This window comes from Ammospiza caudacuta, chromosome 24, assembly GCF_027887145.1.
Source record: "Ammospiza caudacuta isolate bAmmCau1 chromosome 24, bAmmCau1.pri, whole genome shotgun sequence".
In the NCBI taxonomy this organism is placed as follows: Eukaryota; Metazoa; Chordata; class Aves; order Passeriformes; family Passerellidae; genus Ammospiza; species Ammospiza caudacuta.
The window spans coordinates 5,218,393-5,458,355 of record NC_080616.1 but is presented as its reverse complement, the minus strand read 5'-3'; the positions used below and the strand labels follow the sequence as shown (position 1 = coordinate 5,458,355).

The following is a 239,963-nucleotide window of genomic DNA, read 5'->3' as shown; positions in this document are numbered from 1 at the left end:
CCCCTCCGGCGGCTCCCTGGGGCCTCGGCGTCTCCTTTTCAATTTATTTTTATAAGGAAGCAGAAAAAGAGAGAGAGAGGGAGGGAGGGGGAGAGGGAGTCACATCCTAATCTGGCAAAATGTCAGGGAGTGATTCAGAGAAGAGGCAGCGGCAGAGAGAGGCAGCCCACACAGGAGACTTGGTTCTGATTTCCAAATGTCAGCATGTCCTTTAATTAAATGCTGATTAACAGGGGACGCGCTCCCCTGCGCCGGGGCTGCTGCTGCTGCTGCAAATCCCGGCTCTGGCACCCCTGGGATGGGCTCTGGGCACACCAGTGGTGCCTCAGGGTTTGGGTTTTCTGATTTTTCAGAATTTTAGTGTGTGGGTCTGGGTTTCGTATCAGGGGATGGTGAGCTCTGATCACAGAGACAAAACAATTCCTGCTCCAGCTGGGGACCAAGGAAAAATGATCCAAATCTCAGGCCCAGGAGCACAAACAGCGTGGGCTGGAGAGAGGAAAACAAAAAGGATGGGACTTGATAACCTAAAGCTGCAATTGCACAATTAACCCCAATGTGCAAACGGAGCGGGGCTGATAAAAGTGACAGACCCCGTGAGCAGTGGTGGTTGTGGCCCCATTTTGTGGTCACGCTTTCCCACGCGTCTCCTGCCATCTCCACACTCTGCCCGTGCCACACGTCCCTGCCAGTGCCACCAAAGCCTCTCTGTGTCACCTTTGGATGGGTGAGATGGGGTGACCAGGGGCTCTGGGTGTCCCCTGTCCCCATTCCCTGTGTCACAGGGGCTCTGGGTGTCTCTGTTCTCTGTGTCACAGGGGCTCTGGGTGCCACATCTCCCTGTGTGACAGGATGTCTGGGTGTCCCCTGTCCCCGTTCTCTGTGTCACAGGGGCTCTGTGCCTCCTCTGTCCCCATTCCCATAGGGGCTCTGGGTGCCACATCTCCCTGTGTCGCAGGATCTCTGAGTGTCCCCTGTCCCCATTCCCTGTGTCACAGGGGCTCTGGGTGTCCCGTCTCTCCATTCCCTGTGTCACAGGGTCGCTGGGTATCCCCTGTCCCTACTCTTTGTGTGACAGGACCTCTGGGTGTCCCATGTCCCCATTCCCTGTGTCACAGAAGCTGTGGATGCCACATCTCCCTGTGTCGCAGGATCTCTGAGTGTCCCCTGTCCCTGTTATCTGTGTCACAGGACCTCTGGGTGTCCCCATTCCCTGTGTCACAGGGATTCTGGGTGTCCCCTGTCCCTGTTCTCTGTGTGACAGGACCTCTGGGTGTCCCCATTCCCTGTGTCACAGGGGCTCTGGGTGTCCCCATTCCCTGTGTCACAGGGGCTCTGGGTGTCCCCATTCCCTGTCCCCTGTGTCACAGGGTCTCAGGGTGTCCCCTGCCCCCATCCCTTATGTCACAGGCGTTCTGGGTGTCCCCATTCCCTGTGTCACAGGGGCTCTGGGTGTTCCTGTCCCCATTCCCTGTGTCACAGGGATTCTGAGTATCGCCTGTCCCTGTTCTCTGTGTGACAGGACCTCTGGGTGTCCCCATTCTCTGTGTCACAGGGTCTCAGGGTGTCCCCTGCCCCCATCCCTTATGTCACAGGCATTCTGGGTGTCCCCATTCTCTGTGTCACAGGGGCTCTGAGTGTTCCCCTATCCTTGTCCCCTGTGTCACAGGGTCTCCAGGTGTCCCCTGTCCCCATTCTCTGCATCACAGGGACTCTGGATGCCACAGCTCCCTGTGCCACAGGGGCTCTGACTGTCTCCTATCCCTGTTATCTGTGTCACAGGGTCTCTGGGTGTCCCATCTCCATGTCCCCTGTGTCACAGGATGTCTGGGTGTCCCCATTCTCTGTGTCACAGGGTCTCTTGGTGTCCCCTGTCCCTGTGTCACCGGGTCTCAGGGTGCCACATCTCCCTGTGTCACAGGGGCTCTGAGTGTCCCCTGTCCCCATTCCCTTTGTAACAGGGTCTCAGGGTGTCCCTGTCCCTATTCCCTATGTCATAGGATCTCTGGGTGTCCCCTGTCCCTATTCTCTGTGTCACAGCATCTCTGGGTGTCCCATCTCTCCATTCCCTGTGCCACAGCATCTCTGGGTGTCCCCATTCCCTGTGTGACAGGAGCTCAGGGTGTCCCTGTCCCCGTCCCAGTGCCATGTGCTGCTCACACCAAGTTCTCCCTCTCCCAGCTCCCGCTGCCGGTTCCATCTCCAGGCGCCACCTGATGGCACCAGCTCCGGGGAGGGTTTGTTGGCCAACATTCCCCAGCCACAGGAATCAGCTCCGAGGCTGGAAATGGGAAATGGGGACACCGAGGGCAGCCCTGGCACAGCCCCTGCCCCGTGCCCACCCAGAGCAAACCCAAGCCTAAAGAAAGCACGGCCAGCTCCTCTCTTCTTCCCGGGACAACAAAAGTTCCAGGGCCAGACAGGGCAGAGGCTCCAGGCTGGGAGAGCCCCTGGATCCTCCTGTGAGCTCAGCAGGGATCCCAGGGATGGATTTACCCTGGAATGAGCCACCCTGATCCCCGGGGATGGATTTACCAGCCAGGATGGTAATGAGCCACCCTGGCCGTGCCTGGCTCCCCAGGGATGGATTTACCAGCCAGGATCCCTGGAATGGACCAACCAGGTCATGCTTGGCTCCCCAGGGATTGATTCACCAGATGAGATCCCTGGAATGAGCCTGATCCCCAGGGATTTACCAGCTGGGATCTCTGAATGAGCCACCCTGGCCGTGCCTGGCTCCCCAGGGATGGATTTACCGGCCAGGATCCCTGAATGAGCCACCCTGGCCGTGCCTGGCTCCCCAGGGATGGATTTACCAGCCAGGATCCCTGGAATGAGACACCCTGGACACACTTTCCTCCCCAAGGATGGATTTACCAGCCAGGATGGTAATGAGCCACCCTGGCCATGTCTAGATCCCCAATGGTGGATTTACTAGCCAGGATCCCTGGAATGAGCCACCCTGATCCCCAGGGATGGATTTACCAGCTGGGATCCCTGGAAGGAGCCACCCTGGTCATACTTTTCTCCCCCAAGGTGGATTTATCAGCTGGGATCCCTGGAATGAACCAAGCTGGCTGTGCCTGGCTCTCCAAGGATGGATTTACCAGCCAGGATCCCTGGAATGAGCCAACCTGGCCATACCTGGATCCCCAGGGATGGATTTACCCACCAAGATCCCTGGAATGGACCAACCAGGTCATGCTTGGCTCCCCAGGGATTGATTCACCGGATGAGATCCCTGGAATGAGCCTGATCCCCAGGGATTTACCAGCTGGGATCCCTGAATGAGCCACCCTGGCCGTGCCTGGCTCCCCAGGGATGGATTTGCCAACCAGGATCCCTGGAATGAGCCAACCTGGCCATACCTGGATCCCCAGGGATGGATTTACCAGCCAGGATCCCTGGAATGTGCCAACCTGGCTGTGCCTGGCTCTCAAGGGATGGATTTACCAGCCAGGATCCCTGGAATGTGCCAAGCTGGCCGTGCTTGTCCCCAGGGATGGGTTTACCAACCGGGATCCCTGGAGTGAGCACATCTGGCCATATCTGGCTCCCCAAGAGTGGATTTACCATTCCAGGATCCCCGGAATGAGCCACCCTGGCCGTGCCTGGCTCCAGAGCCCACCCAGCCCGCGGGGACCACCCTGTCCTGCTGCTCTCCTCTCTCCCGATTTTACCACTCTCAGGGAGCACCAAACCCCCCAAAATGAAGACATGGAGGGACTGCAGCCAAGTGTGGGTGCTGGGAGGGACCCAGAGGGGAGAGCACGCACAGGGGGAGGGGAGGTGGCGGCGCTGAGGAAGGAGGGGAGGGGAGGAATCATTCCGAGCTAGCCAGATTTCCACATTCCCCCTGCTGGAAAATTAAAGTTTGCATCCCGAATGCGATTGCTGTCGGCTCCCTGGCTCGGAAGGCACGTACCTGGTTGGCTCAGGGTCCATGCTGGCTACCTGTCAGCAGGCTGTGCCTTCTGTTCCCGCTGAGCAGCATCTCTGCTCGGCTCGGCTCGGCTCGGCTCGGCTCAGCGAGGGAGTTCAAAGCTGCAACTTGAGCACTCGAGGGTGTGCGGGGAGATGGACGCGCTCGCTGAGCATGAACAGCAGCCATTGGCTCTGCCTGGCCCGGCTGCTCTGCTCAGCTGGGCTGGGCTGGACGTGTGTCATCCTTCCCCTCGGCACGGCACGGCACGGCACGGCACGGGGATTCACCCGGGAGAAGGAGGAGTGGGGTTGAGGGGTTTACCCGGGAGAAGGAGGCGCAGAATTGAGAGGGTTAACGCGGCAGAAAGAGGGCAGGGTTGAGAGGGTTAACGCAGGAGAAGGAGGGCAGAGTTGAGGAGGTTAACCCGGGAGAAAGAGGCTCGGGATTGAGGGGCGTAAATCCTGGGAAAGAGGGGCATTATTGAGGGGAACAGCCCTGGGAAGGAGGGGCGTTATCCCGGGAGGATGAACCCCAGGGAAAAGAAGCCCGTTATCCCGAGGGGCTGAACTCTGGGGAAGGACTCCCTTTATCCTGCTGGGATAACTCCTGGGAAGCTCTCCCTTTCTCCCACTGGGATAACTCATGAAAAGTTCTCCCTTTATCCCGGGAGGATAACTGACAGGAATCTCTCCCTTTATCCCGGGAGGATAACTGACAGGAATTTCTCCCTTTATCCAACTGGGATAACTGACAGGAATCTCTCCCTTTATCCAACTGGGATAACTGACAGGAATCTCTCTTTATCCCGGGAGATAACTGACAGGAATCTCTCCCTTTATCCCGGGCGATAACTGACAGGAATCTCTCCCTTTATCCCGGGCGATAACTGACAGGAATCTCTCCCTTTATCCCGGGAGGATAACTGACAGGAATCTCTCCCTTTATCCCGGGAGATAACTGACAGGAATCTCTCCCTTTATCCCGGGCGATAACTGACAGGAATCTCTCCCTTTATCCCGGGCGATAACTGACAGGAATCTCTCCCTTTATCCAACTGGGATAACTGACAGGAATCTCTCCCTTTATCCCGGGAGGATAACTGACAGGAATCTCTCCCTTTATCCCGGGAGATAACTGACAGGAATCTCTCCCTTTATCCCGGGCGATAACTGACAGGAATCTCTCCCTTTATCCAACTGGGATAACTGACAGGAATCTCTCCCTTTATCCCGGGAGATAACTGACAGGAATCTCTCCCTTTATCCCGGGAGATAACTGACAGGAATCTCTCCCTTTATCCCGGGAGATAACTGACAGGAATCTCTCCCTTTATCCCGGGGGATAACTGACAGGAATCTCTCCCTTTATCCCGGGAGATAACTGACAGGAATCTCTCCCTTTATCCCGGGAGATAACTGACAGGAATCTCTCCCTTTATCCCGGGAGGATAACTGACAGGAATCTCTCTTTATCCCGGGAGGATAACTGACAGGAATCTCTCCCTTTATCCCGGGTCTGGCCCGCCCGCACCTCGCACCTGCCCGGGGCAGTTGCGGCCGCCGCTCCCGACGCTCCGCTCCCTCCCGGGGACGCACGGCATATGGTGCCTGAGTTTTAATTTCCTCGGCTCATGTGGAGGCTGGCAGGTTCCTCACAGGCCTCTGATTAACCCCGGGCGGGTCGTGCCGTGCCAAGTGTCCGTATGGGCTGGACAAGGCGCTTCCCATCCCTCCGCTCCCCATTTCCTGCTCATTAACGGGGAGCGCTCCGCCTGAGCCCCGGCCCGGGGAGAGGGAGCTGAGTCCTGGTTGTCTTTAAAGCCTCCTCTCCCCGCGTTGTGGCACGAAGAGGAGCCTGGCTGTGCCTCTTTTCAAGCCCTGTTACCTGTCAGGATTTGCCACGTGGAATGATTCAAGCAGCAGCCATGGCAGAATCCCGGTTTTCTCTCCCGGGCTCCCTGCAAACACGAGTGGAGTTTCACTGGGAAAGCTTCCACTGCAGCCAAACCCGCTTTTCCTGTGAAATTTGAGGCCCTTTATTCCATGGGAAATTACAGAATTCGCAGAATGACCAGGTTGGAAGAGACCTTCAAGATCATCGAATCCAACCCAGCCCTGACACCTCAACTCAACCCTGGCACCCAGTGCCACATCCAGTCTGTTTTAAACACATCCAAGCTCAAATAATGCTGGGTAGGGAACACAGAATTCACAGAATGACCAGGCTGGAAGAGACTTTAAAGATTATCGAATCCAACCCAGCCCCAACACCTCAGCTAAACCCTGGCACCCAGCGCCACATCCAGTACTTTAAAACAGTTTTTAAATTAGTGCATCCCTCTGACAGTTCCAAGGCACCGCCGTTCCCATCAACACAAACCGAGCTGCAGGGCTGCTCATCCTCCGGCGCTAATTCCCGATTCCTCTCGGGAATTCCCTTCACAGCAGCCTGGTGGCGTCCCCTGGCAGGATTCCGATGTCACCTCAGGGCGGGATCCTCATGGAGCACCCCTCGGGTGGGTTGTGGGGAGCAGCTGCTCCTCGGGGAGGATTTGGGGTGAGGCCAGCTCGGGTCCCCCACTGCAGCACCCTCAGGGCGCTCTGCTCCTCCCCCTGGCATCATCAGAAGGAAAATCCCGAGTTTCTGCAGAAAAAAGGAGCCTGGCAAATGAGTTTGCTGTCTACATGGGTTTTGGTTTCTAACAGTAGCAAAAACTGCTATAAATGCCATTGGTTTATGTGACAAAATAAAGCGGAGTCTTGCTCGTGCCCAGCCAAGCCCCTTCCTTGGGACAGAACTTTTCCCGGAGCCCCCGGGCTCTCCCAGACCGGCGTTTCTGCACGGGGCCGCGAGGTGGAAGCATTTTCCCAAAACTGCCGCCGTCTCCGCGGGGCTGGGGACAAGGCTGGGGACAGGGGTGGCCGTGGGTGGGGAGAGGAGCTGGGGAGGGATCAAAGAGGGACACGGGGGGAAAGCTCCTTCTCCAGCTGCAGCTCTCTGTGATGGGAACTGCCCGGCATCCAGGGAGACATGTCCTGTGTCCCTGTGTCTCGTGTCCTGTGTCCCTGTGTCCCTGTTGTCCCATGTCCTGTCTTTATGTCCCTGTGTCCCATTTCCTGTGTCCTTGTGTCTTTGTGTCCTGTGTCCCATGTCCATTGTCCCATGTCCCTGCGTCCCTGTGTCTCGTGTCCCTGTGTCCTCTGTCCCTGTGTCCCCATGTCCTCATGTCCATGTGTCTCTGTGTCCCTCTGTCCGATGTCCCTGTGTCTCATGTCCTATGCCCCATGTCCCATGTCCCTGTGTCTCCATGTCTCTATGTCCATGTGTCCCATGTCCCTATGCCCCCATGTCCCTGTGTCCCTGTCCCTGTGTCCCTGTGTCCCCTTGTCCCTGTGTCTCTGTGTCCTTCTGTCCCCATGTCCCCATGTCCTGTGTCTCATGTCCCTGTGTCCCTGTGTTCCATGTCCCATATCCCATGTCCTGTGTCCCACACTCCCGTGTCCCTGTGTCCTTGTATTCCTGTGTCCCTGCGTCCTTGTATTCCTGTGTCCCTGCGTCCTGTGTTCCTCTGTCCCATGCCCCTGTTTCCTTCTGTCCCTGTGTCCCCGTGTCCTCCTGCCTCCTAAAATCCTGAACATTGCAGACACCACAGCTGGGCTGGCACGGGAGTGAGGGTGGCACAGTGCCCACCCTGCTCCCACTCATCCCAGAGCCTTTCCCAAACTCATCCCTGCCATCCCTGCCCTCCAGGGATTTCTCCTCTCTGCTCCTCCATTCCCACATCCAGCCCTGCTGCTGCTCCTGCCCATCCTTGCTCTTTATTTTGGAAACATTCTCCCATCCATCATCCCTGTTGAAGTTTATGCCTGCACCAATGTTTTGGAAAGCCAGAGCTGGGCTGGATTCCTGGTTTGGGCTGAAAATAGCTGAGCAGGCTGTGAGTCAAACTGCAAATTCTGGCTGAGCATCCCGAGGCTGTGCCAGGGAGTCCCTTCCTGGTGCCACCCAAGCTGTTCCTGCTGTGCTGTGCCAGCCCCTGCCACAGCTCCTCCTGCTCCATCCACCTTTGGAGTGTTATTTCCTTTGAGAAGGGAAATTAAATCAAAAATTAAATTGATTTAATTTCAACCCCTGGCTGTTGCTGGGCCCAGTCCAAGCAGGGACTCCCAGTTTGTGGCAGCAGGAAAGCACCAGGCCCTTTGCTGCTGTGTCCTAGCAGGGAGAAAGATCTGCTGGGTTTGCTCAGACACATTTCCCTGCAGGACTTTGGCCTTGCTGCCTGTTTGGAGCAGCTCAGAGCCCTGGGTGTGCTCCCCCAGCCCTTCCCTGGAGCGTTCAGCTCCAGCTCACCCCGTGACCTGCCTGGGAAGGGGAAGTTTGGCAGTGATTCATGGAGAGATGGATGGCTCCCTGAAAAAAAAACAGCTTATCTCCTCCCCGGGCTTCAAGCAGGGTGATAGGGGACAAGGTTCACTCACAGGAGCAAACTGTGGCTCTTGTGAAACTGCTGGGGTGGTTTAACCCCTGGGAAACAGCTGCTGGAAACACCCAGGCACAGCAGCTCCTGCAGGTGTGTCTTGGTTTGAACAGACAGGTGGCTGCTAAGGAAGGCAGGAGCCTCCCCTAAATGGAGAACGTAAACCCTCCACACCCCTCTAACTTGCTATAAATTTTAAATTAAAGAGTTCTTAATTTAAGAACTTTGCCTTAAGAGTTTTGCCTTAAGTTCTAAGGCAAAAATATGGGAGCAGGAATAACAGTCCTTTAATGGGGAAGAAAATAAAAGGATAAAATAAACAATGTAGATGTCTTGGTTTGGAAAGCCAGGAGTCTGCTGAGGAAGGCAGGAGCCTCCCCTGAAATGGGAAATGTAAACCTCCTCCCTCTCAATTGCTGTACATTTGAAATTAAGGGGCTCTCAGGAAGAAATAGGGGAGCAGGAAATAACAGTTCTTTAATAGGGAAGAAAAAATAAAAGGATAAAATAAACAGTGCAGTTGTCTTGGTTTGGAAAGACAGGTGTCTGCTAAGGAAGGCAGAGGCTCCCATGAAATGGAGAATGTGAACCCTCCACATCCCTCCAAATTGCAATAAATTTTAAATTAAGGGGCTCTCATGCAAAAATATGGGAGCAGGAATAACAGTTCTTTAATAGGGAAGAAAAAATAAAAGGATAAAATAAACAGTGCCGTTGTCTTGGTTTGGAAAGACAGGTGGTTGCTAAGGAAGGCAGGAGTTTCCCCTGAAATGGAGAATGTGAACCCTCCCCACCCCTCTGAATTGCTGTAATTTTAAATTAAGGAGCTCTCCGGCAAAAATATGGGAGCAGGAAATAACAGTTCTTTAATAGGGAAGAAAATAAAAGGATAAAATAAACAATGCAGTAAACAACACTGGCAGAGTCACAACCCAATGTGACACCCTGTGGGTCAGGCTGTTGGCAGCAGTCCCATTGGAATTGTGGCTCAGCCCTCCTGCAGTGTCAGGGCTGGTTCTGCTGGAGCAGGGATCCTGGAGAAAGGTGCAGTCTCTGCCTCTGAAGATGCAGTGGAAGAAGAGGCAGCTGCTGTTCCTCTGGGCAATCCAGTGGAGAAGCTGTGCTGGTGTTCCAGAATCTCCAGATTATACCCAGGTAGGAATGTTTGAAATCTCCAGATTAGATCCGTGTAGGAATGTTTGAAATCTCCAGATTGTATCCAGGTAGGAATGTTTGAAATCTCAGATTATATCCGTGTAGGAATGTTTGAAATCTCAGATTATATCCGTGTAGGAATGTTTGAAATCCCCAGACTATATCTGGGTAGGAATGTGTGAAATCCCCAGATTGTATCCAGGTAGGAATGCTTGGCTCCTCCCTCTGGGCTCACATCTCCCAATGGGATGCTGTAGTTCTTATCAGCCATGCAGTGACATTCAATAGCTGTTATCAGCAGATGTCCCTTCCCAAGGGAGGAGTGATTGTGGTCACTCAGAGAGAGAGATAAGGCAAACTGCCCACCTGACAAAAGATAATCTGCCATACAGATGGTAACAGGATAGATCTTGCCCTGCAATCTGGAGCAAGGTGCCAGGGCTGGTGACAATCAGAGCCCTCAGGGGTGGCAGCTCAGGTTCTGTGTGCTGAGCTTTCCCTCTGTGGGAGGGGAAACACCAAAAACAGCAGCCAAACCCTCCAGTGGCACCACAAGAGAGGCTTTGGCACCTCTTGGGGCAGAATTTTGGGATCTGTGCATTTTCCTGGCTTCACCCAATGCAGCTCGGCACACCCACAGCAGGACCATGCAGGAAGGACAAAAATTCAGCTCAGGGTCTGAGCTTTCCCTCTGTGGGAGGGAAATCACGAGTAAAACACCAAAAACAGCAGCCAAACCCTCCAGTGGCACCACAAGGGAGGCTTTGGCACTTCTGGGGCAAAACTTTTGGGACCTGTGGTGCTCTGGGCATTTTACTGGCTTTGCCCACTGCCGCTCTGCTCACCCAGAGCAGGACCATGCAGGAAAGACTTGGTGCAGGTTTTTATTTTTATTTTTTTTTTTGTACTTTGTTTTGCGATTTGGCAGCTCCTGGTTGCTAAGGGCCTGGATCTGTGGTGTGGATTGGTGGAGCTGTTGTTATGGTGATGCTCCATGGGCAAAATTCAGAGGAGATGCTGCTGGATTCAGTGGTTTGCAGGCGGCCTCGTGGTTGCCATGGTCAGCAGTGGGACAGGATTTTGTGCCCCACAGCCCTGAGAATGTCAATTCAGTGATTTACAGTGGTTTCAGGGTGATTTGGGGCTCACAGAGAGCTCCAGGAGAGCTGGAGAGGGACTGGGGACAAGGGATGAAGGGACAGGACACAGGGAATGGTTTTAGGGTGGAAAAGGGAAGATTTCAGTTGGATAATGGGAAGGAATTCCTGGCTGGAATGACCAGGACACAGGGAATGGTTTTAAGCTGGAAGAGTGTAGATTTAGATGGGATGTCAGGAAGGAAATCCTGGCTGGGAGTGAATTCCCAGAGAAGCTGTGGGTTCCCTGTGCCTGTCCTAATTCCAGCATGTGACAGGAACAGCCTGCAGTGATCTGGGCTTGGAGATTTCAGGGAGAACCTGAGGAGCTCCCTCAGCTCTGGGACAGGCACAGGGATATCCAAACATCCCCATTTCTCCTGTTCCTCAATTAATCCACTTTTAAAACAGGAATGACAATATTCCTTCTGTCCTGCCCCTTCTGGGAGTGACAGCACAGGGGGGAATGGGTTCAGACTGAAAAAGGAGAAGTTTAGGTTGGATAAATGGGAAAAATCCTTCCCTGGGAGAGTAGGGAGGTCCTGGCAGTGTCCAAGGCCAGGCTGGGCAGGGCTTGGCACAGCCTGGGATAGTGAGAGGTGGAATTTTAGATGAGATGATCTTTAAGGTTCTTCCCAACCCAAACCATTTTATGATGGACATTTCCCAAGCCTGTGAACCCACCAGGGTAAAATAGTAACATTTAACAGCAGCAGCTAAAGGCAAGTCCTAGAACTCTAACATTCAATGTTTAACAACAGAGCAACACTTCAAATTAAGGCCTTATCAACTTCGTTAACATCAACTACCAATTACTGCTCTGAAAAAGAGCTCTCATCTCCAGGATTTCATTCCTCACAGCTGCCCCATCCCTGGCAGTGTCCAAGGCCAGGCTGGGCAGGGCTTGGCACGACCTGCGGTGGAATTTTAGATGAGATGATCTTTAAGGTTGTTCCCAACCCAAACCATTTTATGAAGGACATTTTCCTGAGTCTGTGAACCCACCAGAGGTGTTGTTGTTAAATCAGGGTGTGCTCAGGGACACCTGAGCCTGGGCTGGGCTGTGACCCTGGGCTCATTTTCCCTCTCCAGCGAGCAGCTCCTGCTGAGGCAGCCTGGGCACTGGAGCATGGCCCCATTTCCCAGCTCTCCTCGATTTAGCAGCCAGCTTTCACCCCAGCCCTGCTGAAACACAGCCCTGCTCTCCGGGCAATGATTTCCACATGCCTGCATGTGCCTGGGGGAGCAGCCAGGCCAGGGCAGCAGCAGCAGGAGGAGGAGGAGGAAGCACTGAACACATTTTTCTTTCCATGACTCGCTGCCCACGCTGCTGTGGAGTGGCAGGGCAGTGGGGAAGGGATGCAGTGACTGTGAAATGTTCCCTGCAGAGCCCTGGAGCTCTCCTCGGGAGCTGCACACATGCGAGGCCATGTGAGCCCAGCTCTGGGGGAAACGGAGCTGCTGAGGGCTCAGTGAGAGCCCTGCAGCACGAAAACAGGGGAATGTTGGTAAAAATAGCTTAGAAACTGCTGTAAAATAGTTAATAGATCGTTAAACGAGTGTTGTTACTTTGGTTATTATATTGTAAAAGGGGTTTAAAGGGTGGCTATAAGAAATTACACCTCAGCAAAGTGCAGCACCCCCACATCGAAAGGAGCCGGCCTGGACTGAGCTGTAAGGGCCAGTCAGGGCCTGAAACCTTCATGTAAATGAAAATGTCACTGTCACTGTCGTGGGATTGTTAAAAATAGGTTAGAAACTGTTGTAAAATAGTTGATAATTTTTATTGAGTTCTGTTAGCTCAGTTATTGTATTATAAAAGGGGTTATAAGCGTGGTTATAAGAAATTACACCCAAGCAAAGTGCAGCACCCCCTCAGTGAAAGGAGCCGGCCTGGACTGAGCTGTAATGGCCAATCAAGGCCTGAAACCTTTGTGCAAATGAAAAATCCCAACAGAAATCAATCCAGAGGGGCACAAACAGGATAAAAAAGGGACATCTGAGCCAGGGGAGATGTGCCCTTCTCTGGGACATCGGGGACATTGCTGCTGCAGCATCCTCGGCCGGGGCCCCCTCGCTTTGGGCCTTTCTTTTTATTGTAATAAATGCTGAAATCACTTTTAATAAATAAAATAAATAAATAAATGCTGAAATCCTTTAGTACCCCTTGCTTTAGGCCTTTCTCTTATTGTAATAAATGCTGAAATCACTTTTAGTACCCCTTGCTTTGGGCCTTTCTCTTTATCATAAATGCTGAAATCACCTTTTGTACCCCTTGCTTTGGGTCTTCCTTTTTATTGTAATAAATGCTGAAATCACTTTTAATAAATAAAATAAATAAATAAATGCTGAAATCACTTTTAGTACCCCTTGTTTTGGGCTTTCCTTTTTATTGTAGTAAATGCTGAAATACCAGGAGCTTGCTCCCATTTTTATCAAACATTTCCCCCCCCAGAGCTGCCCTGTGCTTCCTGCAGGAGCCAGGCCCATTCCTGCTGCTGTTTCTCCACGGCCTCAGCCTGAGCTGTCAACTTTAATCGACTTTCTGCATTTGCTGGCCACGGCCAGGGCTCTTCTGGGCTGCAGATCGAAGCTCTGGAGCTGTCCCCAGGGACACAGCGGTGCCTGCTGGGTACGGCTCGCTTTGGAGCTTGGATCTTTCTTGGCTGGTTCCTGAACTGGCTGTGCTTACACCAAAAATTCAGTGTTCTTACACCAAAGGATGCTTGGCATGACTGCCCCCTCTGTTGTGATACCCAGGGTGAGGAAACACAGCAGGAGTATCCCTAAAAAAATTCAATTTATATTAAAATTGAATTTTAATGTGGGCTGAGACCCAGTGGACAGACTGGGAGCTGTGACCATTCCTGGTGTGGAATACACTGGGAGGAGGAGGAGGAAGAGGGAGGAGGAGGAAGAGAAGGATTTGAAGTCTCCTCCAGCACAAGCTGAGGTGATCACAGCCATGACACAAAGGGTTGGAGTTTCTCAGCCAGACCCATTTTTTAGGAACACTCCTGACTACAACCAGCCCATCTTCACCCTTGATTTCCTTCATGTCTCACTGAGGATCTGGAATCACAAAAACCCCCAAAAAAAACCCAAAAAAACAAACAAAAAAAAAAACCCACAAAAAAAAAAAAAACCAACAAAAAACCCCACAAAAAAACAAACAAAAAAAAAAAACAAACAAAAAGCCAAAACAAAACAACAACAAAAACAAACAAACAAAAAAAACCAACCCAAAAAACAATGGCAGAAAGCAAAGTAATTCTAGAAAAAACTCCCAAAAACCCCCAGCAGTTTTGTCTGGGGGAGATCTCCCTGAGGGTCTGTGATCACAAAAAAAAAAGAGAAAAAAAAGAAAGCAAAGTAATTCTAGGAAAAAACTCCCAAAAAACCCCCCTCAGAGCACACAGAAGTGTAAAGGGACATTTTGCTTTGGGATCTTACTGGTGGAGTGGCCCCAGCCCCATTAGCAGTGAGAGGAACGGCAGATTTGTCTTCCCAAACAAGCTGGTAGATAAAACCAGCTCTGGGAGATAAAAGAAACAATGGGAAGGATTCCACTGGTTGATGAATGGGAAAAGAGATTTGATTTCACAAATAGATTTTTAAGTTTGCTGATAAACAGAAATTAGATATTGAGAGATGAAAGAAACAATGGGGAAGAAAAAACCCTAAATTCGGTAAGAATCAAAAATTAAAAGGGAGGGTTGTACATTAGAGGGGAATCTTTGGTATCAGGTGTTTTGGGAAGTCTGAACCTCTCAAGTACCTCAGAAATGGGGGAAAAACCCTAAATTCCAAAAAAAATTAAGAACTAAAAGGCAGGGTTATACATTTGAGGGAAATCTTTGGGATCAGGCATTTTGGGAAATCTGTACCTGTCAAGTACCTCAGAAATGGGGAAAGAGAGAAGGGAAATGTGGGATAAAAAGGAGGCTGCATCCTCCAAAAATGTGAGATCTCGGGGGGAATGCCCCATGGCCTCTCCCTTTATTGGAATAAAGCAAAAGGACTCCTCTGTCTCCTTTTTGGCCATAAACCTGTGGTGTTTGCGGATTAATTTTCCGACCAGCAGCCCCGTTATCCCCCACAGCCGTGCTGGGACCACCGCATCCATCCCAGCCCGATCCCTCCTCTCCTCCCCGCTGCAATCCCAGCTGGGCGCTCTCCCTCTGCTCATCCTCCTCTGGGGCTCTCCCAGCAATCCCCGGCATGCCCAGGGCTGGAATTTGTGTTTGTGAGGAATGTTCTGCACCAACGAGCAGCTGGTGTGGCACAAGCACCGAGCCCGTGGCTCTGTCCCCTGATTGTGTCACATTCCTGCCCTTTGCACGGGGCTTGCTCTGCACTTCCAGTCTGGGGCCTTCAGCTTCATTTGCTGGAGTTGTTTTCCCTGGGAATCTCTTTTCCTGACAATCTCTTTTCCCTGGGAATCTCTTTTCCTGGCAATCTCCTTTCCTGAGAATCTCTTTTCCTCTGAATCTCTTTCCCTGGGAATCTCTTTTCCTGGGAATCTCTTTTCCTGAGAATCTCTTTTCCTCTGAATCTCTTTTCCTGGGAATCTCTTTCCCTGTAAATCTCTTTTCCCTGGGAATATCTTTTCCTGAGAATCTCTTTTCCTGTGAATCTCTTTTCTCTGGGAATCTCTTTTCCCTGGGAATCTCTTTTCCTGTGAATCTCTTTTCCTGGCAATCTCTTTTCCTGAGAATCTCTTTTCCTGGCAATCTCTTTTCCCTGTGAATGTCTTTTCCTGGCAATCTCTTTTCCTGAGAATCTCTTTTCCTGGGACTCTCCTTTCCTGAGAATCTCTTTTCCTCTGAATCTCTTTTCCTGGCAATCTCTTTTCCTGGCAATCTCCTTTCCTGCAAATCTCTTTTCTCTGGGAATCTCTTTTCCCTGGGAATCTCTTTTCCTGTGAATCTCTTTCCCTGGGAATCTCTTTTTCTCTGAATCTCTTTTCCTGAGAATCTCTTTCCCTGGGAATCTCTTTTCCTGGCAATCTCCTTTCCTGCAAATCTCTTTTCCTGAGAATCTCTTTTCCTCTGAATCTCTTTCCCTGGGACTCTCTTTTCCTGGCAATCTCTTTTCCTGGCAATCTCCTTTCCTGGGACTCTCTTTCCCTGGGAATCTCTTTTCCTGGGACTCTCTTTCCCTGGGACTCTCTTTCCCTGGGACTCTCTTTTCCTGGCAATCTCCTTTCCTGGGAATCTCTTTTCCTTTCAGTTTCAAACTGGATTTAAGGCACCGGAATTGTGGCATGGGAGGGGTGGCAGCAGTGATTGGGAACGACCCACGGGTGCCTGAGACACCTCCCCCAGGGTGACATCTCCCCTCTAAATGGAGGAAAATGGTGAATGTGGAAGTCAGAGCCATGGCAGAGACTGGGATGTGGGAAAAACCTCCCCAAAGTGCATTTGTGCAGTAGGAAGGGAGCGGGGTGGGCACTCACAGGGCAATGAGTGAGCACACACGTGACCGGGTACTCATTGACCAGGGGTGACAGGAGGGCAGTGGCCACAGGAGCCAGTCTGGCTGTCACACAGAGCCCTGGGTGTCACACATAGCCCTGGCTGTCACACAGAGCCCTGGGTGTCACACAGAGCCCTGGGTGTCACACAGAGCCCTGGGTGTCACACATAACCCTGGGTGTCACACAGAGCCCTGGATGTCACACCATAACTGTGCATGTCACACACAGCCTGGGTGTCACACATAGCCCTGGTTGTCACACATAACCCTGGATGTCACACACAGCCCTGCATGTCACACATAACCCTGGCTGTCACACGTAGCCCTGCGTGTCACACACAGCTCTGCATGTCACACATAACCCTGGGTGTCACACACAGCCTGGATGTCACACCCTGCATCGCACCCCACACCCACATCCCCCCTGTCCCCACTTTGCTGCTCCTCCCCGAGCCCTGCAGAGCCCAGGATGCCAATCCCCATCAGACATGGGTGACAGACGAGCTGCTCACCCTGTGTCACCCAGGATGGCATCTCACCCCTGCTGCAAAGCCACCACGTCCCTGCTGGGTCACTGGGCCTCAGTTCTGAGCCCCCCACACGCTCCTAGAGGGGCTGGTTCAGCTCCTGCTCCCACTGAAGAGCTGCTGCTGAAGGCTTCACCCCTCAAGGGCCTCAGGGGTGCTGCCCTGGGACAGGCTGAGGTGACCAGAGGAGATGGATCCTTCTAGAACATCCCTTCCCTCCATGGGGGCTCGGATTTGATGCTCCTGCTGCGCCATCTGGGAAGCACTGTCCCACTCCCCGAGGTGTCTCCAGCCAGCCTGGTGCTTCTGAGATAAGAATTGAGAGTCAGCAAGTCCAGCGAGACTCCCACATTCGGAAAGAACACGGGGAAAAGAGTTCTGGCAGCAGCACAACTGAGGAAGCCCGAATTTGTGTCTCCTGGACCATTTTCTTTTTTCCTTTTTTTTTTTTTTTTTTTTTTTTTGTGGAATATCCACGTCTGGAAAGAAGACCCTAAATGTTGGATTTCCCCCCACAGAATTTGCATCCCCTTCCATCCTCCTCACCAGCCCTGCTGTGCCCTCTGCGTTCCCCCTCCCCACACCCTGTGGAGATGGATTTTGTGCTTCGCTGCCTCAGTTTCCCCCTGCCCTTCCCCACTCCTGCACATCCCCCAGATTTCGGCACTAATCACAACAACTCTGCTGACAGACAGGGCGGCGTGTGCAGGGAAGGCGAGGATTAATATAGCCGAGGATATAAGAAATTAATTACTCTCAGGCAGACAATGTTGGCACCTCCAGTCAGCCTGATTTATTTCCACGGCTGCTCTATTTTTGGCCAACCCAGAATGTTTGACTAAATATACGACAACAAGGAGCTGGAATGGGTGGGGGAGCCGCTGCTAAATCCACAACCCGGAGAGGCTGAAACCCGCACGGGGCCGGTGCCGGTGTCTCGGGAGGAGCCGCAGGAGGGAGCTGGACCGGAGAGCGAGGCGGGGATCGCTGTTTGTGTGTTTGTGTGTTTGTGCTCTCCGAGCGCGGCTCCTGCCCGGGCCGGCGGGGCCGAGCGGGCTCCTGCTCCCGGGGCTGCGGCGGGGAGGAGCCAGCGCCGCACGGAACCGAGCGCCGGCAGCGCTCCCGCACCGCGGCGGGTCCCGCACCGCGCCCCGACTGCCCGGGCTCCGCTACCGGCACCGGCACCGCTCCAATTCCCCGGTACCGGCACCTCTCCGACTGCCCGGGCTCCGCTACCGGCACCGGCACCGCTCCAATTCCCCGGTACCGGCACCTCTCCGACTGCCCGGGCTCCGCTACCGGCACCGGCACCGCTTTGATTCCCCTGGCACCGGCACCGGCACTGCTCCGACTACCCCGGTACCGGCACCGGCTGCGCTCCGACTGCCCGGGCCCCGCTACCGGCACCGCTCCCAATTCCCCCTCCACCGGCACCGGCACCCTCCAACCCTTTTCCTGCTCCGGCACCGGCACCGCTCCCACTCGCCCTGCTCGATACCGGCACCGGCACCGCTCCAATTCCCCCGGTACCAGCACCGGCACCGCTCCCGTTCCCCCGGCACCGCTCCGACTCCCCGGCACCGTTCCTATTCCATCGGCACCGGGACCGCTCCAACCCTTTTCCTGCTCCGGCACCGGCACCTCTCCAGCTCTCCCGGACCGCTCCAAGCCTCTCCTGCTCCGGTACCGCCTCCAGCATCCGCCCCGCTCCGGTGCCGGTGCCGCTCCAGCCGCTCTCCGCTGCCGGCCCCGCTCCTCTCGCAGCCCGGCCCCGTTCCCGGAGCGGCCCCGCGGCTCCCGCAGCACCGCCCCTGCTCTGCCCCGCAGGAAGGAGGAAGGGACACGGCAGGAGGGAAGGGAGAGCGACCGGCTCGGCGCCCGGTGAGTGCCGCGGTCACCCCGCCGCGGGCCGGGGACCCTGATCGCCCCCGAGCCCCTCCGAGAGCCCTGCTCGGCCCTCAGCCCCTCCGGGAGCCCTGCTCGCTTCTCCAGCCCCTCCAGGGACCCTGCTCGGCCCTCAGCCCCTCCGGGAGCCATGCCAGTCCCTCCAGACCCTCTGGGGGTCCTGTCCGCCCCCCCCAGCCCCTTCGGGGACCTTGCTCGCCCCTGTGGGGACCCTGCTCGCCCCTCAGCCCCTCCGGGGACCCTGCTCCTCCGGGGGCCACCGCTGCTGCCTGTGGGCCTGGGAGAGGAGTCCCAAGTCCCGAGGGGAGGGGAGAGCTGGAGTTGGAGGCACGGAGAGGGAGAGGGAGGGCTCAGCTCGGATTTGTACCCTGGTGCTCCCCAGTGAGGGAATTCCTGCGCGTGTTCGGTCCTAAATCTGTTCCAGGTTATGGATTGTGATGGGCATCCCTGGGTGGGCGCGCCGTGAGGGGTCTGGGGGGACCCTTTGAGTGTGGAAGTGACCCCCAGGGTCAGTCCGGGGGAAGGGAGCCCTGCCCCGGGCTGGCAGCTCGGCATTCCCCTGGCGCTGCAGTTTTGGGCGGCTGTCACCATCAGCTGCATCTCTCCTGTTGCTGTGACAGCTCCCGGGGCTGTGTCCCATAATGTGTCCCCCCTCTGTCGCCAGACAGCCCCTTGAGAGCTGCCCTCTGCGCCATGGCAGCATGAAAAGCTTTAACAGCCTCGTGTCTCGGTGAAAACAACCTGGGCTGAGCGTGTTGGCACAATGGTGGCATCAGCTCTGAAAGAATCAGGGTCAGGCCTGGGGCTGCTGGCGCTGGGTTTTGTGCTGTGCTTCAAGATGTGATGTGTGCTGGGCTCGGAGATGGTGCCTGAAGGGGGAAAAGCTTTGAACAAGCATCAGGCAGAAAGTTGGAGGTTTGTGAAAGGACAAGAGCCGTCAAACAGGGCCCTGCGAGGAGCTGGGATTAATTTTAATTCATTCCCTTCTCCTCGGTGGTGTGGGGCAGGTTTGGGGTGTGGATCTGGGATGTGCCAGCACGTGGGGCTGAGATGTGGTCAGTGCAAGCAGAGTCCTGCTCTCCAGCCTCACCAGGCTGTGACAGGGCAGGGGAGAGCTCGGGAAAAGCAGTTCCCATGGTCCTGAAGAGATTCCCTCCAGGAATCTGGCCCCCGGGTCATGGACACGGCGCCAGCGGGCACACACAGAGATCTCAGTGCATTTGTGATGTGGAGAATCCTCTCCTCCCTTGGAAAAGGTGGGAGGGGACGTCCAAGAGTCCCAGAAGGAAGAGGCAGGAACAGGAGAGCACCCAGCTCACCCCATCCATGGAATTTCCTCAGTGTGAGAGGCACCCAGCTCAGAGTGTGCTGATTTTCAGGCTTTCTCTGACACCAGAATATTTCCGAGCGAGTTTTGGTGTCTGTGCTCCAGGCAGGGCTCACAGATTTGTTCCCAGGTTCCCAGGCTTACTCACTCACGCTGGAAAATATCAGCACCACGTCCAAATGGGAGCAGCTCATAAATGAGTAGTGGAACAACCTCGCCAGAAATCCTGGGAGTTCCTCCTCTCTCATCCTGCTGGGATGGAGAGAAAGAGAGAAAAAATTACAGCTAATCAGGGCTCTGGAGATCTCCCTGTGTCCATGGCCTTGCCAGGGATTCTGCCTGGCCTTGGCCACGTCACCGCCGTGTCCCCACGTCCGAGTCCCCCCATCTGGCAGCTCCTGACCTTGCTTTGTTCCCAGGGCTTTGCTCCCCGAGCTCTGCAGAGCCCTGGGATGCTGGCAGGGATGGGAAGCACTGGATCCTCATCTCCATCTCCCTTTCACTGAGGCAGCTCTTTGTGGGGCCCTGAATGGGCCCTTCAGAGAGGCTGTGCTGGTGACAGGGTGACAGAGGGGAGGGATGGTGTCACACATTGCTGGCTACAGGTGGCTCAAGTGCAGCTGGCTGCTTTTTATTGCCTTCCAAACGAGCTGCTTTAAATCTTGAGCTGCTGCCTCTGGTGTGCATTCCTTGCCAGCGTCCCTTGTCCCCTGGGGACAGGCTGGGGTGCAGGGGGTGCTGCAGGGGACAGTTGTGACGCTGTTCACAGGGGTCTCAGGCTGAGGGAAGAGACGAGGATTTGACTCCGTGTTTCAGAAGGTTTGATTTATTATGTTATGATATATATATTTATGATCTATAAATATTTATATATTTATTATATATAAATATTTATAAATTTATTATATATATAATATTAAAACTATACTAAAAGAATAGAAGAAAGGATTCTCTCAGAAGGCTGGCTAAGAATAGAATAGCAAAGAATGATAACAAAGGTTTGTAGCTTGGACTCTGTCCGAGACAGCTGGGCTGTGATTGGCCATTAATAAGAAACAACCACATGAGACCAATCACAGATGCACCTGTTGCATCCCACAGCAGCAGATAACCATTGTTTGCATTTTGTTCCTGAGGCCTCTCAGCTTCTCAGGAGGAAAAATTTTAAAGAAAGGATTTTTCATAAAAGATGTCTGTGACAGTCAGAGCCACTTGTGCCCTGGGGACAGGATGGGGTGCAGAGGGTGCTGCAGGGGACAGTTTTTGCCTTCCCTTGCTGGCACTGCATTTTACAGAGGGTAAAACACAGAGGCAAAATGGCTCAGGGTGCTACAGGGAGCTCAGCTGAGTTTTGATATCCCAAATCCATGAGAATCCTTCAGTTCTCCCTGTCCCACCACCTGGTCAGGCAGAATCCTGGATGTCCGCTCACCATGTGAATTAAAATATCCATGTTGCAGTTTTCACTGAGACCATCATCCCCTTGGTCTGGCCTTTTGGGGAGAAATGAATGTTTGGTCAATGCCTGTAAACCCTGGGACATTCCTCTGGCTTCCACAGAGCTGAGGTTTGGGCCAGGAGGGCTGAGAATCTCCAGAAGGGCTGGGATCTGTTTGTTTGCAGTCATGTCCAAGAGGAGTAAGAGTTTCCAAAAGGGCTTAGGCTCAGGAGGAGCCTCCCAGATTCTCCTTGCATCCTCGGGGAAATGGAGGCAGCTCCTCCAGGCAGCAGGACAGGGGAGCTTGGCTCAGCTCAGAGGAGATGCCGAGGCTGGAGCGAGTTCTGCTGTGTGTAATTCATGTGCTGACACCCCAAAAGCTGAGCTCAGCCGGGCTGGGTTTGTGCAGGCAGGGGAGCGATGAGAGGGCTCTGGTGGGGTTCAGGAGTGAACCCTGTGCAGGCAGAGCTTTGCCCTGCTGCCTTTGCTCCCCTCTAAATCCACTGGCTCCTCTGTTTGTCCAGGAAAGCCGACGGCAGGAAGCAGCCTGTTGGTGGAGGTGGCCCAGATCCCAATCTGGTGAACAATTAACTCTGCAGAGTGCTCTGTAATCAGCCCCAGCATCTTTTGCCCTCTCCCAATCTCCCAGCCCGGCCTCCTTTCCAAGGCAGCAGCGTTCTGCCCGCAGCCAGTGCTGCTCATCTGCTGCTTGTTTGCTCAGTGCCTCCCAATCTCTGGCTCCCATCTCTTGTCTGGCTGGAAGGGAAACTGGAAACTGCTGGGGGATGGTTTTGGAGGCAGGCAGCAGCACGGGAAGCCCTGGCAGAGGGCTGGGGTTCATCTGTGCCGCTGCCACTGCTGCCACCTCTCATCTGTCTGCTCGTCCTTCACCTCCCTCCCTCCACACAGCTCCTTCCAGCCCCAGCCTCAGAGCTTTCCCTTTCCTCCTGCCTCTCCCTGCTCTTTTAGGGATGAGCTCTGAGCCACCGCAGGATTTTCCCAGCCTCATTCCCCACTGGGAATTGCCAACATCAATTCCTGATCCCTGCTGGGAATCTGGGCGTTCCTTCCCACACCTGAGCAGCAGCTCTGGGTGCAGATTGCAGCTCCAGGGGTGTGGGGATGCAGCTCAGGGAGCAGGAGGATGCTCCAGGTGGAGGCAGGACATGCAGGAATGCAGCTCAGGGAGCAGGAGGATGCTCCAGGTGGAGGCAGGACTGCAGGAATGCAGCTCAGGGAGCAGGAGGATGCTCCAGGTGGAGTTAGGACTGTGGGGATGCAGCTCAGGAAGCAGGAGGATGCTCCAGATGGAGGCAGGACATGCAGGAATGCAGCTCAGGGAGCAGGAGGATGCTCCAGGTGGAGGCAGGACATGCAGGAATGCAGCTCAGGGAGCAGGAGGATGCTCCAGGTGGAGGCAGGACTGCAGGAATGCAGCTCAGGAAGCAGGAGGATGCTCCAGGTGGAGGCAGGACATGCAGGGATGCAGCTCAGGAAGCAGGAGGATGCTCCAGGTGGAGTTAGGACTGTGGGGATGCAGCTCAGGAAGCAGGAGGATGCTCCAGGTGGAGGCAGGACTGCAGGAATGCAGCTCAGGAAGCAGGAGGATGCTCCAGGTGGAGGCAGGACATGCAGGGATGCAGCTCAGGGAGCAGGAGGATGCTCCAGGTGGAGGCAGGACATGCAGGGATGCAGCTCAGGGAGCAGGAGGATGCTCCAGGGCCAGGCAGGACTTTGGGGATGCAGCTCAGGGAGCAGGAGGATGCTCCAGGCACTCAATCCCACTGCCAGCACCAGAAATTCCACCTTTGGTTGTAGCTTTTGTTCCCATTTTCTGCCATTCCTGCCACCCCTGGGGTGCTGGGGGCAGAAATAACTTGGGAGGTGTTCAGACGGGGGTGTTTGAGCTGCTGTTTGCAGGGATTGCTGCTGTTTGGGGTCCAGGAGCAGCTCAGATGGGACATTTCAGGGATCTCAGCTGGGTTTGCTTCCCTTTCCCCTCCCTGTGTGGGTTCAAAGCAGGGGACAATTCCTTGTTTGTCACCGTGGGCCCCTCCATCCCTGGGGCCTGCAGGCACTGCCACAACAAAAATCATAAATTGAGGGGTGAATTCCCAATCCAGAGCTGTCAGAGCTCGGTCCCTGTCACCTCTGCTGGGACACCTGGGTCACCTGAGAGGGGGGAAAATGCAGAGAGTGGGGTTGGAATCACTGCCCCTTCCTGAGTGCCTGGGAAGGGAGAGCTCCTGTGGGCACCAGGAAGGATGCTGCTAACGAGGACAATCCAATTAATGGCATTTTCTGTTCGTTATTTTGTTAGTTTTTAAGTTTTTCCCTTATTTATTTTATTGGTGACACCCAAACCTTCCACCCTTGCACCGCCCTTGTCATCTTCATGTATCAGCTGGGAAACTGAGGCACAGATTTTATTCCTGGGGTTGGGAAAGTCCCATCACTGGCAGCTCTGGATCTCAAACCTGAGACCTAAAAATCTCTCCCGGATGTGTTGGTCTGAATCAAACAGCTCCTGGCTCGCTGTGCTCTGGGGTTTATCAATTTAATTCATCTTTTGGGCACCTTCTCAGTGTTTTTATTATTGAACCCTCTCCATGAACCCTCTCCCTCTCTTTTTTCCCCAATCCCTGAAATCCTCAGCCATTTCCTTTAAAACAACCCAAATTTTCCCAGCTGGAGTGGGGCTGGGCACTGGCTTTGAGCAGATTTTTTGTGCTGATTTTGCCTTGAATCGCTCCATTTAAAAGGAGAGGCTGCTGAAGCCGACCATAAACACCAAAACCCCCAAAGAAATCAAAATGTGCCTTTTTTTGGGAAGCGGGAAAACATTCCCAGCGTTCCTTTTATTTCTGCTCTTTCTCCATTTTGATTTTAATAGTTTATTTTCTATTTAGTTATTCAGGCAGCATTAATGTGCTGGTCACTCCGAGGTTGGGATTCCTGATCCTGGGGGGATTTATCCTCAAAACACCCCCCAGCTTTTCCCTCTCTCCTGTTGCTCCCAGCACTTCCCACTCTCAGAGCCTTGGCTTTTTTTAGTTGCTAAATCTGACAAGGTTTGTGAGCAGGAGCCTCGATTCTGCACTTGGGAACACGCACAGAAATATAAATTCAGCACTTTGGGGTTTTTTTTCCTGCATTCCAGCATGGAACATCACCTGGAGCTTGGATTAATGCCATCTATGACTGGAATTATTGGGTGGAAAACCTTTTAGGTTGGTGGTTTATGGCCAAGGCTGTGCTGGAGGAAATGTAGATGCAGAGGGATCTTCAGGAGATGTCAGGAACTGAGGATCCTGCCCTGATCCGGTAGATCCATAAACAACAGAACGAAGGAAATGATCTTGGTGTGCCTGGAGACTCTGAGGAGGAGGAGGCAGAACTGGAGGGTTTGGTTTGTGTCTGGTTTGTGTCTGATCCAAATTAAAATGCAAAGAGAGTCTCTGTGACAAACGGAATTGAACAAATCAGCCCAACACCAGCCCACACCCTGCCTGCCACATCCTCTGCTCAGCAGTGGCTCCCAGAGGCCCTGGGGACAGCAGGAGCAGCAGGAGCTGTCCCATCATAGTCCCATCATTGTCCCATCTCTGTCCCATTGCTGTCCCACCACTGTCCCATCATTCTCCCATTGCTGTCCCATCCTTATCCCATCTCTGTCCTATTATTATTCCATTGTTATCCCATCTCTGTCCCATCTTTGTCCCATTGCTGCTCCTTCACTGTCCCACTGCTGCCCCATCTCTGTCCCATAATTTCCCGCCTCTGTCCCATCATTGCCCCATTGCTGTCCCATCACTCTCCCATCATTATCCTGTTGTTATCCCATCATTGCCCCATCTCTATCCCATATTGTCCCATGGTGTCCCTCACTGTCCCCTCACTGTTCCATCACTTCCCCATCATTGTTATCCCATCTCTGTCCCATCACTGTCCCATTGTTATCCCATCACTGCTCCATCATTGTCCCATCACTGTCCCCTCGCTGTCCTGTCACTGTCCCCTGCTCTCCCATCTCTGTCCCATCACTGCTCCATCACTGTCCCATTGTTATCCCATCTCTGTCCTGTCACTGTCCCATGCTGTCCCCTCACTCCCGTGGGTGCCCTGTCCCTGCAGAGCCTGGCTGGGATCTTCTGGATCCCCCACACGGGGATGGGCAGAGCCATTTCCTCAGAAAAGTGCCCCGAAAAGGCTCAATTGGGGCATTTTAATTCCAGGCAAACACAGCAGAGCATCCGAGGGGGAAGGAGCATTTTTATAAATCACCATTAGCAGCACGTGTGCTGTTTAAGAACTTAATCCCTCCCAATCCCCCCTGATTAACGATTAATTGTGCCACTAATTGCGCTATCATAGCATGGCAGGCCCAGCCTGCAGCAGGCACAGGCAGCCACACCAGTGCTGAACCAAATCACAACTGGGAGCACTGGGAGGCCCTGCTGAGAGGGCCTGGGCCAAAATCCCTCCTCTATTGAAACCTCAGGGTTCTAATCCTGCCTTATCTCCAGCGTTTCCTTATCAGCTGGGAGGCAGGAGAGGAGGATTGGATGCACTTGGAACAGCCCTGCCCAGTGTCATCCCTTTTTTAGTGTGGATTTTCTTCCACTCCATCACTTCTATGTGATGAAAACCACATGGAAATTCCTCTGTTTTCATTGGGAGTGAGGGGGAAAGCACAATATTTGAATTTATTTTCATTATTTTCTGCTTCTGGTGGCTGCAGTTGCCAAGGCCTCTCTCCCTGACAGTGCCCAAGGCCCTGCTCAGTGTCATCCCTTTTTTAGTGTGGATTTTCCTCCACTCCTGTGAAAACAACACAGAAATTCCTCCATGTTTTCATTTGGAGGCAGAGGAAAAGCACAATATATGAATTTATTTTCATTATTTTTATGTTTCTGACGCCTGTTTTATGCACAGCAGGCTGTAATGTCCAAGGTCTCTCTCCCTGCTTGGTGTCATCCCATTTTAAGTGTGGATTTTCTTCCACTCCTGTGAAAACCACATGCAAATTCTTCTATGTTTTGATTTGGAGTGAGTAGAAAAGCACAATATTTGAATTTATTTTCTGCTTCTGGTGGCTGCAGTTGCCAAGGCCTCTCTCCCTGACAGTGCCCAAGGCCCTGCTCGTTGTCATCCCTTTTTTTAGCGTGGATTTTCCTCACTCCTGTGAAAAACACAAATAAATTCCTCCATGTTTTCATTTGGAGGCAGAGGAAAAGCACAATATATGAATTTATTTTCATTATTTTTACGTTTCTGATGCCTCTTTTATGCACAGCAGGCTGTAATGTCCAAGGTCTCTCTCCCTGCCCAGTGTCATCCCTTTTTTAACATGGATTTTCCTCCACTCCTGTGAAAACCACATGCAAACTCTTCTATGTTTTGATTTGGAGTGAGGAGAAAAGCACAATATTCGAATTTATTTTCATTATTTTCTGCTTCTGGTGGCTGCAGTTGCCAAAGCCTCTCTCCCTGACAGTGCCCAAGGCCCTGCTCAGTGTCATCCCTTTCTTAGTGTGGATTTTCCTCCACTCCTGTGAAAAACACAGAAATTCCTCCATGTTTTTATTTAGAGGCAGAGGAAAAGCACAATATATGAATTTATTTTCATTATTTTCTGCTTCTGATGCCTCTTTTATGCACAGCAGGCTGTAATGTCCAAGGTTTCTCTCCCTGCCCAGTGTCATCCCTTTTTTAGTATGGATTTTCTTCCACTCCTGTGAAAATCACATGCAAATTCTTCTATGTTTTGATTTGGAGTGAGTAGAAAAGCACAATATTTGAATTTATTTTCTGCTTCTGGTGGCTGCAGTTGCCAAGGCCTCTCTCCCTGACAGTGCCCAAGGCCCTGCTCGTTGTCATCCCTTTTTTTAGCGTGGATTTTCCTCACTCCTGTGAAAAACACAAATAAATTCCTCCATGTTTTCATTTGGAGGCAGAGGAAAAGCACAATATATTAATTTATTTTCATTATTTTTACGTTTCTGATGCCTGTTTTATGCACAGAAGGCTGCAGTGTTCAAGGCTTCTCCCTGACAGTGCCCAAGGCCCTGCTCGTTGTCATCCCTTTTTTAGTGTGGATTTTCCTCACTCCTGTGAAAAACACAAATAAATTCCTCCATGTTTTCATTTGGAGGCAGAGGAAAAGCACAATATATGAATTTATTTTCATTATTTTTACATTTCTGATGCCTGTTTTATGCACAGAAGGCTGCAGTGTTCAAGGCTTCTCCCTGACAGTGCCCAAGGCCCTGCTCAGTAGCATCCCTTTTTTTAGTGTGGATTTTCCTCACTCCTGTGAAAACCACACAGAAATTCCTCTATGTTTTCATTTGGAGTGAGGGGAAAAGCACAATATTTGAGTTTATTTTCATTATTTTCTGCTTCTGATGCCTCTTTAATACACAGAAGGCTGCAGTGTCCAAGGCCTCTCCCTGACAGTGCCCAAGGCCCTGCTCGGTGCCATCCTTTTTTAGTGTGGATTTTCCTCACTCCTGTGAAAAACACACAGAAATTGCTCCAAGTTTTCATTTGGAGGCAGAGGAAAAGCACAATATATTAATTTATTTTCATTATTTTTACGTTTCTGATGCCTCTTTTATGCACAGCAGGCTGTAATGTCCAAGGTGTCTCTCCCTGCTCAGTGCCATCCCTTTTTTAGTGTGGATTTTCCTCCACTCCTGTGAAAACCACATGGAAATTCCTCTATGTTTTGACTTGAAGTGGGGGAAAAAGCACCATATTTGATTTTATTTCTGTTATTTCCCTGTGAAAACCACATGGAAATTTCTCTATGTTTTGGTTTGGAGTAGGGAGGAAAGCACAATGTTTGAATTTATTTCCATTATTTTCCTCTTCTGATCCTCTTTTATGCAGCCAGGCTGCAGTGTCCAAGGCCTGGGGGCCCGGCCATGACTTTTCCTGGGGGAGATCCCTCTCTTTCCCTCTGTTATCTCGCTCTGGACTCTGTTATCTCTCCAAGGCTTGTGCAGGAACCAGCCTGGCTTGTCAAGGACACTGGGGCTCCCATCCCCAGCAAGGCTTTTATAGCAGAGAGAAACTGAGATTGAAGTGAAAAAAATCTTAAAAATAAACCATTAAATTATTATTAAATAAGTTATATTAAATATATTATTGAATAATATTAAAAATCATTTAATATTAAAATGTTTTTAATTTATTTTATTAAGATATATTAATATTAAAAGGAAAATTCATGCTTTTCAGCCCCACCAACGTATTTGTTTTGTCTACAAGTGACACCACAGCTTTGAGGACACAGGGCTGGCCTTGGCTGGGTGGCACAGATGGCATTTACAGTTTAACAAGGAGCAAGGTTTATCCAAACACTCCGTGCTCACCCGGGTTCCCAGACAGGCCTGAAATGTTTCCTCCCCAGGAAAGGGATCAGGGCTTGCACTGAGGCAGGAATAATCTGTTTATTGCACGTGGGATTTCTCTGTTCTGTTGCCTTTTTCTTAACTTGGAAGTGAAGTTGGAGATAATTTTAATAAGGAGCAAACATAAAACTGGATTTTATGTTAGCTCCTTATTAAAATTATCTAAATTATCCCCTAAAAATTTAATTTCCCATAAGTGCCCTGAAGGTTTTTCATGGAAAAGTTTAATTTTTTAGGGGAAAAGCAAGGACTGGGATGATCCCTTCCCTCAGCTGGGAAGCAGAGCCAGGCCAGGAGGATCTCACAGATCCCACAGACTCCACAGATCCCACAGACCCCACAGATCCCACATCTCACCCATCTGGGGCTCGGAGATCATCAGGAAGGGTCAGGATGAAAGGTTCTGCAGGATTTCCCTCTCTAGGAGAGAGGGATCAAAAAATAATCATATTTCTATATTTATTTAAATAAAAATAATACTGATCACAGCTCCTGCTGTGCTTGGAAACCCTCTGATCCCTCAAATGTTGGCTCCTCCTCACTCCCCTCCCTGCGGCTGCTTTTCCTCCCCATCCCATGGGGAAATATTGGCTATTCCCCCATACCCACCGGGCCCTCCAAGGATGGGTGCAGGGCTGGTTTAAGGTTTAATCCCAGCTTAGTGCAGTCAGGGTTTGCTCCCTCCCTCCCTCCCAGCCACGTGATCCTCACAGGGCTTTAAATAAATCAGATTTCCAACCCTCCAGCCCAGGGGTTTTTGTGCCTTTAATGCCAAACTGTGGCACTGCTGCTCCAGAGCTTTGTCCTGGGGGAAGCCCCGGCCGTGGCTGGGACTGGGAGTGACTGGAGCAGGGACAGGAGGGCAGGAGCAACTTCCCCTCTTATTCCATCCCTGCTCTGCAGGAAAATCTGTCCCAGGGTGGTTTTGGGATGGTTCAGGAGCTCCGAGGAGCTGGGATCCTTCAGGGAGAGGAGGGAGCTTCAATCCCACTGAAGGATCTCCAGGTCTTCCTTGGGTTGTGGAAATCCAGGTGTCTCCAGGCTGTGGAGCAAAGCAGGCAGAGATTTCAGGTTTTTTCAGCAGCACTTTCCCCTTTCATTCCATCCCATTCCATCAAATCTGTCCCAGGTTTGGGGCTGGTTCAGGAGCAGTGGCAGCTCTGAGGAGCTGGGATCTGCTGGGAGAGGATGGAACATTAATCCCACTGAAGGATCTCCAGCTCTTCCTTAGGATGTGGAAATCCAGGTGTCTCCAGGCTGTGGAAGAAAACAGGCAGAGATTTCAGTTTCTTTTCAGCAGCACCTTCTCCTCTCATTCCATTCTTGCTCTGCAGGAAGATCTGCCCCAGGTTTGGGGCTGGTTCATGAGCAGTGGGATCCTTCTGGGAGAGGATGGAACACTAATCCCACTGAAGGCTCTCCGTCTCTTCCTTAGGATGTGGAAATCCAGGTGTCTCCAGGCTGTGGAGCAAAACAGGCAGAGATTTCAGGTTTTTTTTCCAAGTCCTTTTGTCAAGACAAAACATTTCCAGTCTCCTCAAAAACCCATGGCAAAGAGCCGAGCTCTTCATTGCTCTGAGTGCTCTTGGTGCTGCTGCTCCTCCACAGAAACCTGGGGTTTGTTTAGATTCCAACTGTTTTGTGGTTTTTTGGGTTTTTTTGTTTTTTTCTGGGAAATTTTAATCCTGTCCAGAGCCTTTGAGGCCAGGATCCCTCTGGAAAGGTTTCTCCCAAGGATCCTGTTTCTGTGCTGCTCTTTGTGCCCCTCCTTTCCTGTGTGCCAGAGGTGGCTGCATTTCTCAAATTCCACGGGGCTATCGGGTGTCCAGGATGTCATTCCTGGTGCTTTAAATATCTTTTTGGAAAGGGGAGCCGGGCTGGGATTCCTGTGCTCAGCTGTCCCTGCCGAGCTGTGTCACCCCCCCGGGTCAAACCCACCCTGCAGCTCAAGGGATTCCTTTCCCAAATATCCTCGTTTTGCACCCAAACTTCGTTTCAGCCTCATTCTCCTGGACCAGGAAGAGGCCTTGGGGCATGGGAGGAAAATTCCTGTTCAATAGAGAGTGAAAAACCTTTCCTACTTCCAGCAGTGCAGGGCACCTGCTGATCCAGCAGCTGTGACTCCCTGAGTGCAGGAATCCTCAGAATCCTCAAAATTGTGTCCAAGGGAGAAATTCCTGCTCAGTTTTTCCTGACATTTCCCACTTCCAGCCTTTCCGAAGCAAACCAGCAGTGCAGAGATCCTCAGAATCCTCAGCATCCTCAGAATCCTCAGAATTGTGTAAAAGGGAGAAATTCCTGCTCAGTTTTTCCTGACATTTCCCACTTCCAGCCTTTCTGGAGCAAACCAGCAGTGCAGGGATCCTCAGAATCCTCAGCATCCTCAGAATCCTCAGAACTGTGTAAAAGGGAGAAATTCCTGCTCAGTTTTTCCTGACATTTCCCACTTCCAGCTTTTCTGGAGCAAACCAGCAGTGCAGGGATCCTCAGAATCCTCAGAATTGTTTAAAAGGGAGAAATTCCTGCTCAGTTTTGCTGACATTTCCTGCTTCCAGCCTTTCTGGAGCAAACCAGCAGTGCAGGGATCCTCAGAATCCTCAGCATCCTCAGAATCCTCAGAATTGTGTCCAAGGGAGAAATTCCTGCTCAGTTTTTCCTGACATTTCCCACTTCCAGCCTTTGTGGAGCAAACCAGCAGTGCAGGGATCCTCAGAATCCTCAGCATCCTCAGAATCCTCAGAATTGTGTCCAAGGGAGAAATTCCTGCTCAGTTTTTCCTGACATTTCCTACTTCCAGCCTTTCTGGAGCAAACCAGCAGTGCAGGGCACCTGCTGATCCAGGGGCTGTGACTCCCTCAGTGCAGGGATGCTCAGAATCCTCAGAACTGTGTAAAAGGGAGAAATTCCTGCTCAGTTTTTCCTGACATTTCCCACTTCCAGCCTTTCTGGAGCAAACCAGCAGTGCAGGGATCCTCAGAATCCTCAGAATTGTTTAAAAGGGAGAAATTCCTGCTCAGTTCTTCCTGACAGCTCCCACTTCCAGCCTTTCTGGAGTGAACGAGCAGTGCAGGGCACCTGCTGATCCTGAGTGCAGGGATGCTCAGGATCCTCAGAATCCTCAGAACCCTCGGAACCCTCAGAATCCTCAGAATGCTCAGAACCCTCAGAACCCTCAGAATGCTCAGAACCCTCAGAATCCAGGCTGCCCCCACCCTGGGGATGCTGCACGTACCAGGGAAGCGCTGACACGACCCCAGCAGGGTGGGGACAGTGCCAGCCCTGAGCTGCCCCAGCGCTGGGGTGGCCCAACTGGCCAGCAGTGGCCCCATTGTTGCTGCAGCTGAGCTCTGGCCACTTGTCCCAGGTTAGGGAATAAGTGCCCAGTGTTCTGAGCTGCTGGAATAATGCCTGGCACTGGGATGCCTCGCTCAGAGCTGCCCTGAGCTCACCAGGAGCCGAGGGAGAGCTGAGGGCACGGAGAAAGGCAAAATAGCCCAGAACAAAGGTCCTTTGTGTGCTCCTGTTACTGGGCTCGTTTTCAGCTCCAAACCCGGGTGGGAATGTGCATCCAGCCTTGGATGGGAGGCTGCCCTTGCCTCCCATCCCTGCAGCCAGCACAGGTTGGAATCCCAGCCCTGGGAGTGGCCAAGGGCATCTTGGAGCAACCTGGAGATGTCCCTGCTCATGGGAATGGGATGGGCTCCAAGATCCCTGTTTGTAGGAATGGGATGAGCTCTAAGGTCCCTGCTTGTGGAAATGGGATGAGTCTCAAGATCCCCGCTGATGGAATTGGGATGAACCTCAAGATCCCTGTTTATGGGAATGGGATGAGCTCCAAGATCCCTGTTTATGGGAATGGGATGAGCTCCAAGATCCCTGTTTATGGGAATGGGATGAGCTCCAAGATCCCTGTTTATGGGAATGGGATAGGCTCTAAGATTCCCTGCTGAGGGAATAGGATGATCTCTAAGGTCCCTGCTCATGGAGATGGGATGAGCTCCAAGACTCCTGCTGATAGAAGTGGGATGGGCTCTAAGATCCCTGCCTGTGGGAATGAGATGGGCTCTAAGATCCCTGTTCATGGGAATGGGATGAGCCTCAAGATCCCTGCTCTTGGAAATGAGATGGGCTCTAAGATCCCTGGTCATGGAGATGGGATGAGCCCTAAGATCCCTGTTTGTGAAAATGGGATGAGCTCTAAGATCCCTGTACATGGAAATGGGATGAACCCTAAGACCCCACCCCATGGGAATGGGATGAGCTGTGAGGTCCCTTCTCATGGAAATGGGATGAGCCTCAAGAACCCTGTGTATGGAAATGGGATGAGCCTCAAGAGCCCTGCCCATGGAAGATGGGATGAGCTCTAAGATCCCTGCTGATGGAATGGGATGAGCTCTAAGATCCCTTCTCATGTGAATAGGATCAGCTCTAAGATCCCTGCTGATGGGAATGGGATGAGTCTCAAGATCCCTGCTGATGCTCTGAGATCCCAGCTCATGGGAATGGCGTGAGCTCTAAGATCTCTCCCAACCCACTCCATTCTGTGCTTCCATGAGTCCATAATGACCTGGCAGGAAGTTTTCCATGGATCCACCTTTCCCAGGCTATCCCTGTGTTCTTCTGCCTCTCAGAACGTGGCTTTGTCTCTTAACAAGGAATTCCCGACTGGAATTTAACAATTCCCAACTGGAATTCAACAATTCCTGGCTGGAGTTCTGCAGGGTGGGGATAGGAACGCTGTGAGCCCAGGGTCTCACATTCCCCAGGGTCTCACCTCCCAAGGGAATTCAAACCAGCTGACAGGGAGGGAGGATGCCTTGCCATCATTCCTGATTTATCCCTGTGGCATTCCAAGGGAGCCCAAGCAAACCAGGTAAGAATTGTTTTCCTTTTTCCCCGAGGCTTCTCATCTTCCCAGGAGAAAAATCCCGGGGAAAGAGATTATTTCAAAGAATGTGAATGCTACAGGTTGGATAGCAGGAAAAAGCTTTTTACAGAAAGGGTGATAAATTCTGGAACGTTCTGCCTGGGGAGGCGGTGGAGTCGCCATCCCTAGGGGTGTTTAACAAAGCCTGGATGTGGCACTGGGTGCCAGGGCTGAGTTGAGGTCTTGGCACTGGGTTAGATTCGATCTTAAAGGTCTCTTCCAACCTGGTCATTCTGTGTTCCCCAGCCAGCATTATCTGAGCTTGGATGTGTTTAACAAAGCCTGGATGTGGCACTGGGTGCCAGGGGTGAGTTGAGGTCTTGGGACTGGGTTGTATTAAATCATCTTGAAGATCTCTCCCAACCCAGTGAGTCTGTGAATTCAGGGAATTCTGTGAATTTTGGGGATTCCCAGGGACTGGGGAGGTGGTGGAGTCCCCATCCCTGGGGGTGTTTAACAAAGCCTGGATGTGGTGCTGGGTGCCAGGGTTGAGGTGCTGGGGCTGGGTTGGACTCATTGATCTTGAAGGTCTCTTCCAACCCAGTGATTCTGTGAATTTGGGGAATTTTGGGAATTCCCAGTGACTGGGGAGGTGGTGGGGTCACCATCCCTGGGTGTGTTTAAAACAAGTCTGGATGTGGCACTGGGTGCCAGGGTTTAGTGAGGTGCTGGGGCTGGGTTACATTTGATGATCTTTGAGGTCTCCTCCACCCCGGTGATTCTGTGATTCTGTGAATTCTGGGAATTCCGTGAATTTTGGGGATTCCCAGGGACTGGGGAGGTGGTGGAGTCCCCATCCCTGGGGGTGTTTAACAAAGCCTGGATGTGGCACTGGGTGCCAGGGTTGAGGTGCTGGGGCTGGGTTGGACTCATTGATCTTTAAGGTCTCTTCCAACCCAGTGATTCTGTGAATACTGTGAATTCTGTGGATTCCAGCGGGGTCGGTTGGGCCCTGCAGCCACACACAGCGTTGCAGGATTGCCGTGTTTGCTGAGCAAATAAAAGCTCCACGAGGAGGAGCAGAATTCCCCATTTCTCTGAGCCTTGCAGGAGTGAATCGATGCCACCTCATAGCCAGGAGTGCTGAATAGGGCTTTTCAGTTTGCCTTGTAAACACCACTGGTAATCTCTCCGGGGATTAAAAAATAAATATATAAACAAAAAAAAAAAAAAAAAAAAACGGTTTAAAACAAGCAAACTTTTCCCTCCGAGCCTTCCTCTCTTTCAGCTGGGAAATGGGGGCAGAAATCTGGTAAAGTGGTAAGGGAAAATACAGAAAATTGATAATTTTTGAGAGGCAGTAATTAGTGCTGCAAAGCTTTGCTGGAGGAGGGAGGGGACAGCTCCATACCCTGGTGATGCCTAAAATACCTGGCTCAGGAATTCCAGAGCAGGGAATCTGTAAATTCAGGGAATTTGTAATTTCTCACTCAGGAGAAATCCATTCCCATGCAGAACAGCTCAAAGGTGATTTCCGAAGGCAGCCTTGAGGGCAGCTGCATTTAAAGGATCTTTAACTCCTTGTGAGGAGTTTTCCTGCTGGGATTCACCTCTGGGGCTCTTTGAAGTGTTCCAGCCGGGTATTTACCCTCCACCCCAGTTCCAGTAAACGCAGATCACTCGCCCTGCTGGCTTTAATCCTGGTTTTTGGTCGGCTTCCAAGCAGGGTGATTTCATTTTTTATGCCTAAATTCCTCATTGCTGTGTGAAGCTGCTCCTTCCCCTCGTGTTGCTGCCTGCTGTTAATTATCCGGCTCGCTCTGCATCCCCGGCAGCACCCAGGGATCCTGCCAGGCTGTAAAACCCAAAGTGATGTCATGGCTGTGCTGAACAAGTGTCACTTTCCCTCGGAAAGTCAATAAATGCTTCCTTTAGCACACTGAGGCGGGGGGGAACCCCAATAAAATTAAACAAAATTAAAACAAAATTAAACAAAACGAGAGGCGGTTGTTAGGGGTTCTTCCTTTGAAATCCATGCTGGGGAGAGCAGCTGTGAAAAGGGATTTTTTTTATCCCACAAGGAATGTGGCTGGAGGGTGGGTGAAGCTCCTGGAACCCCTCGGGGGGTTGTGGGGCACCCCACATTTCCTGGCTGGACCCTAAATTCCCCCTGGAACCCCCACATTTCCTGCCCCAGCCCAACCCTAAATTCCATCTGGAACCAAGGCTGTGGGTGCTTTCCTTGCAGCAAATCCCAGCTTTGGGATCCTGTATGGATCCCATATGGGACAGGGTAAATTCCTTTCAGGGAAGGAGCCGAGGGCTGAGGACAAGCACAGTCCCATAAATGCCAGCTCACAATCCCATAAATGCCAGCTCACAATCCCATAAATCCCAGCTCACAATCCCATAAATGCCAGCTCACAATCCCATAAATGCCAGCTCACAATCCCATAAATGCCAGCTTTGGGATCCTGTTTTCATATGGGACAGGGCGAATTCCTCTTGGGGAAGGAGCTGAGGGCTGAGGACAACCACAATCCCATAAATGCCAGCTTTGGGATCCTGTATCCATATGGGACACGGCAAATTCCTGTTGGTGAATGAGAATTCCTCTCAATGAGGAGCCGAGGGCTGAGGACAAGGACAATCCCATAAATCCCGGCTCACAATCCCATAAATCCCAGCTTTGGGATCCTGTATTCATATGGGACAGGGCGAATTCCTTTCAGGGAAGGAGCTGAGGGCTGAGGACAACCACAGTCCCATAAATCCCAGTTTTGGGATCCTGTATCCATATGAGACAGGACGAATTCCTGTTGGGGAAGGAGAATTCCTGTCAGGGAAGGAGCCAAGGGCTGAGGACAAGAACAATCCCATAAATCCCATAAATCCCATAAATCCCAGCTTTGGGATCCTGTATCCATATGAGACAGGACGAATTCCTGTTGGGGAAGGAGCTGAGGGCTGAGGACAAGGACAATCCCATAAATCCCAGCTTTTGGGTCCCATAAATCCCAACTTTGGGATCCTGTATCCATATGGGACAGGGTGAATTCCTGTCAGGAAAGGAGAATTCCTCTCGATGAGGAGCCAAGCGCTGAGGACAAGGACAATCCCATAAATCCCCAATTTGGGATCCTGTATCCATATGGGACAGGGCGAATTCCTGTCAGGGAAGGAGAATTCCTGTCAGGGAAGGAGAATTCCTGTCAGGGAAGGAGCTGAGGGCTGAGGACAAGCACAATCCCATAAATCCCAGCTTTGGGATCCCATAAATCCCAGCTTTGGGATCCCATAAATCCCATCTTTAACGTGAACTCCAAGCAGCTCCAGGTGTAGCTGGAAAAATGAACCCGAGGATTCGAGACCGGAGCAGGGAGAGGCTCGGGCGTGGCAGGAGAGGCTGCAGCCAGCCCGGGGCTATTTTTACCCCTCTCAGCTCCTCTCCTCTCCCAGGTTTATATTTAGAGCTGCTGGCATTCCTGCAGGAATTCGTGGTGCAGTTTTGTGGCAGGGAGGAGCTGATTCCCTGTAAACCATCCACAGCTTTTTGGGGAGGGGAAAGAAGATGAATACAGCACTTCTCCTCATCTTCATCATTCCCCCTAGTGTCTTTTCTGTTCCTTGCATCTTTCCTCACCCATATTTGGTCCTGACCAAAGGATCAAAGCAGATCCTCATTCACCTGAGTGTTTTTCCTGTTCCCTGCATCTTTCCTGGCCCAGGTTTGATCCTGACCAAAGATCAAAAGAGTTTATGGATGGAGACACCACTTCTCCTCATCTTCATCATTCACCCGAGTGTTTTTCCTGTTCCCTGCATCTTTCCTCACCCAGGTTTGATCGTGACCAAAGGATCAAAGGAGATCCTCATTCACCTGAGTGTTTTTCCTGTTTCTCCTGGCCCAGGTTTGATCCTGACCAAAGGATCGAAGGAGGTTATGGATGGAGACACCACTTCTCCTCATCTTCATCATTCACCCGAGTGTCTTTCCTGTTCCTTGCATCTTTCCTCACCCAGATTTGGTCCTGACCCAAGGATCAAAGGAGATCCTCATTCACCTGAGTGTTTTTCCTATTCCCTGCATCTTTCCTCGCCCAGGTTTGATCCTGACCAAAGATCAAATGAGGTTATGGATGGAGACACCACTTCTCCTCATCTTCATAATTTACCTGAGTGCCTTTCCTGTTCCCTGCATCTTTCTCAACCCAGATTTGGTCCTGACCAAAAGATCAAATGAGGTTATGGGTGGAGACACCACTTCTCCTCATTTTCCTCCTTTACCCGAACATTTTTCCTGTTCCCTGCATCTTTCCCAACCCAGATTCGATCCTGACCAAAGGATCAAAGGAGATCCTCTTTCACCTGAGTGTTTTTCCTGTTCCTGGCCCAGATTTGATCCTGACCAAAGCATCAAAGGAGGTTATGGATCTGCTTGGTGGGGAGTGATCAAAGCAGGAATTGCTTTGGCAAGCACCTTCCCAAGATCCCAAACTCCTGCTTGATGTCCCGATTATCCCATCCCAGCCCCTGCCAGGCTGGGATTTTGTCCCCAGTGCAGGACCAGGAGCTGGATTCGCTTCTGGATTTCCTGGATCTCCTTTGGAACCCAGAGCATCCTCGTTGTGTCCGAGCACGTTCCAGCAGCGCTGGGAAAACATTCCAATGGCTGAAACCCTGAAACTGGAATGGGGGTGTCTCCAACCCTCCCGCCTCCCTTCCCACCCCCGGCAAACCCCCCAAATCCAGGCACGGCCGGGCCTTCATGCTCAGCAAGGCGGGGGCTGAGCGGGGGCAGGGAATTCCCGGCATTTTCAGTGAATTCCCGGCATTTTCAGCGAATTCCCGGGATTTTCAGGGGATTCACCCGCTGCAGGGTGCCATGCCTCACCGCAGAGCCTGGCAGGCGCCCAGCCGAGTGTTTGCATTGCTGAGGGATCATCCTTTAAAGCTTTCGCATGCGGGCTGGGCGGTGCCGTTGTTGTCCTGGCGACGGGGATGCGGTGTGAGATGAGGCTGGAACGATGCGATCACTCTGGGGCCGTGCTGATAAGGCTGGGAGGGGGCTGGGGGGGTCTGGGGACAACCAGGGGAGAGCAGGACGGGGGACACCCAGGGGGAAGAGGAGACATCCAGGAGGAAGGGGCCAAGCTGCTCCAGACATGGGATGTGCAGGAAAGAGACGTTCCTTGTTGGGAAAATCATCCCTGAGAAGTTTTGGGGTCTGGTACCAAGGGGTGATTGTGCTCTTCAGATTGGGCTGGGGACTGAGAACAGCATTAAGAGCCCAGGGTGGTGCTGATAAACCTGGGAGGGCTCTGGGGACAACCAGGGAAGAGCTGGAGTGGGGACAGCCAGGGGAAAGGGGCTGAGCTGCTCCCTGTGGGGAGAAAACATCCCCGAGAAGTTTTGGGGTCTGTTTGGTACCAAGGGGTGATTGAGCTCTTCAGATTGGGCTGGGGACCGAGAGCAGCATTAAGAACCCAAGGTGGTGCTGATAAACCTGAGGAGGCTCTGGGGACAACCAGGGAAGAGCAGGAGTGGAGACATTCAGAAGGAAGGGGCTGAGCTGCTCCAGACATGGGATGTGCAAGAAAGTGAAGTTCCTTGGTGGGAAAATCATCTCTTAGAAGTTTTGGGGTCTGTTTCACCAAGGGGTGATTGAGCTCTTCAGATTGAGTTGGAGGCTGAAAGCAGTGTTAGAATCCAGGGCTGTTCATGGAAAATCCCCTGGTGGGGATGTCCAGAGGGAGAGGGATGCAGGAGGAGCATCCCCACACTGCTGGGGTTGGGAAGAGGAGAGGGACAGACCCAAACCTGCTCAGGCCTGAGGCTGGAACGGGCGTGGGACACTGATGTGCCATCCCTGGCAGTGTCCAAGGCCGGGCTGGACAAGGTCTGGAGCAACCTGGGACAGGGAATGGCATGAGATGATTCCCAAAGTCCCTCCAACCCAAACCAGTTTGGGATTCTGGGATTTCGTCTCTGTAAATCCAGGGAGTGCTGGATCCGTGCTGGGCAGGGGGAATTGCAGCGGGGCTGGAGCCCAAACCCCACACAGGCACGGGCAGCTCTTCCAGCGTGATCCTGGCAAGAGCCAAAGCGGGAAAGGCAAAGCCGCGCCCGGGCCGGCTCCGTGCCCCGAGGGTTTTCTTCCTTTAAGGGTTTTATTGCCTTAATCTCATCTGCGGTTAAGGCGATTCTGACGCCCAGTGGGAGGAGGCACCGGAGCTGGGATGGAGCTGGGATGGAGCTGGGATGGAACCAACCCCAAAAAGCAGGAGTTGTGGGGTAGAAATTCAGATCAGGATGCTGCCAACCCCAAAGAACAGCAACTATGGGGTGGGAATTGGGGTCAGGATTCTGCCAACCCCAAAAAGTAGCAGCTGTGGGGTAGAAATTGGGGTCAGGATTCTACCAACCCCAAAGAGCAGCAGTTGTGGGGTGAAAATTCAGGTCAGGATTCTGCCAGCCCCAAAAAGCAGCAGTTGTGGGGTGGAAATTCGGATCAGAATGCTGCGAACCCCAAAAAGGAGCAGCTGTGGGGTAGAAATTTGCATCAGGACATTGCCAACCCCAAAGAGCAGCAGCTGTGGGGTGGAAATTCAGGTCAGGATGCTGCCAACCCCAAAGAGCAGCAGCCTTGGGGCTGGGGGCCCATCCTGGTGCTGTCCATCCCCCTGAACCTGCTGTCCCCTTTCCCTGCAGGGCTCTGCCGTCCCTGGCAGCTCGAGGGAAGATGAACAAGATGAAAAACTTCAAGAGGAGATTTTCGCTGTCGGTGCCGCGCACGGAGACCATCGAGGAGTCCCTGACGGAGTTCACGGAGCAGTTCAACCAGCTCAACAACCAGAGGAACGAAGGTGAGGAGCCCTGGGCTGGGTGAGAGCCTCCCCAGGCACCCTCGGGGTTTGTGGAAGTGTCTGCCCCTCGTTCTGTGTGAGCAACACCTCGGCGTTAAAGCTGCACAGAGATTTGTCCTTCACCAGGAAAGGCGGATGGGAGGGACAGGAATTTGCACAAAATGGGGAGCTGTGGTTAAGGTGGAGGGTGGGAACGTGTGGGATCTCCCCAGAAGAGGGGGGTGACCCCTGTGGGGGATTCAGCTGATGTTCCCAAAGCCAAAGGGGCTGTTCTGTCCTGGGGGCTCGCTGGAGCAGCCTTTGCTACACCCTGTGCGTTGGTTTTGAGCATGCAGGGAGATGAGGGGTTAAATCCAAACCTGGGCACAGCCCCTGTGCCAACACAACCCCCAGAACGGGCTGGGGCACATCTCAGGGAGATGAGGGGTTAAATCCAAACCTGGGCACATCCCCTGAGCCAACACAGCCCCCAGAACGGGCTGGGGCACATCTCAGGGAGATGAGGGGTTAAATCCAAACCTGGGCACATCCCCTGAGCCAACACAACCCCCAGAACGGGCTGGGGCAGGGCCCAGGGAGATGAGGGGTTAAATCCAAACCTGGGCACAGCCCCTGTGCCAACACAGCCCCCAGGCAGGCTGGGGCACATCTCAGGGAGATGAGGGGTTAAATCGCAGCCTGGGCACAGGTGCAGGCTGGGGCAGGCTCAGGGCAGGCTGGGGATGCTGCAGGCGCTGGGAGCAGCCCAGCCTGGGCAGCCGTGCTTGGGCAGAGCTGGGCAGGGCTTGGGCAGAGCTGGGCAGAGCCAGGCAGAGCTGGGCTGGGCTTTGCCCTGTCCCATATGGATACAGGATCCCAAACTGGGGAATTTATAGGATTTATGGGATTGTGCTTGTCCTCAGCCCTCAGCTCCTTCCCTGACAGGAATTTCTCAGAGAGCTGGGGCAGAGCCTGAGGAACTGGGCAGAGCCTGGGGAGCCAGGCTGGTCCTGGGGAGCTGGGCAGAGCTGGGCTGGGCTCAGGGAGCTGGGCAAAGCCTGGCAGAGCTTGGGGAGCCAGGCTGAGCTTGGGGAGCTGGGCAGAGCCAGGCTGGGCTCAGAGAGCTGGGCAGAGCCTGGCTGGGCTCAGAGAGCTGGGCAGAGCCTGGCAGAGCTGGGCAGAGCTTGGGGAGCCAGGCTGGGCTCAGGGAGCTGGGCAGAGCCTGGCAGAGCTGGGCAGAGCTTGGGGAGCTGGACAGAGCCAGGCTGGGCTCAGAGAGCTGGGCAGAGCCTGGCAGAGCTGGGCAGAGCTTGGGGAGCTGGGCAGAGGCAGGCTGGGCTCAGGGAGCTGGGCAGAGCCTGGCAGAGCTGGGCAGAGCTTGGGGAGCTGGGCAGAGCCAGGCTGGGCTCAGGGAGCTGGGCAGAGCCAGGCTGGGCTTGCCCCAGGTAAATCCCAGCCACCCCACGCTGCCTCCTGCCAGCTGTGCCACAGCCCGGCCCTCCCCGTGCCCCCAGCTCCCTTTCAGGCTCTGTTTGCCCTCTCTGAAGGGGCTGAGCCCTGATGTCAGTGCCTGGCGCCAGCAGGGAGGGCCCGGCCGTGCCAGCCTGGCTGCCCAGGGTGCTGGAGCTCGCTCGGGGCTGCAGCTTTTCCCTTCCTGGCAGGGCCCCTGGGGCTGTCCCTGGGCTCTCTGTGTCCCCATGAGCCAGAGCCCACCCTGGTGACAGCCAGGGCCAGCTCAGGTGCTCCTGGCTCCGGGGACAGGGGCAGATCCCAGCAGGGACCAACACCTGGGCTCTCCTTTCCTCAGGGAATTGCCTGGAGTTTGGTTTGCCCTCTTTTCCCCTCCAGCCTCAGAAATCCCTGGCTGCAAATCCCAAACCCTGGTGGCTGTGAGTGCCAGAATCACAAAATCAGGGAAGATTTGGCTTGGAAGGGACCCCAAAACTTCTCCCGTTCCTCTCCCACCACCCCAGGCTGCTCTGGCTCCTGTGGGGGGACAGGCAGGGGACAAAGCCACCCCATCTGCTGAGAAGTCCCCAGCTCCCCATCCCCTCGTTCTCACCACCTCACCCTCACAGATGCTGATAAAAGGAGGAAAAACAGGTTTGGGTTTTGTTTTTCTTTTTCCAGGCTGGAAAATCAAACAGCTTTCCAGCCTGGACACATCCTGTCCCCAGCAATGTCACCTTGGTGCAACCTGAGTCAGGTTTTACAGAGGGATCAGGGCTGGGTGGGTTTGATAAGAGCTGGGGGCATCCAGCAGCACCCCCCAAACACCCCCAGCCTGCTCTGCCCTCCCAAAATTCAGTTTTTGGGCTGGAAAGGGACAAACCAGAGCCAGCTCTGACCTCGGGAGCACCAGGCCCTGAGGAAATGATGATGAGGGGGAGGAAGGAGGGTGAAGAAACCAAGCCTGGAGAGGAGGCAAAGAAATTCAAAGTTCAAATTCACACTCAGAAAAAAAATTCAAAGTTCTGATTCACACTCAGCAAAGGAATTCAAAGTTCAAATTCACACTCAGAAAAGGAATTCAGGGTTCCAAGGCAGGCAGGCAGAGGAGGGTCCTGGCCCCTTTCCTTGTGAGATCAAAGCTTGTTTGGGCAGAGGAGGAGTTGAAATGTATAAATGTATTTATAAAAAGGGCTGCCTGTGTCTGCTCCCCTTCCTTTGATACGGCAGCAGCCTCGTTCCTTCCCTGTCAGGGAATTCTGCTCGCCCACAGCTGCACCCTGCCAGGTCCTGCAGGGTCCTGCAAGCCCACAGCTTCACCCTGAGCTCCCTGCAGGGTCCTGCAAGCCCACAGCTTCACACCAAGGTCCTGCAAGCCCACAGCTTCACACCAAGGTCCTGCAAGCCCACAGTTTCACACTAAGGTCCTGCAAGGCCACAGCTTCACCCTGAGCTCCCTGCAGGGTCCTGCAAGCCCACAGCTTCACCCTGAGCTCCCTGCAAGGTCCTGCAAGCCCACAGCTTCACACCAAGGTCCTGCAAGCCCACAGCTTCACCCTGAGCTCCCTGCAGGGTCCTGCAAGCCCACAGCTTGTTTGGAAATACAAATCTGTCATTCCTCTCACACTGGACGTGTCCAGCTTGTGGATTCACCTCTGATTTTACATCAAATATGACAAAGAGTTTGACCCAGTGCTCTCAGAGCTGCTGGTTTGCAGGCTGCACCTTTTACCCAGCTTTGTTTTTGTTCCACCTGTGGCAACCAGCACAAATTCACCCAAAATGTCATTTCCAGCAGGTTCTCATCCTCCATTCAGCCAGACCTTAAATATCCTTTGCTTTCCTTGATTAAAATCTGCTTGGCAAACGAGGAAGTTCAGAAAGATTCGGTCCAGTTGAATGCATCCACATTATTCTCATACCTGTGGTTAACTCAGGGGACGTTTCCTGATTGTTGCTGTGAAAGCAGATGGAGGGAAATGGGCAGGGAGCAGAGGATGGGCAGGGTTTTACAAAGCCCTGGCACCGTTTCAGCCCCTCTGAAGCACCGGGGGAGGCGTGGGCTGGGCACCCAGCGCTGCCCTCCCTGTGCCCATGGCACAAACCCCCGGCCCTTGCCAGGTCACTGCCCTGCCAGCTCCGATCCGTCAGCCCAGCAAACCGCAGCCAGGGCCCAGCCCTGCCCAGCAGCCCTGAAAATCCAGCCCTGCCTCCCTCCCTGGGCAGCCATGAGATCATCCCCGCAGCAGGGATTGTCCCTGAGCCCGGGGACAGGGACAGGGCAGGGACAGGGCAGGGACAGGGACAGGGACAGGGAAGGGGCAGGGGCAGGGACAGGGACAGGGACAGGGCAGGGACAGGGACAGGGACAGGGGCAGGGAAGGGGCAGGGGCAGGGACAGGGACAGGGACAGGGCAGGGACAGGGGCAGGGAAGGGGCAGGGGCAGGGAAGGGGCAGGGGCAGGGACAGGGACAGGGCATGGACAGGGACAGGGACAGGGACAGGGACAGGGACAGGGCATGGACAGGGACAGGACAGGGACAGGGACAGGGACAGGGACAGGGACAGGGCAGGGACAGGGACAGGGACAGGGACAGGGCTCAGCCTGGGGCACCCCCAGGGAAATTTCACTGCTCTGGGGAAGAAAAACCCCTGTGGGGGTGTTCACAGGGATGCCAGGACAGGGAAGAGATGGGAATCTTGACTCCATGTTGAAGGCTGATATTATATTATATTATGTTATATTATGTTATATTATGTTATATTATGTTATATTATGTTATGTTATATTATATTATATTATATTATATTATATTATATTATATTATATTATATTATATTATATTATATTATATCATAATCATATCTATCATATCATATCATATCATTATTCTAAAAAACGAAAGGCCCAAATAAGGGGTACTAAAAGCGATTTCAGCATTTATTTATTTATTTAATTTATTTACAAAAAGTGATTTCAGCATTTATTTATTTATTTTATTTACTAAAAGTGATTTCAGCATTTATTCTAATAAAAAGGAAGGCCCAAAGCAAGGGGTGCTAAAAGGGGCAGAGCACTTCTTAGTGATTTACATTTGGGATTTTCTGTCACACCCCTGGTGGCAGGCAGGGTGTGCTCTGGCAATGCTGAGGGTGGCAGAGCACTGGGGTAGATTTGGAATTTCTGTCACACCCCTGTGGTGTGCTCTGGCAATGCTGAGGGTGGTGATGCCCCAGGAATCCGGAGCAAAACTCAGAATTCCCTCTGGCCACAGAGAGGGAAGAAGAGATTCCCCAGAGCATCCCTGTCCCGCCCTCGCTCCTTGGTGCTCCTGCCGCCCCTCCAGCAGCTCAGTCTTGTGAAACACGCCACTCACTTGTTTTTTCAAATTTTAAAAGTTTAATAGCAATGAAATGGTTATAAAAATAGTAATGCAATTAGAGTAATAACAATTTGGACAAATTGAATTAGGACAATACGAGACAATAAATACAAAGAGTTATGGATGCCTGGGTACCTTTTCTGGGCAGCACGAGCCCAAAAAAGGACCCACGTTAACAGAGGATTAACCCTTAACAGCAACAGCCTGTGGCATATTCATACACCTCACCCATGATGCACAAATTCCACTCAAACACAGGATTCTGTCTGGGCAGTGTCAGCTTCTTCCTCTGAATCCTGACAGCGCCTTTGAGGTGGGAAGAAGTTCATTTCTCCTGATAATGGAGCAATAAATTCTCTTTCTCTGAAAGATTCAGGTGTGCTGTGGCTGCTATCTCACTGCCAGTCCTTTCTTTTAAAAGTCTCCTACATAGCAAACTTTCTATTTTAACATTTTTATAACCTAAAACTATATTTAACACACTACTGAAGAGAATTGATACAGCATCACTTTCTAACACAACACATATAATACTCATTTGAATATTTGCAAAAAAAAATAGATGCGTTTTTCACACTCTGCTTTCCTCTCGTCCCCAGACCTGGCCCAGGGTCACCTGCAGCTGGCACAGCTGGGCAGGGAGGTGGCAGCTGATGGCAGCCCCGTGTCCCCAACCGAGGGACAGGGCCGGTCCCCGGTGGGCGCCGTGCGCTACCGCAACCACGGCCAGCGCCGCTGCTCCATGGAGGCAAGTGCTGGGGACAGGGGGACAGGGGACAGGGGGACAGGGGGACAGCTGGGTCAGTGCTGGGGACAGGGGGACAGGGGACAGGGGACAGGGGGACAGGGGGACATGGGGACAGCTGGGTCAGTGCTGGGGACAGGGGGACGGGACAGGGGGACAGGGGGACAGGGGGACAGCTGGGTCAGTGCTGGGGACAGGGGGACAGGGGGACAGCTGGGTGAGTGCTGGGGACAGGGGGACAGGGGGACATGGGGACAGCTGGGTCAGTGCTGCGGACAGGGGGACAGGGGGACAGCTGGGTCAGTGCTGGGGTCAGGGGGACAGGGGACAGCTGGGTCAGTGCTGGGGACAGGGGGACAGGGGGACAGCTGGGTCAGTGCTGGGGTCAGGGGGACAGGGGACAGCTGGGTCAGTGCTGGGGACAGGGGGACAGGGGACAGGGGGACAGCTGGGTCAGTGCTGGGGACAGGGGGACAGCTGGGTGAGTGTTGGGGACATGGGGACACAGGGACATGGGGACAGCTGGGTGAGTGCTGGGGACATGGGGACACAGGGACATGGGGACAGCTGGGTGTCACCTCCCTGTGGGCTGGGTGCCCTCTGGGATGTGGCAGTGTCACACACCAGCCCTGGCATCCTCTGCTGTGACTGCCACCGTGTGCCACCACCCCCTTCCCTTGAGTGGCGCTGCCATGTGGGATTTTTGGGGTTCCCCGTGGCAGGAAGGAATGATGAATGTGACTCCATGTTCTTAGAGGGCTAATTTATTATTTTATTATATTTATAATATATATTATTTATAACATTATGATATTTATAATATAGACATTATATATTATGTTATATTATGTTATATTATGTTATATTGTATTATGTTACCTTATATTATATTACATTACATTATATTACATTATATTATATTATATTATATTACATTACATTACATTATATTATATTATATTATATTATATTATATTATATTATATTATATTATATTATATTATATTATATTATATTATATTATATTATATTATATTATATTATATTATATTATATTATTGTACTCTACTATATTATACTATACTATATTATATTTACATCACATTATATTACATTAATTCTATTCTATTCTATTCTATGAAATTATAAGAAATTCTATGAAATTATAAGAAATTCTATACTAGACCTGTACTGAACTATAGACAAGTGATACTTCAGAAGTCCAGAAAAAAATGAATAATAAAAACCCATGACTGACCAGAGTCCAACACAGCTGGCTTTGATTGGTCGTTAATTAAAACCAATTCACATGAAACCAATCAAACAATCACCTGTGGGATAAACAATCTCCAACCACATTCCAAAGCAGCCAAACACAGCAGAAGCAAATCAGGTAATTATTATTTTCCTTTTCCTCTGAGCCTTCTCAGCTTCCCAGGAGAAGAATCCTGGGCTAAGAGGATTTTCCAGAAAATGTGACGGTGACGCTGCCACGTCAGTGGCAGAGCGCTTCCCCTTGGGATTCCTCGTGTCACCTCCCTGTCCCCTCCTGCAGGACGTCAGCCGGCGCCTCTCGCTGCCCATGGACATCCGGCTGCCGCCCGAGTTCCTGCAGAAGCTGCAGATGGAGAGCCTGGAGCTGCCCAAGCCCCTGAGCAGGATGTCCCGCCGCGCCTCCCTTGTGAGTGACCCCGAGCAGAGGTGTCCCCCTGTCCTGCCGTGCCAGCTCCCCCGGCTGTCACCGAGGTCCCCTCACATCCCTGCCCGCTCCCAGCCCTTCCTGCACAGCGCCGGCAGCACCAGGAGGAGCTGAGAGAGCTGGGAGAGGGTTTGGAGAAATCTGGGAAGGGTTTGGAGAGTCCTGAGAGAACCAGGGAAGGGTTTGGAGAGTCCTGAGGGAGTTGGGGAAGAGTCTGGAGAATCCTGGAAAGGGTTTGGAGAAATACTGAGGGAGCTGGGAAAGGGAATGGAGAGTCCTGAGGGAACCAGGGAAGGGTTTGGAGAGTCCTGAGAGAGGATTTGGAGGAGCTGGGAAGGGTTTGGAGGGTCCTGAGGGAGGATTTGGAGGAGTTGAGGGAGCTGGGGAAAGGTTTGGAGGAGCTGGGAAGGGTTTGGAGAAACCTGAGGGAGCTGGGAAGGGTTTGGAGAAATCTGGGAAGGGTTTGGAGAGTCCTGAGGGAGCTGGGAAGGATTTGGAGAGTCCTGAGGGAGCTGGGGAAGGGTTTGGAGAATCCTGAGGGAGCTGGGAAGGGTTTGGAGAGTCCTGAGGGAGCTGGGGAGGGTTTGGAGAGTCCTGAGGGAGCTGGGGAGGGTTTGGAGAATCCTGAGGGAGCTGGGAAGGGTTTGGAGAGCCCTGAGGGAGCTGGGCAGGGTTTGGAGAGTCCTGAGGGAGCTGGGCAGGGTTTGGAGAGTCCTGAGGGAGCTGGGCAGGGTTTGGAGAGTCCTGAGGGAGCTGGGAAGGGTTTGGAGAATCCTGAGGGAGCTGGGAAGGGTTTGGAGAGTCCTGAGGGAGCTGGGCAGGGGCTCAGCCTGGAGCAAAGGAGGCTCAGGGGGAATTCCTGGCTCTGCACAACTCCTGCCAGGAGGGCACAGCCGGGGGGGATTTGGGATCTTATCCCAGGGAACTGGGACAGGAGGAGAGGGAACGGCCTCAGGCTGGGCTGGGGAGGCTCAGGTTGGACATGAGCAGGAATTTCCTCATGGAAAGGGCTGGAAGGGGCTGCCCAGGGGGGTTTGGAGCGCCCATCCCTGGAGGTGGCACTGAGTGCTCAGGGTGGGGATCGGGCACAGCCTGGACTCGATGATCCCACAGGGATTTTCCAGCCTCACTAATTCCATGATTCCACGATTCTCCCTTCCCCACCTGCCCCTGCTGGGCCATTCCCCCCTCCCTTCCTCCCTCCCCTGTGCACACCTGGCTGCCCTCTCAGCCTGGCTCCCTCCCAAAGCAGGAGAGGGAAACCCTCCTGCAGCTCAGCCCAAATGCAAATGGGGATAAATAATGAATCAGCCTTGGCTCCAGTGCTGGCATTTCCCTTCCTTTGCTGCTGCAGCAGCAGAAATAGGAACAAAAACTCTGTGCACAACAAACCAGGAGCAAAAATCTCCCTGTGCAGACACCAGAGGTGCCCAGAGGTGCCCACGTACCACAGCCAGGCCTCAGGAGGCATTTTTGGGACACGGGGTGCCCCTTCAGGAGGAAGAGGAGGGACGGAGAGCTGGAATTCACCTGCCTGTGCTGTCTGAGCAATAAAACAAAGCCATGGCGATGTGTCATTAATATTCACGAGCCCCTCATGAATAAGGAATGTGGCTCTGGGGGTTGTTCCAGCACCTTCACTCCCCTGCTCAGGACAAGGCATTTCCCGGGATACACGGAGGGTTTGGGCAGCAGATGGAGTAAAAATCCCAATTTGTTTCTTTCGTCTTTCAATGTCTAATTTCATTTATCAGCAAACCTAAAGTTTATTTGTAAAATCAAATATCTTTTTCCATGCACCAATCAGTGGAATCCTTCCCATTTGGGCAGCAAATGGAGTAAAAATCCCAAAAATTGTCACTGCCCAGTGTCCCTGGAAACCCTTCTGGAGGTGAAGCCATCCCTGGATGAGGTTCCCTCCTCCCCAGTGATGTTTTCCTTTCTCTCTCACAGTCAGACATTGGCTTTGGGAAGCTGGAAACCTACGTTAAACTGGACAAACTGGGAGAGGTGAGTAATCTGTGACACCCCTGGAAGGAATTCAATGAAATTCAAAGGGCAAAAATCTTCAATATCCAGAAATTTCCAGAGCAAGTTTTTCTTGTGGAGCTCAGACCTGGTGCTGCCACCTCGAATGGTCCTTCCTCCAAATGTTTTGGGCACGCCAGTGCTGTGCCACGCTGGTGTTAGGAAAATTAATCCACAAACATCAGAGATTTATGGCCAAAAAGGAGACACAGAGGAGTCTTGACTTTATTTGAATAAAGGGAGAGGCCATGGGGCATTTCCCTGGGATCTCCCAAATTTTTGGAGGATGCAGCCTCCTTTTTATCCCAATTTCCAGCCACATTTCCCTTCTCTCTTTCCCCATTTCTGAGGTATTTGAGAGGTTCAGACTTCCCAAAACACCTGATACCAATGATTCCCCTCTAATCCTCTATATTCCCTATATTCCCTAACCCTCTAATTCCCCTATAACCCTCCCTTTTCATTTTTAATTCTTATGGAATTTAGGGGTTTTCCCCATTGTTTCTTTCACCTTTCAATATCCAATTTCATTTATCAGCAAAGCTAAACTTTATTTGTAAAATCAAATACCTTTTACCATTCATCAAGCAGTGGAATCCTTCCCATTGTTTATCTCTCAGTGCTGGTTTTATCTACCCACAGCTTGTTTGGAAATACAAATCTGTCATTCCTCTCACACTGGAAGTGTCCAGGTTGTGGATTCACCTCTGATTTTACATCAAATATGACAAAGAGTTTGACCCAGTGCTCTCAGAGCTGCTGGTTTGCAGGCTGCACCTTTTACCCAGCTTTGTTTTTGTTCCACCTGTGGCAACCAGCACAAATTCACCCAAAATGTCATTTCCAGCAGGTTCTCATCCTCCATTCAGCCAGACCTTAAATATCCTTTGCTTTCCTTGATTAAAATCTGCTTGGCAAACGAGGAAGTTCAAAAATATTTGGTCCAGTTGAATGAATACATGTTATTTTCATACAGGGGACGTTTCCTGATTGTTGCTGTGACAGCAGATGGAGGGGAATGGGCAGGGAGCAGAGGAGGGGTTTTGCAAAATTGAATTAATCCTTGTTTGTAAAGACAAACCCAGCATTCCTCGCACTGGGAAATGTCCCTGTGACGCTGTTCACAGGGGTCTCAGGATGAGGGAAGAGACGAGGATCTGGCTCCGTGTTTCAGAAGGCTGATTTATTATTTTATTATATATTACATTAAAACTGTACTAAAATAATAGAAGAAAAGGTTTCATCAGAAGGCTGGCTAAGAATGGAAAGGAATGATAACAAAGGTTTGTGTCTTGGACAGAGAGTCTGAGCTAGCAGGGCTGTGATTTGCCATTAATTAGAAACAATTTTATGAGACCAATCACAGATGCACCTGTTGCATTCCACAGCAGCGCGTAATTAATGTTTACACATTGTTCCTGAGGCCTCTCAGCTTCTCAGGAAGAGAAAAACCCTAAGGAAGGGATTTTTCATGACAAGCTGTCTGCGCCATGTCCCCAGGGCACCTACGCCACGGTGTTCAAGGGCCGCAGCAAGCTGACAGAGAACCTGGTGGCGCTGAAGGAAATCCGCCTGGAGCACGAGGAGGGCGCTCCCTGCACGGCCATCCGGGAAGGTGAGGCTGGGAAGGGCTTTCCTTGGGCTCCCAGAGGGATTTGGGGTGGCTGTGACCCCGCTCAGCCCCGCTGTCCCCGCAGTGTCGCTGCTCAAGAACCTCAAGCACGCCAACATCGTCACCCTGCACGACATCATCCACACCGAGCGCTGCCTCACGCTCGTCTTCGAGTACCTGGTGGGTCTGGGGGCTCCTCTGGGGGCTGGGCGGGCGAGGGAAGGACAGACTGACGCGTCCCTCCCCCCGCAGGACAACGACCTCAAGCAGTACCTGGAGAACTGCGGGAACCTGATGAGCGTGCACAACGTGAAGGTGAGGGGCGTGCGGGGCCCTCTTCCCTGCTCCTCGTCCTGGCCGGGGCGGTTTGGGGCTGGGAGAGGCTGGAGATCCCTTCACCCTTCATTTCCTGCTCCCTTTGCCCTTTCTGAGGCTGGAGATCCCTTCGGTTCCTGCTCCTTTTCCCCTTTCTGAGGCTGGAGATCCCTTCGGTTCCTGCTCCTTTTCCCCTTTCTGGGGCTGGAGATCCTCTTGCTCTCCAGTTTCTGCTCCCTTTGCCCTGAGGCTGGAGATCCCCTCACCCTCCAGTTCTTGCTCCATTTCCCCTTTCTGAGGCTGGATATCCCTTCAGTTCCCGCTCCCTTTGCCCATTTTGAGGCTGAAGATTCCTTCACCCTTCAGTCCTTGCTCCCTTTTCCCCTTTCTGAGGCTGAAGAACCCCTCACCCTTCAGTTCCCACTCCCTTTGTCCTTTCTGAGCCTGGAGATCACTCCACCCTCCAGTTCTTGCTCCTTTTGCCTTTTCTGAGTCTGAAGATCCCCTCACCCTTGAGTCTTTGCTCCTTTTCCCCTTTCTGAGGCTGGAGATCCCTCCAGTTCTTGCTCCTTTTGCCCTTTTTCTGAGGCTTCCCATTTCATTTCCTAAATGAAATCGCTGCACATTCACATTTCACTCGTCCCATCCCGTGACCCTTTCCCAGAACTCAGTTCCGAGGGGTCTTTCCTGCCCACAACATCCAAATTCCTCAAGGCAGGTTGAGTTTTAGTCCTAAATGCACCTTCCTCCTCCTCCTCCTCCTCCTCCTCCTCCTCTGTGGTGGTGCTTGTGGGTCCCCAGGACGAGGGAAGAGATGAGAATCTTGACTCCATGTTTCAGAAGGCTGATTTCTTATTTTATGATAGATATTATATTGCATTATATTATATTATATTACATTACATTACATTACATTACATTACATTACATTATATTATATTATATTGCATTATATTGCATTATATTATATTATATTATGAAAGTGACATATTAAAAATATACTAAAGAAAAGAGAAAGGAGACATCAGAAGGCTGGAAAAGGAAGGAACGACAGTAAAATCTTGTGACTCCTCAGAGTCCCAACACAGCTGACTATGATTGGCCATTAATTAAAAAATAATCACACGAGACCAATCACAGATGCACCTGTTGCATTCCACAGCAGCAGATAACCATTGTTCACATTTCATTTCTGAGGCCTCTCAGGAGAAGAATCCTAATGAAAGGATTTTTTTTGTAAAATATCTCTGTGACATTTCTCCTCCTCCCCGCAGATCTTCATGTTCCAGCTGCTCCGTGGCCTGGCTTATTGCCACGGCAGGAAAATCCTGCACCGAGACCTCAAACCCCAGAACCTGCTCATCAACGAGCGGGGGGAGCTCAAGCTGGCTGATTTTGGTAGGTGAAGCCCCCCAGGGACGGTGCAGGATTGGGATAAAAAGGGGGAGCAGCTCCTCGATGTGTGTCCCTGCCGCCCTCAGGGTTAGCCAGGGCCAAGTCTGTCCCCACCAAAACCTACTCCAACGAGGTGGTGACGCTGTGGTACCGGCCCCCCGATGTCCTGCTGGGCTCCACCGAGTACTCCACGCCCATCGACATGTGGTGAGCACCCACCGAGCTGCCCCGCGGCTCGCCAGGAGGGGTCCGGCCTTTCCATCCTCATCCTCACCGCGTTGGCTACAACAGGGGTGGGGGGGCTCTCCCGGGGATGTTTTCACTGTCCCCAGGGCTCTCCCAGAGCTGTTTTACCTGTCTCCTGAGGCTTTTTACACCAGAGGGTTTGGGGCTCTCCCCGAGCATATTTTCCCTGCCCCAAGGGCTCTCCCAGAACAGTTTCCCTGTCCCCAGGGTGTCCCATTGCAGATTTCCGTGTCCCATTGCAGATTTCCCTGTCCCCATGTCCCCAGGGCTCTCCCAGAACAGTTTCCCTGTCCCCAGGGCTCTCCCAGTGCAGATTTCCCTGTCCCCTGGTTCTGTTGACAGCAGAGCTTTGGGGGCTTTTCCAAATCTGTTTCCCCTGTCCCCTGAGGCTTTTTACACCAGAGGGTTTGGGGCTCTTCCAGAGCAATTTTCCCTGTCCCCGGAGCTCTCCCAGTGCAGATTTCCCTGTCCCCAGAGCAGTTTTTCCTGTCCCCATGTCCTCAGGCTCTCCCAGAGCAGTTTCCCCATCCCCAGGGCTCTCCCAGTGCAGATTTCCCTGTCCCCATGTCCTTGGGGCTCTCCCAGAACAGTTTCCCTGTCCCCATGTCCCCAGGGCTCTCCCAGTGCTCTTCTCCCTGTCCCCAAAGCTCTCCCAGTGCAGTTTTCCCTGTCCCCATGTCCCCATAACTCTCCCAGAACAGTTTCCCTGTCCTTGGGGCTCTCCCAGTGCAGACTTTCCTGTCCCCAGTGCAGATTTCGCTGTCCCCATGTCCCCAGGCTCTCCCAGTGCAGATTTCCCTGTCCCCACGTCACCATAACTCTCCCAGAAGTTTCCATGTCTTTGGGACTCTCCCAGTGCAGATTTCCCTGTCCTCATGTCCCCAGGTTCTCCCAGTGCAGTTTTCCCTGTCCTCATGTCCCCAGGCTCTCCCAGTGCAGATTTCGCTGTCCCCATGTCACCATAACTCTCCCAGAAGTTTCCATGTCTTTGGGACTCTCCCAGTGCAGATTTCCCTGTCCCCATCGCAGTTTCCCCGTCCCCTGGGACTCGGGGTCGCTCCGTGCCATCCCCACCCCGCTGGGAGCGGTTCCTCCTCCCGGAGCCGATCCCACTCCACCCGCGGGGTTTGTCCCCCGTGACCCCGGGGTTTGTCCCCCGTGACCCCGGCTGTCCCCTGCCCTGCAGGGGTGTCGGCTGCATCCACTACGAGATGGTGACGGGCCGGCCGATGTTCCCGGGCTCCACGGTGAAGGAGGAGCTGCACCTCATCTTCCGCCTGCTGGGTGAGCGCCGGGCCCGCTCCCCGCGCGGGGGCACTGCCGGCCCGGGAACGGGAACGGGAGCGGGAACCGCACCGGGAACGGGAACGGGAATGGGAATGGGAACGGGAGCAGGAACCGCACTGGGAACGGGAATGGGAACGGGAACGGGAGCGAGCGCCGAGCGGGGGCACTGCCGGCCCGGGAACGGGAACGGGAGCAGGAATGGGAACCGGAACGGGAACGGGAACCGCACCGGGAACGGGAACGGGAGCGCCGTGCGCTGAGCCCGCTCCCCGCGCGGGGGCACTGCCGGCCCGGGAACGGGAACGGGAACGGGAATGGGAACAGGAATGGGAACGGGAGCAGGAACCGCACTGGGAACGGGAATGGGAACGGGAACGGGAGCGAGCGCCGAGCCCGCTCTCCGCGCGGGGGCACTGCCGGCCCGGGAACGGGAACGGGAATGGGAACGGGAATGGGAGCGGGAACCGCACCGGGAGCGGGAGTGGGAATGGGAGCGGAACGGGAACAGGAATGGGGATGGGGATGGAGATGGGAACGGGAACAGGGATGGGAACGGGAACCGCACCGGGAGCGGGAGCAGAACGGGGTAGGGCGGGGTGGGATGATGGGATAATGGGATGGGATGGGATCCATGGGAAGGAGGGAACAGGGATGAGGTGGACAGGAATGAACTGGGATGGGATGGGATGGGATGGAATGGGATAATAGGATGGGATAATGGGATGGGATAGACAGGAATGAACAGGGATGGGGTGGGAAGAAGGGAACAGGGATAGGATGGGGTGCAGAGGAATGAGCAGGGATGAAGTGGGATGCGGTAGGAAGGAGGGAAAAGGGGTGGGGTGGAATGGGATCAACAGGGATAAGGTGGGATGCAACAGGAAGGAGGGAATAGGGGTGGGATGAGGTGGACAGGAACAAACAGGGATGGGAGGGGGTGGGATGGGAAGAAGAGAACAGGGATGGGGTGGGATGAGGTGGGACGGAGGGAAAAGGAATGGGGTGGAGTGGGATGAGATGGGCAGGAATGGAAAGGGGTGGGATGGGATGGGAAGGGGTGAGATGAAATAGGAATGGGCTGACATGGGCACACATGGCTGGGGTGGGCAGGGGTCAGCTGGCACGGACAGGGGTGGGCAGGGGTCAGCTGGCACGGACAGAAGCTGCCTGCAGCCCCTCCAGGTTGGCACAGGTGTAAGGATGAGCAGCTCCCTGCTGGCACTGCCACCCCCTGGGCACATCAGCGCCCTCTCCGGGGACAGCCCCACACTCCTGGATGTTCCATCCCACCCAGAGCCCATGGAGGTCCCCTGTCCCCCACAGGAACCCCCACAGAGGACACCTGGCCTGGGATAACGTCCAACGAGGAGTTCAAGGCTTACAACTTCAGCCAGTACCGAGCCCAGCCCCTGATCAATCACGCCCCAAGGTACCCCAGGGGCAGGACAGAGAAAACTGGGGGCGTTCGAGGGGTGGAAGGGGCAGCCCAGGCTCCTTTCGAGGCTGCAGTGCCACTCGTGCCTCCTCCCTGTGGTCGTTGCAGCCTCCTGGGTGCAGCCCTGGGGCAGTTTTGGTTTTGTTTCCCCTCTCTCCCAGGCTGGACTCGGAAGGCGTCGACCTGCTGACAAATCTGCTGCTGGTGGGTGCTGGGAAAGGGGAAAAAAGGGGAAAAAAGGGGAAAAAAGGGGAAAGGGGAAAAGGGAAGGGAAGGGGCACCTGGAGCAGGGCAGTGCCACGGGGCGGGCGGGTGGCACTGCTGGGATGGGCAGGGGGGCCCAGAAGTGTGACAGAAATGTGGAGAGGTGTATAAATGTAGGTGTATAAATGCAGAGAGGAAATGTGCGGTGGCAATGTGCAGGGGTGCCCAGATGTGTGAGGCGAATGTAAACAGGTGCCCAGATGTGTGATATAAATTTGCAGGGGTGCCCAGGTGTGTGAGGCGAATGTAAACAGGTGCCCAGATGTGCGATATAAATTTGCAGGGGTGCCCAGATGTGTGAGGTGAATGTACAGGGGTGCCCAGATGTGTGATATAAATTTGCAGGGGTGCCCGGATGTGTGAGGCGAATGTAAACAGGTGCCCAGATGTGTGATATAAATTTGCAGGGGTGCCCAGCTGTGTGAGGCGAATGTAAACAGGTGCCCAGATGTGTGATATAAATTTGCAGGGGTGCCCAGCTGTGTGAGGCGAATGTAAACAGGTGCCCAGATGTGTGATATAAATTTGCAGGGGTGCCCAGCTGTGTGAGGCGAATGTAAACAGGTGCCCAGATGTGCGATATAAATTTGCAGGGGTGCCCAGGTGTGTGAGGCGAATGTAAACAGGTGCCCAGATGTGTGATATAAATTTGCAGGGGTGCCCAGATGTGTGAGGTGAATGTACAGGGGTGCCCAGATCTATGGTGTACATGTACCAAGGTGCCCAGGTGTGTGGTGTAAATGTGCAGGGGTGCCCAGATGTGTGATAATAATGTTGAGAGGTGCCCAGATGTGTGAGTTGAACGTACAAGGGTGCCCAGATGTGTGGTGTGGATGTAGAGAGGTGCCCAGATCGATGGTGTAAAGGTACAGGGGTGCCCAGATGTGTGGTGTGGGTGTAGAGAGGTGCCCAGATGTGTGGTGTGGGTGTAGAGAGGTGCCCAGATGTGCGCCGTGACTGAGTGTTTCTGTTTTTCTCTGGGGCCTTGTGCAGTACAGGGCCAAGGGCCGGATCTCAGCCGAGGCCGCGCTGCAGCACCCCTACTTCAGGAGCCTGGGGGAGCGCGTGCACCTCCTGCCTGACAGTGAGTGCCCCAAAATGGGGAAAAATGGGGAAAAATGGGGAAAAAGGATAAAACAGGGGCTGCAGGCACCTCCTGCCTGACAGTGAGTGCCCCAAAAATGGTTAAAAATGGGTAAAAAGGGTAAAACAGGCGCTGCAGGCACCTCCTGCCTGACAGTGAGACACCCCAAAAATGGGGAAAAATGGGGAAAAATGGGGAAAAATGGGTAAAAAGGGTAAAACAGGGGCTGCAGGCACCTCCTGCCTGACAGTGAGTGCCCCAAAAATGGTTAAAAATGGGTAAAAAGGGTAAAACAGGCGCTGCAGGCACCTCCTGCCTGACAGTGAGACACCCCAAAAATGGGGAAAAATGGGGAAAAATGGGGAAAAATGGGTAAAAAGGGTAAAACAGGCGCTGCAGGCACCTCCTGCCTGACAGTGAGTCACCCCAAAAATGGTTAAAAATGGGTAAAAAGGGTAAAACAGGCGCTGCAGGCACATCCTGCCTGACAGTGAGTACCTCAAAATGGGGAAAAATGGGGAAAAATGGGGAAAAAGGGTAAAACAGGGGCTGCAGGCACCTCCTGCCTGACAGTGAGTGCCCCAAAAATGGGGAAAATGGGGAAAAATGGGGAAAACAGGCTGCAGGCACCTCCTGCCTGACAGTGAGTGCCCCAAAAATGGGGGAAAATGGGTAAAAATGGGGAAAAATGGGGAAAAAGGGTAAAACAGGGGCTGCAGGCACCTCCTGCCTGACAGTGAGTCACCCCAAAAATGGTTAAAAATGGGTAAAACGGGTAAAACAGGCGCTGCAGGCACCTCCTGCCTGACAGTGAGACACCCAAAAATGAGGAAAAATGGGGAAAAATGGGTAAAAAGAGTAAAACAGGGGCTGCAGGCACCTCCTGCCTGACAGTGAGTCACCCCAAAAATGGGGAAAAATGGGGAAAAATGGGGAAAAATGGGGAAAAATGGGTAAAACAGGCGCTGCAGGCACCTCCTGCCTGACAGTGAGTCACCCAAAAATGAGGAAAAATGGGGAAAAATGGGGAAAAATGGGGAAAAATGGGGAAAAAGGGTAAAACAGGGGCTGCAGGCACCTCCTGCCTGACAGTGAGTGCCCCAAAAATGGGGGAAAATGGGGAAAAATGGGGAAAAATGGGTAAAACAGGGGCTGCAGGCACCTCCCTGATCTTTCAGCGGTGCCTCTGCAGCGCAAATAATAATAATAGTAATAATAATAATAATAATAATAATAATAATAATAATAATTATTATTATTATTATTATTATTATTATTATTATTATTATTATTATTATTTTAGCAATTATAAGAACCATAAATACTAATAATGCTAATAATACTACTATTACTATGACTAATAATAATAAAAATAAACACTACTACTAATAGTATTATAATTGAAATAATAAGACCCATAAATACTACTATTAATAGTTAAAATTATTATAATAATAGTAATAATAATACTCATAAATGCTGCTGCTATTAATAATATTATAATAATAAGACCCATAAATAATAATAATGCTAATAATACTATATTATTGCTACTACCACTAATTTAAAAAATAATACACACTAATAATAATAATAATATTATAATTATAATAAGAACCATAAATAACACTACTACTAATAAAATAAAATAAATTTTATAATAATAATAAATACTAATAATAATAGCCACAAATGCTACTAATAATAATAATAATAAAATATAATAATAATAACAATGAATACTAAAAATGCTACTACTAATAATACTAATTAATAATAATAAACACTACTACTAATAACAATATTATAACAAAAATAACAAAAAATACTAATAATAATAATAAAAAATAAAATTAAATATAATTATTATGATGATAATAATAGTAATAATAATAATAGCTGCTACTACTACCAATAACAAATATTATGATAATAATAAGAACCTTAAATACTAATAATGCTAATAATACTTTATTATTACTACTACTAATAATAAGTAATAATAATAAACACTGCTACTAATAATAATATTATAATTATAATAAGAACCATAAATACTACTACTAATAAAAATTAAAATAATAATAGTAATAATAATAATACTCATAAATGCTACTACTATTAATAATATTATAATAAGAACCATAATTACGAATAATGCTAATAATATTAATATTACTACTAATAAATTAATAAAAATAATAAACACTAATATAATAATAATAGTAATAATAATAATAATAATAATAATAATAATAATAATAATAATATAATTAATAAATAATAATAAATAATAAAAACACTAATTCTGCTAATGGTACTACTAATAACAATATCCATGAATGCTGCTGCTGCTACTACTACTACTAATAATAATAATAATTACTAATAATGCTAGCAATAATAATAATAATGGACAGCACTACTACTAATATAAAAACAACAACCATAAATACTACTACTAATAATAATTAAAAATTAATGATAATAATAATAATATAGTAACCACAAATGCTACTTCTACTGCAACAATAAAAATAAAAATAAAAATAAAATAAAAATAAAATTTAAATTTAAAAAATTAAAAATAAAATTTAAAAAATTAAAATTAAAATAAATAAAATTAAAATTAAAATTAAAAATAAAATTTAAAATAAAATTAAAAATAAAAATAAAAATAAAAATAAAATTAAAAATAAAATAAAAAATAAAATAAAAATAAAAATAAAAGTAATTTGTGTGGGATGGGACGGGCTGGGCAGTGCCAGCAGCTGCCCGTGGCAGTGCCCGCTGTGCCAGCTCTGACCGTGTGTCTGTGCCCTCCCTGCCCAGCTGCCTCCATCTTCTCCCTGAAGGAGATCCAGCTGCAGAAGGACCCCGGGCACCGCGGCTCGGCCTTCCAGCACTCGGGTATGGCTGGGCATGGCATGGGCATGGCATGGGCAGGGCATGGGCAGGGCATGGGCAGGGCATGGGCAGAGCATGGGCAGGGCATGGGCATGGCATGGGCATGGGATGGGCAGGGCATGGGCATGGCATGGGCAGGGGATGGGCATGGCATGGGCAGGGCATGGGCAGGGCATGGGCAGGGGATGGGCAGGGGATGGGCAGGGCATGGGCATGGCATGGGCATGGGATGGGCAGGGCATGGGCATGGCATGGGCAGGGGATGGGCATGGCATGGGCAGGGCATGGGCAGGGCATGGGCAGGGCATGGGCATGGCATGGGCATGGGATGGGCAGGGCATGGGCAGGGCATGGGCAGGGGATGGGCAGGGGATGGGCATGGCATGGGCAGGGCATGGGCAGGGGATGGGCATGGCATGGGCAGGGCATGGGCAGGGGATGGGCAGGGCATGGGCAGGGCATGGGCAGGGCATGGGCAGGGGATGGGCAGGGCATGGGCAGGGCATGGGCAGGGGATGGGCAGGGCATGGGCAGGGCATGGGCAGGGCATGGGCAGGGGATGGGCAGGGGATGGGCAGGGCATGGGCAGGGGATGGGCATGGCATGGGCAGGGCATGGGCATGGCATGGGCAGGGCATGGGCATGGCATGGGCAGGGCATGGGCAGGGCATGGGCAGGGGATGGGCAGGGCATGGGCATGGGATGGGCAGGGCATGGGCAGGGGATGGGCAGGGCATGGGCAGGGGATGGGCATGGCATGGGCAGGGGATGGGCATGGGATGGGCATGGCATGGGCAGGGCATGGGCAGGGCATAGGCAGGGGATGGGCATGGCATGGGCAGGGCATGGGCAGGGGATGGGCAGGGCATGGGCAGGGCATGGGCAGGGCATGGGCATGGCATGGGCAGGGCATGGGCAGGGGATGGGCAGGGCATGGGCAGGGCATGGGCAGGGGATGGGCATGGCATGGGCAGGGCATGGGCAGGGGATGGGCAGGGCATGGGCAGGGCATGGGCAGGGCATGGGCAGGGGATGGGCAGGGGATGGGCATGGCATGGGCAGGGGATGGGCAGGGCATGGGCAGGGCATGGGCAGGGGATGGGCAGGGCATGGGCAGGGCATGGGCAGGGGATGGGCAGGGGATGGGCATGGCATGGGCAGGGGATGGGCATGGCATGGGCAGGGGATGGGCAGGGCATGGGCAGGGCATGGGCAGGGGATGGGCAGGGCATGGGCAGGGGATGGGCAGGGCATGGGCAGGGCATGGGCAGGGCATGGGCAGGGGATGGGCATGGGATGGGCAGGGCATGGGCAGGGCATGGGCAGGGCATGGGCATGGCATGGGCATGGGATGGGCAGGGCATGGGCATGGCATGGGCAGGGCATGGGCAGGGGATGGGCATGGCATGGGCAGGGCATGGGCAGGGGATGGGCAGGGCATGGGCAGGGCATGGGCAGGGCATGGGCAGGGGATGGGCAGGGGATGGGCAGGGCATGGGCAGGGGATGGGCAGGGGATGGGCATGGCATGGGCAGGGCATGGGCATGGCATGGGCAGGGCATGGGCATGGCATGGGCATGGGATGGGCAGGGCATGGGCAGGGGATGGGCATGGCATGGGCAGGGGATGGGCATGGCATGGGCAGGGGATGGGCATGGCATGGGCAGGGCATGGGCAGGGCATAGGCAGGGGATGGGCATGGCATGGGCAGGGCATGGGCAGGGGATGGGCATGGCATGGGCAGGGCATGGGCAGGGGATGGGCATGGCATGGGCAGGGCATGGGCAGGGGATGGGCAGGGCATGGGCAGGGCATGGGCAGGGGATGGGCAGGGGATGGGCATGGCATGGGCAGGGGATGGGCAGGGCATGGGCAGGGCATGGGCAGGGGATGGGCAGGGGATGGGCATGGCATGGGCAGGGGATGGGCAGGGGATGGGCAGGGCATGGGCAGGGCATGGGCAGGGCATGGGCAGGGGATGGGCAGGGCATGGGCAGGGCATGGGCAGGGCATGGGCAGGGGATGGGCATGGGATGGGCAGGGGATGGGCAGGGCATGGGCAGGGGATGGGCAGGGCATGGGCAGGGCATGGGCAGGGGATGGGCATGGCATGGGCAGGGCATGGGCAGGGGATGGGCATGGCATGGGCAGGGGATGGGCAGGGGATGGGCAGGGGATGGGCATGGCATGGGCAGGGGATGGGCATGGCATGGGCAGGGGATGGGCAGGGCATGGGCAGGGCATGGGCAGGGGATGGGCAGGGGATGGGCATGGCATGGGCAGGGGATGGGCAGGGGATGGGCAGGGCATGGGCAGGGCATGGGCAGGGGATGGGCAGGGGATGGGCAGGGCATGGGCAGGGCATGGGCAGGGGATGGGCATGGGATGGGCAGGGGATGGGCAGGGCATGGGCACGGCATGGGCAGGGGATGGGCAGGGCATGGGCAGGGCATGGGCAGGGGATGGGCAGGGGATGGGCAGGGGATGGGCATGGCATGGGCAGGGCATGGGCAGGGCATGGGCAGGGCATGGGCAGGGGATGGGCAGGGCATGGGCAGGGCATGGGCAGGGCATGGGCAGGGGATGGGCAGGGGATGGGCAGGGCATGGGCAGGGGATGGGCAGGGGATGGGCAGGGCATGGGCAGGGGATGGGCATGGCATGGGCAGGGGATGGGCAGGGGATGGGCATGGGATGGGCAGGGGATGGGCATGGCATGGGCAGGGGATGGGCAGGGGATGGGCAGGGGATGGGCAGGGCATGGGCAGGGCATGGGCAGGGGATGGGCATGGCATGGGCAGGGGATGGGCATGGGCAGGGCTGGCACCTCCGCCCGCTGCTGTCAGGCTGGGGCAGCAAATTCCCAACCCCGCTCCTTGTCACCTCACCCATCCACCAACCACCCCTGGTGGCACATCTGGGCATCCTGGGGCACGCACAGCTGGCAATGCCCACGCTCAGAATCCCCTCCCCAGCACCCCCTGATCCCCTCTCTGTGTCCCCCCTCTGTGTCCCTGCCCAAAAATCACCCCTGGGCATCTTTGCTGGCACATCTGGGCATCCTGGGGCACAGCTGGCAATGCCCGGGCTGGGAATGCCCTCCCCGGAGTGGGGATTTGTGGGGTTTTGTGGTTCAGGATGGGGATTGGGGGGTTTGGGGGGCTCAGGGTGGGAGTTTGGGGGCTCAGGGTGGGGATTTGTGGGGTTTGGGGGCTCAGGGTGGGAGTTTGGGGGTTTTGAGTGGGGATTTGTGGGGTTTGGGGGGCTCAGGGTGGGGTTTGGGGGGCTCAGGATGGGGATTTGTGGGGTTTGGGGGGCTCAGGGTGGGGATTTGTGGGGTTTGGAGGGCTCAGGATGGGGATTTGTGGGGTTTTGTGGTTCAGGATGGGGATTTGGGGGGTTTGGGGGGCTCAGGGTGAGGATTTGGGGGCTCAGGGTGGGGATTTGTGGGGTTTGGAGGCTCAGGGTGGGATTTTGAGGGTTTTGAGTGGGGATTTGTGGGGTTTGGGGGGCTCAGGGTGGGGATTTGTGGGATTTGGGGGCTCAGGGTGGGAGTTTGGGGGTTTTGAGTGGGGATTTGTGGGATTTGTGGGCCTCAGGGTGGGGTTTGGGGGGCTCAGGGTGGGGATTTGGGGGGTTTGGGAGCTCAGGGTGGGGATTTGTGGGATTTGTGGGCCTCAGGGTGGGGATTTGGGGGCTCAGGGTGGGGATTTGTGGGGTTTGTGGGGTTTGGGGGCTCAGAGTGGAGATTTGTGGGGTTTTGGGGGCTCAGGATGGGGATTTGTGGGGTTTGGGGGGCCCAGGGTGGGGATTTGTGGGGTTTGGGGGGCTCAGGATGGGGATTTGGGGGCTCAGGGTGGGGATTTGTGGGGTTTGCCTCAGGCAGAAGTTACTGGAAATGCACCTTAGCTCGGACAAGCTGCCCTGCACCCCCTGATTTTTCGGGGAGACCACATTAGGACTGCTGGGCACGGCCTGGCCTGGCACTGGGAGCACCTGGGGCACACCTGGGCACACCTGGGCACACCTGAGCCCCCCGTCCGTGTGCCCTCCCCAGCCCGCGGCAAGAACAGGAGGCAGAGCATCTTCTGAACTGGGATTTGGCGTCGCCCCGGCTGCCGTGGTGGAGACAGAAACGCTGGGAAAGGAGCGGCTCCAACCCTGCCCTGGGCACAATTCCCGGCTCCAGCAGGACCCCAAAACCCCCGGGAGCAGCTCCCAAACCCCCAAAACCCCAGGAGCAGCTCCCAAACCCCCAAAACCCGAGGGAGCAGCTTCCAAATCCTCGGGAGCAGCTCCCAAACCCCCAAAACCCCCGGGAGCAGCTCCCAAACCCCCAAAACCCCGGGAGCAGCTCCCAAACCCCCAAAACCCCCGGGAGCAGCTCCCAAACCCCCAAAACCCCCGGGAGCAGCTCCCAAACCCCCAAAACCCCCGGGAGCAGCTCCCAAACCCTCAGGAGCAGCTCCCAAACCCCCAAAACCCCCAGGAGCAGCTCCCAAACCCCCAAAACCCTCGGGAGCAGCTCCCAAACCCTCAGGAGCAGCTCCCAAACCCCCAAAACCCCGGGAGCAGCTCCCAAACCCCCCGGGAGCAGCTCCCAAACCCCCAAAACCCTCGGGAGCAGCTCCCAAACCCTCAGGAGCAGCTCCCAAACCCCCAAAACCCTCGGGAGCAGCTCCCAAACCCTCAGGAGCAGCTCCCAAACCCCCAAAACCCCCGGGAGCAGCTCCCAAATCCTCGGGAGCAGCTCCCAAACCCCCCTGCACGCACCTGGGGCATTGTCCCCCCCTTTGTTTGGGGGTGTCCCCACTGAGAGCAGCCCCAGGGAGGAGATGCCAACGCCTGCCATGACCTGGGAGGGGTTTGGGGTGGCGATTTGTGGGGTTTGGGGGGATCAGAGTGGGGATTTATGGGATTTGAGGGGCTCAAAGTGGGGATTTGGGGGCTCTGGGTAAGGATTTGGGAGCTCAGAGTGGGGATTTGTGGGGTTTGGGGACTCAGAATGAGGATTTGCGAGATTTGGAGGCTCAGGATGGGGATTTTTGGCGTTTGGGGGGCTCAGAGTGCGGATTTGTGAGGTTTGAGGGGTCAGAGTTGGGATTAGGAGGCTCAGAGTGGGGGTTTGAGGGGTTTGGGGGCTCAGGGTTGGGATTTGTGGGGTTTGGGTACTCAGGGTGAGGATTTGTGGGGTTTTCAGGCTCAAGATGGGGATTGGTGAGGTTTGGGGGGCTCAAAGTGGGGATTTATGGGGTTTGAGGGGCTCAGAGAGGGGATTTGTGGAATTTGTTCCTGCTCCCAGACTGGGATGTCCCTGCTCCCAAACTGGGATATCCTTGTTCCCAAACTGGGATATCCTTGTTCCCAAACTGGGATAACTCTGCTCTCAAACTGGGATATCCCTGCTCCCAAACTGGGATGTTCCTGCTCCCAAACTGGGACGTTCCTGTGCCCAAACTGGAATATCCTTGTTCCCAAACTGGGATAACTCTGCTCCCAAACTGGGATATCCTTGTTCCCAAACTGGGATATCCTTGTTCCCAAACTGGGATATCCTTGTGCCCAAACTGGGATGTTCCTGCTCCCAAATTGGGATGTTCCTGTGCCCAAACTGGGATGTTCCCGCTCCCAAATTGGGATAACTCTGCTCTCAAACTGGGATATCCTTGTTCCCAAACTGGGATGTTCCTGCTCCCAAACTGGGACCAGGACTGGCACCTGGGACTGGCACCCAGGGCTGGGACTGGCACCCGGGACTGGGACTGGCACTTTGCTCCAGCTCTCGGTGGGGCTGTTCCCTCCTGGAGCAGGGAGTGATTCCTGCAGCCATCCTTGGGAAAAGCTCCATGGGAAGGAAAATTATCCTGGAGCTTCCCCCGGGGCTGGCAGTGCCCGGAGCCCCCGGTGCCAGCCCAGCCCAGTCTGCAGCCTCCGCATTGTCTGAGCTTTGCCCAGCCCTGCTCTGTTCCCTTCCCGGGGTTTCCAGCCCCGATTGTTCCCTAATTGATTCCAGGGCACGGGGAAGAGCAGGAACAGCCCCAGACCCCAGTGACGCGTTTGGGGCCGCGGCTTCCTGGTGCCTCCTGGTGCCCTCTTTTCCTGATTCCTTCTTTTCCTGGTTCCCTCTTTTTCTGGGTTCTCCTGGTTCCCTTTTTTCCTGGTCCCTCCTGGTTTCTTTTTTTCCTGGTCCCTCCTGATTCCTTCTTTTCCTGGTTCCTTTTTTTTCCTGATCTCTCTTGCTTGAGTCCCTTTTTTCCTGGTCCTTCCTGATTCCCTCTTTTCCTGATCTCTCCTGATTCCTTCTTTTCCTGGTTCCCTCTTTTCATGGTTCCCTTTTTTCCTGATCTCTCTTGCTTGATTCCTTTTTTTTTCCTGGTCCTTCCTGATTCCTTCTTTTCCTGGTTCCCTCTTTTCCTGGTTCCTTTTTTTTCCTGATCTCTCTTGCTTGATTCCTTTTTTTCCTGGTCCCTCCTGGTTCCTTCTTTTCCTGGTTCCCTTTTTTCCTGATCTCTCTTGCTTGATTCCTTTTTTTCCTGGTCCTTCCTGATTCCCTCTTTTCCTGGTCTTTCCTGATTCCTTATTTTCCTGGCCTCTCTTGGTTCCCTGTTTTCCTGCTTCCCTCTTTTTCTCATTCCCTCTTTTCCTGGTTCCCTTTTTTCCTGGTCCCTTCTGGTTCTTTCTCTTCTTGGTCCCTCCTGATTCCATTTTCCTGGTCCCTCCCGATTCTCTCTTTTTCTGGTTCCCTCTTTTCCTGGTCACTTCTGGTTCCTTCTTTTCCTGGCTCCCTTTTTTCCTGATGTCTCCTGATTTCCTTTTTTCCTGGTCTCTCCTGGTTCTTCCTTTTCCTGGTTCCCTCTTTTCCTGGGTTCTCCTGGTTCCATTTTTTCCAGGTCTCTCTTGGTCTCCTCTTTTCCTGGTCCCTCCTGATTCCCTCTTTTCCTGGTCTTTCCTGATTCCCTGTTTTTCTTGTCCCTCCTAGTTCCCTTTTTTCCTGGTCCCTCCTGATTCCCCTTTTTCCTGACCTCTCTTGGTTTCCTCTTTTCCTGGTCCCTCCTGATTTCCTCTTTTTCTGGTTCCCTCTTTTCCTGATCTCTCCTGATTCCCTTTTTTTCCTGGTCTCTCTTGGTTCCTTCTTTTCCTGGTGCGTCCTGATTCCCTCTTTTCCTGGTTCCATTTTTTCCTAGTCCCTCCCGCTTCCTTCTTTTTCTGGCTCCCTCTTTTCCTGGTCCTTCCTAGATCCATTTTTTCCTGGTCTCTCTTGATTCCCTTTTTTCAAGGTCTCTCCTGGTTCTTTCTTTTCCTGGTCCCTCCTGGTTCCCTCTTTTCCTGGTCCCTCTTTTTCTGTGTTCTCCTGGTTCCATTTTTTCCCAGGTCTCTCCTGATTCCTTCTTTTCCTGGTCTCTCTTGGTTCCTTCTTTTCCTGGTCTTTGCTGATTCCCTCTTTTCCTGATCTCTCCTGACTCCTTCTTTTCCTGGTCCCTCCTGGTTCCCTTTTTCCCCAGTTCTCTCTTTTCCTGGTCCTTCCTGGTTCATTCTTTTCCTGATCTCTCTTGGTTCCCTCTTCTCCCGATTCCTTTTTTCCTGGTCCCTCCTGTTTTCCTTGTCCTTCCTGATTCCTTCTTTTCCTGATTTCCTATTTTCCTGGTCTCTCCTGGTTCCTTCTTTTTCCGGTTCCATTCTTTCCTGGTCCTTCCTGCTTCCCTCTTTTCCTGGTCTTTTCCTGGTTCCATTTTTCCCTGGTCCCTCTCGATTCCCTTTTTTTTCTCGTTCCCTTTTTCCTGGTCCCTCCTGACTCCTTCTTTTCCTGATCTCTCCTGGTTCCCTTCTTTCCTGATCCTTCTTGATTCCCTCTTTTCCCAATTCCTTTTTTCCCCCCTGGTGTCTCCTGGTTCCTTCTTTTTTCGGTTCCATTTTTTCCTGGTCCTTCCTGCTTCCCTCTTTTCCTGGTCTTTCCTGGATTCCATTTTTCCCTGGTCCCTCTCGATTCCCTTTTTTTTCCTGGTTCCCTTTTTCCTGACTCCTTCTTTTCCTGATCTCTCCTGGTTCCCTTCTTTCCTGATCCTTCTTGATTCCCTCTTTTCCCAATTCCTTTTTTCCCCCCTGGTCTCTCCTGGTTCCTTCTTTTTCCGGTTCCATTCTTTCCTGGTCCCTCCTGTTTTCCTTGTCCTTCCTGATTCCTTCTTTTCCTGATTTCCTATTTTCCTGGTCTCTCCTGGTTCCTTCTTTTTCCGGTTCCATTCTTTCCTGGTCCCTCCTGGTTTTCCTGCAGCTCTCCCAGTGCCACCTTCCCTCCCACAAAGGAATTTCCCTCCTTGGCACCAGAGCTGCCCTTCCCAGTGTTCCTGCCAGGACCTGGACAAGGACTCGGCTCCGTCAGTGCCTGGCTGAGGAATTCTGCTGTTCCCAGAGCCTGGAGCGGGGCAGGAACCCTCCCTGGGCCTCCCTGCCCTGTCTCTGCTCCGTTTTCCTGCTCACTTTTCCCATTCCCACCATCCAAACAGCGAAATTCCTTTGGGTTTTGGAGATTCAGGACAAAATAATGCAATTTTTTTTTGTTTTTTTTTTCTTCTTCCTTACACAAAAGATGGGGGGCGGGGGAAATGGAATTAAAGGGCATTTTCCTCAAGGTTTTCCAACCCTGGGATTGAGAATGAATTTCCAAGGGCACTGAGCCACCCCACACCCCCAGGGGGAGAAATTCACATCCAGATCCAAAAATTCCTGCTGAAGATCAAGGCAAACTGCCGGGAGAATCCCATGGAACCAGGACAGCATTCCCAGGATTGGGAAAACCCTGCTGGATCCTGTTTGTCCTTGCACAATCTTTCCCTTTTTCCCTTTAATTCCCTCAAATTTGGGTTTGGGTTAAGGTTTCCACCTTGTGAGAGAATTCCCAATATTTGGCAACTCCCAAAACCTGGGGAAAACGGGAATTTCTTCCCTCCTAAACTCTTTTTTCCTTTCTTTAGAATCCCAGCTTTTCCAAGGAATTTTTGTGAGATTTTTTTGGAGGATTTTTTGCCCTCTGGAATCAACGCCCAGAACCCCCCAAGTTTACAGAATTCCAGAGAATTCCAGAGGGTTCCAATCCCCCTTTTGCTGATCAGCTCCCAATTCCAGATAACCCCATTTATCCCATGGATATCTGATTCCCATTTGGAGTGTAAATATTTGGTGCCACTCTCTGATCTCCACAGCTGAAAAAAAAAAAAAAAAAAAACAAAACAGACCAGGGATTAAATCCTGGAATTAAATCCCTTTTTTCCAACCCTGGCATAAAATTCCAGCCCTTTTAGGCTGGGTTGAGGAGGAGATTAAATCCTGGAATTAAATCCCTTTTTTTCCAACCCTGGCATAAAATTCCAGCCCTTTTAGGCTGGGTTGAGGAGGAGATTTAATCCTGGAATTAAATCCCTTTTTTTCCAACCCTGGCATAAAATTCCAGCCCTTTTAGGCTGGGTTTAGGAGGAGATTTAATCCTGGAATTAAATCCCTTTTTTCCAACCCTGGCATAAAATTCCAGCCCTTTTAGGCTGGGTTGAGGAGGAGATTTAATCCTGGAATTAAATCCCTTTTTTTCCAACCCTGGCATAAAATTCCAGCCCTTTTAGGCTGGGTTTAGGAGGAGATTTAATCCTGGAATGAAATCCTGGAATTAAATCCCTCTTTACCACCTTTGGGATAAAATTCCAGCCCTTTTAGGCTGGGTTGAGGAGGAGATTTAATCCTGGAATTAAATCCCTTTTTTTCCAACCCTGGCATAAAATTCCAGCCCCATCCATTTAAAAAACCCCATCCCTGGGCAGGATTTCCCAGGTTTTTTGGAATTTTCATGAAAATGTTGGGAATTTCTGTGGTTTTCCAGCATTTTTTCCTCCCTCATTTCATGGATTCTGCCATCCACCACATCCAGGAGCAGGGGCAGGCAAAAGGAAATTGTTGCTTTGTCTCGCGCTGGGTTTTCTTGGAATTTTTTCCCTTTTTTTTATTACCAGGAAAAAAAAGATTTTTGGCTGTGCCCTCAGGAAATTTGGATTCCTGGTATTCTTTTGTCTGACCAGCTGGTGGAATGGGTGAAGGAATAGAATTAAATCAGGGTTTGGGACAAAAACAACAAAAAAACAGCTCTTGGAGGCAGAGCTGTGCATTCCCACACGGATCCTCCTTTCCTGGCCCAGCACTTCCACGTGGAAAATCCAAACAACAAAATTCCTTTGGGTTTGGGAGATTCAGGACAAAATAAATGCATTTTTTCCCTTTTTCTTCACACAAAAGATGAAAAAAAAAGCGGAATTAAGGAGCGTTTTCTCAAGGTTTTCCAATGGTTTTGTTTGGGTTTTTCTGCAGCTGTGCTGCACATCTGGGCACTCGGTGCAAAATTGGATTTGGGGTTTGGATGTCCCTCCAAAATCAGATTTTGGAGCCATGTCTGAGCATAAATAATAAAAATTCCACATTTCCTCATTGCCTTGCTCCATCCTCAGCTCATCCTCCAGCAGGAAAAATCGATGGAAGGGGCCGGGGTGGATCCCACGCTGTGAATTTCTCTGGGGTGATTTTTTGGCAGAAAACTGAGAATAAATGTATTTAACTAGTGCTGTACAAACAAAAGACTTGTTTTAAAATAAATGATTTTAAGGATTTATTCCGAAAGAAGTAATGATTTTATATATATATATAGAGAGAGAGAGAAAGTTTTTCTGGAATAAATGGAAAGGTACAAAAAAAATTAATAATAATAATATTAATAATAAAGGATTTTATCCATCTATCAGTGTCTGGACTATATTTTATAAGAATATTTCAAATTTTCTATTTCACAAAAATAGAATAGAAAAACATTTCTATTTTTAATTTTTCAGATGAAAAAGATTCTGATTTTCTTTTTTCTATTTATATATTATATATTATATATTATATATTATATATTATATATTATATATTATATATTATATATTATATATTATATATTATATATTATATATTATATATTATATATTATATACTATATATCATATATCATATTTTTATTTATATATATTTATATATTTCTCTTTTTTTAATTTATAAGGTTTCTATTTTTTTTTCCCCAGATTATTTTGTGCTTCTTTTTTTTCTCCTTACACAGAAAGAAAAAAAAAAAAGGAATTAAAGAGCATTTTCCCAAGTTTTTCCAATGTTTTATTTGGGTTTTCCCATCTGATCTGTTGGACTGTGAGTTCTCCAAAGTAAGATTTATGGAATATGGGATGGGTTTTTATGGGATATCTTTTGTATGGGATTTTTCCTCTTTTTTTAAAATTCTGATAGGAGAAGGATCTGGGGTTTTTTAGGGTTGAAGGAAGGTGGGAAGTGCCAGGGAAATCAGCTTTTCCTGCAGCTCCAGCCCCTTTTCCTGCTGGAATTTTGAGCAAAAAAATAAATTTTATTTACAGGGATCCTCATGGCAGGAATGATGGATCTGACTCCATGATCTCAGAAGGTTATATTATATTTTATTATATTATATAACATCATATTATATTACATTATATTATATTATATTATATTATATTATATTACATTACATTACATTACATTACATTACATTATATTATATTATATTATATTATATTATATTATATTATATTACATTATATTATATTACGTTATATTATATTATGTTATATTATATTATATTATATTATATTATATTATATTATATCATATCATATCATATCATATATCATATATCATATTATATTAATTGTAGTATATTTATTATATTTATTTTATTATATTTATTATATTACATTGCATTACGTTAGATTACATTACATTACATTATATGCTATACTAGAACTATACTAAAGAATACAGAAAAGATACTTACAGAAGGCTAAAACATAATAATGAAATAATGAAAAGATAATAATGCAAAAATGAAAACATAATAATGAAATAATGAAAATATAATAATGAAATAATGAAAAAATAATAATGAAATAATGAAAATATAATAATGTAAACTCATTACTCTTTCCAGAGTCTGACAGAGCTTGACACTGATTGGCCAAAGAGCCAAAATAATTAATATAAAACTAATTAAACAATCACCTGTGGGTAAACACATTCCAAAGCAGCAAAACACAGCGGAAGCAAATCAGGTAATTCTTGTTTTCATTTTCCCCCGAGGTTTCTCAGCTTCCCAGGAGACAGCTCCCGTGCAGAGGGATTTTTACAGAAATGCGAACGCCACACGAAGGGAGCTGGGCAGGGAAACGTCCCCGGTGTCCTTTGCCGGGATCCCGGAGCCCTGAATCAACATTGGCACAACCCCGTGGGCAAACACAGCCAAAGCTGCCAGGCCCTGCCCGGGCCTGAGGAAGGAACCAGGGACAAATTATTCAGGGAAAAAATTTTCCCTTTCCCCACAAATCCAGCTGCTGAAATCCCCCGGGATTTGGGGTACCCAGCCCTGGAATATCCTTTTGGGATGTTCCTGTTGAGGAGAGAGCCCTCAGCACTGCAGGGAGGTGGGGAGAGCCAGGCTGGGCTCTGGGGGTTCAGCTGAGGGGTCTTTGGGGGATTTGTGGGGTCTTTGAGGGCTCTGCAGGGTCTTTGGGGGATTTGTGGGGTCTTTTAGAGGATCTGGGGGGTCTTTGGGGGATTTGTGGGGTCTTTGAGGGCTCTGCGGGGTCTTTGTGGGATTATCTGTGGATCTTTGGGAGCTCTGTGGGGTCTTTTAGAGGATCTGTGGGGTCTTTAAGGGTTCTGTGGGGTCTTTCAGGCTTCTGTGGGGTCTTTGAGGGAGCTGTGGGGTCTTTGGGGGCATCATCTGTGGGATCTTTGAGGGCTCTGTGGAGTTTTTGGGGAATCATTTGTGGGGTTTTTGGGAGATCATCTGTGGGGTCTTTAAGGGTTCTGTGGGGTCTTTGAGGGCTCTGTGGGGTCTTTGAGGGACCTGTGGAGTCTTTGGGGGCATCATCTGTGGGATTTTTGGGGGCTCTGTGGAGTTTTTGGGGGATGGTTTGTGGGGTTTTTGGGAGATCATCTGTGGGGTCTTTGAGGGCTCTGTGGGGTCTTTATGGGATTATCCGTGGATCTTTGGGAGCTCTGTGGGGTCTTTTAGAGGATCTGTGGGGCCTTTGAGAGATTTGTGGAGTCTTTGGGGGCATCATCTGTGGGGTCTTTAAGGGTTCTGTGGGGTCTTTGAGGGACCTGTGGGGTCTTTGAGGGATTTGTGGGGTCTTTGGGGACATCATCTGTGGGGTCTTTGAGGGCTCTGCGGGGTCTTTGGGGGATTATCCGTGGATCTTTGGGAGTTCTGTGGGGTCTTTTAGAGGATCTGTGGGATCTTTGAGGGATCTGTGGGGTCTTTGGGGGATCATCTGTGGGGTCTTTAAGGGTTCTGTGGGGTCTTTGAGGGACCTGTGGGGTCTTTGGGGACATCATCTGTGGGGTCTTTGAGGGTCTGTGGGGTCTTTGTGGGATTATCCATGGATCTTTGGGAGCTCTGTGGGGTCTTTTAGAGGATCTGTGGGGTCTCTGGGGGATTTGTGGGATCTTTGAGGGATCTGTGGAGTCTTTGGGGGATCATCTGTGGGGTCTTTGGGGGCTCTGTTGGGTCTTTGTGAGATTATCTGTGAGGTCTTTGGGGGATCATCTTTGGGGTCTTTCAGGGACCTGTGGGGTCTTTGGGGGCTCTGTGGAGTTTTTGGGGGATCCGTTTGTGGGGTTTTTGGGAGATCATCTGTGGGGTCTTTGGGAGATCTTTTTAGGGGATCTGTGGGCTCTCGTTGCTTTAGGACATGAAATAAATCCACGTGGACACTGGAATCTCCAAGGTAAAAAAGAAAAAAGGTTTAATTTCTGACTCCAACATTTAGGATGGATTTACATCATTATTTTCAAGTAAAGTGATCCTGGATTGGGGGGTGGCAGTGCCACCTCTCCAATGGCACTGGACAAACCAACAGCCCATCAAATTTCTCCCCCTCCACAAAAGAATGCCAAGCAATCAGTTATTTACAGAAAGCGCATGAGAAAGCTCGTTACAGGAACGTAAACATCAGAAGGCTTAGAAAAACTTTAAAAATAATAAATAAAATAAATAAAAAATAAACGTGGCACGGATTTGGGGCAGGGGTGAGGAAGCGCCGGGGCGGCAGCTGCAGGGCAGAGGGTGTGGGAGCAATTCCAGCTGGATGGGAGGGCGGGGATGAGGAGGCAGCGCTTCCTCCTGCAGACGGGTGTGACGAGCTCTGCCACAGCTTTCAGGCTGGGCTTTGACCTAGAACGGGAGCTCCCCAAACCAGCCCGGCCGGGAGCTCTGACCCCGAAAAGCACGAGGTGAACAAACACTCCCTGCCCCGTGTCTGCTTTGCTGAGCATCCTTCCTGCAGCCAGCCCCTCACAGGTGCGGTTCTGTGCCCTCAGGAATTCCTCAAGCTGCTTCAGTGCTTCAGAGTTATTTTCTTATCAGCTCAGGTGGTGCTGGGCTGTGACCGTGCTCACAGGGGTCCAGGATGAGGGAAGAGACGAGGATCTGACTCCATGTTTCAGAAGGCTGATTTATTATTCTATGATATATATTGCATTAAAACTACACTAAAAGAATGGAAGAAAGGATCTCATCAGAAGGCTGGCTAAGAATAGAATAGAATGGAATGATAACAAAGGTTTGTGGCTCGGGCTCTGTGTCCAAGCCAGCTGACTGTGATTGGCCATTAATTAGAAACAACCAATCACAGATGCACCTGTTGCATCCCACAGCAGCAGATAATCAATGTTTACATTTTGTTCCTGAGGCCTCTCGGAAGAAAAAATCCTAAGGAAAGGATTTTTTAGAAAATATCATATATACAGTAGAGTATATAGTACAGGACATCCCTGGAGCCACTGCCACCACTGTCCCCTGTGACCGTGTTCACAGGGGTCCAGGATGAGGGAAGAGACGAGGATCTGACTCCATGTTTCAGAAGGCTGATTCATTATTTTATTATATATATTTTTATGATATATAAATATTTATATATTTATGATATATAGTATATTAAAACTATACTAAAAGAATAGAAGAAAGGATTTCATCAGAAGGCTGGCTAAGAATAGAAAAAGAAGGAATGATAACAAAAGCTTGTGGCTCGGACAGAGAGCCAGAGCCAGCTGACTGTGATTGGCCATTAATTAGAAACAACCACATGATCAAATCCCAGATGCACCTGTTGCATTCCACAGCAGCAGATAACCATTGTTTACATTTTGTTCCTGAGGCCTCGCAGCTTCTCAGGAGGAAAAATCCCAAGGGAAGGATTTTCCATAAAAGATGTCTGCGACACTGGGATTTTTGTTTGGTCCCATCTCCAAATGCACACGGAGCTCCTGGGCCCATCACACGTGGCCGCTGGGGTAACTCTGGGGGTTTCAGGGGTCTCTCAGCCCCACTTTGCCCTAAATGGGGACAGGGAGAACTCCCCCAACCTCTGACTCCAAGGCCTTGGCCAAGCTGCCAACCCAAACACTGGGGAAGGCCTTGGAGGAGCTCCAGGTCTCTGCTGTCCTGTGGGGCCTCAGGTGGTTCCACCCCAAGGAAACCCTTAGAAAATTTATTTTTAGGGCTGGATTTCCCCACTGTGCTGAGCCTGGGCTGAGAGAGGTGATCGCAACAGCACAACAAATCAGGGCCGGAGCTCTGCAGTCACTTCAAGCAGGACCCAGCACTGTAAAAAAATAGCTCCTCTGGTCGAAAAGAATAATTTATATGCCTAAAAAAATCCTTTCTGCGCCAGGAATGTGCGAAAGCAAAGGAAGGAGTTTCCCAAAGGCCACCGGGACCCTCTGGAGCACGGCGTGGCTGCAGCCCTGCCCTCCCTCCATTCACGGCTTCACCCTGCAGCAAGCGCAGAGCTGGGGGTGTTTCAATTCAGCGCAAGCCCAGCAGCGATTCCAGTTTGGAAAGCAGCCTGGAAGTGCCTCCTCGTGGAGCTAATTCGGGGCCCGCATCTCCTGTGGCTCGCATTTTGATGAGCTCCCTCCGGGGAGGGGAGCTGCATTTCTGTGGAGCCAGCAGGGATCTGGGAGTTCTTGTGCTGACTAAACCCACCCACGCCTCGGGGCTTATTTGCAAGCAGATCCTGCAGGGGTTGTGGCAGCCCTGGTGGAAGGGCCTGGCGTTCCTGGGAGATGGCACTGAGATGGCACTGTGATATTCCTGGGAGGTGGCACTGTGATATTCCAGGGAGATGGTATTGTGATATTCCTCGGACATGGCACTGTGATATTCCCGGGACATGGCACTGATATTCCAGGGAGATGGTATTGTGATATTCCTGGGAGGTGGCACTGTGATATTCCCAGGATTGGCAGTCTGGTATTCCAGGGAGATGGTATTGTGATATTCCTGGGAGATGGCACTGTGATATTCCCGGGACATGGCACTGTGATATTCCCGGGACATGGCACTGATATTCCTGGGAGATGGTATTGTGATATTCCAGGGAGATGGCGCTGATATTCCAGGGAGATGGTATTGTGATATTCCTGGGAGGTGGCACTGTGATATTCCCGGGACATGGCACTGATATTCCTGGGAGATGATATTGTGATATTCCAGGGAGATGGTATTGTGATATTCCCGGGACATGGCACTGATATTCCTGGGAGATGGTATTGTGATATTCCTCAGACATGGCACTCTGGTTTTCCCAGGAGCTGGCACTGATATTTCCAGGAGTGGCACTCTGGTATTCCTGGGAGGTGGCACTGTGATATTCCTGGGAGGTGGCACTGATATTCCAGGGAGATGGCACCGTGATATTCCTGGGAGCTGGCACTCTGATATTCCTGGGAGGTGGCACTGTGATATTCCCGGGAGCTGGCACTGATATTCCTGGGAAATTGCACCTTAATATTCCTGGGAGCTGGCACTCTGATATTCCTGAGACCTGGCACAGTGATATTCCTGGGAGCTGGCACTCTGGTATTCCCAGGAGCTGGCACTCTGATATTGCCAGGAGTGGCACTGTGATATTCCCAGGAGCTGGCACTGTGATATTCCTGGGAGATTGCACTGATATTCCCAGGATTGGCACTCTGGTATTCCTGGGAAATGGCACCTTAATATTCCTGGGAAATGACACTCTAATCACCCTAATATTCCCAGGAGCTGGCACTGATATTCCCAGGAGATGGCACTGATATTCCTGGGAAATTGCACCTTAATATTCCTGGGAGCTGGCACTGATATTCCTGGGAGATGGCACCGTGATATTCCTGGGAGATGGCACTCTGATATTCCCAGGATTGGCACTCTGATATTCCCAGGAGCTGGCACCTTAATATTCCTGGGATCTGGCACTCTGGTATTCTTGGGAGCTGCCACTCTGGTATTCCCATGAGCTGGCACTGTGGTACTCCCAGGAAAGGCACTCTGTAATTCCTGGGAGATGGCACTTGATATTGCCAGGAGTGGCACTCTGATATTGCCAGGAGTGGCACTGGGATATTCCCAGGAGCTGGCACTCTGATATTGCCAGGAGTGGCACTGTGATATTCCAGGGAGATGGCACTCTGATATTGCCAGGAGTGGCACTGGGATATTCCAGGGAGATGGCACTGTGATATTCCAGGGAGATGGCACTCTGATATTCCCAGGAGTGGCACTCTGATATTCCCAGGAGCTGGCACTGTGATATTTCTGGGAGATGGCACTGATATTCCCAGGAGCTGGCACTGTGATATTTCTGGGAGATGACACTGATATTCCCAGGAGTGGCGCTCTGACATTCCCAGGATCACCCAGGTCACTGGTGTGGCTCTGGGTAGGGGCTGGGTTGACATTTGTATTTGTCACCTCTGGATGCCACCTTTGTGTCTGGGGTGGCACAGAGAAGCTGCAGAGCTGGGGAGGGCACGGCTGGGCCATTCCAGGGTAGGAATTCAAGCCCTGGGGAGCTGATGCCGTGAGCAGCGAGCTCAGGTGTCCCTGGGTCGCCCTTATCTCCAGATAAAGATCAGGAATGTGGCCCAGGGGAAGCTTTGTCAGTCGCTCCTTTGGGGCAGAGCCCCTGGAGTGTGGGAGATGAGGATCAGCTCCTCCATCAGCGCAGGGAGGTGGATGGGGAAAGGGAGCTGGGCGATTGCAGAATCCTGGAATTGTTCAGGTTGGAAAAGGCCTCTGGAGGTCACCCAGCCAGGGTCACCTGGAGCAGGCGACACAGGAGCACACCCAGGTGGGTGCTCCGGTGCTCCTGGCTGCCTTCCCCAGCAGTTTTTGATGGAAAATTTTGTAATCCAAATCATTTTGGTGGCAAGGCTTCGTTATCCAAACCCTTTAGGTGGAAAGGCTTTGTTATCCCAATCCTTCTGGTGGAAAGGCTTTGTTATCCCAATCTTTTTGGTGGAAAGATTTGGTTACCCCCTTTTCCCTTTAGGTGGAAAGGCTTTGTTATCCCAATCCTTCTGGTGGAAATCTTTTGTTATCCCAATCTTTTTGGTGGAAAGATTTTGTTACCCCCTTTTTCCTTTTGGTGGAAAGGCTTTGTTATCCCAATACTTTGGGTGGGAAGGCTTTGTTATCCCAACCCTTTGGCTTTGTTATCCCAATACTTTTGGTGGAAAGGTTTTGTATCCCAATCCTTTGGGTGAAAAGGCTCTGTTACCCCAACCCTTTTGGTGGAAAGGCTTTTTTATCCCAATCCTTTTGTTATCTCAAACCCGTTTGGTGGAAAGCTTTTGTTACCCCAACCCTTTTGGTGCAAAGGCTTTTTTATCCCAACCTTTTGTTATCTCAAACCTTTGGCTTTGTTATCCCAATCTTTTTGGTAGAAAGGCTTTTTTATCCCAACTCTTTTTCCCTTCTGCCAGGGGAAGGGAAGCAGAGGCTGCTGCAGCAGCGCGGCCTCAAACCGAGTTTTTGCCCGGCAGGGAGAGCCCCAGGCTGCGGCTCAGCGTCCCCATCCGGGCTGGTTCGGGAGGTGTCGGATGCCCTAAGGATAAAACCCCATTTCCGCCGTGCCGCGTTGAGTCACGCCCTGTCCCTGAGCCTCATTCCTGCCTGGCCCTGGCTGTCCCCATCGGTCACGCAGCACAAGGACACCGCTGCCGGCCCTCGGGGCGCTCTTTGATTGTTTAATGGCCTCAGGTGCCCGGCAGCCGCAGGAACCTCGAGTTTGGGGCGTTTTGGGGGGTTTGGGGCGCGGTTATCGCCGTCCCTCGCTGCCGCGATGCCTTTGTGCCCTGGTGGTTGCGGCTCCCCGCGCTCTGTGGGCAGCTCGGCGCGGAAGAACAAGGGCTGGCATGAAATTTGGGGTTGGCTAAAGATTAAGCCGTGGCCAGGTGGGAATGAGCACCTGCGGCCCCGGAGCCGCATTCCAGAGGCGCGGGGTCACAGGATGGGCGAGTCCCCGAGCGTGCCCGGCCACCTGCAGCCAGCGCTCCGCCACGGCCCGGCTCCAGCGGCGCTGCTCTGCCTGGAAAGAGCGTTCTAAAAATTGCCAGCCTTCCCCAGCTAAAGTAGGTGAAATATTTATAAACCCATCCTCTAGAGAAGAACCTTTTGCGTAAGCATCCAACCGCTCCGGCTTCAAAACCCGCGCCCTCCCCCGGCCCCAAGGCGCCTTGTGCTGCTTTACCCAGCGACGGGGCAACTTTAATTGCGTTTGTCTGGCACCGTGGCACCTTGTCAGAAAAAATAAAAAAAAGGGGGGTTTCGGGATTTCTGGATTTCGGAATTTCCTGCTCCGTTGTGCTCTGTTCCAGCGGGAGTAGCCGGTGTGGCTGTGCTTTAACGCTGGGGTGGGGGCGAGCAGAGGGGTCGCCCCATTTTGGGAGGAGGAGGATGAGGATGGTGATTATGATGATGAGGAGGGGGAGGGAAGCAAAGCGCTGCTTCCAGCGCCCGAGGGATGCGCGGAGTCCGGCGGGGCGGCTCCGGGGGCGGCGGGGATGGGGATGAGGATGGGGAGGGAGGCCCCGCTCCGCCCGGCCCCGGAGGCGGAGCCAGCGCCCGGCGCGGCGGGATCGGGAGCAGCCACATCCCGCAAGGGAAGGAGGAGCGGGGAGCGGGGCGGCGGCAGCGGGGCCGGAGCCGGAGCCCGGAGCTCGGAGCTCCAGCAGCGGGGCCGCCCCGCGCCGCCGCCAGCGCCGCAGCGCAGGATGTGGTGGGACGAGCGGGTGTCGGCGCGGTTCCGGAGGAACCTGCAGCCCACCCTCACCTACTGGAGCGTCTTCTTCAGCTTCGGCCTCTGCATCGCCTTCCTGGGGCCCACGCTGCTGGACCTGCGCTGCCAGACCCAGAGCTCGCTCTCGCAGATCACCTGGGTGTTCTTCTCGCAGCAGTTCTGCCTCCTGCTCGGCAGCTGCCTCGGAGGGGTCTTCAAGAGGACGTAAGAGCCCGGAGAACTCAGCGCCGCTCGCTGGGGGGCTCCCCGCGGACCCCCCGCCCTTGGCCCGCAGCGCGGTGGGCAGCGCCGGCCGGGCTTGGGGGGATGAGCCGGGTTTGGGGGGGATTGAGCCGGGTTTGGGGGGGATTGAGCCGGGTTTGGGGGGTTGAGACGAGCTTGGGGGCTGAGCAGGGCTTGAAGGGCTGAGCCAGGTTTGGGGGCTGAGCCGGGCTTGGGGGATGAGCCGGATTTAGGGGATTGAGACGAGTTTGGGGGGCTGAGCCGGACTTGGGGGTTGAGCCGGGCTTGGAGGGATGAGACGAGCTTGGGGGCTGAGCCAGGCTTGAGGAGCTGATCCGGGTTTGGGGATTGAGCCGGGTTTGTGGGGATTGAGCCGGGTTTGTGGGGATTGAGCCGGGTTTGTGGGGATTGAGCCGGGTTTGTGGGGATTGAGCCGGGTTTGGGGATTGAGCCGGGCTTGGGGAGCTGATCCGGGTTTGGGGGATTGAGCCGGGCTTGGGGGAGTAAAGCGAGCTTGGGGAGCTGAACCGCGCTTGGAGGGCTGATCCAGGTTTGGGGGCTGAGCCAGGTTTGGAGGATTGAGCCGGGTTTGGGGGCTGATCCGGGTTTGGGGGCTGATCCGGGTTTGGAGGATTGAGCCGGGTCTGGGGGCTGAGCCGAGCCGTGGATGCTGCCTGGGTAAAATCCACTCCCGAGTGGAAGCGGGCACGGGGGGTGTCGCGGAGGGTCCGCAGCCCTCGGGGTCCCCTCGTTGAGGGATTCCCTCCCCCGGCAGCCCCGCTCGGCTCCCGGTGCGGTTCCATCCCCGGAGCAGCCCCAGCGTGGAGTTCCAGCCAGAACTTCCCGCCAGGAATTACTTCTTTTGTTGTTTTCTGGATTTATTTAATTTTTTTTCCCTCTCCTTAACCTTGGTTGTTTATCGCCCAACCAAGAATATTTTTGGCAAGCGTGCTTTAATAACCTCGGCGTCGGAAATGGAGGCAGCGCCGCGTTTGGCTGGAGTTTGGGAGAACACGTGGAGGGATGCGAGTGGTCCTCGTGGTGTCCTGATGGAGAGGGGGGGACACGGGGAAGGGGGGAGCCCCAAAAGGGACTCAGAGCCAGCCCCGTGCCCAGGATGTGTCGCAAATAAATCACCCGGGCTGTCTCAGGGCTGAGGATTGCCAGGGAGGCGTTTGATTCGGGGCTGGGTGACAGCTCGGGCATCAGCTGATTATTTACGTTGTCACCGATCCCGGGGCGGTGATGTAACCTCTGTGTGTGTGTGTGTGAGAGATCCACGCACCTCGACGGGGAGAATCCCCCAGGAATCCTCGGGAAAACCTCCTTAAAACCCGCTGGGTGTGGGATCTTTGTGGATTGAGGCGAGTCCTGGATGCTGGAGCAGCTGCGAGCGGAGCCGTCCTGGTGCCACCAGCGTGGAGGGGACAATTGGGGCACTGGGGACAGCACGTGGGGACTTTGCTGCGGCTCTGCCACAGCTCCGGCAGTGCTGGCTCAGCAGCGGAGCCTCTGCCAGCCCCCGGGGCTGCCTCGCATATGTTTGGAGGAAAATGCAGAATTCCCGCTGCCAGCTCCTTCCCAAAGCCCCACAGAACCCATCGGGGCTTTTGTGATTTGGGGATTCACGAAGTTTGAGCTGTGTTTTGGGGGGGGGGGGGGGGAAAAAGTGTGTTCGGTGCTGGTTGGGAAGCAGGATGTGTTTGGGATTTGTGGAGTCCCCACTGGGGAGTGACAGCGCGGCCAGGCAGGCAGGAGGGAATATTTGGGATATTTGGAGCTTGTGAGTGTTGTGGGGAGGTCACTCAGAGCCTCGCAGCCTCCAAATGTGTGGGAATAAAAATTGTTCAGGCTCCAGGAGCTCCGGTACAATCCCTTCTGCAGGGATGGATGGGCAGAGCCGGCCTGCCAGGGCTTTATAAATCAAATTATGGTGCCCTCAGGGCTGCCAGGGAGGAGCACTGGGCAGGTCATTTTTCCAGCTGGGAGATGGAAACCTGCTGTGGAGCATCCCTGGAGCCTGGCTGGGAGCTGAGGGTGGTTCCTGATGCAGAATTTGCTGTTTCCTGTGCTGGTGTTCACAGGGGTCCCAGGATGAGGGAAGAGACGAGGATCTGCCCCTGTGTTCCAGAAGGCCTGATTTATTATTTTATGATATATATTACATTAAAACTATACTCAAAGAATAGAAGAAAAGGTTTCATCAGAAGGCTGGCTAAGAATAGAATAGTAAAAAATGACAACAAAGGTTTGTGGCTTGGACAGAGAGTCTGAGCCAGCTGACTGTGATTGGCCATTAATTAGAAACAACCAACATGGGCTAATCAAAGCCCTGTATGTAAACATTAATCAATGCAAACCTGTTGCATCCCACAGCAGCAGATAACCATTGTTTGCATTTTGTTCCTGAGGCCTCGCAGCTTCTCAGGAGGAAAAGCCCTAAGGAAAGGATTTTTCATAAAAGATGTCTGTGACAGCTTCCTTTGGGTTAAATCGCTCTGGGTGACCCCTGGGGGACAGCGGTGCCAGCAATGGGTGGTGGCACCTGAACCCAGGCTCTCCTGTCCCCAGGGAAGCTGCTGGGAGCTGCTCCTGGAGCTCAGGGACAGGGATTTCTGTGCTGCTCTGTCCCTTCAGCACAACCCAGCTCCACAATTTCACGGAAATGCAAAGTTTGCACTGCCAGGGCATGGAGGAACGATGCTGCTGCTCTGTCCTGCAGTCCTGGGATGGCTGCTGGTCCCTTTTTGGGGGTGCAGAGGCAGCAGCCCCCCAGGAAATGGGGTTTGAGCTCCCTGGGGTTTGCTGGGAGGTGTGAGGAGCTCTGCCCCAGGAAATGCAGATTTTCCCAGGGTTTGCATCCCTGGGGATGGGGCCGGAGCCTCCTGCAGGAGCACAGAGAGCCCCAAAAGGAGCCCTGAACACCCCAGGGACTCTTCATGCCTGGAATCAGCTGGGAAAGATCCCAAGAGCCCCTGATGGGGAAGCAGGAACAGCTCCAGGGATGGAAATGGGATGGGAGAGCTGGGAGGAGCAGCCTGGCCTCAGACACACAGGGGGAGCTGAAATTTTGGGGAAGTTCCCACCCTGGCACTGCCAGCTCCAGAGGGGAGTTCTGTGCGTTTTCCTTCCCCATTTTGCTGCATTTCAGGTTTGAATTGTGAGGCTGAAGCCCTGCACACGCTGCTGACAGAAGCACCAGGGTGCCCCAGATTGGTGTTGGGATATTTTTTAAATTCAGAAATTCAGCATTTTTGTGTCCTGTTAAAAATTTGCTTCTTTTGGGGCAGCCCTGGATTGATCCCAGCACTGTGGGCACAGACCAGGAAGGCACTGGGCAACCTGGGGCTGTGCTGGAGCCCTGGGCAGGTTTGGGGAAATCCTCACTCCTGGCACTGCCAGCTCCCTTGGGGAGCTCAGTGCTCCTGCATTTCATTTTCCTTCCCCATTTTGTTGCATTTCAGGCTCGAATTGTGAGGTTTAACCCTGCACACGCTGCTGACGGAAGCACCAGAGTGCCCCAGATTGGTGCTGGGATTTTAATTTTTTTTTTTTTTTTTTTAAATTCAGAAACGGCATTTTTGTGTTCTGTTTTTTGTGTCCTGTTAAAAATTTGCTTTTTTTAGGGCAGCCCTGGGCTGATCCCAGTGCTGTGGGCAGCGACCAGGAGGGCACTGGGGCTGTGCTGGAGCCCTGGGCAGGCTCCTCTCAGCCTGACCCACCCCATTCCTGCAGGCCTGAGGGCATGGGACCCTTTTCTTGTCCTCTCACAGCCCCTGCTCTGTCAGATTCCCATCTCCCGGAGCTCTCAGGACCCTTCACTGTCACTGCCACCTTTTGTGGCTCGGAGAGCAGCACAGCATGAGCCCTTTGGGGACACAAACCCCCCGAGGGTGGCTCTGCTTGCTGCAGGAGCCAAGGGGAGCAGCAGTGAGATCATCCTCACCTCCTCCTCATCCTCACCTCCTCCTCCTCCTCATCCTCACCTCGTCCCCTCGGGCCTTTGGCTTTCTAATGATCGCTTTTGCAAGTCTGAGCTGGCCTGATTATCATTTTTGCTCTTGATCTCAGGGATTTGGAAAACGCTCCCTGAGGTGGGGGAAAAAATAGAACAGTGCTGGGAGCTGGAGGGATCCAATGGGAACACCGAGGTGGGGGCTCCTAAACCCCTGTGGGAGGGATTTGCTGGCCGGGGGTGCAGGATTGGCTCTGGGATTGCCCATCCTGATCCTGCAGGGATCGGTCCAAACCTCTCCGGGGTTTGGGATGGAGCCAGGGCGTGCTCTGGGTGCTCTGGGATGGAATTTGGGACACTGCAACCCTGCTGGAGGAGAATTTCCCATCCTGATCCCAGAGAGATCAGTTCAGGCCCCTCATGAGCAGCTGTGGGTTTGGGATGGAGGCAGGGTGTGCTCTGGGTGCTCTGAAATGAAGTTTGGGACATTGCAGGGCTCATTTTGCACCTCGTGGTAGAGAATTTCCCATCCTGATCCTACAGGGATCAGCCCAAAACCTCTCCTGGGCAGCTGTGGGTTTGGGATGGAGGCAAGAAATGCTCTGGGTGCTCTGAAATGAAATTTGGGACGTTGCAACCCTGCTGGAGGAGAATTTCCCATCCTGATCCTACAGAGATCAGCCCAAACCTCTCCTGTGGATTTGGGATGGAGGCAGGAGGTGCTCTGGGTGCTCTGAAATGAAGTTTGGGACATTTCAGACCCTTCTGGAGGGGAGCCTGCCCTGTGTTGGGGACACAGAGACCAGGCTGTGACACCAGGGCTGCTTTTTCAGCCCTTTGGAAAGGTTTGGCATCATCAGAACAGGCTGAGTTCACGGGGTGCCTCATTTTGGGTGCCCCCCAAGGGTTTTGTGTGTCAGGAAATCATCCCTGAGGGCTGAGCTGAGTCTCCCAACCCCACCTGGGGCCTGGCACTGGCAGCAGCAATCCCTTGGTCCCCCTCATGCCACCACCCTGGGCTGGTGGCATTTGCAGGGGCACCATTGTGTCATTAACCCATGGCTGGGGGCAGGAGTTTTGACCCACGGTGACATTTTAAATGCTCATTAAGGACATTAAACCCCCCCAATCAGTGTTTCACTGGTGATGAGGCTGCTCCCCAGCCAGGCAGGGGGGTCCTGCAGAGTTTTCTTTGTGCTTTTCAGGGAGTGTATGACTCTGCATCACACTCCCTCCCGTCAGACAGCCCATGAAATGTAGGACAGTCCAAATCTCCACAAAAAACCCCAAATATTTTGCAGTTTTGACGATTCTCTGGGAGGTTTTCCCATCGCTCCCAGGCTCGGGTTCCCCAGCTCTGGGGAGGGAGAGCCTCGGAGCTGCTCCTGTCTCATTTGCCAGGCGCTTTTCCTGCCGTGACTGTGCACATCTCCCAGCTCCCTCCCTCCCTCCCCCAGAAATCCCACGGCTCTGCTGTCAGAGGACCATCAGTAGTCACAGATTGGAAAACACTGGCTGCTCCTGCGCTGGGCTGGGTACAGGGAGGCTCTGGCACTGCCAGAGGGGCAGGAGGTGCCCTTGGCACCGGCAGGAGCAGCGAGCAGGACATGGAGGGCCCGGTCACTGTGGGGCTGCAGATGGAGGAGGGCTCTGACAGGGCCAGGGACAGTGACAAGGCCAGAGAGAAGTGACAAGGCCAGGGACAGTGATAGGGCCAGATCTGTGATACGGCCAGGAACAGTGACAGGGCCTGGGACAGTGACATGGCCAGGGACAGGCCCAGATCTGTGATATGGCCCAGGAACAGTGACAGGGCCTGGGACAGTGACATGGCCAGGGACAGGCCAAGATCTGTGATATGGCCCAGGGACAGTGGCAGAGCCAGGAACAGTGACAGGCCCAGATCTGTGACATGGCCCAGGGACAGTGGCAGAGCCAGGAACAGTGACAGGGCCAGGGCTGTGATATGGCCCAGGAACAGTGACATAGCCAGGGCTGTGATATGGCCTAGGACTGTGATATGGCTAGGGACAAGTGATATGGCCCAGGAACAGTGACAGGACCAGGGCAGTAACAGGCCCAGATCTGTGACATGGCCAGGGACAAGTGACATGGCCCAGGGACAGTGACAAGGCCAGGGACAGGCCCAGATCTGTGACATGGCCCAGGGACAGTGAACGGGCAGGGCAGTGACAGGCCCAGATCTGTGACATGGCCCAGGGGCAGTGACATGGCCATGGCCAGGCTGTCCTGGCAGGGCAGGAGGGTCTGGCTGGCAGCTGGGTCTCCCCCTCCTCCTCCTCCTCAGAGCCTTCTCCAGCCTGTTTGGGGGTTTCCTTGCTGGGCACTGCTCAGACCCACATCCCCCAGTTACTGATAATTACCAACTGCCACCACCCTGGCTGTGACAGGGACCTGCCAGTGCCACTCTGTCTGCTGTGCTGCTCCAGCCCCATCTCTGCTCATCCCAGTGCTTCACTCTGCTCCTGCTTCCCTCCTTCCTTCCCTCCTTTCCTTCCTTCCCTCCTTCCTTCCTGCCTTCCCTCTTGGCAGCCCTGGAGCCATGAGGTGCCAGCCTGGGCACTGCTCACTGCCAGAGCTGGGAGGGGACAGATCCCATCTCTGGGAAGGGACAGATCCCGGCTCTGGAAGAGGACAGATGCCATCCTTTGGAGGGGATAGATCCCATCCCTCTTGCACCTGGCTGGGTTTTTCTCTATAAAGAGTTTTGTTATTTTGCCTTTTATTAAAACGTTCTTGTTTCCAACGCTCCCACAGAAGCCATCCTGCTGATTTTATGCCTTCTGAGGTAGCTGAGCTATCTTGGGTGTGAAATAAATCTCCAAGAGCTTGAGAGGAGATCCATATTTCAATCCCCTGCAGGAGGAGGTGGCAGTGCCCAGGGGTGGGTGACACTGGGCTGTGGTGTGCAGCATCTCCCTCCTCTCACCAGGAAGTCTGGGGCTGCAGGAGCTGAGATCAATGAGATGAGGGCAGCATGGCTGTTGGATTATATCTTTTTCTTACCCAGAAATGGAGTTTTTGAGAGGTGTTTTATTTTTTTTATTCAATTTTTAGTCTCATGTGAAGGGTGAGGCAATACAGGTGTTACAATTCTCACCGTCACAATCAGAAGGTATCTCCTAATTACAAAGCACTTCATCAGCTTTAACCACACCATGCAATTTTCTATAAATCCATTTCCCACCTGTGACTGCTGCTCTGGTGGTGGCCCTGATTCTGTCCTGCCTCTCTCCCTTCCCCAGGCTGGCCCAGTCCCTGCTGGCCCTGTTTGCCTCGTCCCTGGCCATCTCTCTGGTGTTTGCCATCATCCCCCTGTGCCACAACGTGGTGGTGCTGGCCGTGGTCATGGCCGTGGCCGGGCTGGCCATGGGCTGCATCGACACCATCTCCAACATGCAGCTGGTCAAGATCTACCAGAAGGACTCTGCCATCTTCCTGCAGGTGAGAGCGGCGTCCCCAGCCCCCCTGCGCTGCTCTAGGATGGACTTTAGTTGGAAATTCTCCCCAGAAAGGGCCCTTGGGCATTGGGAGGGTGGAGGCACCATCCATGGAGGTGTCTGAGGAAAGCCTGACTGTGGCATTGTGGGGCCAGGATGGAGTTTAGGAGAAATTTCTCCCCAGAAAGGGTTCTTGGGCATTGGAACGATGGCATCACCATTCCCGCCTGTGGCACTGTGGTGCCCCCACCACCCTGGGCAGGTTTAGGATGGAGTTTAGGAGAAATTTCTCCCCAGAAATGGTCCTTGGGCATTGGGAGGGTGGCATCACCATTCCTGGAGGTGTTTGAGGAAAGCCTGGCTGTGGACTGGGGTGCCTCCACTACCCTAGGCAGGTTTAGAGTGCAGTTTAGGAGGAATTTCTTCCCAGAAAGGATCCTTGGGCATTGGGAGGTTGGCATCACCATTCCTGGAAAGCCTGGCTGTGGCACTGTGGGGTCCTCACTGCCCTGGGCAGGTTTTGGGATGGACTTGAGGAAGAACTTTTTCCCAGAAAGGATCCTTGGGCATTGGGAAGGTGGCATCACCATTTCTGGAAAGCCTGGCTGTGGCACTGGGGTGCCCCCACCACCCTGGGCAGGTTTAGGATGGAGTTTAGGAGAAAATTCTCCCCAGAAGGGGAGGTTGGCATCACCATCCCTGGAAAACCAGCCTGTGGCATTGTGGGCAGGTTGAGGATGGAGTTTAGGAGGAATTTCTTCCCAGAATGGGTGGTCGGGCATTGGGAGGGTGGCATCACCATCCCTGGAGGCATCTGTGGAAAGTGCCACTCAGGTCTGATGACACTGTGGTGTCAGCTCACAGTTTGGACTCGATCCCCCCAAAAGTCTTTCCCAACTGAATTTATTCTGTAATTCTGAGGAGGAGGAGGAGTTGGGGGCTCTGCCACCCTCCTGCTCCATCGTGTCACCCCTCCTGCAGGCCCTGCATTTCTTCGTGGGTTTCGGGGCCCTGCTGAGCCCCCTGATCGCCGACCCCTTTCTGTCGGACACCAACTGCATCCTGGCCAACGGCACGGCCAACGCCTCCAGCAACCTGCCGCACATCCGCAAGTCGCTGCTGCCGCACCACCCCGGCAACCTGTCCCACTACGCCCTGCCCATGAAGGGCATGGTGGTGACACGCGTGTCCTACGCCTTCTGGATCATGGCCCTCATCAACGTGAGTGCTGCGGCCGCGGGATCCAGCTGGGGTCGTCCTGGGAGTACCCAATGGGATTGTCCTGGGAATATTCAATGGGATCGTCCTGGGAGTATCCAATGGGATCATCCTGGGAATATCCAATGGGATCGTCCTGGGAATATCCAATGGGATCGTCCCTGGGGTACCCAATGGGATCATCCTGGGAGTACCCAATGGGATCGTCCTGGGAGTACCCAATGGGATCATCCTGGGAATATCCAATGGGATCGTCCTGGGAATATCCAATGGGATCGTCCTGGGAATATTCAATGGGATCGTCCTGGGAGTATCCAATGGGATCGTCCTGGGAGTACCCAATGGGATCATCCTGGGAATATCCAATGGGATCATCCTGGGAATATCCAATGGGATCGTCCTGGGAATATCCAATGGGATCGTCCCTGGGGTACCCAATGGGATCATCCTGGGAGTACCCAATGGGATCATCCTGGGAATATCCAATGGGATCATCCCTGGGGTACCCAATGGGATCATCCTGGGAGTATCCAATGGGATCATCCTGGGAATATCCAATGGGATTGTCCTGGGAATATCCAATGGGATCATCCTGGGAGTATCCAATAGGATCGTCCCTGGAGTATCCAATGGGATCATCCTGGGGTATCCAATGGGATCGTCCCTGGGGTACCCAATGGGATCATCCTGGGGTATCCAATGGGATCGTCCCTGGAGTATCCAATGGGATCATCCCTGGGGTATCCAGCTGGGATCGTCCTTGGAGTATCCCATGGGATCATCCCTGCTCCAGGGATTTGTGGGGTTTCTGGTGTTTGGGGGGATCCAGCTGGGATCATTCCAGAATATCCAGCTGGGATCATCCTGGGAGTATCCGCTGGGATCATCCTGGGAGTATCCAGTGGGATCATCCCAGAATATCCAGCTGGGATCCCCCCAGGAGTACCCTGTCACAGACATATTTTATGAAAAATCCTTTTGTTCGGATTTTTTCTCCAGAGAGTCTGAGACAGCCACACTTTGATTGGCCGTTAATTAAAAACAACCCCATGATGCACCTGTTGCATCCCACAGCAGCAGATAATCAATGTTTACATTTTGTTCCTGAGGCCTCTCAGCTTCTCAGGAGGAAAAATCCTAAGGGAAGGATTTTTCATAAAATACGTCTGTGACAGTTCCCGGCTGGGATCATCCCTGGAGTATCCAGCTGGGATTGTCCTTCTTCCAGGGATTTGTGGGGTTTGTGGTGTTTGAAGGGTCCTGGAATGGGGTCAGACACAGGAAAAGGATCATTTGTTGCCAAATTCTGTTTTTATCAGGGCTCTTCCCTGCTGGATGTGCTGGGATCAATTCTGGGGTTTGGGGGGGGTTCTGGAATGGGGTGAGATGCAGGGATAGGGTCATTTGTTACCAAATCCTTTTTCCATCAGGGCTCTTCCCTGCTGGGATCCATTCTGGGGTTTGAGGGGTCCTGGAATGGGGTGAGAAACAAGGAAAGGATCATCTGTTGCCAAATCCTGATTTTATCAGGGCTCTTCCCCTGCTGGGATCCATTCTGGGGTTTGTCCGGGCTCTCTGGGAGCAGTTGGTGCCTCCAGCACCTCCCAGGCAGGAGCTGGAGCAGCAAACTCTGCTCAGATCCAGAGTTTTTCCTTCCTGCTCAGCTGGGGCTGGCCTGGCAAGAGGAGATTTGGAGATATTCCCAGGAAAATGCCCTGGATGAAGGGACAGAAGTGATCAGGGCCTCTCTCTGGTTATCATTTTCCCTGGAGGTCTCAGCAGATGTGAAAATCCTTCCTCTGAGGGGGACAGGAGGGACCTGGTGTCCCTTTTGCCCATGCCAGGAGCAGTAAAATGGGTGATCCTGCCTGGCAGCTCCTTCCCTCTGCAATTCAGCTCTCAGAGCCCGAGGACGGGCACATTCCCCTCCTCCTGTCCCTGTTTGCCACCCCTCCTCCGGCACCAGGCAAGGGGAGCTGCACCTCCTTTCCTTGGGCTCTCTCCATTTATTAAATTATTAAAACATCCCAAATTGCCTCCAGTCAGGGGTTTTCCTCCTGTGGGAGGAGCTCGGGCAGGTGCTGGGCTGAGTTTCTGGGTAGAATCACCAAAAAAAGGCCCAGCCTGGGAGGAGGGGCAGCTTTAATCACCTGCAGCTCTGTCTGTGCCACGGGAAATGTGATTTTAATCACTCCGGAGCCAGCAGATCCCGTTGGGGATTTAGTTGGGAGGCAGAGTTTTACACCTGCTTTGAACCCCATGATGGGTCTGATTTGGGAATTTCCAGGGCCCTCTCTGTGTCCTGAGAGGATTTTTGGGGTGGGATGGCACCAGGAGCTGTGGGTTTGTGCATCGGGACACGCTGGAGTGCTGCATGCACCGGTGGGTGGGTGGAATACAGAACTGCCAGGATTCCCACAGGCTGTGCAGGAACACCAGAACGTGGAAAGGAGATTTTGGGATAAGGGTTAAATAACAAACACCCAGTGGGGACTTGGATGTGCTCAGCTCCTGAACCGAGCTGTGATTGCCTTCCCCAAATCCTCGTGGAGGGAATTTTATTTTATTTTATTTTATTTTATTTTATTTTATTTTATTTTATTTTATTTTATTTTATTTTATTTTATTTTATTTATTTTTTTTTATTTTATTTTATTTTATTTTATTTTATTTTATTTTATTTTATTTTATTTTATTTTATTTATTTTATTTTATTTTATTTATTTTTATTTTATTTTATTTTATTTATTTTTATTTTATTTTATTTATTTTTATTTTATTTAATTTTTATTTTTATTTTTATTTTTTATTTATTTATTATTAATTTTTATTTTTATTTATTTTTATTTATTTTATTTTATGTTATTTATTGTGTTTTATTTTATTTTATTTTAACCACCCCAACCTGCTGGAGATCCTGGGTTATTTTATATTTTATTTTATTTTATTTTAATTTCTTTTCATTTATTTTATTTTATTTATTGTATTGTGTTTTATTTTATTTTAACCACCCCAACCTGCTGGAGATGCTGGGTTATTTTATTCTATTCTAGTCTATGTTATTTATTTTATTTTATTTATTTTATTTTATATTTTTTTTATTTTAACCACCCCAACCTGCTGGAGATGCTGGGTTATATTTTATTATATTTTATATTTTATTTTTTAATTTTTATTTTTTATTATTCTATTCTATTCTATTCCATTCCATTCCATTCCATTCATGCCCCCCAACCTGCTGGACATGCTGGGAGCAGCTCAGCTCCAAAGTCCTGACCCTTTTCAAGGTGGAAACAGCAGAGGAAGATGATGGGAAGGGGTTTTTAAACCTGCACGGACGTGGGTGAAAAGAGTTAACAGCAGAAATGGAAACCAGGAGCAGCAGCTTGGTTATAAAATGGCCAAATCCCACATTTCCAGCCCGGTTTTTGTGTGGATTCTGACAAGGCACGAGCTGAAATGATTCATTTCGAGCTCTTGCTTTTGTTTAGAGTGGAAATGTCTCAATCTGACTCTGGCACGAGCGCTCAGTGCCGAGCTGACAGCGGAGCTGTGCCGATGTTTTTGAAGCAAAATGGGTTTGCTTTGGGAAAATGAAGCAGCTCAGCATAATCAAAACAAAGCGCTTGGAGCACTCCCAGCCAAAATCTTTCACTCAACGAGAAAAATTTTGTGCCTTTTCATCCAGATTTTGGAACAAAACCCCCCATATTTTAGAGTTCAGCTCTCCCACAGAACGGAAATTTCATCGCCCAGCGCGTTGGAAGAGGCTGGAAATCAGGGAAATGTCCGTGGAGAGGGAGGTGTTGGTCAGGAAGGTGCTGTCCCAGGGGAAGTGTGGGACTCTCCATTGTGCTCTGCAGGAGCCTGGGACACAATGGCAGGGAAGGATCCCGGATTCCTGGGGGAAACAGCCAGAAATAGCAGCAGGAGGGAGCTGGAACATCCCCACGCTGAGCTGGGGGATGCAGCAGCTTGTGGGGATTTGGGGGATGGATAAAAGCTGCCAGGTGAGGGAGGGAGCAGCTCTGGGAATTTGGGAGGTTTTGGGTGCTGGGAATTGGGAATTCTGCTTGGCCAGGTGAGGGAGGGAGCAGTTCTGGGAATTTGGAAGGAGGGAGCTGGAACATCTCCACGCTGAGCTGGGGGATGCAGCAGCTTGTGGGGATTTGGGGATGGATAAAAGCTGCCAGGTGAGGGAGGGAGCAGCTCTGGGAATTTGGGAAATGTTGGGAATTGGGGGTTCTGGTGAGGGAGAGAGCAGCTCAGGGAATTTGGGAGGTTTTGGGTGCTGGGAATTGGGAATTCTGCTTGGCCAGGTGAGGGAGGGAGCAGCTCTGGGAATTTGGGATGTGTTGGATGTTGGGAATATGGGAATTGGGGGCTCTGCTTGGCCAGGTGAGGAGGGAACAGCTCTGGGAATTTGGGGAGTGTTGGGTGCTGGGAATTGGGGGTTCTGGTGAGGGAGGGAGCAGCTCTGGGAATTTGGAAGGAGGGAGCTGGAACATCCCCACGCTGAGCTGGGGAATGCAGCAGCTTGTGGGGATTTTGGGGATGGATAAATCTGCCAGGTGAGGGAGGGAGCAGCTCTGGACATTTGGGAGGTTTTGGGTGCAGGGAATTCTGCTTGGCCCTTGGCTCCTGGTGGGGAATGCTCTGGTGTCCCTTTTTCCCTTGGGAAAAGAAAATATTTCTGCCAAAAAAACCCAAAAAAACAAAACAAAACAAAAAAAAAAAAAAACAAAAAAAAAAAAAAAAAAAAAAAAAAAAAAAAAAAAAAAAACACAAAAAGCAGCAAAAAATATCCTGGGAAGGAATTCTGGGAGAAAATGGCACCAAAATCTGGTTGTCCAGGAGAGCAGGGAAAACCCCACAGTGGGAGTGGGAAATGGGGAATCCCAAACTGGGGACTGGGATACACCCAGAGTGGGACTGGGAAATGGGAATCCCAAACTGGGGACTGGGATACACCCAGAATGGGACTGGGAAATCCCAAACTGGGGGCAATGGATACACCCAGAGTGGGACTGGGAGTTGGGGAATCCCAAACTGGGGCCCAGGGATATCAGGGGCACTGGGAACTGGGGAATACCAAACTGGGGGACAGGAATACAACCCCAGTGGGAATTGGGGAATCTCAAACTGGGGCACAGGGATGCACACAGAGTGGGACTGGGAACTGGGGAATCCCAAACTGGGGACTGGGATACACCCAGAGTGAGACTGGGAGTTGGGGAATCCCAAACTGGGGCCCAGGGATATCAGGGGCACTGGGAACTGGGGAATCCCAAACTGGGGGACAGGAATACAACCCCAGTGGGAATTGGGGAATCCCAAACTGGGGCCTTGTCCTGGAGGCTGGGAGTGCCCAGGGCCGTTATCTGCACAGCCAGGCCCTCTGAGGGGAGGGAATATTTTTGCTAAATCTGCAATTCAGAAGAATGAAATCTGGTGCTGACCTCCGGAAGGATCAGAACCATCAAGCAAATGCGTTTTTCTTCCATGGGACCGAACTCACTGTTCCTATTCCCATTGTTCCCAGAACAATGCAGGCCTCATAAATGAATTCAGGCTGGAGGGGCGGGGTGGGAGGCGGGGGGGGGGGGGAATTCTCCATACATTTAAATCATGCCACGAGCCAACAAAAGGCAGGAAATTTGGAGCTGGAGCTCACACTTGCTCCCAGACATGTAGAAAACAAGGGAATGAGCTGTCACTTAGGATTTCCTGGCTTTCTCCCCCGGTTGGTTGCAGTGTAAACAGCGCTGGGCTGTGCTGGGAGGAGACGGGAGAGCTTCGCTTGCTCCCCTCAAAAAAAAAAAAAAAATTAGAAAAGGGAAAAAAGAAAATGAAAAAAAGAGCCATTCCCTGTGGAATTGGAGGCACCAGGGAGTCCTGGGTGTGGGCTGGGATGGGCTCGTCCCTTGGGATCGCTGCCGCCCCGTGGGTGTGGGGTGGGACTGTGGGGATCGTGGTGGGACCATGGAGCGCTGGAGCATCCCTGGATGCACAGAGGACCCCAGAGCTGAGGCTGGACCCTCCCTGCGGTGCTCAGGCCGTGCCCTGCAGGGCCCTGGGCTGTCCCTGTTGGCCTGGGAACCGCGGGCTCCTCTCTCAGGAGGTGCTGAGCAACCCCTGCTAATGGCTGGGGATGGGGATGGGAGCAGCTCCCGCTTCCCTCGGGCAGAATTCCAACTGCTCTGCCCCCACAGCCTCCGGGCTTCCACTCTTGGGGCAGCAGCAGCACAGGGCTGGAGCCCAGAACGTTTGGGGTTTGGCACTTTGGGACCCCAGAACGTTTGGGGTTTGGCACTTTGGGACCCCAGAACGTTTGGGGTTTGGCACTTTGGGACCCCAGAACGTTTGGGGTTTGGCACTTTGGGACCCCAGAACGTTTGGGGTTTGGCACTTTGGGACCCCAGAACGTTTGGGGTTTGGCACTTTGGGACCCCAGAACGTTTGGGGTTTGGCACTTTGGGAGCCCAGAACATTTGGGGTTTGTAGGGCTTGAACTTTGGGACCCCAGAACATTTGGGGTTTGGCACTTTGGGAGCCCAGAACGTTTGGGGTTTGTAGGTCTGGCACTTTGGGAGCTTTGTCTGGGGTCCCTGTGCCCATTTCCAGGTGAATGCTGGAGCCTGGGGCTGCCTGGGGGTGCCCCAGTGGATCAGGAGATTTTTCTCCCAGTTTTCTCCCTCTTTTCCCCTCTCCAGCCTCAGCATCTCCCATCCCCACCTCTCCTTGCTCTGAAATTCCCTTCAGGCACCTCCCCTGCGGAATCTGAGCCCAGCACCTCAAACCTCTGCTGCTGGGGGAGCTGGGCTGTGGTTTTGGGGTGGTTTTGTGGGTGATTTTGTGATGATTTTGGGATGTTCAGGTGCTCACCCCTCCTCTATCCTCTCCCCAGCTGCCAGTGCCTATTGCTGCTGCTGGGGGAGCTGGGCTGCGGTTTTGGGGTGGTTTTGGGGTGATTTTGGGGTGTTCAGGTGCTCATTCCTCCTCTGTCCTCATCCCAGCTGCCAGTGCCCATCGCTGCTGCTGGGGGAGATGGGCTGGGATTTTGGAGGTGATTTTGGGGTGATTTTGGGGTGATTTTGGGGTGTTCAGGTGCTCACCCCTCCTCTATCCTCTCCCCAGCTGCCAGTGCCCATCGCTGCTGCTGGAGGAACTGTGCTGTGGTTTTGGGGTGGTTTGGGGTGGTTTTGGTGTAGTTTTTGGGGTGATTTTGGGTTGTTCAGGTGCTCACCCCCCCTCTATCCTCTCCCCAGCTGCCAGTGCCCATCGCTGCTGCTGGAGGAGCTGTGCTGTGGTTTTGGGGTGGTTTGGGGTGGGTTTGGGGTGATTTTGAGGATGTTTTTGGGGTGATTTTGGGGCGTTCAGGTGCTCAGCCCAGCTGCCAGTGCCCATCGCTGTTACTGGAGGAGCTGGGCTGTGGTTTTGGGGTGGTTTGGGGTGGTTTTGGGGATGTTTTTGGGGTGATTTTGGGGTGTTCAGGTGCTCAGCCCCCCTCTGTCCCCTGCCCAGCTGCCAGTGCCCATCGCTGTTACTGGAGGAGCTGGGCTGTGGTTTTGGGGTGATTTTGGGGTGATTTTGGGGGTGATTTTGGGGTGTTCAGGTGCTCAGCCCCCCTCTGTCCCCTGCCCAGCTGCCAGTGCCCATCGCTGTGTTCTTCCTGCTCTACAAGGAGCGCATGGTGCCCTGCTTCAACGGCAGCAGCCACCCGCTGCTGTCAGCTGATGAGCTGGCCCTGGAGACACGGCCTGGGGACAAGGACGAGCTCTCCACCGCTGCCCAGAGACCCCACACAGCTGCAGGTGAGCTCTCTCATGGATTTTGGGGAGAAAAAGCCAGATTTGAGTGGCTGGGTGTAATGGGAAACCCCAGCGCTGCTGTCTGTTGCAAAGTGTGCGCAGGGATCTCATCCAGGAATACCCAAACAAAACATTTGGTGCCCAAATTGCCCTCAAATCAGATGAAATCTTGAATTGAGGTTGGTGTCCCAATTCCAGTGAGGCCTCCAGGCTGTGTTTCTCCATTCCATGTTTCTCTGAGCCACCCTAAAGCCCCCCAACCCTTCAGGGACACGTGGCAGTTGTGCCCCTAAATTCCCTCCTGCTTTTGGGTCACATTTCTTCAGGTTATTCTCTTTAAAGGGTCACATTTCTTACTGATTATTCAGTTTAAAGAGTCACATTTCTCACTGATTATTTCAGTTCATTGTGCTGCAGACGCTGATTTTTATGGGAAAGGAATAAGAAACAACCAATTTCCCCTCCCTTGTTTGAGGGGAAAAGTGAAATCCAGCAATAGTTTGCTCTTGACCTCATGGCTGCACCCTGCCTTGGGGACAATGGGGACATTGTTCTTTCCTGGCCAGCAGGGACGTGTCACAGTCAATTCTTTGGGTAAACAGTGAATATCTCAGAAGTAAATACGGTTCAGGACTTTGGGAAGTGTTCCGTGTTGTTCCTGGAGAGATGGCTTTGGCCCCGGGCAATGAAAGGGGATTTCAGGGAATTCTTCAGGGTGAGGAGGTGTGGAATTTTGAGGTATGGAGAGTCCAGGATTTTGGTGTGTGGAGAGCTGGGATCCCAGGGTGAGAAGAGCCAGGATTTTGGGGTGAGAAGAGCCAAGATTTTGGGGTGAGAAGAGCCAAGATTTTGGGGTGAGAAGAGCCAGGATTTTGGGGTGAGAAGAGCCAGGATTTTGGGGTGAGAAGAGCCAGGATTTTGGGGTGAGAAGAGCCAGGATTCTGGGGTATGGAGAGCCAGGATTTTGGGGTGTGGAGAGCCCTGGATTTTGGGGTGAGAAGAGCCCAGGATTTTGGGCTGTGGAGAGCTGGGATCACAGGGTATGGAGAGCCAGGATTTTGGCATATGGAGGGCCAGGGTTTTGGTATATGGAGAGCCCAGGATTTTGGGGTGAGGAGACCCAGGGTTTTGGGGAATGGAGAGTCAGGATTTTGGGGTGTGGAGAGCCAAGGTTTTGGGGTGAGAAGAGCTCAGAATTTTGGGGTGTGGAGAGCCCAGGATTTTGGCATATGGAGAGCCAGGATTTTGGGGGGTGTGGAGAGCCAGGATTTTGGGATATGGAGAGCCCTGGATTTTGGGGTGAGAAGAGCCCAGGATTTTGGGGTGTGGAGAGCTGGGATCCCAGGGCATGGAGAACCCAGGATTCTGGGGGTATGGAGACCCAGGATTTTGGCATATGGAGAGCCCAGGATTTTGGGGTATGGAGAGCCCAGGATTTTGGTGTGTGGAGAGCCCAGGATTTTGGGGTGTGGAGAGCCAAGATTTTGGGGGATGGAGAGCTGGGATCCCAGGGTATGGAGAGCCAGGATTTTGCAGTGTAGAGAGCCAGGATCTTGGGGTGTGGGCAGCAGGTACCCCAAAGTACCAGGATCCCAGGCTGTGGGCAGACCCCAGACCCATTCCCATTTCCCTCTGGAAGCTCAGAGGAAGGTGAAGGTGAGCTGGAGTCCCCCGAGCTCAGCGGTGCCTGATGTTCAGGGTCCTGCTTGGCTCTGTCCTGCAGCTGTCCCACAGAGCAAACCCCTCTGAGGGCTGGCGGCCACCCAGCCCCGGGGGGATGTTCTGCTCAGGTTTGCTGTGCGTTGCTCTCCAGCAGGGCACGAGGATTTGTTCAGCTGCTGCCAGAGCAAGAACTTCCGAGGGGTTTCCTTCACCTATTTCGCCGTGCACATCACCGGCGCTCTGGTTCTCTTCATGACCGACGGGATCGTGGTGAGCGCAGTTGCCCAAATTTCTGGATTTTTTTTTCCTCCCAAAACCCTGTGAAACCCTCAGGGGTTCCTCAATGGTGAGAGGGGTTAGACAGGAATGGGAATTTCCAAGGATAAGCAACCCTGAGCTCTAAATGTGATGTGTGGAGCTCCAAGAGGGCAGGGCAGCCCCTTGGAGAGGGAGGATCTCTGGGTTTTCCTTGGAGCTTTGCCCTTTTGGGACGGACTAAACCCCACATCCTGCTGCTGGCGGATCTGCAAACCCTTCCACCATGCTCTGAGGGACAGAGGAGCCTGAAGTCCCCACGGGGATGTGACAGAGAGGATTTCCCTGCAGGGAGAGTACTCGGGATTCGTGTACAGCTACGCCGTGGAGGAGCCTCTGGCCGTGGTGCACAAGGTGGCCGGGTACCTGCCCAGCCTCTTCTGGGGCTTCATCACCCTGGGCAGGCTCATCTCCATCCCCGTGTCCTACAGGATGAAGCCAGCCACCATGGTCTTCATCAACGTGGTAAGGATGGGGTTAATTGGTTAATTCCTGCGATGGGTTTGGGGCTGCAGCTCCTCTCACACCTGGCGGGTTTGCACAGGTAGGGTGGGCGAGGTGCAGCCACAATTTCAAATTTCATTGCCCAACTTTGATTGCCCAGCTTTCCTGAGCCTGCTCCTCAGCTGGGAGAGCTGGCACTAAAAAATGTGCCCGTTTTATTGACTTTACACAGTGACTCCTTCGTGCACAGGGAAATGAATTCCTGGGGTGAATGAATTCCTGAATTCCCTGCCATGGCCAAGGGAAGGCAGCTCACGCTGTGAATTCTCTGCTGAGGCTGCAGCAGCTGGCAGAGCTTGATAAAATCAATAAAACACCTTGGGAAAGGGGCAGGAATCCCTGTGGGATGGGTGAGGAAGATCTGTGTGGGGAAATGGCAGAAAACAGAAAGGGGGTGATCCCAATCCCCTCACAGAGAGAAAAAGCATGAGCAGGCAGTAAATTCCAATTTATGTGAACCAGAAGTGCTTTTGGTGGCTGTATTTTGATAATAAAGCACATTACAGTGAGTTATAATACCCATTGCTGGAGTCAATAAAACACCTTGGGAAAGGGGCAGGAATCCCTGTGGGATGGGTGAGGAAGATCTGTGGGGGGAAATGGCAGAAAACAGGGAGGGGGTGATCCCAATCCCCTCACAGCCACAAAAAGCACGAGCAGGCAGTTAAATTCCAATTTATGTGACCCAGAAGTGATTTTGGTGGCTGTATTTCGATAATAAAGCACATTACAGTGAGTTATAACACCCATCTGACAGGGCGGGGAGAAGATTTTGGGATGTTCTGAGTGAGAATCCCCCTGGCTGCCCCTGACCCCTGTGCAGGGCTGGGAGCTGCTGGAGGATCCTGGAGCCATTGCAGCAGCATCAGAACAAATTCCAGCTCGAATTTGGCTTCTCCAGGGTCCAAATTTTGCTGAGCCGCAATATCAGAGCTCCCTCTGCTGACTCTGCCCTGGATCACTCAGGTTTCCCCCAGTTTTTGGTTATTTCCCCTACAAGCCAGAAGTGAGGGAAATTGAATTTAAATGCAGTTGGCTTTTTGGCTTTATTGCTGTGGCTGCTTGCTGAGCAGTTATTGAGAGTTAATTCTGTAATTACTGAGAGCGACTTCAGTCTTACTCAGCAGAAAAAAGAATTACTGGTGATTAAGACATGTAAATACTCTGGAAGGTATTATTGCATTTAAAAGTATATGTTTCAGATGAAGCCTTAAATTTCTATGTAATGAAATTAAGACTTAATTACCAAGTTATGTAATGAAAATTAGCAAATTCAAAGCCAGATGGATTTTCTTTGGCCATCCAGTTTCTCAAGCACTGATTTTTTTTTTTTTCTTTTTCCCAGCATATTTCCTCTTCCAGATTATTTCCCCTTAAAAACAAACATATTTCCTTTTCCAGACTATTTCCCCTTAAAAATAAACATATTTTCTCTGCCAGAATATTTCCCCTTAAGAATAAATATATTTTCTCTTCCAGACTATTTCCCCTTAAAAATAAACATATTTTCTCTTCCAGACTATTTCCCCTTAAAAAGAAACAAATTTTCTCTTCCAGAATATTCCCCCTTAAAAAGAAACATATTTTCTCCTCCAGAATATTCCCCCTTAAAAACAAACATATATTTTCTCTTCCAGACTATTTCCCCTTAAAAACAAACATATTTCCTCTTCCAGACTATTTTCCCTTAAGAATAAATATATTTTCTCTTCCAGACTATTTCCCCTTAAAAATAAACATATTTTCTCCTCCAGACTATTTCCCCTTAAGAAAAAATATATTTTCTCTTCCAGACTATTCCCTATTAAGCCCAAACCCTAGACCCTGTTGCACTCAGCGTTTTTCTGACTGATTTTTGTGGGTGCTGCCCCGCAGGTCGGGGTGCTCATCACCTTCCTGCTGCTCCTGCTCTTCTCCTCCAGCGTGGTTTTCCTGTTTGTGGGCACGGCCTCGCTGGGGCTGTTCCTCAGCAGCGCCTTCCCCAGCATGCTGGCCTACACCGAGGACATCCTGCAGTACCAAGGTCAGCTGCCATCTCACCTGGCGCATTTTTGCACCCCATCCCTGTGGGATCTCAGCGCCTCAGGATGGAGGTGCAGAGTGGCCGAGAACACCCTTGGGGGGCTCGGGAGTCCTGGAATGTTGCCAGAAGTGTCTGGTGGCAGGGCTTTGATCCTACACAGGAGACGACACCTGTGTGAGGATGGGAGGATTTCACTGGGTGAATGGTGAAGGGATAAGTTAATTAGAGTGTGAAACACAGGGTTTAGGATTTTGGTACAGGGGGGTCTAAAGAAGTAAGATGGAGGAATTGGGGCGTGTCCTGTTCTTCTTCTTCTTCTTCTTGGCCTCCATCTTCTGTGGTGATGGTGGCACTTTGGGATTGGTTATTACTAGAAGTGCACCGGTTAATAAGGGTAGAAGGTATTGGAGAAAAATGATAAATATTGTACACGTAACTTCGGGTATAAAGATAAGTGACCGCCCCGGGGGCTCGCAGTGTGCCCATGGCTGACTTGCTGTGCAGACCTCTGTCGGGCTGAAAGAAAATCTTTTAGATAAACAATTAATAAACACCAAGACCGAGACAAGATCAGAAGTCTCTCCTCGTCCTTTGAAGCGCCGGGCTCTTCAAGGCCATCCCTGGGCCTTTCCAGGCCACCTAAACAGCACAGAAAACCTTACAAGTGGCGTCCCTGGACCTAAACAGCCTAAAACAGCAGCAGAAAACTTAGAAGCCTAAACAGCCGAGAAACCGAGCAAGTGGCATTCCCTGAGCTATCACCAGGACATAAATCAGCCGAGCAAAGAGAAAAGAGAAACGCCGAAAATCTACAAGCGGCGTCCCTGAAATATCTCAGGACGTAAATCAGCAAAGAAAAACATGAAATCTACACATCCCCTTTCCTCAGCTCTTTCTCTCCTCCCTCAGCAGGCCTGGAAGTTCAGGTTTGCATTTGGAGGCAGCTTTGTTGAAGGGAAATGTCCGGTTCTCTGTTTTGCTGATGAATAACGACCCCAGGCAGGGATCCAGCTTCAATTCCTGGTTTGAGGAGCTCAGGGAGGGGCAGGAACGCTGCTGGGGAGGGAGATGGTTCTGGAAACATCACCAGATTACTGAGATGGTTCTGAAAACATCACCAGATTACCTGAGCTGGTTCTGAAAACATCACCAGATTACTGAGCTGGTTCTGGAAACATCACCAGATTACTGAGATGGTTCTGAAAACATCACCAGATTACTGAGATGGTTCTGAAAACATCACCAGATTACTGAGCTGGTTGTGAAAACATCACCAGATTACTGAGCTGGTTCTGGAAACATCACCAATTACCTGAGCTGGTTCTGAAAACATCACCAGATTACTGAGCTGGTTCTGGAAACATCACCAATTACCTGAGCTGGTTCTGGAAACATCACCAGATTACCCAAGATGGAAAGCCCAGAGCTGTGGTGGTGCTCAAAGGGGTCATAGGATGAGGGAAGGGATGAGAATCTTGACTCCATGTTTCAGAAGGCTGATTTATTATTTTATTGTATATATTATATTGAAAGAGAATGATGTATTAAAACTACACTAAAAGAATAGAAGAAAGGAGGGAAGGGAAGGGAAGGGAAGGGAAGGAAAGGAAAGGAAAGGAAAGGAAAGGAAAGGAAAGGAAAGGAAAGGAAAGGAAAGGAAAGGAAAGGAAAGGAAAGGAAAGGAAAGGAAAGGAAAGGAAAGGAAAGGAAAGGAAAGGAAAGGAAAGGAAAGGAAAGGAAAGGAAAGATAACAAAAGCTTGTGACTCTCAGAGAGTCCAACACAGCTGACTGTGATTGGCCATTAATTAAAAACAGCCCCATGAGACCAATCCCAGATGCACCTGTTGCATCCCACAGCAGCAGATAACCATTGTTTGCATTTTGTTCCTGAGGTCTCTCAGCTTCTCAGGAGATAAAACCCTGGCAAAAGGGATTTTTCAGAAAATTTCATGGCTACACAGAGCCTGGCCAGCTCCCCCAGGAGCTCCCTGGCAGCCTCTGTCTTGAGGGCAGTGAGACAGAAACACAAAAACCTTCCCACCACCAGCTCTGCCAGCACAGACAGGTGACAGGAGATTGAATTTTTTTTTTACTTCAACTTTCACCTTTCTGCACTGCTGCAGGTCTGCTGGGGAATTTTCAGCATTAAGTGGGAATGCACGTTGAGTATTTTGATTTTTGTGTGGTGAGATCCACGGGAAAGCTTTCAGGGAGCACAGGGTGGCCCTGCTGGCTGTGCCACTCTGCTGCCACCACCTCTGCTTCCTCACAGGTTGTGCCACCACCGTGCTGGTGACTGGAGCTGGCATTGGAGAGATGGTGCTGCAGCTGCTGGTGGGCTCGGTGAGTAGCCAGGAGCTGGCAAAACACAAAATCAATTTGGAATTTACGAGTCAAACCCTCAGTTCTGCTCCAACTGAGCAGTTATCAGCCAGCAAAGCCCTCCCTGATGATCCACGAGGGATCTGAGTGATGTCTGATCCCTTTTGTAATTTCCCATCCCACTGCAGATTATCCACGATCGGGGCAGCTACAGTTTCCTGGTCTGTGGGATGATCTTTGGATGCTTGGCCTTCACCTTCTACGCCCTGCTGGTGTTTTTCCACAGGATGTACCCCAAGCCCTGCCCAGGTAAGGGAACCCCAGCCCTGAGCCCAGCTTTGGGACGGGAGCAGGAGCAGCACGAGCCTCACTCCAGAGATTCCAGCAAAATGCAAGGAAATGTTTATTTTCCTGCTGCTTCCTCTCCACTTTTCCTGCTTTGTCTTGCCCACAAAGCCTTGGCAGGCACAGCTCAGGGTTTGCTTTCTTTTCTGCTGGAGAAGCAAGGGGAAAAAAGCAGGGATCGCAGACAGCACCAGCTTCCCTGGGCTGTTCCCTGGCTGGAATCCAGGGAATGAGCAGGGCTGCCATCCAAGGGCAGCTGTCAGGCTCTGGGAAAAGCCTCACAGATAAAGGATTTTTGGGTTATCACCTCGGTCTGGAGCTGCTGGTTGTTTTTATACGAAAGGAGCAGAGTGGGACTGGCAAAAAGCACGGCCAGGTGTGGCTTGGGCTGTGCTGGGCACTGCTGGGGTCACAGCTCGAGGGCTGGGAAAGGAACGGAGATGGGGATGGAGCTGGAGAATCCTGAGGGAGCTGGGAAAGGGAATGGAGAAATCGTGAGGGAGCTGGGAAAGGGTTTGGAGAATCCTGGAAAGGGTTTGGAGAATCCTGAGGGAGGATTTGGAGGAGCTGAGGGAGCTAGGAAAGGTTTGGAGAATCCTGAGGGAACCAGGGAAGGGTTTGGAGAGTCCTGAGGGAGCTGGTAAGGGTTTGGAGAAACCTGGAAGGGGTTTGGAGAATCCTGAAGGAGCTGGGAAGGGTTTGGAGGAGCTGAGGGGGCTGGGGAAGGGTTTGGAGAAATCTGGGCAGGGTTTGAAGAGTCCTGAGGGAGCTGGGGAGGGAATGGAGAGTCCTGAAGGGTTTGGAGAATCCTGAGGGAGCTGGGAAGGGAATGGAGGAGCTGAGGGAGCTGAGAAGGATTTGGAGAGTCCTGAGGGAGTGGGAAGGGTTTGGAGAGTCCTGAGGGAGCTGGGCAGGGTTTGGAGAGCCCTGAGGGAGCTGGGCAGGGTTTGGAGAGTCCTGAGGGAGCTGGGGAAGGGTTTGGAGAGTCCTGAGGGAGCTGGGAAGGGTTTGGAGAATCCTGAGGGAGCTGGGGAAGGGTTTGGGGAGTCCTGAGGGAGCTGGGCAGGGGCTCAGCCTGGAGCAAAGGAGGCTCAGGGGGAATTCCTGGCTCTGCACAACTCCTGCCAGGAGGGCACAGCCGGGGGGGATTTGGGATCTTATCCCAGGGAACTGGGACAGGAGGAGAGGGAACGGCCTCAGGCTGGGCTGGGGAGGCTCAGGTTGGACATGAGCAGGAATTTCCTCATGGAAAGGGCTGGAAGGGGCTGCCCAGGGGGGTTTGGAGCACCCATCCCTGGAGGTGCCCAGGGAAGGCCTGGACATGGTGGGGTGACAAAATAACAACATTCCTGAGGGGAAAAACCTCACACCCATCCCCTTTAATCCCAATCAAAGCATCCACTGAGGTGAAATACCGATTTAATCTTTGGCAGAGCTGGACGAGGCCTCCCCGGAGAAAGCAGCAGTGCCTGAGGACACGGGGCAGTACCAGCGCTGAGGGAGGGCCCGGCCCGGCACAAGCAATAAACCCAGCCCCAATTAAACATTAATCCCGAGGGTGATTTCACATTTAATGAACTGAATCATGCAAGTTCTCTGCAATCAAAAGCACAGTAGGTGGGGTGAGGCAGAACCGAAGAAATCAAGCCCAAAATGTCGAGCTGAGCACGGGGGTTGTGCCAAAAATCCTGCCAGCCTGATCCTGGGACTTAAAGCAGGGACATTTGCACAGCAGCTCCTCCTGCAAATGAAGTTTTTTGTTCTCCTGCAAACGAAGGTTTTTTCTCCTGCAAATGAAGTTTTTTCTCCTGTAAATCAACTTTTTTCTCCTGCAAATCAACTTTTTTTACCTGCTCAGAACACAGGGTGAAAAAGGAAAAGCTGCTCTCTGCTCCTCGTCCAAGACTGAATCTTGAAAAGATTTTATTTCTGGCCTGTGGTGCACAGGAACCCCCTCGAATTTGCAGCAAAACCCTGGGTTTTATTCATTTTTGTGATAAATTCTGTGTCACCTCCCTTGATCCTGGCAAAGGGGGGAAATCCCACAGTGGCAGAGCCCCCAGGTGCACATACAGGCAGCAGGGCCTGTCTCTATTTGCACTCTTAATTCCTGTATATTCCACACTCTAAACAGTGTCTTACTCAGCATGCTCAGGCCTCTTCAATGATTTTAAGTAATCATTTGCTTTTTTAATTTTTTTTTTGTTTGTTTTTTGGGAGGGGTTTCTTTGTTTTTTTTTAAGTCAACAATGAGCTGTGCTGGTTCCTTTTGCTTTAAGTCACTCCTCGAGCTGCTCCAGCTGCAGCGTCTTATTTTAATATTGGTTTTATTTCCAACTTCCAAGCCAAGCTCCACGAGAGAAGGGATTTATTTTGAATTTTTATTTTATTTTTTTCTTTTTTTATTTTATTTTTTTCTTTTTCTTTTGCTTTAAGTCACTCCTCGAGCTGCTCCAGCTGCAGCGTCTTATTTTAATATTGGTTTCATTTCCAACTTCCAAGCCAAGCTCCACGAGAGAAGGGATTTATTTTGAATTTTTATTTTATTTTTTTCTTTTTTTATTTTATTTTTTTCTTTTTCTTTTGCTTTAAGTCACTCCTCGAGCTGCTCCAGCTGCAGCGTCTTATTTTAATATTGGTTTCATTTCCAACTTCCAAGCCAAGCTCCACGAGAGAAGGGATTTATTTTGAATTTTTATTTTATTTTTTTCTTTTTTTTTTGGGGAGCTGGGCTCCAGCTGCTTCACCTGTGCAATCTCCTCCTCCTCCTCCTCCAGGTGCCTTGTGTAAGGTACTCCCACAGCCCCAGCATGGCCCGTCCCAGCCACCAGGAAAGGACTGGAATTTTTGGGAATGTTTGGAATTTTCCTGTGCCAGGAGTGGCTGTGGCTGCAACTCCTTGCTTGAACTGCTGTATGTGATGTACATATGTACGTGTGTATATAAAGCAGTGTTTAATTAAAGGAGATTGATTGATTGATTGCTAATTGCTCGCTGGCTGCACTCACTCCCAACACCTCCAGTTCTCAGGTTTTGAAGTCATACATTTAAAATTGAACAGGGTTAAAAAATAAAAAAAAATGAATTGGTTTTGGCATTTGAAAGAGCTGTGGGATGGTTTGGTTTGGGAGGGACATTAAATCCTGTAATTCCTTAAATCCCATAAAGCCTTAAATCCCATAGAGGCTGCATGGGATCTGATCGGGGGCTGGAACAGAATTGGAATTTCTGCTAGGGTTGGAATCAAATCCCAGAAGGGTTTGGGATCCTAAAAATCTTCTCATTCCATGGCCATGGACATCTCCACTGGCCTTGGACACCTCCAGGGTTGGGGCAGCCACAGATTGTCCAAAAATTCCCATTTTTCCCTTGGACACTTCCAGGGTTGGGGCAGCCACAGATTGTCCAAAATTCCCATTTTTCCCTTGGACACTTCCAGCGTTGGGGCAGCCACAGATTGTCCAAAAATTCCAATTTTAACCTTGGACACTTCCAGGGTTGGGGCAGCCACAGATTGTCCAAAAATTCCCATTTTTCCCTTGGACACTTCCAGGGTTGGGGCAGCCACAGATTGTCCAAAAATTCCAATTTTAACCTTGGACACTTCCAGCATTGGGGCAGCCACAGATTGTCCAAAAATTCCCATTTTTCCCTTGGACACTTCCAGCGTTGGGGCAGCCACAGATTGTCCAAAAATTCCCATTTTTCCCTTGGACACTTCCAGCGTTGGGGCAGCCACAGATTGTCCAAAAATTCCCATTTTTCCCTTGGACACTTCCAGGGTTGGGGCAGCCACAGATTGTCCAAAATTCCCATTTTTCCCTTGGACACTTCCAGCGTTGGGGCAGCCACAGATTGTCCAAAAATTCCAATTTTAACCTTGGACACTTCCAGCGTTGGGGCAGCCACAGATTGTCCAAAATTCCCATTTTAACCTTGGACACTTCCAGCGTTGGGGCAGCCACAGATTGTCCAAAATTCCCATTTTTCCCTTGGACACTTCCAGCGTTGGGGCAGCCACAGATTGTCCAAAAATTCCAATTTTAACCTTGGACACTTCCAGGGTTGGGGCAGCCACAGATTGTCCAAAAATTCCCATTTTTCCCTTGGACACTTCCAGGGTTGGGGCAGCCACAGATTGTCCAAAAATTCCAATTTTAACCTTGGACACTTCCAGCATTGGGGCAGCCACAGATTGTCCAAAAATTCCCATTTTTCCCTTGGACACTTCCAGCGTTGGGGCAGCCACAGATTGTCCAAAAATTCCCATTTTTCCCTTGGACACTTCCAGGGTTGGGGCAGCCACAGATTGTCCAAAAATTCCCATTTTAACCTTGGACACTTCCAGGGTTGGGGCAGCCACAGATTGTCCAAAAATTCCAATTTTAACCTTGGACACTTCCAGCGTTGGGGCAGCCACAGATTGTCCAAAAATTCCCATTTTAACCTTGGACACTTCCAGCGTTGGGGCAGCCACAGATTGTCCAAAAATTCCCATTTTAACCTTGGACACTTCCAGCGTTGGGGCAGCCACAGATTGTCCAAAAATTCCAATTTTAACCTTGGACACTTCCAGGGTTGGGGCAGCCACAGATTGTCCAAAAATTCCCATTTTAACCTTGGACACTTCCAGCGTTGGGGCAGCCACAGATTGTCCAAAAATTCCCATTTTTCCCTTGGACACTTCCAGGGTTGGGGCAGCCACAGATTGTCCAAAAATTCCAATTTTAACCTTGGACACTTCCAGCGTTGGGGCAGCCACAGATTGTCCAAAAATTCCCATTTTTCCCAGCAGCAGCTCTTGCTGCCGTTAAATATCTCCTCAAACTCCGCAGAGCAGAGCCCGGAGCTGCTGAATTTCCATTTTCCTCCCTCAAGGCGAGTTTGGAATTCTGGGTTTAGCTCATCCCTGCCCTTCAGGGACACCTCCTGCCCGAAATCCCATTTATTCTGTGATCCTGTCATGAAACCAAACCCAGCTCCAGGCCGGGCTGGGCACCCTGGGCTGGGATTTGGGGGTTTTTGAGACGCTGCCATCCCCAAACCCTGCTGGGATTTGATTCCAGGCTGCAATTCCTCTGCAGCTCCACACGATGCCACTGTCAGAATAAATCACCCGGAATGAAAAACAACCACAGAGCAAAAAACCACCACCAAAAAAACCAAAAAAAAAAAAAAAAAAAAAAACAAAAAAAAAACCATTTACAGCAAAATTGAGAGCATCTCTGGGCCCTGCTGGGAGGAAATGAGCACCAAAATTTGGGAAGAAATTCCTCAGTTTGTGGCACAGCAGGGCTGGCAGCTCTGAGATCATCTCCCATCCTGGCCTGGCAGGGTTGGGGAAACAGAATTCAATTTCTTCTTAATTTAAATCCACCATCACACTTCTTGGGCTTGATAATTCCAAGAATTAAAATTAAGTTCTGCTTGGTAAAATTAAAATGAGTTCTGTTTGGTAAAATTAAAATTAAGAGTTCTTTTTAGTTAAAGAGAGCTCAATTTCTTCTCAATTAAAATCCACCATCACACTTCTTGGCCTTGGTAATTCCAAGAATTAAAATTAAGTTCTGCTTGGTAAAATTAAAATTAAAATGAGTTCTGTTTGCTAAAACAGAATTCAATTTCTTTTCAATTAAAATCCACCATCACAGTTGTTGGGCTTGGTAATTCCAAGAATTAAAATTAAGTTCTATTTGGTAAAACTAAAATTCAAATTAGTTCTGATTGGTAAAACAGAGCTCAATTTATTCTTAATTAAAAATTCACCATCACAGTTCTTGGGTTTGGTAATTCCAAGAATTAAAATTAAGTTCTGTTTATTAAATTAAAATTAAAATGAGTTCTGTTTGCTAAAACAGAATTCAATTTCTTTTCAATTAAAATCCACCATCACAGTTCTTGGGTTTGGTAATTCCAAGAATGAAAATTATGTTCTGTTTCATAAAACTAAAATTAAAATTAGTTCTGATTGGTAAAACAGAGCTCAATTTCTTCTTAATTAAAAATTCACCATCACAATTCTTGGGCTTGGGAATTTGAATAATTAAAATTCTGTTTGGTAAAATTAAAATTGAGTTTTATTTGGTAAAACACAATTCAATTTCTTCTCAATTAAAAATTCAACACCACAGTTCTTTGGCTTGGTAATTCCAAGAATTAAAATTCTGTTTGGTAAAATTAAAATTAAAATGAGTTCTGAACAGAGCTCAATTTCTTCTCAATTAAAAATTCACCACCGCAGTTCTTGGGTTTGGTAATTAAAATTAAGTTCTGTTTGGTAAAATTAAAATTAAAATGAGTTCTGTTTGGTAGAACAGCTCAATTTCTTCTCAATTAAAATTCACCATCACAGTTCCTGAGTTTGATTAATTCCAAGAATTAAAATTAAATTCTGTTTGGTAAAATTAAAATGAGTTCTGTTTGCTAAAACAGAATTCAATTTCTTTTCAATTAAAATCCACCATCACAGTTGTTTGGCTTGGTAATTCCAAGAATTAAAATTCTGTTTGGTAAAATTAAAATTAAAATGAGTTCTGTTTGGTAAAACACAGCTCAATTTCTTCTCAATTAAAATTCACCATCACAGTTCCTGAGTTTGATAATTCCAAGAATTAAAATTAAGTTCTCTTTGGTAAAATTAAAATTAAAATCAGTTCTGTTTGGTAAAATTAAAATGAGTTCTGTTTGGTAAAACAGAATTCAATTTCTTCTCAATTAAAATTCACCATCACAGTTCTTTGGCTTGGTAATTCCAAACCCATCATCACAATTATTAGGCTTGGAAATTCAAAGAATTAAAATTATGTTCTGTTTGGTAAAACTAAAATTAAAATGAGTTCTGTTTGGTAAAATTAAAATGAGTTCTGTTTGGTAAAACAGAATTCAATTTCTTCTCAATTAAAAATTCACCACCACAGTTCTTGGGTTTGGTAATTCCAAGAATTAAGTTGTGTTTGGTAAAATTAAAATTAAAATTAAAATTAAAATTAAAATTAAAATTAAAATGAGTTCTGTTTGGTAAAACACAGTTCAATTTCTTCTCAATTAAAATCCACCACCACAGTTCCTGAGTTTGATAATTCCAAGAATTAAAATTCTGTTTGGTAAAATTAAAATTAAAATGAGTTCTGTTTAGTAGAACAGCTCAATTTCTTCTCAATTAAAATCCACCATCACAGTTGTTGGGCTTGGTAATTCCAAGAATTAAAATTAAGTTGTGTTTGGTAAAATTAAAATTAAAATTAAAATTAAAATTAAAATGAGTTCTGTTTGGTAGAACAGCTCAATTTCTTCTCAATTAAAATTCACCATCACATTTCTTGAGTTTGGTAATTTCAATCTCCATTTTGGCTACTTAGAGGAAAAAAAAAATCCTAATTTAAGGAAATTTTCACCAGAACAGCAGCTGATTTAGCAACACCAAAATCCAATTTACCTCAAGCTCTGACGAACTCCCTCCTTGGCACACGGTAATTTCTATTTTCTCTACCGAAAGTAGAGAAACAAACCAGCCAGACGAGCAGAAACTTTGTTAAAAATATTTATTTAAAAAAATACAATTGTTTTGCATGTCTGGTTGCACATAACTATTAACATATGATTGACTTGAATAATTTGCTACACTGCTTTTTTTCAAGCCAGCTCGCATTGTACAAAGCAAAATCCCTCTGTCAGTTCTTACATAAAATAGTTTTCTTTAACTATTCCCGCCCCATATTTTATTTTTTTTTTTTTAAAAAGATTGCAATACATTGATTTTTTTTTTAATTTTTTTTTTTTTTTGCACAAAAATCGAAGCAATAGAAAAAAGTCACCTGATTTCTCAGGAAAGACCTTCATGAATTTTGAACAACAATTCCCAAAGCAGCGTTTGTCACTCTGAAGTGTCCGGACAGTGCAAAGGAAATTTTAAATTTAAAAGCTTTAAATGTCAAGATTTAAAAAAGCTTTTCCTCCTGATTTGATTCAAACCTGACATGTGCTCCAACAACTCCATCCCTGCCCTAAATCCAGTTTGCTCACAATTTGAATTTGCAGGATGATTTTTTTTTCCACTCCGAAGGTCTTCCCAAATGTTACCTCAGAAGGTTAAATAAAAGCAAAATTTAATAACACTGAACAATTACTGAAAACTTTGGCTATTTATGTACTTGCATTACATACCAGCATTTATTTTTTATTTTTTTTTTATTTTTTATTTTTTAAACACAATGGCGTTAAGATACCCTAATAAAAATATTTAAAAATTAAAAAATAAAGAAAAGACTGAGAAGCAATTCTAGGGTCACCTGGCTGGAAAACAAGGGGTGACTTTTACAGTTGTCTCATCCAGAAAATTCTCCAGTGCAGGAAGTTTCAGCCACTCACTACAACAAAAACTTTGCCTCTTGAAATCCGTAATATATATATATATATATATTTATATTTATATATATTTATAGAGAGAAAAGACAAAAAAAAATGCAAAAATGCAAGTCTGTTCTGGAAAGAGCCACTGGAAATGTTCCCCCCCCCCTTTTTTAAATTTTTTTTTTCTGCTGAATTTTCCCCTTTGATTGTTCTGGAAATTCCAGCAGGGGGAAAATCAAAATGTTCCCCCCGGAGTTCCAGAGGGAGGGATCTGCTGCCCAACTCCTGCCAAGAACCCGAGAATTCACCCCGAAATCAGCACAGCTGGCCAGATGTGCACTGCAGGGATGGGCAGGACGGCGCACACAGCTGGATGGGGGCGCTGGAGTGCCTAAAAATTTGATTTAAATTTATTTAAATTGATTTAAATTGATTTAAATCCTTCCAAGACACAAAAAACAGGTTAGCACAATCCAGGGAAGCTGCAGCAGCTCCAAAACCACCTTCCCAATCCAGATGTGCTCTGCAGGGATGGGCAGGACAATGCACACAGCTGGATGGGGGCGCTGGAGTGCCTAAATTTTGATTTAAATGGATTTAAATGGATTTAAACTGATTTAAATTGATTTAAATGGATTTAAATCCTTCCAAGACACAAAACCTGCCCAGCCCAGGGAAGCTGCAGCAGCTCCAAAATCACCTTCCCAATCCAGATGTGCACTGCAGGGACGGGCAGGACAGCGCACACAGCTGGATGGGGGCGCTGGAGTGCCTAAAATTTTGATTTAAATGGATTTAAATGGATTTAAATGGATTGAAATTGATTTAAATCCCCCCAAAACACAAAATGCTGCCCGGCCCTGCTGCTGGACCTGCGCCGCTCCCCAGGATCTCGGCCTCCCACGATTGCTGCTGATCAATTCCAGCTGCCCTGGTCTCCTTCAAGGGCACATTTTCCCTGGAAATTTTATTTTATTTTTTTTTTTACCCTTTTTTTATTTTTATTTTTATTCCAAAAATCGACTTCTCAGCCCTGAAAGCAGAGGGGAAGAAGCAATAAATCAATGAATCAATAAATCATTGAATCAATGAATTAATGAATCAATGAATCAATGAATCAATAAATCAATGAATCATTGAATCAATCAATGAATCAATAAATCAATAAATCAATGAATCAATGAATCAATGAATCAATGAATCAATGAATCAATAATCAATGAATAATTGAATCAATGAATCAATGAATCAATAAATCAATGAATCAATAAATCAATGTATCATTGAATCAATGAATCAATAAATCAATGAATCAATGAATCAATCAATAAATCAATGAATCAATGAATCATTAAATCAATGAATCAATCAATGAATCAATGAATCAATGAATCATTAAATCAATGAATCAATGAATGAATCAATGAATCAATGAATCAACGAATCAACAAATCAATTAATCATTGAATCAATGAATGAATGAATCAATGAATCAAAGAATCAATGAAACAATGAATCAATAAATCAATGAATCAATGAATTAATAAATCAATGATTGAATCAATGAATCATTGAATCAATGAATCAATGAATGAATCAATGAATCAATGAATCAATTAATCATTGAATCAATGAATCAATAAATCAATGAATCAATGAAACAATGAATCAGTGAATGAATCAATGAATCAATGAATGAATCAATAAATGAATCAATGAATCAATAAATCAATAAATCATTGAATCAATGAATCAATAATCAATGAATCAATGAATGAATCAATAAATGAATCAATGAATCAATAAATGAATCAATGAATCATTGAATCAATGAATCAATAAATCAATGAATCACTGAATCAATGAATCAATAAATCAATGAATCAATGAATCAATGAATCAATGAATCAATAAATCAATGAATCAATGAATCAATAAATGAATCAATGAATGAATCAATGAGTCAATGAATCAATGAATCAATAAATGAATCAATGAATGAATCAATGAGTCAATCAATGAATCAATCAATGAATCAATGAATGAATGAATCAATGAATCAATCAATGAATCAATAAATGAATCAATGAGTCAATGAATCAATAAATGAATCAATGAATGAATCAATCAATCAATAATCAATCAATCAATCAATCACTGACTGTGCTACCGCAGCCATCACCGAGCGCTGTGACGGACCCAAGGCCACCGGGGAACCCTGAGACGCGACAGAAACCGGGAAAAGGGAATTTGGGGACATTTCTGGGAAAAGGGAATTTGGGGACATTTTTGGAACATTTTAGAGTCATTTTTGGAAAAAAGGGAATTTCAGGGTCATTTTGGGGAAAGGGAATTTTAGGACCGTTTTTGGAAGGGAATTTTAGGGTCATTTTTGGAAAATTTTGGGATCATTTTTGGAAAAAGGAATGTTGGGATCGTTTTTGGAAAACAGGGAATTTGGGGATTATTCTTGGAAAAAAAGGGAATTTTAGGGTCATTTTTGGAAAAGGGAATTTTGGGATCATTTTTGGAAAAATTTAGGATTTTTTTTGGAAAAGGGAATTTTAGGATCATTTTTTAGGATCATTTTTGGAAAAGGGAATTTTGGGATCATTTTTGGAAAAATTTAGGATTTTTTTTGGAACAGGGAATTTTAGGATCATTTCTGGAAAATTTTAGGGTCATTTGTGGAAAAAAGGGAATTTTGAGATCATTTTTGGGACAAAAGGGAATTTCAGGATCATTTTTGGAAAATTTTAGGACCATTTGTGGAAAAGGGAATTTTAGGATCATTTTTAGGATCGTTTTTGGAAAAGGGAATTCTGGGATTATTTTTGGAAAAAGGAATTTTAGGGTCATTTTTGGAAAAAAGGGAATTTTGGGATTATTTTTGGAAAAAAGGGAATTTTAGGATCATTTTAAGGATCACTTTTGGGGAAAAGGGAATTTTAGGGTCATTTTTGGAAAAAGGGGAATTTTGGGATCATTTTTGGAATAAAGGGAATTTTGGGATTATTTTTGGAAAAAAAGGGAATTTTAGGGTCATTTTTGGAATAAAGGGAATTTTAGGATCATTTTTAGGATCACTTTTGGGAAAAGGGAATTTTGGGATCATTTTTGGGATCATTTTTGGAATAAAGGGAATTTTGGGATCATTTTTTCAAAGCTACAAAGAAGAAATCTCAACCCTGTTCACAGAGAATGAAACCGAAAAGAATTCTGTGCAACTGAACAACAGCACAACAACAACAAATCAAAATAAAATAAAATAAAATAAAATAAAATAAAATAAAATAAAATAAATTCAACACAGTCCCAGGAAGCAGATTTAAAGCTTGGAGGGGTCAGGACGTGCGAGGGAAAAATAAAAATGAAAAATAAAAATAAAAATAAAAAATAAAAATAAAAAATAAAAATAAAGCCACAAAAGGAGCTGGGCTCGGACACAGCAACACCGCAGCCTCAGAGCCTTCCTAAAACACAGAAAAATCACCCAGAAAAGAATTAAAAAATCAAAATAAACAAAAATTATTCCAGTTATTGCTGCTGAAATGGGCTCTGGCTCCTCTCACATCCCTGAATTCCGAATTTTCCTGTTCCACCCTGGCTGAGATGAAAAATCTCCCGCCCAAACTTTTGTTCCATGCACACAAAATTACCCAAAAATTGAATTTTTTTGTATTTTTTTTGCAGGAAATGCGGCAACCAACGGCGTCAGAAAGAAACCTTTGGCAAATCACGAGTGCAGGAGGGATTTGAGGGCTAAAAGTGAAGAAAAAAACCCCAAAAAAATAAAAATTTGTGAAATATTTCACAAGTGGCCAATGCAGAGCGCAGAAGCTGCTCAGAGGGAGGGTGGGGGTGTTTGTGATATTTATATTTATATGGAATTTTGGGAAATTTGTATGGAAATTTGGGATATTTGTATGGAATTTTGGGATATTTATGTGGAATTTTGGGATATTTGTATAAAATTTGGGATATTTATATGGAAATTTGGGATATTTATATGGAATTTTGGGATATTTGTATAAAATTTGGGATATTTGTATGGATTTGGGGATATTTATATGGAATTTTGGGATATTTATATGGAATTTTGGGATATTTATGTGGAATTTTGGGATATTTGTATAAAATTTGGGATATTTGTATGGATTTGGGGATATTTGTATGGATTTTGGGATATTTATATGGAATTTTGGGATATTTGTAGGGAATTTTGGATATTTATATGGAATTTGGGATATTTATATGGAAATTTGGGATATTTGTATGGAATTTGGGATATTAATATGGAATTTTGGGATATTTGTATGGAATTTTGGATATTTGTATGGATTTTGGGATATTTGTATGGATTTTGGGATATTTGTATGGAATTTGGGATATTTATATGGAATTTTGGGATATTTGTATGGATTTTGGATATTTGTATGGAATTTTGGGATATTTGTATGGATTCTGGGATATTTGTATGGAAATTTGGGATATTTATATGGAATTTTGGGATATTTGGATGGATTTGGGGATATTTATATGGAATTTTGGGATATTTACATGGATTTTGGGATATATGTATGGATTTGGGGATATTTATATGGAATTTGGGATATTTATACGGAATTTTGGATATTTGTATGGAATTTTGGGATATTTATATGGAAATTTGCGATATTTGTATGGATTTGGGGATATTTATATGGAATTTGGGATATTTATATGGAATTTTGGGATATTTGTATGGATTTTGGGATATTTATATGGAATTTTGGGATATTTACATGGATTTTGGGATATATGTATGGATTTGGGGATATTTATATGGAATTTTGGGATATTTGTATGGAATTTGGGATATTTATATGGAATTTTGGGATATTTACATGGATTTTGGGATATTTGTATGGATTTTGGGATATATGTATGGATTTGGGGATATTTATATGGAATTTGGGATATTTATACGGAATTTTGGATATTTGTATGGAATTTTGGGATATTTATATGGAAATTTGGGATATTTGTATGGATTTGGGGATATTTATATGGAATTTTGGGATATTTACATGGATTTTGGGATATTTGTATGGATTTGGGGATATTTATATGGAATTTGGGATATTTATATGGAATTTTGGGATATTTGTATGGATTTTGGGATATATGTATGGATTTGGGGATATTTATATGGAATTTGGATATTTATATGGAATTTGGGATATTTATATGGATTTTGGGATATTTATATGGAATTTGGATATTTATATGGATTGAATGTGGCAAAATCTGACACATTTTATCCCAAAGATTCCATGGATTCTGAGGCCTTGGGATGTTATGAAAATAAAGGAATTTTCCAACCCCAGGGGTTTTATCCCTTCCTGACCTATTGCAAATCTGAGCTTGAACGTGCCAAAATCTGGAACTGAATGTGCCAAAATCTGGGACATTTTACCCCAAAGATTCCAAGGATTCTGAGGCCTTGGGATGCTCCAAGTGAAAAAAAAAGGAATTGTGGAAATAAAGGAATTTTCCAACCTTAAGGGTTTTATCCCTTCCTGACCTATTGCAAATCTGAGCTTGAATGTGCCAAAATCAGGAACTGAATCTGCCAAATGTGCCAAAATCTGGGACTAAATCTGCCAAAATCTGAGCTCGAATGTGCCAAAATCTGGAACTGAATCTGCCAAAATCTGGGACATTTTATCCCACAGATTCCATGGATAATGAAACCTTGGGATGTTATGAAAATAAAGGAATTTTCCAACCTTAAGGGTTTTATCCCTTCCTGACCTATTGCAAACCAGAGCATAAATGTGCCAAAATCTGGCACTGAATCTGCCAAAATCTGGGACATTTTATCCCAAAGATTCCATGGATTATGAAACCTGGGGATGTTATGAAAATAAAGGAATTTTCCAACCCCAAGGGTTTTATCCCGTCCTGACCTATTGCAAACCTGAGCTTGAACCTGCCAAAATCTGACACATTTTATCTCAAAGATTCCATGGATTCTGGAACCTTGGGATGCTCCAAGTGAAAAACAAAAGGAATTGTCCAATTCCAGGGAATTTATCCCAAAGATTCCTCAGATTCTGAAGCCCTGGGATGCTCCGAGTGGAAATAAGGAATTGTCCAAGCCCGGGGGTTTTATCCCTTCCTGACCTATTGCAAACCTGAGCTTGAACCTGCCAAAATCTGGGACTGAATGTGCCAAAATCTGGGACATTTTATTCCAAAGATTCCATGGATAATGAAACCTTGGGACGCTGTGAATGAAAAAAAAGGAATTGTCCAATTCCAGGGAATTTATCCCTTCCTGACCTATTGCAAACAAAGCTTGAATGTGCCAAAATCTGGAACTGAATGTGCCAAAATCTGGGACTAAATCTGCCAAAATCTGACAAATTTTACCCCAAAGATTCCATGGATGATGAAACCTGGGGATGTTGTGAAAATAAAGGAATTTTCCAACCCCAAGGGTTTATCCCTTCCTGACCTATTGCAAACAAAGCTTGAATGTGCCAAAATCTGGGACATTTTATCCCAAAGATTCCATGGATTCTGGAACCTTGGGATGCTATAAATGAAAAAAAAAAAGGAATTTTCCAACCTTTAGGGTTTTATCCCTTCCTGACCTATTGCAAACCTGAGCTTGAACGTGCCAAAATCTGGAAGTGAATGTGCCAAATGTGCCAAAATCTGGGACATTTTATCCCAAAGATTCCATGGATTCTGAGGCCTTGGGATGCTCCAAGTGAAAAACAAAGGAATTGTCCAATTCCAGGGATTTTATCCCTTCCTGACCTATTGCAAACCAGAGCAAAAAAAGGAATTTTCCAACCCCAGGGGTTTTATCCTTTCCTGACCTATTACAAACCTGACACTGAATGTGCCAAAATCTGGAACTGAATCTGCCAAATGTGCCAAAATCTTGAACTGAATGTGCCAAAATCTGGCAAATTTTATCCCAAAGATTCCATGGATGATGAAACCTGGGGATGTTGTGAAAATAAAGGAATTTTCCAACCCCAAGGGTTTTATCCCGTCCTGACCTATTGCAAACCTGAGCTTGAACCTGCCAAAATCTGACACATTTTATCTCAAAGATTCCATGGATTCTGGAACCTTGGGATGCTCCAAGTGAAAAAAAAGGAATTGTCCAATTCCAGGGAATTTATCCCAAAGATTCCTCAGATTCTGAAGCCCTGGGATGCTCCGAGTGGAAATAAGGAATTGTCCAAGCCCGGGGGTTTTATCCCTTCCTGACCTATTGCAAACCTGAGCTTGAACGTGCCAAAATCTGGGACTGAATGTGCCAAAATCTGGGACATTTTATTCCAAAGATTCCATGGATAATGAAACCTTGGGACGCTGTGAATGAAAAAAAAGGAATTGTCCAATTCCAGGGAATTTATCCCTTCCTGACCTATTGCAAACAAAGCTTGAATGTGCCAAAATCTGGAACTGAATGTGCCAAAATCTGGGACTAAATCTGCCAAAATCTGACAAATTTTACCCCAAAGATTCCATGGATAATGAAACCTGGGGATGTTGTGAAAATAAAGGAATTTTCCAACCCCAAGGGTTTATCCCTTCCTGACCTATTGCAAACAAAGCTTGAATGTGCCAAAATCTGGGACATTTTATCCCAAAGATTCCATGGATTCTGGAACCTTGGGATGCTATAAATGAAAAAAAAAAAGGAATTTTCCAACCTTTAGGGTTTTATCCCTTCCTGACCTATTGCAAACAAAGCTTGAATGTGCCAAAATCTGGGACTGAATGTGCCAAATGTGCCAAAATCTGGCAAATTTTATCCCAAAGATTCCATGGATTCTGAGGCCTTGGGATGCTGTAAGTGAAAAACAAAGGAATTGTCCAATTCCAGGGATTTTATCCCTTCCTGACCTATTGCAAACCAGAGCAAAAAAAGGAATTTTCCAACCCCAGGGGTTTTATCCTTTCCTGACCTATTACAAACCTGACACTGAATGTGCCAAAATCTGGAACTGAATCTGCCAAATGTGCCAAAATCTTGAACTGAATGTGCCAAAATCTGGCAAATTTTATCCCAAAGATTCCATGGATGATGAAACCTGGGGATGTTGTGAAAATAAAGGAATTTTCCAACCCCAAGGGTTTTATCCCGTCCTGACCTATTGCAAACCTGAGCTTGAACCTGCCAAAATCTGACACATTTTATCTCAAAGATTCCATGGATTCTGGAACCTTGGGATGCTCCAAGTGAAAAACAAAAGGAATTGTCCAATTCCAGGGAATTTATCCCAAAGATTCCTCAGATTCTGAAGCCCTGGGATGCTCCGAGTGGAAATAAGGAATTGTCCAAGAGGAAATAAGGAATTGTCCAAGAGGAAATAAGGAATTGTCCAAGTGGAAATAAGGAATTGTCCAAGTGGAAATAAGGAATTGTCCAAGTGGAAATAAGGAATTGTCCAAGTGGAAATAAGGAATTGTCCAAGTGGAAATAAGGAATTGTCCAACCCTGGGGATTTTCTGGTTCCTGAGCTATTGCAAACCAGGAATGTGGGAATTGCATCCCCTGCTGGGGACAGCTCTGGAACAAAGCTCTGACCCCAAAACTGCTGCTAAAAAACCCCAAAATTCCTCCCTCACCCCCTTTTTCACCAGGATCCCCCTCCCAGGAAAGGCAGAACCCAAAGGTTCCTCACCCACGGGACATTTCTGTGCTCCTGCCACAAATCCTGAAAATCCACCATCCAACCAGAGCCAGCAGCAGCTCCAAATGGGGGAAAAAAAAATAAAATAAAATAAACCAAAAAACCAAAATTTCCAGAAGGAAAACATGAGTTCAGCTTCCAGATTTCCCTAAATCCTATTATTATTATTTTTTAAATTTTTGTGTTCCATGCAAACGTGACCAACATCAGGGGTTTTTTCCCATCTCCAAAATTCTGGGTTCTCGTTTATCTCCAACCAAACTCTCCCAATTCCACCAAAATCCTTTGATTTTCCACACAACCCAAGCCAGGCAGGCAAAAAAAAAATGATGCAAAAATCACCAAAATCCCCCAAAACCAAAGTCACTCCAGCAACAGGAACCTAAAAGAATAAAAAGCTTCTGTAATGCTGCGTTTTTATAAATTTTTTTTTGGTTTTTTTGCTATTTTTTAAATCACCACGGCACAGAACTAAAGCAGAACCTACTCTACACCCCGAAAATGAAAAATAAAATGTGACCCAGGAAAAGCTGGCAAGGAAATATTTCCCTTCAGGGACCTGAAAATTGCAGCAAAAGCTGCTCCTCTCCCTTTGCCACCATCCTGTCCACATTCAGTTTTATTTTTCCTCCCTCATTTTTATTTTTTCCTCCCTCATTTTTATTTTTCCTGCCTCATTTTTATTTTTTCCTCCCTCATTTTTATTTTTCCTGCCTCATTTTTTTATTTTTCCTCCCTCACTTTATTTTTCCTCCCTCATTTTTATTTTTTCCTCCCTCATTTTTATTTTTCCTCCCTCATTTTTATTTTTCCTCCCTCATTTTTATTTTTCCTCCCTCACTTTATTTTTCCTCCCTCATTTTTATTTTTCCTCCCTCATTTTTATTTTTTCCTCCCTCATTTTTATTTTTCCTGCCTCATTTTTCTATTTTTCCTCCCTCACTTTATTTTTCCTCCCTCATCTTTATTTTTCCTCCCTCATTTTTATTTTTTCCTCCCTCATTTTTATTTTTCCTCCCTCATTTTTATTTTTCCTCCCTCATTTTTATTTTTCCTCCCTCACTTTATTTTTCCTCCCTCATTTTTATTTTTCCTCCCTCATTTTTATTTTTTCCTCCCTCATTTTTATTTTTCCTGCCTCATTTTTATTTTTTCCTCCCTCATTTTTATTTTTCCTGCCTCATTTTTTTATTTTTCCTCCCTCACTTTATTTTTCCTCCCTCATTTTTATTTTTTCCTCCCTCATTTTTATTTTTCCTCCCTCATTTTTATTTTTCCTCCCTCACTTTATTTTTCCTCCCTCATTTTTATTTTTCCTCCCTCATTTTTATTTTTTCTCCCTCATTTTTATTTTTTCCTCCCTCATTTTTATTTTTTCCTCCCTCATTTTTATTTTTCCTGCCTCATTTTTCTATTTTTCCTCCCTCACTTTATTTTTCCTCCCTCATTTTTATTTTTCCTCCCTCATTTTTATTTTTCCTCCCTCATTTTTATTTTTCCTCCCTCATTTTTATTTTTCCTCCCTCATTTTTATTTTCCCTCCCTCATTTTTTTTATTTTTTCTCCCTCATCTTTATTTTTCCTCCCTCATTTTCATTTTTCCTGCCTCATTTTTATTTTTCCTGCCTCATTTTGATTTTTCCTCCCTCATTTTCATTTTTCCTCCCTCATTTTTATTTTTCCTCCCTAATTTTTATTTTTCCTGCCTCACTTTTTTATTTTTTCTCCCTAATTTTTATTTTTCCTCCCTCATTTTTATTTTTCCTGCCTCACTTTCATTTTTCCTGCCTCACTTTTTTATTTTCCCTCCCTCATTTTTTTTATTTTTCCTGCCTCATTTTTTTTTTTATTTTTCCTGCTTTACCTGGTGGAAATTTTCCCATCCAAGCCTCATTTCCACAGGAAAATCTGGATTTCTGTGGAAGTTTCTTGGAGAGGAGCCCACAAATATTATTATTTTTTTGGGGGCTTAACCCTCTGTCCAAAGCTATAAAAAACAATTAAGTGCACAAATTTTACAACAGCTAAATTGGCTTTTCTCCACAAAGGGAATAAAGGGGGAAGGGAAGCAATTAAATTGCAAGTTTTTAGTGCTCACTGATGAATTTTCAATTCAAATCCCAGCCTGCAAAATGTCAAAAAATCCAAGTATTTTTTGGTAGGCATCAAATTGGCCAACCCGAAAAAGTGCTGCTCTTTATTTACAAACAGCTCCAGGAATTTCCCAGAGCAGGCTCCAAAAACACAAAGCAAAATAAAAATAAAATAAAAAAAAAAAATCATAATAATCCCAGATCTTCGTGATCAACCGCAGCTTCGCTCCTGCGTTCCCAAAAAAAATAAAAATAAAATGAAAATAAAAATAAAAAGGTTCAATATTGCACATTTTTAAGAGGTGCAGGAATTTCCTCCTGCAGCTGCTGATGTCTAAATGTGAAGCATTTAGGAGCCAACAGGAGCTTGAGCTCACTCCCTGCTTCTCCACCTGAAAATTGAATTTTTTATCAATTTTTTATCTTTTTTTTTTTTCCTCCCACTTTTCCCCCGGGCAGGTGAACAATGCCCCAAAAATAAAAATGTTCCGCCCACCTGTCACATCAGGAATACACAAAAGTGGATTTTGGTTTTTTTTTTTGTTGTTTTTCAGTGTCAGGATACAAAAAGGGAAAAATCAAAGAAAAATCCTGGGTGTTGTGGCTTTTAAAGGGAATTCCAAGCCTGGAGAAGTGGCAGAAAAAAGAAAATTCTGGGGAAATTCTGAGTTTTCCATGGAAAAGGTGCAGAATTTACAGCACAGGGAAAATCTCCCTCAGCTCTGAGGATGCTGAAGGAAGAGATGTTTCCATCTGTTTTCTGGGAATTTTTGTGAGGAAAATCAGGAAAATTTTCCAGAATTTTCTGGGAATTTTGGTGAGGAAAATCAGGGAAATTTTCCAGAATTTTCTGGGAATTTTGGTGAGGAAAATCAGGGAAATTTTCCAGAATTTTCTGGGAATTTTGGTGAGGAAAATCAGGGAAATTTTCCAGAATTTTCTGGGAATTTTTGTGAGGAAAATCAGGAAAATTTTCCAGAACTGTGGGGGAAGAAGAGCAGTTTTAAGGGAATTTTTGTGAGGAAAATCAGGGAAATTTTCCAGAATTTTCTGGGAATTTCTGTGATGAAAATCAGGGAAATTTTCCAGAACTGTGAGGGAAGAAAAGCAGTTTTCTGGGAATTTTTGTGAGGAAAATTTTCCAGAACTGTGGGGGAAGAAGAGCAGTTTTAGGGGAATTTTTGTGAGGGAAATTTTCCAGAACTGTGAGGGAAGAAGAGCAACACTAATGCTGGGCTCTGGAATTGCAGTCAGACAGCAACCTCCCCTAAAATCCAGGGAAAATTCCCCCAAACCAAGGGAAAATTCCCCAAAAACCAAGGAAAATTCCCCCAAAACCCAAGAGAAATCCCTCAAAACTGCAGGAAAACCCCCCAAATTTGCAAGAAAAACCTCCCAGAACTGCAGGAAAACCCCCCAAAATTGCAAGAAAAACCCCCCAAAACTGCTGGAAAAACCCCCAAAATTGCAAGAAAAACCTCCCAAAACTGCAGGAAAACCTCCCAAAACTGCAGAAAAACCCCCCAAAATTGCAAGAAAAACCCCCCAAAACTGCAGGAAAACCCCTCAAAATTGCAAGAAAAACCTCCCAGAACTGCAGAAAAACCCCCCAAAATTGCAAGAAAAACCCCCCAAAACTGCAGGAAAACCCCCCAAAATTGCAAGAAAAACCTCCTAAAACTGCAGGAAAACCTCCCAGAACTGCAGAAAAACCCCCCAAAATTGCAAGAAAAACCTCCTAAAACTGCAGGAAAACCCCCCAAAACTGCAGGAAAACCCCAAAACTGCAGGAAAACCCCTAAAACTCAGGAAAACCCTCCCAAAACTGCAAGAAAAACCTCCCAAAATTGCAAGAAAAACCTCCCAGAACTGCAGGAAAACCTCCCAAAACTGCAGGAAAACCCCTAAATCTCAGGAAAAACCTCCCAAAACTGCAGGAAAGCCCCCCAAAACTGCAGGAAAACCCCCCAAAACCGCAGGGAAAATCCTCCCATCCTGCTGATCCAGCACGGAGCTCCCAGGTGTGGCACAAGAAATGTTTGGACTCCAGCATTGAAAGTCTGTGAGAAGTGAAAGGAGCTCATCCCACCCCTCATGGGAAGGGAAATATCCAAAATCCAGCCCCAAATCTTCTCCCCAGAATTGTCCTGGATATAAATTTGGAATAAATCCTTGAAGAAGAAAAAAAAAAAAAAAAAAAAAAAATAAAAATAAAGACAAAGGCAGCAGAAAAGTTCTGGTGCTTTTGTTGCTGCACAAGTTGTGGCGCCCTCGGGGCAGAGCTGGCAGCACAAACTCCAATATTCCCAAACTTTTCCTGGAATTCCAGCTTCCATCAGGATTCAGGGTTCTCCTTGCTGAGCACAGGAAGCAGAAGAACAGAGGGTTTTGTTTGTTTTTTGTTTGGTTTTTTTTTTGTTTTTTAGGCTTTTTTCCAAAAGTTTTTTTCCAAAAGTTTTTTTCCAGAGACAAACCTCCTCCGGTGCTGTTTGTGCAGGGTCAGTTGCTGCAACACCACCCAAAATTCCTTTTGGATACAGGGAAAAAAATTTTCCAAAGTGAGGAGGAGAAAAAAATTGGAGCTGCAGCTCCCATTAAGGCGTTTGCATATACATTCCCAACCTGGGTTCTTCCAAAAAAACGGGGAATTTTTGCACAAAAAAGGTGCTTTTTTTGTCTTTTTTTTTTTTTTTGGATTCGGGAATGGCAACAACTCCAACTCCAAGTGTTGAGAATCTCAGTGGAATTACAAACTGCTTGTTTTTTTTTTTAAAAAAAAAGAAATGTCCCGTCCTTGCCTTGCTGTGTTGCAGGGATGAATTCCTTGTGCTATGTCTTCTGCAGGTCTGGGGAAAAGGGGCCAGGGGTGGAGGGTCCATCCAGTCCAGACAGGGTAAATGGGCCATGACTGTTCAGCACGGATGGAAACTGAAAAATAAAACAAGAATCATCAAAAAAAAAAAAAAAATTTTTTTTAATTCAATGTTTATTCCGTATCTGTGCACAAAAAAAAAATAGGGCAAAAAAACCACCCCAAATGTAACAACAAAACGAAGCAAACCATCCCAGATTCCAAGGATGCTCTTGTCACTTTTAATTTAATTTTAATGCCAAGCAGTGTCACAGCGACCCCACAGCCTCATTAAAATGGGATTTTAATCCAGGTTCTGAGGAAAACAAGGGTTTAAATCACCCCCCAGTTAATTATCAGCTGTTTCCAAGCTGAAATATCAATTGTCATTCCAGCCCTCCTTGTTTATTTTATATCCTCATGGTAGAGATGAGGAGCTTCCTTCATCTCCGAGGAGATGACAGATCCCAGCCCAGAAAATTCCATTAAATTCTTTCATTTCAGTGAAATTAAATAAAAATTTAATTAAATTAGTTAAATTCTACCTTTTACCACAGCAAATTCAGGCAGCAAATGTAACTCCAGTGCCAGAGTGGCAATTCCAGTGGCAGAGTGGAAGTGTGAGGGAAAAACATCAGAATTACAACTAAAGGAGGATTTTTTTTCTTAAATATAGAGGATTTTTTCCTATTTAATAAAAAATCTCCTGGTCTTGGACACTTCCAGGGATCCAGGAGCAGCCACGGCTTCCCTGGGCAATTTCCCCATCCTCACAGGGGTGAATTTTATTATTTCTTCCATAAAAATCATCAAAAACTGTGCCACACATCAGCACAGAGATCAAACACACACTTTTTCTCCTCATGGTTGTGAGATTAATTAATATTTTTAGTTGTGAGGTTAATATTTTTAGTTGTGAGATGAATTAATATTTTTAGTTGTGAGATGAATGTTTTTACTTGTGAGATTAATTCATGTTTTTAGTTGTGAGATGAATTAATGTTTTTAGTTGTGAGGTTAATATTTTTACTTGTGAGATGAATTCATATTTTTAGTTGTGAGATGAATGTTTTTACTTGTGAGATTAATTCATGTTTTTAGTTGTGAGATGAATTAATGTTTTTCAGCAGGAATGATTGGAGCAATCAATAGAGTGGAAAATTTCTGAAATTCATGAAAATCTCAAGCAAAAAAAAAGTTACAGGGGGGAAATTTTTATAGGAAGACCAGATCTAAAAAAGAGAAATAATCTTTCTCTAAATGGGACTCCCTGGGAATGGGAATCCCTGGAAAAAAGGGAATCCCTGGAAAAGGGGAATCCCTGGAGAATTTTCTAAAATTTCTAATCCCTGGATAATTTCGAAAATTCAAGAAAATCTCAACCAAAAAAAAAAAAGTTACAGGGAGGAAATTTTTTACAGGAAGAACAGACTTAAAAAAGGAAAATAATCTCTCTCTAAATGGGAATCCCTGGAAAAATGGGAATCCCTGGAAAATGGGAATCCCTGGAAAATGGGAATCCCTGGAAATAATGGGAATCCCTGGAAATAATGGGAATCCTTGGAAATAATGGGAATCCCTGGAAAATGGAAATCACTGGAAAAATGGGAGTCCCTGGAAAATGGGAACCCTTGGAAATAATGGGAATTCCTGGAAATAATGGGAATCCCTGGAAAAATGGGAATCCCTGGAAAATGGGAATCCTTGGAAAATGGGAATCCCTGGAAAATGGGAATCACTGGAAAATGGGAATCACTGGAAAAATGGGAGTCCCTGGAAAATGGGAATCCTTGGAAATAATGGGAATTCCTGGAAATAATGGGAATCCCTGGAAAAATGGGAATCCCTGGAAAATGGGAATCCTTGGAAAATGGGAATCCCTGGAAAATGGGAATCCCTGGAAAATGGGAATCCCTGGAAATAATGGGAATCCTTGGAAATAATGGGAATCCCTGGAAAATGGGAATCACTGGAAAAATGGGAGTCCCTGGAAAATGGGAATCCTTGGAAATAATGGGAATTCCTGGAAATAATGGGAATCCCTGGAAAAATGGGAATCCCTGGAAAATGGGAATCCTTGGAAAATGGGAATCCCTGGAAAATGGGAATCACTGGAAAATGGGAATCACTGGAAAAATGGGAGTCCCTGGAAAATGGGAATCCTTGGAAATAATGGGAATTCCTGGAAAAATGGGAATCACTGGAAAAATGGGAGTCCCTGGAAAATGGGAATCCCTGGAAATAATGGGAATCCTTGGAAAATGGGAATCCCTGGAAATAATGGGAATCCCTGGAAAATGGGAATCCCTGGAAATAATGGGAATCCCTGGAGAATGTGAAGGAATCCCTGGGAGAATGGGAACGCCTGGGAAATGGGAATCCCTGGGAAATGGGAATCCCTGGGAAAAATGGAATCCTTGGGAAAAATGGGACTACCTGGAAAAGGGGAATCCCTGGAGAAATGGGAATCCCTGCAGAAGGGAAACCCTGGACAATGGCATTCCCTGGGGAATGGGAATCCCTTGAAAAGGGGAGTCCCTGGAAAAGGGGAATCCCTGGGGAAAATGGAATTCCTGGGAAAAAATGGAATCCCTGGACAATGGGAACCTCTGGAAAAGGGAACCCCTGGGAAATGGGAATCTCTGAGAATCCCTGGGAAATGGGAATTCCTGGGAATGGGAATCCCGGGAAAATGGGAGTTCCCCAAAAAGGGGAACCCCTGGGAGAATGGGAATCCCTGGGAATAGGAACCCCTGGGAAAAGGGGAGCCCCTGGACAACGGCATTCCCTGGGGAATGGGAATCCCTGGGAATGCCTGGGAATGGGAATCCCTGGAAAAGGGGAGTCCCTGGGGAATGGGAATCCCTGGGAATGCCTGGGAATGGGAATCCCTGGAAAAGGGGAGTCCCTGGGAATGTGATTCCCTGGAAGAGGGGAGTCCTTGGGGACAGCTCACCTGGAAGAGGGGAGTCCCTGGGAACGGGAATGCCTGGGAATGCCTGGGAACGGGATTCCCTGGAAGAGGGGAGTCCCTGGGAATGGGAATCCCTGGGAAAAATGGAATTCCTGGGAAAAAATGGAATCACTGGACAATGGGAACCCCTGGGAAATGGGAACCCCTGGGAAATGGGAACCCCTGGGAAATGGGAATCTCTGAGAATCCCTGGGAAATGGGAATTCCTGGGAATGCCTGGGAATGTGATTCCCTGGAAGAGAGGAGTCCCTGGGAATGGGAATCCCTGGGAATGCCTGGGAATGGGAATCCCTGGAAGAGGGGAGTCCCTGGGGAGTCCCTGGGAATGCCTGGGAATGTGATTCCCTGGGAAGGGGAGTCCCCGGGACACTCACCTGGAAGAGGGGAGTCCCTGGGAATGTGATTCCCTGGAAGAGGGGAGTCCCTGGGAAGGGGAGTCCCTGGGACACTCACCTGGAAGAGGGGAGTCCCTGGGACACTCACCTGGAAGAGGGGAGTCCCTGGGAAATGGGAATCCCTGGAAGAGGGGAGTCCCTGGGACACTCACCTGGAAGAGGGTGTTGGCGCCCTGCAGGCGGGCGGGGCTCAGCGGCGCCACGGGGCTCAGGGTGCTCCAGAAGTGGATGCTGGAGAGCAGCGGGCTGGGGGTCAGCAGGATGGGGGTCTGCGAACGGAGGGGAGCGGCCGTCAGAGGCTTCCACAGGGAATTCCGGCCTTTCCACACGGAATTCCGGCCTTTCCACAGGGAATTCCGGCCTTTCTCCACAAAATTCCGGCCTTTCCACACGGAATTCCGGCCTTCCCACACGGAATTCTGGCCTTCCCACACGGAATTCCGGCCTTCTCACACAGAATTCCAGCCTTTCCCCACAGGGAATTCCGGCCTTTCCACATGGAATTCCGGCCTTTCCACAGGGAATTCCGGCCTTTCCCCATGGAATTCCAGCTTTTCCACAGGGAATTCTGGCCTTTCCACACAAAATTCCGGCCTTTCCACACAAAATTCTGGTCTTTCCACACAGAATTCCGGCCTTTCCACATGGAATTCTGGCCTTTCCACAGGGAATTCTGGCCTTTCCACAGGGAATTCCGGCCTTTCCCCACAGGGAATTCCGGCCTTTCCACACAGAATTCCGGCCTTTCCTCACGGAATTCCAGCCTTTCCACACGGAATTCCGGCCTTTCCACACGGAATTCCGGCCTTTCCCCACAGAATTCCGGCCTTTCCCCACGGAATTCCGGCCTTTCCACAAAGAATTCCGGCCTTTCCCCACAGAATTCCGGCCTTTCTACACGGAATTCCGGCCTTTCCACACGGAATTCTGGCCTTTCCCCACGGAATTCCGGCCTTTCCACAGTGATTCTGGCCTTTCCCCACGGAATTCCGGCCTTTCCACACGGAATTCCGGCCTTTCCCCACAGAATTCCGGCCTTTCCCCACGGAATTCCGGCCTTTCCCCACGGAATTCCGGCCTTTCCACAAAGAATTCCGGCCTTTCCCCACAGAATTCCGGCCTTTCCACACGGAATTCTGGCCTTTCCCCATGGAATTCCGGCCTTTCCACAGTGATTCTGGCCTTTCCCCACGGAATTCCGGCCTTTCCACATGGAATTCCGGCCTTTCCCCAGGGAATCCCGGCCTTTCCCCACGGAATTCCGGCCTTTCCCCACGGAATTCCGGCCTTTCCACATGGAATTCTGGCCTTTCCCATGGAATTCCTGCCTTTCCCACGGAATTACAGCATGGAAATTCCAGCCTTTCCCCACAGAATTCCAGCCCTTCCCATAGAATTCCAGCCTTTTCCCTGGAATTCCAGCAGGGGATATACATTTCCCACTCGCACTACTCATTTCCCACTCGCACTACTCATTCCTCACTTGCACTACTCATTTCCCACTCGCACTACTCATTTCTCACTTGCACTACTCATTTCTCACCTGCACTACTCATTTCTCACTCACACTACTCATTTCTCACTCACACTACTCATTTCTCACTCACACTACTCATTTCTCACTTGCACTACTCATTTCCCATTTGCACTACTCACTTCCCACTTGCACTACTCATTTCTCACTTGCACTACTCACTTCCCACTCGCACTATTGATTTCTCACTTGCACTACTCATTTCCCACTTGCACTACTCATTTCTCACTTGCACTACTCATTTCCCACTCACACTACTCATTTCCCACTCACACTACTCATTTCCCACCTGCACTACTCATTTCCCACTCACACTACTCATTTCCCACCTGCACTACTCATTTCCCACAACTTTTCATTTCCCACTCACACTACTCATTTCCCACTTGCACTATTCATTTCTCACTTGCACTACTCATTTCCCACTACTTTTCATTTCCCACTTGCACTACTCATTTCCCTCCTGCACTACTCATTTCCCACTCGCACTATTGATTTCCCACTCGCACTATTGATTTCCCACTCGCACTATTGATTTCCCACTTGCACTACTCATTTCTCTCTTGCACTACTCATTTCCCACTTGCACTACTCATTTCTCACTCGCACTACTCATTTCCCACTTGCTGTTTTCAAGCCCAACATCATCGCTATTGTTAGTTTAAACAAAAAAAAAAAAAGAAAAGGAAGAAACCAGGAAGGGAATTCAGGGAGATTTGATCACCTGAGAGAAAAGTGCCGGAGTCAGAGAAGCGGTTGGGAGGGAAGGGCTGAGGATGCCCAGCGGGCTGGGGTCGCTGCCGGTGATGACCAGAGTGGGGGCCAGCTCCAGCCCTTTGGGTTTTTTGGCTCTGGAGAGGTGATTGGCGAACTCCTTCTCCAGCCCAGCTGAATCCTGCTGCTCCTTGGGCTCTGGGGACGGCTGCTGCAGGCTCTGGGCCTGCTCCAGCTGCTGGGAGGCCACGGACTCGATGTCCGTGTCAATGTCCAGCTCGGGGTTGGAGCTCAGCGGCGGCGAGGGCGGCGTGGAGGGCGCCTGGAGCGCGGGGGAAACCGAGGCAACGGGGGGCGTGGGGGCGTAGCTGGCGCTCAGGTTTGGCAAAGGCGCCGGAGGGGCCTCGGGGACGCTCAGCTTGGGCAGCACCAGAGTCTCCAGCGTGTGCAGAGTCTCCTCAGAGCCCAGCGGCAGCGAGGAGGCCGCGCTGGGGGCGGCAGAGGCCGCGGAGGTGACGGCCGCGGCCGAGGCGCCGGGCACCAGCGGGGCTGAGGGCGGCTTTTTGGAGGGCACGGTGACAAACTTGATGACAGAAGGGGCGGCGTCCTGAGGTTTCTTCTCCGCCAGCTTCTCGGCCGGGTTCTCGATCTTGATGGACCTGAAGAGCTTCACGCCGGAGGAGTTGAGGGAGTTGAGGGTGAAGGAGGAGTACAGGCCCGAGTGGATGTAGTCGTTGCGGCTCGAGGACTTTGCGCACGGCTGCGATTTCTCCTTGCCGCAGCTCTCCGCCTCCTTGGGGGCGCTGGTGACCTCCCCAAAGCCGGGCACTTCGGGGTCCCCCTCCGCCCTGCCCACCGCAAGGGGGTCCATGTTGAGGATCTCGGGGTAGGACACAAATTTGTACACAAACTTCTTCCCGTTCACCTTCTTAATGATATTCTGGTGGAGAAGGAGACAAAAGTATATTTAGATCTTTCTCCAGATTAATTTTCTTCCTGCAAGCACTGCCTAAAATAGGCAGAGGAATTAAAGTCTGTAATCTTTCAGCCAAAAGAAAAAAAAAATAAAAAAAAAAAAGAATGTTTCTTCTTTTCCTGTTTTAAAAACACCCTGAGTGTTCCAGTTCTGTTCTCGGAGCTGGCAGACAAAACACTGCAACAGGTGAGCTTAACCTGACATTAAACATACTAAAAACAGCTTAAAAAATGCCAAGAAATTCTGATTAATATTAAAAAAATGCTCTTTACTCCCAGCAAGGATCACTTAGCTGGGTGCACTATGGGTAATTTAACAGAACTTGCTAAATGTTTTCTCCAGGACTGCAGAGCTGAGAGCTTGCACTTCAAACCAAACCACCTTTATTCTTAATAAGATGCTAATAAAGGAAAATAAGCAGCTGAACTCGTCAGCAGAACGCAGGCTAATCAGTTATTTCAATACCACAGAACAGCATCTGTCAAACTTGTTTTGCTCCTCAGCAAAATGCCACACACACTCTGCACTCGGAATTATCCTTATTTATCATTCCCTGATTGCTGCTGAGATCTCTCAGTGCCAAAAGCAGATTTGTGGCAGCCAGCGATGAGCACCAGCTCCCTCCTCCCGCCTGCTCCAGGCTCCTCAGAAACTGGGGGTTATTTTTATCTGCTCCACTCACACACGGGATAAAGGGAAACAGAGGTGAGAAACTCCAAGATGTTGGATAAACAAAAGCTTCTTACTCTGCTGGGCTGAAAACAGTGCGCAGAGCGAAGGTGAAATACACAGAGAAAATAAAAATATTTAGGGATGGAAAATGTTTATTTTGAAAGGAATAAATGCAAAGAGAAAGCTGCAAAAAGATCTGGAAGTGGTGCAATGTTCAGGCTCTCCATCATCATCGTCTCCCTATATAAACTCTATTATATAAACTATATTTTTCCCTATTTTTTTTACCATTTCTGACTACACCAAACAGAATTTCCACAAATATTTTCAAGCAGAACACTCATCATTCTGGGTAAGATACAGTGGGAATTAAACCAGGCAAAATATTAATTCAGTATCTCCAATAGATTCTCTGTTAAATTAATGCAGCTTAAACTTCTTCCTGTGAAATAAAAACTCTCCCTGGGCTTTACCTGGATTTTAACCCTTAAAACTCTCCCTGAGCTTTACCTGCATTTTAAAGCTTAAAACTCTCCCTGTGCTTTACCTGCATTTTAACCCTTAAACGTCTCCATTGTGCTTTACCTGCATTTTAACCCTTAAAAGTCTCCCTGTGCTTTACCTGCATTTTAACCCTTAAAACTCTCCCTGTGCTTTACCTGCATTTTAACCCTCAAAACTCTCCCTGTGCTTTACCTGCATTTTAACCCTTAAAACACTCCCTGTGCTTTACCTGCATTTTAACCCTTAAAACTCTCCCTGTGCTTTACCTGCATTTTAACCCTTAAAACACTCCCTGTGCTTTACCTGCATTTTAACCCTTAAAACACTTCCTGTGCTTTACTGGGATTTTAACCCTTGCTGGGTGTGTATTTTTAGAAGGGGGATGAGGATCCAAAGGCAAACTTGGATGAGCAAAGCCACCAGAACCTCCCAACACAAAGCAGCAAAACTCTCCCTGAGCTTTACCTCGATTTTAACCCTCAAAACTCTTCCTATGTTTTACCTGGATTTTAACCCTTAAAACTCTCCCTGTGCTTTACCTGGGTTTAACCCTTAAAACTCTCCCCATGCTTTACCTGCATTTTAACCCTTGCTGGGTGTGTGTAAATCTCCCTGTGCTTCACCTGGATTTTAACCCTCAAAACTCTCCCTGTGCTTTACCTGCATTTTAACCCTCAAAACTCTCCCTGTGCTTTACCTGCATTTTAACCCTTAAAACACTCCCTGTGCTTTACCTGCATTTTAACCCTTGCTGGGTGTGTATTTTTAGAAGAGGGATGAGGATCCAAAGGCAAACTTGGATGAGCAAAGCCACCAGAACCTCCCAACACAAAGCAGCAAAACTCTCCCTGAGCTTTACCTGGATTTTAACCCTCAAAACTCTTCCTATGTTTTACCTGGATTTTAACCCTTAAAACTCTCCCTGTGCTTCACCTGCATTTTAACCCTTAAAACTCTCCCCATGCTTTACCTGCATTTTAACCCTTAAAATTCTTCCTGTGCTTCACCTGGATTTTAACCCTCAAAACTCTTCCTATGTTTTACCTGGATTTTAACCCTCAAAACTCTCCCTGTGCTTTACCTGCATTTTAACCCTCAAAACTCTCCCCATGCTTTACCTGCATTTTAACCCTTAAAACTTCCTGTGCTTTACTGGGATTTTAACCCTTGCTGGGTGTGTATTTTTAGAAGGGGGATGAGGATCCAAAGGCAAACTTGGATGAGCAAAGCCACCAGAACCTCCCAACACAAAGCAGCGAGGAGGAAACAGCGCGGCGATAAACAAAATTAAAAACCAACCAAGCGCCTTTAAACAAAGCAGCTCAACTTCCTTCAAGCTGGCACAGCAAGGAGAGGAGGAGGAGGAGGAGGAGGAGGAGGAGGAGGGAACAAAGCTCCTTAGCTCAGAGGGATAAGGATTGGAGCAGGATTTCCAGCCTACCTTCACGTAGTAGTAGCGCAGCGCCCGGCTGAGTTTATCATAGTTCATGCTGGGCTTGTTCTTACGGATCCCCCAGAGCCTGGCCACCTCCTCTGCCTGCAGCAGCTTGAATTCCCCGTCGTTGGAGGTCCAGCAGATGATGTTCTTGTTCTGGGGCTCTTGCAGCAGCTGGAGGAGGAACTGCCACAGGGTGATGGCACTGTCCATAGCAGAGAGCTGCAATTCACAAAGCAAGGTTAAGCCCGCAGCATTTCCCTCATTTCTCTCCCTACAAGGGGGTGAAGGGAAAAAAAAAAAAAAAATAAAGGAGCAGGGATTGTTATTTCCAAAGGCGGCGAGAGTAAAAAATTATTAGTCACCAGTCGTGAAAGATGTTCCCTGCAGAAGTGAGGGGCTGAGTGCCAACTCTGGCGTCTCCTCCCACATGTCAGTACTGTTCACATGGGTTATATTTAGCCTCATTTAACTAAATCAGGTCACTTTGGGTAAGTTGCAGTGAGTCACTACCCCCCAAAAAAAAATAAAAAATGTTTCCAAGTTGTTCCATGTTCACCCACTCCGGCCTGTGGTGCTTGGTGAGAAAGAGCTCGGGTGCAGCCAGGTAGGGATCAAAGCACCCCCTCAGCTCCTCCTTCCCGGCTGCTCCCACCTCAGAGCCAGGAGCTGCACAGCTCCAGGAAGATGCCAGAGCCAAAACAACTCAGTTCCCCCTCAGTTTCCATTCCAGCCTCTCAATCACCCCAATCTCCCTTCAAATCCTTCTTTTCTAGGTATCAACCCTGGTTTTTTTAATGAGAGTAAACACAAAACTAAATTAAAATTATTCCAAACGCGGCCTTTGCTTGACTCTCCATCCCTGCCATGTCTTACCCAGTCAATGATTTAGGCTGGGATTTTCTAGGACTGAGATCAATGATTTGGGCTGGGATTTTCTAGGAATGAGATCAGTGATTTAGGCTGGGATTTTCTAGGACTGATACCAATGATTTAGGCTGGGATTTTCTAGGACTGATACCAATGATTTAGGCTGGGATTTTCTAGGATTGATATCAATGATTTAGGCTGGGATTTTCTAGGACTGATACCAATGATTTAGGCTGGGATTTTCTAGGACTGATACCAATGATTTAGGCTGGGATTTTCTAGGATTGATATCAATGATTTAGGCTGGGATTTTCCAGGACTGATATCAATGATTTAGGCTGGGACTTTGTTGGATACCAGTTCATTCCTGCTCTAAAGTTGTTGATCTTCCCTCCTGCTCCCACAGCACAAGCAGAAAACAGAGCCAAAACAACTCAATTCCCCTCAGTTTTCAGTCTCCCAATCTCCCTTCAAATCCTTCTTTTCTAGGTATCAACCCTGGTTTTTTTTTTAATGAGAGTAAACACAAAACTAAATTAAAATTATTCCAAACGCGGCCTTTGCTTGACTCTCCATCCCTGCCATGTCTTACCCAGTCAATGATTTAGGCTGGGATTTTCCAGGACTGAGATCAATGATTTAGGCTGGGATTTTCCAGGAGTGATATCAATGATTTAGGCTGGGATTTTCTAGGACTGATATCAATGATTTAGGCTGGGATTTTCCAGGACTGATATCAATGATTTAGGCTGGGATTTTCCAGGACTGATATCAATGATTTAGGCTGGGATTTTCCAGGACTGAGATCAATGATTTAGGCTGGGATTTTCCAGGACTGATATCAATGATTTAGGCTGGGATTTTCTAGGACTGAGATCAATGATTTAGGCTGGGATTTTCTAGGATACCAGTTCATTCCTGCTCTAAAGTTGTTGATTTTCCCTCCTGCTCCCACAGCACAAGCAGGAACCACACAGCTCCAGGAAGATGCCAGAGCCAAAACAACTCAATTTCCCCTCAGTTTCCATTCCAGCCTCCCAATCACCCCAATCTCCCTTCAAATCCTTCTTTTCCACATATCAACCCTGGTTTTTTTAATGAGAGTAAACACAAAACTAAATTAAAATTATTCCAAACAGGCCTTTGCTCCATCCCTGCCATGTCTTACCCAGTCAATGATTTAGGCTGGGGCTTTCTAGGACTGAGATCAATGATTTGGGCTGGGATTTTCTAGGAATGAGATCAGTGATTTAGGCTGGGATTTTCTAGGACTGATATCAATGATTTAGGCTGGGATTTTCTAGGATTGATATCAATGATTTAGGCTGGGACTTTGTTGGATACCAGTTCATTCCTGCTCTAAAGTTGTTGATCTTCCCTCCTGCTCCCACAGCACAAGCAGAAAACAGAGCCAAAACAACTCAATTCCCCTCAGTTTTCAGTCTCCCAATCTCCCTTCAAATCCTTCTTTTCTAGGTATCAACCCTGGTTTTTTTAATGAGAGTAAACACAAAACTAAATTATAATTATTCCAAACGCGGCCTTTGCTTGACTCTCCATCCCTGCCATGTCTTACCCAGTCAATGATTTAGGCTGGGATTTTCTAGGACTGAGATCAATGATTTGGGCTGTGATTTTCTAGGAATGAGATCAGTGATTTAGGCTGGGGCTTTCTAGGACTGATATCAATGATTTAGGCTGGGATTTTCTAGGACTGATACCAATGATTTAGGCTGGGATTTTCTAGGACTGATACCAATGATTTAGGCTGGGATTTTCTAGGATTGATATCAATGATTTAGGCTGGGATTTTCCAGGACTGATATCAATGATTTAGGCTGGGACTTTGTTGGATACCAGTTCATTCCTGCTCTAAAGTTGTTGATCTTCCCTCCTGCTCCCACAGCACAAGCAGAAAACAGAGCCAAAACAACTCAATTCCCCTCAGTTTTCAGTCTCCCAATCTCCCTTCAAATCCTTCTTTTCTAGGTATCAACCCTGGTTTTTTTTTTAATGAGAGTAAACACAAAACTAAATTAAAATTATTCCAAACGCGGCCTTTGCTTGACTCTCCATCCCTGCCATGTCTTACCCAGTCAATGATTTAGGCTGGGATTTTCCAGGACTGAGATCAATGATTTAGGCTGGGATTTTCTAGGACTGATATCAATGATTTAGGCTGGGATTTTCCAGGAGTGATATCAATGATTTAGGCTGGGATTTTCTAGGACTGATATCAATGATTTAGGCTGGGATTTTCCAGGACTGATATCAATGATTTAGGCTGGGATTTTCCAGGACTGATATCAATGATTTAGGCTGGGATTTTCCAGGACTGATATCAATGATTTAGGCTGGGACTTTGTTGGATACCAGTTCATTCCTGCTCTAAAGTTGTTGATCTTCCCTCCTGCTCCCACAGCACAAGCAGAAAACAGAGCCAAAACAACTCAATTCCCCTCAGTTTTCAGTCTCCCAATCTCCCTTCAAATCCTTCTTTTCTAGGTATCAACCCTGGTTTTTTTTTTAATGAGAGTAAACACAAAACTAAATTAAAATTATTCCAAACGCGGCCTTTGCTTGACTCTCCATCCCTGCCATGTCTTACCCAGTCAATGATTTAGGCTGGGATTTTCCAGGACTGATATCAATGATTTAGGCTGGGATTTTCTAGGACTGATATCAATGATTTAGGCTGGGATTTTCCAGGACTGATATCAATGATTTAGGCTGGGATTTTCTAGGACTGAGATCAATGATTTAGGCTGGGATTTTCCAGGACTGATATCAATGATTTAGGCTGGGATTTTCCAGGACTGATATCAATGATTTAGGCTGGGATTTTCCAGGACTGAGATCAATGATTTAGGCTGGGATTTTCCAGGACTGATATCAATGATTTAGGCTGGGATTTTCTAGGACTGAGATCAATGATTTAGGCTGGGATTTTCTAGGATACCAGTTCATTCCTGCTCTAAAGTTGTTGATTTTCCCTCCTGCTCCCACAGCACAAGCAGGAACCACACAGCTCCAGGAAGATGCCAGAGCCAAAACAACTCAATTTCCCCTCAGTTTCCATTCCAGCCTCCCAATCACCCCAATCTCCCTTCAAATCCTTCTTTTCCACATATCAACCCTGGTTTTTTTAATGAGAGTAAACACAAAACTAAATTAAAATTATTCCAAACAGGCCTTTGCTCCATCCCTGCCATGTCTTACCCAGTCAATGATTTAGGCTGGGGCTTTCTAGGACTGAGATCAATGATTTAGGCTGGGATTTTCTAGGACTGATACCAATGATTTAGGCTGGGATTTTCTAGGACTGATACCAATGATTTAGGCTGGGATTTTCTAGGACTGATATCAATGATTTAGGCTGGGATTTTCTAGGATTGATATCAATGATTTAGGCTGGGATTTTCCAGGACTGATATCAATGATTTAGGCTGGGACTTTGTTGGATACCAGTTCATTCCTGCTCTAAAGTTGTTGATCTTCCCTCCTGCTCCCACAGCACAAGCAGAAAACAGAGCCAAAACAACTCAATTCCCCTCAGTTTTCAGTCTCCCAATCTCCCTTCAAATCCTTCTTTTCTAGGTATCAACCCTGGTTTTTTTTTTAATGAGAGTAAACACAAAACTAAATTAAAATTATTCCAAACGCGGCCTTTGCTTGACTCTCCATCCCTGCCATGTCTTACCCAGTCAATGATTTAGGCTGGGATTTTCCAGGACTGATATCAATGATTTAGGCTGGGATTTTCTAGGACTGATATCAATGATTTAGGCTGGGGCTTTCTAGGACTGATATCAATGATTTAGGCTGGGATTTTCCAGGACTGAGATCAATGATTTAGGCTGGGATTTTCTAGGACTGATATCAATGATTTAGGCTGGGATTTTCCAGGACTGAGATCAACGATTTAGGCGGGGATTTTCTAGGACTGATATCAATGATTTAGGCTGGGATTTTCCAGGATTGAGATCAATGATTTAGGCTGGGATTTTCTAGGACTGATATCTGCCAGTTCATTCCTGCTCTACAGTTGTTGATGCATAAATTCAACAAGGACAGACCAGGCAGAAAATATTTTACCATTTCTGACTACACCAAAGAGTATTTCCACAAGTATTTGTCAGCAGAACACTCATCACTGTGGAAAAGATACAGTGGGATTTAAACCAGGCAAAATATTAATTCAGTATCTCCTATAGATTTTCTGTTTAATTAATGCAGCTTAAACTTCTTCCTGTGAAATAAAAACAGGAAAAAATGCTCTGGGATAGTGAATAACACTAGATATAAATAATATTGGATACACATAATATTTTTCCCTATTTTTTTACCATTTTTGACTACACCCATCATTCTGGATAAGATACAGTGCAAATTAAACCAGGTAAAATATTAATTCAGCATCTCCTATAGATTCTCTGTTTAATTAATGCAGCTTAAACTTCTTCCTGTGAAATTAAAACAGGAAAAAATGCTCTGGGATAGTGAATAAAACTGGATATACATAATATACATATATATATTGTATATATATATACACTGTATATATATATATACACACACACATGTATATACATATATATACACATGTATATACATATATATGTATGTATATATATACTGTATATATACTGTGTGTATATATATACACATATATATACATAATATACAGATAATATATTAGATATGCACTATATTTTTCCCTTTTTTTTTTACCATTTATGGCATAGTAACACTGGATATACATAATATACATATATCCTGTGTATATACATATATATATATATACATACACATAATATACATATAATATATTAGATATACACTATATTTTACCCTATTTTTTACCATTTCTGGCATAGTGAATAACACTGGATATACATAATATACACATATATATATTGTGTATATATATATATATATATATATACACAGTGTGTATATATATATACAGTGTATATATATATATACACATATATATATATACACATAATATACATATAATATATTAGATATACACTATATTTTTCCGTTTTTTTTTTTACCATTTCTGGGATAGTAACAATGGATATACATAATATATTGTGTATATATATACTGTATATACATGTATATACATATATATACTGTATATATACTGTATATATATATATACATATATATACATTATATACAGATAATATATTAGATATGCACTATATTTTTCCCTGGTTTTTTTTAACATTTCTGGCATAGTGAATAACACTGGATACACATAATATACATATATATATTGTATATATATACATAATATACATATAATATGTTAGATATATACTATCTTTTTCCCTATTTTTTTCCCATTTCTGGAACAGTAACACTGGATATACATAATATACATATATACATATACATATATATATATACTGTATATATACTGTGTGTGTATATATATATACATATATATACATAATATACAGATAATATATTAGATATACATTATATTTTTCCCTATTTTTTTACCATTTATGGCCTAGTGAATAACCCTGGATATACATAATATACATATATATATATTGTGTATATATATATACTGTGTATATATATATATATACACACACACATGTATATACATATATATATGCATGTATATATATACACTGTATATATACTGTGTGTATATATATACACACATATATATACATAATATACAGATAATATATTAGATATGCACTATATTTTTCCGTATTTTTTTACCATTTATGGCATAGTGAATAACCCTGGATATACATAATATACATATATATATTGTGTATATATATATACTGTATATCTATATATACACACACACATGTATATACATATATATGCATGTATATATAATATATACTGTATATACACTGTGTGTATATATACACACACACATATATACATAATATACAGATAATATATTAGATATGCACTATATTTTTCCGTATTTTTTTACCATTTATGGCCTAGTGAATAACCCTGGATATACATAATATACATATATATATTGTGCATATATATATACTGTATATATATATATATATACACACACATGTATATACACACATATATGCATATATATATATATATATACTGTATATATACTGTGTGTATATATATACACACACATATATATACATATTATACAGATAATATATTAGATATACACTATATTTTTCCCTATTTTTTTACCATTTATGGCATAGTGAATAACCCTGGATATACATAATATACATATATATATATATATATACACACACATGTATATACATATATATGCATGTATATATATACACTGTATATATACTGTGTGTATTATATATACATACATATATATACATAATATACGGATAATATATTAGATATACACTATCTTTTTCCCTATTTTTTACCATTTATGGCCTAGTGAATATCCCTGGATATACATAATATACATATATATATATACACACACATGTATATACATATATATATGCATGTATATATATATACTGTGTATATACTGTGTATATATATACACACACATATATATACATAACATACAGGTAATATATTAGATATACACTATATTTTCCCCTATTTTTTTACCATTTATGGCCTAGTGAATAACCCTGGATATACATAATATACATATATATATATTGTGTATATATATATACTGTGTATATATATATATACACACACACATGTATATACATATATATATGCATGTATATATATATACTGTATATATACTGTGTGTATATATATATATATACACACACATATTTATACATAATATACAGATAATATATTAGATATGCACTATATTTTTCCATATTTTTTTACCATTTATGGCCTAGTGAATAACCCTGGATATACATAATATACATATATATACTGTGTATATATCTATACTGTATATATATATACACACACATGTATATACATATATATATGCCTGTATATATATATACTGTATATATACTGTGTGTATATATATACACACACATATATATACGTAATATACAGATAATATATTAGATGTGCACTATATTTTTCCCTATTTTTTTACCATTTATGGCCTAGTGAATAACCCTGGATATACATAATATACATATATATATATATTGTGTATATATATATACTGTATATATATTTATATATATACACACATGTATATACATACATATATGCATGTGTATATATATACTGTATATATACTATGTCTGTATATATACACACACACATATATATACATAATATACAGATAATATATTAGATATACACTATATTTTTCCCTATTTTTTTACCATTTATGGCCTAGTGAATAACCCTGGATATACATAATATACATATATATATATTGTATGTGTATATATATATATATACTGTGTATATATATATACACACATGTATATACATATATATGCATGTATGTGTATATATATACTGTATATATACTGTGTGTATATATATATATACACACATACATATATACATAATATACAGATAATATATTAGATATACACTATCTTTTTCCCTATTTTTTTTACCATTTATGGCCTAGTGAATAACACTGGATATACATAATATTGGATATACATTATATTTTTTCCCCTAGGAAAGGGGGTCCAGGGGATCCATCTGGCTGAGTTTGATACTCAGACATTAATCCCAGGATACTCAGACCCTGACCCCAATCCCCAAAGCCAAGGCAGCAGAGCCGGGTGCTGCCCCTGGGAGCCTGCCTGCCCTGGCAGCTCATCCCAAATCCTTTTATTCCAATCCCATTAGCGCCCAGCACACTCAGCCAGCCCTAAATAAGGCAGGCAACGGTGTGCAGAGCAGGCTGCGCTGGGACAGGGTCACAGCTGACAGCTCACACCGAGCTCTGGGCAAAACGAGGTGCCCCACTGCATGGCACCTTTCTGGGCACCTTTCTGGGCACCTTTCTGGGGCACCTTTCTGGGCACCTTTCGGGCACTGCAGCCCTTGTGCAGAATCCCTGCCTCGTGGCACACGCTGGCGATGTGACATTGATGCTGCAATTACAAGCAACAATCTCCAAGGGAAGGCCACCCACAGCCGCGAGGTGCTTTCCCTGTTAATTACTGCACAACTCCCTGCTTGCCCTAATTAATTACGGAGCACTCGAAGAAACTGGAGGCTGCGCTTGAGACTCTTCCCACAGCTCTCTGTGCTGTGCCAGCTGATCCATACGGGATTTCGGGAGCAGGAAAACACCTTAAAAATCCATACAGGATTTAGGAAAGCACCTTAAAAATCCATACAGGATTTAGGGAGCAGGAAAACACCTTAAAAAATCCGAAAACACCCTAAAAAATCCATACAGGATTTAAGAAAACACCTTAAAAATCCATACAGGATTTAGGAAAACACCTTAAAAATCCATACAGGATTTATGGACCAGGAAAACACCTCAAAAAATCCATACAGGATTTAGGGAGCAGGAAAACACCCTAAAAAATCCATACAGGATTTAGGGAGCAGGAAAACACCCTAAAAATGCGAAAACACCCTAAAAAATCCATACAGGATTTAGGAAAGCACCTTAAAAATCCATACAGGATTTAGGAACCTGGAAAAGCCATACAGGATTTAGGGAGCAGGAAAACACCTTAAAAATCCATACAGGATTTAGGAAAACACCTTAAAAATCTATACAGGATTTATGGACCAGGAAAACACCTCAAAAAATCCATACAGGATTTAGGGAGCAGGAAAACACCCTAAAAAAATCCATACAGGATTTAGAAACCTGGAAAAGCCATACAGGATTTAGGGAGCAGGACAACATCTTAAAAAATCCATACAGGATTTAGGAACCAGGAAAACACCTTAAAAATCCATACAGGATTTAGGGAGCAGGAAAACATCTTAAAAAATCCATACAGAATTTAGGGAGCAGGAAAACACCTTAAAAAATCCATACAGGATTTAGGAAGACACCTTAAAAATCCATACACGATTTAGGGAGCGGGAAAACACCTTAAAAAATCCATTCGGGATTTAGGGAGCAGGAAAACACCTTAAAAAATCCATACAGGATTTAGGGACCAGGAAAACACCTTAAAAAATCCGAAAACACCCTAAAAAATCCATTCGGGATTTAGGGAGCAGGAAAACACCCTAAAAATCCATAGAGGATTTAGGGACCAGGAAAATCCATACAGGATTTAGGGACCAGGAAAATCCATACAGGATTTAGGGACCACGAAAACACCTCAAAACCCTTCCAGAACCGCTTGGTGCTGCCGTTTACCCCAATTTATCCCAAACTGGGAATGCCGGGGCTGCGTTATCCTGGGGATGATGCAGCCACACGTGAGAGGAGAGGAGAGCACGAGGGTTGGGCTCTGTCACCCAGCAGAGCTGTCACAGCACTGGGATGAGCTGGGCTGGGCTCTGTCACCCACCAGAGCTCTGGGATGAGCTGGGCTGGGCTCTGTCACCCAGGTCAGAACACTGGGATGAGCTGGGTTGGGCTCTGTCACCCAGCAGAGCTCTGGGATGAGCTGGGTTGGGCTCTGTCACCCAGCAGGGCTCTGGGATGAGCTGGGCTGGGCTCTGTCACCCACAAGAGCTCTGGGATGAGCTGGGTTGGGCTCTGTCACCCAGCAGAGCTGTCACAGCTCTGGGATGAGCTGACATGGAGCAGGCACACCGAGCTCAGTGATAATTCCCACGCTCAGTTCATCTCCAGCAGCACTGCAGCAAAAATTGATGCAACATGGAAATCACATTAGCAACAGGATTGCACAGTGGCAAAGGCTTGGTTTTTTTAATTTTTCCCCACCCATCTTGCTAAAAATCCACACAGTTTCATCCCAGAATTGAACTGGTGTTAGTTATTTCATGGGGCTGCTTCCCTTCCACCTTGCTGTTAATTCCAAGCTTACCCAAGGCTTTTTTAAAATCTTTTTTCCATCCCTCCTACTCAAACTCCACGCAGTTTCATCCCACAATTGAACTGCTGTTATTTCATGGAGCTGCTTCTCTTGAGGAAGTTCCACCTTGCCTTGCTGTTAATTCCAAGCTGACCCAAGCCTGTTTTTGAAAATTTTCCCCCCACTCCTCGTGCTAAAAGTCCACACAGCTTTCATCCCAGAATTGAAAGCTTTCATCACAACAATTGAACTGGATTTAGTTATTTCATGGGGCCGCTTCCCTTGAGGAAGTGCCACCTTGCCTTGCTGTTAATTCCAAGCTGACCCAAGGCTTTTTTTTTTTGCTTTTATCCACCTCTCCTGCTAAAAGTCCATGCAGTTTTCATCCCAGAATTGAACTGCTGTTCTGCTTTCCTTGAAGTTCCACCTTGCTGTTAATTCCAAGGTGACCCCCTGCCCCGCATGACTGAGGGTGAAATGTTCTCTCAGTTTACTTTGTAAACAACACTTCAACTTTTCTAATCCTCTCACAGCACAAAACCCCTCCCAAACCCAACTGCTTCTCCTCCAGGATGAGCACACCAATAATTACCAACACCCCACTCCAAACCATCCTTTTGTGAAGGCTTTTTCCCTCCTAAGAGCCCATGGAGAAAATTGATCACACAAAATGTAAAATTAAAAGCAGAACAGGTGAGTTGAGCGTTGCTAAACGTGAGGAAAAGGTTTTTCCTTCTCCAGCACCCAGGGATGAGAAATGGCTCAAGAACCCCCTGCCCCAGTTTGTAAACAACTTTTGTATTTCAACTTTTTAAATCTTTGTATTTTAAACTAAAATTGTATTTAAAATAAAAATTTTAAATACAACTTGTATTTCAACTTCTTAAATCCTCTCACAGCACAAAACCCCTCCCAAACCCAAATGCTTTTCCTCCAGGATGAGCACACCAATAATTACCAACACCCCACTCCAAACCATCCTTTTGTGAAGGCTTTTTCCCTCCTAAGAGCCCATGGAGAAAATTGATCACACAAAATGTAAAATTAAAAGCAGAACAGGTGAGTTGAGCGTTGCTAAACGTGAGGAAAAGGTTTTTCCTTCTCCAGCACCCAGGGATGGGAAATGGCTCAAGAACCCCCTGCCCCTCATGACTGAGGGTGAAATGTTCCGTTTCATTGTGCAAACAACACTTCAACTTTTCAAATCCTCTCACAGCACAAAACCCCTCCCAAACCCAACTCCTTTTCCTCCAGGATCAGCACACCAATAATTACCAACACCCCACTGCAAACCATCCTTTTTGTGAAGGTTTTTCCCCCTCCTGAAGGAGGTAAAATAAAGGGAAAGCGAGAAGGGAATGAAGCTGAGAGCCTTCCCCTTCCTGCACCATGTGAGCAGCAGGAAAAAATAATTGCTGGAGGCAGAGGGCAGCTGTGCTTTGTAACGAGGAGCTAAAACAGAGCTAAAACAGAGCTAAAACAGAGCTAAAAGAGCTCTGTTATTGTCCTGAGATCTTCTCCACGCCCACGGGTGACCCTGGAGCTGCCGGGCTTTGGCACAGAGCCCCCGAAAACGCCGAGCCGAGCTCCTCCCCTGCCGCCGCTCGGCTCTGCACGAGTTTACCCACAAAATCCAACATTTGGGATTTTTGTAATCCCCTCCGTGGGACTGGAGGGTTGGATTTGCCTGAAATGTGGCATAAAAAAAAAGAAAATCAAAATATTCCCTCCGTGCACCCTGATGAAGGAGGAAAGTCAGGATTAAGGTTTAGGCCTGGCCTAACCCTCCCTTCAAGGTTCTCTGGCAGATTTCCTGTGCTTTGACTCAACGCCAAATAATATCCAATAATCTTTATCATTTGGAGTAAAAGGGGGCCCTTTCCAATAATTTGAAATAAATCTCCAATAATCACTATAACTTGAAATAAAAGGGGGCCCTTTTGTCTCTGTGTGAGGATTAAAATACCCCCAGAAATCTGCTTGGGCTCATCTGCCACCCCAAGTCCCATGGAAATCCTGATGTCGTTGTTGTCCTTCTTGGTTTGTTCCTGATTTATTTATTTATATGATTTAAAATCCCCTTTTCCCCCTGTTTTCCATTCATTTATTATCAAATTATCATTATAATTTGAAATAATTTGAAATAAAAGGGGCCCTTTTTGTGTCAGGATTAAAATACCCCCAGAAATCTGCTGGGCATGGAAATCCTGATGTCGTTGTTGTCCTTCTTGGTTTGTTCCTGATTTATTTATTTATATGATTTAAAATCCCCTTTTCCCCCTGTTTTCCATTCATTTATTATCAAATTATCATTATAATTTGAAATAATTTTGAAATAAAAGGGAGCCCCAGAAATCTGCTTGGTTTATCTGCTGCCACCCTGAGCCCCATGGAAATCCTGAGGTCATTTTGTTCCTGATCTTGGCTAATTCACAAAGGCCAAAAAACACTAAGGAAAAACTAGAAAATACCAAAAAAATATAAATATTTCTTTCTCAGGACTTAAAAGCTGAAACAGTTGGTTCCTAACCCCTCAAATTTTTGCTAAAACACCTAAATTTTTGCTAAAATGCCTAAATCACCATTTGGTGCAGCTGAAGCATCTGCAGCCTGATGATTTCTGCAGATGGGCTGGATTAAAAAATAAAATAAACAAAATAAAATAAAATCTTTGTCAGGCCCCCAGACAGGAAGAAAAACTCAGAAAAAGGAAAGGATGTGGCAGGCACAGAGCAAAAGCATCCCCAGCTTTTGTCACCCCAAAAAGGGCCCTGGAGACACAGAAAGGACCCAAAATAAAAATTGGAATTAAGGCGGCAACAGGTTTGGGGAAGCTCGTGGTGCAGGTGAGAAAATTAAGGTTTTGATTCTAGGAAACTATAGGAAATTTCAGGAAAAATTATAGGAAATTTCAGGAAAAATTATAGGAAATTTCAGGAAAAATCCAGGAAAAATAGGCAGGAAAAAAAAAATCAGGAAAAAAATTATCCGGGAAGAAAATGTTCAGGGCAGAAATATTCAGGGAAAAAAATATCCAGGGGAAAAACATATATCTGGGGAAAAAATATATTCAGAAAAAAAATATATTCAGGAAAAAATATATCCAGGAAATTCCAGGGAAAATATCAGGAAGAAATCAGGAAGAAAACAGGGAAAAAAAAAATCAAGAAATTCCAGGAAAAAAACATCAGGAAATTCCAGGAAAAAATCGGGGAAAAAATCATGAAAAAAAAAAAAAAAAAACAGGAAAAAATTTCAGGAAAAAATTCAGGGAGAAAAAATCAGGGAAAAAAAAAAAAAAACAGGAAAAAAATTAAAAAAAAAATCAGAAAAAAAATCAGGAAAAAAAATCAGGAAAAAAAAATCAGGGAGAAAAAATCAGGGAGAAAAATCAGGGAAAAAAATCAGGAAATTCCAGGGGAAAAAAAATCAGGAAAAAAATCAGGAAAAAAATCACGAAAAATCAGAAAAAAAAACAGAAAAAAATCAGAAAAAAATCAGAAAAAATCAGAAAAAATTAAGAAAAAAAATCAGAAAAAATCAGAAAAAAATCAGAAAAAAATCAGAAAAAAATCAAGAAAAAAAATCAGAAAAAAATCAGGAAGTTGCAGGAGAGCAGATCTGGCAGTGATTGTCATTTCCCAGAGGCATTCCCAGGGATTTTTGGGCACTTTGGGGTGTGAGCAGCCGATAATTCCTGCTCTGTTGTGCAACATTTGCTGTGCACACAAGGCCTTGGTGCCTGCCCAGGAAAACAAACAGAGCTGGGCAAGGAGAAATTTGGAGGTCACAGACCCAAACCCACACTAAAAACCTCAAAACCTGAGCCGGATTTTCCCCTCCGTTTGTTAAATTAAATAAATGAATCGTTATTTGTTAAATAAATGAATTATTATTGATTAAATCGATGAATAAATAAATGGTTGTCACATCCCTGACATGGCTGAAGTGTCCAGTTAAAATGGGTATCAAATAAAACCAAGCAACAAATGTTTCATTCAATTCAAATATTCAAAAATTCAAATATTTTATCGATAATATTCCATTCCTAATAAGCTTTTCCTAAATGATTTCCAGCTCTTGGTACTGTCACTCACCTGAATTGGTATTTTAGGGTTTTATCAATTTTAATTCATTTTAGAAACAGCTTAATGTCAAAAAAAAAAAAAAAAAAAAAAAAATCCACAAATTTACTGTCTAAAACTCCATTCCCTCATGGAAAAAACCCAAAAATCCACAAATTTACTGTCCAAAACTCCATTCCCTCATGGAAAAAAAACAAAATTCACAAATTTACTGTCTAAAACTCCATTTCCTGATGAAAAATAACCCAAAAATCCACAAATTTACTGTTCAAAACTCCATTCCTTCATGGAAAAAAACCAAAATTCACAAATTTAGTGTCCAAAACTCTATTCCCTCATGGAAAAAATCCAAAATTCACAAATTTACTGTCCAAAACTCCATTCCCTCATGGAAAAAAACCCAAAAACCCACAAATTTACTGTCCAAAACTCCATTTCCTGAAGAAAAAAACCCAAAAATTCACAAATTTACTGTCCAAAACTCTATTCCCTCATGGAAAAAATCCAAAATTCACAAATTTACTGTTCAAAACTCCATTTTCTGAAGAAAAAAACCCCAAATTCACTGTCTAAAACTCCATTCCCTCATGAAAAAAACCAAAAATCCACAAATTTACTGCCCAAAACTCCATTTCCTGAAGAAAAAAACCCCAAATTCACAAATTTACTGCCTAAAACTCCATTCCCTCATGGAAAAAAAACAAAATTCACAAATTTACTGTCTAAAACTCCATTTCCTGAAGAAAAAAACCCCCAAATTCACAAATTTACTGTCCAAAACTCCATTCCCTCATGGAAAAAAAAAAAAAAAAAAAAAAAAATCCACAAATTTACTGTTCAAAACTCTATTCCCTGATGAAAAAAAAAAAAAACAAAATCCACAAATTTACTCCCTAAAACTCTATTCCCTCATGGAAAAAACCCAAAAATCCACAAATTTACTGTCCAAAACTCCATTCCCTCATGGGAAAAATCCAAAATTCACAAATTTACTGTTCAAAACTCCATTTCCTGAAGAAAAAAAACCAAAAATCCACAAATTTACTGTCTAAAACTCTATTCCCTCATGGAAAAAAACCAAAATTCACAAATTTAGTGTCCAAAACTCTATTCCCTCATGAAAAAAAAACCCAAAAACCCACAAATTTACTGCCCAAAACTCCATTTCCTGAAGAAAAAAAACCCCAAAATTCACAAATTTTCTGTCCAAAACTCCATTCCCTCATGGAAAAAACCCAAAAATCCACAAATTTACTGTCCAAAACTCCATTCCCTCATGAAAAAAAAAACAAAACTCCACAAATTTACTGTTCAAAACTCCATTTCCTGAAGAAAAAAAACCCCAAATTCACAAATTTACTGTCCAAAACTCCGTTTCCTGAAGAAAAAAACCCCAAATTCACTGTCTAAAACTCCATTCCCTCATGAAAAAAAAAAAAAAAAAAAAAACAAAAACCCACAAATTTACTGCCCAAAACTCCATTTCCTGAAGAAAAAAACCCCAAAATCCACAAATTTACTGTTCAAAACTCCATTTCCTGAAGAAAAAAACCCCAAAATTCACAAATTTTCTGTCCAAAACTCCATTTCCTGACATGGTGGGAAGCACAGGAAGAAATTAAATCCTTTTCCAGAACACACACCGGTGAAATGCCAGGTAAAAGCCACTTCAATGTGTAAAATAAAATAATTAAAACAACGAATTCAAATTCAAAACGCGGAATTCTGAACACTCTTAAAAAATCCCAACTCCTGGCAGTTTTCCATGTGGTAAACCAACCAAATAACGTCAAATAAACGACAAAAAAATCAATGAAAAATACAGAAAAAACACCTCAAAGTTTAATAAATTCTTGTTTTCTCTTTGTTGTTGTTCTCAATCCAGGCAGGAAAATCAGATTTTTGTGAGGGAGCAGCCAAGGCAGGAAGGAAATGCTGAAGGATGTCCTCATGATAAGAGTTTTTATTGCTTAATCCCACTCCAAACCTCTCTTTTTTTTTTTTTGTTCTTTAAACTCAAAACAAATGTTGCAATAAATTTTGGCTCCCTGGCCGAAAATTTGAGCTGTTTGAGACGAAATTTAGGTGTTTTAGCAAAAATTTGAGGGGTAGGAACCAACTGTTTCAGCTTTTAAATCCTGAGGAATCAATATTTTTTTTTTTTTTTTTTTTTTTGTATTTTTCTAGTTTTTCCTCGGTGATTTTTGGCTTTTTTGGATTAACCAAGATCAGGAACAAAATTAAATCAGGATTTCCACGGACTCAGGGTGGCAACAGATAAACCAAGCAGATTTCTGGGGGTATTTTAATCCTGACACAAAAGGGCCCCTTTTATTTCAATTTATTTCAAATTATAATGATAATTTGATAATCAATTAATGGAAAACAGGGGGAAAAAGGAGATTTTAAATCATATAAATAAATAAATCAGGAACAAACCATGAAGGGCAACACTGACATCAGGATGTCCACGCCCAGAAGATTTCTGGGGGTATTTTAATTCTGACACAAAAGGGCTCCCTATTATTTCAATTTATTTCAAATTATTTCAAATTATAATAATAATTTGATAATAAATTAATGGAAAACAGGGGGAAAAGGAGATTTTAAAATAATATAAATAAATAAATCAGGAACAAACCATGAAGGGCAACATTGACATCAGGATTTCCATGGGACTCAAGGTGGCAGCAGATAAACCAAGCAGATTTCTTGGGGTATTTTAATCCTGGCCCCCTTTTATTTCAAATTATAATGATAATTTGATAATAAATTAATGGAAAACAATGGGAAAATGAGATTTTAAATAATATAAATAAATAAATCAGAACAAACCATGAAGGACAACAACGACATCAGGATTTCCATGCCCAGCAGATTTCTAGGGGTATTTTAAACCTGACACAAAAGGGCCCCTTTTATTTCAAATTATTTCAAATTATAATGATAATTTGATAATAAATTAATGGGTAACAGAGGGAAAAGGGGATTTTAAATCATATAAATAAATAAATCAGAACAAACCATGAAGGACAACAATGACAACAATCAGGATTTCCATGCCCAGCAGATTTCTGGTGGTATTTTACTCCTGACACAAAAGGGCTCCCTTTTATTTCAATTTATTTCAAATTATTTCAAATTATAATGATAATTTGATAATAAATTAATGGAAAACAGGAGGAAAATGGGATTTTAAAGCCATTTTTGTGTCATTCCTGCAGCTGCCACAACCCCTCTGCTCCTCCATCCCTGACAATGGAATTATTAATTTCCCTGATTTTCCACACTTGGATCAGCATTATTCCTTCCCTAATTCCTTTATTTTTTTAGGATATAAGACAAGGGATGGTTTAGGACAGAAACCAGGGAAGGTTTGGGACATAGAGAGGGGATGGGAAACTTCAAAAGCAAAAATCCTTTGATGGGTTTGTTCCCCATAAAAAACCCTCAGATTTCCTGGAAGCTCCTAAGGAGATTACACTCACTTCCTCCTCATCTGGGCCCGTTAAATTAAATTAAATTAATTAAATTAAATTGCCTTGCACAGGCACAAGATAGAAAAACATGCCCCCCCCACACACACACAAATAAAAATCCCAATTTTAAATTCCTGCTGGATGGTGGAAAGGAAAAGTGATTGAAGCTGGAGAAGCTCCCCTGGAACAATGTTTGTGGTACACTCAGCCCTGTTGTCATGGGGATGGAACAATATTCCCTGCAAACAGGCACAGAGACCCTAAAAATAAAAATAAAACAGCCCAGGCGAAATCCCCGTGTCGGGCACGGGGAGAGAAATCCCAAATAAAAACCTTTCCTGAAAGCTCTGCCAGCTCCCAGGGCTGCGACCCGCCTGAGTGGTACCTGGATTTCAGAAATTTGAATTCATTTTAGAGAGAGATTTTTTTTTTTTTTTGGGAAATTTTAGAAAGAAAATTTTTACTGTCAAAAAAAATCCCCAAAAATCCATAAACCTGCGGTCCAAGAAGCCACAAACCTGCTGTCCAAAAAACCCAAAAAATCCACAAACCTACTGTCCAAAAAACCCCCAAAAAATCCATAAACCTACTGTCCAAAAAACCCCCAAAAAATCCATAAACCTACTGTCCAAAAATCCATAAACCTGCTGTCCAAAAAACCCCAAAAAATCCATAAAACTACTGTCCAAAAAAATCCTAAAAAATCCCCAAACCTACTGTCCAAAAAACCCAAAAAATCCACAAACCTATTGTTCAAAAATCCACACACCTGCTGTCCAAAAAAACCCCAAAAATCCACAAATCTACTGTTCTAAAAACCCCAAAAAATCCATAATACTACTGTCCAAAAAAAATCCTAAAAATCCATAAAACTACTGTCCAAAAAAATCCTAAAAATCCATAAAACTACTGTCCAAAAAAATCCTAAAAATCCACAAATCCACTGTCCAAAAAATGCCAAAAAATCCACAAACCTATTGTTCAAAAATCCACCAACCTACTGTCAAAAAAACCAAAAAATCCACAAACCTACAGTCCAAAAAACCCCAAAAAATCCATAAAACTACTGTCCAAAAATCCACAAACCTACTGTGCAAAAAAACCCAAAAATCCACAAACCTATTGCTCAAAAATCCACAAACCTACTGTCAAAAAAACCCAAAAAAATCCACAAATCCACTGTCCAAAACTCCTCAAACCTGCGGTCCAAAAAACCCCAAAAAATCCATAAAACTACTGTCCAAAAAAATGCCAAAAAATCCACAAACCTACTGTCCAAAAAAATCGTAAAACATTCAAACCTATTGTTCAAAAATCCACCAACCTACTGTCAAAAAAAACCAAAAAATCCACAAACCTACTGTCCAAAAAAAGCCAAAAATCCATAAACCTATTGTTCAAAAATCCACACACCTGCTGTCCAAAAAAACCCCAAAAATCCACAAATCTACTGTTCTAAAAACCCCAAAAAATCCATAAAACTACTGTCCAAAAAAATCCTAAAAATCCATAAAACTACTGTCCAAAAAAATCCTAAAAATCCATAAAACTACTGTCCAAAAAAATCCTAAAACATTCGAACTTACTGTCCAAGAATCCACAAACCTACTGTGCAAAAAACCCCAAAAATCCACAAACCTATTGTTCAAAAATCCACCAACCTACTGTCAAAAAAACCCAAAAAATCCACAAACCTACTGTCCAAAAAACCCCAAAAAAATCCATAAAACTACTGTCCAAAAAAATCCTCAAAAATCCACAAACCTACTGTCCAAAAATCCACAAACCTACTGTCCAAAAAACTCCAAAAATCGCCAAACCTATTGTCCAAAAATCCACAAACCTACTGTCCAAAAAAAACCCAAAATCCACAAACCTACTGTCAAAAATCCCCAAAAAATCCATAAAACTACTGTCCAAAAAAATCCTCAAAAATCCACAAACCTACTGTCCAAAAATCCACCAACCTACTGTGCAAAAAACTCCAAAAATCTACAAACCTATTGTTCAAAAATCCACAAACCTGCGGTCCAAAAAAACCCCAAAAATCCACAAATCTACTGTCCAAAAAACTCCAAAATTCCATAAAACTACTGTCCAAAAAAATCCTAAAAAATCCACAAACCTACTGTCCAAAAATCTCCAAACCTACTGTCCAAAAAACCCAAAAAATCCACAAACCTACTGTCCAAAAAAATCCTAAAACATTCAAACCTACTGTCCAAGAATCCACAAACCTACTGTGCAAAAAACCCCAAAAATCCACAAATCCACTGTCCAAAAAAATGCCAAAAAATCCACAAACCTACTGTCCAAAAATCCACAAAACTACCGTCCAAAAATCCACCAACCTACTGTCCAAAAAACCCAAAAAATCCATAAACCTACTGTCAAAAAATCCACAAACCTACTGTCCAAAAAACCCCCAAAATCCACAAACCTATTGCTCAAAAATCCACCAACCTACTGTCAAAAAAACCCAAAAAATCCACAAACCTACTGTCCAAAAAACCCCAAAAATCCACAAACCTATTGTTCAAAAATCCACCAACCTACTGTCAAAAAAAACCAAAAAATCCACAAACCTACTGTCAAAAAAAACCCCAAAAAATCCATAAAACTACTGTCCAAAAAACCCAAAAAAATCCATAAAACTACTGTCCAAAAAACCCAAAAAAATCCATAAAACTGCTGTCCAAAAAAATCCTCAAAAATCCACAAACCTACTGTCCAAAAATCCACCAACCTACTGTCAAAACCAGGTGAAATGCCAGGTAAAAGCATCTTAAATGTATAAAATCGAGTAATTAAACAATAAATTCAAACTAGAGATGTAATTAAACAATAAATTTTAAATCCCCTTAGAGTGGAGCCTCCAAAGCAAACCCAGCCTTGCTCGGGAGCTGCTCCTCAAAAATCCAAATTCAAAATATATCAAAAATCCAGACAAAATAGAAATTTAAAAAAAAAAAAAAAAAAAAAAAATTAAAAATATAAATTCAGCAGAGCTCTGGAGGTTTTGGGGGAATTTTTGGGGATGGAGAGGAAAGGAGGGAGGTGGAACTCGGGATGTGTGAGGATGAGAGAACAGCAGATCCAAAGCAGGATTTGCAGGATTTGCAGACTTTCTCCTCTGCCTCCCCCATTGATGTGGGCAGGAATCCACCCAGTTGAGACAGGGGAGAGAAAAAAAGAAAAAATAAAATAGTGGTGAGGAATTAAAATAAAAACCTCAGCAGTTATTGGAGGCAAATAAGCAAAGCTTGGATGCAAACAATGGCTGGGCTCAGCTTGCAAAGATGCACACAAAAATGTCCTGTACCCTAAAATGTGCACCCAAAAATGTCCTGTACCCTAAAATGTCCTGTACCCAAAAATGTCCTGTACCCTAAATCTGCACCCAAAAATGTGCACCCAAAAATGTCCTGTACCCTAAAATGTCCTGTACCCTAAATCTGCACCCAAAAATGTCCTGTACCCAAAAAATGTCCTGTAGCCTAAAATGTCCTGTACCCTAAATCTGCACCCAAAAATGTGCACCCAAAAATGTCCTGTACCCAAAAATGTCCTGTACCCTAAAATGTGCACCCAAAAATGTCCTGTACCCCAAAAATGTCCTGCACCCAAAATCTGCACCCAAAAATGTCCTGTACCCAAAAATGTCCTGCACCCAAAAATGTCCTGCACCCCAAAATGTCCTGCACCCAAAACTCTGCACCCAAAAATGTCCTGCACCCAAAAATCTGCACCCAAAAATGTCCTGTACCCAAAAATCTGCACCCAAAAATGTCCTGCACCCAAAAAATGTCCTGTACCCAAAAATCTGCACCCCAAAATATCCTGTACCCAAAATCTGCACCCAAAAATGTCCTGTACCCAAAAATGTCCTGTACCCAAAATCTGCACCTAAAAATGTTCTGCACCCAAAAATGTCCTGTACCCAAAAATCTGCACCCCAAAAATGTCCTGTACCCAAAATATCCTGTACCCTAAAATGTGCACCCAAAAATGTCCTGTACCCAAAAATGTCCTGCACCCAAAATCTGCACCCAAAAATGTCCTGTACCCAAAAATCTGCACCCAAAAATGTCCTGTACCCAAAATATCCTGTACCCTAAAATGTCCTGCACCCAAAAATGTCCTGTACCCCAAAATCTGCACCCAAAAAATGTCCTGTACCCAAAATCTGCACCCAAAAATGTCCTGTACCCAAAAAATGTCCTGCACCCAAAAATGTCCTGCACCCCAAAATGTCCTGCACCCAAAAATCTGCACCCAAAAATGTCCTGTACCCAAAAAATGTCCTGTACCCAAAAAACGTCCTCTACCCAAAATCTGCACCCAAAAATGTCCTGCACCCCAAAATGTCCTGCACCCAAAACTCTGCACCCAAAAATGTCCTGCACCCCAAAAATGTCCTGCACCCCAAAATATCCTGTACCCAAAATCTGCTGCACCCAAAATGTCCTGCACCCAAAATCTGCACCCCAAAATGCCCTGCACCCCACCAAGGAACCCCAGGATCCCAAAAACCAATTTCTGGACCCAAAAATCTCCTGGATCTCACCAAGGAATCCCTGGACCCAAACAAACCCAAGGATTTCACTGAGCTGTCCCTGGATCCAAACAATTCCTGCACCCAAAAATCTCCTGGATCTCAAAATCTCTTGCATCCCACCCACCGAACTCTGACTCCAAACAACCCCTGGACCCAAAAAAATGATTCCTGGACCCAAAAAAATGATTCCTGGACCCAAAAATTTTCCTGCATTCCACACTCCAACCTCTGGATCCCACCAACCAACCTCTGACTTCAAACAAGTCCTCGAGCCAAAAAACCAATTCCTGGACCCAAAAATCTCCTGGATCCCCAAAGCTCCTGCATCCCACCACCCAATCTCAGACTCCAAGCAATGCCTGGACCCAAAAAACCAATTTCTGGACCCAAAAATCTCCTGGATCCCACCAACCAACCTGTGGATCCCAAAATCTCTAGGATTCCACCAACCGACCTCCAACTCCAAAGAACCCCTGGACGCAAAAATCTCCAGGATCTCAAATTCTCCAGGATCCTACCAACCAAACTCTGACTCCAAACAACATCTGGACCCCAAAAAAAAATTCCTGCAGCCAAAAATCTCCAGGATCCCACAAACCAACCTCTGGATCCCAAAATCTCCTGGAGCCCACAAACCAACCTCTGGATCCCAAAATCTCCTGGATCCCACAAACCAACCTCTGGATCCCAAAATCTCTTGGAGCCCACAAACCAACCTCTGGATCCCAAAATCTCCTGGATCCCAAAATCTCCTGAAGCCCACAAACCAACCTCTGGATCCCAAAATCTCCTGGAGCCCACAAACCAACCTCTGGATCCCAAAATCTCCTGGAGCCCACAAACCAACCTCTGGATCCCAAAATCTCCTGGATCCCAAAATCTCCTGGATCCCACAAACCAACCTCTGGATCCCAAAATCTCCTGGATCCCAAAATCTCCTGGAGCCCACAAACCAACCTCTGGATCCCAAAATCTCCTGGAGCCCACAAACCAACCTCTGGATCCAAAAATCTCCTGGAGCCCACAAACCAACCTCTGGATCCAAAAATCTCCAGGATCTCACAAACCAACCTCTGGATCCCAAAATCTCCTGGAGCCCACAAACCAACCTCTGGATCCCAAAATCTCCTGGATCCCACAAACCAACCTCTGGATCCCAAAATCTCCTGGAGCCCACAAACCAACCTCTGGATCCCAAAATCTCCTGGATCCCAAAATCTCCAGGATCCCACAAACCAACCTCTGGATCCCAAAATCTCCTGGATCCCAAAATCTCCTGGAGCCCACAAACCAACCTCTGGATCCCAAAATCTCCTGGATCCCACAAACCAACCTCTGGATCCCAAAATCTCCTGGATCCCAAAATCTCCTGGAGCCCACAAACCAACCTCTGGATCCTAAAATCTCCAGGATCTCACAAACCAACCTCTGGATCCCAAAATCTCCAGGATCTCACAAACCAACCTCTGGATCCCAAAATCTCCTGGAGCCCACAAACCAACCTCTGGATCCAAAAATCTCCTGGAGCCCACAAACCAACCTCTGGATCCCAAAATCTCCTGGATCCCAAAATCTCCTGGATCCCACAAACCAACCTCTGGATCCCAAAATCTCCTGGATCCCAGCAACTGAACTCTGACTCCAAACAACCCCTGGACCGAATAAAACGATTCCTGGACCCAAAAATCTCCAGAATACCACCAACCAACCTCAGACTCAAAGCAACCTCTAGATCTAAGAAACCAATTCCTGGACCCAAAAATCTCCAGGATCCCAAAACCTCCTGGGTCCCAGCACCCAACCTCTGGATCCCAAAATCTCCCGGATCCCACCAACCAAACTCTGACTCCAAACAGCGCCTGGACCCAAAACACCGATTCCTGCACCCAAAACCCTCCCGGATCCCACCAAGCCCCCCCAGAACGGATCGAAGCCGCTCCAGCCCGGATCGCAGCCCAGCCCCGCTCTCCCCAGCCCGGTTCCGTGCCCGGTGCGGGTCCCGAGGGGCAGCGCCGGCGGCACCGCCCGCACCCCGCAGCCCGGCCCGCCGCTCCCCCCGAGCCCTCCGCCCCCGCTCACCGAGGAGGAGCCCCGCCGGTGCCCGGGTGCCGTCGGGTGCCGGTGCTGGGCGCGGCCCCCCCGCCGTCCCTCATGCCCGGCGCGGCCGCCGGGGCCGCATCCCGGGCGGGCGGGCGGAGCCGGGCGGGCAGCGCGGGGCGGCCGCCTTCCACACGGCCGGGGGCGCGCGCGCGGGACGGACCCTCCGCGGCCGCCGTAGCGCCGCTTCCGCCCACGGGCCCGCGGAGCTCGCGGGGGTCGGCCAATCGGAGCGCGTAAGCGAGAGGACGCGGGCCAATAGGAGGGCGCATTGAGGGCGAGGGGCGGGGTTAGGGGCGGGGCTTAGGGCGCGGGCGGGACGCGCGGTCCCGGTGCCCGGGCCGGGCCATGTGCCCGGGCCCGGCCCCGAACCGGCGTCGAACCGGGCCCGAATGGCCTCGAATGGCCCCAAACTGGATCCGAACGGGCCCCGAGCAGGCGCCGAACGGCTCCGAAGGGGCCCCGAACCGGCTCCGAAGGGCTCCGGAACCAGCCCCGAATGGCCCCGAAATGGCTCCGAATGGGCACCGAACCAGGCCCGAACAGGCCCTTAATGGCTCCGAACCGATCCCGAATGGTCCCGAACCGACCCCGAGTGGCTCTGAACTAGCTCTAGACCAGCCCCGGACCGAACCCGAGTGGCACCGAACCGGTTCCGAACCGTTCCCGAATGGTTCCGAACCCTTCCCGAGTGGTCCCGAATGGTTCCGAACCCTTCCCGAGTGGTCCCGAACCGGTTCCGAACGGGCCCCGAGTCGCCCCGAAGCGTTCCCGAATGGTTTCGAACCGTTCCCGAGTGACCCCGAATGATCCCGAATGGGCCCGAACGGCCCCGAAGCGGCCCCGTCACGTCCCCGGCTCCCGCCTGCCCTCGGAGCGCTCCGGGCAGAGCCCTCGGGCCCTTCTGGCCCTTCACACGGGGTGTTGAGGGAGGACGGGGCACAGCGCGTCAAAATGGCTCAAAATTTAAAAATAAACCTCTGTGTTTTACTAGGAAATACATGGTGTGAGCTCTGTTCGTAGAGTGGGGAGACAAAACAATTCCTGCTCTAGCTGGGGACCAAGGACAAATGATCCAAATCTCAGGCCCAAGAGCACAAACAACGTGGAATGAAGAGATAAAAACAAGGATGAGATTATATGGGCTGGAGATGTAATTAGACAATTAACTCCAATATGCAAATGGAGCAGAACTTTAAAAAGTGAGAGACCCCATGACCACATGCCCATTTTGTGACCATTTGGGTTCACACTGCGTCCATTTTGGGACCATTTGGGTTCATCTTGTGACCATTTGGGTCCATCTTGGGTTCATTTTGTGACCATTTGGGTTCGCCTTTAGTCCATTTTGTGACCATTTGGTTTCATCTTGGGTTCATCTTGTGACCATTTGGGTTCACATTGGGTCTATTTTGTGACCATTTGGGTTCATCTTGGGTCCATTTTGGGACCATTTGAGTTCATCTTGTGACCATTTTGGGTTGTGCTGCCCAAGGTGGATCCACTGAGGCCTCATAATAAATCCCTGTTTTTTCCTTTTCCTCCGTCCAGTCCCTGTTCCAGCTCAGCCTTCCCAAGGCCTCAGCAGAGCTGGTGATGCTGGAGCTCATTCCAGCTGCTCCTGGAATGGTTTGGGGTCCCCAAAGTCCCCTCCAGTGCCACCCCAGCACCTTCCACCATCCCATTGTGCTCCAGGGATCCAGGAACAGCCACGGATTCTCTGGGAATTCCATCCCAGCCAGGAATTCCTTCCCAAAATCCCATCCTCTGCCACTGGGAAGCCATTCTGGCACTCCGGGCCCTCTCCTTTATCACAATTTTCTGCACAAAAAAAAAAGCAGAAAGGACATAACAACAAGGAGAGCCAGAGAATTTAGGGTTTGACAAAGGACAGGGGTTTCCCCCCAGAGCACAATGTCACAGGGAGAGAGGAAGTTTTCAGCCAGCCTGACCATGAGTTATTCATTTACAGAAGTTCATTTTGTTTTAAAATGCAGCAGAGTTAAAAGTTTTTTATGGTTTTCCCAGCTCCACTTTCCAAAAAAAAATCAAAATCAAATCAATACGAAACAAAAACACAAACAAACCCCCCCCCCCCAATTAGCCCAAAAAATAGCCCAAAAATAACCAAAAATAAAATAAAAAACAAACCTGAAAGCGACCAGGCAGGGAGGAGAAAGAAAGGAGGAAAAGAAACAAAAATTCCTCCAGAATCAGCTTCCTCAGCTTTCAAAATAATTAAACCCCTCTGAAGTGTAAGCCTGGACATTTTCCCTTTTCTTTTTTCCCTGTGGAAAGCATCAAGCAGTACTTCCACATTATCAGAGAGCCAGGAACCCCTCAGGCTTTTCCCTGTGCCCACCCCTCATTTCTGCCACCCCTTTTTACCCTGGAGTCCCTTTTCCCCCAGAACAAAGAGGGAAATGAAGCAAAACCCTCCCAGGCTCTTCCTGTGGAGTCACAGGTGGGAGCTTTGCCAGCATCTCCAGCTCAATCCCATTTTTTTGGGACAGCTCCAGCACCTGGCTGTGCTCAGCTCGCTCCCAAATCCAGCTGGTTCCTCCAGGAGCTCCCGCGGGGATGGAAAAATCTCCTTTGGGAAAAATCTCCCCCACTCCACATCCTCCCCTGGGTTTGTTCCCATTCCCCACCAGCACCCCCCAAAATTTTGGCATTTGGGAAAAAAAACTGCAGGAGCTGAACGCCCCAAAAAGCAGCACAGAGAGAGGGGCAGCACCCAAAATCCAACCCCAAAACTCCTAAAGCTGCATCACGGGGGCGGCTGCAGTGACAATCAAGCTTTTTTTAATTTTAGGGGGATAAGAAATTTCCTACTTCGTGCAACTCCCATTTTGTTCTGCTCCCACTGCCGGGTGTTTGCAATTCAACGTGGGCTTGTTCCTATCTTAGACAGCATCAGCCAAGGGAAAAATATAGGACAGACAAAAGGGATGGAATAAAAATCAAGCAGGGAACGAGGCAGGAAGAAAAAAAAGACAAAAAGCTCATGTGGAAAGAGATTTTAGGAAAGCGGCTCCCGTGTAAACAGCTCCCATTTTAACGGGGAAGAGGCAGCAGAAAAGGGAAAATAAACATATTTAATTGGGGATTTCTGGTGAATGTTAATGTCAGGTGGCAGCACTCGGAAAATGGATTTTGCAATTTCCGAGGCAGGGACAGAGTCGTGACGGGACACAGAGCCCCCAGTTCTGGGAAAACCCAGGACAGCCCAGGCAGGGGAAAACAGAGAATTCCAAAACTCATCCCAACCCTCCCTGCACTGCTCTTGGCTGGAGAGGGGGCCAGGAGGGGATGGGAAGCACAGGGAGAAGCCAGAACATTCTGCAGCAGCTGATCCCAGCCCGCCAGGGCCCTGCTCCAGCACGCGGAGCTGTGCCTTGCTTTGGACAGACAGATTCTGCTCAGGAGGGCAGGAGCCTCCTTGAAATGGGAAATGTAAACCCCCTCCTCATACTTGTTATAATTTTGAAATTAAGGGGGGGGAGCTCTCAGGCAAAGATATGGGAGCAGGAATAACAGTTCTTTATTATCCTGAGCTGGAAGGGGATTTGTGGATGTCTTGGTTTGAGCGGACAGGTTCTGCTCGGGGAGGCAGGAGCCTCCCCAAAATGGAAAATGTGAACCCCCTCCCTCATATTTGTTATAATTTTGAAATTAAGGGCTTCTCAGGCAAAGATACAGGAATAGGAATAGCATTTTTTTATTATTCTGAGCTGGAAGGTGAATTGTGGATGTCTTGGTTTGAGCAGACAGGTTCTGCTCAGGGAGGCAGGAGCCTCCCCAAAATGGAACATGTAAACCTCTCCCTCTGAATTTTATAATTTTGAAACTAAGGGGCTCTACGGCAAAGATACGGGAATAGGAATAACAATTCTTTATTATCCTGAGCTGGAAGATGATTTGTGGGTGTCTTGGTCTGAGCAGACAGGTTCTGCTATGGAGGGAAGGAAGCCTCTTGAAATGGAACATGTAAAACCCCTTCCTCCTATTTGTTATCATTTTGAAATTAAGGGGCTCTCAGACAAAGATACGGGAATAGGAATAACAGTTCTTTATTATCCTGAGCTGGAAGATGATTTGTGGATGTCTTGGTTTGGGCAGACAGGTTCTGCTATGGAAGGAACCTCACCTGAAATGGAAAATGTAAACCCCCTCCCTCATATTTGTTATCATTTTGAAATTAAGGGGTTCTCAGGCAAAGATACAGGAATAGGAATAGCAGTTCTTTATTATTCTGAGCTGGAAGGGGATTTATGGATGCCTTGGTTTGAGCAGATGGATTTTGCTAAGGAAGGCAGGAGACTCCCCTGAGATAGGAAATGTAAAACCCCTTCCTCCTAATTATTGTAATTTTGAAATTTAGGGGCTCTAAGGCAAAGATATGGGAGCAGGAAGAACAGTTCTTTATTATCCTGAGCTGGAAGGGGATTTGTGGGTGTCTTGGTTTGGACAAGCAGGTTCTGCTCAGGGAGGCAGGAGGCTCCCCTAAAACGGAAAATGTAAAATCCCTCCCTCCTATTTGTTATAATTTTGAAATTAAGGGGCTCTCAGGCAAAGACGTGGGAATAAGAATAATAGTTCTTTACCAGGAAAACAAAAAATACAAACGCAATAGCACAAAACAAAGCGCTGGAAGGGTCCAACCATGCCCTGCCCCCTGTGTGCCAGGGCAGTGCCCCAGCCCCACCCATGGGGGCTCAGCCCTCCTGCAGTGCCAGCTGCGGCTCTGCTGCAGCAGGGATCCTGCACAAGGGGGGAGTTTTCCTCTGCAGCTCCAGGGCTGCTGCAGATGGGCCTGGGCTCCCTCTGGCCATGCAGGGCAGCACAAAGCTGCTCCTCTGGGAACGCAGGGGGCAGAGGCTGCCGGGGTGCCCCAAAGCTCAGATTGGATCCAGGCAGGAATGCTTGGCTCCTCCCCTGGGCGGGGCATCTCCCCATGGGATGCTGGGATTGGATCAGCCCTGCAGGGACACTCGCCGGCTCATTAACAGCAGATAATGAATAATTGATGGCCCATTAACAGAAGATTTCCGCCTTTTGTCACCCAGCGCCAGGAGCTGGCCCAGCTGGAGACAAACTGAGGAGCTCTCAGTTGTCCCTCTCTGATTGACCCTCTCAATTGTCCCCGTCCGTTTTTCAGGTCCTATTCCCACAAAGGCCCTTCCCTGCTCCTCCGGGAAAACTCAAATTTTCAAAAACTCTGATTTTCTCCCCGTCTCAAGTGAAATTCACACTATGAGCAACAGAAATTCCTCTAAAACTGCATTTTCCACCAGTAAAAATGAAACCTGCAAGGGAGGTTTAATCATTAATAAAAATCCAGGGCTGACTTAATTAGGGGGAAAAAGGAAGGAAGGAAGGAAGGAAGGAAGGAAGGAAGGAAGGAAGGAAGGAAGGAAGGAAGGAAGGAGGAAGGGAGGAAGGGGAGGAAGGGAGGAAGGGAGGAAGGGAGGAAGGGAGGAAGGGAGGAAGGGAGGAGGAAGGAGGAAGGGAGGAAGGGAGGAAGGGAGGAAGGGAGGAAGGGAGGAAGGGAGGAAGGGAGGAAGGGAGGAAGGGAGGAAGAAAGAAAGAAGAAAGAAAGAAAGAAAGAAAGAAAGAAAGAAAGAAAGAAAGAAAGAAAGAAAGAAAGAAAGAAAGAAAGAAAGAAAGAAAGAAAGAAAGAAAGAAAGAAAGAAAGAAAGAAAGAAAGAAGAAAGAAAGAAAGAAAGAAGAAAGAGAAAGAAAGAAAAGAAAAGAAAGAAAGAAAGAAAGAAAGAAAGAAAGAAAGAAAGAAAGAAAGAAAGAAAGAAAGAAAGAAAGAAAGAAAGAAAGAAAGAAAGAAAGAAAGAAAGAAAGAAAGAAAGAAAGAAAGAAAGAGAAAGAAAGAAAAGAAAGAAAGAAAGAAAGAAAGAAAGAAAGAAAGAAAGAAAGAAAGAAAGAAAGAAAGAAAGAAAGAAAGAAAGAAAGAAAGAAAGAAAGAAAGAAAGAAAGAAAGAAAGAAAAAAGAAAGAGAAAGAAAGAAAAGAAAAGAAAGAAAGAAAGAAAGAAAGAAAGAAAGAAAGAAAGAAGAAAGAAAGAAAGAAAGAAAGAAAGAAAGAAAGAAAGAAAGAAAGAAAGAAAGAAAGAAAGAAAGAAAGAAAGAAAGAAAGAAAGAAAGAAAGAAAGAAAGAAAGAAAGAAAGAAAGAAAGAAAGAAAGAAAAGAAAGAAAAGAAAGAACTCCCTAATGCTGTGATCCACCTTAGGGCTGTATTTCCAAAGGGGTTTAAAGCGGGATTTGCAGTGGCCCTCGGCTCATCCTGCAGGATGAGCAGCCAGCACGAGCTCCACGTGGGCAGCCCGGGGATGTCACTGCTGTCACTCGTGCTAGCAGGGAGGGCTCTGCTGCTCCCTGCCTCCCCACAGCCCCGGCTGCAAATTTAGCAACAGCGCCTGAGCTCCTCTTTGTGCCCTCCCACGTCCTGCCCCGCTCGGCTCCAGCTCCGGCTGCCAGCGTGCGGTTCTTCAAAAGCTCTGCTTAGCAACCTGGCAGCGCTGGCTGCAGCCCCGGCAGCCGCTCCTGCCATCGCTGCTCCTGCCATCCCCCAACTCCTGCCATCCCTGCTCCTGCCATCCCCCAACTCCTGCCATCCCCTCCTGCCACCCCCTCCTGCCATCCCTGCTCCTGCCACCCCAACTCCTGCCATCCCTGCTCCTGCCACCCCCTCCTGCCATCCCCTCCTGCCACCCCAACTCCTGCCACCCCAACTCCTGCCATCCCAACTCCTGCCATCCCCCAACTCTGCCACCCCAACTTTGCCACCCCAACTCTGCCACCCCAACTCCTGCCATCCCCCAACTTCTGCCACCCCCTCCCCAACTCCTGCCATCCTCTCCTCCCATCCTAAATCCTGCCATCCTGCTCCAGCCACCCCAACTCCTGCCATCCCCCAACTCCTGCCATCCCCCAACTCCTGCCATCCCCCAACTCCTGCCATCCCCCAACTCCTGCCATCCCCTCCTGCCATCCCCCAACTCCTGCCATCCCCTCCTGCCATCCCCCAACTCCTGCCATCCCCTCCTGCCATCCCCCAACTCCTGCCATCCCCTCCTGCCACCCCAACTCCTGCCATCCTCTCCTCCCATCCTAAATCCTGCCATCCCTTCCTGCCATCCTGCTCCGGCCATCCCACTTCTGCCATTCCCTCCTGCCACTCCTGCTCCTGCTGTTCTCTTCCTGCCATCCCTTCCTGCCATCCCCTCCTGCCACCCCAACTCCTGCCATCCCCTCCTGCCATCCCTTCCTGCCATTCCAACTCCTGCCATCAAATCCTGCCATCCCCTCCTGCCATTCTACTCCTACTCCTTCCATTTCCACTCCTTCCCATTCCCCTCCTGCTCCTTCCCATTCCTGCTCCTCCCATTCCCATTCCTTCCCATTCCCCTCCTGCCATTCCTGGCCCTGCCATTCCCACTCTTCCCATTCCTGATCCTGCCGTTCCCTTCCTGCCATTTCAACTCCTTCCCATTCCTGCTCCTTCCACCCCCACTGCTTCCCACCCCCTCTCCTGCCATTGCTCTCCTCCTGTTCCCACTCTTCCCGTTCCCCCTTCCTGCCATTCCCACTCTTCCCATTCCCGATTCTGCCGTTCCCTTCCTGCCATCCTGCTCCTGCCATTCCAATCCTGCTCCTGCCATCCCAATCGTGCTCCTGCCATCCCAATCCTGCTCCTGCCATCCCAATCGTGCTCCTGCCATTCCAATCCTGCTCCTGCCATCCCAGTCCTGCTCCTGCCATCCCAGTCCTGCTCCTGCCATCCCAATCGTGCCATTCCAATCCTGCTCCTGCCATTCCAATCCTGCTCCTGCCATCCCAGTCCTGCTCCTGCCATCCCAATCCTGCTCCTGCCATCCCAATCCTGCCATTCCAACACCTTCCCATTCCTGGTCCTTCCATCCCCACTCATTCCCATTCCCACTCTTTCCATTCCCCTCCTCCCATTCCCACTGTTCCCATTCCCCCTCCTGCCTGCCACTGGCATCCCTGCAAACACAGCAGGGAAGGGCCCTGGATTGAGGATGAACCCAAACCTCACCGCAGAGCCCGGGAGCTGTGCCAGCCCCGCAGTGCCCGCGGGGGCAGCGAGGGAGGCAGGACAGGGCAGGCCCGGGAGGAGCAGGGAGAGCGTCTGGAGCCAGGCCGGGCAGCAAAGGGGGCAGATAAAAGCACGAGACGGGCGTGAGTCAGGCTGGCACGGGGCCTGGGCACAGAGCCCTGCGGCAAAGGGGGCACGGAGAGCGGAGCCAGGCTGGGCACAGAGCCCTGCGGCAAAGGGGACATGGAGTGAGCTCTGAGCCAGGCTGGCACCCAGGCTGGGCACAGAGCCCCACAGCAAAGGGGGCACAGGGACTGGGCACAGAGCCCTGCGGCAAAGGGGGCACGGAGAGCGGAGCCAGGCTGGGCACAGAGCCATGCAGCAAAGGGGCACAGAGAGTGGAGCCAGGCTGGCACCCGGGCTGGGCACAGAGCCCCACAGCAAAGGGGGCATGGAGAGCTGAGCCAGGCTGGGCAAGAGCCCCACGGCAAAGGGGGCACAGAGAGAACTGAGCCAGGCTGGCATGGGGCCTGGGCACAGAACCCCACGGCAAAGGGGGCATGGAGAGCTGAGCCAGGCTGGGCACAGAGCCCTGCAACAAAGGAGACACGTAGAGAACTGAGTCAGGTTGGCACATGGGCTGGGCACAGAGCCCCATGGCAAAAGGGGCACAGAGAAAACTGAGCCAGGCAAAGCCTCTGGAACAGGCAGCCCAAAATAGGCTCGGGCAGAACCAGCTGCTGGTCCTGCAGCATCACTCCCAGCTGGGCTGTGCTCCTCCTGGCACAGCTGGCACACCTGGCACAGCTGGCACACCCGGTCACGCCTCTCCAACCTCTGAGGTCCCAACCTGTCCAACCTCTGCTCTCGCAGCCTGTCCAGCCTCCGCTGTCCCACCCTGCCCTCCACAGGCCATCGAGAAGAGCTGGGCTGGTTTCCCCACCGCGCTTTGGGCACAGCCCAACTCCCTCCCCAGAGCAGCTCAAGGGCAGCGCGTGGCGCTGTGCCCTGCCAGGGCATCGGGGCATCCGCGGGAGGGCACAAGCCCGGCCCTGCAGGCACGAGAAACCAGCCTGAGACGGGCTGGCACAGCCACGTGCAGAGGGCACCGGGCCCTGCCGCTGAGCCGTGTTTGTGCAAGCGCCTCCTCCCCTCGCAGGTGTTTGCAGAAGCTCGGGGAGTTGGCACCGCAGCCGGAGCTGGACTTTAACGAACCCCAAGGCAAACAGGAGGAGGACGTCAGCAGCCCGGAGCTGCTCTGCTGCCCTGGCAGGAGCTCCCAGCTCCTCACACGTCCCTGCGTCCCCTTGCAAATGTCCTTCTGGGGTGGGGAAGTGCTGCTTGCTGTTCTCCTGGTGGCTTTGGGGCTCCACAGAATCCATCTGCTGTCCCTCTCACCTTGTCAAGCACCCACAGTGGCCAGGGCCAGCCAGGTGGGAAACAGCAGCACAAAAAAAAAGGAGATTTAGGGACAAAACAACCACGCTGGAAAGTGTCAATGTCTGCCACATCTGCTGCAGCCCCCACAGCTCAGACCCCCATCTGCGGTGGTGCTCACAGGGCAGAGATGAGAATCTTGACTCCATGTTCAGAAGGCTGATTTTATGAAATATATTATATTAAAAGTAAATGATATATTAAAAACAAACCCCTGCCAGAGTCAGAGCAGGCCCTGCCCCCTGTGTGCCAGGGCGGTGCCCCAGCCCCACCCATGGGCGCTCAGCCCTCCTGCAGTGCCAGCTGCGGCTCTGCTGCAGCAGGGATCCTGCACAAGGGGGGAGTTTTCCTCTGCAGCTCCAGGGCTGCTGCAGATGGGCCTGGGCTCCCTCTGGCCATGCAGGGCAGCACAAAGCTGCTCCTCTGGGAACGCAGGGGGCAGAGGCTGCCGGGGTGCCCCAAAGCTCAGATTGGATCCAGGCAGGAATGCTTGGCTCCTCCCCTGGGCGGGGCATCTCCCCATGGGACGCTGGGATTGGATCAGCCCTGCAGGGACACTCGCCGGCTCATTAACAGCAGATAATTAATAATTAATGGTCCATTAACAGAAGATTGCTCCTGGAGGGAGGGTTGGTTGTGGAATAGATAAAACAAACCTGCCCAGTGAGCAGCAGATCCCTGCGCAGCTGTGACAGGTGACAATGGAACACAAACCCTGTGACAGGCGACAATGGAACACAAACCAGGTGACAATGGAACATACACCAGGTGACAATGGAACACAAACCAGGTGACAATGGAACACACACCAGGTGACAATGGAACACACACCATGTGACAGTTGACAATGGAACACACACCAGGTGACAATGGAACACACACCAGGTGACAATGGAACACAAACCCTGTGACAGGCGACAATGGAACACAAACCAGGTGACAATGGAACACAAACCAGGTGACAATGGAACACACACCAGGTGACAACGGAACACACACCAGGTGACAATGGAACACAAACCCTGTGACAGGCGACAATGGAACACAAACCAGGTGACAATGGAACACAAACCAGGTGACAATGGAACACACACCAGGTGACAATGGAACACACACCATGTGACAGTTGACAATGGAACACACACCATGTGACAGTTGACAATGGAACACACACCAGGTGACAATGGAACACACACCAGGTGACAATGGAACACAAACCCTGTGACAGGTGACAATGGAACACACACAGGGTGACAATGGAACACACACCAGGTGACAATGGAACACACACCATGTGACAGGTGACAAATATTAAAAGGAATACTGTGTGTGTTATGTTGGAAAGTTGTGCTGTATTAATTTGTAGTACTGTATTAACATTTTTAAATTTTTTTAATTCCTCATTTACTTATTTATATTTATTTTTAATTGCCTTATTTTATTTATTATACATTCTATATTTATATATAATTTATATATATTAATAATATATATGTTTATTTATTGTTATGTATTTTATTTCTATTTATTTATTATATATTATACATTAGAGGGAAGTCTCTGGTATGAGATGTTTTGGCAAGTCTGTACCTCAGAAATGGGGAATAACCCCTAAATTCTGTAAGAATTAAAAGGGAGGGTTGTACATTAGAGGGAATCTCTGCTATCAGGTGTTTTGGGAAGTCTGAACCTCTCAGGTACCTCAGAAATGGGGGAAAACCCCTAAATTTGGTAAGAATTAAAAATTAGAAGGGAGGGTTAAAAATTAGAGGCAAATCTCTGCTATCAGGTGTTTTGGGAAGTCTGAACCTCAGAAATGAGGAATAACCCCTAAATTCTGTAAGAATTAAAAGGGAGGGTTGTGCATTCGAGGGAATCTCTGCTATCAGGTGTTCTGGGAAGTCTGAACCTCTCAGGTACCTCAGAAATGGGGAAAGAGAGAAGGGAGATGTGGGAAATTGGGATAAAAAGGAGGCTGAGTCCTCCAAAAATTCGGGAGATCCCAGGGGAATGCCCCATGGCCTCTCCCTTTATTCAAATAAAGCCAAAAGAACTCCTCTGTCTCCTTTTTGGACCTAAACCTCTGATGTTTGTGGATTAATTTTCCCAACATTTCCAAAGGAGAAAACAAACACGCAAACCTCGACCTTTCAACAAAGCTGGGCTGTGAAGAAAAAAGGGAAAGGAAAGGGGAAAGGAAAGGGGAAAGGGAAGGGGAAAGGGAAGGGGAAAGGGAAGGGGAAAGGGAAGGGGAAAGGGAAGGGGAAAGGGAAGGGGAAAGGGAAGGGGAAAGGGAAGGGGAAAGGGAAGGGGAAAGGAAAGGAAAAAGGAAAGGAAAAAGGAAAGGAAAAAGGAAAGGAAAAAGGAAAGGAAAAAGGAAAGGAAAAAGGAAAGGAAAAAGGAAAGGAAAAAGGAAAGGAAAGGAAAGGAAAGGAAAGGAAAGGAAAGGAAAGGAAAGGAAAGGAAAGGAAAGGAAAGGAAAGGAAAGGAAAGGAAAGGAAAGGAAAAGGAAAGGAAAGGAAAGGAAAGGAAAGGAAAGGAAAGGACCTGGCAGGGCCTTTGTTTTTGAAGAGTCTGCTGCTGGAAAAACACGGCCTGACCGAGTTCCTGCAGCAGAGAGGCAGAGTCCCCCCAGGAACAAACTTCTCTGGGGAGTTTCTGGAGGTGCAAACACACAAAGGAACCTTCAATCCTCCCCGTGCCACCCACGCCGCAGGGCAGCTCCGCGCTGGGCACGGCTCCCGATGAGCCGGGAGTTAATTGGGATCTGTTAATTGAGAGGCTGCAGGTGTGGGCAGGAGCACGCCCCGACACAGCCAGGCTGGGCTGGAGCTGCCCACCTGCACGGGTAACACGGAGCTGCTGGGGATGCTCACGGTGCCCGCGGGCACCGCGGTGCCCGGACACGCCACAGCCGTGCCCAGGCAGCTCTGCCAGCCCCGGGCACGGCTCAGAGAGAGCCCCAGCCCGGCTGCAGCAAAGCTGGGCCCAAACAAAGGGAATTCTTTGATTCTGGCTCCACACAGAGTCAGGATTACTTGTTAAAGCCACACGGGAGGTGTGCCCGGACTCCTCCTTATGGTGCCCTTGGTGTATCGACTGCACTGAATTTTTTCCTTTTCCCTTTCCTTTCCGACACAAACCCCACATTTTCAAACAGCTGGGACAGAGCTCAGGTGTCCAGGTGGGAGCTGTGTGCACTCAGGGGGTCCCTGGTGACTGTCACAGACCCCCCAGGCCCTGTGGGGCTCAGGGGCTGGGTGGGAGATGCCCAAGCACCCCCAGAGCATCCACACCCTGTCCCTGTCCCTGTCCTGCTCTGCAGCACCAAACCACCCAGGGCACAGGGATCTGTTCGTATTTAATGCAGAAATGGAAACAAACCTTTGTCCAAATCCCTCAAGAACTTTTTCCATGAGATTTCTGCGGAGCTGCAAACCAGTCGGGCCAGTCCTTGTTATCAGAGCTCCTCAGGGTCCTGAGAGCTGTGAGAGGCAATTTTGGAGCGCTCTGGGTGCCACATAAATGCTCTTCTCTGTAGGAAAGTACCCCTGAGTGGTGCCAAAGCTGCCAGGAACAAGGAGCAGGGGCACTCCCAGCTCTGCACCAGGTCACAGCGAGCAGGGACTGTCACTGTCGCTGTCACACGGAGGTGAGGAGCTGTTCAGGCCAATCTCAGCCTTCAGGCTTCACATTTCCATCACAGCCCAAACCTGTGCTCTGAGCAACCTCTTCCAGGCAGCCCCACTCCAGTTTTAGGATCTTTTATCTTTTCTTCTCCATCTCCTCTCTTTGCAGGGAAAGCCTCCCCCCTCTGGCCACCCAAGGCTCCTGTTGGCCTCTCCCAGAGTGTCCCTAAACCCGATTTTCCAGAGCGGTTTGGGGATCTCCATCCCTCCAGGACAGCTGAATTCAGCTCTGAACTCCTCAGGGAGCACAGCCCTGTGCTGAGCTGACAGCGGAATAAAGCACGGCCAGAGGGCAGGAGGGAGCCGAGCTTGAGCTGCTGGCTCGGGACTGGGCAGGGCTGAGCGGGGCAGCCCTGGGCGGCTTCTTGGAGTGCTCTGCTCCTGGGTTTCCTGTCCCATTTGGGGCTCTTTTCCTGACCCATCTCCAGGTTCTTTTCCTGTCACATCCCTCCAGGGATGCCCAGGTTTTTCTCCTGTCCCATCCCTCCAGGGGTGCCCAGGTTTTTCTCCTGTCCCATCCCTCCAGGGATGCCCAGGCTGTTTTCCTGACCCGTTTCCAGGTTCTTTTCCTGTCCCATCTCTCCAGGAATGCCCAGGCTGTTCTCCTGGGGTTCTTCTCCTGACCCATCCCTCCAAGGTTGCCCCAGCTGGCAGAGCAGCGCTGTGGGACAAGGTGGCACATTCCGTGCCAACAGGCACCTAGCACAGGTGTCACTGCCGTGTCAATCCACTTTGCAAAACGCCACCAGCGCCGTCACCCACCCCAAAGCCACTGCAAGGGAACGAACCCCGGCTGTGTCCTTGCAGCTCCGTTCCCGAATCTCCCTTTGCATTTGTGTCCCCGCACTTTTCCCAAGCCCCGGGTTGAGCACATGAGCAGCCCGGGCACACGGAGAGCGGCACCGGCCCAAGGTCAGGCACCGAGCAGCGGGAGCTGGGAACGCCAACAAACACCGGGAACCCCCGGGACCGGGCAGGACCGGGGCTCGCCGAGTCTTTGGGACAAACCCCCGCGGTCCCAGCCGGTGCCGATCCCTCGGTGCAAAGCGATCCCAAGGACGAGCGAGGCTCCGGCTCCACCGAGCCCCGGCGGGCACACCGAGCCCGGTGCAGCCGGAGCCGGGCACACCGAGCGCGGGGCAGCCGGAGCCGGGCACACCGAGCGCGGGGCAGCCGGAGCCGGGCACACCGAGCGCGGGGCAGCCGGAGCCGGGCACACCGAGCCCGGGGCTGCCGGAACCGGGCACACCGAGCCCGGGGCTGCCGGAGCCGGGCACGCCGAGCCCGGGGCTGCCGGAGCCGGGCACACCGAGCGCGGGGCTGCCGGAGCCGGGCACGCCGAGCCCGGGGCTGCCGGAGCCGGGCACACCGAGCCCGGGGCTGCCGGAACCGGGCACACCGAGCCCGGGGCTGCCGGAGCCGGGCACGCCGAGCCCGGGGCTGCCGGAGCCGGGCACACCGAGCGCGGGGCAGCCGGAGCCGGGCACACCGAGCCCGCTCACACCGCCCTGTCCTGGCTCTGGCAACGCTGGCAGCGGCTCCCCCGCGCCCCTTACCCCGCTCCGCCGCCCGCGGCTCCCGCGGCTCCGCCGGGGGCGGCTCCGGGACCGCCCCGCCCGCCGAGGGCTCGGCAGCGACCGCCGATGCCATTGGCACGGGAGCAGGGACCGGGATGGGCACCGGGATGGGCACCGGGAGGAGCAGGGGTTCGGGGAGGGGCACCGGGAGGGGCACCGGAGGGTCCTGGAGGGGCACGGGATGGGCACCCTGGATGGCCCGACCCGGTCCCCGCTGGAGCAGCTCCCGGAAGGGGATCCCGCCACCCCGCCGCTGGCTCCCCGCGCTGCTCGGTGACACCGGGAGCGAGCCAGGGAGCTCCAGCGCTCCGGGAAAAGCAGGAGAGACCCTGCAGGGAGAGAGGGCGCCGCTGGAATCCGGGGGGATCCAGGTGTGTGCGGGGGGTTTTGGATCCACGCGGATCCAAAGTGGAGATTTTAAATCCAGGTGGATCCAGGTGTGCGGGAGGCTTTGAACCCAAGTGGATCCAGGTGTGGGGTTTTGAAACAAGGGAGATCCAGAGTCCAAAGTGGCGATTTTAAATCTAGGTGGAGCCATAAAACATTAACCCCGCCCCTGCCTTGTGATCACGCCCATGTCCCCACCCCCATCATCTACCCCACCCTCATACCGCCCCTTTGTCCCCGGCCACGCCCTAACCCCGCCCCATGACTCCTTGCCATTTAAAGCCCCGCCTCACCCATTCATTGGCCCCGCCCCCTGACTTTGCTCCCACCTATCCCCATCCCGAAAGTGACATCCAGGCCACGCCCCTCAGCCAAGGCCAAGCTCTAAACCCCTCCCCTCATTCATTGGCCACACCCCAACCACATCCATCATCCATTGGCCACGCCCCTAATTCCACCCCTCAATAATTGGCCGTGCCCCAACCCTGTCTGTCATTCTCTGGTCACGCCCCCACACCGCCAATCATTTATTGGCCACGCCCATACATACACGTCATTTATTGGCCACGCCCACACGCTGTCAGTAATTCATTAGCCATGCCCATGCACTGCCAGTAATTCCTTGGCCACGCCCATGCACTGCCAGTCATTCATTGGCCACGCCCACACACGGTCAGTCATTCCTTGGCCACGCCCACACACAGTCAGTCATTCCTCGGCCACGCCCATGCGCTGTCAGTCATTCCTCACCCACGCCCATGCGCTGTCAGTCATTCCTCGGCCACGCCCATGCACTGCCAGTCATTCATTGGCCACGCCCATGCACTGTCATTCCTTGGCCACGCCCACACGCGATCAGTCATTCCTCGGCCACGCCCACTCCCTTCCCCGTGTGCTGGTGGCGCCCTCCTGTGGCCAGCTCACGCATTTTCCCTTTTTCCACACATTTTTATTTTTCCCCCTTTTTCCATAAAAATTTATAATAAAAGCCATAAAAGCCTTCCTCTCGCGCCGTATACAAAATATTCACTCTACCCAATAAATAAACCACGACGTCTCACGGGCAGGATGTGACCTCAAAAAGGAAAACCAGCATCCATCCATCCATCCATCGCCCCAATCCTTCCCTACCTTAGGGAATTTACACAATTTATCCCTCCTCCACCTTCCAAATTCACCTGTGAGGAAGAGAAAAGCTCCTGCTCACAGCTCTGAGCAGCTCACACCCAAATCTGTGGCAAAACAGGAGCAAATCCTGGAGAAATTCTGTGATCACACAGGGAATATCAGTAACAGAAGTACGGGATGCTCTTACCCAGACCAAAACATCCATTGCTGGTGTAATATGTGATCCTGACACGGAAAGTTCCTTAGAAGAAGCCAAAAAAGCCAATTTTGTGAAGATTTCCTCGTCCTCCTGCTCCCTCACCCTGATCTCCCATTATCAGCCCTGGCTCTGCCCCTCTCTTTATCTCTGCTTTATCAGCTGGGGGTTTGAAATGAGGAATTTGAAGCCTTTGCTACTAAACCCCTTCACCTGAAATGAAGAATTGGAGCCCCTTTCCACCAAACCACCTGAAATGAGGAATTTGAGCCCCTTCACCTGAAATGGAGAATTTGAGCCCTTTTCCATCACCTGAAATGGAGAATTTGAGCCCCTTTCCACCAAACCCCTTCACCTGAAACGAGGAATTTTGAGCCCCTTTCCACCAAACCCCTTCACCTGAAATGAGGAATTTGTGGCCTTTCCTATCAAACCTCATCACCTGAAATGAAGAATTTGAGCCCTTTCCCACCAAATCACCTGAAATGAAGAATTTGAGCCCTTTCCCATCACCTGAAATGAAGAATTTGAGCCCCTTTCCACCAAACCCCTTCACCTGAAACAAAGAATTTGAGCCCTTTGCCACCAAACCACCTGAAATGAAGAATTTTGAGCCCCTTTCCACCAAACCACCTGAAACGAGGAATTTTGAGCCCCTTTCCACCAAACCCCTTCACCTGAAATGAGGAATTTGTGGCCTTTCCTATCAAACCTCATCACCTGAAATGAAGAATTTGAGCCCTTTCCCACCAAATCACCTGAAATGAAGAATTTGAGCCCTTTCCCATCACCTGAAATGAAGAATTTGAGCCCCTTTCCACCAAACCCCTTCACCTGAAACAAAGAATTTGAGCCCTTTGCCACCAAACCACCTGAAATGAAGAATTTTGAGCCCCTTTCCACCAAACCCCTTCACCTGAAATGAGGAATTTGTGGCCTTTCCTATCAAACTTCATCGCCTGAAATGAAGAATTTCAGCCCTTTCCCACCAAATCACCTGAAATGAAGAATTTGAGCCCTTTCCCATCACCTGAAATGAAGAATTTGAGCCCTTTCTCACCACCTGAAGCTCAGTGTGGAAGCACTTTAGGCACTTAAATTATCAAAAGCATTTGAGCATCAGGGCAGCCTCTGTGCAGGGAAACTTCCTCACATTTACATGAGAAATATTCCAAATAAAGGGAATATAATAAATATTCCAAATAAAGGGAAAATATTCCAATAAAGGGGTTTTTGGGGCAGGGGGGAATTTATTCCAGGACACCCCAGCTCAAAACAGGATTTTTGTCCCAAATCCCCCCTGCTGCAGCCTGCAGAGCTCAGGGTGGGAAGCCCAGACCCCCAAAGTGTTTCTGAAGTGGTGCAGGCAGTGCCAAATCTGTCCCCAGAACAGCTGCAAGCCGGCCCTGTGGGAAAGGGAGGCCGGCGGCCTTTAATTTGAGACAAAAATTAAAAATAAAACCAGAAACACTGACCCCTGACGGGAAAGGGACGATCCCAAAGCTTCGAGGGCACGGCTCAGGCAGCAGGGGAGCCACCCAGGCGAGGAACAGGCTGACAAAACTCGGCCAAAATAGCAACGCTGCACCCTCCAGTGCCTCTGGCTGCCCACACGCCTCCACAAAATAAAAAATAATCCCAGACAGCTCGTTTAGGGCAGGCAGGGCTGGAGTCTGTGTGCTCCCAGCAGCAATCCAGCCTTTCCTCCTGCCTTGGGGTCGTTCCTGACGTGGGCCAGCTCCTCCTGGAAGCTGCCAGCAGCAGATTTGTGCCAGCTGTGGGACAAATCTGGGCACAGGGAATGGCTCTGGGCAGGGGGACTCGGGGTCTGCTGACAGAGGGAAGGGACTTGGGGATGGGAGCCAGAACAGCCTGGGCAGCCCTGGGGAGATGGGACAGGAGAAGAACCTCAGGAGAAAAAACCTGGGCATCCCTGGGGAGATGGGACAGGAGAAGAACCTCAGGAGAAAAAACCTGGGCATCCCTGGGGAGATGGGACAGGAGAAGAACCTCAGGAGAGCAAGCTGGGGAGCCCTGGAGGGATGGGACAGGAAAAAACCTCAGGAGAAAAACCTGGGCATCCTCAGGGAGATGGGACAGGAAAGAACCTGGAGATGGGTCAGGAGAAAAAGCTCGACAGCCCTGGACGGATGGGACAGGAAAAGAACCTCAGGAGAAAAACCTAGGCATCCTTGAGGAGATGGGACAGGAAAAGAATTTCAGGAGAAAAACCTGGGCATCCTTGGGGAGATGGGATAGGAAAAGAATGTCAGGAACACAACCTGGGCATCCATGGGGAGATGGGACAGGAAAAGAACCCAGACATCCCCAGAGGGATGGGAGCCAGACGTCCCTGGAGAAATGGGTCAGGAAAAGAACCTGGAGATGGGTCAGGAGAACAACCTGGACAGGCCTGGAGAGATGAGTCAGGAAAACAGCCTCAGGAACACAGCCTGGACATCCCTGGAGGGATGGGACAGGAAAAGAACCTCAGGAGAATCAAGCTGGGCATCCCTCCAGGGATGGGTCAGGAAAAGAACCTGGGTCAGGAAATCAACCTGGGCATCCTTGGAGAGATGGGAGCTAGAACAAGCTGGACAGCCCTGGAGAGATGTGTCAGGAGAAAAAGCTGGACCTCCCTGGAAAGATGGGACAGGAAAAGAATCTGGGCATCCCTGGAAGGATGGGAGCCAGAACAAGCTGGGCATCCCTGGACAGATGGGAGCCAGAATATCCCTGGACAGCCCCGAAGAGATGGGTCAGGAAAAGAACTTGGACATTCCTGGAGGGGAACACAACCTGGGCATCCCTAGAGGGATGGGACAGGAAAAGAACCTGGAGATGGGTCAGGAAAACAGCCTGGACACCCCTGAAGGGATGGGTCAGGAACACAACCTGGACATCCCTGGAGAGATGGGAGCCAGAAGAGCCCGGACATCCCTGGAGGGCCCTTTGGGCCCTGGTCAGGGCAGCAGAGGAGCTTTGCCCCACTCTGACCGAGCTTTGCTCTGCCCCTGTGAGATCAGGGACTCCTGACTGGGAATAGAAGACATTTCATAAAGCCCAAGGAGCCACGGGCAGTGAGCAGCTCCAGGTGTGAGTTTAACTCATCAGCAGCTCCCCCAGGAGAGCTCCTCGTGCTCTGCCTCACTGGCCCAGGGCTGGGGACCCCTCTGGGGGCTGGGGACCCCTCTGGGGCTGATTTCCCTGGAGTGTGGCAGCTCCTCTTAGGGGCCACACGTGGAAGAGGCACAAGAGCCTGGGTCCATGAGGGGAGAGAGCAAACGCAGGCACTGAGGTGAGGAGAGACTGAGAAGTGTGTGAGGAAAGGTAAAAACAATCATTAAAAAAATAAAAAAATAAAAAGTTCTCTCTGTCTGATGCAAGCCGGTACATAGGTAAAGGTTAAGTCACCTTTTGGAACTGGTCCTAATGGGATGATCCTTGTTTTTCCCAGAACAAGGCACAGGGACTTTTCTCCTGGATGGTTCTGGATGGAGGTGGGGAGGGCAGGAATGTGGGGGTGCACCTGGGCACCCCCTCAGGCAAACCTCAGCCCCCACTCTGCTTTTGTCCCCCAGGAAATCTCCCCCAGTGCCCCACTGCTCAAAAAATGGGGCAAAACTACAAAAAAGGAGGAGAGGGGAAAGGGGAAAGGGGAAAGGGGAAAGGGGAAAGGGGAAAGGGGGAAAGGGGAAAGGGGAAAGGGGAAAGGGGAAAGGGGAAAGGGGAAGGGAAGGAAGGGAAGGGAAGGGAAGGGAAGGGAAGGAAAGGAAAGGAAAGGAAAGGAAAGGAAAGGAAAGGAAAGGAAAGGAAAGGAAAGGAAAGGAAAGGAAAGGAAAGGAAAGGAAAGGAAAGGAAAGGAAAGGAAAGGAAAGGAAAGGAAAGGAAAGGAAAGGAAAGGAAAGGAAAGGAAAGGAAAGGAAAGGAAAGGAAAGGAAAGGAAAGGGGAAAAGGAAAAGAAAGAAAAGAGAAAGAAAAGAGAAAGAAAAGAGAAAGAAAAGAGAAAGAAAAGAGAAAGAAAAGAGAAAGAAAAGAGAAAGAAAAGGAAAAGCCAGTGGTTGATCCCCTCCCAGTGCTGCTCCTGCTCAGGAACACGACCCGTTATCACCAGAGGGAAACCCCAATTCCCTTTCCCCCCTGCAGGACCCTTTGGTGCTGCTGTGCCGTGCCTCCCTCTGCTGAAGGCACCTCTGGAAAGCCCTTCAGGCCCTGAGCACAATAGCCCAGAGCCTCTTATTTACACCTGAGATTAACCCCAGAGCTGGCAGCACCAGCCGGGGACAGCCAGTGCCACACGAGTGGCCCTGTGGGCACACCCAGTGTCCTGTCACCCTGTGACACGCACACAGAGCTGTTTGTGTCACACAGAGTGCCTGGCCATGTCACCCTTGTCAAAGACAACTTTGGTAGCGAAGTAGATGGCGACCAGGCCGAGGGCGGCGGCCGACACCATGTAGGCCGTGACAGACTGGGTGAGCTGCACGATGGAGCCCATGAAGAGCGAGGGCACCACCTGGGACAGCAGGAAGGCGCTGTCCAGGATGGCCAGGTCCAGGCAGATCCCCCGGCCGGGAGCCCCCGGCTCCGGCTCGCCCACCATGATCCGCAGGGAGACGTCGCAGGAGGAGCTGACGCACAGAGCAGAGCTGGGCCCGGCCTGAGGGGAGGCTGGCGAGGAGGAGGAGGAGGGGGAGGAAGAGGAGAAGAGGATCCCAGCGTGGCCGTTCTGGTAGGACAGCTTCTGGCTGGGGAGCAGCCCCTTGGAGAAGGAGGGTTTCTTGTCCAGCAGAGCGGAGTCTTCCTCCTCTTTCCTCTTGTATTTATGGAGAAAAACCTGTGGGGAACAGGGAGCGAGTGAGGAGGGAGCTGGGAGTGTGGGAGGTGAACGAGGAAGGATTTGAGACTTTGGGAGGTGAATTATGAAGGATTTGGGACTCAGAGGTCAGTGAGGAAGGAGTTGGACTCTGGGAGGTGAATGAGGAAGGACTTGGGACTCAGAGGTGAGTGAGGAAGAGCTGAGTGTCTGGGAGGTGAATAAGGAAGGAGTTTGGACTCTAGGATGTGAGTGAGGAAGAATTGGGGACTCAGAAATCCGTGAGGAAGGAGTTGGACTCTGGGAGGTGAGTGAGGAAGAGCTGGGACTCAAAGCTGAGTGAAGAAGGAATTTGGACTCAAAGCTGAGTGAGGAAGGAGCTGGGAGTCTGGAAGATGAGTGAAAAGGGAGTTGAGACTTGGGACTCTGAGAGGTCAGTGAGGAAGGATTTGGGACTCAGGGATGAGTGAGGAAGAAGCTGGGACTCTGAGAGATAAGTGGGGAAGGATTTGGGACTCTGAGGTCAGTTAGGAAGGAGTTTGGACTCTCAGAGGTGAGTAAGGAGGGAGCTGGGACTCTGGAAAGTGATGAGGAAGGATTTGGGACTCAGATATCAGTGAGGAAGGAGCTGAGAGTCTGGGAGGTGAGTGAGGAAGGAGCTTAAGTCTTAGAGATGAGTGAGGAAGCAGTTTGGACTCTGGGAGGTCAGTGAGGAAGAGCTGGCACTCTGGAAACTGATGAAGAAGAGGCTGGGAGTGTGAGGTCAGTGAGGAAGGGCTGGACTCTCAGAGGTGAGTGAGGAAGGAGTTGGAGTCTGAGAGATGAGTGAGGAAGGAGCTGGGAGTGTGGAAGGTGAGTGAGGGAGGATTTGGGACTCAGAGGTGAGTGAGGGAGGAATTGGGAGACTGAGAAGTCAGTGAAGAAGGATTTGGGACTCAGAGGTGACTGAGGAAGGAGTTTGGACTCTGAGAGGCGAGTGAGGGAGGATTTGGGACTCAGAGGCGAGTGAGGGAGGATTTGGGACTCAGAGGTGAGTGAGGAAGGAATTGGGAGACTGAGAAGTCAGTGAAGAAGGATTTGGGACTCAGAGGTGAGTGAGGGCGGATTTGGGACTCAGAGGTGAGTGAGGGAGGAGTTGAGACTGTGGGATGTGAGTGAGGAAGAGCTGGACTCTCAGAGGTGAGTGAGGAAGGATGTGGCACTCCAAGGGGGCCCTGCTTTTGTGCAGGGGAGCAAACCCAGAGCTGTGTGTGTGCTCAGGGCAGTGCCAGCCTGAGCCTGGCCCACGTGAGAAGGGCTCTGAGTGCCCCAGGCTGGCTCTGCCCCCCTGGCACAGCATCCAGAGCAGCCCTGACTCACAGGCCTGCCTGTGCTCAGCCCCTGGGGCTCAGCAGCCAGCCTGGGGACACTCTGTGCTTTTGTCACCTCCTCACTGGGTGCCACAGGATGGTTTTGGGGTTTGTACTGAGATCAGCTGGGGCAGGGCAGGAGTGAAGGGCCAGGCTGTCACAGACACCTTTTATAAAAAATCCTTTTCTTTAGGATTTTTCCTCCTGAGAAGCTGAGAGGCCTCAGGAACAAAATGCAAACAATGGTTATCTGCTGCTGTGGGATGCAACAGTGGATCTGGGATTGGTCTCATGTGGTTGTTTTTAATTAATGGCCAATCACAGTCAGCTGGCTGGGACAGAGATCCAAGCCACAAACCTTTAGTATCATTCTTTCTATTCTTAGCCAGCCTTCTGATGAAACCTTGCTTCTATTCTTTTAGTATAGTTTTAATGTAATATATATCATAAAATAATAAATCAGCCTTCTGAAACATGGAGTCAGATCCTCATCTCTTCCCTCATCCTGGGACCCCTGTGAGCACGGTCACACCAGGCCCTGCTGGGGGATATCAGACACCCAGGGCAGTGCAAACAGGAATAAAACAGGAATAAAACAGGAATAAAACAGGAATAAAACAGGAATAAAACAGGAATAAAACAGGAATAAAACAGGAATAAAACAGGAATGTTTGGGGTTTGTGGGGTGGGTGACTGGGAACCCAGACCCAGAGCCCAGCACGAGCAGCCCATTCTCATCTGGGATGGTTCAAAGTGCCACCAGCTGGGACCCAGCAGCCCTGGGAACTCAGGGAAGGGCTCTTTTCTCAGCTCTGCCCCAAACCTCAACCAAGCTGCTCCATCTGCCTGCCCAGACCCTCCTCACTCCAGCCAGGAAAAAAAAAAAAAAAAAGGGGCAGAGAGAACCAAAATCTTTCCATTCTCACCCTTTTCCTGCTCGCCCTGCTCAAGCTGTGAGGTCTGTGAGTGTTCCCACAGAGAATCTGTTCACACCGAGGGCAGCAGGGAGCAGAGCCAGCTGTGCCCTGCCTGCCTTGGGCAATGTGGCCTTCCCCTCCCAGCCCGTGCAGTCTGGGTTTCATCCCATTGATAAAACACCCCAGCCAGGCTGCAGCTCCTGCCAAGCTGAGCATTCCCACCCTGACAGCGCTCCCGGTGCCAGCTGGGCTGGGTTTGCTCAATGGCAACATCTGGATGCCCGTGGTAACAGCTCCTACTCCTCCTTCCACAGCACAGCCAACCACTGCCCCTGGGATGAAAGAGCTGCTCTCAAACCACAAATTAATTCTGCATTTGCAGCACAAGAGGAACTCCCATTAATCCAGTGTGCAGCTCAGGAACCTCCTAGGACTTCTCCACAAGGATAACATCTGTGGGACAGCGCTGTGTGTCACAAATTTCACAAGGTTTCTCTTCCTTGGAGCTTAAATGAAAAGCCAAGCTCTTCCCTTACTGATCCTGGTGTTATGGATGGAAACTGGGAAGCTGTGAGGGCTGAAAATCTTTGGGTTTTGTAGCCCCTCAGGCTGGAACCTCCTAGGACTTCTCCACAAGGAGACACAGTTGTGTGTCACAAGTCTCACAAGGTTTCTTTTCCTTGGAGCTTAGGGAAGAGCCTGGGTTTTCATTTTACTGATCCTGGTGCTGTGGATGGAAACTGGAAAGCTGTGAGGGCTGAAAATCTCAGGGTTTTGTAGCCCCTCAGGCTGGAACCTCTTAGGACTTCTCCACAAGGATAACATCTGTGGGACAGGGCTGTGTGTCACAAATTTCACAAGGTTTCTTTTCCTGGGAGCTTAGGGAAGAGCTTGGGTTTCCATTTTCCTGGTCCTGGTGTTATGGATGGAAACTGGGAAGCTGTGAGGGCTGAAAATCTTTGGGTTTTGTAGCCCCTCAGGCTGGAACCTCCTAGGACTTCTCCACAAGGAGACACAGTTGTGTGTCACAAGTCTCACAAGGTTTCTCTTCCTTGGAGCTTAGGGAAGAGCCTGGGTTTTCATTTTACTGATCCTGGTGCTGTGGATGAAAACTGGGAAACTGTGAGGGCTGAAAATCTCAGGGTTTTGTAGCCCCTCAGGCTGGAACCTCTAGGACTTCTCCACAAGGAGACACAGTTGTGTGTCACAAGTCTCACAAGGTTTCTTTTCCTTGGAGCTTAGGGAAGAGCTTGGGTTTCCATTTTCCTGGTCCTGGTGTTATGGATGGAAACTGGAAAGCTGTGAGGGCTGAAAATCTCAGGGTTTTGTAGCCCCTCAGGCTGGCAGAGCTGCAGAATCTACACAGGGATAACTAAACCAGACCAATTCCCCTCAAACACAAGAGAAAAACTGAAAATGTGCAGGGCCAGGCTGCCCTGGAGCAATCCCCACCTGTTTGTCGTGGTGGTAGAGGGATGCCAGCGTGTAGGGCAGGATCTGGAGAGCAGAGAAGGTGAAGCCGGTCAGGGCAGCGGAGATGGTGACCACGGTGACACTGTGGGACAGGCACATGACACAGGCTGCCCCGGGGAAGAACACCACGCTGGCCAGGTACACGGCCCGCGTGCCGAAGCGCTTCACCAGCCTGTCCATGATTGTCGAGAAGAAGATGGAGGTGATGCACTGCAGGAAGAGCCCCAGGCTGCCCATCCGCACACCTGAGGGGAGAGGGGACGGAAACTGCCCTGGCTGCCCCCGATTCACACAGCCAGGGATGCTGCCCTCGGCCCCAAACCCCAAAAACATCCTTCCCTCTGTCCCAAACCCCAAAAACATCTGCCCTCAGCCCGAAACCCCACAAACATCCTTCCCTCTGTCCCAAACCCCAATAAACATCCTTCTCTTGGTCCTAAACCCCAAAAACATCCTTCCCTCTGTCCCAGACCCCAAAAACATCATTCCCTCTGTCCCAGACCCCAAAACATCCTTCCCTCTGTCCCAACCCCAAAACATCCTTCCCTCTGTCCCAACCCCAAAACATCCTTCCCTCTGTCCCAAACCCCCAAAACATCCTTCTCTTGGCCCCAAAAAATCCTTCTCTTGATCCCAAATCCCAAAATATTCTTTCTTCTCTATCAGTCCTTAACCCCAAAAACATCCCTCCCTCTCCGTCAGTCCCAAACCCCAGAAACATCGTTCCCTTGGTCCCAAACCTCAAAACATCCTTCATTCTCCATCAGTCCTTAATCCCCAAAACATCCTTCCCTCTGTCCCAAACTCCAAAAACATCTTTTCCTCTCCATCAGTCCCAAATCCCCAAAATATCCTTCCCTTGGTCCCAAACTCCAAAAATATCTTTTCCCCTCCATCAGTCCCAAACCCCAAAACCATCCTTCCCTGTGAGTCTCAAACTCCAGAAACATCCTTCCTTCAGTCCCAAACCTCAAAACACTTTTTCTTCTCCATCAGTCCTTAACCCCAAAAACATCCCTCCCTTCCTGTCAGTCCCAAACCTCAAAACATCCCTCCCTCTGTCAGTTCTTACCCCGAAAACATCCCTCCCTCTCTGTCAGTCCCAAACCCAAAAACATCCTTCCCTGTCAGTCCCAAACTCTAAAAGCATCATTCCCTCTGTCCCAAACCCCAAAAACATCCTTCTCTCAATTCCAAACCCCAATAAACATCCTTCTCTTGGTCCTAAACCCCAAAAACATTCTTCCCTCTGTCCCAAACCCCAAAAACATTCTTCCCTCTGTCCCAAACCCCAAAAACATCCTTCCCTCTGTCCCAAACCCCAAAAGCATCATTCCCTCTGTCCCAAACCCCAAAAACATCCTTCCCTCTGCCTCAGCCCCAAACTCCCAAGGCCCAGAGAGCCCAGGCAGGCTGGGCTGGCTCAGGGGGCAGAGCAGCATCACCCAACACATCCCAGGATTGCAGCATCACCCAGCAAATCCCAGGACTGCAGCATCACCCAGCAAATCCCAGAATTGCAGCATCACCCAGCAAATCCCAGGACTGCAGCATCACCCAGCAAATCCCAGGACTGCAGCATCACCCAGCAAATCCCAGAATTGCAGCATCACCCAGCAAATCCCAGAATTGCAGCATCACCCAGCAAATCCCAGGATTGCAGCAGCCACCCCCAGAGCGCCCTCCCTCCCTCCTGAGCACCCCTGGTGTGAAAAATGCACGTGTTTTATGATTGGCTTTTCACAAATATTCAAATGAATATTGTATGCGTTGTGTCAGAAAGTGATGCTGTGTTAATTCTCTTAAGTACTGTGTTAAATATAGTTTTAGGTTATAAAAATTGTTAAAATAAAAACTGTGCTATGTAGGATACTTTTTTAAAGAAAGGACTGGCAGTGAGACAGCAGCCACAGGACACCTGAATCTTTCAGAGAAAGAGAATTTATTGCTCCATTATCAGGAGAAATGAACTTCTTCCCACCTCAAAGGCGCTGTCAGGATTCAGAGGAAGAAGCTGACACTGCCCAGACAGAATCCTGTGTTTGAGTGGAATTTGTGCATCATGGATGAGGTGTATGAATATGCCACAGGCTGTTGCTTTTAAGGGTTAATCCACTGTTAACTGTGTCCTTTTTGGGGCTCGTGCTGCCCTGAAAACGCACCCAGACTGTCCACATCTCTTTGTCTCTATTGTCTCGTATCGTCCTAATCCAAATTGTCCAAATTATTATTACTCTAATCGCATTACTATTTTTATAACCACTTTATTACTATTAAAATTTTAAAATTTTAAAACAAGCGATTGCCGTTTTTCACACCTGGGATCCCAAACGCCACCCCTGCCTTTGGCACCCCCTGTTTGCCCGCTCTGCCCCCAGGTGCTGCCACCTCCGCCTGACCCAGGATCCGTTGTTATCTGATGCCAGAGGCAGCAGCGGAACAAAGGAGAGGAGGAATTGTGCCAAGGTAAAGTACAGAACGTGCCCCAAACTGCTGCATCCGGGGGCAATCCCGGACCTTAACCCTCGACAAAGATCGCTCAGATTTCAGGGAATTAAAGCCATTAACCCTTTGGAGCAGGGAGCATTGCTCAGCACATGTTCCTATGACAGCCAGCACAATGGAGGGCTGACCTGCTGGCACCTGAGCAGCGCGAGTGTTAAATGATAATTAAACTCGAGTGTTAAATGATAATTAAGCTCGAGGTTAAACAGACACCCAAAGGGGCACTGTGCTGCAGGAAGGTGCCTCCAGAAGGAAATATTTGGATTAAGGAGACCAAAAGGGTGGTTAGGAAGGGATTGAAGGCTCTGGCAGCAAAATGGGACAGCAGGTGACACCTGTGGGCAGGTGAGGGCTGCTGGGGCAGGGTCCCAGCCTGGCATGTGGCAGCTGCAGGATTGTGAGCAGCTCCAAGGCACTGAGAGCTGGGAAAGCTTCTGGAGGGCTCCCAAAAGCAGCTGGAGATGGGAAACTCCCAGCAGAAGGGAGGGAAGGAGCAGCAAATCCACCCCAGGGCTACAGAGCACCCCAGAATTTATTAAATACATTAAAGAATTAAAACACCCCGCTCGCCAAGGGTGGGAGCACCCTCACCCCTCGCTGGGAAGGGAAGGGAGAGCTGCAGCCATGATATTTTCTGAAAAATCCCTTTTGGTAGGATTGTTCTCCTGAGAAGCTGAGAGGCCTCAGGAACGAAATGGGAACAGGAATTAACTGCTGTAACTGCTGCTGTGGGATGCAACAGGTGCATCTGGGATTGGTTGTTTCTAATTAATGGCCAATCACAGTCCAGCTGTCCCAGACTCTTTAGTCAGTCACAAGATTTTATTATCATTCCATTCCTTTCCATCCTTCTGATGAAATCCTTTCTTCTATTATTTTAGTATATATATATATATATATATACTAAAAAATATATATATATACTAAAAAATATTAAAAATATATACTTTTATTAATTTAAATATATATTTATATATTTAAATACATATATTAAATATATATATATTTATATGTGTATATATAAATATATATACATATTATAGATACATAGATATACTTATATATTTATATATGAATATATGTATATATATCTATATATACATATATAGATATATAATATATATTTATATGTATATATATAAATATATATACATATTATAGATACATAGATATACTTATATATTTATATATGAATATATATAAATATATAAATATATACATATATAGATATATAATATATATTTATATAAAATATGTAATAATATATTAAAATATATAAAAATATTTTAATATAAATATATATATTTTAGTGTATATATATAATATATATACTAAAATATATATATTACATATTCTTTAGTTTTAATAGATATATTTTTTATATCTTTTCATATATATATATCATAAAATAACGAATCAGCCTTCTGAAACATGGAGTCAAGATTCTCATCTCTGCCCTCGCCCTGTGAGCACCAGCACAGAGGGCAGTGCCAGGAGCGCCCCAGCAGAGCCTGCAGACAGAGCCAGCTCCATCCTGCCAGCCCCAGGCCAGGGCTGCCCTGCCAGCTCTGCGCTGCAAGAACCAGGAGGTGTTTGCCAACCTCGTGCCACGCTCTGGGAGCCATGGGAAAATGTTCCTTCCTGACCTACCTGCAGCTTTTTGTTTCTTTTTTGTTTTTCTTTTTAATTACCAACAGAGCTGAGCCCATCCCCAGCTCCCAGGAAACGTTTTTACCCCAGGCAATGTGGCAGCAGCTCTCTGGCCACAGAGAGAGGCACAACTTTGCCAAGCATTGTCCTGGGGAGGGCTGTGAGACCAGGAAAATGATGAGAAACAATTCTTATCTCCTCTTGCTGCACCTGTTATTGTGAACAGGTAAAATGCGCTATGGAGATTTGTTTATCAAAGGGTGGTTTCTGAATTAGCCAATGGTCATGGGGTTTGGATTGGAGGATAAATTATATCCTGCTGTGTCTATAAAAGCAATGGGTTTCTTAATAAGAATAGAATAATATATATATCATATATATATCAATCATATACATATCATAAAATAATAAATCAACCTTCTGAAACATGGAGTCAGATCCTCGTCTCTTCCCTCATCCAAGAACCCCTGTGAACACCACCACAGGTCAGGGTTCTTCTTTTTGGAAACTTGCTTTTTGGGGAGAACCCCAAATATTACATTAAAACTACACTAAAAAAATAGAAGAAAAGGTTCTCATCAGAAGGCTGGCTAAGAATAGAATAGAATGGAATGATAACAAAGGTTTGTGGCTCGGCTCTCTGTCCGAGCCAGCTGACTGTGATTGGCCATTAATTAGAAACAACCACATGAGCCAATCCCAGATGCACCTGTTGCATCCCACAGCAGCAGATAACCATTGTTTGCATTTTGTTCCTGAGGCTTCTCAGCTTCTCAGGAGGAAAAATCCCAAGGAAAGCATTTTTCATAAAATGTGTCTGCAACATTGGTTCAGTTTACTGCATTATTTTATCTTCCCTAGTAAAGAACCTCTTTCTCCAGAGAAAGTCTGGTCCCGTTCAGATCCGTAACACCCCCACACTCCTCACCTTCATCGTAGTGCCGCCTGGCCTCCGTGCCCGGCTTGGCCCTGGGCACGCCGTGGTACAGCCCCTCGCCCACAAAATCCGTGTAGAACAGCATGAAGGTCATCAGGGCCATCCAGCTGCACAGCTCGGCCACGAAGAGCCGCCGGATGACCCTGGGGATGCGGCAGTAGAGGCCGTGCAGCCGCGGCAGCAGCAGGCACAGCTTCCTCCCGGCCTGCAGCGCCCGCCTGCCCTGCAGCAGGCACGGCCCCCGCGCCGCCCGCCAGCAGCAGCAGCACCACAGGGACGCCTTTGGTGGCTTTGGGGACACGTCCTTGAGCGCTGGTGTGTCTAGGAGATCCCCCTGCGCGGCCTCCTCCGTCACAAACAGCGTGGCCAGCACACAGGCGAGGAAGATGAGGGCCAGCAGGGCGAAGAGGCAGCTCTGCTGGCTGCCCAGGTAGGGCGCCAGGAAGGCCCAGTCGATGGCGGGCAGCAGGTACCCGATACAGCCCCCCAGGCTGACCATGAAGGCGTACATGGAGAAGGCCTGGCGGCAGTTGTCCGGCTCCTGGAAGAGGTCCGAGAGCAGGGCCTCCAGAGGGGTGAAGCACACCTGGCCACAGAAATCCAGCAGGCCGATGCCCACGATGAGGAAGGCGATCTCCAGGGGCCGCGGGTTGAGGGCGCACAGGCCGGCCAGGCTGCTGGCGTGGGGGATGACAAAAAGGCTGAGCAGCACGCCCAGGCACAGCGCCCAGATGAAAGGTCTCCTGCGGCCGTAGCTGCTGCGCCAGTGGTCGCTGGCCGAGCCGATGAGAGGCACGAAAACCAGCCCGAGCACGGGGCCTATCCCTGGGAGAGAGACACGGGGTGTTACAGGGACACAGCTGCTCCGTGGGCACTCCTAAAAGGGGTGTTTGGTCAGTTTGGGAGGTTGGGTCACAGCCCCTCTGCCTGCCATCACTCACCCCCACGGTCACCCTCCCCACCCTTGCAGTTGGTCACAGCCCCTCTCTCCCTGCCCTCACTCGCCCCCACCCTCCAGACTGCAAGGTTCAACAAAAAACAACCAGAAACATCCTTCCCTGTAGCCATGATATTTTCTGAAAAATCTTCTCCTTGGGATTTTTCCTCCTGAGAAGCTGCGAGGCCTCAGGAACAAAATGCAAACAATGGTTATCTGCTGCAGTGGAATGCAACAGGTGCATCTGGGATTGGTCATTAATTAGAAACAACTGCATTGGCCATTAATTAGAAACAACTGCATGATGCCAATCACAGATCTACCTGTTGCATTTCACAGCAGCAGATAATTATTGTTTACATTTTGTTCCTGAGGCCTCAGCTTCTCAGGAGGAAAAATCCTAAGGAAAGGATTTTTTTATATTTTCTGAAAAAATCTAAGGAAAGGATTTTTCAGAAAATATCATGGCTACACTTCCCTCTGTCCCAAACCTCAAAACATCCTTTCCTCTCCACCAGCCCTTAACCCCCAAACCATCAGAGAGGCAACAAAATCTCCCTCAGAGAGGTGACAAGAGCTGCCTACCCAACACCATGGTCATGAACTTCTCCTCCATACCCAAACCATCCCTCAATCACAGAGGTGACAAAATCTCCCTCAGAGAGGTGACAAAAGCTGCCTGCCTCCCCAAAACCATGGTCATGAACTTCTCCTCCATGCCCAAACCATCCCTCCCTCAAAGAGATGACAAAATCTCCCTCAGAGAGGTGGCAAGAGCTGCCTACCCAACACCATGGTCATGAACTTCTCCTCCACGCCCAAACCATCCCACACTCAGAGAGATGACAAAATCTCCCTCAGAGAGGTGACAAAAGCTGCCTACCCCACCAAAACCATGGTCATGAACTTCTCCTCCATGCCCAAACCATCCCTCCCTCAAAGAGATGACAAAATCTCCCTCAGAGAGGTGGCAAGAGCTGCCTACCCAACACCATGGTCATGAACTTCTCCTCCATGCCCAAACCATCCCTCCCTCAGAGAGATGACAAAATCTCCCTCAGAGAGGTGACAAAAGCTGCCTGCCTCCCCAAAACCATGGTCATGAACTTCTCCTCCATACCCAAACCATCCCTCAATCACAGAGGTGACAAAATCTCCCTCAGAGAGGTGACAAAAGCTGCCTGCCTCCCCAAAACCATGGTCATTAACTTCTCCTCCATGCCCAAACCACCCCTCCCTCAGAGAGGTGGCAAAAGCTGCCTTCCCAACACCATGGTCAGGAACTTCTCCTCCATGCCCAAACCATCCCACACTCAGAGAGATGACAAAATCTCCCTCAGAGAGGTGACAAAAGCTGCCTCCCCAAAACCATGGTCATGAACTTTTCCTCCATGCCCAAACTATCCCTCCCTCAGAGAGGTGACAAAATCTCCCTCAGAGAGGTGACAAGAGCTGCCTCCCCAACACCATGGTCAGGAACTTCTCCATGCCCAAACCATCCCACACTCAGAGAGATGACAAAATCTCCCTCAGAGAGGTGACAAAAGCTGCCTACCCAACACCATGGTCATGAACTTCTCCTCCACGCCCACCTCCAGCAGCAGCGGTGGCACGTAGGTGATGCCAGCGGCCAGGCACACCTCCAGCCCGAAGGTCAGCGAGTTGACCAGCAGCAGCTGGGTGCTGCGGCTCTGCCAGGACATGCTGTCCCCAGCCCGACCCCTCAGTGGCACAGGGCTGTGTCCTGCCAGCTGCAGAGCCCCCGGGGATGCCCCCCAGGCGAGGATCGGAGCTTCCCGTGCCGGGCTGCTGGGGAGACGCTGCTTCCCATTTTATCAACGGCCAAGGAACCGTCTGTGCCTCTTCCTCTTCTTGTGGGGCGTGGGGAGCCCAGGCGGGGACCCCACTGCAGGCTGCTCCTCCTGCTCACAGGCTGGGGGCTGTGGGGAGAGAGTTAAACACAGCAGGGAATGGGTTAAAGTCAGGGGCCACAGGGGTGTGTCACCGCTGAAAGGGACAGTCCCCATCCCAGCAGGGTGGAGAGGGGCAAGTGAGAGGATGAAAGCTCCATCCCTGGTTTATCTCCAAGGGTTTGTGGGGATGTGTCACCACCAAAGGGACAGTGCCCATCCCAACAGGCCTGGGAGGGCCCAGGAGAGGAGGCAAGATGAAAACTCCATCCCTAACAGGTTTATTTCTAAGGGTTTGTGGGTTAAAACCACAATGTGTCACCGCTGAAAGGGACAGTGCACATCCCAGCAGGATGAGGAGGGCCCAGGAGAGGTGGAAGGATGAAAACTCCATCCCTGGCAGGTTTATCTCCAAGGATTTGTGGGTTAAAACCACAATGTGTCACCGCTGAAAGGGACAGGGCCCATCTCAACAGGCCTGGGAGAGCCCAGGAGAGGTGGAAAGATGAAAACTCCATCCCTAACAGGTTTATTTCTAAGGGTTTGTGGGGTAAAACCACAATGTGTCACCGCTGAAAGGGACAGTTCCCCTCCTAGCAGGCTGGAGAAGGTCCAAGAGAGGTGGAAGGATGAAAGCTCCATCCCAGGTTTATCTCCAAAGGTTTTGCGGGGTAAAACCAAGCGCCACAGGGATGTGTCACCACTGAAAGGGACAGTGCCCATCCCAGCAGGCTGGGGAAGGTCCAAGAGAGGTGGAAGGATGAAAGCTCTACCCCAGGTTTATCTCCAAGGGTTTGTGGGGTAAAACCACAATGTGTCACTGCTGAAAGGGACAGTTCCCCTCCCAACAGGCTGGGGAGGGCCCAGGAGAGGTGGAAGGATGAAAGCTCCATCCCTAACAGGTTTATCTCCAAGGGTTTGTGGGGTAAAACCAGGGGCCACACAGATGTGTCACCACTGAAAGGGACAGTGCCCATCCCAACAGGCTGGGGAGGGGTTGGATGGGGTGGAAAGAGGAAAGCTCCATCCCAGGTTTATTTCCAAGAGTTTGTGGGGTAAAACCACAATGTGTCACCACTGAAAGGAACAGTCCCCATCCCAACAGGCTGGGGAGGGCGCAGGAGAGGTGGAAGGATGAAAACTCCACCCCTAACAGGCGTATTTCCAAGGGTTTGTGGGGATGTGCCACCACTCAAAGGGACAGTGCCCATCCCAGCAGATGAGGAGGGGTTGGAAGACGTGGAAAGAGGAAAGCACCATCCCTGACAGGGTTTTCTCCAAGGGTTTGTGACAGGTGAGCCAGGGTCTGGGAAAACCCAATCCTGCCCCGGAGGATTGATCCCTCTGTCCTGTCCGGGCACCTTGTGCAGATGCCAGAGACACAGAGGATTTGGGGTCTCCTCTCACAGGGAAATCACTCAAGAGCCCCTCCAAGGATCAGGGGAGCTTCTGCAGCCACATGGAGTCATCCCCAGAGGCCACCACAGCCCTGCCTGGTGACCAGGACACCCCAGTGCTGCTCCCAGGCTCCCATCTCCAAATCCGCAGCGTTATTTTAAAAAACCCAAACCATCCCCAAACCCACGGCTCTCTGGTTTGCTTTTAAAGCTTCCAAACCCAGTTTTCCCTGCCCCTTCTCTGCAGAGAAGCAGCAGATCAGCTCCCAGAGGCTGCTTCACCTGGCAGCCAGGTAGGAGGGCAGGTCCAGGGCAGGAGGCAAAGCTTGGCTGGACAAAGGAGAGGGTGAAGCCAGGGAAAAAAAAAAACAATTCCAGCCCTGCCTGGTGATCAGGACACCCCTGTGCTGCTCCCAGGCTCTGGTGGAAGTGATTTCCCCCAAATCCCATCCCTGCCTGGTGACCAGGACATCTCTGTGCTGGGGGAAGCCATTTCAGGCTCTGAGGGAGGTGATTTCACCCAAATCCCATCTCCAGCCGGGTCACCAGAACACCCCTGTGCAGGTTCCAGGCTCTGGGGAAAGAAATTTCACCCAATTCCATCCCTGCCTGGTGATCAGGACACCCCAGTGCTGCTCCCAGGCTCTGAGAGAGGCGATTTCACCCGAACCCCATCTCAGAATGGTGACCAGGACACCCTCATGCTGCTCCCAGGCTCTGGGGAAAGAAATTTCACCCAATTCCATCCCTTTCTGGTGATCAGGACACTGCAGTGCTGCTCCCAGGCTCTGGGGGAGGTGATTTCACCCGAACCCCATCTCAGAATGGTGACCAGGACATCCTCATGCTGCTCCCAGGCTCTGGGGAAAGAAATTTCACCCAGTTCCATCCCTTTCTGGTTATCAGGGCACCCCAGTGCTGCTCCCAGGCTCTGGGGGAGGTGATTTCACCCAATTCCATCCCTTTCTGGTGATCAGGGCACCCCATTGCAGGTTCCAGGCTCTGGGGGAGGTGATTTCACCCGAACCCCATCTCAGAATGGTGACCAGGACACCCCAGTGCTGCTCCCAGGCTCTGAGAGAGGTGATTTCACCCAAATCCCATCTCAGAATGGTGACCAGGACACCCCAGTGCTGCTCCCAGGCTCTGGGGGAGGTGATTTCACCCGAACCCCATCTCCAGCCCCAGGATGGGGCGCAGAGAACAGGCAGCGCCTCCGTGGAGTTTCACAAACAAACCTGACCCACTTTAGCCTCATCTAACAGCAAATGGCAATTACCTTACTCATTACACTGAGTCATTTATTTGCCCTGTAACTGCTCCCTTCTCCCCAGAGGGGAGAGGCCACGGCATGGGGACAGCACAGGGGCTGAGCCTCTCAGTCCCAAATCACAGAAATCCCCCAAGCTCCCCAGCACCCAGAACAGCAAAATTTACTAAAAACACCTCGAGGAGGTGAGATCAGTGCTCCCAAAAACCACGCAGGTGCGTGCAGGCAGGCACAGCGGGCAGAGTTTTGTCGCTTTTCTCTCCCTCCTTGTTGCTGGGGGAGGCTGGCAGGGTGAGGTGAGGCTCAGCCATCACTCCATCACTTTCCCTCTGTGGAGAAATGCCAATTCTGAGCTCAGTGCCACTCAATAAATGCCAATTATTCCCCTCTGGGGACGTTCAATCCCCTCAACTGTCACAGAGATCCCTCCTTTCAACATTTAAACGCCTTGCCCGAGGTCAAGCAGCAAAAAGAGGGGGGAAAACAGAGGGGGAATGGTTTGCTTTGATCACCAGAGGCAGCTTCAAAGGCAGCCTGAGCATCCCTCCAGCCCACCTTGCTCAGATGTGGCTCCACACAGGATGTGCCAGGGGGTGCCCAGCTGGAGCCCAGCCCCAGGATGAGGAATTTCAGCTCCCAGAGTCACAAGGAAAAATTAACTGAGGCACTCAGACCTAAAGGGGGGTGTGATGTTTGTGTGCTCTGGGGTCTGGAGAGCTCAGAGAGGGGGAATTATCCCAAAAGAAACCCCAAACATCGAGTGAGAGATGCCTCACACAGATTAAAAGTTGGTTTTTTTCCCCTTTTATGCTGTGCAGAGCTCTGGGGAGGCAGCAGGGATCTGTCCACCTGCCTGGGAATCCCAGTGTGGAGCAGAGCTGGATTTCTTATCTGCAGGTAGGAACAGAGCTCTCCTCCCCCTCCACACCCTCCCAGGAGAAAACAAATCCCTGAAGGAAAAGCCATGATCAGCCATGGATGAGAAATCCCAACTGCAGCAAAGCCGCAGGTAAAACTGCAGCACATGATGAACTGCACCCCAACTCCGTTCATTCCTCTTTTAACTTTTTAAATTTTCCACAGAACAGAGACAGGGAAATGTGCTGGGCAGGGAAATCACCTGAGCTGCAGATTTGGGAGGACAAGGGGCTGGGAAAAGGAGATTTGGGAGCCAGGACTCGCCTGCAGGTGGCTGATTTGGGAGGAAAGAAGTTGGGAAAAGGAAATTTGGGAGATTTGGGAGGCTCAGGGAGCCAGGACTCACCTGCAGGGGGCTGATTTGGGAGGACAAGGGGCTGGGAAAAGGAGATTTGGGAGCCAGGACTCACCTGCAGGTGGCTGATTTGGGAGGAAAGAAGTTGAGAAAAGAAGATTTGGGAGGCTCAGGGAGGCAGGACTCACCTGCAGGGAGCTGATTTGGGAGGACAGGAGTTGGAAAATGAAGGTTTGGGAGGCTCAGGAAGGTTGGAAAGGCTCAGGGAGCCAGGACTCACCTGCAGGGAGCTGATTTGGGAGGACAGGAGTTGGGAAAAGGAGATTTGGGAGCCAGGACTCACCTGCGGGTGGCTGATTTGTGAGGGCAGGGGTTAGGAAAAGGAAATTTGGGAGATTTGGGAGGCTCAGGGAGCCAGGACTCACCTGCAGGGAGCTGATTTGGGAGGAAAGAAGTTGGGAAAAGAAGATTTGGGAGGCTCAGGGAGCCAGGACTCACCTGCAGGTGGCTGATTTGTGAGGACAGGAGTTGGGAAAAGGAGATTTGGGAGCCAGGACTCGCCCGCAGGTGCTCCCTGCAGCCCAGCAGAAGCTGCTGCAGCGTTTGCAGGGCAGCAGAGGTGGAACCAGCACAGGTTTGGCTCCAGGGCCCTCCCCCTGTGCTGATAACAGCAGTGTCATTGTCACCGTGCCACTCCTGTGCCCCAGCCCCTCGCTGAGGCTGAGCAAACACTGCTGCCAGCCCTCACAGGCGCTGCCCTGAGCAAACCCCAGCTCTGGGCTCGCACCTGAATTTTGCCATTAAAAAAAAACCCCTGAAATTCACATTTATCACCCTCCCTTGCTGATCTGCTGGTGTTTCAGCAGAGATTTAGGACGTTCTGCCCATCCCAGAGGGGATTTGGGGACCTTCCCCAGCCCCATGGGGACACATGGTGCAGGTGACAGTGGCACCTCTCACCCTCCAGCCCCATTTTCCCCAAATCCCCACAGCAGGAGCAGGGTTTGTCCTTTCCTCCTCGAGGAACACCTTGAGCAGTTCCCAAAAAGGGATTTTTTTTTTGAGGTTTGCTGCACTTGGGAGCAGAAGGGAGCCACATGTGGGGCTGTGGCACAGCTGCTCCCAGAGCTGGCGTGCCATGGACAGAATCAGCTGCTGCTGCTCTTCCCTCCCCTGGGACAGCCAGACATCTCAAAGCCATGGCTTTCTTCTGAAAAAAACCCCAAACATCTCCAAAGCCATGGCTTTCTTCTGAAAAAAAACCCAAACATCTCCAAAGCCATGGCTTTCTTCTGAAAAAAACCCCAAACGTCTCCAAAGCCATGGCTTTCTTCTGAAAAAAACCCCAAACGTCTCCAAAGCCATGGCTTTCTTCTGAAAAAACCCAAAACCATCTTAAAGCCATGGCTTTCTTTTAAAAAACCCAAACCACCTCAAACCCATCGCTCTCTTTTTAAAAAACCCAATCATCTCCAAACCCATGGCTTTCTTCTAAAAACCCAAACCACCTCAAACCCACAGCTTTCTTCTAAAAAACCCAAACCATCTCAAATTTATGGCTTTCTTTTAAAAAATCCCAACATCTCCAAAGCCATGGCTCTCTGGTTCTCTTTTAAAAAACCCAAACCATCTCAAATCCACCCACGTCTCTCTTTTAAAAAACACAAACCATCTCCAAACCCATGGCTTTCTGGTTCTCTTTTAAAAAACTCAAAAATCTCCAAAGCCATGGCATTTTTTAAAAAACCCAAACCATCTCCAAACCCACGTCTCTTTTAAAAAATCAAACCATCTTCAAATCCACGGCTCTCTGGTTCTCTTTTAAAAAACCTAAACATCTCCAAACCCATGGCTCTCTTTTAAAAAAGCCAAACCATCTAAAACCATGGCTCTCTTTTAAAAACCCAGACCATCTCCAAAGCCATGTCTCTCTGGTTCTCTTCTAAAAAGCCCAAAAATCTCCAAACCCATGGCTTTCTATAAAAAACCCAAAGCCATGGCTTTCTTCTAAAAAATCCAAACCATCTCAAATCCATGGCTCTCTTTAAAAAGCCCAAACCATCTCAAACCCACATCTCTCTTTTAAAAAACTCAAACATCTCCAGACCCATGGCTCTCTTTTAAAAAACCCAAACCATCTCAAGCCCATGGATTTCTTTAAAAAATCCAAACCATTTTCAAACCTATGGCTTTCTTTTAAAAAACCCAAATAATCTCCAAAGCCATGGCTCTCTGGTTTTCTTTTAAAAAATCCAAACATCTCCAAACCCATGGCTTTCTTTTAAAAAACCCAAACCGTCTCCAAACCCACAGTTTTCTTTTAAAAAACCCAAACCAACTCAAACCCATGGCTTTCTTTAAAAAAAACCCAAACCATCTCCAGACCCATTGGTTTCTTTTAAAAAACCCAAACTATCTCAAAGCCATGGTTTTCTTGTAAAAAGCCCAAAATCTCGTAACCCATGGCTCTCTTTTAAAAAAACCCAAACCATCTCAAACCCACATCTCTCTTTTAAAAAACCCAAACCATTTCAAACCTATGGCTTTCTTTAAAAAAAAAAAAAAAAAAGAAAGAAACAAACCATCTTCAGACCCATATCTCTCTAGTTCTCTTTTAAAAACCCAAACATCTCCAAAGCCATGGCTTTCTTCTAAAAACCCAAACCACCTCAAACCCACAGCTTTCTTCTAAAAAACCCAAACCATCTCAAATTTATGGCTTTCTTTTAAAAAACCCAAACATCTCCAAAGCCATGGCTTTCTGGTTTGCTTTTAAAAAACCCCAACCATGGCTCTCTTTTAAAAAACCCAAACATCTCCAGAGCCATGGCTCTCTGGTTTGCTTTTAAAAAACCCAAACCATGGCTCTCTTTTAAAAAACCCAAACCATCTCCAAACCCACAGGCTTCTTTTAAAAAACCCACACTATCTCAAAGCCATGGTTCTCTTTTAAAAAACCAAAAATCTCCAAACCCATGGCTTTCTTTAAAAAAACCAAACCATCTCCAGACCTACAAGTCTCTTTCAAAAAACCCAAACCACCTCCAAAGCCATGGCTCTCCACTAAAAAATCCAAACCATCTCAAACCCATGGCCTTCTTCTAAAGAACCCAAAAATCTCCAAACCCATGGCTGTCTTTTGAAAAACCCAAACCATCTTCAAACCCATGCCCTTCTTCTAAACACCCAAATCATCTCCAAACCCAGTTTTCTTTGAAAAACCCCAAAATCTCCAAAGCCACGGCTCTCTGGTTTGCTTTTAAAGCTTCCAAACCCAGTTTTCCCTGCAGAGATCAGCAGATCAGCTCCCAGAGGATGCCTCACCTGGCAGCCAGGTAATGGGTGGGTCCAGAGCAGGAGAAAAGCTTGGCCGGACAAAGGGAAGATTTTAGGCAAAAAACCAACCCCAAACACCTGCAAAAGGAGGATTTGCTGGGCATTGACGGACACACACACAAAGGAACCTTTCCTCCTCACAATCTCCTAAATCTTCCCAACACAGGGTCTGAGAGGAAATCCCATCTCAGCAGAGCTTAGAATGAAGAGGGAGGGCTGGTTATTTTGAAAATGAAATTAATAAAATGTGGGTCTACTTACCTGGCAGAGAAAAACTCATTTATTCCTGGAAGGATCCATGTCCTGCTACTCCATAACCTCTGCTACTGGTGCAGAAAGACCAGGAGATGATGGTGACTGTGGCTCTGGAGGCTTTGATTTGTGCAGCTCAACACACAGCAGGGACCAGACACAGAGAGTTTGGCTCAGGGTGAGGATGCTGAGGCACTGGAGCAGCTTTCCCAGAGAAAATGTGGCTGCTCCATCCCTGGAGGTGTCCAAGCCCAGCTTGCAGCAGCCAGGGATAGTGGAAAGTGTCCCTGCACGTGGAACAAAATGAGATTTAAGATCCCTCCCAACCCCCAAACCGTTTGATAATTTTATTATTGTTGAAGATTGCAAGGCAAGATGTTTTCCATTACCATCTGGATGGCAGATTACCTTTGTCAAGTGGGCAGTTTGCCTTATCTCTCTCTCTGAGTGACCACAGTCACACCTCCCTCAGGAGAGGACATCTGCTGATAACAGCTATTGAATGTCACTGCATGGCTGATAAGAAGTACAGCATCCCATTGGGAGATGTGAGCCCAGAGGGAGGAGCCAAGCATTCCTACCCGGATACAATCTGGGGATTTCAAACATTCCTACCCGGATATAGTCTGGGGATTTCAAACATTCCTACACGGATATAATCTGAGATTTCAAACATTCCTACCTGGATACAATCTGGAGATTTCAAACATTCCTACATGGATATAATCTGGAGATTTCAAACATTCCTAACTGGATATAATCTGGAGATTTCAAACATTCCTACATGGATATAATCTGGAGATTTCAAACATTCCTAACTGGATATAATCTGAGATTTCAAACATTCCTACCCGGATATAATCGGGAGATTCTGGAACACCAGCACAGCTTCTCCACTGGATTGCCCAGAGGAACAGCAGCTGCCTCTTCTTCCCCTGGATCTTCAGAGGCAGAGACTGCACCTTTCTCCAGGATCCCTGCTCCAGCAGAACCAGCCCTGACACTGCAGGAGGGCTGAGCCACAATTCCAATGGGACTGCTGCCAACAGCCTGACCCACAGGCTGTCAGGCTGGGTTCTGACTCTGCCAGTGCTGTTTTTAGTTTACTGCATTATTTATTTTATTTCTTCCCTATTAAAGAACTGTTATTTCCTGCTCCCACATTTTTGCCTGAGAGCCCCTGATTTAAAATTTACAGCAATTCAGAGGGAGGGGAGGGTTCCCATTTTCCATTTCAGGGGAGGCTCCTGCCTTTCTTAGCAGACTCCTGGCTTTCCAAACCAAGACAATTATTAATTATTTCTGCCCTGCTTTATTCCCTTAGGAAAGGGAATCCTTGGGCTGAGGTGGGGCTGCTCCAGCCCAGGTGATTCACTCCTCACCCTCCCTGCCCAGGTTTGGCACCCACAGACAGAGACAGGCAAACGTCTCCCGTTCACAACCCCAACATTCCATTTCCAACCTTCTGAGGGGCTCTTTGTGAATTCCCTGAAGCCCTTTTGGAAGAAAGGGTGGCACAGAGCTCTCAGGAGCAGCCAGGGCCTTTCACAGCTATCAGTGTCCATTCAGTGCTGCTGAATGGGAAATGCACCATGGAGAATAGCTCTGGCAGGCTCCTGGCATGGAATGGAGCACTCACCTGACCTCTCCTGACCCCTCCTCCCCTCCCAAATCTCCTTGACCCCATTCACAGCTCGGGGAGGGGATGGATCCGGGCTCTGGGAATTAACCCCGCGCTTCCTTTGAGCCCCGGGGCTCCATTCTTGGGGAAAGAGCAGCAGCAGCCTGGAAATCCCCTCCAGAGCAGGGTTTGGGATTCCCTCCTCATCCTCCAGGGCAGGGCCCAGCAGCCAGGATCCCTCAGGCCATGGGGGTCATCTGTGACCCTTTGGGGCCACTCCTGAAGCAGCTCCAGCTTCCCCAGGGACACCCTGGATTTGGGGCATGGTTCTCTCTGCATTCCACCCCCCTGCAAGGGGATCCTGCTGCTTCCAGGGCTAAAATCCTGAATCCTTTAGGGCACAGGGGATCCCTGGCACAGACACAGCTGAGGGCATCTCTCCATTTGGGAGTGCACAGCCCATGGGCAATGCTGGCACGGTGGAGGGAGCTCTGTCCTGCCCTTCACCCTCACACCTCACACTCCAGGGATGTCCCAACACCATCCCAGAGCCTCTGTCCCACAGCCTGCACCCTCCTGTGGCACAGGAGCTGCTCCTGACAGGAGCCTTCCTCCCAGCAGAGAGTGACCAGCTACAGCCAAGCCTCCTCCTCCTCCTCGTCCTCCTCCTCCTTCTCCCATTCCAAGCAGAGCCCCCTGTGCCTGAGGGGGTCACTGGCTCAGCAGAGGCCAGGCTGGCACTGCTGGAGCTCTCTGGGCACAGACATGAGCCCAGGGCCGGGCTGTGCCAGGGCCAGCAGCTCCTTGCTCCTTGGGCTGCCCGGGGCATCCATGCCAGGGGCAGGGGCAGGAGATGGGCACAGCTGGAGATGGGAAAAATGGAGATGGGCACAGGTGGCACTGGGCACAGCTGGAGATGGGCACAGCTGGAGATGGGAAAAATGGAGATGGGCACTGCTGGAGCTGGGAACAGCTGGAATGGGAACAATGGAGGTGGGCACAGGTGGAGTGGGCACAACTGGAGATGGGAACAACTGGGAACAGCTGGAGCTGGGAACAACTGGAGCTGGGCACAACTGGAGCTGGGAACAGCTGGAGCTGGGAACAACTGGAACTGGGAACAACTGGAGTGGGGCACCCCAAGTCCTGCAGCCAGCAGGGGCCAGAGCTGCTGGGATGACCCTCAGCCTCACCTGACCCTCATCCTCACCTCATCCTCACCCTCACCTCCTCAGGAGCTGCCCAGAGCTGAGTTCTGGTCAGGGTGCAGGGGTGAAAAGCCCCAGCACAGCCCAGCTCAGCTGCACAGGGATCTCCAGCCTGGGCTGGGATCTGTGCTGGTGCCCAGCAGGGTCTGGCAGCGTTGTACCCACTCAGGACTGGCATCTCCTCACCAAACTTCATCAAAAAAAAAACTTCCAAACTCCTCAACACCCCCAAAATCAGCAGCATTTCAGCCCTGAGAGGCTCAGCCCTCGTGGTCACGCTCCCCTGAGCTGTGTCAGGGCTGCTGCAGCATTTCCAGCCCTCAGACAAGCTTGGCTGGCTGCACAGCAGAGCCCCAGCTTTGTTTTGCTGCTGCACGACCCAAGCTCTTGCTTTTATTCATGAGGGGAGCCCCCGTTCCGGAGCAGGAGGGGAAATGAGATGATCTCTGCTTCTGCTTTTCACTCATTTCTGCTGCTCAAAGACTGTGCCCATCACCCCTGGCACTTGATCCAAATCAACCTCTCCCCCCAGGGCCTTTCTTCTCTGCTTATTATTATTTTTTTTTTCAAGAAGAAGAATCAAAATGCAAATTAAACTGGAAAGGGGGGAAAAAATCAGCCCCCTCCAGGTGCCCCCTTCTCCTCAGAGCGGGGACGGGCACAGATTATATCCAGCACCACATGACCAGGGCCTGTATTTATGTGTCAGAGTGTAAAACCCACCCTGCTGAGCTGCCTTTTCTCTGCCTGGGGCTGGGGGGCTTCTGCTCTGCGTCTCCTCCAGCAGCCCCACAAAGGGGATTAAGGAGAGCCCCTCAGCCCTGCAGAGTAATCCATCAAATTATCCCTTGTTGGCGTTGCTGTCCTCTTCAGGGGAAAGAAAGAAAAAAAAAAAAAAAAAAAAAAGAAGAAGAAAAAAGCCCTCCAAAAAGCTTTTAAAAGCACTGAAATTACACTTGAGCCTGAAACACTCCACCCAGCTGCTGGAGCCCCCAGCACAATGGGCTGGTTGTGAAGGGGAGCAAGGAGAAAGAGATGGACACTTAAAAAGGGCAGCGGCCTCCCCAGGGCTGCAACCCCAACAGGTGCCTCAGACCCCCCTTCCCCAGAGCCTGCAGCTAAAGATTCAACTTTTCATCTAAATATTCTAAACTGGGCTGCTCTTAGATATCCTTGTCCCCCCACCCCACCCATCTGCACCCTGAGGCTGGCTGGGCACCCCAGTCACCACTGAGAGGGAATTTGGGGCTCCAGACCCCCCATTCCCCAGAGCCTGCAGCTAAAGATTCAACTTTTCATCTAAATATTCTAAACTGGGAGCTGCTGTGAGATCTCCTTGTCCCTCCACTCATCTGCAGCAGATCCAGCCCTGCAATAATGGCTGGGCACCCACTGAGAGGGAATTTGGGGTTTCAGATCCCTCCTTCCCCACAGCCTGCAGCTAAATATTCAACTTTTCATCTCAATATTTTAAACTCCCAGAACCTGCAGCTAAACATTCAATTTTTGATCTGAATATTTTAAACTGGGAGCTGCTCTGAGATCTCCTTGTCCCCCCATCCATCTGCACCCTAAGGCTGGCTGGACACCCCAGTCACCACTGAGAGGGAATTTGGGGCTCCAGACCCCCCATTCCCCAGAGCTTGCAGCTAAATATTCAATTTTTCATCTAAATATTCTAAACTGGGAGCTGCTCTGAGATCTCCTTGTCCCCCCAGCCATCTGCAGCAGATCCAGCCCTGCAAGGCTGGCAGGGCACCCCAGTTACCACTGAGAGGGAATTTGGGGTGCTGGGATGGGTTTGGTGAGCCCTGATGGCCCCAGGGATGCAGCCTCAGCAGAGGTGAGCCCCCAGCAAACTGGGGCTGGGACCACAAACTGGGATCACAAACTGGGGCTGGGACCACAAACTGGGATCACAAACTGGGATCACCCCAACTGGGGCTGGGATCACAAACTGGGGCTGGGATCACAGACAAGGATCACAAACTGGGATCACCAAGTGCCTACCCCAACAAACTGGAACTGGGATCACAAACTGGGATCACAAACTGGGATCACCCCAACAAACTGGGATCACTAACTGGGATCACCCCAACAAACTGGGGCTGGGATCACAAACTGGGATTACCAAGTGCTTATCCCAACAAACTGGAGTTGGGATCACAAACAGCAATCACAAACTGGGATGACAAACTGGGATAACCCCAACAAACTGGGGCTGGGATCACAAACAGAGATCACTTACTGGGATCACCAAGTGCTTCTTACCCCAACAAACTGGAGCTGGGAATCACAAACTTAAATCACAAACTGGGATCACCAAGTGCTAACCCCAAGAAACTGGAGCTGGGATCACAGAGATCACAAACTGGGATGACAAACTGGGATAACCCCAACAAAATGGAGCTGGGATCACAAACAGGGATCACAAACAGGGATCACAAACTGAGATCACCAAGTGCTTCTTACCCCAACAAACTGGAGCTGGGAATCACAAACAGAGATCACAAACTCAGATCACAAACTGGGGTCACCCCAACAAACTGGAGCTGGGACAACAAACAGGGATCACAAACTGAGATCAAAAACTGAGATCACAAACAGGGATAACCCCAACAAACTGGAACTGGAATCACAGACAGGGATCACAAACAGGGATAACCCCAACAAACTGGAACTGGGATCACAAACTGGGGTCACCAAGTGCCTACCCCAACAAACAGGAGCTGGGATCACAAATGGGAATCACAAACTGGGGTCACCAAGTGCCTACCCCAACAAACTGGATCACAAACAGGGGTCACCAAGTGCTTCTTACCCCAACAAGCTGGAGCTGGGCCAAGAGCAGAGCAGAGCTGGTGGCACCCGGAGCACCCACGTGGCGCCGGGGGCCAGCTCAGCACTGAGCACCCCCACACAAAACCCCCGAGCTCAAAAACCACCAGTGCTGAGTGAGACAGAAGCATTTCCCCATCTGCACGGGGAGCAGCCAGCAGCCCTCAGAGCTCTGCTCTTGTGAGCCCTCCTGTCTGCTCACATGGCCGGGAAAATGGGAAGTGAAACCGGAACTGCTGGTTTGCAGCTGGAGCAGAAATGCTGCGTGAGGGGACAGCTGACCCCTCTGCAGGCAGCTCTGCCCCATCACTCCTGGCTTTATCTGGAAAATGACAGTCACGGGGCCAGCCAGAGTGGCTTTGGGGTGGGAAGGACAATTCTGGTGTCCGAGCAAAGCCAAGGCTGCACACGAGGCAGCAAATCCAGCCCTGGGCTGTGGAGCAGCTCAGGAGCAAATGGGGGAGTTCCAGGAGGGATGCGGGGTGGCCCTGACCCCAAACTGTGCCCACACAGGGGTCAGATAAATTTCACCCCAGCAGGAGCCACCAGCACCCAAAATTGAGCTCCAGCCATCCGATCCTGCTTTGGCCAGGAGCTTTTTCCTCAGGTAAAAAAGGGAACAACCCAAACTCCACATCCTTCAGGCAGACATTTCCAGGAGCCACCAGCATCCAAAACTGAACTCCAACATCCCTGCTTTGAAAAGGAGCCTGTTCCTCAGGATAAAGAACAACCCAAACTCCACGCATCCTCCAGGCACCATTTCCAGGAGACACCAGCACCAAAAACTGAACTCCAACATCCCTGCACCTGAACTTTCTCCATCCCATCCCTGCTTTTGCCAGGAGCTTTTTCCTCAAGAAAAAAAAAAAAAAAAAAGGGAACAACCCAAACTCTACATTCTCCAGGCACTCATTTCCAGGAGCAAACAGCACCTAAAATCGAACTCCAACCATCCCTGTTTTTACCAGGAGCTTTTTCCTCAGGAGCAAAAAGGGAACCGCCCAAACTCCAGACATCCTTCAGGCACACATTTCCAGGAGCCACCAGCAACCAAAACCGAGCTCCGGCCATCCCTGCACCTGAACTCTCTCCATGCCATCCCTGCTTCTGCCAGGATCTTTTCCTCAGGGGAAAAAGGGAACAACCCAAACTCCACACATCTTCCAGAACCCCTCTGGCTGCAACTTTTGGGAGCCTGACCTCGTGCTCGTGCTCAAAGGAGGCACTGAGCACACGCAGGGCCCTTCAGCAGTCCCAGGCCGTCTCCCCAAGGCAATTCTGTGCCCCACAGTCCCAGTTATTTGTGTCAGCCCTCTGACCTCCCCCGGCAGGTTGTGGGGGTTTCTCCCTCTCTGTTTTCTGGCTGTGAAATGAGGTCATGGCTTTGAAGCAGACAAAAGAGCCTTTGCAGGGTGAGGAACAGCCCCAGGACAGCTGGGAGGGCTGAGCCCCAGCACTCACAGCCCCCTGGCATGGGAAGGGGCAAAAGGAAAGAAGCAGAACTCCCTAAATACTTTAAATTGGGAATTTCTGTGAGATTTCCTTGTCCCCACACCCATTTTCACCCTCCCATTCACCCCTCCGCCCATGGAGTTTTTATTCCAATGTTCCAAGGGATTTTCTGTCAAACCACAGGGGAAGGTGTGCAGAAAATAATGGGAATTTTCTGGGGTGTTTTAAGGGCAAAATCCACATTTCAAAACTAAAAACAAAGCAGTTTCAGGACAGCTGGGAGAGCTGAGCCCCAGCACTCACAGCCCCCTGGCATGGGAAGGGGCAAAAGGAAAGAAGCAAAACTCCCTAAATACTTTAAATTGGGAATTTCTGTGAGATTTTAAATTGGGAATTTCTGTGAGATTTCCTTGTCCCCACACCCATTTTCACCCTCCCATTCACCCCTCCGCCCATGGAGTTTTTATTCCAATGTTCCAAGGGATTTTCTGTCAAACCACAGGGGAAGGTGTGCAGAAAATAATGGGAATTTTCTGGGGTGTTTTAAGGGCAAAATCCACATTTCAAAACTAAAAACAAAGCAGTTTCAGGACAGCTGGGAGAGCTGAGCCCCAGCACTCACAGCCCAGGGCTCTGAACGCCCCTGGGATGGGAATGGGCAAAAGGAAAGAAGCAAAACTCTCTAAATATTTTAAATTGGGATTTTCTGTGAGATTTCCTTGTCCCCCCCACTCATTTTCACCCTCCCATTCACCCCTCCAATCATGGAGGTTTTATGCCAGAATCCCAAGGGATTTTCTGTCACACCACAGGGGAAGGTGTGCAGAAAATAATGGGAATTTTCTGGGGGGTTTTAAGGGCAAAATCCACATCTCAAAGCTGTAAAAAAAAAAAACCAATTTCACGTGCCTGGTTCTGCCTGCAGCACATCATCAGCCCCTGGGGGTTAATGAGGGGCCTCAGATCATGGGAGACTTTTCCTTATCGTGACAGAGCAGCCACCAGGCCTGGGCCTGAAAACGGCAGATTCCACAGTTTTATTTTGTTGCCTGATAATTGCAAAGATAAGGAGCAATCAGATTTTTATTTCCTGAGGCAGATAAGTTTCACTGGAAGGCCCTGATGGAGAACTTAAGAAGCTTTTTGGCTTTTCCCCCCTTCTCACTATCAGTTTAATGAGCTATGGACTCACAGCATGCAGGGGTTTAACATTCACCAAAACAAACAGAGCAGTGAGGGATATCTGGAAGGGAAAATTTCCAATTTAAATAAAACAAAACAAAACAAAGCTCAAATCTGCCATTTCTCCAGGAGGTGGATGGAGTGAGGCATTTTTACCACCCCCTCACTCCCCACCCAAACAGGAACCTCACTTCTATTTTAAGCCCTGGAAAGAACATCAGCCCTAAATTAATTATTAGCTTTTTTTTTACTAATTAGGCATGGGGTTCAAGTTCAAAGCTGCCTGGATTTTGCAGAGCCCTCTGAGGGGTTCTGTGGCACAGGGCACGAGGGGGACAGGAGCTCTGAGAGCAGAAATTCCTCCGTGTTTGCAGTTAAACACAGGAATGGCAGTTTGTGCAGCGAGCACTGAGCAGGAACAGGATTTTCCCTCCGTGCCAGGAACAGGATTTTCCCTCCATGCCAGGAACAGGATTCTCCCTCCGTGCCAGAAACAGGATTCTCCCTCTGTGCCAGGCTGCCTCTTGCCATTGTTTGCTGGGGTAAAGTTCAGGGAGGCACAAATGAGGCCCAGAGATCTCTGATATTCCTGCAGAGTGCCCTGGGCACGCAGCCAGGGCACCTGGGCTGGCACTCAGCACCTGCCTGGGCCGCGCCGGCTGTGCCACCACAGGGACACGGCTGTGCCACCAAAGGCTCCTCTGTGGGAAATGGGTTTGGGGACAGTCCTTGGGGTGTGACACAAGGCCCACACAGGGTGGATCTGCGTGCAAACGTCAGGGAATGGCGTCTACAGCATGGGGTGGCTAAAGTCAGCAGGACAAGAAATGCTTATGGGGTTTTGTGGTTAGAGAATAGTTAATTTCTGATTGCGATGATGTGAATTATACCATACTATATAGATAATATAATTAGATATAATATAATTAGATTTATAGTATATTATATTAGATTTTCTATTTTATATTATAGTACATTTTATTATCTATTATATTTTCTATATTATATACTTTATTACATTAACTATATTATATTAAATTAATTATATTGTACTATATGATCTATTGTATTTTCTATTTTCTATTATATTTCACTATCTATTACTTTTCTAGATTATATTATATTTTATCTATTTTATTAAATATTATCTATTTTGTTATATTAATTATATTAATTCCGCTATATTAACTATATTATATTATGTTTATTATATGAGATGTATGTTATGTGAGATGTATGCTATATGAGATGTATGCTATATGAGATGTATGTTATATGAGATGTATGTTATACGAGATGTATGTTATACGAGATGTATGTTATACGAGATGTATGTTATACGAGATTTATGTTATACGAGATGCATGTTATACGAGATTTATGTTATACGAGATGCATGTTATACGAGATTTATGTTATACGAGATGCATGTTATACGAGATGCATGTTATACGAGATGCATGTTATACGAGATGCATGTTATACGAGATGCATGTTATACGAGATGCATGTTATACGAGATGCATGTTATACGAGATGCATGTTATACGAGATGCATGTTATACGAGATGCATGTTATACGAGATGCATGTTGTACGAGATGCATGTTGTACGAGATGCATATTGTACGAGATGTATATTGTACGAGATGTATATTGTACGAGATGTGTGTTATATGAGATGTGTGTTATATGAGATGTGTGTTATATGAGATGTGTGTTATATGAGATGTGTGTTATATGAGATGTGTGTTATATGAGATGTGTGTTATATGAGATGTGTGTTATATGAGATGTGTGTTATATGAGATGTGTGTTATATGAGATGTGTGTTATATGAGATGTGTGTTATATGAGATGTGTGTTATACGAGATGTATGTTATATGAGATGTATGTTACATGAGATGTATATTATATGACATGTATATTATATGACATGTATATTATATGACATGTATATTATATGACATGTATATTATGTTATGTTATATTATTATTCCTGTATTGTCTCATCCTTCTCTCGGGACTGAAAATGGAATAAAACTTTTTAAAACCCCTCTCAGCTACCCCACCTCTGGGTCAGGAAAGGGTTTAACCCAACACTCATCCCCTGCTCTCAGCCTGGGACGGATGGGAGGCTCTGGGGGCAGCACAGCCCAGCCTGCTTGGAGAATCTCAGATAAAAGATGATCCCTGTGGGATCACCTTCCCAACAGCTCATCCTCAGCCTGTGGGGAGGCATCTCAGCACTGAGGCTGCAGGAATTTCCCCTGAAACAATCTCCATGGGCTAGGAAGACTGAATAGCTGGGAAATGTCCGTCTGTCCTTCCTTCCCTCCCTGCAGCCATCCCCCGTGGCATTCCTGTGCTCCGCTTTGGATTTGCACACTGAGAGCATCCCCAGCTCTGTCCTGCACCTGGCTCAGCCAGTCCCCACCCAAAGCCACCCTCCATGCCCAGCTCAGTCAGTGCCATCAAAGCCACCCCTCCATGCCCAGCTCAGTCAGTCCCACCCAAAGCCACCCTCCATGCCCAGCTCAGTCAGTGCCATCAAAGCCACCCCTCCATGCCCAGCTCAGTCAGTGCCATCAAAGCCACCCCTCCATGCCCAGCTCAGTCAGTGCCATCAAACCCACCCCTCCATGCCCAGCTCAGTCAGTCCCACCCAAAGCCACCCCTCCATGCCCAGCTCAGTCAGTGCCATCAAAGCCACCCCTCCATGCCCAGCTCAGTCAGTCCCATCCAAAGCCACCCTCCATGCCCAGCTCAGTCAGTCCCATCAAAGCCACCCTCCATGCCCAGCTCAGTCAGTGCCATCAAAGCCACCCTCCATGCCCAGCTCAGTCAGTCCCATCAAAGCCACCCTCCATGCCCAGCTCAGTCAGTGCCATCAAAGCCACCCTCCATGCCCAGCTCAGTCAGTCCCATCAAAGCCACCCCTCCATGCCCAGCTCAGTCAGTGCCATCAAAGCCGCCCCTCCATGCCCAGCTCTGTCAGTCCCACCAAAGCCACCCTGCAGGCCCAGCTCAGCCAGTGCCACCCAAAGCCACCCTGCAGGCCCAGCTCAGTCAGTGCCATCCAAAGCCACCCCTCCATGCCCAGCTCAATCAGTGCCATCCAAAGCCACCCCTCCATGCCCAGCTCAGTCAGTCCCACCCAAAGCCACCCTCCATGCCCAGCTCAGTCATTCCCAAAGCCACCCCTCCATGCCCAGCTCAGTCAGTGCCATCCAAAGCCACCCTCCATGCCCAGCTCAGTCATTCCCATCAAAGCCACCCCTCCATGCCCAGCTCTGTCATTCCCATCAAAGCCACCCCTCCATGCCCAGCTCAATCAGTGCCACCCAAAGCCACCCTCCATGCCCAGCTCAGTCAGTGCCATCCAAAGCCACCCTCCATGCCCAGCTCAGTCAGTGCCATCCAAAGCCACCCCTCCATGCCCAGCTCAGTCAGTGCCATCAAAGCCACCCCTCCATGCCCAGCTCAGTCAGTGCCATCCAAAGCCACCCTCCATGCCCAGCTCAGTCATTCCCATCAAAGCCACCCCTCCATGCCCAGCTCTGTCATTCCCATCAAAGCCACCCCTCCATGCCCAGCTCAATCAGTGCCACCCAAAGCCACCCTCCATGCCCAGCTCAGTCAGTGCCATCCAAAGCCACCCTCCATGCCCAGCTCAGTCAGTGCCATCCAAAGCCACCCCTCCATGCCCAGCTCAGTCAGTGCCATCAAAGCCACCCCTCCATGCCCAGCTCAGTCAGTGCCATCAAAGCCACCCCTCCATGCCCAGCTCTGTCAGTGCCATCAAAGCCACCCCTCCATGCCCAGCTCTGTCAGTGCCATCAAAGCCACCCCTCCATGCCCATTAGCTGCTCACTCGTCCTTGGCCAGGACACAACAGCCTTTTGTTCCAGCTGCTCCTGCCACCCCTGGTGCAAGGATCGTTTGTCACCAACGTTCCCAACAGGAATTGTTTGTGTCCAACACTCCAAAACGTACAGGAACCGTTTGTCACCAACATTCCCAACAGGAATCGTTTGTCACCAACACTCCAAAACGTACAGGAACTGTTTGTCACCAACATTCCCAAATGTACAGGAATGGTTTGTCACTCACTAACATTCCCAAGAGGAATTGCTTGTCACCAACGTTCCCAAACACCCAGGAACCGTTTGTCACCAACACACACACAGGAATTGCTTGTCACCAGCATTCCCAAACGTACAGGAACTGTTTATCACCAAAATTCCCAACAGGAACAGTTTGTCACTAACATTCCCAAACACACAGGAATGGTTTGTCACCAACACTCCCAAACACACAGGAAAAATTTGTCACCAATATTCCCAACATGAATGGTTTGTCATCCACATTACCAAAGGCACAGGAATCGTTCGTCACCCGCATTCCCAACAGCAATAATTTGTCACTAATACTCCCAAATGCACGGGAATTGTTTGTCACCAACATTCTCAAAGGCACAGGAACCGTCTGTCACCAACATTCCCAACAGGAATCATTTGTCACCCGCATTCCCAAAGGCACCTCTGGAGCCCAGCAGCGGCCACACAAAGCCCTCCCTGTCCCCTTTGCTGGTACCTGGCACCCCAGCCCGCTGTCCCTGTCCCCTCCCTGTCCCTTTGTGCCCCAGCTCGGGGTTTATGGGCCCTGCTGAGCCCCAGGGAAGCGCTCACCCCGTGGCCACAACAATCCTGCATTGTCCGAGCACAGCTCCGAGGCAGAGCTCGGGAACTGGGCCAGAATCCAGAATGAGGTAGGCAGAGATCACGGGCAGAGCTCCAACAGGACACCCTGAGCCAGCCCAGCCCCAAAAACCACTCTGGGTATCAACTCCCCACACTGAGGTGATCCCACAGCCCCGGGAGAGGGGAAGGAACAGGAAAACACCCTGGAACAGGGGCAGATGCAGCCAAACATTGCCCAGAAAAGGCACAAAATCACCATCAGGGATAAAATCACTCACCAGGTCCAGCTAAAGTGGAGGGGTTTGGTCAGACCTACCTCAAATGCCACCCAAGAGCCAGGTCTGCTCATTAATCCTCAATTAAGAGCAGGGAATTGGGATGCAAAGGCCCAAAATCATCATCAGGGATAAAAATCACTCACCAGGTCTAGCTAAAGTTTGGGATTTGAAGTGGGTTTGGTCAGACCCACTCCCACTTCAAATCCCACCCAAGAGCCAGCTCTGCTCATTAATCCTAAATTAAGAACATGGGATTGGGATGCAAAGGCACAAAAATCACTCACAAGGTCCAGATAAAGTGGAGAGGTTTGTTCACACGCACTTCAAAACCCACCCAAAAACCAGCTCTGCTCATTAATCCCAAATTAAGAACATGGAATTGGGATGCAAAGGCACAAAATCACTCACAAGGTCCAGGTAAATATGAGGGGTTTGCTCACACCCACTTCAAATCCCACCCAAGAGCTCTGCTTATTAATCCTAAATCAACAACATGGAATTGGGATGCAAAGGCACAAAATCACCATCAGAGAAAAAAATCACTCAAAAGGTCCAGATAAAGTGGAGGGGTTAGGTCAGACCCACTTCAAATCCCACCCAAAAGCCAGCTCTGCTCATTAATCCTAAATTAAGATGGAATTTGGAGGCAAAGGCACAAAACCGCTCACAAGGTCCAGCTAAAATGGGGGGGATTGGTCACAGCCACTTCAAATCCCACCCCAGAGCTCTGCTTATTAATCCTAAATCAACAACATGGAATTGGGATGCAAAGGCACAGAATCACCATCAGGGAAAAAAAAAATCACTCATCAGGTCCAGTTCAAGAGGACGGGTTTCCTCACATCCACCTCAAATCCTGCCCAAGAGCTCTGCCCATTAATCCCAAATTAAGAACATGGGATTGGGATGCAAAGGCACAAAAATCACTCACAAGGTCCAGGTAAATATGAGGGGTTTGCTCACGCCCACTTCAAATCCCACCCAAGAGCTCTGCTTATTAATCCTAAATCAACAACATGGAATTGGGATGCAAAGGTACAAAATCACCATCAGAGAAAAAAATCACTCACAAGGTCCAGATAAAGTGGAGGGGTTAGGTCAGACCCACTTCAAATCCCACCCAAAAGCCAGATAATTAAGATTTTTCAAATCTAATTAAGATTTGAAATCCCACCTGAGAGCCAGTTCTGCTCATTAACCCTAAATTAAGAGCAGGGAACTGGGATGCAAAAGCACAAAATCACTCACAAGGTCCAGATAAAGTGGAAGGGTTTGTTCGCACCCACTTGAAATCCCACCCAAAAGCCAGCTCTGCTCATTAATCCTAAATTAAGATGGAATTTGGAGGCAAAGGCACAAAACCACTCACAAGGTCCAGCTAAAATGGAGGGGATTGGTCACAGCCACTTCAAATCCCACCCCAGAGCTCTGCTTATTAATCCTAAATCAACAACATGGAATTGGGATGCAAAGGCACAAAATCACCATCAGGGATAAAATCACTCACAAGGTCCAGATAAAGTGGAAGGGTTTGTTCGCACCCACTTCAAGACCCACCCAAAAAACAGCTCTGCTCATTAATCCTAATTAAGAGCAGGGAATTGGGACACAAATCAGCACCAGAGCTGAGGTCTGAGCCTCACCTCAGCCCCTTCAAGCCAGATCCCAGCAGGATTCACTCCTGATGTTTGGGAAGCAGAGGGTGACCCAGGGGTTTTCCTGCGTGCCCCATTCCCCCCAAATCCCAAGGCACAAATCTGAGGCAGGATTTGGGTGCTGCCCACAGCTCTGTGCACGTTTTTCCTGGGGCTGGCTCCAGCCTGCCCTGTGAGAGCATTAATGTCTCCAGAGTGCACGGATTTGACTCACTGCACTCATTATATTCCTGTTTTTCCTCAAGTCCCAGCTCCTGCAGACGAACCACCACGGAGAACTTCAGCTCCCAACAAAACCCAAAAAAAACCCCAAACCAGCTCCTTTGATTGAAGGGAAAAAAATTTTCACACCTCACAAACCAACCCCAGCACCCAGCATTGTTTTATTTTTAAATAAACCTCAAACTTTGCCAGAGGGCATCCTTAAACCTCCTGAGTATTCCAGAACTGGCCAGGATGAGAATTCACCAGCAAGCCACCAAAATCTGGCTCTGAAATCCCCAAAATTCACAGATCAACAAGCCACCAAAATCTGGCTCTGAAATCCCCAAAATTCACAGATCAACAAGCCACCAAAATCTGGCTCTGAAATCCCCAAAATTCACAGATCAACAAGCCACCAAAAACTGGCTCTGAAATGCCCAAAATTCACCTGCAAGCCACCAAAATCTGGTCTGAAATCACCAAAATTAATCTGCAAGCCACCAAATATTGGTTCTGAAATGCCCAGAATTTATCTGCAAGGTACCAAAAACTGACGCTGAAATCCTCAGAATTCACCTGAAGCCACCAAAATTTGGCTCTGAAATCCCCAAAATTCACCTGCAATCTACCAAAATCAGGCTCTGAAATCCCCAAAATTCATCAGCAAGCCACCAAAAGCTGGCTCTGAAATGCCCAAAATTCACCTGCAATCTACCAAAATCTGGTCTGAAATCACCAAAATTAATCTGCAAGCCACCAAAATCAGGCTCTGAAATCCCCAGAATTCACCTGAAGCCACCAAAATCAGGCTCTGAAATCCCCAAAATTCATCAGCAAGCCACCAAAAGCTGGCTCTGAAATGCCCAAAATTCACCTGCAATCTACCAAAATCTGGTTTGAAATCACCAAAATTAATCTGCAAGCCACCAAAATCCGGCTCTGAAATCCCCAGAATTCACCTGAAGCCACCAAAATCAGGCTCTGAAATCCCCAGAATTCACCTGAAGCCACCAAAATCAGGCTCTGAAATCCCCAAAATTCATCAGCAAGCCACCAAAAGCTGGCTCTGAAATCCCCAAAATTCACCTGCAATCTAACAAAATCTGGCCCTGAAATGCCCAAAATTCACCTGCAATCTACCAAAATCTGGTTTGAAATCACCAAAATTAATCTGCAAGCCACCAAAATCTGGCTCTGAAACCCCCCCAGACCAACAGGCCACGAGGTTTCTGGGTGAAGGACAGAGCCAGCCCTTGGGATGTGGACCAAGAGAATTTTCTTTTAGCTCACGTGCAGCAGCAGAGAGGAGGAAAAAATGGTTGAGAGCAGCAAATGAGGCACCTGCTCCTCGCTGTGTGCGCTCCACCCCCAGACAAAGGAGCCTTTGGCACCACATTCCTCCTTGTTTTGCCAGACAATATTCACGGGGGTCTGCTTCTCCTCTTCCTGCAGCCTGGCAAAATGTTAAGCAAATATTTGGGGAGGGCCAGAGGAGCTGACATTTTGGGATATGAAAACAAGCAGGAAAGGCACAAATTAGGGGGGAAAACACCAAGGAACACACCAGGCAGCCAAACAGGAATGGAATGGCGGCCTCAGAGTCCCGCTCTCAGCTCTGTTTTCTCAACAAGCAACCCCACAGCTCGCAGGGTTGGGCACATCAGCGATTTCTGCAGCTCCACGAGGCAGCATCAGCCCCAAGCAACAGCAGGACACGGAACAGGACAGGCTTCACACCATCAGTCTGAGACAGCCGCACTCTGGGGCACAGAACTGCTCAATAATCCTGTATTTTTATTATTTCTCCCGTTCTTTTCTTCCTGACCGCCCTGCAGCGATGGTTTCAAATCTTCCCCCTGCTTCCCAAGACTCCTCCCCGAGGGTCCCCCATCCTCTTCCTCAGCCGAGCTGGGGGTCCCTGCCCTGGCAGGGACAGCCTGGATGTGTGACACGGGAGCACCAGAAACCCAGAAATGGGCCCTGGGAGGAGCTGAGAGCCGCTCACCAGCCCCTCGTGACCCCCTGGCTGCGCACCCAGCTGGAGTCACGGCTCCAGCGGGGCCGAGCGGTCACAGGACGCGCCAGGGTGGCTGCTTGGGAGGGGTTTTAGCAGTTTCGGGGTCAGTTTTTGGCAGTTTGGGGTGTTTTTAGCAATTTGGGCTGAGGTTTTAGCTGTTTAGGCCGGGCTTCAGCAGTTGGGGATGGGGTTTTAGCTACTTGGGATGGGTTTTTGGAAATTTGGGGTGGGGTTTTAGCTGCTTGGGATGAGTTTTTAACTGCTTGGGATGGGTTTTAGCAGTTTGGGGTGAGTTTTAGCTCTTTGGGGTGAGTTTTTAGCAGTCTGGGATGGGTTTTTAGCAGTCTGGGATGGGATTTAGCAGTCTGGGATGGGATTTCTAGGTCTTTGGGATGGGATTTAGCAGTTTGGGGTGGGTTTTAGCTGCTTGGGCTGGGTTTTTAGCAGCCTGGGATGAGTTTTTAGCAGCCTGGGATGGGATTTCTAGCTCTTTGGGATGGGATTTAGCAGTTTGGGGTGAGTTTTAGCTCTTTGGGATGGGTTTTTAGCTGCTTGGGCTGGGATTTCTAGGTCTTTGGGATGGGATTTAGCAGTTTGGGGTGGGTTTTAGTTCTTTGGGGTGAGTTTTAGCTCTTTGGGGTGAGTTTTTAGCTGCTTGGGCTGGGTTTTTTAGCAGCCTGGGATGGGATTTCTAGCTCTTTGGGACGGGATTTAGCAGTTTGGGGTGGGTTTTAGCTGCTTGGGATGGGTTTTTAGCCCTTTGGGATGAGTTTGAGCAATTTGGGATGATTTTTTGCAGTTTGGGATGGGTTTTTAGCCACCAGGAGCTGTGCTGAGCTGGCTGCCCACCCCAGGAGCCACGGGGCACCATCACCTGATGCAATTATTTCCAAACAGAGGCAATCCAGCCCATTTTGGGTTCTGTGCCCATCCCTCCCTGCTCCTGACAAAGTCCCACACCTGCAATTCTGCTGACCCCAAGCTCCACCTCCCCATCCCTCTGCTCCTTTCCCTCCTGGCTCCCTCAGAGCCCCAAACCCACCCAAAACCTCCCCAAATTTCACCCAACCAAGCCAAGCTCGGCTTTGATGACAACGATGAGGAGACAGAAACTCATTAAAAGCACCTCAATCAGCCCCTCCTGGCGGGGTAAACACAAACCCAGGGCTCCGATTTCAAGGATTCCCACACTCTAGAAGGCTCTGTGTCAAAAAACGCTGCGAAAATCCGAAGGGGGTAAATCACAGGAGGAAATCAGGCCCTGAGCACAGCATTAAGGTGATTTTTTTTTAAATTATTTTTTGGGGTTTGAACTCCCAATGCAATCAGGAGAGGCATGAGGGCCCAGCCATCACGCTGAGCTCCGTTCTGAGGCTTTGGCTGAAGAGAAAAGAGATGAAACTCAGGGAGGAAAAGCCAAAACCCCCCCTCCTCCCCTCCCCAGCGCTGCCACTCGAGTGCTCCAGCGAAATAAACAGTTTGGGGAAAAGGTTACCAAGAGTTTATGCTAAACATCATTTCCTAGGGACTCTGGCAAAGGCAAAGCAGAGCCAGGGCTGTGATTTTTAAACTCGGGGATCAGCCCAGTGGTTCCAGCCTCTCCCAGCACAGATATAACCAAAAATGTGATGGAAAAAAATGGGATTTTGGTCATTTTTGGTGCTGGTGGGGCTTGTGTGGAGCATCCCCAAGTGCTCAGAGGGGGTGGTGCTTGTTCTGCACCTTCCTGGTGCTCACTGGGACCTGGAGAAGAGGACACAGCAACCACAGAAATCACCACAGTTTGTAGGGGAATAACCCCACAGCATGGAGAATTCCCTCCCTAAATCCCAAAATCCGGGGATTTACATTCCCTGCAAACTCTCATTTAATTTGCTGTTAATTATAGAGATTCTTGTTATCCATACCAAATTTCTAATCCTATTTTCTTTTCACTCCCAAATCCTATCAGCCAAGTGCTCTGTGGCAATAAAATCCAGAGTTTTGGTTTTCTGTGGCAACAAAATAAAGAGTTTCGGTTAGTTTTCCGTGGCAATAAAATCCAAATATTTACCTTTCTGTGGCAACAAAATCCAGAATTTTGCTTTTCTGTGGCTATAAAAATCCAGAGTTTTACCTTTCTGTGGCAATAAAATCCAAATTTTTACTTTTCTGTGGCAACAAAATCCAGGGGTTTAGGCACAGGGGTTGGTAAATCTGGCTCCAGTGCCACTCCCCACCAGGGGAAGCAGCTCTGGATGGTGCCAGAAAGGTTCAGACACCATCAAATATTTAAAAACAGAAAAAAAAAAAAAAAAAAAAAAAAAAAAGAAAAAAAAAAAAAAGAAAGAAAGAAAATTGCAGGTGGGGCAAATAAGGCAAATAATAGGAAAGGTTTCAAGGCTGGTACATGTTTTTCAGGAGTGTCTGCATGACTTCAGTGCCCAGGTCATTTGGGTACTTTTGAAGTTCTTACTCATGTTCTATTTCTATAAATTTGGAGATATTCTCATGTTACACACACAGAGGCTGCTCTCCTGAATCACACCTAGAACCAGAACAGGGCAAAAATGGGATTTTTGAGCCTGGCCAATTTCTCTGTGCTGCTCGTGAGTTTCACAGCTCCAGGTGAGCACCAGGAAATCTCTTCCCCTTCCGATTTTATATTTATTTGTAACATAAAAATGGAAATGGAGCATCTTGCCAGGTCTGGCCATCAACAGCATGAAATTTATAAATTTATTTTAGTATTTCTCCCTTCCTCCTAAAGCTGTCACCCGTGGGGAGACAAATGAGACGAGGAGTTTGTGTTTATCATAAACAGCTCCAGCGTTTTACCACCAAAACCTCGAGCCCTGCCAAAGCCAGGAATCCCTGGAATTATCCCCGTTGTGGCATTTAGGGACAGCAGAGCTGGAGGGGAGGCACCAAACCCAAACAGAACCGGGGCGAATGAAAATGAATTTTCAATACAGGGGGGGCAATGAAAATGAGTTTTCATTATGGAGGGGGAAGCAATGAAAATGAGTTTTCATTACAGGGGGTAATAAAAATGAGATTTTCATTACGGGGGGAGCAGTGAAAATTAGTTTTCATTAGAGTGGGGGATAATGAAAATGAGTTTTTCATTACAGGGGGGAGTAATAAAAATGAATATGTCATCACAGAGGGTAATAAAAATGAGTTTTTCATTGTGGGGGGGGCAATGAAATTGAGTTTTTCGTTACGGGGGGGTAACTAAAATGAGTTTTGCATTACGGGGGGGTGATGAAAATGAGTTTTGCATTACAGGGGGTAATAAAAATGAGGTTTTCATTACAGGCGGTAATAAAAACTCCCTTTGCTCGGATTCTAAGGATTCACTGACCTGTCCCCGCAACTCTTCAGGATTCCCGTGAGTCCGTCCCGCCGCCCGAACTCTGCCCGCTCAGGATCCTTCAAAGCTTGCGGTGTCCCTGCAGGAATGAGGAGTTCGGGAAGAGCTCGGGGAGGGCAGGACACGCTCCCCAGTCCCTCCTGCTCCGCTTTTTTGTTGTTTTCCCGCAGCAGCTCCAGCGCAGCAGCATCAGCCCCGGAGCGCCTCCTCCTCCTCCTCCTCTTCCTCCCGCGGGCAGCGCCGCCGTCCCGGCCGGAGCCGGCGGGCAGCGCTCGGTGCTGCGGGAGCGGAGGGAGCGCCGAGAGCCTCGGGATGTGCGCGGAACCCACGGGGGAGGCAGCGGGAGCCGCATCCCGGTACCGGCACCGCGGGGCAGCCACAGCCACAGCCGCACCCCCGCCCGCGCATCCCCCCGGCCCGGCTCGGTTCGGCCCAGCCCCGTGCCCAGCACAGCCCCGTGCCCAGCACAGCCCCGTGCCGTGCCCACCTCCAGTGCCCAGCCCAGCCCCGTGCCCGGCCGTACCCGGGCGCAGCCGGGGCTCAGCGCGCTGCCCGCGCCTCCGCCGCCGTTTAAAGCGCAGGTTGGGCGGGCACGGAGCATGCGCTGCCGCGGGCGGAGCCCCCCCCGCAGCCGCGACCGCAATGGCACCGCCGCCCCGGAGCCGCCGCTGAGCTCCGCCGGACCAGCAGCCCGCAGCACCGGGGGAGAACGGCCCCGAGGGGACAACGGCCCCGTCCCCGCAGTACCGGTGCCCGCAGTTCTGATCCCGCCGCCCCAGTCCCGCAGCCCCGGTGGGAGAACAGCCCCATCCCCTCAGCCCCGATCCCGCACCCCCCTCAGGGACAACGGCCTCGATCCCCGCAGTTCCGATCCCGCAGCCCCGGTCCCTGCAGTTCCGATCCTGCAGCCCCCTCAGGGACAACGGCCCCTGTCCTGCAGTCCCCGCTGGAAGAACGGTCCCGGTCCCGCAGCTCCGAGGGGACAGCAGTCCCGCAGTCCCGGTGCCGCATCCTTGCAGGGACAAGAGCCCAATCCCCGAAGTCCTGGTCCCGCAGCCCCGCGGGTACAACGGCCCCGGTCCCGCACCCCTCGCCCAGATACAGCCCCGTTCCTGCAGTCCCGTTCCCGCAGCCCCATAAAGACAAGAGCCAAATCCCCGCAGTCCCGATCCCGCACCCTTCTCTGGGAGAACAGCCCCGATCCCTCAGTCCCGATCTCCGCAGCCCCGCGGGGACAACAGCCCCGTTCCCATATCCCCGCAGGGACAAGACCCCAATCCCCATAGTCCTGTTCCCACACCCTTCACCGGGATAACAGCCCCGTTCCCGCAATGCCGATCACGCATCCCTGAGGCCAAACCCTTCCGGTAGAGCAGTCCCGTTCCCGCATCCCCATCCCTGCAGATCCATCCCCTCAGCCCCAAACTCCCACAGCCCCCTCTGGAAGAACAGCCCCATTTTCCCTCAGCCCCATTTTCCCTCAGCCTCGTTCCCTCAGCCCTCTTCCCTTAGCCCCATTCCCGCATCCTCATCCCCCACAGATCCATCCCTGCAGCCCCAAATTCCCGCAGATCCCTCTGGGATAACAGTCCCGTTCCCTCAGCCCCGTTTTCCCTCGGCCCCATCCCCTCAGCCCCATTTTCCCTCAGCCCCGTTTTCCCTCAGCCCCATTTTCCCTCAGCCCTGTCCCCTCAGCCCCATTCCCGCATCCTCATCCCCCACAGATCCATCCCTGCAGCCCCAAATTGCTGCAGATCCCTCTAGGATAACAGCCCCGTTTTCCCTCAGCCCTGTTCGTCAGCCCCATTTTCCCTCAGCCCCATTTTCCCTCAGCCCCATTTCCCCTCAGCCCCATTTCCCCTCAGCCCCATTTTCCCTCAGCCCCATTTTCCCTCAGCCCCATTCCCTCAGCCCCATTTTCCCACGGCCCTATTCCATCAGCCCCATTCCCAAGGCCCCATTCCCTCAGCCCCATTTTCCCTCAGCCCTGTTCGTCAGCCCCATTCCCTCACCCCCATTCCCTCTGCCCCATTCCCTCACCCCCATTCCTCAGCCCCATTTTCCCTCAGCCCCATTTTCCCTCAGCCCCATTTTCCCTCAGCCCCATTTTCCCTCAGCCCCATTCCCTCAGCCCCATTTTCCCTCAGCCCCATTTTCTCTCAGCCCCATTCCCTCAGCCCCATTTTCCCTCAGCCCCATTTTCCCTCAGCCCCATTCTCTCAGCCCCATTCCCGAGCCCTCCCCACTGCCGCCAGCCCCATCCCACAGCACTGCCCACCCCAAATACCCCACCTTTCTTTAAAAAAACCCCTTTTTCTCTTTCCCCCTTCCATCCTCCGCAGCAGGAGCAGTTTCTGGGTTTGTTTGGGTTTTCTGAGTTCCCTGCAATGGCCTGGAGAGGATGCAAACAGGGCCCCTGCTATGGGAAGTTTGTGACCTGGCCCTGGACATTATTCATGGTGGATGAGTGCCTAAACCCGCATGGCGTGCGAGGGAGAGGGACACAAAATATATACATTTATACAGAGAGAGAGCTAAGCATTGTATCAGCACCTAACTCAAAAAACAGGGGCTAAACAGAGCCCTAAAATGAGGAAAAATCAACGTTCTATTCATCCACACAGCTTTGTGAGAGATGAGAACAGAGCAGCCTCCCCTGAACATCTGCAGCAACAAAAATCTTATTTTGTGAGGAAAACGAAAGGAAAAATGAGACAAGAATGCGGTTGAGGAAACCAGCTGCTCCTCAAATGAATGTTTGCAAATGCTGGGGCGAGTTCTTCAGCTGAGGACTTGAAAAAGTCATCAAAACCCCGGTGCTATTTAAAGCCTTGGCCCTTTGCTTTGGGATGAATTCACTCAGCTCCGCTCAGCATTGCAAAGATTCGTTATTTTTAATCTTCACAGGGTCCCTCCTTTGGAGCAACTTTGCAGCTCTCAAGGTCAAAAATCCCATTTCCACGTCACTTTTCAGCTTGGGTCAGCAGGATGGTGGTTTTATTTTTTTTTTGGTTTTTTTTTTTTTTTTCACTGGAAACAGCTGTTCCCTCCCCGAGTTTGCTGGGAGGACAGAGAAAAGCAGAGGAGCACCTGCATTTGCTGTCACTTGAGCTGATGAGAACTCTCTCACTGGGGTGGCTGATGAGGAGAAACCACACTGCTGTTTCCTGGGAGGGGAAAAAAGGCATTTTTGGCAGCCCAGATGCTGATAGGAACTGGATAATAAAAACCCCAAACCCAACAAAAAAAACGGTGGAGAGCTGGGCTGTGACTTCAGCTGGGAAAGGGCCAGAATCCAAATTTGGGTGGGGAGAGCTGCCCCTGTTTTTTAGTCAGAGGAGTCCACAAGCAATTAAATAGCTATTAGTGCTCAGGGTTTTTTGTTTTTGTTGTTTTTGGGTTGGTTTTTTTAAATTTTTTTCTATTTTTTCTCTTCAGCACTGGGGCAAACGAGTCTCCCAAACGTTGTGCCCACACAGAGCTCGGTGGTCGGAGTGAATTTCAATTTCCACTCTTCTATTCCGGGCTCTGAGTCACTGGGGGATGTTGGTTGAGGCAGTTTGGAAGCAGAAATTACAGAATTACAGAATTATTCCAGAATTACAGAATTACAGCCTGGGTGTCCCTGAGAGGGTGGCACAGGCCAAGAGGGAGTGACAGCGCCAGGGACATCGGCAGCAGCACCGCGACGTGGGGAGGGAGGCCACAGAAAGCTCAACAACCTCCCTCAAAAATTATAAATTAATATTTATTATTAATCACACCAGTAGAGAAGGCTGAAATTCTCTTACACAGGGTTTGCTGGGGGTCAGGAATTATTAGGTGGGACAATTAGAATTATTTAGGTGGGAAAATCAGAGTTATTTAGGTGGGAAAATCAGAATTATTTAAGTGGGAAACCAAATAGGGTTTCCCAGAATTATTCAGGTGTGAAAATTAAAATTATTTAGGTGGGAAAATCAGAATTATTTAGGTGAGAAAATCAGAATTTTTTAAGTGTGAAAATTAGAATTCTTTAGGTGGGAAAATCAGAATTATTTAGGTGGGAAAATCAGAATTATTTAGGTGGGGAATCAGAATTATTTAGGTGGGAAAATCAGAATTATTTAGGTGAGAAAATCAGAATTTTTAAAGTGTGAAAATTAGAATTCTTTAGGTGTGAAAATTAGAATTCTTTAGGTGGGGAAAGTAGAATTATTTAGGTGGGGAAATCAGAATTACTCAGGTGGGAAAATCAGAATTACTTAGGTGGGAAAATCAGAATTATTTAGGTGGGGAAAATTAGAATTACTTAGGTGTGAAAATTAGAATTTTTTACATGGAGAAATCAGAATTGTTTAGGGGGGGAAATTGGAATTATTTAGGTGAGAAAATTAGAATTATTTAGGTGGGAAAATCAGAATTATTTAGATGGGAAAACTAGAATTACTTAGGTGTGAAAATTAGAATTTTTTACATGGAGAAATCAGAATTGTTTAGGGGGGGAAATTGGAATTATTTAGGTGAGAAAATTAGAATTATTTAGGTGGGAAAATCAGAATTATTTAGATGGGAAAACTAGAATTACTTAGGTGTGAAAATTAGAATTTTTTACATGGAGAAATCAGAATTATTTAGGGGGGAAATCGGAATTATTTAGGTGAGAAAATCAGAATTATTTAGGTGGGGAAATTAGAATTATTTAGGTGGGAAAATCAGAATTATTTAGGTGGGGAAATTAGAATATTTAGGTGGGGAAATCAGAATTATTGAGGTGGGGAATCAGAATTATTTAGGTGGGAAAATCAGAATTACTTAGGTGTGAAAATTGGAATTTTTTACATGGAGAAATCAGAATTATTTAGGGGGGGAAATCGGAATTATTCAGGTGAGAAAATCAGAATTATTTAGGTGTGAAAATCAGAATTATTTAGGTGGTGAAATTAGAATTATTTAGGTGGGAAAATCAGAATTATTTAGGTGGGGAAATTAGAATATTTAGGTGGGGAAATCAGAATTATTGAGGTGGGGAATCAGAATTATTTAGGTGTGAAAATCAGAATTATTTAAGTGGGAAACCAAATAGGGTTTCCCAGAATTATTTAGGTGGGAAATCAATGCAGGAGTTTCTTGCACACCCGGGGATGGGCTCTCCCGACCTCCCCGGGCTGTTCCCAGGCCTGAGCCCCTTTCCGTGAGGAAATTCCTGATTTCCACCCGTCCTGTCCCTTTTTCCTGCGAGCAGAGCGTCCCCAGCCCAGATTTCACCAAATGCTGACCCCCACTCTGGGCTGATAAAGGAATTTTACGGCAAAAATCCCTTGAAATTCCAGCCAGGCACTTGAAAATCCCTTGAAATTCCAGGTTCCTCTGTGGAAAGCAGCTGTGGGATGGAGCTGCAGCTCTGTCCTCCCTCTCCAGAGAGGAATTTGCACTCTCAGATTTTATTTCCTCATTTTCCTCTGCTCCACGAGGAGCTCAGAGTGCAGGGAGCCTAAACCTGGGCACCCAAACACGAGCCTGGCCTAATTTACACTGATGGTTTAATTAGACCCGGTCCTGGGCTTAAAAAGCTTAAAAATGGATCATTTTTTTCTGAAATAGGGCCAGAATAAGTCAGCATTGAGCCACTGTGGGGATCTGTAAAGCGGAATTATTTATCAGGCAGAGGAAATGCGGAGTCAGGGGCTGCCTCAGCTGCTGGGGCCTGATCAGATCCCAGCGCCGATCAGAGATCGGATGGATCAGCTGGGCCGGGCTCCGCTCTCTAACTAACTTATCCCTTCACCATTCACCCAGTGAATTCCTCCCATCCTCACACAGGTGTCGTCTCCTGTGTCGGATCAAAGTGCAGCCACCAGACACTTCTGGCAACATTCCGGGACTCCCGAGCCCCCCAAGGGTGTTCTCGGCCTCTCTGCACCTCCGTCCTGAGGTGCTGAGATCCCACAGACACCCAAACAACAGCCTGGCCTAATTTACACTGATGGTTTAATTAGACCCGGTCCTGGGCTTAAAAAGCTTAAAAATGGATCATTTTTTTCTGAAATAGGGCCAGAATAAGTCAGCATTGAGCCATTGTGGGGATCTGTAAAGCGGAATTATTTATCAGGCAGAGGAAATGCGGAGTCAGGGGCTGCCTCAGCTGCTGGGGCCTGATCAGATCCCAGCGCCGATCAGAGATCGGATGGATCAGCCGGGCCGGGCTCCGCTCTCACACCTTCATTCCCTCATCTCCTGCTGCTCCACGAGGAGGAGATGGGCACCCAAACAAGAGCCTGGCCCAATTTACATCGACGGCTTAACTAGACCCAGTCCTGGCCTTAAAAGTGATCGTTTATTTTCTGAAACAGGAGCAGAATAAGTCAGGATCGAGCCATCGTGGGGATCTGCGGAGTGGAATTGTTCGTCAGGCAGGGGCAGTGCAGAGCCGGGGGCTGCCTCAGCTGCTGGGGCCGGGTCAGATCCCAGCGCCTGATCTAAATCAGATGGATCCAGCCAGGCTGGGCTGCACTCTCAGATTTTATTTCCTCATCTTCTTCTGCTCCACGAGGAGCTCAGAGTGCAGGGAGCCTAAACCTGGACACCTGTAAGTTTTCTGTGCTGTTTAGGTGGCCTGGAAAGGCCCAGGGATGGCCTTGAAGAGCCGGCGCTTCAAAGGACGAGGAGAGACTTCTGATCTTGTCTCGGTCTTGGTGTTTATTAATTGTTTATCTAAAAGATTTTCTTTCAGCCCGACAGAGGTCTGCACAGCAAGTCAGCCATGGGCACACTGCGAGCCCCCGGGGCGGTCACTTATCTTTATACCCGAAGTTACGTGTACAATATTTATCATTTTTCTCCAATACCTTCTACCCTTATTAACTGGTGCACTTTTAGTAATAACCAATCCCAAAGTGCCACCACCACCACAGAAGATGGAGGCCAAGAAGAAGAAGAAGAAGAACAGGACACGCCCCAATTCCTCCATCTTACTTCTTTAGACCCCCCTGTACCAAAATCCTAAACCCTGTGTTTTACACTTTAACTAACTTATCCCTTCACCATTCACCCAGTGAATTCCTCCCATCCTCATACAGGTGTCATCTCCTGTGTCGGATCAAAGCCCTGCCACCAGACACTTCTGGCAACATTCCAGGACTCCCGAGCCCCCCAAGGGTGGTCTCGGCCTCTCTGCACCTCCATCCTGAGGCGCTGAGATCCCACAGACACCCAAACACGAGCCTGGCCTAATTTACACTGATGGTTTAATTAGACCCGGTCCTGGGCTTAAAAAGCTTAATTACACTGATGGGTTAATTAGACCCGGTCCTGGGCTTAAAAAGCTTAAAAATGGATCATTTTTTTCTGAAATAGGGCCAGAATAAGTCAGCATTGAGCCACTGTGGGGATCTGTAAAGCGGAATTATTTATCAGGCAGAGGAAATGCGGAGTCAGGGGCTGCCTCAGCTGCTGGGGCCTGATCAGATCCCAGCGCCGATCGGATGGATCAGCCAGGCCGGGCTCCGCTCTCTAATTAACTTATCCCTTCACCATTCACCCAGTGAATTCCTCCCATCCTCACACAGGTCTCGTCTCCCGTGTCGGATCAAAGTGCAGCCACCAGACACTTCTGGCAACATTCCAGGACTCCCGAGCCCCCCAAGGGTGTTCTCGGCCTCTCTGCACCTCCGTCCTGAGGTGCTGAGATCCCACATCTCCCCCTTCTGTTTGCACCAGGAAGACTTCTTTTGCTATCCGATTCATCCCAGGTTTCACCTCCCAAAAATTTATTTTCCTTTTTTCACATCCCTTGGTGTGGGGAAAAGGAAATTCAGGAGTCAGAACAAGGATTTGCACCCAAGGAAATTTTCTTTTTTCCTTCTGGCGCCTTGCTGTCCAAAAAGGGGAAAATGTTTTAAAGTCCCCGAAGTGATTTTAATAAAAAGTGTAAAATCCTTAATGGGAATAGAAATAAAGAACCGAGGCGCTTCCAAATGTGAGGCCTCCTCTGAGGCTTTAATTAATTAATTAATTTCAAATTAATGGCCTGAACTGTTTGGGGCAGCAGGAGCTGCTTCAAGTTCAGTGTCATAATTTCAGAGGTGAAATTAATGAAAATAAAGAATAAAATAGGAGCAGTTTAGGGAAAAAGAAATGACAGTAAATTGGATTATGGAGAAATGATTCCTTCAGCGAAGCAGAAACACCACAATCATCTCACCTTCAGAAATGCGTTCAGCTTGGATAAAATCCACCAGAATTTTGAAAAAATAATAAAAAATTCAGTGCTGGCTGGATGTTGAGAGGAGGAAAAGAGAAATTTCAACTGAAACCACAGCAATTAATCAAAATATCTGAGGGTTGTAACGAGCAAAGCCAGAGCCCTGTGGGCAGGACAGGCAGTTGTTGATAATAAAACCCCAAAATCTTCTCAAAATCTCCCCAAAAATCGAGCAGGAAAAAGGAGAGGGCGACCAGGAAATGTGGCCGTGCCGGAGGTGTCATCTGCCCCCGGCAGAAAGCTGAAATAAAAGAGAGAATTGAAATAAAGAATCGTTCGGGTAATTCAAATAAAATCCCGGCTCCTCAGCAAGATTCAGCCACAGGGAATGGGAAGGGAAATTTGGAAAGCAGAATTGAGCTTTTGGAGGGGAAATTCAATGTTCTTGAGGAGGCTTTGGGCAGGGTTTGCTCCATCCACACGGGAGGGAGAAATGCAAAGAATATTTTGGGGTGATTGAGCTAAAAAGTGGGCTAAAAATGGGCTAAAATTGGGCTAAAAATGAGCTAAAAATGGGCTAAAAATGAGCTAAAAATGGGCTTAAAATGAGATAAAAATGGGCTTAAAATGGGCTAAAAAGGAGCTAAAAATGGGCTAAAATGGGCTAAAAATTAGCTAAAAATGAGCTAAAAATGGGCTTAAAATGGGCTAAAAATGGGCTAAAATGAGCAAAAAATGAGCTAAAAATGGGCAAAAATGAGCTAAAAATGATATAAAAATGGGCAAAAAGTGAGCTAAAAATGGAGTAAAATGGGCTAAAAATGAGCTAAAAATGGGCTAAAATGGGCTAAAAATGAGCTAAAAATGGGCTAAAAATGATCTAAAAATGAGCTAAAAATGGGTTGAAATGGGCTAAAAATGAGCTTAAAATGAGCTAAAAATGGGCTAAAAATGAGCTAAAAATGAGCAAAAAATGAGCTAAAAATGGGCTAAAATGAGCAAAAAATGGGCTAAAAGTGGGCTAAAAATGAGCTAAAGTGGGCTAAAAATGAGCTAAAGTGGGTTTAAAATGAGCTAAAAATGAGGTAAAAATGGGCTAAAAATGAGCTAAAAATGGGCTAAAAAGGAGTAAAATCCCTGCTGGCAGAGGGTTCCAAGCAGGATTTCCACGTTTTCCTTTGGGAACCGTCCCAGAGCAGCTCCAGCCCCAGCCCAGAGCAATCAGCGCTTCCCACGTCCATCCCAGAGGCAAAATTCCGATTTTTCCACAAGCACAGAACAGGAATTTACCCCGGCATGTGCCCCGGGAGGTGCCCAGCGCCAGTTTCTGATGGAATTCCAGAGATTTTCTCCTCATTCCAGAGATTTTCACCTCATTCCAGAGATTTTCTCCTCATTCCAGGGATTTTCACCTCATTCCAGGGATTTTCTCCTCATTCCAGGAATTTTCTCCTCATTCCAGAGATTTTCACCTCATTCCAGGAATTTCTTTCTCCCATTCCAGAGATTTTCTCCTCATTCCAGAGATTTTCACCTCATTCCAGGGATTTTCACCTCATTCCAGAGATTTTCTCCTCATTCCAGGGATTTTCACCTCATTCCAGGAATTTCTTTCTCCCATTCCAGAGATTTTTACCTCATTCCAGGGATTATTTTCACCTCATTCCAGAGATTTTCTCCTCATTCCAGGGATTTTCACCTCATTCCAGGGATTTTCACCTCATTCCAGAGATTTTTACCTCATTCCAGGGATTATTTTCACCTCATTCCAGGGATTTTCTCCTCATTCCAGAGATTTTCTCCTCATTCCAGGGATTTTCTCCTCATTCCAGGGATTTTCAGCTCATTCCAGGGATTTTTTTCTCCCATTCCAGAGATTTTCACCTCATTCCAGGAATTTTCTCCTCATTCCAGAGATTTTCTCCTCATTCCAGGGATTTTTTTCTCCCATTCCAGAGATTTTCTCCTCATTCCAGAGATTTTCACCTCATTCCAGGGATTTTTTTTCTCCCATTCCAGAGATTTTCTCCTCATTCCAGGGATTTTCACCTCATTCCAGAGATTTTCTCCTCATTCCAGGGATTTTCACCTCATTCCAGAGATTTTCACCTCATTCCAGAGATTTTCTCCTCATTCCAGGGATTTTCACCTCATTCCAGAGATTTTCACCTCATTCCAGAGATTTTCACCTCATTCCAGAGATTTTCACCACATTCCAGAGATTTTCACCTCATTCCAGGGATTTTCTCCTCATTCCAGAGATTTTCACCTCATTCCAGGAATTTCTTTCTCCCATTCCAGAGATTTTCTCCTCATTCCAGAGATTTTTACCTCATTCCAGGGATTATTTTCACCTCATTCCAGGGATTTTCTCCTCATTCCAGGGATTTTCTCCTCATTCCAGAGATTTTCACCTCATTCCAGGGATTTTCACCTCATTCCAGGGATTTTCTCCTCATTCCAGAGATTTTTACCTCATTCCAGGGATTATTTTCTCCTCATTCCAGGGATTTTCTCCTCATTCCAGAGATTTTCTCCTCATTCCAGGGATTTTCTCCTCATTCCAGGGATTTTCAGCTCATTCCAGGGATTTTTTTCTCCCATTCCAGAGATTTTCACCTCATTCCAGGGATTTTCACCTCATTCCAGACATTTTCTCCTCATTCCAGGGATTTCTTTCTCCCATTCCAGAGGTTTTCATCTCATTCCAGAGATTTTGATCCAATTCCTGAGATTTTTTTTTAGCCCATTCCAGGTGGTTTTATCCCATTCCAAATGTTTTTATCCAATTCCAGAGATTTTTTTTTTTTTTTGTCCCATTCCTGAGATTTTTTTTTTTATCCCATTCCAAAGGTTTTCACCCCATTCCAGGGATTTTTTATCCCGTCCCAGAGATGTTTTTTATCCCATTCCAGTGAGGCTTTTACCTCATTCCAGATCCAGAGGAATTTCATCCCATTCTAGATGTTTCTATCCCATTCCAGAGATTATTTTATCCCATCCAGAGGATTTTACCCCAGAAGTTTCCATCCCATTCTGGAGATTTTAATCCCACTCCAGGGGGTTTTATCCCATTCCTGAGATTTTTTTCAATCCCATTTCAGAGATATTTTTTTTATCCCATCCAGAGGATTTATCCCATTCCAGCGAGGTTTTTACCCCATTTCCAAAGGTTTTTTATCCCGTTCTAGATGTTTCTGTCCCACTCCAGAGGTTTTAATCTCATTCCAGGGGTTTTATATCCAATTCCTGAGATTTTTTTTTGTCCCATTCCTGAGATTTTTTTTTTATCCCGTTCCAAAGGTTTTCACCCCATTCCAGGGATTTTTTATCCCGTCCCAGAGATGTTTTTTATCCCATTCCAGCGAGGTTTTTATCCCATTTCCAAATGTTTTTTATCCCATTCTAGATGTTTCTGTCCCACTCCAGAGGTTTTAATCTCATTCCAGGGGTTTTATCCCATTCCTGAGATTTTTTTCAATCCCATTTCAGAGATATTTTTTTTATCCCATCCAGAGGATTTATCCCATTCCAGTGAGGTTTTTACCTCATTCCAGATCCAGAGGAATTTCATCCCATTCTAGATGTTTCTATCCCATTCCAGAGATTATTTTATCCCATCCAGAGGATTTTACCCCAGAAGTTTCCATCCCATTCCAGAGATTTTAATCCCACTCCAGGGGGTTTTATCCCATTCCTGAGATTTTTTTCAATCCCATTTCAGAGATATTTTTTTATCCCATCCAGAGGATTTATCCCATTCCGGCGAGGTTTTTACCCCATTTCCAAAGGTTTTTTATCCCATTCTAGATGATTCTATCCCATTCCAGAGGTTTTAATCTCATTCCAGGGGTTTTATATCCCATTCCTGAGATTTTTTTGTCCCAATTCCAGGGATTTTTTAAATCCCATTCCCGAGGTCCCACCTCGCCCTCCAGCGCCCCCTGCTGGCACAGACCGGGCACGACCGCGCATCAAAAAGAGCCAAAATCGGGAAAATCCAAAATCCAAAATCCCACCTGGCCCAAAGCAGCTTCACCTCCCCAGGGAATTCCAAGGATTTCACCCCAAATCCCTCAGAAATTCTGGAAAATGACATTCCAAAGGCTTTGTCCTTCCTCTCATCTCAGTTTTGGACCTTAAAATCTCAATTTATAACTCCAAAATGAGTCTGGGGAAAGCAGGGATTATTTAATTCTCCCCTTTAATTTAATTATTAATTCTGGATTATTTAATTCTCCCCCTTCAGTTCTCAATGATGGCAAAGTCGGCCCAAAGCAGCTTCACCTCCTCAGGGAATTCCCAGGAATTCACCCCAAAAATCTCAGAAATCCTGGAAAATGACATTCCAAGGGTTTTGTCCCTCCTCTCATCTCAGTTTTGGACCTTAAAATCTCAATTTTTAACTGCAGAAGAGCCTGGGAAAGCAGAATTTTCTGGATTATTTAATTCTCCCTTTTTAATTCTAAAAAATCACGCCTGGCCCAAAGCAGCTTCACCTCCCCAGAGAATTCCAAGGATTTCACCCCAAAACTCTCAGAAATCCTGGAAAATGACATTCCAAAGGCTTTGTCCCTCCTCTCATCTGTTTTGGACCTTAAAATGTCAATTTTTAACTCCAGAAGAGCCTGGGGAAAGCAGGGATTATTTATTATTTGATTAGTCATTTAATGATTTAATTTGGGATTATTTAATTCTCCCCCTTCAGTTCTCAATGATGGCAAAGTCGGCCCAAAGCAGCTTCACCTCCCCAGGGAATTCCCAGGAATTCACCCCAAAAATCTCAGAAATTCTGGAAAATGACATTCCAAAGGCTTTGTCCTTCCTCTCATCTCTCCTTCAAATTGGTTTTGGACCTTAAAATATTGATTTATAACTCCAGAAAAGCCTGGAGAAAACGCAATATTCTGGATTATTTCATTCTCCCCTTCCAGTTCTCAAAAATCACACCTGGCCCAAAGCAGCTTCACCTCCCCAGGGAATTCCCAGGATTTCACCCCAAAAATCTCAGAAATTCTGGAAAATGACATTCCAAGGGCTTTGTCCTTCCTCTCATCTCATAAATTGAGATTTTAAGGTCCAAAACTAACTCCAAAATGAGCCTGGGGACAGCAGAATTTTCTGGATTATTTCTCAAAAATCCCACCTGGCCCGAAGCAGCTTCACCTCCCCAGAGCATTCCCAGGATTTCCCCCCGAAATGTGGAAAATGACATTCCAAGGGTTCTGTCCCTCCTCTCATCTCAGTTTTGGACCTTAAAATCTCAATTTATAACTCCAAAATGAGCCTGGGGAAAGCAGGGATTATTTAATTCTCCCCTTTTATTTAATTAATTATTTAATGATTTAATTTGGGATTATTTAATTCTCCCCCTTCAGTTCTCAATGGTGGCAAAATCAGCCCAAAGCAGCTTCACCTCCTCACAGCACTCCCAGGATTTCACCCCAAATCCCTCAGAAATTCTGGAAAATGACATTCCACGGGTTTTGTCCCTCCTTGCATCTGTTTTGGACCTTAAAATCTCAATTTAGAACTGCAGAAGAGCCTGGAAAAGCAGAATTTTCTGGATTATTCCTCAAAAATCACACCTGGCCCGAAGCAGCTTCACGTCCCCAGCGAATTCCCAGAATTTCACCCCAAAATGTGGAAAATGAAGAATTTTCCCCTCTCACAGGACGATCCCCACTCGCAGCAGCACAGAAACCACAGCAGCCGCGCCCATGGGTTATAAAAGCCCTTTTATAAAGCCATTTTTAAACAAAACCAAAAAGTTTACAAAAGAAAATAAAAGGTACAGAAGAATGAGTTTGCTTAATATATTCCAAAAAGGAGAAAAAACAAAAGAAGGGGGGGGGCACAATTCCAACATGCTGAACAATAAAGGGTTCGTTATTTTTTTGTTTTTTTTTTTCCTCGTGGTTCTTTTTTTTAATACAAAATACAAGCGAAGGATACACAGACTTAAAACAGAGCTCAGGAGCAGGTATGCAGTCCCAGGAACCCTTTTTCAATCAAAGCAAAGCAGGATTTTTTGTTATTTTATTAATATTTTTTTTTTGTTGTTTTGTTTTTGTTTTTCTTTCTTTGCAGGTACATACAGAGACTGGGGATAATTCCAAATTAATCAGCACAAAAAGACCAGCACACGATTCTATACCAATGGATGGTTTTGTAGCTAGAAATTCACGAACATGGTGGACACTCATGTTCACTTCAACCCCTTTTTTTTTTTAAAAAAATCAAAATAAAACAAAATAAAAAAGGCGGTTTTGTTGTGGTTTTAATTTTAAATAAAGCATTAATGTTACATTCAGACTTAACTCCTAGTACCATGCTAGATCTCAGTGTTGTCACGAGTTCCCAACCCCACAGATTTGTTTGCAGCTACCCCTTTTTTCCTGCTTTTTAAAATTAAGCTAAAAATTAATAATAATTAAAAAAAAAAAGGATAAGGAAGGGGACTGCAAAGAGCCTGATGATTTTTTTGTTTTATAACTTTTTTTTTATTCTAAAAGCTCACCAGGTGTGTTCGCAGCTGCCCCTTTTCAAAACGAAACAAAAAATTAATAATAAAAATTAAAAAAAGAAAAAAAAGGACGAGGAGGGGAACTGCAAAGAGCCTGATTTTTTTTTTTTTTTAATATTTTGTTTTTCTAAAAGCTCCACAAGGATTGCAGATACTCAAGACAAAAAATATTCCTTTGCATACCAGAAATCGCTGCCAAGTCTCCTCCTCCACCTTCACTCAGGGTTTGCTGTGACACAACAACAAAAAAATTACGTAGCTCTTATTTACAATTTTCTTTTTTTTTTTTTTGTTTTTTGTAACAATTGCTTCTGCAGGAAGGGGAGAGAGGAGGGGAGGGGGTGGGGGGGAAGAAGAAAAAAAAAAAAAAGAAGAAAAAAGAAAATAAAAGTCACAAACGCTGAGAACACAAAGGGATGGCAGACGCTCCCGCACCGAAAATTGAAAATTTGGGGTTTTTTTTTGTTTTTTTTACACACATTTAAGCTGATTTGGGGATGTGCATCCTTCCCTCCTCCCTCCCCTCACCCCAAAATATATTTATAAAAATCCCCGGCCACACTGAGCGAGCTGGGCTGGGCTGGGCGCCCCAAAATCCACCCCGGGCTGAGCGAGGGCGACACAAAAACATCCAGGGCTCGAGGGGAAGGGGATGGAATTCAGGGCTGCGCTGGGCTCCCAAAGGCTCCAAAAAGCCCAAAAATCCCTCCTGGTTCTGTTCCACCAACACTGGGATTTGCCTCTGAAAACTGCAGCTCACAGATTGGTTTTGGTCAGGTAAACACAAAATTTTATCATTTTTAGGTGATAAAAGTGACAGAAAACCTCTCCCCAAATTCACACAGCAAGAGTTTTCCATGAAAAACCATCCAGCTGATCAAGTTGGAAGGGTGGGATTGAATTCAGAGCTGAGCTGGGCTCAGAAAGGCTCAAAAAAGCCCCAAAATCCCTCATAGACAATTTCTGTTCTATCAATTCTGGATTTACCTCAAAAACTGCAGCTCACAGATTTGTTTTGGTCAGGTAAACACCAAATTTATCATTTTTAGGTGATAAAAGTGACAGAAAACCTCTCCCCAGATTCACACAAGAGTTCCATGAAAAACCATTCAGCTAATTAAGTTGGAAGGGATTCAATTCAGAGCTGGGCTGAATTATGGAATAAAATATCAGTTGGGGAGGTCTCTGAAAGGCTCAAAAAAGCCCAAAATTCCTCCAGGACAATTTCTGTTCTATCAGCACTGGGATTTACCTCAAAAACTGCAGCTCACTGATTGATTTTGGTCAAATAAATACAGAACTGATCATTTTTAGGTGATAAAAGTGACAGAAAACCTCTCCCCAAACTCAAGAGTGCCATGAAAAACCATTCAGTGCTCAAGGGGGGAAGGTGGGATTGAATTCAGAGCTGAACTGGGCTCAGAAAGGCTCAAAAAAGCCCAAAAATTCCTCCAGGACCATTTCTGTTCTATCAATTCTGGATTTACCTCAAAAACTGCAGCTCACTGATTGATTTTGGTCAGGTAAACACCAAATTTATCATTTTTAGGTGATAAAAGTGACAGAAAACCTCTCCCCAAACTCACTCAGCTGCTCAAGTGGGGAAGGTGGGATTGAATTCAGAGCTGAGCTGGGCTCTAAAAGGCTCAAAAAAGCCCAAAAATTCCTCCAGGACAGATTCTGGGATTTACCTCCTAAATCTGCAGCTCACAGATTTGTTTTGGTCAGATAAACACAAAATTTATCATTTTTAGGTGATAAAAGTGAGATTTAATTCAGAGCTAAACTGGGCTTGGGGAGGTCTCTGAAAGGCTCAAAAAAAGCCCAAAAATTCCTTCAGGACAATTTCTGGGATTTGCCTCCTAAAACTGCAGCTCACAGATTTGTTTTGGTCAGATAAACACAAAATTTATCATTTTTAGGTGATAAAAGTGACAGATAAACCCTCCCCAAAATTGCACCCAGCACTTTTGTGTCCCTCCAAATCTGCTCCAGTTCCTCCCCTCTCTCCAAGAGATGAATGAATTCTCCTTCAAACCTCAAATCTCAAAATTCTTGGGTCATTTTCAGCATTTTAGGATCTGTTAGAAAAATAAAAACTTCACAAACAGAAGGAGAGAAAAGCAAAGCACCATTTTTGTGGGGTTTTTTGTGGGTTTTTTTTTTGTTATTTTTTTTCTACAGTTCCAGAAGCTTCCAGCATGGTTCAGATTCCTTCCCTCCCTCACCTCAGGGGTTTCTTGTACCTTTGTGAGGGAAAAATTTTTTTAAAAAGGGCAAAAAAGGAAAAATAAAAACTTCACAAAAAGGAGAGAAAAGCAAAGCACCATTTTTGTGGGGTTTGTTGTGGGGGTTTTTTTGTTATTTTTTTCTACAGTTCCAGAAGCTTCCAGCGTGGTTCAGATTCCTTCCCTCCCTCACCTCAGGGGTTTCTTGTACCTTTGTGAGGGAAAATTTTTTTTAAAAAGGGAAAAAAAGGAAAAATAAAAACTTCACAAACAAAAGGAGAGAAAAGCAAAGCACCATTTTTGTGGGGGTTTTTTGTGTTTTTTGTTTTTGTTATTTTTTCTACAGTTCCAGAAGCTTCCAGCATGGTTCAGATTCCTTCCCTCCCTCACCTCAGGGGTTTCTTGTACCTTTGTGAGGGAAAAATTTTTTTAAAAAGGGCAAAAAAGGAAAAATAAAAACTTCACAAAAAGGAGAGAAAAGCAAAGCACCATTTTTGTGGGGTTTTTGTGGGTTTTTTTTTGTTATTTTTTTCCTACAGTTCCAGAAGCTTCCAGCATGGTTCAGATTCCTTCCCTCCCTCACCTCAGGGGTTTCTTGTACCTTTGTGAGGGAAAAATTTTTTTAAAAAGGGAAAAAAAGGGGAAAAAAGGAAAAAAAACCTCCCAGGAATTGCAGATTTTTGCACTCTGCCTTGAAAAATTTAAAATTAATTCACAGCTCCTCAGTTCCTCATTTTTAAGCCCTTCCTGAGCCCTTTAATTCAATTTTCATTCTCCTGCTGACCTGACCCCCCTGGAACTGAACCAAATCATTTTTAGCACAAAATTTCAGCTGAAATTTTTTGAAAATTTTCAAAAAATTGCAGATTTTGCCTGATTTTGAGAAATTCAAGGCAGAAACCAAAGCTGGAAGTGCTGCTCTGGATTCAGGATGGAAATTCTGAAATTTTCTGGAATTTTCAAAGCAAGACCAGGAGAGGTCTTGGAAACTGGAAAATGAATTAATTTTGGAATAAATCCATTTTACCTCTCTGCAAAAGCTCCAGAATTACAGAGAATCTTTTTAAAGGCTCCTCCTCCTGTAAATGAAAATTTCTGCTCTGTAAAAATCTCTTGGTGCTCCTAAAGAAAGGAATTTGTCCCGATTTTCCTTCCAGAATGTTTAATATAAATTCATTCCATTAAATTGGTAATTTCAAAGGTGAAATCTGCTGAAAAATGATGTATTGTAAAATTTAAAAATAAGTATTTTAAACTGAAAAAAATTATGTATTTAAAAATTAAAATATTCAAAATAATAGAAATATTCACCTTGATAATTTGCTCCTGGCTGTAAAAATGGGAAATTTCTAACAGAGATCAAAGTGTTTGTACCAATCAGCAAAACAGGTTTGGAAAAGTTGCAAAATCCTGAAAATTTGAGATTTTTATGGGCTTTGGGTTGTGAGAGAGAAAAAAGCATCAGGGAACCTCCAATGAAAATTCTGAACTGAATTTCATCAGAAATGC

The 239,963-nt window shown here is 48.4% G+C and overlaps 5 protein-coding genes across 5 annotated transcripts; 2 read left to right on the top strand and 3 right to left on the bottom strand.

Moving 5' to 3' along the window:
* Window positions 1-16,830: 16,830 nt before the first annotated feature.
* LOC131567571 (uncharacterized) lies at window positions 16,831-19,739 on the bottom strand. Its single transcript, XM_058819227.1, has 4 exons — window positions 19,694-19,739; window positions 17,972-18,095; window positions 17,524-17,908; window positions 16,831-17,004 (listed from the first exon to the last, which is right to left on the bottom strand). Exons 1-4 carry the CDS (start codon window positions 19,737-19,739, stop codon window positions 16,831-16,833), a joined length of 729 nt encoding a protein of 242 aa, XP_058675210.1.
* Window positions 18,545-64,439, top strand: CDK18 (cyclin dependent kinase 18). The gene is made up of 16 exons (XM_058819334.1): window positions 18,545-18,579; window positions 40,365-40,519; window positions 45,931-46,079; window positions 47,632-47,757; window positions 49,729-49,785; window positions 51,304-51,418; window positions 51,501-51,595; window positions 51,668-51,730; window positions 53,005-53,128; window positions 53,212-53,332; window positions 54,558-54,655; window positions 55,982-56,087; window positions 56,255-56,297; window positions 57,351-57,441; window positions 60,274-60,351; window positions 64,405-64,439. The coding sequence occupies exons 2-16, from the start codon at window positions 40,396-40,398 to the stop codon at window positions 64,437-64,439; spliced, it is 1,425 nt and encodes a 474-aa protein (XP_058675317.1). The 5' UTR covers window positions 18,545-18,579; window positions 40,365-40,395.
* A 16,029-nt stretch (window positions 64,440-80,468) lies between these two features.
* Window positions 80,469-107,311, top strand: MFSD4A (major facilitator superfamily domain containing 4A). The gene is made up of 10 exons (XM_058819436.1): window positions 80,469-80,713; window positions 87,953-88,151; window positions 89,129-89,368; window positions 97,011-97,179; window positions 98,993-99,108; window positions 99,445-99,618; window positions 101,533-101,680; window positions 103,954-104,024; window positions 104,192-104,312; window positions 105,782-107,311. The coding sequence occupies exons 1-10, from the start codon at window positions 80,484-80,486 to the stop codon at window positions 105,844-105,846; spliced, it is 1,533 nt and encodes a 510-aa protein (XP_058675419.1). The 5' UTR covers window positions 80,469-80,483; the 3' UTR covers window positions 105,847-107,311.
* An 18,570-nt stretch (window positions 107,312-125,881) lies between these two features.
* Window positions 125,882-160,679, bottom strand: ELK4 (ETS transcription factor ELK4). The gene is made up of 5 exons (XM_058819437.1): window positions 160,536-160,679; window positions 135,557-135,772; window positions 131,974-132,903; window positions 129,868-129,984; window positions 125,882-126,423 (listed from the first exon to the last, which is right to left on the bottom strand). The coding sequence occupies exons 2-5, from the start codon at window positions 135,761-135,763 to the stop codon at window positions 126,325-126,327; spliced, it is 1,353 nt and encodes a 450-aa protein (XP_058675420.1). The 5' UTR covers window positions 135,764-135,772; window positions 160,536-160,679; the 3' UTR covers window positions 125,882-126,324.
* Window positions 160,680-181,103: 20,424 nt separating this feature from the next.
* SLC45A3 (solute carrier family 45 member 3) lies at window positions 181,104-193,327 on the bottom strand. Its single transcript, XM_058819568.1, has 4 exons — window positions 193,180-193,327; window positions 190,679-191,512; window positions 185,575-185,840; window positions 181,104-181,877 (listed from the first exon to the last, which is right to left on the bottom strand). Exons 1-4 carry the CDS (start codon window positions 193,325-193,327, stop codon window positions 181,404-181,406), a joined length of 1,722 nt encoding a protein of 573 aa, XP_058675551.1. The 3' UTR covers window positions 181,104-181,403.
* Window positions 193,328-239,963: the final 46,636 nt, after the last annotated feature.

Bases quoted from the DNA above. Each gene is read 5' to 3' on its own strand.
- LOC131567571 (XM_058819227.1), bottom strand. From the start codon at position 19,739: ATGGGAACTGCTTTTCCCGAGCTCTCCCCTGCCCTGTCACAGCCTG. The intron at 18,096-19,693 runs GTGAGGCTGGAG...CGGTGCCGGTAG, and splicing joins CCCTGCCCTGTCACAGCCTG to CGGGGCCCGGGCAGTCGGAG. The intron at 17,005-17,523 runs GTTGGCCAAAAA...TTCTTATCTCAG, and splicing joins TATTTAGTCAAACATTCTGG to AAGCACCAGGCTGGCTGGAG.
- CDK18 (XM_058819334.1), top strand. From the start codon at position 40,396: ATGAACAAGATGAAAAACTTCAAGAGGAGATTTTCGCTGTCGGTGCCG. The intron at 53,333-54,557 runs GTGAGCACCCAC...CCTGCCCTGCAG, and splicing joins TCCACGCCCATCGACATGTG to GGGTGTCGGCTGCATCCACT. The intron at 54,656-55,981 runs GTGAGCGCCGGG...TGTCCCCCACAG, and splicing joins CCTCATCTTCCGCCTGCTGG to GAACCCCCACAGAGGACACC.
- MFSD4A (XM_058819436.1), top strand. From the start codon at position 80,484: ATGTGGTGGGACGAGCGGGTGTCGGCGCGGTTCCGGAGGAACCTGCAG. The intron at 89,369-97,010 runs GTGAGTGCTGCG...TCCCCTGCCCAG, and splicing joins GGATCATGGCCCTCATCAAC to CTGCCAGTGCCCATCGCTGT. The intron at 97,180-98,992 runs GTGAGCTCTCTC...GCTCTCCAGCAG, and splicing joins GAGACCCCACACAGCTGCAG to GGCACGAGGATTTGTTCAGC.
- ELK4 (XM_058819437.1), bottom strand. From the start codon at position 135,763: ATGGACAGTGCCATCACCCTGTGGCAGTTCCTCCTCCAGCTGCTGCAA. The intron at 132,904-135,556 runs GTAGGCTGGAAA...CTTCTCCACCAG, and splicing joins TGCGCTACTACTACGTGAAG to AATATCATTAAGAAGGTGAA. The intron at 129,985-131,973 runs GTGATCAAATCT...CTCCGTTCGCAG, and splicing joins CTCCGGCACTTTTCTCTCAG to ACCCCCATCCTGCTGACCCC.
- SLC45A3 (XM_058819568.1), bottom strand. From the start codon at position 193,327: ATGTCCTGGCAGAGCCGCAGCACCCAGCTGCTGCTGGTCAACTCGCTG. The intron at 191,513-193,179 runs GTAGGCAGCTTT...TCTCTCTCCCAG, and splicing joins GTTCATGACCATGGTGTTGG to GGATAGGCCCCGTGCTCGGG. The intron at 181,878-185,574 runs GTGGGGATTGCT...TGTTCCCCACAG, and splicing joins TCTACCACCACGACAAACAG to GTTTTTCTCCATAAATACAA.